The following is a 288,358-nucleotide window of genomic DNA, read 5'->3' on the forward strand; positions in this document are numbered from 1 at the left end:
GGAAAGCCCATGTTTGAGAGATCCCAGAATACATAGGAGGAAGGAGGCTGATGGAAAAAGATTAGAGATGTCCAGTTTTCCCCAGGATACACACACATACACACACACACACACACACACACACACACACACACACACACACACACACACACGCACACACACACTATAAATCAATAAATGTAATAAAACTTTAAATATGAATTCCAACAAATAACTCATATGTGTGTGTATATGCGTGCATGTCCACATATATAGGAGTGAACATGAGTGTGCATGGACATGTGGAGACTGAAGAAGAGCTTCAGGTCCTGTAGTTCACCAATTCCCCAAGTCCGCTTGCTGTTGACTGGCTTGGCCAGTGAAGCCCAGGGACTCTCCAGGATTTACTCCCTTAACTCTGGTATTACCAGCTCATGACACCATCACATCCAGTGTCTACAGACCAAGCCCAGGTCCTCTTTCTTGCAAAGCAGGCCCTTGACACACTGAGCCATTAGTCTAGCCCCTGGGATTTTGAGGGCTGTTAACAGAAATTACCCCAGCAAAATAACCGTCCATAACAAAAAAGGGTACCCTCCAAACCCTCTTCCTCACTTCCATATCCATCCAGAAAATGGGCTAGCCCCTTCAGATGGGGGGAGGCAGAATGCCGCTGGCAGTTTGGGGGGTAAGAAGGAAGCTCTTTAACAACCACTCAAAAGAAAACAAACAGAGCATGCTACATATTCTAGACATCACACCGTCAGATTAAAGGCACACGCCAAGATGACTTGCATTTTGTCGGGTTGTGGGCTTGCACTGAGTCATGACCTCAGCTGCAGATCCTCCCACCATGCACATCTGCTTCTCTTTGCCTTGGATGGCATTCCTGGTAGTTGGGAGAAGGCAGATTTTTCCCCTCCAGTCTGGAGATCCCCTGAGATTATCAGCAATTATGCAGTAAATCTTGAAGATCTATCTCCCCTCAAACGCGGCGTGCTATAGCACACTAGGTTACAAGATGCGTAATTAGAGCTCATTCCACTGACAGATAAATGGGGGTGTAGCAAAGGCCAGATAGCAATAAATTAGGCAACAACCCCGGGCATTGTACGGGCACTAAATTGTGCATCCTTTGCCGCGTTTTGGCGGCTCCTCACAGGGTTTGAAATGTCTCTGTTTTATGAAGTGTTTGTTTAAGGCACCTCGGCTCAGATGCTTCAATGCCAGCCTGCAGGACTCCACTGCCTGACTTCAAAACCACCTGCCTGACACACAGACTACATCCTCACAGCCCGTGGTGAGACAGCGACCTAAATGAATGGACAAGGTCAGTGATTTTTGTAGGCAAGCTGGAAATACCTTTTCTAACTAGATTCAAACTTAATAAGTGAGGGGCTGGAGAGATGACTCAGTGGTTAAGAGTCCTTGCTGTGCAATCATGCGGACCAGAGTTCAGATCCCAGCACCCAGGTAACAAGGCAGGCACCCTACAAACACCTGCAAGTCCTGCTTCAAGGGAGTTGGTGACCTCTTCCAGCCTCTGCACATGTACCCGCCCCCCGCCCCCAAGCACATCTGCACACTTGCATACTTGCACACACTTGTGTGTGTGTGTATACAAACATAAATTAGCTAATTAACAAGTGCATGAGTTTTGTAAAATCTTACTGCCAAATGCTTTCTCCATTTTTATGAAACAATGTCTCACTCTGTAACCCAGGCTGACCTGGAACTCACTACCCTCATGTAATCCAACATGGCCTCCAACCCACAGTAATCCTTCTGCCTCAGCCTCTCCAATGCTGGGATTACAGGCATACACCACTGTGCCCAACCTTAGCTGCTCTTGAGTGAAACTTGCTAGAACCCAGGTTAAATTCCAGGATGTTTCCATGGATAAAGCACATCTGAGTGATTAACGTAGTCTCATACTAAAGAGGAAAGCTCAGCAAGACATCAAACAAATCCACACAGGCTGTGGGGGCCAGACAGATGCAGATGATGTCACGGGCCTTGACAGACAGAGCCTCATCTTCTGTACACACCGTTCCCTGAGCTCACCCGTCGGAGAACACACTTCCTGCACCCCTTTCCATCTTCCTTTTACAAGCACTCTTCTCAAAAATTGTTCTCTTTCATTTGATGTCTAGGCTTCTTCTGATGTCTAGGCTTCTTTTAAAAAAATTTAAAATTAAATTTTATTTTAAATATATATATATATATCTAAAAGTGTGTATACATGTGTATCTGTGTGCGGGTATGTACATGTGAGTGCAGGTGTGCTGTGGATATCAATCTGTATAACTAAAACACTGATTGGCCAGTGGCCAGGCGGGAAGTACAGGCGGGACAAGGAGAGAGGAGAATTCTGGGAAGCAGAAGGCTGAAGAAGTCACTGCCAGTCGAGGCCATGACAAGCAACATGTGAAGATGCCGGTAAGCCACGAGCCACATGGAAAGGTATAGATTTATGGAAATGGATTAATTTAAGCTATAAGAACAGTTAGCAAGAAGCCTGCCACGGCCATACAGTTTGTAAGCAATATAAGTCGCTGTGTTTACTTGGTTGGGTCTGAGCAGCTGTGGGACTGGCGGGTGACAAAGATTTGTCCTGACTGTGGGCAAGGCAAGAAAACTCTAGCTACACAGGTGCCCATGGAGTCCAGAAGAGGGCATCAGATTCCAGGTTGCAAGAGTTACAGGCAGTTGTGGGCAGCCTGGCATGGTTCCTGGGACTTGAACTCCAGGTCTCTACAAGAGCAGTATGTGCTCTTAACCACTGAGCCAGCTCTCCAGAACTTTAACAGTGTATTCCTAACTCCAAATCTTCCTTAGGCATGAGCTTTCTCCTTGTCTTCGTCTCCAGCCCTTATCCAAATCGCTCAATGGTTTGTTTGTGGACACCCTAAAAGAATATTTTTAAAGTGCAACTTAAAGACGACATCTCAGCTTCCTCAAAATGGGTTTAGATGTTCTAAAGGCTATGCTGCCTGGCAGTCTGTGCAGTCCGTTTGTGAACAGATTACATTGTTCAGTCATGGAAAATGTCTACTGAGGAACCTAAATGACAAAGCAGTGTTACTGCTAATCCGTCGGCTAAGTCAGGCTCACTTTCCTCAGAGAAACTGCGGCTTCATCTTTCAGCTCAAACCCATGTAATGCTGTGTGTGCCCGGGGCAGCTTCTTTGTGTCTCAATTGTTCTCACAGGCGGAGGGATGAGTGGGTGGGTGAGTGGTTTGCATCCACGTCTAGGTACATGCATACATTGGGGATCTCTGTGTCAAGGAATAAATGGTGACTCTACTCCCTTCCAGAATCTTCTCTCCCTGGAGCTCATTATGTTCTCCTCAAACTCTCCCTTGGGAGAAACATCTCCCAAAAGATCCCACAGATGAGAGACTCAGGAGATATTCCAATCCCTTGGCAATGTTTTTAACAGCCCCAGAGTAAGGCCTCTGAGAAGGGCAGTTGTAAGGGAAGGTAGGAAAGGAACTCCAGATGCATGTCCTCAGGTGCTGAGTTCAGAGAAAGGTGTGCACAGAAGCCAAACAGCTGGCAGTGGAGACCTGTGATATCGCTGCCCTCGAGAATTTCCAAGAGGATGCACAGCTGGGGCTTGGGGAGGGGGTGGTTGTCTCATTTAGTAAAGAGCCATGACATGAGCATGAGGACCTGAATTCTGATCCCCAGCACCCACATAAAAGCCAAGCAATGGTGGCACACATTTGTAACCTCAGTACTGGAGATGCAGATAGTTCTTTGGCCACCCAGCCTAGCCAAGCAAGTTCCAGTTTCAAAGACAGGCTCTATCTCAAAAAGTAAAAATAAGGCACGGAGCAATTGGGAACGGCACCCGAAGTCAGCCTCTAGCCTACAAAACACACACACACACACACACACACACACGAAAGAGAGGGGGGGGAGAGGCATGAAGGGAGTGAGGGGATCAAGGGGCGCACACCTCATCCTGAAGTGTAGCACAAGATGGGGTTCATTCTGGGGCAAACCCAGAGAGGCGGGCACCCACTGTGGCACAGGACTTGGGTCCTTCCTTGGCGCTGTATCAAGGGGACCGTCTGGAGGGCTCATTGCCATCCGAACATGTGGAGGCTCCAGTAAGCCTTCCATCTGTTAACTTTGTATCACAGCAAAACCCAGGTTTGTGCAGAAAGCAACAAGTCATTGGTTAGAAAAACCTGCCTGCACTATTTCCAGACACGTCAGCCATCCGAGGTCCAGGACCCAAGTCCAATAACACAGAAGAGGTGGGAGACGGGCCTGTGGGAAGAGAACAGATCCTAAACTCATCATTAAATTGCTGGGAAGCGTGAGTGATGAAAAAGACCAGAAAATACGATCCTTTGGTGAATTGGGGTCTCATTAATGCTTAATTGGGTCTCCTGTGAGACGTTTAAATCTACGGGCAGCCATGGTGGGTGAGAACGCTCCTCCAGTGGCCCCCAAATGACTTCACCTTTACTTTCATTTCAACAGTGGAGGGAAGCCAGGACATTTGCTAAAATATTTGAATGGTGGGTGTGTGTTTTAAAACCTGTATGTGTGAGGCAAATCACCACCAGGGACAGAACGTTCAAGGATGGCTTTTAGCGCATTGGTTACCGAGCACAAGGGCAGCCACCCTGGAGGTCCAGCCACCTTGCTTGCTCTCCGTGTTTTTTTCTCACTTTCCCAGAGCAGAGGTCTGCTTCCTTTCTAGTTCCCTAAGGCTGAAATGCAGGGGCTTCCAAATATGGAGTGCCAAATGTTCTGTAGCCTCGGGGCCCTTCAAAAGAGAGTCACTGGTGTGATTTTGTTTCTTAAATTCTACCTCATGTCAAGCGCGCGGAGTCCAGGTGGGTAGCAAAGCTGTGGGGTCAGAGGTTAGGAGACTCGGGCTTCGGTCTCCGCTGTGGGGAGAGACTGAGCAGAGGCTGGCAGAACTGAGAATCTAAGCTGCAAGCTTCCTGGGCTTCAACAAGTGACCTAATCACCCCACCCCGTCCTCTGTTATCCAGTCTTGTAGAGTGAGGCACCTGCCTTGTGGTGAGTGCCCAGCCTCCTGCATGGCACACACTTGTAGCTCAGTTAGAGTCACTCTGGTTGTGCCAGGGAACAAGGAAACCCCTTGGTTTCTCTGCGAGGTTTTCCTTTTCTCCCCTTACCACGTTGAGGAGGGGAAGGAAAGCAACTTTTGCCTTTCCACGATTTTGCAGAAGGCGGTTCTATCAAAGGGCAAACGGATTCATTCCAGTTTCTCCCTCTATCAAATTGCAAGTGTCCTGAGGCCCAGGCTCAGACTCTTCATTCCAGCCCCTGACCCCATTCTTCCTGACCAACAGCGCTCCACCCACGGCGGGCATCAATAAATGTTTAGTGACCAAAAAAAAAAAAGTTTATTGACTTGAATTACCTCAAAGTTTAACTGTGTGATAAGGGAGCAAATGAGTGAGGTGGTTTTTGTGGGGGTGTCAAAGTAGGCCTGCAAGAGTCTGCTCCAGTGAGAGGAAGTGTGTTTATTAGCGGTCTAGTGAGAGACAGGGGGATGTCTACTCATGAGTATAAATAAATATTCCCGTAATTACTGAGACTGCTCTAACTGATTCTGACACATCACTGAAATATAAATCTCCATCTAGCAGACCGAGGTGGAGAGAGGGGAGAGCAAGAGAGAGAAAGAGAGAGGGGGAGATTTTAATTCTCAAAATGAATCAAATTTTAGAATTGATCTTTCACAGATAAGTTTTCATGAGGAGAAAATGAGTTGCATGTTTTCCCTGTTCACCCTTTCTGGCCTTGGTTTATCAAAAATATCAACCTACAACACAGCTGGGTTTTTTTTCACTTCAGAAAACAACAACAAAATCAACCCCTGCTTGTTCACAGGGCATCCCACTTCTCCAGTCTGAATAACACTGGAGTGTAGACAAAGCCCTTTGAGGGGAGCTTGGGTACCAATACTATACTTCAGAAACCTAAAATGGAAAAAAAAATCTAAAGAGTGGATGGTCTGATATTTATTTATTATTTATTTATTTGAATAATGAAAAGAAGCGGGGGAAAAAGCACCAAGTGTTTCACCTGGCGTGTGTTTGTGGTGACTCATGTCAAGAATATTCTGAGGGGAAATTCTATCTCTAGGAAATTCCCTCTTCATGGGAACCAACACCCCAGCTCCCACGTTCACAGGTCTGGGGACCTGGTGACTGGGGAAGTTGTGTCTGTCTCCCTACTTTAGAAGCTCCAAGCCCGAAGGCCAGCCAGGGCTTTCTCTCTAATCAGGGTGCATTTTCCAATCAGAGCGATTTTATGGAGGGGGCTCAAGTGACTTCCTCCACTCCTGTCTCGGCCTTCATTTCTTTGCTCACACAGAAACCCCTACAGGGGAGCCATAAAGAAAACAGAGTAGGCGAAGGAGGAAGAAACTGCTTTTCTTCTCCTTCCTCCCGAAAGCCCCTCGTAAACATCCCACACCGTGTCGCACAACGCACGGCCAGCGCTAAGCCTTGGCAGAGTTCTGACACGGCGCACAGGCCTTTTCTCCTCCTCTGGTCCTTTGAGCTTCGTCTCGCAGTCCAGGACTCTGTTCCCTTGCCAACTTGGTGGGAGTGTTTAGTGACTGGAAGGCTGTGGCCCGCTTTCCTCAGAGCTTCACACTTCATTTTTTCCATATCCCTGGGAACAGCAGCAAATATTTCACCAGCCTGGTTTTGCTGGCTACCGCCATAAATCAGACTTAGGCCTCAAAAAAAATATCCAGGCCTGTCAGGGCCTTAAGCTTTATTTTCTGACTCGATCCCGTGGTAAATGAGAGCTTGTATTCTCCTTTAAAACTGTAAAGGGATTTTTAAGGATTGTCTCTGGAAGCCTGCCAGCCACGGGAGATACAATACAGAGCACGGAGCTGGTTAGGAGAAATTGGGAAAAAGTCTGAAGTTTGAAAAATGTCTTTTCTTAAAGGCTTTTCAATGAAATGAGAAACAGGGCTTAAATTTCATAAAGGTTTGAAAGAAAGAAAAAAGAGGGGCAGGGAGGGAGACCTGAGCTTTTTATGATAGAAACCTTAGGAAATGAAGGGGGATGCTCCTGCAGACACATGAGTTACATTTGTTGTATCACCCCCTTTTTCTCTGTGTGTGTACACAGATCCTCGGGCCATTCATTAGTCAGTTCCTGCCATCATTACTGGCTATATGACAGCAAGAACAAACAGACTGGACAGTTTTATGTGCTGTATATTAATTGCTTCATAATTTAAGCAGCAAACCAGGACAGTGGGGCAAGTCGGTTTGGAAAACCCCCTGCTTAAAATGCTAAGCAAGTTTGCAAGGTGCAGATCAGCCCCCAGCCTTTGCCCTGCTCGAGTAATCAAATCTTCAACTGCAAAGGCTCCTAGAAGTTGGGAGACTGATGGTGTTGAAGGAGGTAGGTATTGCACCAAAACGCCAGGTTCCAGGAAATGTGGTACATGGTGCCAGGGATCCTGGTTAAGATCGGTTACAGCGCCTAGAAAAACAGATCGTTGGGTTGGGGGCTGTGTCCTGTTTTATTGAGGTGCATGTGTGATTCCAACAAGGTGTAAGTAACTGAAAGCAAACCCAACCTGCCTCTGCCTGCATCAAATCACTGCATTCGCTACGGTCCAGGATCTGGGGAGATGTGGGAAGTCAGGAGCCAAAGAAATAACCAAGAAAATGCTGAGTCTCTGTGGTTTCCAGGAGGATTTAAATCAGGATGGGATGGACAGTGATAGTAACCAGGTCATTTAGACAGTGTGATCTAACAGTCAGGAGCATTGAGCAGGAGGCACGAAGGACCCGTGAGAGCACACAGCACTTACACTTGTAGGGTGGAAAGGAAAAGAAAAGTGAAGCCAAGTTGTAGAAGATGCTTCCTGGCCTGGCTTTGCTGGGATAGCACAGATGTCTGTCCCACTAGTGACGTCATTTCTGTACATCTGTCCTCCCCCTGAAGCTAGTCAGCTGCACTCAACCTTGGGTGTTCCCCAGGTGGGTATAACACTCTTCCTAGGTCATCTTCTTGAGGGAGAGCAAAAGAACCTGCCACCAGCTGTCTGGCCTGTCATGGTTTGAGCAATGGTTCGATTCCAGTCCTGGCAAGTGCCCAGACTGGATCAGTTTCTAAAACTCATTGCTGCTGGCCTTCCTCTCTGACATCAAACTCTTCAGAGGGACAAGACGCCTAGTTAGCAGTGGGTGTGTGCTCTCCAGCCACCTCCCTCACCTCATACCTTCCACCTCCCACTTCAGTCATGGAGAAGAACCTCCCATTGGGCCGCCAAACCAGTGAGGTTTCTCCTACCTCGTATCTTTGCCCTCTGCCTAACATGCTATCTCTGTATGTCTGCAAACATGGTCCCCTAAGCAAATAACAGCCCTCCACCTGTTTGTGCATGGTTCAAGAATGCTAAGATTCATTTTCAAGAAGTTTTAAGGTTTTTTTTAAAGAGTATTTTATAATATGTAAAAGTTCATTGAAATTCAAATTTCAGTGTCAATGAAATCGTATTGAAACAGAGCCATGCTATCAGTGTATGTGTAAGGATGCTTTCGCATATAACAGCACAGGTGAGTGGGTGCCACAGAGATGGCATCACTTATGAATATTGATAATCTGCCTCTGTATGGAAAAGTGTGCCTACCCCTGTTGGAATTCCCCTGGCCAGCCACCCTCCCCACCCTGAGCTGAGTGTCACTCTTTCTCCATCAGATCACCCAGGGGCCTCCCAGGACACCTCTCTTACCTCGCACACACTGCACTTCCTCTTAGGAGGTGAATGTAGTTTTGCATACTGAATTCATTTTTCATGTTTTTCTCATTCCGACTACAAAGCGACAAAGCCATTAGATGGAAAACTTAGAAGGTCATCCATCTGCCGTAAATGTGCCCTAACTGAAAACTGGGTTAACCAACCCAACATGTTTGCAGTGCTTATCTGTAAGTACTGATAGAATGGACAACTTTAGTACACTATTATTGTATTTTGTAAATTTCTATAACGTATATTTGCAGATGTTCGCTATGATGTATATGGTCTGAATTTTCTACAGTACACAGTTTATAATGTATGAATGTTATTTTAATGGTGTTTTTACATTTTAAAAAATGTATTGAACACCTTTTTACATACAAAGCCTAAATTAAGCCACCTTAGAAAATAAATACGTTTTGCCTAGATTGGTTGATTTCTTAGGAAAGCGACTCGAAGTATGACGGACTAATGTGTGTAAGTCTATGTCAGGAGGAGGGGACGGCTCTGTGGGTAGAACACTTGCCACATGAGGATGAAGACCTGAGTTCTGATAAGCAGAACTCATCGAAAGCCAAGTGGCAAGGTAGGACATGTCTGTAATCTAATGCTCCTATGGAGTGATAGCATGCCAGCTAGCTAGCCTGGCCTGCACAGTGATGATCAATAAACGGCCTTGTCTCAAACAGGTGGAAGGTGAAGACCAACGTTTGAGACTGTCTGTACTGTCCTAGCACAGTTGCATGGCCCCTGAATTGCCAATGGCATGAGGAGGGTGTATACACACCCAGGTCAATACAGGCCTGTCACATCTGCATGGCCATTGAATTGCCAACGGCAGGGGAGGTGCATCCACACCAGGTCAATAACATCTGGTTCGCTCTGGAGTGATCTGACCCCAGAGGACTCAGGTGTTGTCTGATCTCTCTTACAATGGCAGAGCCACCTGGGCTGAACCATTCCACTGGGGTCACAGCTTCCTACTTCCCCCACCCAGTAGTTTGTTTCTTGTGCCATTTGCCCAGCGGCAAACGAACAGGACAACAGACACCCTTTCCCCACATCTCCGACACATTGAGAATGAACACTTGAGAAGCTGGGCCAGACTCTGGGTACTCCAAAACCATCCTCACCAGGCACGAATGCAGGACTGAGTGACTGGAACTCTCACCCCGGCCAGGCCCACCCCTTCCCTAGCAACATGCCTTCTAAGTACTGTGAGTCATCTGGTCCCTTCAATAACCAGACCAGTGGCTCTCAATCATCCGGGAGCTTTTCATACATACCAATACCTAGAACCCACCTACGGGAAACTGAGTCAGAATTCCCCCATCTGCTACACCAGGCTTGTCATACTGTGCTTGGAGACTAAGTAGGACATTTCTTGGGGGGCGGGGGGGGAGGGGTAGAGAGCTTGTCGCCTGACCACACCTCTCTGACCACATCTAAGTTAAAACCACAAACCAAGTAAACAGGTAGGGGAGGTGATTGAAAGGAAAGAGAGGGTAGAGGAAGAGGAGGGAACGTGACAAGTCCTGTTTCATGAACAGTCTTCCTCCAGCTCAAAAAATTTCCTCAAATTGCTCACTGCACATCGGACATGGTCTCTGCGCAGTAGGGACCAGTTGCTGATGCTTTTGTGGGAAGGACCATGCCCTCCCAAGATCCAGGCTGCAGAGGCTGGGCCTCACTAATGTCAAATATCACTTCTCTCTTCCCTTCTCCTCCTGGCCACCTGCATATTTCTCTCAGCTGCCCCCACAAGGCTCATACTCACATCACCACCTTGCCTGTGTTCCTTGGGGGTCCAGCACCTGTGGCGGCCACCCCATGTGAGGGACTTTTCCTCCTAAAATGCCACAACTTCAGTAGCCCATTTTAGGGGTGGGCAGCAGGGTGGGCCACATCAGGAGGATGTGTTTGGTGGGAGAGTGTGCACGCGAGGGTGTTTCTGAGAAAGGAGGAAATGGGTACTTGGAGGTCTCGTCTTACACATTGACCAAAGTTGCAAAGAAACTGAAAGAACCCAGCTTCTATCCCCATTTTCCTCTTTAAACACCTGCCCTTCCCCAGCCAGGGCCGCTTTGCTTTCTCTCTTGAGCAACAATTAGATTTTATTTCATGCTAACTACGAAGTGTAGGACAGAGACTACTTCCCACAGGATCTCTTCAATTATATTCTGTCTGTAGATGGAAAAACTAGGGTGCAGGGAGATTAGTCAGTTTGCCCCATACCTCCTGATTAGTATTGACAAAGAAGGGTTTGGATTGAGGCCCTTCTGATGAAAAAGCTAGAGTCCGTGACCTCTGCTAGGTGCTGTAGGCTTTGTGGGTGGTACACTTGGTCTGTCAGTAAAGTTGGAATTAGTTCCCAAAGGACCTGACCCTTGTCAATCAAACGCACAAATACTCAGAACTGCGTATGCGACTGTGATGGGGATCCATGCGATCTAGTGTTTACAAGTCCAACTGTGCTGGGGATCCACGTGATCTAGTGTTTACAAGTCCAACTGTGATGGGGATCCATGTGAGCTGGTGTTTACAAGTCCAGCAGTGATAGGGATTCATGTGATCTAGTGTTTAGAAGTCCAACTGTGATGGAGATCCATGTGAGCTAGTGTTTACAAGTCCAACTGTGATGGAGATCCATGTGATCTAGTGTTTACAAGTCCAACTGTGATAGGGATCCATGTGAGCTAGTGTTTACAAGTCCAACTGTAATAGGGATCCATGTGAGCTAGCGTTTACAAGTCCAACTGTGATGAGGACCCATGTGATCTAGTGTTTAGAAGTCCAACTGTGATGAGGACCCATGTGATCTAGTGTTTACAAGTCCAACTGTGATGGGGACCCATGTGATCTAGTGTTTACAAGTCCAACTGTGATGGGGACCCATGTGATCTAGTGTTTACAAGTCCAGCTGTGATGGGGATCCATGTGATCTAGTGTTTACAAGTCCAGCTGTGATGGGGATCCATGTGATCTAGTGTTTACAAGTCCAACTGTGATAGGGATCCATGTGAGCTAGTGTTTACAAGTCCAACTGTAATAGGGATCCATGTGATCTAGCGTTTACAAGTCCAACTGTGATGAGGACCCATGTGATCTAGTGTTTAGAAGTCCAACTGTGATGAGGACCCATGTGATCTAGTGTTTACAAGTCCAACTGTGATGGGGACCCATGTGATCTAGTGTTTACAAGTCCAACTGTGATGGGGACCCATGTGATCTAGTGTTTACAAGTCCAGCTGTGATGGGGATCCATGTGATCTAGTGTTTACAAGTCCAGCTGTGATGGGGATCCATGTGATCTAGTGTTTACGAGTCCAACTGTGAAGGGAATCCGTGTGATCTAGTGTTTACAAGTCCAACTGTGATGGGGATCCATGTGATCTAGTGTTTAGAAGTCCAACTGTGATGGGATCCATGTGATCTAGTATTTAGGAGTATCTAGACCCTTTGGATTTCCAGCCTCCAACTGTAAAGTGGAACATCAGTACTCCATAGAGTCATTGAAGAAATAGATTAGCAGACAGCCCAGGGAGAAAATAAAAGCAGCATGCTGTGTTCATTTTATTATTAATAGTACTGTTGGAAATATAACTTCTGAACCTTCATCCATCATTCTGTAAGAAGTGAGAGGCCCAGCACCTACCATTGAGAGATCTCAGTGAACCACTGAGTACTACCATCAGCTAATGGAATCACTTTCTTCTCGTTTGAAAAGTTCACTGAGGAAACCCAGTACCACTTCAAGGTGCCCTGGGTTATGGAATGACTGTTATGTGTTCTATTTGAGTACTTGAAGCAAGGCTCAGCACAGTCTATCCCATGGATGAGAGGGTTGAAGGAGAAGGGACCAGGCCTTCCCAAACATATCCATGTAGAATGTCTGTAACTCCTGCTGTGAGAAATGCTTTTAGAGAGCATCAAGGATGTTATTGGAGTGTGTGGTTCTGTCCTGAAAAACCCCAGTGCCGGAGTCACATTGCTTTGGTTCCTACCATACCTACACTAACTAGCTGTATTATGAGCAAGTGATTTCCTCTCTCAGCCTGAACGGTGGCCTATAAAGGTTGATACTGATAGTCAACTTCTAAGGATCTAGAACCATCTAGGAGTCAAATCTCTGGACATGTTTCTTGAAGGAGCTTCGAGATTGTGTTCACTGAGGTAGGATACCTCATCCTCTCTGTGGGAATTACCATTCCATGGGCTAAGTCCTAGAACAAATAAAAAGGAGACGACGTGTGCGGAGCATCACCCCTCCCCCTGCATGCCTGCAGAGGCCCTCTATCTGCTGTCTTTGTGCTCTCTGTACCGTGGTGGATTTACCCTCAAACCATGAGCCAAAGTTAACCCCCTCCTCCCTTGAAGTGCTTTGGTCAGCTCTCTAGGAACTAACCAACTAGCAAGGTCCTCAACTGCTAACTGACGAGGTCCTCAACTGTTAACTGATGAGGTCCTCAACTGCTAACTGACGAGGTCCTCAACTGAAAAGCAGTGATGAGAAATCCGCCTTACACAACTGAGGAGGTCTTGATAGAAAGATAGCTTTCAAAGGACTCAGCGAAGTTTGCCCGCCATGATCATCCCCTGCCGGGTGGAGTGGGTCAGTAAATCCAGCACTTGCTGACTTCCCTGTGTAACGAAGGGAGAGCAGCCCTCAAGTCCAGAGGCTTCACCATCACTGAGGATCCCGTCCCTGGAACTGCACTGTGGGCCGGGGGAAGTGGTGCATTCCCTGTGTTTACATTACTTCTTGGCTCTTCTTAGAAGTATAACAACAAACTGTCCGTAGGTGAGGCCCAACTTTGCACATGGGTAGCCTTACTTGAAAGGCATCAAATCTAACCACTTGCTCGCTTAGATGGCATGCATGGCACCTTGTTACAGCCTCTCATTTCCAATCACATCCCTGAGATGGATGAGCATCTCATCAAGCCAGAACACTAAAGCCACGTGAAGGGCTGTTTCTATCTTACATGGTAGAAACGTGGTGCTGGTCATGTTTCTCACTTACAGAACGGTGATTCTGAGTACACACTGTTAGACTCAGTGGGAATCTTTCCTGCCACTGTTGTTATGGGTCTTAGAAGTGAGTGAGCGATGATGTCCAGGAGATGAGGAGGAAATAAAGATGAGAGTATGGAATTTAAATGAAGTTCCCTTAATGCTTCACAGTCCTATTATCCTACAAATGAGGGAAAGTAAGGCTGTGGGGGCTTTCTCAACCTACCCAAGACCACAGGTATCACAGTTGGAACCCTACCATGATCCCCTCAGGGCTTCTGAACCCAAGGTGACCCAGGACCTCATTAAAAGTTCTTGCCCTGTCTTCTCTCTTCAACGGATAATTTAAAATAGAAATAATAAATATAACACCTCATTGTGTATAGGTAGCACCTTACTTCCAATAAATGGTGTTCTTTCAGCTTGGCCACACATGCTGCTCAGAACGGAAGTCTTTCCACTATGGACTCTGACGTGGGTTATCGACTAGAGCCCTGCTTCCAGCCCACACACACACCAGCATCAAAAACATACTCAAAGAATCACTCACGACTCATATCTGCAGAGTTCATATCTGCTCTAGGCCATTTCAGAGTGCTGGGCTTTTTTTCCTAAAAAGAAATCCCCTCCCCACATAATACACAGGCTATATGTGTATGTAAAATTAACTTTCTCAAGAACCACAATGAAGAATTGCCTTTTTCCAGTAAGAATAATTATGATCAAAAATTCAAAAAACAAAAACAAAGCAAAAAAACCACCACAACAATGAAAAGCAAATGCTGGTGAAGACTTGGATAAAAGAGAAGGTTGGTACATTGTGGATGGAAGTGTAAATGACTATAGTCATTATAGAGAAGAAGCTTGTGTTAAAATTGCAAATTGGATTACCATCAGATCCAGCAAACCCTTTACTAAGTATCTCTCCAAAGCAATAAAAATCAATGCATCAGAGACACCTTCTCTGCTATGTATATTCCATATTCCAGCACAATTTGCAATAGCCAAGAGACAGGAACATCCTCAGAGGCATCAGCTGATGGGTGGATAAGGAAAGTGGGACATAATGGAATACTGTTTAGTTACAGAAACAGTGAGGTCCTGCCATTGCGGGTGGAAATCACTGTTAAGTGAAATAAGCCAGGCATGGAAAGACAAGGACTGCATGACTGTATTCAGATGTGGAATCTAGAGAGTTGATCTCACAGACACTGAGAGCAATTCTACATGGGACTGCAGGCTTTTCTGTGCTGTGGGCGGCCACCTCTACTGATAACAGTAGTAGCAGAATAATAGCCTTGCTAGAGTAATTACCATCCAATGGTTTCTACAAGGGAACCATTTATGTCCTTCACAGTAATCTTAATGGTATAGGAGTTATTCCAGCTTTGTTGATGATAATAACTAAAACCTAAACACACAACTCACCCAATATTAAAATGCAAAACAAGAAATCTTGCCTTTTGAGCAACAGGATTTTAAAAGAAACCACCAGATTTGATAAGATAAAAAATGATTTTAAAAATATATTAATGGGCTAGAGAGATGGCTCAGTGATTTAACACTCGATGTTCTTGCAAGGGACCTTGGTTCAAATCCCAGCATTCACACAGTGGCTCACAAACAGTTCTCCAGTTCCAGGGGATATGATGCCCCCTTCTGGCCTCAGGAGGCATCAGGCACACACGTGGTGTACATACATACATGCAGGCAAAACATTCACGCATCTAAAATAAAAATAATTATTCATTATAACTTTAAGAGAGTGTTTAAAACATACTTATGTGAGTGTGATCAATCTAGCTAAAGAGAAAAAAAACCACATAATTCCTTGAGTCTCAAAATGACCAGAAATCCCAAACCCAGAGTTATCACACAGTGCTAGAGCTAGCATTTTCCACACAGAAGTATAAAACCTGAAGTCTGCCATAAGTAAAAAAAAGGAAAAAGAAAAAGAAAAAAGAAAAAACACGTGGAGATGGTTAAAGGGCATCACTCAAAAATGAGCGAGCGTGGAAAACACCTATCCTGTAGAACAAGAAGGAGGGAATGCATGCCTGGGTTGGCTCTACCTCTGTGTAGAGAAGAAAAAGATAAAAAAAAATCCCCCTTTTTTTTCTAATTACAGATCTGCACTTTTATGAGTTTGGGGCCTTAATATACACAAACCAGTGTGGCTGGAAGGAAACCCTGAAAATTTAAATCGGTTCCAAGTCTGTGAGACCCTCAGGCTCTGGCAGAGGCAAATTCCAATCTTCTCTGGAAGCAAGTACTTCTAAGTAGGGTCTCAGAGAATTCCTACAGATTAAGTTGCAAAGAAAATGAGTTCAATTGTGAACAATCAGTAAACACACAAGTAAATAAGCCACCCTGAGAGAGACAACAGAAGCAGACACTAGCATCAGACCTTCAGAAACACAGCGCTCCAGTTCGTCAACAGAACATGAGCTTGGGGCATTGCATATGTTCAAAGATATGAGAAAAGATTGAACGAACTTCAAAGAAAATCGGGGATTTTCTAGCTGGTCATGTTTGAAAAGGGACCAAGTAGAAATCCGAACTCTTTTTTTAAGAGTTGGTAAATGAAATTAAAAACTAAATTATTTGACTAGAGATAGACTGATAAACTGGAATACTGAAGAAATTATACAGATTCTGACAGTGGGAAGAGGCGGCAGTGGGAACTATGGACATGGTTAGGAAGCCTAGAAAACTGAGTGATAATTCTCTGTAGGAAAAAATAAGGGGTGTGGAGAGAAGCAGTACTAAAAAAGACAAAGACAAAGAAATCTCTGAAATTAACTCAAGACGCCAGCACACAGAATGAGAGAGCTCAGAAAACAGCAAGAAAACTGTGAAAGAAATTCTCTCTGAGATAGACCGCAGTAAAACTGCGGAGCCAGGAAGTAAAGAAGTAAAAAGAGCGTCTGAGAGAAGAGGCAAGCTGTCTGAACGAGGCTCACGAGCCAACAGGGGAATTCTCAAGGATAGCAGGCAGGGGAAAGTGAATCAGTAACAACCCAGAATGATTAAAAAAAAAAAAATGCCTTTCAAAAAAGGAGCAGGAACTAAAGACTGAATTTGTGCATTTTAGAAAGAAGGAAATATCAATGAAAATAGATCGGAAATGCAAGTAAAGCAATAAGCAAAGATAAAAGTAGCATATGGAGGAAACCAAACAAAAATAATGCCTAACTCTAACTTAGGGATAAATATATATATATATACACATCTAACTCTCTCTCTCTCCTCTCTCTCTCTCTCTCTCTCTCTCTCTCTCTCTCTCTCTCTCTCTCTCTCTCTCTCTCTGTGTGTGTGTGTGTGTGTGTGTGTGTGTGTGTGTGTGTGTGTGTTCTTCTGTGTGGGAGTATGTGCACATGAGTGCAGATCCCTGCAACACCAGAAGCAGGCATAGGATCCCCTAGAGCTGGGGTTACAAGCTGTTGGGATCTACCCAATGAGGCTGCAGGAAACTGAGCTCCAGGTTTCTGTAAGAGCATCAAGCACCAGATGATAAATTTCAAAAATCAAGAGAAAGTTCAAGTACTGGAAACACCACATAAGCAATCCCAATTAAGAAATCTGTGTTTCTTGTATTGGTCATGACCTTAAAACTTTAAATTCCATTATTTTAAACATAAGGATTAAAGTTTTATGTGACCCAGTAAAAGAAGCTAGAATTCATGAGGTGGAGGGAATTAAGATAGAAGGTGGAGTAAATGGAACCAAAAATGCAGAGGGAGAATAAGCAAAAGGAAACAGGAAAGGGATAATTATTATCAGAAAATAGAAAATACTAAAACATGAATCCAAGCTGTTCAGTTATTACAAATTATGGAAGTTAACTAACAGAGGCACTGAGGCTTTAGCTTACCTTGGAAAGAACAGTTGGTCCAAGCTGAGAAGCAGAAACAAGGCTCAGAGGGTAACCCAAGCATTACCAAGTCACAAGGGGCTTGAGAAGCTTCACTGAGGGGTGATGAGGTGGCTCAGGGGGTAAAGGCTCCTAACGCGCAGCGTGGCAGCCTGAGTTTGATCTCCAGACCCCATGCAGCCAAAGGAGAGAGCCGACTCCAGAAGGCTCTTCTCTGACCTCCACATATGTGCTGTAGCATGTGTATGACCACACACACACACACACACACACACACACTAAAACAATAAATTTTTTTTTCTAAAAACTGTCTAGCTAAAGCGGTTGGTTTTTGATTTAACTGTCTGTACTTTGAAGCATGGACTAACAAAGTTTCGTTTTTTACTCTAAGACTTGTGTTTGTATTATTATTTGAATGGTTTTTTTTCATATTCATGTGTTAAAATAACACAATGTTTTAAGTTGGCCAGCATGGTGGTTCATGCCTTTAGTCCCAGCACTCGGGAAGCAGAAGCAGGTGGATCTTTGTGAGGTCCAGGCTAGCCTGGTCTACAGAGCAAATTGCAGGCCAGCCAGGGCTACATAGTGAGTCCCTCTCAAAAAAAACTTTAGTTTTGAAGTTAACAACAACAACAAAAGACTGTTGATTTGAAAGTGTGTATGCATGTGTGTATGTGTTAAATTTATATCGGTTAATTAATTGTTAACTAACATTATTTCTCTATGCACATGTGTACTGTTTGAATTGGGGAACAGTAAGTTTGGTTTTACAACTGAAACTAGACAGTGAGATACTATAGTTTTTGAGAAAGGGAAGACCGAGAACAGAATGCCGTTTGAGAAATAGTTCCGTGTGGACTGAGAGTTCAGGAGACAAAGTCTGCTCCTGTGAAAGGTCCGTTCTGCACATCCTGGGGCATTCACACAGAGTAACAACACCTTCCCCACCTCTTTCCTCAAAGGCTTTTGCAGAACAGAGGCTGAATCCCACTTAAGCCTTTGAAAGGTTCCTACATATACAATAAGTCAATATGAATCAGTTTGATTAGAGCCCTTCCCCGGTCCCAACCCATCTCACAGGAGGATCTGTGGTAAACTGTGCTTTCATATACATCTTGGGGGAAAGGAAAGAGACACCTGAGGCATGCTCTGGGCTCTCACCGGGGCCGGCAAGGGTACCTTCTGTGTCTAGGAGTTAGAGGACATGAGATCTTAGGCGACAAGCGGCTGAAGAACCAGGAAGCATGCTTGTCATCATTTAGGGTCTCCATCATGGTGTCCAAACTGACCACTGCCTAGGCCATCTAGAGCTCCGTGTGACAGCACAAGTCACTTAGCCTTAGTTTTCTGGTATATTCTTAACCAGAATTCTCTTTTTTTCTCCCATTTGTGGTGTGTGTGTGTGTGTGTGTGTGTGTGTGTGTGTGTGTGTGTGTGTGTGTGTGTGTGTGTGGTATGTAGGGCACATACTTGTAGAGACATGTTTGCATGCACGTGGACACGCATGTGTATGAGTGAGTGTACTTGTGGAGGCCCAAGGTTGAAATCAGGACACATTTTCCATGCTCTACCTTATTCACTGAGACAGGGTCTCCCCATCAAATTCAGAGTTGGCTGAATGGCTACTTTCACCAGCCAGCTTGCCTCTGACTCCTCAGGGTGAAGTCACAGGTGGGTCACTCCTAACATTTACATGGATTCCAGGGATTCAAATCAAGGTCTTTCCACATGCATGGTCATTGCTTTAACCACCGGGTTATCCCCACAGCTCCTGGAATCCTCTCTGGTTAGCCCTTGTGCTTGGCTAATCTGCTCCCTGATTCCTTATAAAAGTTTTATAGGTGCAAGTCCTGTGAAATGACCATGCTCCTGGTGCACACAGGGAAGGCGACCTTCACTGGCTTTGCTGCTGGAGGTGGTGCTCGGACATGCCCAACCCTGAAACTCTAGTGTCTGCCCTGGCCTAGACTTAGATTCCACCAGGAAAGCTGTCGATGCCCATGGAGCCGACCCACCCTCCCCCACATGGCTGACCCACATCACTGGCCTCTCTGACAGCATTAAAGAACCGTGTTATAGAGTCAGGGATGGAGAGTTCCTTATATTCCTGAAGACAATTTGTCTTCTTGACAAACTACTTTTATTTTTATTAAAGCCAATCCTTATCTGTTTTCTCATGGTTACGTTTCTCCTCTGTCCCCTTCAGACTCAGGCTATAAATAGGAGTCTCTTTGTTCTGTATCCTCTGGGTAATGGTTGCAGACATAAACGGGGAGCGAGAGGCATCCACACATCTTCCTTGTCTCTCGGTCGGCTCTCCACAAGTAGGCAGTCGTGCAGACAAACAGACTGGTTTGTTTGCGTTGCCTCTGAAACCACAGTTTCTTCCACCAAATGTTTACACATTCCACCATCTCAAGAACCCCAGGACCCAGATTGATGGTATTTTTATATCTGTTGGAACATGTGCACATAATGTGCTTGGTTAATTGGAGTAATTAGTAGTCTTTTCATTCCAAGGCCGTTGCTGAAATTAAAACAGGGCTGTTGTTTTTGTTAATGGACTAACTGAAGAATTCTTGTTTGGAAAGTGATTCAGGCCTGATGGACATAAAGGGCTGGCCTGCTCGGCTAGGGTCCCAAGGATCCGGACACTTTTGAGGTAAGTGACCAGCTTCATGGAGTCCCTCCACATTTTACCCAGTGATCACTAAACACAGGCAGTATAAAGACTCTCTCAAATAAGAATCCTTCAAGAATGAAGCGAAAGCCCATTGGTGACTGCATCCAGATGATAACCCTAAACACAGTTTCTTCCCATGCAAAGCAGGAGTAAGGTTGCCCTAGCAACCAATGCCTCGATGATACATAGCTTCTTTTTTTTTTTGCTGCATATGCACAGGGGTGAGGGGGCGGTGTGGTGGGGGTTCACTACTCAATCTCTTGTGTGTTTCACTTCAACCATGCAGTGGGGGGAGCACCACACTGAGTAGATGAAGTACTAAAGCCGAAGAGTTCATAAACACTTGCCCGAGGGCAGTAGGCCGTACATGGGGCCATGCTTGACCCAGAGTTTCTTCAGAACCCTGTTCACTGTGCCAACCACACTGGCAGATATTCCTTCTGGCCAGCCACAGGATAGGTTGGTAGCATGTGAGCGCAGGTAGCAGACCTGGGAGGGGCGGAGGAGAGAGATGCTCTAGAGTGTGGGCAGGTGTCCTGACCTGGAAGGCTGCTTGGTAGCTACAGAAGCCCCAAAGGGTCATTGCCTCAATGCTACGGCTCAGTCCCTGCACCCAGGTACAGGAGTGCCACCAATGAGCTCCAGGGCTGGTGGTCAACGGACTTGTTTGTGACGGAATTTTCCAGGAGACATTTTACTAGCTCCTGAAAGGCTATACCCAAAGTGTATGGCCTGAAAGGCCGGCTACTGTGGTCTACAGTCTGTTGTGATGGCTGGTGTTGTGCCCCCATCTGTTACTTAAGCCACCACGGCACAGATGGGTCTCTCATTCCCGCCTGTTGCTTCCTCCGCCTCCCGCTTCTGTTTCCCTCCTCATCTTCCCTGCTGGGTGATGGCGACTGATCTCTGTAGTCTTCTTTGCTCATGTTCCTGACCCCTTTGTTCAGGTTAACCATTTCACAGCTGTGCTTTTCACACAGGAGGATCTGGGTTTTCACTGAGAGCAAGCATTTCCTTCCCGTGGGCTCTAGTGCCCACCTGGAACTATGGCAACCTTTTCTGGGATGAGGTTCCAAGGAAAGCCTTTGGAGTGTGGATTGAGATGCACTTTGGGTATCAGCTCCTATGGGCAGCAGAAGAGGAAAGCTTCCCCATTTCCAAGGTCTAAAGGCAGAGTAGGGGTTGGGGAAATGGATCCATGGGGAAATGGATCCATGGGGAAATGAAGCCGAGACCTGATGTCAGAGCCACAGCACAGACATGAGTACTGGGCTGTAGCAGCCACCCTGTATTCCAGTCACTCAGGAGGCAGGAGGCAGAGGAACCCCTGAGCAAGCAGGCCATCTAGACTAGCCACATCCTCAAGATCCAGGTTCAATGAGAGACCTTGCCTCCATATATCAGACAGAGAGCCATCAAAAAACCTGTTATCAAGCTCTGACCTTATGTGCATGCACTCCTACATGCATGAACACCTCCATGGACACCCGTACATCCACATATGCACATACATATGGACTTGCATAGATTCAAACACACTGCACATACATGCAAAAAAAAAAGAAAGAAAAGGAGTCAGAGGAATAGCAAAGCTGAATAGCTGCATTTCAGATCAGGAGTGTATGATGCTAAACCTTTCTCAAAGCCCCTTACCCTAGCCCACACTATGCCCAGGTGTAGTGTGCAACAACTTGCTCAGGAAGCTTCCTAACTCCTCTCCCAGGCACAGTGAGAGCCAGGGATTATTATCAACGTGTACCAATGGCACGTCGTATGGTAGTCAAACTGTGGGTGCCATGAACTGGCTGGCTCCAACTGGACTAGAAGCAAGTTGGAAGAAAGACACAACCATTCTCCACTGTAATTAACGAGGCAATGAAAACACAGGGCGATCTGGAGGCTAGTTTAGATCTAGCCTGCCCTTGTACTTGTCGTAGACAACCTTGGCACCTGCCTTGCCTTAAAAGGAGAAATACACAGCTAAACAAAATCTTGAAAACTGCCTCTGGTCACCAGCATCACAATTTGGTTGCTATGGAAGCTGACATCTCAAGACTGAGAGAGCTGGACACAATGGCTAGCTTAGTCGAGACAGAGTGGTGGTCAGATCCTGCGAATCAGTCAAGAAGGTCACCCAGCCTCCCACATTGAATCAGAAGTCTCCCTAACTTTGTAGAGCATCCCTTTCTCCTCCTCAGCCCACTGACTTTGGTCACAGCGGTTGGCACACACGGCCTGCCTGGTCTATTGGAGTTAGGAAGAAGGATGTGTCTATACCTCTTCTACTGCATGCCCCCCTTCTCTCACTGCTGCTGCATGGTGCTAACAGGTGTCCAGCCCATGCATCAGAGGAAGCTTCCAGACAAAGTTCACTGAACAACAGTAGGAAGATGGGTTGAACCCCCAGAATGCCATAACTCAATAGGGAAGGTGCATGCTGCACGTGTATCTGGCTCACCCTGAGGAGTTCCTGTGGCCAGTGATCTAAGCTTAGCCTCAGGCTTGTCCTAGTGCTGAGCATACTCCACCACCCAGGAATGCATTTAGAGGAGGGTGCTTCTGTTTCTAAAGCACGCACTTCCATTACTCACATATGACCCTCTCACTGGGGCCTCGGTCTCATAGCTTGTTACTGAGTGATTCAATATGTAGCACTCAGATTCTTCACATCTCAAATCCTTTCTCATTTCAGACCCAACCCTCCTGGCCTGTGTTTCAAGAGTTGTTGTCCCACCTATCTGTTTTTTGGCTTTCTTCACTTTTTCAGCTGCTTTTTATGTTCATGTTTGGCTTGTGAAATGTTGTATTCCATTCTGAGTCACCAGGCAGTTCCGACATCAATTCATTGCAGTCAAACTACATTGAACTGAGGGCCTAGGCCAGGATCAGCATCTACAGACTCTAAGATTGTAGAAAATTCCACCCAGCAAATCTCCAGCTGTACTTGGGCAATATGCAAGGTCCTTGACTAGTCCTTCATTTTGCAAACAAAACTCCTTGTTGGAACTCTCTTCTTCATCATTATCTTCATCCCCTAAGATATCAACCGTCTAGTACTACCACCCTCACTGTCTGTGGTTCTACTGTAGGCTCAAAAGTTCCATAAAGTCTCCAGGATCTCCCGCACCACGTCTGCAAACGAGGATGGTCTTCAGCACTTTGTAGAAGCAGAAAGCAGGGCTGCTCCAGAGCCAGCTGGCAGCAACCTGTAACAGCCTATAGGGATTGAACTTAGCCATGGTGCGGGTATTTGCATCACTCACTAAAGTGGATAAATACTACACATAACATATTCTCTCTTCTTCCTTTATTTTTAGAGATGGCTTTGGGGAAACATTTGTAGGTGTGATGGAAACAGCAGGCCATCCAGTTTACCTGACAGGCTCTTAACGAAACCGGCCTGTTTACCACTCATTCATCATTTTGTTCTCCCTGGGTCATTTAATCAGGGTAGACACCAGAGCCAAGTTTCTCTCTTTCTCCCTCCCTCCCTCCCTCTCCCCTTCCCTCTATCTCTCTCTCTAAAAGTCCCTACCCAGGACCCAACATGGACCAGACTCCCCCTATTTCGCTAGACCTCAAAAACAACTGCCAGAACTCTACTGGGAGGAATGTGCCCCTTGTGAGAACTAGTGCATCTCATGGAGACACGGAGGGGTCACATTCTATGCTAAAGAGGAGTGTGGCAAAGTCTGAAGCCTTTTAATGTTCTAGATCCCTGTTGCGAGGAAAGAGCCTGCAGTCATATAGGAAAAGTTGGAAGGAACTTCACAGAGTCAGGGAGTTAGTTTCAATGCAGAAGTTGGGGGCTGGGGATATGGTTTTGTGGATAAAGTGCACCCCAAAGTATAAGCATTGGCCTTTGAATCCCCAGAAACTGTATAAAAGCCAGCTAGGTATTAAAGCCACCTGTAATCTTAACACTTGGCAGGCAGATGCAGGGGATTCCCAGAGCAAGCAGGCTAGCTGGACTAGAAGAAATTGGCTCTGGGTTCAACCAGAGATCCTGTCCCAATAAATGAAGTGGAGAACAATGGAGAAAGATGGGGTATGGCCTTTGGGATCCTACAGGCATATGCACACACGTACCCATGCATATGCAAACACACATACACCCACGGACACATGGAAAATAAAAGTACAAACTGTCAGCTTCCCAGGCTCAGTGGTTGACATGCTTCCCTCCCTAAGTTCTAGGCCTCTCCTCCCTAACACAGACTCCCGATGTCCTCTCATTGCATTCCACATTTTAGGTGGAGGTGTAAAGGACAGAGCTATGCAAGAAAGGCCAGAAAGAAGGAAGAGAAAGGCAGAGAGATGGAGGATGGGTGAACCCAGCCAAGTCACTGAGTAGAGACACAGGACAGGGTCAAAATAAGGACAAGAGTAAGCCCGGGGCTGGGGAGGCCAGAACACACAGGCTGATGACTCTACCTTGTACTTTGTACCACAGGTTCTCTCAGCTCAGAGCCCTTCATGCCACCCTGAGAAACTGGATCCTGCAGCTCTCTGTGATCCCAGTCACTAGGTTTGCACCTAAGTCCCCTTAGTCACCCTCAGCACCCCTTCTCAAAACCATCTCCTATTTTCTCCTTAGATGTTTCTAAAGGGTCCTCTGTCTTCTCAGACATCCAAGTTTTTGTCCTCATAGAGCTGTGTCCAGTGGACTACACAAAATTGAAAGGTGGAGATGGCTGGAGAGGTGGCTCAGCAGTCAAGACCGCTGGCTGCTCTTCCAGAGGTCCTGGGTTCAATTCCCAACACTCACATGGTGGCCCACAGCCATCTGTAATGCCAGTTCCTAGGGCTCAGACACCCCCTTCTGGCCTCCACAGTGCCAGGTACTCACATGGTACACAGACATGCATGCACGCAAGACACATGTACTCATAAAATAAAATCAATGTATCCTGATTTAAAACTAAGCTGGAGAGCAATAGAGGAAGACAATGTCTTTGGCCTTCTTGTCTGTGCACACGCACCTTGATTGAACCCTAGAAACGTTGTTAAATGATATTCCAATTTGCTTCCCTGCTACAGTGATCAAACACTGACCGAAAGCAACTTCAGAGAAGGAGGTGGTTAATTTCAGCTTACACTTCCAGTTTACAGTCCATTATGGAAGAAAGTCAGAGCAGAAACTCAAGGCAGGAACACAGGATAGAAACCGTGCGGGAAGGCTGTGTGTTGGCTCACTTTCTGGATTGCTCAGCCAACTCTTAATAAGAATAGCCCAGACCCACCTGCCTGGGGATGGTGCCACCCACAGTGGGCTGTGTTTCCCACATCTATCATCAATCTAGACAGTCTCTTATAGTCATGGCCACAGGCCAATCTGGGAAATTCTCTAACTGAGGTTCCTTCTTCCCAGGTGACTCTATGTTGTGTCAACTTAACAATAAAAATTAATCTAAACAAATAACCATAAAGAATATTCTAGAACAATGTAGAAATTTAAGCTATGACATTAAATTTACATTTAACTTATACTGTTACTCCTTATTATATTTACTTAGTACTTATAATTTATGTATTACTATTTATCAAGTATTGTAATTCTAAAAAGCACTTAGAGTTATTAGAAATAGTAATTTAATATTACTTTGCACAGTAGTATATTATTTTAATGACTAAGTAATAGTGTGTAAGATTGAATATTTAGGTGTAGGAACTGGTGGAGAGTCCATGTACATCAATTGTCAAAATTCATCCCATTTTTCCAAATCTAAGAAAAGTTTAAAATGAAAAGTTGAATTAAAAATAATGTTACAAGCAGAACTCAGGTAGCTCAAGCTACCTCAGAGCAGAACACACAGCCCTCAGTCTGACAGACACAGTCCTCACAGTCTGACAGACACATTCCTCAGTCTGACAGACACAGCCCTCACAGTCTGACAGACACAGCCCTCACAGTCTGACAGACACAGTCCTCAGTCTGACAGACACAGCCCTCACAGTCTGACAGACACAGCCCTCAGTCTGACAGACACAGTCCTCACAGTCTGACAGACACAGTCCTCAGTCTGACAGACACAGCCCTCAGTCTGACAGACACAGCCCTCACAGTCTGACAGACACAGTCCTCACAGTCTGACAGACACAGCCCTCAGTCTGACAGACACAGCCCTCACAGTCTGACAGACACAGTCCTCACAGTCTGACAGACACAGCCCTCAGTCTGACAGACACAGTCCTCACAGTCTGACAGACACAGCCCTCAGTCTGACAGACACAGTCCTCAGTCTGACAGACACAGTCCTCAGTCTGACAGACATAGTCCTCAGTCTGACAGACACAGTCCTCACAGTCTGACAGACACAGTCCTCAGTCTGACAGACACAGTCCTCACAGTCTGACAGACACAGCCCTCACAGTCTGACAGACACAGTCCTCAGTCTGACAGACACAGTCCTCACAGTCTGACAGACACAGTCCTCACAGTCTGACAGACACAGCCCTCAGTCTGTCCCCTGCTTCCTCCCCAGTGTCCCCTCCTGCCGAGCCTGCTCTCTCACTACACTCTAGGCAGCACACACATCCCTGGTGCTTCTAGAGCCCAGCTTAGGCATTGTGGTGGGGAAACCGGTAATAATGGATATCCAATAAGGAATATAAGTTTGCTCTGTGTTAGAACCGTAAAAAGAAAAGCAAGGTCTACGCTTGCCCCGGCATCTCGGCATGTGTGAAGTCTGTGGTCTAAAACAGTTCTGCTTGAAGCTGCAGCTCATTCTCTCTCCCTCTTCGGTCTCCACTGAAGGATGTCCTCTTCAAGAAGCACTTTCTGGGCTGAGACTGTAACTCCGTGGGAGAGGACCTGCCTTGCCTTCACGAAGCCTGAGTGTGATGCCGGCACCAGAATTTCACAACCAACCCCATCCCCTTACACTCCTATTTCAAACAGTGTCTTCATCCACTCCCTCCACTCTCTGCCTTTTTCTGTTTGCACAACGCGCTTATCACACCTTGACGCTACGATGCCTATTTTGCTAGGCTCTTCCTTGCTGACTCCCAGTATCCTCCACCCCACATCTTGCGTGGAATGCATAAACGGGTGAATAAGTGGATTACTCTTTATGTATCCAGTTGGCTTTCATCAGACCCAAGTATGCATCATCATCAGTTGCCCGTCCATGTATCTATATCCTCAATCACACTTAGTTATGGTAAATTACTCTTGATTTACTAATTCAGCCTGAGGATAATTCCAGGCACCACAGATACACCGTTCCCTCTTTGGACAGCGCAGTGAGAGAGGCTGTGTTGTAATCCTGGCTCTTCCACTCGATGTTTATAGAACTGTGGCCAAGTGGCTCCGCCTCTTGGAACTTTTATTACCTTACTGGTTCCATCTTTGCCAACCTTACCTTGCAAGATGATCACATTAAATAAGATCAACCATATGAATTCTTTATAGTTCATAAACTGTCACATACTGTGGAAATGTGCCTTATTATGTTACCTCTGAGAAAGACCTGGAGAAAAACAAATATTTCAGGTGCCACTAAAAACACAAATTGAACTCACAATAGTGTGTTATAAAATATAGTTCCCTCTACACTCACTAAGCCACCACTGTGCAGTAGAATGTACCAGATGGAAAAGGATGGAAACTTTTCTTACCCGTGACTAAGGGACAGTTGAGATTAGCTCCTGTGATTCGTGGCCTGAATTTTAAATTTCATTGAGTTTTACTCCATTTTATTAAAAGTTGAATGGTTGCATGTGGCCAGAGGCTACAGTATTGAAGCCCAGAGAAGGTACTGTTTCTACAGAAAACTCCCTCCAGCCCTGACTGTGGGGAGACTCGATGTTGCACGTCTCGGGAAGTCCAATGGTAGAAGTCTTATGATTTTTTTAGAGCCAAAGAAATCTGTGAACTGTTGTGGACTGTCGGAAGAGAAAGGGAGCAGAGGGTGGCTGGCCAGGCTGATTTGGAATCTGCTGGTTTGACTTTGAGAGTAGATATTTAACCCCCTTGAGCCCAGGTCTCTAACTCTAGACTAGCAATGATACCTCACAGGCTTGTTCCGAGGACTCAAGGACAGGATGTGTCTCACAGGGTGCCTGACACACAGCAAGCTCTAAACCTCCAATTTCCCACCTGTCCACACCCTTCCATCATTCAAAGGTCAAAGCACAGCGGTTTGTGTTTCTGGCCAGAGACCATGCTGCCACCGGGGCTATCTGGTCATACTTGGGGCATCATTTTAGCTGCTAGTGGCCTAGCCTGCCTGCCTGGCTCACACCCAGCATCCCTCCCTCCATTTAGCCTCCTGGGTGCCCTGACCACACCCACCTGATACTGCTCCAAAGATCTCTGAAGACTTCAAAGCCTCCACTCTAGATTCAATACAAATAGCATTCCTTCTGGGTATGTACGCAGGTGGGGAAAGCTGGAGAGTGGGACCCAGCCTCTTCCTCGACACTGGCCACTCATCTCAGGTCTTAGGGAGATGTCCATGCACCACCCACATCTCTGCTGTGGCGAGAAAAAAATCCACAACATCCAGTTCAAGGCTCTTAAGAGCAGGGTCTCCTCCTGTCTGATGAGGAAGACCCACTCTAGTTAAAAAGCAGGTGATGGCAGTTCCAGGTCCCACGTGTGGAAAACAGAAAACCCAAGCGAACCCAGAGAACCAATCAATCAATCTCTAAATCCCATCTCCTAGACTGCCCCTCCCACGGAAGCACTGTGAGAACATTCGCTGGTCATGGTCGCTCTGCTCACAGTGAGTGACGTTCAATAGCATGGCAGACAATTCTCTGACGCTCCTCCTTTCAAAGGGAAGATGCCTCTTCGTGGTTGTGGGTAAGCAGGTGACTGCTTTGACTAGTCTAGTATGGAGAAAGCGAGCCCAGGTGGCTTCTGAGGTGCTGTCATTGGGTTGGGTGGGACACTTGTTCCAGGGCCTCATCATGGAAGCAGTCGAATGATCCAGGGAAGGCTTTCTGCCAGTATGTCATCTGTGACCGTTCTTCAGGCATCTCGGCACAGGTGCCTGGCAGTAAAGGAAGACTCCTTACAGGATTCTAGTCTCAGCCTTTCTACCTGCTGTTTCTCCTCTTCCTTCCTCTCTGTCTCTCTCTGTCTCTCTCTGTCTCTGTCTCTCTCTTGTGTGCATGCTTCGTGTGTGTGTGTGTGTGTGTGTGTGTATGTGTGTGTGTGTGTATGTGTGTGTGTGTACAGATGTGCAGGTGTGCTTAGGTATGTATGGAAGCTTGATGACAACCTCAGGAGTCATCCTCAGGAATGTCACCCACCTCCTCTGAGACAGCCTTTCTCTAGCCTGAAGCTAAGCATCATCTAGATCCGGCTGGGGATCATCACATCTCTGTCTCTCCAGTGCCAAGATAACAAGCACCAATATGCCTAGCTTTAAAAACAAATTGTGGGTGCTGCAGAGAGAGCTGAGGTCTTCATACCAAGGAGCACTTACATTCCTACTATGCTGGTTCAAATCTGTGACCCTCAGAACCCGTGAGCACGATGGATTGTTTTCTTGAGTGGTTTGTCTCATAGGAAGACAAAGGAAAGCCTTGGGACTCTATCTCATAGAATCCAGGCCCCGTGATCCTCTGCTCAACAGGAAAGCTGAATTCCACAGATCAAAATGCCCTTGTCTCTTGGCAGTCTATTTCTTCCAGGTGTTACCTGGAAGGGGAGGCAAAGTTGGCCATACGTAAAATTCCCCACAGTAGAATTGACCATGGAGGGAGAGCCAGCCAGGAAGGACAGACTTTCTACTTTTTTAACTTTATTGCTCAGAATGTTGCCCTTTAAAATAATGTTTTACCCAAAATACAAAGTGCATCACAGAGAGGAAACATCTCGTGCTGTTTGGGAGATTCTTGTGTTGGTATTTGTTACTATCTTAATTGGCCTTGCTGGCTTGCTTATTCTTTCAACATTTGTCTGTTTCTTTAGCTAACATGTCCCCTTCTGGTCACCCCACATTCCTTAGGGTCATAAGGAGTGTAGTATATCCAAGGTCACTTGACGTTGGACTATGATAGACATCCTTTAGGGCCTTACACATCTCTGAAGCAAGCAGAAGAGCCTGGAACAGAGAGAGAGCTGCCAAGATACCAGTTAAACTTGTGCAGTTAATCTCAGCATGGCTGATCGCAGCAGTGTGGTCACTTCATAAATTGGGTTTAATGGTCTCTAAGCTTTCCTTTTGTAACATTTCAGAAAGAAGGCAACATTGATAACGTGCTTATTCTACAGCCAGTGCCACATACCCCTTCGAGATCATTTCATGGATTTCTTAAGGGGAAGAAAAGAGTCTTGAGAACCACCATGCCTTTGCCCTTCTGAGGAAAGTGAGGCCCACGGAGATGAGGACCACAGCTGGGGGGCGGGGTAAGAGCTGTGCCGTCTGCACAGGCACCCCCAGGGGATGCTGACTCCTTTCTGCAGTGTTTCCCATACCTTGCCCTCCGAAGCTTCCAGAATCTCGTTCTTTGGTCTGCAGTCTGCCACGGTTATAAGGGAGGGTACAAACTACATTCCTTTGTGCTGCCATCAGCTGCTTAGAGTGGCAAGGAACAATAGCCTCTTTCTCTGGACAGTCTCCCTCCACTTTCCAGAAAAGGTGGCTCTTGGACCCTGCCGAGTCTCTGAGTGACAGCAGGCCAGCCGTGCCAACCCCGCTGCCTCTCGGTGCCCTGGGCATTTCTAGAGGAATCCTGCCACCCAGCTCTTCCCTGTGGAACTTGACACTGGTAAGGGGTGTGCACTGCTATGTCCCCCTTAATAAGATCCCTCAACTATGTGACACATACTTATTAGTTCATCATAGGACTCGGGGAAGGATAAAATGAGTCTTTTAACAAAACACCCGGGACCCATCTTTTTCCATAGCACACACCTTCTCCATCACCAAGGTACCTCTTGGCCTTGTTGCTTTGATAAAAGGAAACCTGCTTGTGCAGGGGTGCTTCCTAGGTCAGCTCTCTTTTCCCTGCACATCTGTTACTGATGCTGGAGGAGTAATCATCACATGTTTACTGTGTCCCATGAAGTGCTGATGCGGATCATTGAGAACTGACTTTCACAGGGATTCAACTACAAATGGCAGTTGTCTCTCCTCCGGGACTTCAGGCTGGCTCCTGTGACGGGCTTTGACCAACAGTAGCAGTGGCCCTCTTCTGAGAAGAGACCTTCAAGAGCTAGAGATTCCATCCCTGTGCTTCTTGGAAACTTGTACCATGAAGGAACTCTGACAGCCCTGAGGCTGCACACACTATGTAGAAGTCCAAGGCAGCCAGACAGGAGGAGGGGGGGCGGGAGGAAAGAGCAGGAGAAAAGAAGGGGGGAAGGAGAAGAGGGGGAGAGGGAGGAGAGAGGGAGGAAGAGGAGAGGGGGAGGAGTGAGGGGGAGGGAGGAGGGAGGAGGAGAGGGAGAGGAAAAAGAGGTAAAAGGATAAAGGAACTACTAAGAACTAGCCCCATCCCAGGATCGAAGGCTTCTTGGACTTTCCAGTCCAGCCTCTGTGGGATGCAGCCTAGTGAAGGACAACAGCTTGGTCCCCTAATGGTGCAGAACCATCCTACTGAACCCTGTCAAGCCCTGCCTACATTCCCGACCCACAGAACCGAACTGTGGAAAATAATGGCTACTGTGTGAGACCGCTAACCGTGCTGTACTTTCCTAGTTAACATTAAATAGCCAAAACAAGAAAACAAGTAAGAGGGATGGAGTGTTACAGTCACAGGACAACCTACATTCACCGTCTCAGAGCACGGTCAAGGTAGTTAGGATGTCTTCACAGAGGAGGGATCTGACACCTTGTGGAGGAGTTGGAAAAGTAGCTACCCAACAGATGGTTCCTGCCCAAAGCCCTCCCAAGGACCACAAAGGCTGGTACCATGTTACTATGAGTTCGAGACCCTGGCTCTTGCATTCCCCACACTTAGTTCCAGCTAAGGGTCTCTGCTGCTCTGTGTAATAAATGCTCTCTCCCAGTCCTCATTCCTACCTAGAAATAGAGCTGTGTTTTGTTTAAAGTCATGGAGCCCTAACAAGACACTGTGTGGAAACCAAAGTAAATGGACCAATTTGTACTGAAAACTGGATTCAGCAGCTGGGTGGCTGGGGAGATAGCCCAGTCAGCGGAAAGCTTCCTTCCAATCATGAAGCCCTGAGTCTGATTCCCAGAACAAACGCTCTTAAAGTTGGGTGTGGTGGAACCTGTTTGTAATCTCAGAGCTGGGGAAGAATAAATAAACGGATCCCTTAGGGGCCCAGTGGTCAGCCAATCTAACCTGCACAGCAAGTCCCAGGTCAGTGAAAGCTCCTATCTATAAACATAAAGACAACAGTGTCCGAGGAACAACACCCAATGTTTTCTCTGGCCTCCATAGGCATATACACAGACACAGACACACAAACGGACCTAGAGTGAAAATGGAGAGGAAGTGCTTCCTGTGTGCTTAGCTTCATTCTCAGGTGGTGTTTGGAGTTAGAAGGGCAATGGACAACACTGAGCATACAACGAAATGCCCACGAAGGGGAGGGGAGCCTGGAGAGACAGCTCAGTGGTTATAGCTCTTGTTGCTCTTGCAGAGGACCTGAGTTCCATTCCCAGCACCCACGTGGTGGCTCACAACTGTCTGTAACTCCAGTTCTAGGGGATCTAATGGCCTCCTCTAACCTCCTTGGGCACGCAGCAGACACAGACATACATGAAGGTAAAACATGCACATATATAAAGAAAATAAATAAATCTGAAAGCCATGCCCATGCATCATTCATTTTAAAGTAGTTTTGATTTATTTCATTCAAATGTTACTTCAACGAAAATAAAATAATCTCCTGGGAAAGAGTCCAGCCTTCTAGAGTCCTGTCCCAGCAGATTCGCGGGGTCAGAGCTATTTCATTTGCTGCTGGGATGTTCAAGAAAAGCCACAGTTCTTTCTTTCTAGGGCTGTTCCAATTCCTAGTAGGGCAAGGTATTCAGATGACTGAAAGAAAGAAAGAAAGAAAGAAAGAAAGAAAGAAAGAAAGAAAGAAAGAAAGAAAGAAAGAGAGAGAGAAAGAGGAGGGAGGGAGGGACAAAGGGATGGAGGGAGGGGAGGGAAGGAAGGAGGGAAAGGAGGGAGGGAGGAAAAGAAGGAAGGAAGGAAGGAGGAAGGAAGGAAGGAAGGAAGGAAGGAAGGAAGGAAGTCACCGAATCACCCAGTAGGCTGGAATTTGCAAGCACATAAACTTCTCTTGGAGCCTTCCCCTGTGAACTCCAACAGGCCACATGAAGCTCTTGAGACGAAGCTCATGAAAATGACCCTGAGCCTCAGAACAAATCAGGAGTGCTTCTATTTGAAACTAACACCTTCACGTCTTTCTCAGCCACTAGCTAGCCTCTGTTAGGCAATGCGGAACCTTCCTTAGTATGTGATTTCTGTCTCCGACGGCCCTTGCCAGGTCAAAATCAAGAGAAGAGAGATGTGGAGTGTGAGAACCCTGCAAATCTTAAGAGAACAGGAAAGGAACTCCTTTGCTTCGCCGAGTTGATTTGATACTTACAAAATGATCTGCTGGGCCAAGAATATTTTTACTTTGTGTCTATATAAATATTCTTCATTTTTTTTATAGAAAGCACATCGCTGGTCTCTAAAAGCAAATGTGGTTTTGATTGAAGCAGACTCGAATTTCCATCTGAAGCCCGCTTGCTAACAATAGAACCGGCTTTCCCATTTGCCAAGATCAATGTTGACCTGTTTTCACCTAAATTTTATAGATGTCAGAAAAAGAAACTGTTCACTGCTCTGTGGCGTACCTGGCCTTTTTCAGCCGCACTCTGCTTGATTTTTTTTTTCTGAAGCTCCTTTAAATTCCCCTTGTCACAAAAAACTAACAATAAGGTCAAGTATTTCAGTAAGAAATATTGAATTATTATCCGACATTGTCAACCAGCCAAGAACCTACGAAAGTCAACCACGAAATGTAGAAGAGAGAGGAGACTTAACCTCAGGCCTCTGCGTCCCGCCTCCATCGTGAGGGGAGGATTTTTGGCGCTGGGGGGCTGTGGAGGAAGGAGGGCTGGCAGATGGGTGAAAAGGGAACCGGACAGCTCGCAATCACGTCCAGGCTTCCGTCCCTCAGGAGTGTCTTGTTGCACTCGCATGCTGCTGCAAAGAGCCAACTTTGATTTTTCTTGGAGAGGGCTCCGGGCACCCTAACATCTAAGCCATGCCAGCAGCATGAGTCTACTGAGCTCTCCTGATCCCCTGGCCATATCCCTGTCCATCAAGGCTAATTTCTGTGACAACATAAACTTTGCTGCGTAGCCAATAAACTCAAACCCGATGGAACTTGATGTGGCCAGCAAGAATGACAAGCTGGCAAGAGGTCGGGGCTGGAAATAGAGTGAGTCTCACCAGCCAGTGGTTTGGGAGGGGTACGGGTGGGTGTATGGATATGTACATATGTTTTATTTGTTCTGATAACCCTAATAAAGATTTCATTAATCAGTAAACTGGCTCCCATAGGAGCAGAAATAAGCGCAAGTCTCCAAATGAGCCTCAGTAAAGCCAACATCTGTGCCCCCGCCCCCGCCACCACGTCTGCCCGTCTAACCCTAACCCATGGTGGCTGAGGACACAGATCCTCTCTTATTCCAAGCGATCTGGACAGGGTGCTTGGGCAAGAAGGAATGGGGGTTGGTTTTCTGTTGGACAGGGAGACTTAGCCTGCAAGGACACAGCAGTAGTTCCAGGATGGGAGATGAAAGGTACCAGAAAAGAATCCTAAGAAGCTTACTCAAGGGGCTTTGGAGGTGAGGCTGAAATGGCTCCCCAAAACTTCCCTTGAAATGCAAATACTCTCGCTCTTCAAGGGTGAGAGTCAGGACTCGTTTATTTTTGTGAAAGGAGAGAGCCACAGCACAGCCCTAGCTGGAATGGACTTGGAGGAGTCTATGTGAAGAAGTCCTGGTGGGCATGGTGGGCTCTGAAGGAGAAGTCAGAAGTATGGGTAGAGCAGGAGTCATAAGCATGCCATCTCTTAGGATGGGGTGGCTCTCGGTGTATGCCCAGTCACTCAGAGTACAGACTTATCCCAGCTCTTGATGCTTGTCATCCTTTCCTACCGAATGCTGGAGGTCTTTTGTGCCAAACCTATCCCTTATTGTCCCATCAAGGTTTCAAAGAATCACCTGGCCATAGGTGTTGGGTAAGTACCTGGATAAAACACATCCAATGTATGTAACTGAAATGTATGTTGATTTCGGCTGCTTATACCCACTTTTGTCAAGCATTAAAATCTCACATTTCTTTTTGTCATGTACCTTGGTTTTAAATTATTAAATTCTAATTCCTTACCTCCACACTGGTTTTTGGCCCTGCTCATCCTGGGGCTGCTACACCTCCCCAGGATGTTCTTCCCTGCCCAGCTGAAAGCCAGCTCTCATTGTGTACAATTCCCCAGAGCATGGCTTCTACTCCACGGAGACTCTGTGCCCAGCCTTCACTTCAACCCCTCTGAGAACCCGTCCTGCTCATCTTATCGGTGGAGTGAGGTACCCGTCACTCTCTGCCTCTTCTTCTTCTAAAGAGCCGTGGTGCTCCAGGGCAGCAAACCTCTACTCCTGAGTATTGTGTTAGACGGAGGGTGTAGGGTGGGCGCTACTTTAGCTTCAGATCCAAGATGACTTAGAACTGACTCATCCAGATGAGGCTCAGATGTGACATCTTTCCCAGGAACTGGTTGCTCCTGGTGTCCCTAGACCCTCAGATCACATCTCTGCTATACCACCTGCTGTGCAAGGAGGAGTGTCTCTATCTGTCCCCAGGGACAGATCAGGTGATCTTCATGAGGTTAGAGTGTGTCTCGGTCACTTTCATATCCATCCTGCCTAGTAAGTGTTCAATCCACATTTGAACTTAGGGAAATAAAAACGTAACCCTTCACTAAGATCAGATTAGGTTATGGAATTGAGAAGCAAAGCAAGAGTCGCTCTTTTCTCAAGCTGGAGTCCCCCTCTTGGTGTCCCACCTACTTCTTCTCTGTAAGGCAGAAGCACTTGAATTGGATAGCCTTTGGCACAACCACAGTGCGTTGGGGGTCCTATCGCTAATTACATTCTAACTTCTGTCTGACGGCGACACTGGACTCCTGTGAGCTCTCACTGCCCCGTTAGCGTGCTTTTCCTCTCCTGCTTCTTAAATTGAAGGAACATCAGCTACAGGCAAAGGTCATGCAAAGAGAAAGAAAAAAAAAAGAGGGACAAGTGAAGTGATCTTTATTAGCATGTTAAGTGACAGTGTGGTCCCGCCCTAGCAACCCGTATGTGAAATAATAGAATAGTCTTCCCTGAAGGGCCAGTAAACCTACCCTGAGCATAGAAGGCAAGGGGTCTGGACTGGAAAAGCTCTCTTGTCCACTGCAGGAGAACCAGCTCGCAAGGCATCACCGGTGCATAGGACAACTTTGTCCAGCAACGAATGCCTTCAACTCTCTCCTGCTGAATTTCAGACCTGGCAGGCTGACTTGGTCTTGCTTTCTAGAGAGCAATGTGCTGCCTTTAACACAGTTAGCTGAAGTGTGATATAGAGGCAGTGTGTTGGGAATTGCATAAAAAAAGTTTCAGGAGATCTGTCTGACTCAGTTTGTAACAAATGGGAAATAAGTGCATGAAAACCAGGGAACTAAACTAAGTGCCCAGTGAAAATCTAATGCAAAGGACGTTTCTGTTATAAAGGTGAGAGTGCAGGGGCTCATGGGAAGAGACGCCCTAACCCCTGGACTCCGGTCTTGCACCCACAGGGTGATCTTGCAGAAATGATTTCACCTCTTCGGGATTTCATTTCCTCTTTCTCTACAAAATGACCATTTTTCCAGTGCCATGAGAAACAATGGGCCCCATTCTCTCTCTGACATTAGACAGACTCTAGCTGCCTCTTAAATCTCCCCATAATTTCTCCATTTTAAAAGCCAATTCAAGTCTATAGGTAAACGTTGTACGGTCCCTCAACAGACCATCTGGCAGGCAATTTATTACTGTCCATGCTTAAGGAGAGGGTCAAGAGAGGTGAAGTGGCTTGTTCAAGGTCATGCATCAAGTTAGTAGGGGTTAAAGACCTGGATCCCACATCTTTCTGCGGCCTCCTGCTGTTCCCCTTCCACTGACTCCCTAAGGCGGAGTTGGCTGCAACGCTGCTGGGCGTAAGGAGAAAATGGCTGAAGCATCTTCTGTTTGGAGCGCAAGATTGCCCAAGTGGTGGAAATGAAAGTTCCCCGGGACTCAATATAAAGGTTAAGTACCTTACAAGTACTCAGTGTTGTAGATAATGAGAAAAAAGGAAATGAAATTGGCCATAAACAGAAATCAAAACTACCTAAATTCTCTCTACAAACAAGTGGCAAATGTTTTTACCTCCCTCCCCAATGTGTGTGTGTGAGTGTGAGTGTGTGTGTGTGTGTGTGTGTGTGTGTGTGTGTGTGTGTGTGTGTGTTTGCCTGTTTGTGTGCATATGGGTGCTTCTAGGTGCAATGTGTGTGGGTGTGCACTAGTACTTGTGTACACGTGCATACCAGGGGTTCATGCCTGGTGTCTTCTTCAGTTGCTCTCTACTTCTTTACCGAGGCTTCCTTTGAAGCCCAGAGTCTATCACTTTGGCTAATGTATCCAACCGGACAGCCCAGTTGACCACCGCGTCTGTCTTCTGAGCACTGGGATTACAGGCCACACCAGCCCAGCTTCTATGTGGGTTCTGGTAAATCGGAACTCTGGTCTTGATGTTCACATAGCAAGCACGGTATCCATTGAGCAGTCTCCCCAGCCCCTGTACCTGACTTCCTAAACATCATCATCTTCACTGGCTTAGAGTAATTCAAAGAGTGACGACGACAAGATGAGAGAGATGGGCTAAGGTGAGTCGGAGTGCTCCTCCGCAGCTTTCTCATGGTGGCAGCCATCTTACATACGATTCTACCTAGAGTTAGGAGCTGAATAAAGATTTGCTGAAACCAAGAGGGAGAGATTGGAAGGAAGAGGAGTCATTCTGATGATCTGGACTTCCCATGACCAGGCTCTCAGTTCCATATAAGACAGACAGTAGACAATCGCTGGGAACGTGTTTAAGATGCTCAGAGAGAAGACGGCGTGATTTAGGGCAGGAAGCATTCATGGTCTCAACTCTGGCTTCCCCCAGAACCCTAAACTCCGGTGCAAAAACCTAGTGCACCCCAGGGGTTCCATTGCTAGCTGCTGCAGCTTTCCTCATCCCTAGGTCCTCTAGATCAGCTTCTCTCCCCTCAACAGCATGGCTTTAGGGCTCAGAAAGGGGTGCCAGGTGCTCTCTCTCCCTTCATCAGATGTGGGGCGGGGCGGGGGGACCCCACAGCCACTCATAGGAAAAAGAGAATTGGAATTGACAGAGATTTCTGGCTGTGGTCTCTTTCCTGTTAAATGAATCCAACAACAGCCAAATGAAGTTTAATAATACTTTTTTCCCTCCAGTAGCGGTGTTTAGATGAAAGCACATGTAAAACCTTGGAAGAGACCATAGATGCCTGGGGTCAAGTCAGGGCCACCGTCTCTGTTCTGAATGTGTGGACGTGCTTTACACTTATGACTGATGTGATGTGAGAGCTCTGTGCTCCTCAGGGAAGGTGCCTATAGTAAGAAGCCTCTTGCCAATGCAGTTTTCATGTTTTATAGAAACAACAAAACAAAACCAAAAACCTCAGGGGATTTGAATCAGGGATTTAGCTCAGTTATGGAGCACTTGCCTAGCGAACACAGGCTTTGGGGTTCAGTCCCTAGCACCACACATACATTTTTTAGAAAGGGAAAAAGGGTTCAAATTCTATAGAAAACTGTCACTTTGGGATGTTTTAAATGCTAAAATTGTATTCAAAAATCATCCCACTTGTGGCTCTGGCTTTATTGTGATTCAAACTAATTGAAAGTTTTTCGTGTGCTTTTTAAAATAATCATCTTAATTATCATGAGTAATAATAGGTACCATCTATTTTGCACCTATTACGTGCCAGACACCTTGCAAGGCATTTTCCTATCTCGTTAACTCATTTACTTCTCATAGCCTCCATTATATAGATGAGAACGGAGATTGTGTGTAAATCCACGGCTTAGGAAGGCTGTCTTCGCCGTCAGGCAGATCTAGGCTTGAGACTTAATAGCCCTGTAACCTGGGACAAGTCTGAACCCCAGCTTCCTATCTGTGAAATGGGAACAGAAACACTGTTAACCTCTCTGCGGGCTGCTGGGAAAACTGAGATAAGGCAAGAGAAACATTGCAAACCGAACCAGGTGCGGAAGGCATCCTGTGACTGCTACCGACCTAACATACCCCAGAGAGCAATCAAAACAACGGCTTCCAATGCCATCCCAAACGAGGGGGGCACCTTGGGCCACCATTTCTTTCTTCCCCTGGTGCAATCTGGACCACCTGGACTCAAGGCCAGTGAGGGAGGAAGACACCAGAAAAGCGTGAGGAGGGCTTTCTGCCTTGAAAGGAAGGAATGGTGGTTGGAAAGAGGACCTTTGGGGTGTGGAGGATGTAGCAAAAACAAGGAACGGTAATGAACATCCTTGGAAGTGGCTGTTGGGATGAGCCTCCCACGGGTCCTGGGAAGTCTAGGAAGCTCTGCATAGACCCTACCCACAGGGCACCCCTGTCCTGGAAATAACATCAGGCAGCCTGCCTCCTCACAGAACTCGGACCTCCATACTATCTCTGATAGGTCATTGGGAAAGAAGAAAACCTGTTGCAAATGGGTCATATTCTAAACGAAAATAGTATCTGACAGATTGATGGGCTCTGACAGGGGGAAGAAGGACTCAGAAAGATGGAACAAAGATGCCATTTTTGGAGACTGGCTCTCGGTCAGGATTTCACTATTTTCTATGGCAAAGGAACCAGTGAAAAGTTCCTCCTACTGATGAATATTTTTCTACAGTCATTCAAAGTCAAAGAGCCCGGGGCTTCGGACTCTCCCTCTGGAAGGACCTGGAGCCTGTCCCCTGGATAATTCAGAACAGGGCCACATGGCTAAGGCGAGAGGCCCCAGGGTCCCAGTGAGCAGCCGGACGGGGAACGGGTGCAGGGGGGGGACACGCTGTGTTTTCAGCTCGGATTCTGTGATCTTTCTGCCAAACAGGGGTTTACAAAGCAAAAGCTTCCAGAGAATTCTCATACTTTCTGGCTTATTCTCTGGGTGTTCCTCTTAACAGGAATCAGCTGTTTGCCTTCTCACTCATCCAGCATGTCGCTGGGGAGCACTTAGCATCTGGTCTGGCTATTATTAAAAACAAGAACATCCCGCTCTGTCGGGAGAACAGTACCCCTGTAATAAAAAGACAGCAAGCATTTGCATTCAGAACCAGGGATGTGGCCCATGCAGTGTCTGCTCTTCCTCCCCGCCAACGCTTTCGTTCTAAAGTCTCCACCATGGGTCTCCCTCTCCTGAAACACAGAGAGACTGGGCTTATGTTTTCCTTTCCTGGGGAGGCAAGAATCTCTGGTCCTGAGCTCCAGTGTGATAAATCTAAAGTACTCTCTCTTTTTTTTTTTTTTTTACAACTGCGGAAATGAAAAAGTAAACAAGACTGGAGTTGCATTGGTATTTAAGCTCTAGCCTTTTGTTGTTGTTTTTGCCTTTTTCATTTTTTTTTTTTTTTTTTTTGAGCACTGGGCTAGGAGCCTGCAGGAACCATATAATATAAAAACCTTGAGAGGTTTTATTAGCCAATAAAAAGCCTTAGTTCCTATTAACCACTTAACTCCTTGCTCAGATTCAGCACTTGCTCCCTTCTTAACGCTTCTCTGCCTCCCACTGCCCAGAAGTGCAAGTTGGCCCACCAACCTCTCTCAGCACAACCTAGTTCACACTCTGTTCTAGAAGGTTCCGGTAAGAATCATCTTCGATAGTAATCTTGGCATTTGTCCTCTGCCAATGCACCAAGGACGAGATGTCCATACTCAGACACGGTCTCGCTCCTCCCCCGGATCCCCACTCCCCAGATTCCTCAGCACCTGCCAAAGGGGCAAAGCCGTTATGACTTTCACGATCTTAAATATTAAATATCAGGGGGAAATTCAGGCCAGAGGCGTGGCCGGTAGAAGCAGCCATGAACCTCTCATTTGGAGCCGGAAGAATGAAGAGGAATAATGACAGACAGAAAGTGAAACTGGTCAGTTGCTTGACCGCCTGGAAAAGATGGCGTTCCTAAAAGCCAACGACATGATGTTGGAAGGAGACGGTGTCGGAGGCGTTTAAAGCCTTCAACTGCTCCGTCAGCACTCCCGCCGCTCTCAGGCCTGTGCGGGGCGTTAGATTGTGTTGGCTTTAAAGAATAAATAAATCTGCACACTTACATCAATCTATCGTGTGATTGAGTCTACTTGGAGGGCCCTTGGTACCCTTGCCTAACCCCCATCTCCAACTGCGCTAACCCTGTGTCCTACTTTCCCTTTCTCCACATTCACGCTAACTCTAGTACTTCTGGCGCCCTGGAAGTTTCCTAAGACCTGCAGGGCACAAAGCCGCTGACGACTGCTTGTGTTTTTGTTCTGGTCCTCACTCAAGCTGCATCCTTTGTTACTCCCTCTTCCGGTAGACTTCTTTGCTGTGTGTTGTGTTGGCTTGCCTTTGTTTTATGAGAATGGCAGGTGGAAGGCTTCACTTCCTAGTGGCTCAGGAGTGGGACCAAATGAGCTGGGAAGGACACATAGCCATAAAGAAGTGTGCAGTTGGAGGTGGCTCGGTGGATAACGTCCCTGACTCAGAATCATGAAGACTGACTGGAGTTTGCAGGCCCAGAATCCACAGGAAAGCTGGGCAGGTGTGGTGGACTGCTGGTCATTCCGGTGCTTTTTTGAAGGTAGAGACAGGGAAGGCAAAGAAGGAGGTCCCTGAGACAAGCTGGCTAGCCAGGGCTGCCATCTCAGTGAGTTCTGGGTTTGAATGGGAGACCCTGCCTCGATTAATACAGTGCAGAGTGATGGAAGATGACTCCCTGTGTCAACCTTGGGCCCCGCATGCATGCACATCCTCCCCACATATGTGAAAGTACTCACACTCAAACACACATGCACACCATGCCCACACACACGGAGGTGAGGGGAAGAGGCGAACAACATTTGCAATGCTAAAAAAATACATAAAACAAGTTTTTCAAAAAAAAAAAAAAACCTGAGCTAAGTGGCCAGACATCACTGTGGCAAGATAAGAAGATGAAGAAGTCTTAGTAAAGGTTAAGCAAGTTTCCAGAATTGCATCTTCCTGCTTTCTGACTGGCTGGGCCTCTCTGAACAACAGGGCTGGGTTGAGTCACAAGAAGCTCTTGAAGAAAAGCTTTACAAAAATTAGTAATGACCTCTTCTTAAATGTCAAGCTCAACAGGCTTCATTAACCCCAGGAGCATCCTGTGTTTACTGTCCATGTGAAGAAGAATTAGGAGCTGCGTGGTGGAGGTGCTTCTCCCAAGCCCCCGAGAAATTACAGTAACAACAAACACCTCGAGCAAATAAATCATTGCCATCCCCAGGAGTGGTGCATTTCTATTTCTTTGCTGGCTTGCCATGCTCTCCCTTCCTCTCTTCAGGTGTACTTGCATGGACACACACCACCCACCACTCCCACCCCCATACTACCCCCACTACCCTCCCCCATACCACCACCACCCTCATGCCACCCCCACCCCATACTACCATCCCCCATACCACCCCCACCCGCCTATACCACTACCACCACCCCATACCACCCCCCATACCACCACCACCCATACCATCACCCCCATACTACCACCCCCCATACCACCACCATCCATACCACTACCACCACTCATACCACCACCCCCCCATACCACCACCACCTCACACCACCCCATACCACCATCACCTCACACCACCCCATACCTCCACCACTCCATACCACCACCACTCCATACCACCACCACCTCACACCACCACCTCCACCACTCCATACCACCACCACCACCACCTCATACCACCACTACCCCATACCACCACCTCTACCTCATACCACCACCACCTCATACCACCACCTCCACCAGTCCATACCACCACCACCACCATCACCACCACCCCATACCACCACCCTCCCCCATACCACCACCACCATGGTATATTATTCTCTCCATCTTCACCTAGTCTAAGTTCTGATGAACACCTTTTAAAACTCCCATTCCCAAGGTCTCCAGATTGAATAGCTACGGCTGAGAAGAACCTAGGAAGTCCCGATGAGGCTTATCAGGGTGCGTAAGGAGGATGGCAAGGAGAAAAGAGTCTGTTGCCTTTGCTCAGAGCCCCAAATTTAAATGGCAGTTCCTATCTGGCCTTTCTTAAACAACTCCAAGACCAAGGAGACAGCCCAGAAATGAAGAGGAGAGTCATGGGTGAGGGGAACACATTGCAGTGTGCGTAGGTAAGTATTCCTGGGTGCACGCAGGGTAGACTGGTCCTTCAGCGCTGACTCTGGGAGCAAACGTGTGAGCATTCATGGCCTTGCGTGGGTGAGCTGGTGATACCACTGAAATCACAGGAGTCAGAAAAATAGTCCCCCACCTTCCCTGAAAAAAATCTCAGGCTGCAATGCTGTTCTAAGATGCCCACTTTTGCAGAGGCCCCAGTACGCTGTTTTCTTGAATGGTCTCTCAACTGATTTTCTCAGAGCTGGGACGGAGGCCACAACGCCCTGCCTCTAACCTGATAACACAGATAGAGGTAGTGGCTTCCTCGGAGGAGTTGGTCCCTGTTTTCACGGTGGCTCTTGGTTGTGTCTTTACTGCTCATCATTCATTCTCAAAAGGAGTGGGTCGGGGGCCGTGTGCCTTTTGTTGCTGTGAAACCTGTGCTCGCTGTGACCAAGGGCTCCCCGACATTCTCCCTTGCTTTCCAGACTGTTTTCAAGTCTCATAAATACAAACATGTGGCTCTTCAACCACATCTGTAGATAATAACTTCAGGGGGCTTCCTGTTTACATGGCAATACCCATTTCCCAGCCAAATAAACTCTGTAACAGAGAGCTAAGGTGTTTATTGGGCCAGTCTCGGCTGGGATTGAGTTAACAGGAAACTCCCACTCTCACAGAAATGTCTCATGATTAAATATTTGGGACACGAGGGGTCAGAAGCATTGGAGAACTCTTTCTTCTTCTGCCTGCTGTTGCAATGAGAGAGCAGAGGAGCCAGAGGAAGTACTGGCCTCGCAGCAGACTTCTGAGCAGCTGAGAGGCGGCAGAGAGAAGAGAGAATGTGCAGCTGAGCCAGGAGCATTCTCCTACTCCATCCCATCCCTGACGTCTGTTAGGCGAAGGGATGGATAAAGGACCACATGTGTATGGGAAGCCCTTAATTCTTCTGCTGGTGGCCCTGGCTTAGTGGGCAGCATCCCCTCCCACCTGCTCAGTTATACCCCCATACCAGTTCCACAAAAGTCAAAGCTTCCAGCCTCCAACTCCTGGAGATGTTGCCCATTTGGTAATGCCTAGAGGTACTTTTGGTGGTCGGGATTGAGAGGTACTCTGGGTATCCAGTAGGTAGAGGTTGTAGCTACTGATAAATAACCCACAAGGCTCTGGATACACAGAGAACTGTCTGGCCTGAAATGTTGAAGTCAAGGTTTAGATGTGGGCAAGAAACTCAAGGTTCAGAGGAGTGAAGTGATGTGGCTGGAACAAAACAAGAGACTGACTGCCTCTGTGCCCACCTCCCCTGAGCCTTTAAAACCCACGGAAATGTTTAATTTATGTAAATAACTATGTGTCTTGAAAGAGCTACACACAAATTCTCTGGCCAAAGCTCAGCCATGTTCTTCTAGGATGGCTCCTCCCCTTAGGAATAATTTGCTTCCAAGATTTCTCCGGGCACAGCCCTTTTAGGGGAGGCCTCTACCCTGCTGGGATAAAGAGGCCGATGTGGCCAGTGATTCAGCGTCTCTACACCAGGGTCTCTGGACCCCGACATTAGAACTGTGGTAAGTCAAAACAGCCGGGCCAGGAAACAAGTAACTACTCAGCCTCATGGAAAGGGAAGAATTTACTAAAAATAAGCACTGCCCCACCCCCACCCAAGAAAATCCTCAAAATACAGTTAGGCTCCCTAGAAGAAAGCTTCTGAGGTGGAAGTCCTCCAGGCCAAGGTCCATTTTAATCACAACTAGACTTCAGTTTTTATTTCTAAAGACTCAAAAAGAGATATGGGAAGGAAAATGGACAACTTTCTCTATCTGGGCTGCCTGGGATCTGACTAGAGCTGGGAAGAGGGCTGGTCAATTGTTGGGTCCAATTCCTGTTCTCAGAGGTCTATCCACCTGGACTCCTCCAGAGCTGAATTCAGGGGCTTTGCAGCAGGATGGCATGGGCACCCCCTCCTCCAGACTCAGACGCTAAAAACACGTTGATGGCCAGAGTTTCTGCCTGCTCCTAAAGATACAGGACAAACAAGAGCACAGTGCTCACGATGACGATGTTCCCCCTCTCACGAGGAGTAAAGGACCTCTGCTTTTACCTAGCTCGGGTACATCCTGGGAGGTGCAGGCGGGAGCAGATGTCAGACATGAATGAGAAAAGACCCAGGATACACACATAACAAAACAAAACAAAACAAAAAAACAAAAAAAGCCTTTTTATTGAAAATTAAATTCAAACTTCAAATTAATATTACAATCATGAGGGAAAAATGCCAAATAATTCAATTTACAGTTGCAACATACAATACAAATAGTCCCTTTGAAGTTCCGAGTAAACTCATCCACAATCATGACCTGTGGCACAAAGCAGAATTTGTACAATACGTGTATGGAAAGCAAATCTTGGGCAATAGCAATCAGAGAAATAAAAAATAAAAACAAAAGCTGTATTTACACAAAATGCTACAATTTTTTTTTGTTGTTCCACAGAAATCTAAGAATGGTAGGTATATCAAAAGACATGGAATTTTATTCAGCATACCTAAGAAATTACTGTACGTTATGTTTTTGGCTGGTATATTTTTAAAGTACGGCATTAAAAAACAAACAATTATTTGTAAACATGAAGTAAACAGACAACTAAGAAAGTTCTCACATAGGAAAAAAATCTTTGTTTTAGGTGCATTATCTTTTTTAAGAACAACAAATTCAAAGTTTGGAAGAATCGTCTTTTATTGTCTATTATTTTCTCAAATACTGTGCATATAATTACTTCTGCTAATGCTTTCTATCTCTAGGTCAGTCAGTCCCTTTCCTTGGAGTGGAGGGAACCCCCAACATGGCTCCTCCCTTCTGAATCTACAATGGACAGTCTAATGGTGTGGAGATGTTTCTCTCTCTATTTCTCAAGGGTCCCTAGGTAAAGGAGGAAACAGTTTAGAGAGCCAACAGTAGTTAACCTGTGAAGTCTCTCACTCCCTAACCTACAATGAAAACCATGCTGCCTGTTCTGAACTCTGGCCTAGGTTAAAATTTCTGAGACAACTGGAGAGTGTTATTCTAAAATCTAGCTGTGTGGGTCATACCATGAATCCCAGTGATGTCTGTGCTCCTTCGAGAACTGGGGTGGGGTCAGGGGGATGGGGCTAGCACATATAGATGGTTCCAGAAGTAATAAGACATTGCTTTGGTCTTAAAACCACAAATCATACATGTGACCCAGTGCAAATGGAGCAGTTGAGAGACAAGGGAACAGGAAGGGGATTTTAAACCCTAGTCCAAAAAACAGAAGAAAAGAATGTGTTCTAAGTAACGGGAGACACCCAGTGAGGTGGCCGAAAGGTGGAGAGAAATACTTGAATTTTTCTCAAAGGGAGGATGAAGGGAAACAGTTTGTTTTCAAAAGTGTTTCAGGGTTGCTGCCTGCAGCCACTGTGATAACATTTGGGCACTAACACATCCTCTCTAGTCCCCTACTATGTGTACTGTAAACTTTAAGAAGCCCTTTAACGTTAAAAAACGATGTACAAATATAGTACCCTTTTTAAACAATTAAATAGGGTGCAGCTGGCACCAATGGTAACATTTTCCTGTCAACTAATGGAAACTGAAGAGTGTGACCAGACACTGGCCTTTGTAAGTGCTCTGAAATAGGTGTCAGACAAACCCATGGACAGTGGTGTGCTTCAAGCTACCACACACAATAAATAGCCTCCGTTACGACTTCCATCTGAAGACACACAAAGTGGCTTATCTAGCTGAACATACTTGGTATACAACCTTTAGAAGGCAAAGTGTTTTGGTTTGGTGGGAGGTTCCCCCCCATTTGTACCAGAAGGAGTCAGGGTGAATGCTAAGGAAAACCCAGACTGGAGGCACACACAGATCCACCTGCCCCCAGACTGTCCCACATTGGGACAAAGGTCAACCTGAGAAGGAACAGAGAGCTGCGGGGTCTAGAGGCCCGAGACAAATGTCTGCAGAGCTCTCCTTGGGATGACTCGGGATTGAAATGAAGGTGGCCCCCACCCCACCCCACCTGTGCAGAATTTGTCTGGTGTCCTTGAAAGATCCCTGGGTTGGATTAAGGATTCACACTCAGGGATTGGCTGCAAGGCCCCTGGAACAATGAAAGTGCATCCTCTGGGCGGGCTGGATCTCAAATTCACACTATGGCAAATGCCAATTGGTAGGTACATGGCCTTCCCTGCTCTTGACCCTCCCTAGTGGGAACCCATAATATGGAAGGATTCGTGGAGGTCCCCACAGACTGTGTCTACTGACATCAGCTACAGGTCGCTATTCAGCTGACCAGCTCCCCTAGGACAGTGACTTTGTTCTGCTCCTTGGAAAGCTGCTGGGGGCCCTCCTTGGGTAAGGCACTTGGGGTTCCCCTGAATGACTGTGTGGTAAGGCTGGTAGGTGCAGGGTCCTGGTGTGTCTGCGCTTCCCTACACTATACATGTTGTGACTGAGCCCTTACCACACATGTGGCTTTCAGCTGACTAGGTCCTCAACTAGGAAGCCTGCAATTTACAGTTTTGCTTAACTCTGAGACCACAGAACACGTTTCTGCAGTTATTCACTTGTGCTTAGCTTTTTAATATGACAAGAGCCATAATGACCATGCCACCACCATCCCCACCCCAAAAAGAAGGAAATTAGGAAACCACATGTCTCCAGCATTTCATGCTGGTAAAGGGGCCACATGAAGTGTTAAAGGGCTTCAGGGCCATGGTTGTTTTGTTTTTGTTTTTTTTAAATCCCTAATTATTGCTTTAAAAGGCAAAAAGCTGTGTCAGAGGCAATCAAAGACCTGAAAGAATGAAATATAGCATTCCCTTCATACATCACAAAAACAAACTACAACTAAAATATTTGGAGGTGGAAATTATCTTCAAAAATCACATTGTGCCTGAAGGAATTGAAATTGCTTAGCAATATTTCAGATATGGCTCTAGCCCACTGAATAAATTTGTTATTTAAGAAAAGGCACTTTTAGAGACCGAAGTCAACATATCATTACACTAAGAAATGTTCCAAAGGTCCAAATGTCATTAAATAATTATAAATATATCTTTAAAGTTATATGACCATTCACGTTAGCAAGTTACCTCAGATTTTACACATATTCATAATTTAAAAAAAAAAGAAAAACAAATAACACACAGCCAACTCAAACACTATATCATTATGGCTATAATAAGGTATTGCCATCTTCAGTTTTGCATAGAGGGAGGAGAGGAGAGGGTAGTTGGGAGGATTTCTTTTTGGTTAAATGGGGGACATGAGGGAACTATAAAAAAGTAAAATAAAATAATCTATCCTGATCAGTATTTCTGAAGTCACTTTCTTAGAGTAGGAAAAAAATAAGTGAACTCAAAAGTTCAAATGAGTACCTGCAGCAAGTCTGCAGGCAAACTTTGGAGCAGGCATCAGAAGGGACAGCACTGGATGCGGCGGCGGAGGCGGCGGCATCCATGCTACCTCTCATCCCTTCCTGAGTGCACCACACTGGCTTTGAAAGCTGGTCTGCAGAGTGCACCGGCCCCCACACAGCCGCAGCGTGAGGTTTCAGAGTACAGGGAGGAAGTGGCTTGGCTCTTCTTCCTCCTGAACCCGGAGTCCACCTCTCTGAATTGGCATAGGAACAAGTTACTGATGAAAACAGACCAGACAACAACACCTTTGACCATCTGTTCCCTGGTAAAAGGGACATCTTAAATAGTAAACAAAACGAGACCCAGTTATGACTGTCTCTACCCTCTTAGGGTTGCAAGATCATGACTAGGGAGTGAATGAGAAATCTTCTAGATAGCTAATCAATATACATATATATGCACTCTCTTTATATATGTATATATTAACACATGTGGGGTGTGGCCCCTGGATGCCGCTGGGCCACAGCTGAGGAATTTCAATATGGTCGCCAAACAGATTCATCCATTCTGCCACTAGAATTCAAAACAGTTGGGGAACTGCTGTGGCTTCCATCAGCGTCAACACCATCATTCTGGTTAGGCAAATTTGGATTTAATAGCGTGCTGCCATTCGAGGTGGTGGTGCATGGCGGAAGCATTCTGGAAGGAGACCGGTCCCCTCCCGGTACCATGGGGAACTGATAGGACGCTGACGAAGTGCCATAGTAGAGATATGGAGTGCTGCTGGTCTGGAAGGGTCCACTCTGGCTTTGGGAAGAGCCGGGGTAGGGTGGTGGCAGGTAGGTGTGGTAGTGGGTGGTGGCGGACATGCCGAGGGACATGCCTGACGTGACTGGCGGGGTGTAAGTAAAGGTGGCTGGGTAGTGCATTCGTGGGTTGGAGAAGCGGTTCTCAGTGAGGGATGAAATGCTTGGGAACTGCCTGGGGTCTGAAAAAGGGCCCAGTTCTGAAGCACCTAAAAATTATAACAGAAGATGGGGAAGGGGAAACATCTGTAAATATCAATTAAAATGATAGAATTTTTACAAGATTAAAAAAGAAGAAGAAGAAAACTTTAGCTTTCTCCCGAGGAACAGCAAGTCACCAACAGATTTTCAAACGCACTGCTCACCTCGGGCTTCAGCTTTCCCCACATCACCGTCTGTCTCAATGACATTTATCCTTAAGTTCTCCACCTCCAGAAATCCCCAAGGGCTTTTAAAAGCCAAATATGTGCTAGACCCTGTGTGGAAGCCAAGCCAGCATCCAGCCACAGGCTCACTCACCAGACTGTAAGGCTGGGTCTTCATTGACACCCCTCCCCTCCCCTCCCTTTTGGTTTCTTACTGCATTTCGGGTATCTGAAGTGAAACTTTTACTCAATCAGATCCATTGATTTTTTTTTTCCTAACTCGATGTAAACAAACTCCAAAGATTTATTATTGTACCCCTTTGCGGGGGCAGGGGCTTCTTTGTTAAGAAAAGCACGTCTAACAGATTTCCTCAACATATTCCTACTATTTTTTAACCTTTGAAAGAATTTAAGATCTTGTTACAATTCTCATCCTAGTCACTGTGAAATCACAGCAGATTTCGATGTAATCTAACACTATCTTGCTTTTCTGGGGGTGTCGGGGAGAGTGGAGTCCTCAGAAATTCTCCCTTGAGTCATAAACTAAGTAAGAAGGTATTGAGAGGGAGGGTGGGGTGGGGTGCGTGGGAGGGTGGAGTGGAGGGGGGTGTGAGGACCTTGACTGTCACTGAATTTCAGAGTGTTGATGAGCGGCACAGGACCTGATTTAGGCCAGGTGCCCACAGCAGCTTTGGTACAGGCGTCAAGCCTCGGAGAGATTAAATGGAGGGTTCCCTGACGACTGCCTGTGCCGTGCACTACAGCGAGCTTTGGGCGCTTTAAAGCCTAGAAGCAGATATGCCTTCCCCTAGAACTTTCACATCTGGAGCTGCCAGTGTGCCTCCTCAGCAGACCCCTCTGCCGTCTAACTCCTGAGAGCACAGCTGGAGACTTTCTCTGCATGTGGAAACTAGTTGTCTGCACTGGGTAAAGCTCATAGCTGTGATGTTGGGGTTCCTTGTAGTTTTCTAGAACTGACAGGATTAAGGCAAGGCCTTTTGTAACACCAACGTCTCTTGCTAAGATTGTGATGCCTAAGTTTCCCCTCGCTTCCTGACTTGCATTTCCTGTATCTGCTTTTGCTACAGGTTTTGGCTGTAAGGGAAAGTGCTGAGCAATGCTTGAAGACCTTAACTGTCCCTGCGCCCAATTTGTCCTCAGCCTTTCTCCTGGGATAGTCTGAAGGGATCATTCAAGAGAGTGTCTTGAAAGGGCCTATCAGAGGGTGGTTGGTGTTTGTAAAACTGCACATTGGTTGTAAATCTTCACCAGGAGCTGGGATTCAGGGCGTGAAATGCATGTGTCATACAAAGTAACTGCTTGAAAGCAACATGGGGTTAACAAACCCTTTTTTTCTCACAAACCAGAAGACAGTAGCCCTCAGACAGCCCAGCCCAGCCCCCCAGGATTGTGAAGTCTCACCTGCCTGGCTCTTCTTGCTGAGAGAGGAAGGCCAGAGGCAGAAGTCAGAGGTGGCAGTATCATCATCTGGAAAAGGAGGGGACGAGCTCTAAGTTCCCTTCCAGCTCTAGCATTGACATCTGGTCTACGGCATTGATTCCAAGGCAGGAGGAGAAACAATGGCCTTGGGGTGGGGGTGGGGGTTCCCATCCCTTGGTAGTGACATCCCAGAACCCGCTGACCCCCGTCTGCAGAAGGTGCCCAGCAAATGAGCTGCCTCCAATACCAGAAGCAAACACTTTCAAGATGCCAAACTAACATGCATGCAGCCAGGCGCTTAGGGTCTGCTTTTTATAAACCCCTCTTCCCGGGACTGGTCTCTCCCTCACCCCTCCCCCTAAATGACATTCTGACAAGCCTGAGTTTTAGAAGGTGGAGGTAATGAGGCTGTGAGAATCAGAAATGGGAGCAGATGAGCATACCCACCTCCCTACGCCCCCCCCCCCCGCCGCCCCCACCCCCAGCTACCCTTCCTCCCCATTTATGGACTGCCACAAACAATACAGACCCCAAGCAGAGGCCACAGGTGGTCCTCAGCAGTCTTCTTGCCCCACAGCATTTAGGTGAAGTTGAGGGGCCAGCCTAATAGATACAGGCAGGCCACTTCCATGTGCATTAAGTTCAGTACCCAGAGCACATGAAAAAAGCCAGAAGAACTGTAGTAGTTTAAAACGGAAAGAAGCCGCACTTAAAACATCAACATTTGCCCCTCAAAGAAGCACAGACTTCACACACAGATAGGCATGCTAATGTTTTTTTAAAAGGCTTCTAACATGTATTTTTTTTCCTTAAAACTATGTTTTAGGAATAATTAAAATTCCATATGGCTTCGCTTATTTTGATGCAGAAATCTCATTAAAACTCTTTATGGGGGACCCTGCTAGTAAACACTGATATGGCTTTGTATTTACTCGTACCACACACCTCTATTTTAGCTGCTACATTTTGCTGATGTTTTTATTGCTCAGCAACATATGCCAAGAGCGCTGTAGCTTTGGGTTTTAGAGACGTTAACTAACACAAACTGACAGTCATCTCTCAATGAATGAGCTCGGGTTGGGGTTCATTGGTCTTCATGGAAAACCACGGGACGCTGGCCAGTCACTTCTTTGCGACTGTGATATCTTGAGGATCAACTCTTTCTTGACTGTGTGAACTAAAGTAGACATAAAAGAACTAGAAGAGATTCTTTGTAATCTGTGAACAACAGCCTTTTCCGGAATCTGCTCAGGCATTTTATGTTAGCAGGCGTTATTTCTGAAGCTGACTGCAATGTATTGGGGAGGAAGAAACAGGGACTTTTCATGTATGGTGGGTGGGGGGGGGCGGTCCTAACAGAAACCTCAATTTATTTATAATCATTGTTTCAGAGGGAAGAGATGTAACTACATATCTCTCCCTGAATAGGTCTGCACCCAAATTTGTACTCTCTCTTGTATGAGTGGTGTGGCTTTCTTCCTCACCTCCTTTTTTGGGTGATTTTGACAATGACACTGCTCCTTTGTGTCATCAGCCACATTACAGTCACAAACTTTAAAAAAAAAAAAAAAAAGAAACAAAAAAACTTTAAAAACACATACTGAATTGACTATGGAAAATGTCAATTTGGCTTGTTAAAAATGCCCACAAGATGAAAGCTTGGACTGGTATGCCCATCTAATTTTGTACGTGCAAACCCACCCTACCCCACCCCATAGTGACAGGCCTGTAACCTCAGGACAACCCAAACATCTTAAAGCGCCAGCTATAGTCTATCGAGTAAATAAAGCTAAGGTCATTCTTTTTGCTGGTGTCCATGTATATATAATCTTGTCCGTGGACAAGATACACTAAACTGTGCTGAAAAATGGAAACTGCCAGGGAATTGAGGGTTCTACTATCCACATGAGACCTGGTTCTAAGAGTTTCAAAATTAACCTGGGGTGTGGAGAGGGGCACAGTTTAAGCCTGTAATCCCAGCACTAAGGAGGCTAAAGTAAGACTTACGGCATGCTTGAGGCCAATCTGGACTATATAGTGAGTTTCAGGCTAGTTCCAGCTACAGGGCTGAGATCCCTATCTCACAACAAAATCAAAGTTTCAAAATGGTGTTTCAAGTGCCTGGTGGGCTGACAGGAGTTAGTGAAACTCCAAGATGATGACGCATCTTCCTGATAGGCTGGTTTGACTCAACCTGGGGATGGAGCGGCAACACCACAAAGTAAACCTGAAAACTGTGTCAGGGAGGAGACTGAACTTTTGGAGAAATAAAAATGATTTCCCCAAAGCTTTGGACCTATCAGCTGGGCAGTAGTGGCGTACATCTTTGATCCCAGCACTCAGGAGGCAGAGGCAGGCAGATCTCTGTGAGTTTGATAGCAGCCTGGTTTACAGAGTGAGTTCCAGGACAGCTAAGGCTGTCTTAAAAACAACAACAAAAAAAATGTACCTATGACATTGTTATGTCCCCTGATCTCCCAAGTTAGCCACAGACCTCCTTCTGCTGGTCAAAGTACTCTGATGGGAAAGTCTAAACTCGAGATGGATTGTCATCTAATCTACACTTGACAGTTAGGGAAGCTGAAGCCAGTCACTCAAGCAGCATTCCCACACCGTGGGGCACAGGGAAGGAGGCAGAGCCAGCAGACAGACACCTTTGACTCCTAAGAGCGGACAAGCAGTCTGTTTTACCCTGGAAGAATCTGGCTGAGCCAACCACAGCCCCCCTCCCCATTTCTCTCACTGTATTTGTCCAACTGGAAACTACTTAAGTAGACTCTTTTTGGATCTCAGTGTCCCCCCAGTGATAATTACCATTTGGGGGAACCCTCTTAGTGCTCCACTCTGGCCACATTGTTGATCTAATCTGATAAACAGTTAGCAACCAGTTTCAGTTCTCAGGGTACAAGAAGAATGGGAATCAAGGTCACAGGCTCCATCCCCCGGGATCTCCTCACTTCCTACAGATGCACTCCATTCCAAAGCTGCTGTCTCCACTCCCAGCCACAGCTGGAGCTGGACAGCTTGCAAACAATCTTAGCTGCCTCAAGGAGGAAGAACAACGTTAAGAGCCTTGCTGGTGGAAGCAGCAGAGGCAGGAGCGGCCGCCCCTCACAGGCTGATACAAACTGGGAAGAATACACTAATATAATGCCCGTGAGGTCCAAAGAAAAACAAAACCAATGTTAAAAGTAAAACCACCCCGCCTCGCCCTGCGAGATCTGGGAGAGGAAAGGCAGCAGGCTCTCTACCTCGTCAGGTTTCTGGAGTCTTCAGAGAAGGGGAAAGTGTGTGAAACCCAGACAAGAGGAATACAAGAGAACCTTTGAACGTGCCTTTCCAGGCCCCTAATCATCTGCTCTAGGTCTTTCATGTGCTGCTTTCCAATGCTACTTACCCTGGATCACGTCTGACTCACAAGTAAAGACAGCTGTTGAAGGCACGGATCTCTCCCCATCAGTGCTTACTAATGGGAATACTCAGTCTTTCTTTTTTAAAAATTACTTACTCATTTTGTGTGTGTGTGTGTGTGTGTGTGTGTGTGTGTGTGTGTGTGTGTGTGTGTGTGTGCTACACATGTGTGGGTACCCATGATGGCTGAAAGAGGCCATTGGTACTGAACTATCTCTCTGGCCCTCTTCCCTTTTTTAAAGTACCGGGGATCAAACCTACAGCCTCAGGCATGCTAGACAAGTGCTCTACCACTGAGCTACAGAGCTACAGCCCAGGAGCTAATAATCTCCATTTCTAAGCTCTATCTTTAGGACACATGTATCATTTAGTAGACCTTCACTAAACAATTGTTGACTGGAAACAGGCAAGGAGGTCTTCACAATCAAAAGAAACTGGACTTGGAGGACAGTAGAGGAAGCATTTGTCACTAAGGGGTGTCAGCAGAGAAACGGGGCATGTCAGCTTCTCCACTAAACGTTAAGCAGAACCGACACACCCCAGCTGAAGGAGGAGAAGAAACCCTGAGCGCCTGGGATCTAACTGGACGCTCAGTTAGATCCAGAGCCCATGCTTGCGGGGAAGGACACCATTGTGGGACATGAAAAGCCCGCGACCTGGCAGCCAGCTGTTAATTTCAGAGATACTTTGGGGCCGGCTACACGGCAGGAGTTACTGCTTCAGCAAATCTCCAATGAAGCTCATGAACTTTTTATTAACCTGAGACATCCTTCCCAGGAACACAGACCACACGAGACCTACACAGGGCTGCTGTCCTCTGCTCTGCATGGGCTCCTTCCGCTTCAGCGCTTCAGCGCTTGGGCTGCCCATCCCACTGCCTGCTTACATAACAACTTCCTATTTCGCTTCTCTTCCAACAGCAGCACTCTTTTGAGCCCTTGTTCGCGACTCCAGTGAGTTATTAGCTGTCTCTTAGGCTGTTCTCTCCAACTTGAGTCAGCTTTGGATGGCAGCTGATTTATTTTCCTCTCACATTCCCTCCCGGAACCTAGTAGATTGTAAGAGCTTCAAATAAAAAAAAAAAAAAATGAGTGGTTGGATGTAAAAACAAGTAAGTGAATGAGCTTAGGCATCAGCATCTCTGTGACACGGCCAGAACAATCGCAACACAGTAAGAATCGGGCATCGAAAACACTAGGGAGGGCTGGAGAGGTGGCTCATATACAAGAGAGCCCACCCGTAATGCCAGTTCAAGGGGGTCTGACACCCTCTGGCCTCAAGGGCACCTGCACACACACACAGTACACACAAACTCATGCAGCCACACAATTTGCACGTACATAAAAGTGATGATTAAACCTGTTTTTAACAAGTTTTGGGGTGGCTCATGTCTGTAATCTCAGGATTCACGAGGCTGAGGTATATGGAAGATCACCATGAGTTTGAGTCCAGAGGAGACAACATAGTGAGTCGGAGGCCAGTTTAGCTTAGGCTGGTTACATAGGGAGATACTGTCTTAACAAAAAAAAATAAAACTATTAAAAAAAAAAACCAGAAAAACAAAACAAACGAAAAAAACCTAATCAATGCTGACATCAAGTCTAAAATGTAATTTAAGTGCATTTCATACCTAAAATCTTGTTAAATGCTCCTTAAAATGGACACCAAGATATTCTTAGCCACCGTCACATCACCTGACCTCATACTTCAGACGGAGCCCCTGCCCAGCGACATTTGCCACTAAGAAACAGATGTTCCTGTTTTACTAGCATGCTGTTGCTTCCTTCCTGACACCCGCCCTACCTCAGGACCAGTATGCATCGAGCTCCATACTGGGCAGACCCTGGGGAAGAGATGAAACAGGGGGATGGGGCAGAATCGGACCAGAAACGCGCACTTACCACCCTTGTCCCTGCTCTGAGCTTGGGCCCATTGCTGCCATTAAAGTCATGGTGTTTATATGGAATCAGTAAGGTAATGAAGACAAAATTTGAAACTTTCTGAATGTCTGCACTTGTGTAGACAGCCAGTATTTCAGAGTCATTAATCATCCTTGATGGGAGCTCAATCAAGTGCCATTGATGGGTGGAGCTCAACCAAACAAGCACCATTAATGGGTGGAGCTCAATCAAGCACCATGGATGGGTGGAACTCAATCAAGCATCATGGATGGGTGGAGCTCAATCAAGTGCCATTGATGGGTGGAGCTCAATCAAGCACCATTGATGGGGGGGATCCCAAGTGTCATTGATGAGTGTAGCTCCATGGTAAAAGCACTCACCTCACTTGCAAAGACCCTAGATTCCATAGCTAGAATTGGAGGGATAAGGAAAGAACAAAACAAGAGAATGAATCATAGATGGTTTTGACAGATAAGACATGGGAGTCTGTGGGTCCATGAGGGGCAGGGGCAGCAGGGACTCCAAAGTGGCCTCCTTCTCCAGACCCAACACACTCCTTCCTCTCTGCCACCTGATAAGACAGAAAGTGATGGTGGGGAACAGCTCAGGGTCTGTGTTCTGTAGAACCACCAGGGAGAAGGGACTCTTCCACTTCCATGTCTCCCTTTTCAAGCCAAGGTAGCAACCCCAGAAGACCACCCTTCGCCACGTGCAGATGGGTCCACTACCTCTGGTGAGACATTGCCCAGTTACCGTGCAAAGAATGTGTGAAAATGAGAGCGAGCCTGCGTGTGCATGGAGAGTAGTGTTCTACACTCAGACATCTTGTCTCCCTGCTCCTCGGGATGCACATGCTTCCTGCTGAGGGGCACAAACTTGGGGCTCTCCGGTGAGCTTTTCTGTGGCTACCCCTTCAGGGTTCCCAGACCAAGCAAACACCAACTGCAGAACTCATGGCCACAGAACACCCCCTCCCATGGTGTACAAATTTGTACTACTTTCTTATCAAGCATCCCACGAATATTTGTGTCTAGAAAGTATACCATGCCATTTAGATTAAAACATGGCCATTGACATTAACATTGTTTTTAGATAGGTATTTTTCCTTTACCATCTGACCCAGCTACTTCTCTGCTGGGTGTACACCAGAGAGCTCCATCCATACCCTACCATATCCATGTTTACTGCCGCTTTATTCACTATAGAAAAGAACTGGAATCAACCTAGTTATCTATAAACAGACGAATGGATAATGGAACATATATATATATATATATATATATATATATATATATATATATATATATATATATATAGAGAGAGAGAGAGAGAGAGAGAGAGAGAGAGATAGATATAGATATAGATATAGATAAAGATCGTGGAATACTACTTAACTCTAAAAAATGAAATTTAAAAATTTGAAAGAAAATGAATGGACTTAGAATGTATATTATTAAGTAAGGTCACATGCTCTCAAAAAGAAATTGTATTTCCATTCTCATGTGGACTGTAGACAATAATGTATGTATGTATGGAAACAAGTGTACACATGGGTACAGTATAACATGAAGAAATAAAACAAGCTACATATGAGGGGACGAGGAGAACCGAATGCAGGCCATGGACACAAGTTACAAAAGGATAGAAAGCTAATTGTTTTTCTAGGTCTAATTCCATCATGGATTTTTTTTGGTTTTGATAGTGGATAAGTGCATAAAATTTATTCAATATTAAAAGTGTAACATTTAATGTGAAGTTTCACAACTTCCATTCTGAATGCCAATTCTAACTGTATAGAAGTTCATTAAGTTGTACAGACTTTGGGCCTGGTTAATTTTGATGTGCAATGGCTTTTACTTATGTGCAAAGTTTTTTAGAAACTTTGTAGTTAACTTAGAGAAATAAAGCATATTAAGGAACTGAACTTTATCTTGGTGTGTGTGTGTGTGTGTGTGTGTGTGTGTGTGTGTGTGTGTGTGTGTGTGCAGGTGAATATGCCTACGTGCAAGTCGAAGCCAGAGATTGACTTTGACTATCTTTCTCAGTCACTTTCCACTCTATGTTTTTGAAACAGAGTCTCCCTCTGAATGTGGAGCTCATCGATTTGGCTGGGCTGGCCAGCCAATGAGTTCAAGGGACCCACATGTTCCTACCTCCCCCAGAGTAGACTTTCACGCGTGTGCTCAGGATCTGAATCCAGATCCTGAACCCTATGCTTCCAGGACAGGCACTTCACCAACACATCCTTCCTTTAGACTCTATCTAATACCTCATGGGAAAGACGAGTGCTTCAGAAATACAGCTCAACAAGCGACACTAATCTGGTCTCCAGAAGACACGATCCAAAAATCAGATTTAGACTAGGCATAAAATATTACTTTGCATTTTCACACTTAGATTCTAAAGGGATTTATATCAGTTGTCCCCGAATTGATGCCCTCATTCTAAACATGACTAAGCAACACAACATTTGACTTAGCTTCATTACCTAGTAAGTAGGAAAGCACACATTTTAGGGAAATTCTAAGGACCGCGCTAAAGAGAACAGTAGAACGAGAGATGGAACCAACCCTTAAGACAATAAAAGGACTAGCAAGCTCCATAGTTTTATCCACAAAAAAGGGCCTCAATCTCCAGTGTAAATATTTGTTCTCAGTGTTGTAATAATCTGTGCTTTCCACAGCATACTCACAAATTCAGACAGACCCGCTGATCCGAAGGGAGGAGGGGCGCGAGAGCCGGGCACCCTGGCAATCTTGAGAAACACAACTATTCTTTAAACCCACCCCAATTTTAAGGATATTGCAAGAATAATCCTCTTCCGCTTTGTGAAAGGGAAAGGGGGCAGACGGTAGAAGACGTGTGTGTGCGCGCATGTGTGTGTGTGTGTGTGTGTGTGTGTGTGTGTGTGTGTGTGTGTGTGTGTGTGTATCCAGGGACCCAGGGCAGAGAAGGAAGGAGCTAAAGGCTGTGAGGGTGGAGAATTGGGAAGGGAAGAGGGGAAAGATCTCGCTAGGCCTTGATTAGGAACATTTTAAAGGAACGGTGGATAGTCTTTGAAACCAGATCCACTGCAGGAAGGAAGCCAGCACCCAGGACACCCTGTCTTTCAGAAGGGGCCACCCACGGTGCCGCGAGTCATATGACTGCTCTGTCACATCCTGAAGCCATTTCCAGCCCATGCACACGTCTGAGCTCCCATTTAGAGAGGATGGGATATATTGGGAACACACATATGGAAACACTTTCAGAGAATCAGTTTCCATGAAATTCATAATGAGCCAAGTGGCTTCAGATGTGGTTGCGTTCCCCCGATTAGCCAGGAAAAAAAGAGGGGTGGGAGGAGGAAAAAGGGGGCAAATCCACCCTTTCAGACCCTATTTCAGTTTCAGAAAAATTAAAAACCACTAATGAGTTATGGCTACGAAAACATGGAGCCACGATTAAAACGGGAGGAACTGGGAAAAGGAGGCAGAGAGATTGGAAAGCAATAGTCTTTAACCCCTAAAAATAACAGCTTCTATATCGGTAATCTTATCTTGAATCTGGCGCGGCTTTCCTGTGATGCTATCTACCCCGAGTGGCGTAATTAATTTTCTGACATCCTGGCAGAAAGCAGAGCAGTGCGCATGCCCACACGAAGGGGCGCAAGGAGGAGGGGAGCAGGGGCGGGAGGCAGAGGCTGCAAGACCAGCTCTTATTTGATAGATAGCACGTGGTCAATTAAGAATATTTTTAAAAATTGCAACTAAATGATAAATTGTTCCTAAGAATTTTTTTTTTTTATGAGCTAGAATTCAGAGAGGGCAGTCTGGTACTTTACCGTGGTTTGAGCTAGAGGTAACTTGGACTGTATTAAAAGTAGAAATTTATGAAACTGGTTGGCATGTTATCTATTAGCCACCGAAGCTTAGCTGAACAGGAGAAGGAGACACGTGGGGAGGCTTCTAACAGGGCACCTACGTGATATTAGTGAGTTAAATTATATTAAAAACAAACCAACAAAAGCTTCACATAAATTTTTAGATAAAATGTGAGATTTGAAAATACTCTACTTAGGGGGAATTGTGGATGCCAGTCGGCTGGGGAAAGCATGGTGAAGGAGTCCTGGGTTTTCATTTGCCCTTCGGGGTACTGCCCTGGAAAAGTTTAAGCAGCATTTCTTTCAAGCCTGGTCACAAGCCCAAAGCCGTGGTGAAGGAATGCTCTGACCTGTCATTGCCTGGTGATGGTGGGAATCAGATCTGGTGATGGCTCAGCCAACACAGTCTGGTGATTTGCTTTTCCCCAGCCGCATGAGTCCCTTTAAGGGATCTGATATTCACAGCAACCCATGGGGCGAGCGGAGGCTGGCTTAGATGGATGGGTCTAAGACGCCACTGGCACAGCTCTGGTCAGCATCTGGGATGACTTCTGTGAAACCCCTGCCACTGACATCACGTGAGTAAATCTTCCATGGGAGGAGACAGTGTCACCAACCCCATTTTCTGAATGACAAACTTAAAGGTACAGACAAGTACCTAGTGGCCCAGCACCTGACCCTAGACCTGTGTGGCCCGGCTCCCTTGTAGTAACCAGATCAAGTCAATTCTGATAGACTGGCTAAGGCTGAGGATGAAGAGGTCTTGATAGACTCTGGGGGCAATTGAGAGAAGGGAGCCAGGATAGATGTGGCTTGGGGAGCTGATATCCGCCATCTTCTTGCCATCCTTAACCCTGCCCCGGAATCTGGATATTGTCCATATCACTGATGTCCTGTGTGAGCTGAAGTAAATCATGTCTTATAGTGCTTAGGCTGGCTGGCTCTTGTCATTGGAAAACAGTGAAAGCACACGAAGAGCAAGCTTCTCTCTTTCTTACCTGTTACTAATTGTCGGGTGCAAGCTAGGAAACCCAGGAATGGAGACTCTGAACGCTGAATTTCCTTATTAACCCCACACACTCAGCCCCAGGAGCCAACCAAAATAGTTTATAAAGACTCTGCCTGGGAAGAGAGACATGTGGCAAGGGAAGGAGGCTCTTTCCACTGCACCATTTCCACAGACTGTATTTGGGGGATAGATTTTGACATCTTTGTCTTATAAAGTGGCCCCTCTACATCAAAGCCCAACCCAGCCTCAGACTAGCACTCTGGAATAGTTTGAATGAGATGTCCCCCATAATTCTCAGGCATCTGAATACTTGGTCCCCAGTTACTGGTGCTGTTTTGGGAGGCTTGGGAGGTGTGGCCTTGTGAGAGGAAGTGTGTCACTTTGAGGTTTCAAAAGCCACATGCCACGTTCCAAGTTAGCTCTGTTTCCTGTTTGTGGTCTGAGATGTGAGCGCGCAGCTTCCAGTTCCAGCTGCCATGTCTGTTGCCTGCTCTCCTTGCCAGGATGAACCGTCACCCTCTGGAACCATAAGCCCAATAAACTCTTTCTTCTATAAGTTGCCTTGGTCATGGTGTTTTTATCATAGCCATAGAAAAGTAACTAAGACACCTTCCAACTACCCTCACACTGATCCACAAGACAGGCCAGGAGATGGAGTTGGCTCCAGATGGCAGGTGGAATCACACAAAAGCCAACCTACAGTTTTCCGAGATAGTCTAGGAGGGCTTAGCATGGTGATGAGCCACCCAGACCTTAGTGCATGCAGGACAGCCCAAATTGCCCAAAGCGCCAGATCCAGACCCTGAACCAGATGACCACCCTTCTTCCTCATTCTCATTTGTGGATTGTATGCTCCAGGTACTACAGTCAAACTGGACCCTTTCCATTTTCCCTAGCACCGACATTTTCCCACTTCCTTGGCCTTGGCCTCCCTCCTCCCCTCCCTCCCTTCCTCAGCACTGGGGATTGAACCTGGGGCCTTCCACATGCTAGGCAAGCACTCTACCACTGAGCTATCTATCCCTAGTCCTCTTTTACTCTATATTTTGAGACAGGGCCTTCATCATTCACCCTGCAGTCCTTCAACTCACTCAGTAGGCTCCTGGGGGAATTGAACTTCATTGTCCTGAGGGACTCTTCCTGGCCTTGGTAAGTTAGGATTACAGGCCTGCTCATCAGGTCCTACTTGCCTTGGTTGATCATTTCTTCTGCCCTTGTACACTCCTCTCCTCTTGAAATTGCAAAGTCCTTCAAATCTGCCTCACCATCCCTTCGTACTGGGAGCTCCCTCCTACATTTCATGGGCCCTAGCGTCCTCACCTTCCTCCATGATTCTTGGAGTCTCCACTTGTACCCTGTATAGACATGCAGAGGGACAAAAACCACCTCGCCATCTCTACTGGTCTACGCTCTTTTGGAATCAGAACCCTGTCCCACTTCCTTTGGACACCTTGAAGACTTTCTTCGAGAAACATGAACAATATCACATCCACAAGGGTAAAAAGGGTGGCATGGCAAACCCTTGTCCTGTGGCGATTTCTGTGTACCGTCTGTCTTCTTCCTGTGTTGCTAGCTGCCATTACAGCTGCTTGGGTATGCACACCTAAGTTACACTGCACCCACAGATATCCTGCACCCCCCCCCAGTTCCACACGGTATCTCTTGCCTTGCTCACTTATCCTACAGACAACTCATCCTTTGACGTCAGCCTCAGGAAACAATCAGGTCTCACACCAACACTGACTCTCAAAAGTTATAATTACATATAAATATGAGATCTCACATTCACCTGTTTCAAGAACTTTCACTGTTTTTACATGTATCTGGCTTAATCCTCACAAAAAGCCTATGAGGCAGGTATGGCAGGAAACAGTGACAGTAAGCCTTTGTCAAGAAAGGAAGGACCCATCCACGACCCAACTAGTTACTGGTGGGACAGCATTGTTAGTGCCCCTTTCCACACTGGGCTTACTCTGTTGGCATCTATAGTACTTCTGTGCAAATAGAATTCCTGATAGGAGGTCACGCAGAATTTCTTTCCAAACAGGCATCCTCATCTGCTTTCTATTGACGTGATAAACACCACAGCCAGAAGCCACTTGGAGAGGAAAGGGTTGGTTTCACCTTACAGGTGGCACTCCATCATCAAGGGGAGTTAGGGAAGGGATGCGAAGCTGAAGACGGAAGCAGAGACGGAAGCCGTGACCATGCAGGAACACTGCTCACTCCCCATAATGTGCTAGCCTTTCTTTTTATACAATTCGGGACCCCCGGCTCAGAGGTAGCACCACCCACAATGGCCTGGGACCTTCTATATCAACCTTTAATCAAGACAATACTCCCACAGACTTGCCTACAGGCCAATCTGAAGGAGGCATATTGCATACTCTCAACTGAGGTTTCTATTCCCAGATAACTCTAGCTGGCGTCAAGTTGATGAAAAGTAACCAGGACAACAGAGAACCATTTAACCAGCCATAGCAACGCACACCTATAACTCCAGCACTCAGGCAGATGAGGCAGGAGGATGACAAATTGGAAGCCAGCCTGGACTATCTAACTTGTCCTTGTCCCCAAAAATGAAACAAAACAAAACCAGGAACAAACAAACAAACAAAAAAATTCCCCATGAGACCTGGTATGGCTTCTCATGTGGCTATTTAGATCCATTGACATCAGAAACCAAAATATCACCTTCTATTTAACTGAAAATTTGACTTAATCTGAAAGGATTCTTTTCCCAGTGTCACTAAAATTTAGCCTAAAACCAGGGAGAAGAGGCCCGGGACAGGAGGCCGGGACTCCAGCAAGCAAAGCCATAACTTCGGAAGCTAAGTGTGGCGTTACTGCAGCTCACTCCAACAGTCTCAAAGTTTTCCACTCAAGCCCTGCACACAGAATTAACTCAAAACTTCTGCAAGAAAAACGTCCCTTTTAGAGTTTGATTTGGCATCCATTTCAAAGAACTGTTTGTATATTTTAGAATAAGGAGACTTCTCCTTTGATTGAAACCTCTCTTTTAACAATGGACAAGAGAAGATTTCCCTTCTGAATGACTTAAACAAAAACAAACACATCTTAGTTACATGGACCCTTGTTCTCAGAGTGATCTTTTTCTTTTTAAATGAGAAATTGAGTCCTACAGATTGTTAAGCATTTGGCAAAAGCCTTCAAACAGCAAAAGTCAAGTAATGAAATTCTCCTTTTTGTAGGAGATAAATAAATACTAGCCTCCAAATGGGACTTTCACTTTCTCTTCACTTGATAACATTCCACAGTCAGCACACACACACACACACACACACACACACACACACACACACACACACACACACACACCTCCAAAGGGCTTTATTCAGTGTTTATTCTTGGTGCTGTACCAGTAAACTCGCCACCAATGGACCATCAACATCTGTTGGTGGCTGCTCATGATCTCTTGTGTGTCTTTGAGACATGAAGCCCTCTGTCTCCCAAGGATAAACAGACATACCTGACGGTGGATTGAGGTGTTGCTTGTTTTAATGAGGGGGAAGGGGCTGGTCTATTCTTGTGGGATTGTGGGACAAGAGACAAGTGCAGAGCAGTCAGTAGTGGCTCTTCAAACAGTGAGCAATCTCTGTCTACTAAGATCAAAACCCAGCTCCTATTCTCTCACAGTCAGAATAATGTCCACTGGGCCCACACTAGATATGGCCCCACACAGCTCCAGAGAGACTGTGCTGCTAAGCCACAGGGCAAACATCTGTTCCTGTGGCTATCAAGAATGCTCAGGTTGTAAAAGTGCTTGCTTGATATGTGTGAGGAGCTGAGTTCAGATCCAGAACCTATTAGACAGTCAGCTATAGCCACGTCCATGCCTTAACCCCAGAGCTGTGGGGCAGCAGAGACAAGAGAATTCCTGGGGCTTGTTGGCTGGCTGCCACCTTAGCTCCAGGTTCAGCGAGAGGCTCTCCCTCTCAAAGGAATGAGGTGGAAAGAGAGCAGGCCACCGGCGTTCTCTTTTGGCCTCTGCAAGTGCCACATTCACACACATGTATGCATAAACCACATGCACATCTTATGTCTTCACAGATCTTCCTGTCAGGGTGGAAAAAGGTAAGAATGGGCTAATTCCAGGTGAGTTCTCTCTTTTCATTGGGTCGCCATGGCTGTGTTCAGCCATGGAAAGAATGCCCACAGCCTGTAAGGGTGGCGCACCACAGGACATGGTCCCTGATCCTGTCCAAGCAAAGGTCAGAATGGAGGAGCCCAGCCCCTTTGGGGCCCCCAAGATTCCTCATTAAGAGAGGTGGGAATTTCACTCTACTACACAATGGACAACCATGAGACTCCTCAACGTACCGTTAACAATTCTACCAGACACACTACACTTGTCAAGAATGGTCCACATTTACTAAAAACAGTATTAACATTTCAGATGAGGCAATCAATTAACAACAGATCCACCGTGCAAAAAAACACCCAGGTTTTCATGCTACAAAATAAAAACATCTAATTGTTAACCAAGCGTGTAACATGGGCCAAAAGGAAATGGGAAGATGACTTGGCGAGATGCCGCCACCAAGCCCAATGACCCGGGTTCCAGCCCCAGGCCCCACATGGTGGAAAGGGAGAACAGAGTCCCAGAAGTTGTCCAGTCCACGACTCCTTTTCTAAGGAAACCTTTCCGAGTCAAAGGTAGCATGCAGACCAAATGGTGTGAGCCATTTCTTCTCACTGTTCTATGTTCTTCAAGCAAAGTGCTTTGATTGGAACTATTTTAAATAAATGATTTTATGTCGATGGTCTCAACTCCCACAGGGACATATATATATATATATATATATATATATATAGTGTTATGCATAATTTAAGAGACTTTGAGTTTCTTCACCCCACATATAAAAACATAGACTTTACAGTTTCAGATTTCATTCCTATGTATATTTTAAATCTTTGCAACTAAATACCATGTTTGGAAAACCGAGTGGTAGATTATTCCCACCACCGTGTCTGGTTAGAGATAGAGTGGGTGTGACCCATCTAAGGGTCCTGGAACCCATTTCTGGCAGGACCGCAGGCTACTTTCCTGCTGGTATAATCCAGGTGTGGCCTGGAAAGAAGAGGGGGACGCTAAGTCCTCCTAAGATGCCGCCCCCGGGGCTGGAGCTTCGTCAACAGTGTGGCCCTGTGGCTGGGGAGATGCCTCAGTCACTGAAGCGTTCGCCTCACGAGCACCCAAGTAAAAGGTGGGTGCAGTAATGTGTGCTTGTAACCCTAGCAATGGGAAGATGGGAGAGGGAACCATGGGGATCCCTGGAGCTCACCAGCCAGCTATCAGAGAGCCTGGGGAGCAAAGCTCCAGGGCAATGAGAGATGCTGTGTCAACCCAAATGGCAGAAAGGGACACCTGCAGAACGGCAGAATGATGTCTGAGCATGCATGGGCATGGATACAACACACACACACACACACACACACACACACACACACACACTTAGATCTGAAATGGAAACTCCTATGGGGGGAAAAAGAATAGTAAAAAACACGTTTAAAACCTAAGACTTGTCACCGCATCTCGATTCTCCTTCCCTGTCACTGTGTGGCCCTCGACAAGTCTCTTGAGGTCTTGGAGCCCCGACTCCCTAGCAGCACAATACAGACTATGAGAATATCAATCCCCCAGGAAGCTGCTGTGCCAATTAAATGGAGTCATGTCTAAGAAAGTGGGGCACCATGTGAACAGAAACACACTTGGTCCTCCCCACCCTTGGGTCTGCATCCATGCAACAACAACAAAAAAGGCTATTTTTACATTTTATTTTTAGTTGTGTGTCAGGATGTACACCACGTGTATGTGGGTGCTTTAAGAGGCCATAGGACGGTATCAGAACCCCCTGGAGCTGAAGCTCCAGGCATTTCGTGAGCTGTCTGGCATTGGTGCTAGGAACCAAACCAGGGTCCTCTGCAAGAAGCAAATACTCTTTACTGCTGAGCCATTTCCCCAGTCCCATAATTTTTCTATTGCTTACTCAGACACCATTGTCCCCAAATACAGCCAAAACAATTATTTACATAGCATTTACATTCTACAACATAGTGCAAGTAATCTGGAAATTGCTTACGCAGGAACACGTGAGCAGGTCACAGGCAAGCAGGACACCATTTTATATAAAGGAATGGGCATCTGTGGTATTCACAGAGGGTTCCAGAACCTCTTGGACACCAGGGCTCAAATGTACTAAGCTTTTCTGTGGACTGAGTGTTATTTAGTGGCTATGATGATTCTTCCTATTTTTCTCTACAATCCACTTCTCTTAGGTGCTTTGTGTTTATCTCTAAGGTTTACATGATTAGGAATGCTATCATTTCTGATGGCCTGAGTGTCTTGGGTCTTTTCAATTTTCTAACTCTATAAAGTTCCTGAATTAGGGCTGAAAATGCCTTCTTCTTCCCGGTAGATCCTCAGGATCTTTCTCCAGGTTCTGCTGTACCCCCAATCTCTGCCCTCCCTGACTGGACCAACTCTGGGGAGCATTCTCAGAAGACAGCAGCTTGACAGGCTGCCTGAAAGTGCTTGCCCGTGAACCCTAGGGCCCTTGGCCTCATCAAGAGCAGTGTGATGTGTCTGGGCATACAAGCAGGATCTCTGTCTACCAATCTCCCTATCCTCCTGTTTTCCCTCCATGCTCATCTGTGTATGGCTTGCGAGGATCGGAGCCTACATTTGCCTGCCTCGTTCCTAGGTAACTGTTCTCAACATGAATGGCTCCGAGATGTGTTCTTCTGCTACACCTTTATCTGTTGGTATAAGTCCTTTAGAAAGATTCTTTTCAAACCTTTAGCCCTAAGTTCTGTGCCTTGCAGTTTGAACTTTAACCTTTTTTAAAATGTTAGATTCTTTTAGGACACGTTCACTTGGAAGAAACAGAAATGATGAAAAAGGAACAGAACGATGCAATGGACCCTCCCTCCTGGGGGGACCTGTGGTTGGGGGACCTGCAGGCGTAAGTCACAGCTCTGCAAGGCTAAAGCCTACACTTCAAACAGCAGCTTGTAGACCTACAAGACGGCTGGGGAGATGGATCGTCAGTAAAGGGCTTGCCAAACAAGCAGAAAGCCATGAGTTTGGATCCCCAGAACACATGCACAAAGCCAGGCAGTATGCCCATAACCACGGTGTGAAAGGCAGAGGGAGAAACACATGGGCAGATCTCTGAAGCTCATCGGCCAGCCAGCCTAGCCAGTTTGTGAGCGATCCCATCTCAAAAAACTAAAGGTGAGAAAAGGGATGGTAGTGGGAGAGGGGGGTTAAGAGAAGGGACTGGGGTGAAAATGAATAAATTTTATCATATTGCTATATGAAACGCAAGCAATAAAAAATTTAAATAAAAGTGAAGAGTGATTGTGAAAATGCCTGATGTCAACCTTGGGCCTCTATGCACACCCCCATGCACAAAACACACACATTCATGCTAGTAACTATAAAACCACAAACACACACACACATACATATATACATACATACATACACACATACATACATACATCTTAAAAGTAAGAATACAAAATAAAGTCTACAAAGAGTGAAACAACACATCTTCGGTTTCCTACTTTAAGGCTCCTTAGAGCAGATCTTTACTTGTTCCTTTTGCAGTGACATAGAGAAGGGTCAGTACCAAAGCCTGATATTTGGGGTGGGACTCAACGGGCAAGTCCAGTTCCCCATCTTAGGAGGAGGGAAGTTAATACTCACGCCTGTACCGACAACATGTACACATCCTGGCTCACTGAGAGAAACAACCCTTTCCGATAGGTCACCCAGGCTTTGCATTTTGCTCTGTCTTCTTGGGTGACTCTATCTTCTACTTGCCATGCTGGTTTTGCCTTTTTCTTTATTTTTTTCTCTCTTTTAAGCTGAAACTCTCTTTCACTGTCTTGGATGGCTGGTTCTGATTGTCAACTTGACAAGCTGTGCCTTGACAGGTTCACAAGGTGCGAACCTCAGGGCATGTTTGTGGGAGAATTTCTGGGTTGGTTGAGATGGAGAAAGCCGCCCTAACTGTGTGTCAGGGGTACTACTCCATGTGCTGGGGTCTAGAGGAGAAAGTGAGCTGAGCACCTGAACTCATCTGACCCCTGAGTACAGATGCTTTGTGACCAGCTGCCTCTGGCCCCACCCACCACAGCTTCCCACCATGACGGCAGGAACCCTTCTGAACCAGGAGCTAAAGTCAGGTATTTGTCACAACAGGGAGAAAGCAACTAATAGACCCCAACTGGAGGTTCTAGGAGAAAGAATATTGTCTCATTTTGCGTTACATTCCTTTACTTTAGTGTGTGTGTGTGTGTGTGTGTGTGTGTGTGTGTGTGTGTGTGTGTGTGTACAATGGCTCAGAGATAGAAACCAGGGGACAGCTTGTGGGAGTCAGTTCTCTCCTTTAACCACAGGGGACCTGGGAACCGAACACAGGTTCTCAGCTGGGTCGCAAGTACCTTGGTCATGAAACTTTTGTCATCTTGAGGAAAATCTCTTCGGGGCACAAAGAACCTGAGGGGGACTGGAGCTTGCTACTGGAGCCCTGCCAATCTAAACCTTCTCCTTTCGTTTTTAGCTTGTAGCGATGAGGTCCTGCTTAGAACAATGTCAGGTCCTAACTCTTCTGAGTTCAAGGCCCTTCTACTGAGGATACACCCCCACCTTTTGAGTCCTATCCCTGACACTCACATGGCGACACTCACCCCGCTGCGACTTTCTCAAATGGAGGAGGCCAACTCGAAGTCACTATTAGCTCCTTACCCAGGGTTCCCCTCGCTTCCTGAGCATTGCCACATGCTCCCAGCATGGTCGACTAGTGAGCACTAGCAGAGGCAGCTTAGCCACACCTACGTGCTGGTCTTAAAGGCAGCCAAAGGAACTGGTATGTAAACCTATGAGAGATCTGAAAACACATGACCTGCACTTAAGAGGAAGTGCATACAATACCATTTCCGTCCCAGAATGCACCTTGTCAATTGCCTTTCGTTGCGCTGAAATCTGGCTTTACCACTGCTCTGGCCTAAATGAGCTAAGTGTCCTCACTGTCGATGGGATGCAGAAGTAAGTTCCCGGGGCTGAGTGTTTAGTCACTATGCCATCTGACAATACAAAAGTCATCTGCCCTGTTCATCAGTTTCCCTCCTATGAGTAGAATAGGTTCAAGGGATGAGTGAATTAACACTGGCAATAAGTTACGTTAAGAAATATTTTTATGGGACTTGAGTTGACTCAGCAGTTAAAGGGGAATGCATGGTGGTGCACACCTTTAATCCCAGCACTCAGAAGGAAGAGGCAGGTGGATCTCTATGAGTTAAAGGCTAGCCTGGTCTACAGAGTGAGTTCTGGGACAGCCAGGGCTACAGAGAGAAACCCTGTCTTAAAAAACCAAAAATGGAAGAAAGAATCATTTTACCATGTGACTCTAAAGCACTATGACACAATGGCTCAGTGAGAGGAACCATGTTAGGATTCGAATCATACTTTCCTTAACTCTAGCTAATTTCTCCAGCATAGGCGTGCCCTCTGGTCTCACTTTTTCTTTCCTAAGAGTTAGTTGCTTTCCTCTGTTTGCCTTGCTATTGTCACTGTCGTTTTTGAGGCAGGGGTCTTGCTATGTTACTCAAGCTAGCCTCAAGTCTGTGGACTTAAATGATCCTCCTGCCTCGATTCCTGGGTGGTAGGAAGGCCCTGCAGCTCATAGGAGAATCAGCTGTTCTTCCATTTCCGTCACATCCATTCTTAAAGTAAAAATGATGAGCACAGGTCAACTACATAAAGTCATGTAAAATTCAATTCCTTAATATAAAAAAATTAAATCTTCAGTGTTCAGTCTGTCTATGGATTCTGACACACTGTTAGACTCTGCATACCAGGCCCTAAAGCTGGGATCAGGAAACAAGGTCTGCATGTTCATTGTTTTGGGTATTAATTAACCATCATAATCAATTGATGAACCAAAACACAGTTTTCTTTGATGTCTATTAGCACTTGTTAATGTTAATTGTGTTTTTGAATGAATCACTACCCCTAGCCTTCATGGTGATTATTAACAGTATATTTGGTTTGCCATTGTGATAACTACATCTTTCCCAAAAGGAAAATCCTACCTTTTCTTGATTTAATTTACACTCACCAACATCCAAAGCTCTATGATCTACCTTGGAAGAAACCTAAGCCCAACAAATTCTATTCACATGTGAGGAAAACTAAGACCCATAGAAATTCAGCCATTGGCCCAAGAACCCAGAGGCATACCCAAAAGAGAGTTCATCAAATCCCAGACAAGTCCTGTGCTCAGTACACTCTCAATGATGCTACGGTTGGTCAATGGCTGTGTCATGTGCCTGGACCATGGAAGAAATGTTTTCCTGACAGATCACATCAACACGATCTGATTGAGGCGCTGGTGTCGGGTTCAAAGTCCCTTTGGGAGGTACTGTCTGTTTCAGAGGCTTCAACCACTTGTTAAATTAAAGGGAGCTTGGGAAGTCTTATTAACCCTTCAAGGGATTCTTTTGACATCTGCAGGTTTTTAAGGTCAGGAAACTTTAACTTTCTTTGCTAACTGCCTGGAGGACAAAACTCTTTCCTTTTAGACTCATGTAGCAGATTCTCCATGTGCCTTTAAACCATGATGATTAAACAGCGTTTTCCCAAGGTACAGGCTGGGAGCTTACGGGTTGTTTTCTTAATTGATGATGACTACAACACCATTATTAATTTTTTTAAGTCTGTTTTTATTTCTTCACAGTTTTTTTATTCAGAAAGCGTTCCTCTTAATAATGCATGGCTTTACTATGTCCGCATGGATGAATTGGTTATTGACTCCATGCTCTCCTTGGCACAGGGTAGGGTGTGTTTATAACCATTGTTTTAGTTGTCATTATGATTCTATTAACTACAGCATTATTTCTAATTGCACAGGCAGCTGGAACCATGACCACTTTGGTTGGAGAGAGCTCTGAAGTAATTAATGCAAGACGAGCAATCTCTACCACAATCTCTACCAGCAGTGAGCAAGCCCTGTTTCCACAGAAGTCAATGTTCAGTGAAGCAGAGGGTGATGCCATGAGCATGTCATTCCAGTGTCTCTGTTGTTTCCAGAATGCATGGTCCTGTATGCCTCTTGTTCTAGGTAGCTCTTGTTAACTGGACACAGGCTAGAGTGCTGTGTGGGGACTCTGTGGGGAGAGGAAACCTCAACTGAGGGACTGCCTCCATCAGATTGACCCATGTGCGAGTCTGTAGCGCACTTTCTTGACTAAAGTTTGACGTGGGAGGACCAGTCCACTGGGGACAGTGTCACCCCTGGGCTGGTGGTCCTGGGATGTATAAGAAAGCAGGCTGAGCAAGCTATGAGAAGCAAGCCAGTAAGCAGCACCCCTCCATGGCCTCTGCATCAGCTCCTGCCCTGGGTTCTCTCAGCGGTAAACCGTTGCCTGGAAGTGTATAATGAAATAAACCCTTTCCTCCCCAAGCTGCTTTTGGTCATGGTGCCTATCACAGCAACATAGAGCAGATTCAGACACATGTCAAGAATATTGGCAAGTCCATCTATTCTAATTGGAGTGACTTACAAGTGTATGGGCTCATGCGTGTTAAAGCATAGTGTGAACGGTATTGTTTCACTTTATCAAAGACACTGGCTGATTCCGCATTGTATTTCATGCCAGAACATACATGCATTTACAGAATATGAAATTCAGGTAAATGGCAACAGTTGTTCATCTCCCATAGGACCCCACTTCTGGACACATTAGCATCCAGCTAACCCTCAGCATGATGAACCCCTATGCTTACAGCACTGACTATTGGGTAGACTTTCCTGCTGAAGGTAAGGGCTTCCCATGGGCATATGTAAGCAGAATGTGGACACTGGAATTACAGAGAGACAGAAAAGGATTAGGGAGCCAGGCTTGAGGCCTAGGGGAGCTATCCATCTAGCCAGAGTTACAGGGAGATAGCAAAGGATTAGAAACATAGGCCTTGGGCTTAGGGGAGCTTTCAGTCTAGCTAAAGAAAGATCCCATATATTCTTGTAAGATATTAAAAATCATTATGAAAAAAATCATTATGAAGCTAAACATAATATAGGCAATTTTTAAAGTTAAAAATATAACTGTTGAAACAATTCAGAATAAAAGGTTAACCTTTGATTATAAAAAAAATTGAGGTGTTTTTGTTTTAATTCCCAAAAGACATTGGCTCTAAGTTGGTTACAAGTATAAGTTAATAGAGCCGAAGAAGTCTTTCCTCACTAAGATTCTGAGCATCCCTGGCTTGTGCTGGCCTATTCTGGGATGCATCCCAACATGACTGTGATGTATCTCCTAGCTGTCCATGTCATGTCTCCTAGATGAGACGAGTGAATGCCTCCCCCACAGACTCTGTTTCCTATGTCTTTCACTCCTCGCCTGCCGTGGCACATTTCAAGTACACGAGGACCACTTATTGAGTTGACTTGAAGAAACTGAAGGAAGATATCCCTCCCAGGAAGACATGTAAAAGGCTAACAGCGCATAGGGTGTTAGTCAAATCTAAGGCATTCTTAGCAGGCAGAAACCACCTGAATTAAACAAATGGCCATTGTAGCCTGCAAGCCCAGAGGCTGAGAATAAAGATGGAGTTTGACTCTGAGTACCAGGCACAAAGAAGGACACAGACAAACTGTAGCATACCCAGAGGTCACTAACCAGGACAGTAGGGTGACATGAAGCCTTATCACACAAGAAAGTGTGAGAAGCCAAGGAGACGTATGAGGAAAATTCAGCCCAGGAGGATGAGGTTTCATGAGAAATGACAGTAGTCAAGAATGGATCATTTGCTTTGTTCTGGAAGAACAGCTTCTCGTGCAGTTTACAATTGAGTTCATGTAACTTCCATCATTTTCTCAGAAGAGCCTCTGACACTTTATTGCATGATGGCTATAATTAATGTCAGACTCAAAATTAGAAATCAAAAATTCTATTTGATCCTTTGGTTTCAAGTTGGACCTAGAGTATGTTTTGGCATGATTACTAACTGTTAGCAGAAAGTTCTGGAAACAGATGTAGTCTTGATATGTGCTCCAAATATGAAACACATTGCAGAAAGAGTTGGAGATAAAAATATATACTGCTTGTGCACACTCTGGCCATGCCATTTCCTGTCTTTATCAGCAATAAAAGTCTCTCTCGTTTACGCTTCTTTTGTTGTCCCAGGTGAGCAAAATCCTTTTTCCTTCTTTTTCCCTTTTTTTTAATTTTTAAGTACGTGTGTGTGTGTGTGTGTGTGTGTGTGTGTGTGTGTGTCTGCATGAATCCACACACACACACACACACACACACACACACACACACACACACACACACACGATGGCACACATGCGGAGGTCAGAGGACAGTTTGCAGGAGTCATTCGGTTCTCCCCTCCCACGGTGTAAGTCCCAAGGGTTGTCAGGTTCGGTGGAACGAGCCTTTACTCTCTAAGCTGTCTCACCAGCCCTTCCTTTCCGTCTCTGTGACGCTCTTGTTCGTTTTTTCTATCTTCTTTCTCATTGGTAGACATTTCCTTGCGCTATACTAAGCACTAACTCCATGCCAGAAACTGTGGTAGGCTGCGATGGTCCAAGAATATGTAAGACATAGCTGCTGTCCTTGAAAAGTTTGCCTTTGTGGGTAAAGAAAGCCATATGTAATGCAATCCCAGAGCTGACTTCAAACAACCATCCAGCTGTCCTGTTCCTTTTCTATAACTAGCAGTGATGGGCCACTGTTTCCTCAGAAGCTGGTAAGCATGCAGTGTCCATCTTCCCAGAAAGATGTGGGCACGGGAGAGGAATAGCCAAGAGTACGGAGATGATACGGGTGCAGTGTAGATAAGAGAACAGTTTGCTAAAAGCAGAGTTAGAGATCAGATGCCCGAGAGGAAGCCGCAGGGCCCTGCACAGCAGCTCTGAGAGCCTTGGCACAGAGTGGGAGGCAGCTCTGGGTTCTCCTCTCTCTGAGAGAGAAAGGAAACACCTTGACCTAGGAACAACTAATACAGCAAAGCAAGAAGATAAATGGACTGTGTGATTTTTTAACTAAGTCAGTTCTGTATGAATGATCCCCTAAAGGAGTTTGTCTACGGGACAAATTAAGGAAAAGGCCTGTATGGGGGGTGTATATGTGTGGTGTGGGGTGTGTGTGTGTGTGTGTGTGTGTGTGTGCGTGTGTGTTGCATGTGTGTGCCTGTGTTCTTGTGTAAGAGCATACATATGTGTGAGAGGAGTATGCATGAAGATATGTTCGTGCCTGTGGAGGTCAGAGGACAGTCTCAGGTATCAATCCTCAAGAGCCATCCTCCGTGTTTTTGAGACAGGGTCTCCTACCCATGAGGCTAGGCTGGCCTGCCAGAGAGCCTCAGGAATCCACCCACTGTTTGCCCAGTGGAAACCAAAAGATCGTGTTGGAGGCCCTGGAACTGGAGTTACAGTGATGAGCGAGCTACCAGGCGGGTGCTGGGAACCAAACCTGGGTCTTCTGCAAGAGCAGTAAGCGATCTTAACCACTGAGCCATCCCTCCAGCCCTAGTGGAAAGGTCTTAAAAACTGAAGCAAAAACAAGCCAGACTGAGTATATGAAAATCCATTTGGCCACCATCACCACGGCTAGGACAGATACTCTTCCGTAGGAAGGTACATAGAAAGTTTTTCTAACAACAACAACAAAAAAAAAAAAAATGTCACAGACAGAGTCCATGACAAAAGAAAATCAGGAGATGCAGACAGGGAGAGTATTTAAGTTTTTAAAAATGCAATAGCATTCTTCCACCGTATACGTTTAAATCTCAATTATTTCAAAAATTTAAAAACTGCAGAAACGGTAAAAATATCTGTGTTTTCTAGGGGATTGGAAGGAAAAAAAAAAAAAGAATGGCTTCTAGGTGGTACAGGGGGCAGTCTCAGGGCAGGGAGCCTAGTCTGTATTTGTGTGCAATGGTGGATATTATAGGATTGGCAAGACCCACAGAACTGTGCAACACTAAAGGTGAAGGAACCCTCAAGTAGACTCTGGGCTCAATTTCCTAACAGTGGATCTTAACAGTTGTAACAACACAAGATGTAAGGGACAGGCGTCAGTGGGTGGTGGCCGGAGGATATGCAAGCTCCCTGTTCCTAGTCTTCTGGTAGTTAAAGGTAAAACTGCTGTGAAACAGATAGCAATTTAAATGATAGATAACAGCATCTTTTCTTCTTTCAAAAGTAATAAGGCAACTTAGTTTTCTCACGGACATTCATTTGGTAAGTCCTAATGTTATCTTACTCCTTGTAAAATTCTGAGACACGTGGACAAGCAATTCTGAGTTTCTTCACTCCACGGCACCACTAAGGCACAGGAAGCCAGGTGACGGCCCCGAGAACAGTAGAGAGACTCTTTGGTGACATGGGAACTAAAATCAGAATTTCCTCACCTAAATTGCTGTTCTTGGATCACAGCAGCCGCTGTGTCCCGAGAAAATCAGTACATCTGGTGAAAGGATCGCCCACTCCCAAATGGATGTCTGTCAGAGAAGGCTGTGTCAGATCTTACCGGAAAATGTGTGACCATGTGCTTGCCATCTCTGTATAAGCATGACCCCTCTCTTTAACTACCCTACATGTTGGAGGTTGCACAAATGTCAGAGGTAAACCCCACCCACACCTGCATCTCCACCCTGCCCCAGCAACAACTGACAAGATCCTTGTATTTAAAAAAAAAAAAAAATCAGAGTCAAACCACCTACATAGGTTACACTCTGAGCTGGGGTACCTCAGGCTAACTACAAATAACTGCAATTAGTCATGCAAACAGGCTTACTCAGCCTTACGGTCTGGGCCAACATTCTCCAACAGACAGAGTAGAACTGAAAAGCAATCTTTATTCCCGGTACCAGAGTAAACCGAGGTTCAAGTGGGATTAAAACACATCTGCTCTTGTCAGAAGACAGACTATTTTTAGGGAAAGCAAGATGAACTCTGACCTACAAATTTGAAAACGCCCGGATCAATCACCAGCGGTATGGTGAGAGGAATATGGAGCATGCCATTGTTAACACGTGGGACGTGTCTTTGTTTAGGGGCCATTAAATTTAATAACTTCCCCCTTTATGACTTTAAACAGGGCCCCTCTTCGAAATAAAAGTGGCTCCATCGAACTTAATTACTTGCCCGTGGCTGCAGTGGCAGGGGTGTGCTCACCAGACAGGTGGTGCTTAATACAGGAGTGGGGCTGCAGGGAGAGCGGAGGATCGCTGGTGTTTTATTAAAGTTGTCTTAACTTTCCGCTTTATTAGTATTAATTGCTGGGGTTTCTTTTTAAACTTCCTGAAGGCGCTGCTCCCTCCCGGGCGTAGTGAGCTATTCTATAGAAATAGATGCTCACATGGATGTGACCCACTGCTGGAACTACTGATTTCAAAAACTGAACTCAGGAGATTTGACAGGGACTGGGTCATAAGGGATATTTTTTTTTAAAACGAGCTGTATCAAACACCAATGGATTTTAAACTATATGAGCTGATCCTCCTGACAGATCTCCAGTGATCAAATGGGTCGTCCCTCTACCCCCAGCAATTTCTATATTTTGTGGTAGCAACAAAATAATTTTCAGTGACCTTATTTGTTAGGCTAATGCCACTCTGCTGACTTTGGGAAGAAATATCATAGCTCTGAGAGCCATTAAAATGGGAACCTCTTCAACAGCTTTGTGAAGGTGAGTGGAATTACTTTTGATACTAAGATAAATAACAAAGAGATTCAAGACTATTTGATTAAAGAGAAGAAAAGAAACTTTCAGGGAAAAAAAAACTTTATGGGAAAGTCATAAATGCCATGAAAATATTCTTGACGTAACTCCTAGTGGCCTCTCCAAAGTAACAGAGCAGTCAACATGTATGAGTCTTCCCTGTGTGTAGTAACCAGGCCTCCAGAGGGCAGGTGAAAAGACAACGGGAAGTGTGTGCACCAGCCCCATCCACCTCCACACCACAGAGGAGGTCAGGCAGGAGGGAGGGAGGGAGCTACAGAAGTGGAGCGAACCAGCAGGTTCCAGGCTAGGAAGAGAGAATAAAGCCCCCCATCAGAGTCAATAAGGAGTCTTCCTTCTTTCTGAGGCAGAATTATTACATGAAATACAGTTTGAAGGTCAATAATTATCTACAGAGTATTCTGTAATGACCTCCAGAAAAGTAATTAGAATCTCGTGAAGCCATGTGAGTGCCTGCATACACCCAGCCTCATGGGTGATGGGTGTTGTTAAAGCCCTGCTACAATTTGGGCTGCACACAGCCTTCTGGTCTCTGCTTTGTCCTAACCTGCTTCTTCATGGGAACCACTGAGAAACCACTCTGGCTGCTTCTGGGTGGTGCATGTTCTTCTAGACTGACACAAGATGATGTGAGATCACACACGTATACAGCCACCAGGGGATGATGGGATGTTACTTAACCTTATTATACAAGGTCTTACTTCCTGTAGTACATATGGTGCAGGAAGAAGCCCAGAAACTCTAGGGCTGCTTCTGACCTTTAATGCCATGAGGCTGGTGTCGGATTGATGAACTTGACTTTTACAATTTAACTGAGTGTGGTCCAAAGTCATTACAATCAAGGAGGACCCACTTGTCAACTAGATCACAATTGTGTAGTGTTTGGTTACAATCCTATCAACTACTCTTGTTCATACAACACCATTGAAGGCTGCCTCGGATTAAGGGAAAACATCCTGCATCTTATAGCATGCCTATGTATTTCAAGACATCTAGTGGTACAACTTTCTCTGGAGCGGGCAGGGACCAGGTGACATGCCCTCACCATCTTACTGGACTTTGTTTTGTTTGCGCCTGGCTTCCAGAAAGGAGCTGAAGAAGACGACAGGAACTGCCAGCGTGACACCACTGACACTGCCATGATTCCTTCAGTTCTAGAACCCAATCTACACCTGGAAAGCCAGAGGGAAGGGCACAAACACAGCAAGTGATGATATGGGTCCTCTAAACTCCCCAGGAACTATCATTCAGACTATCTCTTTTGAATAGCATTGTAGGGTGAACTGGAGTTTCCTTAGAAGCACATCTTTCTAATTATTTTTATTCCTATGAGCCCTGGAACAGACCCCACACATATACACCCTAGTAAACAGAAGTACAACCTAAAATTTTTTATTTATTGTATAATTTAACTTTTTCTTAATACTTTACTTTTTGTGAATACCCTAGCTGATTTTAGCTTTATAAGTATTCATTTAAAATTTTTTAATAATAATAATGTAAATATTTTAGAAATTCTATGTGCTATAAATCGTATGAAGTGAACTTCATATATTGTATGATTTTTGAACTGCATAGGAGGGTTAATTCATTTAAAAAATTGAAATATTCCGAAGCATGTTTTGTTTTTAAATATGTTCTGTGGGTTTTCCTTTTTGTTAAGGAAATAATCTTCTTTCAAAATTTTAGGTTCCTATTTATTTTATTAATTTAAGCCAAGCTTTGCCTGCAAATGATATACAGATATACAATTTTTAAAACAATTTTAGCTTCAACATATGAGCTATAATCTGTCACATGCTGTGTGTCAGGTCTATCCTAAATAGTTTACACTCTCCCAGTAATCCTAAGGGATCATTATTTTTTCCCTATTAATAAAGTTTTATAAACCTAAGGTTTAGACAGTTAAGGAACTTTTGCTTGGTGTTTGCATGAGGTGCACACTTAGGTCTGAACCTATTTCTCACCCAACATCATCTGCAAGTATCTTGTGTATCTTGTGTAGCCCTTTGGACAGGGACCAGAAAGCATCTCAAAAGTGACCTTCTGGGGATAGTGATAGAGGTTAGCATTTGAGCTGTCCATGTTACAGACAAACAGTAGGTGGACAAGAGGCCTGGCCATGGCAAGCAGACTAGAGGCCTGGCCATGGTAGACAGACTAGAGGCCTGGCCATGGCAGACAGACTAGAGGCCTGGCCATAGGAGACAGACTAGAGGCCTGGCCATGGGAGACAGACTAGAGGCCTGTCTACAGCCACAGTACACATAGATTCCATCCAAAGGAGTTTATTTTCTAGAGAAAAAAATAAAACCTTCAAGTCTCACTTGTAGGAAGGTTGGTCTTGTGTATCTTGAGAAGGATTTTATACATCAAAGAGAATAATTGATAAAGTAGAAATTGTGCAATTTGGCCCCTATAACCCTACAAAACAATTGTCTCCCCAACATGATCTCCAGGATGGGCCCTGGGGAGTAGAAGAGGCACTTGCTCCTAGCCCATTAGGTAGTGCTGGGTGCATGGCCCCACAGCCAAGAGCCAGGTCAGGAGTTGCTGAGTTCCTCCAGCTCCTGACAGTCCCCAGCTGCCTGTTCCTTCCTGTTTCTCCACACGCTGACAGGAGGGATTTTCTGTTCTCTTTAATGTTTATACAGAACCTCCCACCTTGGCTCCATGTTACTCCTTTACCAGTTACAACTCACAGAGATGCTCAGAGAGGAGGAAAGAACTGGACTGGACTGAATTTTAATCCGGTATAAAGCAGGGTCTCGTTCCTGCCTTTGGCTTAAGATCAATACACAGCTACACAGCCAGGCAGCTTCTGCTCCTACCTCTTTCTCTGCAGAATGGAAAGAACTAGAATGTCATTTGATGGAAATGCTTGAAGTGACAAGATCAGCATAAACTTCTTCCACATCACATGTGTGAATGGCAAACACTGAGGACCAGCCCATGGGGCAGTCATCTGCTCAAGGCTGTTTACAGCAGTTTCCATGGTGAATCTATGTATGAACACACCCTGATAAGAAAATGCTGTAGGTTTGTGTCTCTGTGGCTACAATTGTCCTCTGGGGCCCTTTCTTTCTTTTAAAAGCTTTGTTTACTCTTATTTTCGCTCTCTCTCTCCTCTCTCTCTCCTCTCTCTCTCTCTCTCTCTCTCTCTCTCTCTCTCTCTCTCTCTCTCTCTCTCTCTCTCTCTCTGTGTGTGTGTGTGTGTGTGTGTGTGTGTGTGTGTGTGTGTGTGTGTGATTGAGTGTATGCATGTGCACCCTGTGTGCCCGGCACCCGTGGAGATCAGAACAGGGTATCAGATCCCCTGTAACTAGAGTCATAGATGGCTTTGATCTGCCCAATGTAGATGTTGGGAAACAAACCTGGGCCCTTTGCAAGAGCAGCAAGTGTTCTTAAAGACTGAGCCATCACTCCATTACCACTGGAGCTTTTTGAAGGAACAAAAATCTGCTTCAACTACAAAGGTTGGTCAGATGGAAGCCCAAAGGGACCCGAAATGCAAGCGAGTCTGCACAAGTCTGTTGTAAGAGTCACTTTGGCTCTATGCAAATTCGAGTCTTCCTATGCATACAGATGAAATGATCTAAACTAAGTCAACTCCATCCAATACCGGGGCCTCAGCCCTGTGCTAACTTTTTACCCCCCTGCACGCCTTCCTTTTCCTCTCCTGTGTCCCTGATTGATGTGTTGCCTAAAGGAGAGGATGATTTCACTCAAGAGAGACGAAAACTGTACATCTATACTTGGCCCAGCTCCCAACAGATGTCATGTGATTCATAAGCAAAAGCAGCAGTGGTCAATAAAAATGTGGTAACATGGTTATCCAAAGAACCTTCCAGCTCTCCCTCCACCCCTCTCCCATCCCTACTCACCCCGGGGAGTCCATCTGCAGCAGAAAATGTGAAGGCACTAGGACCAGAGAGCCCTTTCCTGCTACTCGCTTGAGAAACAAAGCCTTCCCTCCTCCCAAGTTGAAAGAAATAAAGGAGAGTGGACTAATGGGAGCTGGTGGAGCTTCAGCTTGTCAGTGACGCGACTCAGCGGAGAGAGCAACGGCTCCGAGCTTTGCAGAAAAGTGATAGAGGGAGAGAGACGGAAACAGAAAGAAAGAGACAAAGAAAGGCATTAACCTGGCCAGGAGTCAAACAGGTGCTGGGGGCCCAAACGCTGACACAGGTGGGCATGAGACACAGTGACTGTGTGCCCCTGTGGAGGCATAGCTGATGATGAATGTGAACGGGGTGTACGTCGGAGTAAGTGGAGGAATTTCCCCCCCTTATTTATAGGACTCGTATGGACAGGTGAGGGTCTTCAGCTTCTCTCTACATGTCTATCTGGAGTCTTTACTGAAACTTTCTGGCTCCCTCTGCTGAATTCTGCTGGATGGAGAAGAAGGTGGCCAGGCCATTTCAGACACACACCTCCACTGTGATTTACAACCTTTGGGTGTCTTTGGAGTGATGGATTTGTGAGTACTGGGGCTGCCACACAGAGTGACAGTGTGCCTTCGCCTGGAGCTGCTGCATGCTGCCTTCCAAGGCTCGCTCTGGGCCTCTCGCTGTGCTGTGAATGACTAGGTCTCATAAGTGTCCTCATCTTGGAACTGGTTACTGAGGAGCCCGGGCAAAAGAAACTGAGGGGGATTGTCGTCAGTCTGTACTTTGGCTTATAAGCAGAGGAAGGCCTAGGGTACGACCTTTGGGAGAAGGCTCTAGCTGAAAGGCAGCGCCCCTCAACTGGGCTACAATTCATCAGGACACTAACTGAGTAGCATTAAAAGGATGCCATCTCTGAGGGATTTTCATCTCTTGAATTAAAAATGTTCAAGTGTTTGATAGCCCCTAAACTCAGAAGACCGGGTGCCTCATGTCACGTGCCTCCAATAGACAGTGACTGCGAGCATGGATAAGCCAGGCCTGCTCCATCACCACCCCCCATCCCCTGCCCCTGTGCAGGAGTGGTCTTCTAGTTAAAGCTTGGTCTTTACCTGAAATGCGCCTGGGCACGTCGGTGATGGCGGGTAGCCCAGTGCCCCGTGTGGAAGACAACGGCGTGGTGGAGTGGATGGATGGGGACGTCATCTGGCTCAGGTATGAGGGGTAGGACTGGTCGTAGGACCACGGTGGGGAAGACTGTGCCTGCCTGGGATCTAGAGGGGGAAAAAAAGATGAAAAACAAAAGCAGTTCAATATTCCAGCTACTACAGCCTTAGAAACATGCAGCCCAGAGCTTAGACAAAGGACAGAAGAGAAATGAGACTACAAAATAAATAACAGTAATAAATATCTCCCACGGCCTCTCCGGCTTAGGCCTCAAATAGCCCAGGGCTCTCTAGACTTGATGTCTCAATGAACACGACAAAATGGGTGTGCATAAGGCCCATTTGTCTCTCTTATGCATAAATATTTCTATTTGGAAAGTCCAGTGGCCTTTTAGAAAATAATCCATTTTGCTTATTTTACAAAGCGGAATTTATTTTATTTATTCTTGGTGTTTTCTAAAATTCCTTTCCCAAACACTCTTTTTAAATTATATTTTTCTGTCAATTAGTTCGTTTAACTTTCCAGAAAGATGCAGACTTCTCCTTTAACTGTTGTTTGTCTGGCTTGCCATGCTCCAGCGGTGCTCTTTTGGTCTTAAAGGGGATGATTCTGTGCTTCTCTTACAGTGGGCTTTCTTTCTGGGAGGGTCAATGGAATGGCATTTTCTAACAGGGATGGAGGTGGGGGGTGAGGAGGAAGAGGACAAGGATGGGGATGAGAATGGAAGAGGTAGTGTGCACACGGACTAGAAAGGAAGGAAGCGGGACACATTATCTCATAATAAAGCTTAAGCAGAAAATAACCTTTGAGAAAAGACAGAAGTCAATTTTAAAACCAACTGTGATTGAATACCGAAAAGCTTCACTGCCTGCCATCCACGCTCAAGGTCAAACACGTGTGTTCCTGGTGGCAGGAAGATGACCCCAACCAGGAGAAGAGGCAAATGTTTTAATCCCACTGAGATCTGTTTTAGAAGGGTCATGTGTATAAAATTCTCCCATTGATTATTATTATTTAAAAATTAACAGCTTAATTTTTAAAAAATGTATCTTAACAGTCAATTCAGGTTTATTCCTCAAAATAAAATGAATACATAATAAGACTCGGATTTTTCCTAGGCTATTTCCTCTTTTAAAGCCTCTAGGTTTTTTTCTATGTAGTCGAAGCTGTTGAGTTTCAGCTATTTCTTGTTTATTTGTTCAGTTTGGAAACAATTTATTTAAAGACTATCTAAATAGAACATACTTCCTTGAGTGGAAATAATTAAATACATCTGGATATTTATCTGATGTTTACTGACATTAATAGATTGGGGGGGGGCACCCAATTCAAGTTTAAGGACCATTTACCAGAGTTTGTGATTCAAGAAAAGGGTAGGTATTAGCATACATTCTCCTTCAGAAATCTAAAAGACACTTAATGACTAAAAATAATGAATTTCTATGCTTTAAAACTCTCAAGGTTGAGACTGTACAGATCGGCAGCATTTCAACTCTGAGTGACTGGTCCTTGTTATCCTCAGATACTGATATATTCCCAGCCTTCCGCCACAAATGTAAGTTGCTATTTAGAGAAATGGGAAATCATCTTCAGATGGAGAGGGGTTTGTTCCTTACAGAACAGGAAAACTGTCTCATAAAAGCAAGGGGCTGGACTCCAGCACATTCTCAACAGATGAAAGAGACCAATGCCACACAGCTACAGAAGGGGGTCCTGCAGGAATAAAAGCTGCGTTTGCACGGTCTGGATTGAGCTGCACCAGACAACTTCCTAAACAAGCAGTTTGATCTGTGCATCCAGCCTCAAACACAGCAGGGTGTCAGTGGGGTAGTCCACCTTGCCTAAACTGGGGGACATCACAACGAAACGCAAGGAATGACTATAAAGATTAAAGGTATCACAGAGGGAGTCAGAGTGCTTAAGCTGGTTGTAACACACAGCCTTAGTCCTTCTCTTTGTGCAGAGAGACAGCCTAGTACAGCGGGAAGTGAACAGGCCTTCTAAGGAGAGACTGTGGGCTGGAGGGTCACCTGACTATTTATAAGCTATATGACATCAACTGGGTGAGTGCACGCTCTGAGCCTCCAATTTCCTCATCTGGAAAAGGAGGCTGCATAGCATGCCGAAGCTACTGCAGCCAAGGGGCTATACCCACTGGCCATGAAGACAGATGGAGGCCAGGCTTACAGCTCCCCACTGTGTTGAGTAGCTCATTTAAACTCCCTGGCCCAGTGGTTTACCTGTACAATGGGAATAGTGATCCTGATTGGGTTTTTATGAGCATGACATGAACTTTGCCAGATCTGATCATCTAGCTGCCTCTCACAGTGACTATTAAGTAGATAAGAAAAGAGGTTCCATCTGTAAAATGAATACAATAATAACTACTGTTGTGTTTGGGAAACTAGATGAAAATAAAGCGTTTGATAACTTCTACGGTCTTTGTTAAAATCATTATTGGGCTTTTCAGCTCACGTGGGCAGGTTCTACCTTGTGACCTGGAATGGAACGTCTTTCAAACGTCGAGGGACAATTACCTTTCATTGAAAGGGAGTGGTCTGAAAACCCCAGGCCTTACCTAACACTTGGTGAATGAGCAAACAGACCATGGATCTCACAGACACCACTTCTGGGACACTGACTGGACAAAGGGCATCCTGTCTAAGCTTCCATTTCATCAGTAACATAGGCAGTAACAAAACCTCTTCCTCCTAAGCTCCTGAAGATCGAGAGTGTGACAGAGCTCAGCATGGGGCCAGGCTGCCTCTGTGTCCATCACACAGACGTCAGGAATTGCCCATCTTTAACTTGGACCCTGTTCCTTCTTGGACTCCATTTCATCTCAAAAAGAGAAATTCCCATCTTTTCAAATAGCCTATCCTCTAACTTTCCAATCTTGTGGTAGGAGGAAAATGACCAAGATATCCTAGTTTGCTAAGAATGTATAATCCTATTTTAAATATATGGTTACTGTGTGTGTGTGTGTGTGTGTGTGTGTGTGTGTGTGTGTGTGTGTGTGTGTGTGTGTGTATGTGTACAGTTACTAATGCCCACAGTGGAGAGAAGTCAAGGACCTGGTGAATGGTTTCTGAACTGCACTTCCTGAAGAAACCTGAGCCTTCTGAGATCCACTCTGAATGCAGTGAGTCAGAGCAGGTATTGCTAAAGTCACCACTGAGGGCCTAGCTCTGCAACTGACCTTTAGGTTAACCATGAGTCAACTCGAAGCTCTCGTCAGCTCAGCCTTGGGTCCCTTTGCTTACCCACTGGAGTTACAGGGGGCATGGCTTGTCTTTCTGCATCTTCGGGAACACAAGGCAAGCATCAGGAGTCATGATCTCCAACTAAGAATAGCCTTGATTTTGAAGCCCCCCAAAGCACGAAAGGATCAAGTGTGAGCTAAAGATTATATCCTGGGGGACCAGCAACCACCCCCTCTACAAGCATCTACAATCTCTCAGAAGATATCAAAAGAAATCAAACCTGCTGCTGAACTTCAAAAAAAAATATTTTTAAGGCTTTGTTTATTTATCTTCATGTTTTGTGTATGGATGTTTTGCCTGTGTGCGTGTATGTGCAGGCCAGTGTGCGGTTCCCAGAGAGGCATTGCATGCCCTGGAACTGGAGTTAGAGAAGCATGTGCTGGGAACTGAACCCGGGTCCTGTGGAAGAGCAGCAGTGCTCTTGACCTCTGAGCCATCCCTCCAGTCCCTGTTCTAAACTTTTTCTATTGTCATGATGCTTTAAAACTACAATTCATTCTTTGTATGTGGCAACCTTCAAAAACAGTATCCAGAGCATCTTACTGCATTACAGACGTGTAGATGTTTTTATGCAAATATGAAAGCTTAAAAACAAAACATTTATGTGCAGACACTCTTTAGTGCTTGAAAAATCTGCAGTACTAAATTATCACAAACATATTTCAATGTCACGGTGCCTCTATTTCTGCACAAACTCCTGCCACCTAAAACAGAGGGGTTTAACAGGAACTGAAAGTCATATTTGACCTGTAACATAAAGTTGAGAGAGAAAAATCAGGTCTTTCCAATAACGGGCCTGTTGTCGTCACAGGCAGGATGTGATAAATCATAATGATTAAATGCGAGAGAGGAGAGGGCAGCAGAGACATGGGCAGCTCCTAGAGACGCTGTAGATGAACAGAGAGAAGAGCCTCCACATGCGTGAAAGCAAGCTCTGAGTCGCCACCAGGCATGCACAGCAGCTGTCTAATGATCTCTCAGAACTACCATGACCATGTGTCCAGTGGAAACCATGGCTTCCTTTATGAAAACAGCTACTAAGAGCTCAGATTAAATTATCAATGAAACTAGAAAACAAACAAACAAACAAAAACCCAAGCATTTGACAGAATGAGGCAGTCTATCCCAAGCATGTTATTTGTGTTTTCAAGAACACTCTAAGGTTAGAAAAAAGCCATGGAATGCCAATGCTTAGCAGTTTTTCTAAGTTCTCCGCCCCCCATAGTGTCCCTTCATCTCTGGCTTCCTAAGTGTGGATGCTGCCTTCCTCTCTATAAACCCCAACACAGTAGCGCAGAAGGCACTGTACCCAGGATGCTAAAAGAGCGACTGGAAAGGGGTAACTTGGGTATCTCAAGCTAGCTTCCATCAGCAAAACTGCAAACAGTCATCCACGCAAGGGTAGGGACACCAGGAAAGCAAGCTGTGCACACGGAGGGAGACAGGAAGGTGCCTCACACTCCCTCAAGTGGTATGTGAGGAACTCTCTGCCTTCACACTCACAAATAACCAAAGTTTCATGTCTGCGTGATTGAGCATTAGACACTAAGAATAAGAAACTCAAGGGAGCTCCCCTGTGAGCTGGCTAGAGGAGACACGTGGAACTTCTTTCTGAATGTCATTAAGGTTAGGGATGGGACAGATGGAGAGCTTTGGCAAAGCCCAGTAGAAGGGGGATGAGGGAACCGGGGGTTGCAAGACTCAGTGGATAAATACTTCAGTGACTGTGGGAAGGGTTGACTTTCCTAAGAATCACTTCCGGGGACACACTGTGGATGTGATGCCAGGCTTCATAGAGATGGGAGAAAACAGGGCGCCATGGGCAAAGCCTGGGCCAGCACAGAAAAGCACTACCAACAGTGGAGATTTCCCTTCGGTGTGTCTGCAGTGGCCACAGGCAAGAGATGGGGAGTGCAATCAGGGCTCCTCCATGCTGCCACCCCTTGTCTTTTATCCGTTTTCCCCACTCGGTCCTCAGGTCAGGCTGCGTGAAGCTCAGGCATTCTTTGAGGAAAACGGACTATATAAGTTGAAGTGTAAAGAGAGTCTACTGATTCAGAGCCATGCCTCTTGACCACCAACTACCAGGGTCCAATATGGCAATTGGGTTAGCAGTGAAAATGAATGAGCCCATCATTGTCTTGTCCTCTTCCTGACACACCTCTGTCATGAAAAAAAAAAAATTTTCACACCCATCCATACTTACATACACAGAAATTCCTAGTTCAAAACAATGAACATGGAATATTCAAGGTTACATGCTATGTGCTCTCCAAAACCCCTTCCAACTAGCCTGGGTTTTTGGAATGAGCTTGCCTCACTCTGTTGAGATGCTCATGTCGAATGGGTAGAAGTCCCTAACAGGAATAGCCTCCGTCACTTGACTCTGCTGCCACAGATCAACATTGCATCATCAGAGTCTTGTTCTCACAAAGCAAGGGTGGATATGTCATGTCAGGAAATCTTTTCCCACCCATAAGATGCTGTGGAAAGTGAGCCCCCAACACACAGTCCTTCCTGCAAATAGCAGTTGCAGCAGAAATGACCGAAACCATGCAGAGCTGACTTGGGGTGACTATGAGAGACAGCTGAGGGGAAATGACATGGATGGGTGCCTTCCATCGCAGGACAATGTGGCTCATACCAGAAAAGCCCAAAAATAGGATTCTGGTCTCTCATCCGGTCCCCAAACCAAGCAAGGTAGCAAACAGAATTACTCAACCCAAATGATTCACAGAGCCGTGAACGGAAATTTGAGAAAAGAGCAGCAAGCTGTTTGGATGAAATTGAGTGCTGTGTAGGCATGACAATGGGTTATTAAACAAGAGGAAAGTGGGGCTTAATAAATAAATCCCAGGAGACAACAGCAGGGAAGAGAATAAGAAATGGTGGGTGCAGCCGGAGGTGTCATACCCTACAACACGATGTGGAAACGGAAACCAGAAACAATCTGTGCTTCTAAGCAGGGGTGCCAGGGGTGTCGCAGTGACACCAACACCAGACCACGTGGGACTCACAACTGTCTTAGGGAAATGAGAAGCTGTCCGTATCAAAAGAAAACCCCAAGAGAAGACTCGGGAGGTTCTGCCACGTGTCAAAGCTGGCCTTAGCACGACCTGGACCTCAGTGGTAGAGTCAGAAGGAAAGAAGTGGGTACAAAGGAGTGTGGTCAGGATTTGCACTGTGATTGGGGTGTGGGGCTGGCCAAGAGGCATGACACTAAGTTCAACTCAATGTGGTTGTAGTACATACAGGTTCAAACTGGGCTGCTGTCAATCAAATCGATCAGAAAGAGTATCTAGAGTGTCACACCCCAGGCACTGTAACACTTATTATCAGGCAGATGATTCTAAAAATTGTCCCCCAGGCATTCGTTCATTCATTGAAAACCATTTATTGTCTACTCTGGTGCTGGGTTGGGAACTAGGAATATTAGTGACGAATAAAACTAGAACTCCCAAGCCCGACTTTCTGGAGTTTGCCATTGGATAGGAGAGACTGACATTAATTAAACCATCATCTAACTGACAAGTTGTAAGAAGGAGATATCCATGACACCATGGGAATGAATATATGACAGGAGAAACCTGGACATCAGGCATAGCTTCCCTGAGGTCATGATGATTAAGCCAAGAGTTAGTCAGGAGGCAGAAGCCCAGATGATGTTTATGTGGGGTTAAGAAGGGGTTCAGCAAAGGGATGGCAGGTATCTGGTTCCTGGGAAAGAGACAGTATCGTCTTTTTGAGGACTTGACAGATGGTGTATTTATGGGGACAGACAAAAGCATGACAGTGGCCTGAGAGGAGAATGCAGAAGCGGCAGGGAAGAGGAGCCAGGTGAGGCGGAAGCTGCTGGCCTGCGCTGGAATCACTCGTCTTCACACTAAGTGCAACGGAAGGTCATTCTGGGTTGTTTTTTTGTTCTGCCTTGTTTGTTTAACAGGGTGGCATAGTCAGTGTGCATTTAAAAATCTCCCTCTGACAGCATCATAACAGAAAAAGGGCAGAAATCCAGCTGAGGGACAGACACAGCGAAGGGCGTGCAGGGAAAACAGCAGCTGAAATCAGCACCAAAGTAGCGTCTAGGGGCTGCACTTGGGAACCCAGAAGCCAGCAGAAGACAGTAAGTGGCCATAACTCATCCTGTGACTATAGGGTGAGGCTCTTCGACACCCTCCAGGCTGGGTCAGGATTGGCTCTGGATGGGCAAAGTTATCCTGGGGTGTTCAACCATGGGTGTTTTTGTTGGCCTCACCTCCTACAATCTGATTCAAGGTTGAAGAACACTTTTAACAGTCTCCCTTAGGTGATACTAAAATGCACCCAAGTTTGAGAACAATGGGCATTTTTTTTTCTACTCATGACAGTTAGAAGGGAAAATCATACTGCCTCATTTTGACTTAATCTTCCCTATCAAGAAGAATGTTTTTCAAACAAAAGAGCAGCGCCAACACGCTGAAGAGGAGGAAATAAAGCCCAGAGAGGTGGTGTGGTAAGGAAGAGGCGCTTGCTGCACTGGGTGAACTCAAGACTCTGCTCCAAAATAAATTATGTCTTGGGATATTGCAAGAATTTATGGCACCCATAGGCACAGGGTATCTACTTGACAGAGCAGCATCCAGAAAATCCCTCTTTACATAGGTCAATACGTCTCCCCATGACTCTATTTGCTGGAGACCTTCACTTTATTCTCAGGGGTTACTATTCCATTTGACATTGCAAGGCGCCTTTGCCTTCAAAGCTTACTACTCAAAGTATAATGGGATTTATAGCCCTTCACTCCATCTTCCTTCTTCTGAAAATGCCACTCCTGCTGGTAAAACCCTCAGATCTGATTAATATTTGGGAACCATTGTTAATGTTAGCAGGCTTGCAGTCCACCAAAAGCACTGAAATCCTGTTCAAAAGCCTATGTGCAAAGCACTTTCCACTCTTGATCTCCACGTGACTCAGAAGGCAGAGGGGGTTCACTTAAAACTTGCCTCCAGGACTCCTAGGGCAACCAATTAGTAGAAAGCCTACCTGCCTTGTGTACCTGAATCTCAGCAAGGCAGATGCTTCCTCTCTAATACCATGTATAAGCAGCGAAGTGGTCTACCAGGAAGTACTCACTAATACAGACCATGGCCAGCTTTGCAGAAGGCATCTAATAGCATTCCAGTCCATTAACTTTACCAGAATCTAAAAGGGTTAAAAGCAATCTTTCCAGGCTCCACAGTGAGGTGCCACTGTGAGGAATAACCACTGGGTGAAGAACGTGAACGGTAAGACAATCGTACAAACGTAGAAGATGGACCTTCTGAGGAGGTACCACAAGCACACCTCTTGCTCTGTTCAACAGTAAGACAGGATGGGGTGGGGGAGGGCTAAGCCCAACAGCAGAGTTTCTCAAAGACTGCAAGCCACTGAGAGATATGATCCCCAAAAGTCACCACAGTCAGTAATTAAAAGTCTAACCTTATTTTAAATAATAAAAGACTTTTTCCTTTCCATTCTCTCTGGTGACACTCCTCCCAAACCTCTCAGCCCCTCCCCATTTAAAACCACCCTGCAAAATTTCTCTTCCAGAAATGTAGATTTCCAATTTCAGCTCTATGGATTTCAGAAATCTTCTCAGGCCCAATTTTTTAGTCACTAAATAAGGCTGGCAACACTGACAACTTCTGCCAAAGCTGATGTTTTTAAATACCATTAAAACAAACTGCTTCTAAACTATTAGAAAAATAAATCCTGATTGAACAAAGCCCTAAAAAAATCAACTGCATGTTCATAAATGAGAGTTGACTCATGCAATTTTATCCTTGGAGTATGCTTTCATATATTAAATGATAATATATTGCATACATATTAGTATTGAATATTATATATAATGTGTTCATATATTTTATATGTTCTGTATAATAAATTTAAAATGGCTTAGAATATGTTTGAAATTATACAAATAAATTATAATTGTCATTCCTCCCACAGTGTATAACAGGTCTCTGAGAAAAGCCCCAGAAACTTAACCATGATGAAAATAAACTCCAGAGCACCCAGGGCAGACCTGCCGGACAGCCCCTCTCCTGGATCAGCCTTCTAGGTGTGTACTTCCTTCTAATGTCGTCTCCTGAGCCTTTGGCCTACAGGCCTGATATCACCAAAAAAAAAAAGATAGTGAGAAAGGTCCCTGGGCAATTAATACAGAGGGATGGCATGCATGTGTTTACAAATGCACATTCCATACATGTACATAAAACCGACATGAAACTGTAAGAAAAAAAAAAAAACATCCTGGAAAAGAATGGCATAATGAAACCAATGCTTTCTCTGCAAAGAAATCTAAAGACAGATTCAACCAGGATGAGGCAAGATGTAGCACACAGACTCCTCCTGTCACAACTAGATGCCAGCTATGGAGTTTCTGGGCCAGAGAGAAGAAAATACAAAGACGAGTCTTTGGAACAAGAAACTGATTGTCCTCCAATAACCAGACCTCCCTGATTCTAGAAGCATCCTCGGAGAATAAGGAACGCCACCAGACACAATCCGAGCACTTCCGAGAAGTTACTTTGTGGACTTCCCTGGCAGGCTTAGCAACAGCGTAAGTCTGTGGCCACCATCCCCTCATGAGAGCCTTTCTCTTTAAAGATGGGCACACAGGCTTCACCTCAGTTGTGCTTTTCACCTCAGAGGCTGCCCCCTCCCCAAACCTAATAGACGTGAGACAGTGTTCACACTCAGGATTTGTGCTCTTTTTTTAAAAAACGAGGATTGTGATCAGCAACCTCCTCCAGTGGGCTTTCTGGAACACATATGGACAAGGCGGCAGCCTGTTCACCTGGATACCTTGCCCAAAGACTCTCAGAGGAAGAAGCCAGGGCAGGACTTGTCAGGGACTTCAGAAACTCAAACACATTACCACCAATGGAAAACAGAACTACTTCCAACGGCGTGTCTTTGAGTTGGACCCACAGTGGGTAATAGGGACACAGTGGCTGTGAAGCCACTTACTTCCTTACAGACACTCAGCCTCTCTAGGGTCCCTTCCCTGTCACACTAACAGCCACCATGACCGCCCACACCCATGTCACCCCCCCAGCTTGTTTACCATTACAGAACCATGCGGTCACTCGGCACTTGAAGAGAATGGTAACTTGAAACACACACACTGGTCAGCTGTGCTTCCCTTTATTCTGAGGGGTTTACGCTGGTAAAGGCTTCAGGACAAGCACAGTGGACTGATGCCTGGGCAGCCAGCCATGCTCAGGCTCATCCATGGGCATAGTTGGCTGGAGAGCATCTTGGTTTTTTAGAGGAGCTTTGTTCCCCCAAGGGAACACAGAATCAGACTGGAGTGGGGAGAGATGACTTTACCTCCATCGAGGTAACTGCTCATGAAATGTATATTGACCCACGTGGTCTGGCAAGCCATTTTTTTCCCAGACAGTCTTTTTAAAAAGTATTACCATGAATACATGCTTTATATAATCACATTTTAATCATTAAAACGGATTTTGTTGCATATTAAAGAACAAGTCAGATATGCCTAATGTATCTCTTTTAATCTTCCCTGGGGATCCTAAATAATACCCAGTGGAAAGAAGAAAAAGGGAGTGTTCATACATGACACATGTCACTTAGATGGTTAATGACATGTCCAATTTGGTGGAGGTACAGGTGACTGACTGCCCACCAAAAATCTGAAACTCAGAAACAGCTAATGTAACACTGGAATTGGACTCCGGTCATCTATAAAGGATATTATTTTCAGAATAATCTTAAGGCATCAATAAGCATTTTAAAGTACAAATCAGACACTGCTGAGGCATCCCTTTAAGAAATACATCTTCTCTGGCCACCCAGGATAATATCCAACTAGGCTGAAGAATGTCATGGGCACATGGCAGTTAAGAGCACAAGGCCCTGGAACTATGTGGATCTTTCTTTAAATCCTGTATTTAATATTGACTAGTTATAAGTGGGATCCTGGGTGAGTTACTTTATTTCTTTGGCTCTCAGAGTCTACAATAATACCACCTACCTAAAAGACCCATTGTGTAGAGGGTATGTGACTTAACCTCTTGGAGCAACACCTGGCTGGTGATATGTAACAAGAAAAGACAGCTAATAGGAACCCAATCAAATAGAAACTGCAAAAATACTAAGTCTAGGATAATACTGAATCACACTTCCTGAAGAAATCAATGACCTACTTAATTCATTTATTGCCAAACCCAAAGTCACCAAGCCGAGGGCATTCCTGAAGACAATAGAGACACAAACATGAACAAAACATGGCCTTAGACTTTGAAAAGTGGAAAGTCTGATGCAAGAGACACTGTGTATCCGTGCAATTGTCCCCACATGGAAGGTGATGTAATTGGAGAGTTGCACAAGGTGGAAAGGGAGCCTGACTCAGTGAGCGGGTCGGAGGAGGCCTGGCAGAGGCCAGGAGCGGCAGCCATTGATCCAAATTTGGAACAAAGAGTGTCTTTGGGGAGACAATCAACAGAAGACTGTGCCGGAGAAGGAAAAGTAGGAATACAATGACGTATTACTAAAGAAACCACGAGTGCAGGGTCAGATGAGGGGCGTGTACATTCCACGGGGAGAGGCGGAAAACGGAAGTCAGAGCCAAAGCAAAATACAACAGACAAACAAACCACAACTCTGTATACTTCAGCATCCACATGTGTGGAAAACTAATGTTCATTAGACATTTAACAAACAGCTCACACACTCCCCAGTCTTCCCCCACGTCAGAAGATGGCACCGCTATCCTCCAGCTAGTTGGCTATGTCGGAAAGCCTCAAGTTCTGTGTTCCCCTCAGTATCAACACGATCAGCTAGCTCCTGGAGCAGCATCTTGAGGGTAAGTCTTCTTCCTTTGGACCATGGAACGCACCCTATACAGAGCGCCTACACAGGTGCCATTTAAACATATCTTGGTTAGAAAACGCCCTTCCCTTGGTTCCCACCCTTCAGCAGCAGCCTGCTGCACACAGAGTCCCCTTATGATGGCCTTCAACGCCTTCTGTAACCCCCTCTGCCTGCTTTTCTGAGACATCCCCTTCCCATGCGTTCTCCCACCACGCGACACGCTGTTGCTCGCAGGCCCAACAGTCTTCAAAGACTCCTTTCCCAGCTTTGCAAAGGTAGTCCCTTCCCTTCCTAGGCTGCCCTGCACTGGGCGCCTCCTTTTATTTTCCTGGGCACTTGTTATTTGAAATGATCTCTTGTGTACTCTTGCTGCTCCTTTATTGCCTGTAAATGTCAGTGAAATGTAAGCTAATGAGAGAAAACCAGGCCCGGTTACAAAAACATCTCTGTACGGAAGATTGCATGGGCTAGAATGCAGATATGAAATACTGCAAAGAACTCATAAAGTCCATATAAAAACTGCATCAATTTGATTCACTTCCCATAATGCCTGACAGGCATTAAGCATCGATCAACTTCTTGCATGGATGATTAAGAGAATAGCAGTGTATACTAGACTTCCTGTGGTGAGATGAACGAACATTCCATCCCACTAAAAGCGCAAGTGCTTGAAGCACCAGAAGTTACTTTTATGGATAGCTGTGTCACACAGAAAATTTAAAGTGGCAACTGTCTTGAGGGACGCCTCCCAGAATGACATCCTCACCTCCGACATCCTAACCTCCACAGCCATCGCCACATGCTGAATCAAAAGGATTTGACGTTTGCAACAGACTAGGTGTTTCCTGATGCCAAGAGACAGGCAGCAGATGTCAGAATGATTTAAAAAAAAAAAAAAAAAGAGGCGGGGAGGAAGCAACTTCCTCAGGAAACTGTGGGGAGGCCCTGGTCCCTCAGGCAGAAAGAACATGAGCCATCAAAGGCTTCATCAGTGACCCCACCAGCCTGGCGCTGCAAAGAAGCCAGCCCACCACATGGCTAGAACTTTCGGCCCTAGGAACTGCAAGAGACATTAGAAAAAGCTAATAATGAAACCCTAAATGCTAACGATTTCCCTGAATTCCGTTTTGCTGTTCCGGGACTTAGAAGCCTCTGATGTCGGACAAGACCAAGGACTGTAGGTGATCATACTGTGTGCCCTCTGTGTGCTGTTTGGAGATGACAATCCAAGAGTGCCAAGCCAATGAGAGAGAGCCAGGTCCTGTTACAAACATCTTTGAACAGAGAATTCCGTGAACCAGAACACAGATATGAACTACAGCAAAGACGTTACCATTCTAGGCAAGTCTCAAGAACGTGAGTTGTGCGGCTCCTTGTGGTGTGAAGCCCAATGGTTTAACTACAGTGTTCATATAGAAATGTGATTTCTGCCGTTTTTTGCCTTCAGGAAACAAGAAAAGCCTAGATAAGAAATTAGACAGTGCAGCCCATGATAACAGGAAAAGCTATATGACTGGCCCTTTCTCTCACCAATTTCTTCTAAACTCGATTCTCATGAAGTCAACATCTAGGGAGACTCTACTTTGGAGATGTGATAATAGCCAGTAGAAAAGACCAGCACCCTGGAGTTTGGAAATAAGGCCATCCCTACGAACACTCAGATCATGGAGAGGAGCCTTTGGGCAAAGGCTCTTCCCCAGGAAGCTAATGACGATACCAAAGGAGGAGTTCGAGCTCATCGGTAGACAGACTACTATGAAAAGTGCGGTGTGTGAGAGCAGAGATGCAAATCAGCTTCTTCAATTAGACCAGATGAAGGACAGCATTTTCCTCCACCTCCGCACTGCCAAAGGTGAGGAGCTCTGCGTGTGGTGGGCTCACAGGCACACTTACTAAGTAAACAAGAAGATGAATCCTGAGATTAAATCCGCCCATTCATGTGATTTAGCAACTGTCCTGAGTATTCCTGGACTTCCTACTCATCTGCGTCCAGAGATTCAGTGTATCCTTGACTACAACGATGTGAGGGCATTTAAAGAAATGTAAAGTTTACATAACCGAGAGCAGAGTGTGTCACAGATATATGTGTACACCTTCCCATTTGGGGGGCTGGAGAAGAGCTATTGTGATCAGAAGACCAGAATGAGGAAGACCCTGACAACAGCTGATCTATAATTGATTCCACCAGGACCATATCCCCTAAACGAAGAACTAAATATTTTATAATATGAACTTCTATGATACTATCAATACCTATGGACTTCCACATTTTCATTTTAAGAAATATACCTAGGGGATAGTCATTGTCCTGCCACTAATGTGCTGAGTAACTGTAAGCAAGGAATTCAACTTTCCTGACCCTCCCAAGAGGGTGGTGGAGAAAATGCTGACTGGGGGTAAGCCAGCTCTGTGGAGGGAGTCACACTCCTGACCTGCTCTGATGCTCTTTCCCCTACACACCCCTGCATTCCCAGAGGCTCACACTTACATCTACGCATAGGGATGCTGCTAACAGTAGCTCCTCTCCATCATCTTTCCAATCTCTGGTTTAATGACATCTAAAGCACCTTCCAGTTCTAGACTTCTGGAGCTTCCCTGTGACTTCACTTTTAGATTTAAGCCTCTTAAGTGAATCTAACATTAGCCAGGTTCAAAGGACCATTGTTAAGACCAATAGTAGGAGACTGGAGAGATTGCTCAGCAGTTAAGAGCACATGTTGCTCTTATAGAGGGTCCAGATTTGGTTCCCAGCTCCCATATGGTGGCTCACAACCATCTGCAGCTCCAGTTCCTGGGGATCTGATGCCTTTTTCTGAACTCTGAGAATGCTACATTCATCTGGTACACATACCTACATGCAGGCAAACACTCACACATAAAATTAAAGAAAATAAATACTAAAACCATTCGTCATTAATATATGAACAAATAGTTAAAGATTAGAACATAGAAATAAAAAATTAAGAAAGTGGCCTAGTGGTTATTAAATTATACTATGTATGTATATAAAATTATTCACAATTACAAATAATATGTAAACACATACCTCTCACAGAGAGAGAGAGAGAGAGAGTCTAAGAGTTATTATAAGATGGCTATTTTGAATTTTAATTCATTAACGAAAGTCCAGGTCTCTAAAAACAACATTCACAAGCTAGTGTGAATTTCACTCTAGTACTTTTATCACCAGCCTGTCTGATACACGTTTCAGCCTTTTGCTGCATACATACTGTTTAAAGTTTCAGCTAGGTTAAAATGGTTCAGTCTTCACAGATCACTAACATTCTTCTGTGATGCAGACACCCTGTGCTCACCAATGTGTTGACATATACCATTGTTTACAATTCTGTATTACTTTTTAAGCAGGTGCTCATGCAGATGCATTCATTTACTGAACACACCCACAGAAAAGAAAAAGCTACCCCAAGGCAATGTCCAAGAATCCATTTGCATAACATGGGCAGGAGAGTAGAAAGAGGTAGGTCATGAACATGTATGCTTTGAGACCGCTATGGATATTCAAGTCTACCCACTACAGAGGACAACCTAGCCATCAAAAATACATGTGATTTAGGATTTATTACATGTTTTGTTTTGACTTGTTTTCTCACTAGTCTAGTACACCTCTAGCAAAGGCAGCAAGTGATGATGTAATATTCTTTGACCTTTCAATATTTTTGATATGCAAATTAAAGATCGGCCATGATCCACACATTCTTGTCACTGGGACCTGAAAGCCATCAAACTGGTCCTAAAGTAAGATCTGTTCTGCACCAGTGGGGCAGAACACCCAAAAGAACTGGGATCTTAATGCATCACACATGAGCAATGTCACAATGCTGACGTTAAGAAGGAACACACAGTGAACAGATCACTGGAACCTACGAAAGAAACACGGTGTGGAGAACCGGAACTAAATGTTAATCCGAAGTGAGTTGTCTGTCTGAAGAGGTGCTCACTGGCCCTGCCTTACAACTACCAATCAAGGCTTCCTGTTAGCCTTGGGCAATTTTGAATCAAACTAAATGAGGCAGTTATCCATGTAAGAAATTTAAGCTCAAACCAGGGTCAGTAACACTAACCTTCTCATAGCGAGGGTGTGATGTCCCCTGCACCACCTGGATACAATACAGAATTTATGGCATTCGTGCTCCCGGATCACAGCTCTTCCCAGCCCACCAAAATATACATGGCATCTCTGCAAAGCACAGCATTAGCAGAAACCACATCTCCCAATTTTCATCCCAGAGTGACTGAATGTCAAAATGGACTTAATAAAGGAAGAAATCGGTATCTTCGCATCTCAATTCCTTCACAACAAGCCAATCCGTAGCTCCAGAAGTCATGAAAGGAACACATCTTATTTGTTAACCCCTCACCCCCAGCCTGCCAGACTCCAAGTGAGACCTATGTGTCTGTCTTACCTGTAATCTGACTCTGTCCTTGTGGATTAAAAGGACTTGGTGCAGAGTTCAGGGAGGGCCGTGGGTTCTGAGGCGGGACACCTACTCTCATACTGGGATGAGGGATGCGCCCTAAATCACTGAGGCGGTCAGAGAACAAACTAGGTTTAGAGTCATCAAGCTTCTGTCTGTGCCCTGGAAACAGCAAATCATAAAATAAAAGCATATTAATTAGCTGAACAATTGACCATGCTAAATAGATATGTGAACATACATGCTGGGTGGTTTAAGCCAAGGAATTATCAATTCTGACATTTACTGTGATGTGTCTAGGCAAACTGCTCTTTGAGCACTGTAGGGTGGCAAGCCTTCCTAATTCTACCTACACAGAGAGAACAGAGGGTCCCAAGGGAGACATGGAGTCAAGAGCTCAAGAGGAACTCTCTGGGTGCCTCCTCTAGCCCTGTCAATGAAAGGATGAGAAACGTGGGTGTCCTCTAGGGCACCTTTCTTGTTTCATGATTGGGGGTTCCCCATTTGAAAGCTCAAGGAGTCTGCTACGCTGTCACCAAACCGGGGCAAACACATTTTTTTGAAGATCAACTTCCACAGTGACTTTAGTGACCTTTTCTTTTTTATGTTACAACTACCTACCTATCTCTTGCAGCAAAATTAAAACTCAAAATGGAAAATAGAAAGGAAACAAAGGAAGAGAGAGGGAGAGAAGAGAGAAGAGGGCAGGAAGGGAGGGGAGGGGGAGAGGAAGGGCAGAGAAGAAGCATAAGCAAAGAAAATCAAATTGTTGAAGGGGATCTGCATATTTCGAGATACACTGAAGCCCCAAAGCACATAATGAACCCTGTTAAGTCACAGAGAACATGCTTTACTTTAAATCTACTACTGTAGCTTTGTACAAGAAAGTGGAAAATACTGGTAAGCTAAATAGGTGGATGTGACTACCCATTATCTGAGTGAGTGAGTAAGAGTGAGAGAGACATGAAGGGAGAGGGAGAGGGAGGGGAAAGAGAGAAAGACCTTTTCTTTCTTCCAGTTTATTAAAGTTGTAAAACAAAGAAAAATGGGTATTAAAGAACTGTGCAAATTAGATCAAAGTGCTGAAGCATCTTCAAAAATCACAAGCGTGTCCCTGAGAAGGGCTGTGGTCATGTCTAGGGGCAGGGACAGAGTGTGCATCTGCACCTAACTTGAGGGCAAAGCCACTCTGGCAGCCCCTGTCTGCTGCTCAGCACCTCAGCACGCATGCTCAAGCAGCTGGGTGAGGGGCATCATGGGAACAATGACTAGATGAAAAATGCATTCAGAAGCAAAACTAAGGGAATTTGTGTTATTACTCATCAAAGAGAAAACACTGACTACGGATTATTAACAACCTCGGGAATGGACGTCCGTCACTCCTCTTAGTGGTGGGACATCTTACCTTCCCCTCACACAGGACAAGGGGAATAAGTGTGCCAGGAGAGGGTTAAGTTGAACATTAGAATTCCCCAACTATAAGCTGTCTTCATAAGACAAATTCCTTATTTTATTTGCCCCAAAATGTATTTTCCTGTCTCCCTTTTCATTGCCTACCCAGCCCAAAGAAAACAGACAGGAAGCCAAGGCTTGGTAATATGAGCGTAGCTGTCTCCACAGCCAAACATGTTCCAACTGAGCCCATTAACTGAAATGCACCCACCACCCTATTTCCTGCCAGTGTGTGTTTTGGGCATTGGCTGTAACAGAAGGACTAGACCTAGCTGAAAACATGATCAGGAAAAAATCAAGGAAATCCGTTGTTAATTGTTGTTTGTCCCGTGTTATACAGATTGCAAATAGATTTTAGAAACTTTAAGGTTTTTAGAGGTGACCCGAAAGAGCTCCTAGACCCCAACTAATAAATTGTTCATAGATGAAGTGACCTTGGCCTGCTCAGGCAGGGTAACCAGGCCGTGGCCCTCTGCTATTGGCTAGGATGAGGCTACAGCCCTAACATGTATGAAGTGAGCTTCCTATTCATCATGAGGTACCATCAAAGTTGCCTCTCTGCCTTCCTCTCTGAGCTGCCACTGGTGACTCTAAGTGCCTACAACACTTAAGAAGTCAGCCCACGAGGTATTGAGGCTAGTTTTCAATGTAAGTAGAAAGAGTAGCTGAAGTTCAATTACAAAAATAATAACTCATCCATTACCGTAAATAAACAGCTATAGTTTAACGAACTGAACTTGTATCTGTACAGCTTGCCGGGTCTAGCTAATTTCACAATCAGGGAATTATTATACAAATACTGGTCACAGTCAGATGCATAGAATCACTCTCCCCCTCTCTCCTCTATCCCCCCTCTATAATTTTAACACAGCTATAAATACTTATGGAATTGTCCTGTAATTTATTTTCTAAATGAGCCACTTTGGGAATGGCAGATTTTCTGAAGGCTAGAGAGAAGGCTGTGTGATCTTTCATGGACACTTGCACACTGGGATGTGAGTTCAGTGTGTGCAGATGAGTGGACACATTTTTATTTACTCTTAGCCTAACGTTGTTCTTATTAGGAGAACGCAGGCAAGAGGGAAGGACTTGGACTAGCCCTTCGATGTGAAAAATTTAAAGAGCAGGCAAATGTTTAAAGGCTCAATGACTTTTTAGAGTTATCCTCAAAGACAGCTACCACACATCTACAGACAACCTAGAATAATCTACAGAGCGTCCATTGGAAGATGCAATCTATAAAAGCGTATGCGTTTTCCCCTGGGTTTCTCTACCCTCTCATAGCAGCCCCCACAACCCAAACAAGATTCTTACAGCACAGCGCCAAACAAAAGCCAAACAGGTTCGTGGTCTTTCAACCATGACAAATGGCGGCTGCCGCTAAACCACATCAGGGTGTACTCAAATGACGGGCTGAAAGATGTGCTGGAAACATCAGCACCCGGGCAATCCTTTCAGACACTAAGAACACAGGAGACAAAGGGGTCACAGACTCAGACAAGGACAGAGTAATTGGTCGCGTTGTCTGGAGGATTGAACCTTGCTCATCCCCAAAGAGGAGCTGTTCCGAGCAGGAGGCGGATGCAAAGAGTGGGCAACTTTTAGGTCAGTGCTCCAGGGAAAAGACTCCAGGAAGTGGGGAGGTGGCTCAGCAGATAAAGCACCTGCCTGCCATGCAAGCATTAGGACCAGAGATCAGATTCCCCGAACCTAGTAAGTGGGTGAGCATGGGGGCCCACATAATTCCAGCACTCAGAAGACACAGACGGGATCTCTGGAGCAAACTGGCTAGCAAGACTACCCCACACCAGTGAGCTCTGGGTTCAAGTGAGAGACCCTGCTTCAGTGAATAAGGTGAATAGCAACTGAAGAAAAACTCTGACGTCAACCTCAGACCTACACACACACACACACACACAAGAACACCTACCTGTACACACACATGAAAACAGATCTGCACAGCTCATTCAAACCACACACATATATGGGGGTGGGGGAGCACTATATGAAAGTGTAGTCCTGGAACCTGTCATCTATCTACCTTAACCTTCTCCCGAAGGCAGTCATCTTTCCGGACTGGCTGAATAGGAAAAGCCTCCCTCAAGCTCTGAAAGACACGGGCATCCAGGTCCCAGAGTGGATGGGTTAAATTAAATTCTTAGGAGGAAAGTTCTCTTTCTTTAAAGTTCCATGTGATCTAAAATGTAGGCAGGGCTGAAAAAAACCACTGCCCAAGATAGTCTGAGATCCAGCACAAATGCCAGCCATTGACTGACACCCCAATGACTCCTCCATTTCTAGATGGGGCCCTGCCTTCTGTCCTGAGTTCTGGGTTTCTATTTCCGATAGGCTCCTTGATGAATCCCCTGGGATGTACCACGGGTATCTTCAATGCAGTGCACTCAAAGCAGAATTCTGGAGTCTCTTTCCAAAACATCCTATGGCTCTAATGTAGTCCCCAATGCCAATGGACATCACTGGCCACTCAGTTGCTCACAGTCAAGAACTCAGATATGTTCTTAAGTCCTCACTCCCCACATTCAGTCCACCATCAAGTCCTGGTGTTTCTGTCTTGATACTCCATCTCCTTCCTATCCACTCGGTTCTCTGCATTTCTCCCGGCACAACCCTAGCCGCACAACCTACCTAACTCTCTGAGTGTCCAGCACTGTCTGCTTTGAAGTTTCCCCTGCCAGGACTCTCCTATATTCCTGAGATAAAAATCTTCTTGGTTTTTCTGTATGGCTCGCTCCTTCTTATTGCTTAGCTCTAGAGTGAACGCCACCTCCTTTAAGAGGCCTGGCCTGCTTCCCATAACCAAAATATGTTCCCACCCTCTTGAGCACAGCCTTTCTTTATTTCCTTTGTGGCAGTTGTCACAATCTGTAATTATCTTGTATATTTGTTTGTCTCTCCTCAAGGACTCCAAATCCCATGAGAATGAGTGCCCTGCCTCTTGTGTGCAGCTGGATCCTCACAATCTACTCAGGGCCCGCCATACAGTAGGCGCTCAATGAATATTTATGAAAGGAATGAGTTTGTGAATATAAGAAATGCCTTGATTAGAAGAAAATTTACTGGTACCGAGTATCATATCACAACACTATCCCTTAAAGATGCCTTGTGGTTTCTGCAGCACAGTGAAGCCAGTAGGTAAAGCCTTTCTTTAGAAACAGCCCTGATTGGTGCTTCCTGGAGAACTGGACTAATGGACATTCATTTAGGCTAAAGCTCACTTGCTCTTTGAAAAATTCCCATTTCTCCCACCATAATCCTTCATCATTGTTAAAACCATTTAAAAACAGAGAGATAAAAACGGGTAACAGATGTAAGCTGGACTCTGGGTTTCAAAGCAGTGTACTTCTTTTATGGATGAGGAACCTGAGTCCCCATGAGAGGACGGGGCTAGTGGTTAGTGATAGGACTAATGCTTAGATTCCCTGGTCACTGGTCTAATGGTCTTTTCTCTTCCATTGCCGGCCAGCTTATTTTAGGATATAACAGTGAGACAGAATTTGTTCAGGGGAAATCGTGACCAAAAAAAAAAATGAATTTTAAATGGAAAAGAAAAAAGGAGTAGTTTTCAGAAAAGATCTCTTTCAAAAAGTCCCAGTGTGCGTGGGTGAATATGACTTTTGTTGCAATAAATTCAGGGGCACAAGAAGAAATCATGAGCAAAAGGTCACAGCATTCACACATGCTGACAGCAAGGACACATGAGGAACTGCTAAGCCCCTGGGCCACAGTGGAGCCAATAGCTCCACGGATCCCTACACACATGAAATTAGCAATCGGCCACTGCAACTTCTGCTTTCAAAGATCAGGCATCGGACATAGGCATGGTGAGTGTGGTCGTCCAACAGTGAAAATGAGCTCAACTCTACAGCATGACCCACTTCGCTCTTGTTTTATAACTAAGACACTGAGCGATGCCTCACAGCTTCCGAGAGCAATGTCCCCAGCCAGAACCCCCCACTGTGTGGAACTGCCCAGCCACATGAGTTGCACTGGCCAGTTAGAAGGCTCCCCCTCCAGGAGGCCAGACACACTAGAAAGAGACAGGACAGGAGATTTTCCATGATGAATGTCCAGTAAAATGCAGTAGAATGTCTGGTCCACCCTAACGTGGAACAAGGAAACAGTCACATTACCAATCACTATGTCCACATTAGGTTCATCTAGTCTAGGCAGTGTGCACTGCATATCTACCACATGTGATGTGTAAGTATCATCATGTAAGTAGTATCTTTGCCTTCAAGGAGCTCGGGGAACAGTGAGAAAGGCAAGGCCCCTTGTGTGACAGAGCAGCTGAGGACAGGGTAATAGTTAGGTGCTGGGCTTAGAGATCGACTGAGAACATTAGAATGGGGGCCACTGAAAACATTAAAGAAGTCATTCTTTGTGTGATCCTTGTCTGTGTTCTCAGGAGAGCTGACATACACTTAAGGGTCAAATGTCATGATATCTAGTACTCACTTTAAAATATTTCAGCTAAATAACAGATGAAGCAGACACGGCAAAATAAACATACAAAATGGTAAGTAGATGCGATTACATTAGATACAATATTTCCATGCATGTTTGTAAGCTCTTTCATTATAAAAGAAAAGAGATGACAGAGGTCAATGTGGGAAGCACAGGGGAGTGATTGGTTTTGACTAAAAGGAAATAGTCACTGATGAGACCATCATGCCTGTTGTTCTAAGGCCAAGAAAGATTCTGATAAGCACAGAGGCAAGGAGATCTCTAGCTGGAAGGTGCGTGACAGAAACATGGTAACAAATAGAAGGAAGGGGACAGCTAGCTGGAAGGCACGGGACAGAAACATGATAACACATATCTTGTGAGACCAGATGATGTCAAACATTTGTGTGATGTTAATCTAATCCCAGGCGCAAGCTCCTTCATACCACTTAATAGCTGGGCTAGGCCTTGGTTCTTAAGCTACGCAATACAGTGTAGAGAGCTGCCCTTTAAAGGCAGGGCTCCTGACCTACAAAATGATGTTTGGCAGCCCCAAACCTCCTCTGCCATGCCTGTGGGCTTCCCTGGAGCAGAGAAGTGACTGGGGCGATGTCAGCTAATTATGTTGTCACCAAGTGTGTTACAGAATGAGCTCTGCTCTCAGGCGAAGAGGTCTGAAGCCACAGGATGGAACAGCTCCCGGATCCTGTGACAGGGATCCTCTGAGTGGAAAGAGAAGGCTTGCATCTTTTACCCAGAGTAAATTTGCTATGTGTCAGCAGAGTTATGATTCCACAGCAGTTCTGGAGCAAGTGAACGAGACCCTTTAATTCTAACCTCTCCATCCTGACAGTGGCCCAACAGGTGTGTGTCTGGGGGGGGGGGAGGATTTGGAGGGAGGGGTAGGTACGTTTTAGAGCTTCATGTATTTAGTGCTATCCTGTCTCGCTGGCATATTTCTTATTACCTTTCGGCCATTCACCCTACAGAGAACTCCAGTTCCAAATGACTTATCTGGAAATCTGCTACTGAGAAGAGGTCAGCTCCACGTCTTAGCATTTTGGCCGATGGTTTCCAGCAAACACAGGTTCACAGGCTCTTTGGGAAGCTATGTTAGGGGCTGAACGACCCATATACTTCCTGGCCCCTGAGCCTGTAGGTTAAAAGCTCTGACCTTCGGCACTCCTACAAGGGTGTGAAAATGGAAATGCCCTTGAGAGAAGTGAGGCTGTCCTCGGCATTAGATGTCTCTGTTTCACTGGAGCAGGGAGGGTAGAAATCAGGCCCTTGCGCTGCTCAGTTAACCTGCTTTCCTCTCTCCCATCCCAAACCATCCAAATTGGCTTCATCTCTGATTTCTTTCTTTCTGAAACATCATCATCTTCTAGTCTTCCACATCCCCAAATCCAGCTTACATAGATCTCTACTACCTCCTTTCCTAGACAGAGTCCAGGTTGTGCAGTCAAGGCCATCCTAAGGAATGGCTTCCTTGTTTCCCATCCCCCACTGAAGCCACTCACTGAAAGTTGTGGCCTGAGGCTCCTACCTCAGAGCAGCAGCAGTAGCCTAGCACATTCAAGAGACACCGTCTGGTCATGTTCCCCCAGGAAGGGACGGGACTTAAGTTTCTTCATCTACTACAAATGAAAGTGTGAGTTTCCCTAACCCCTAACACAATTTCTGCTCCCCAAGCCCAAATCTCAAGTTACTTACCTGGTAAGATCCATTCAACTATCCAAATAGATACGGCTCCACCTTACCCCCTCAAACCCAGCAAAGAAGACCCTGGAAATATGGTCCTTGTGTCTTTTTTGCAGGGGACTCACACTGGTCTACCCACTGCTCTTGGAAGAAGTCTGATGTCTTTGTCCACGCTGTCCCCTCAACTCAACACACATTGTCTCATCAACTGCACTTGGCAAAATCTCCCCCCAGACTGGACTTGGTCATCACAGCACCCTAGTGCTTTCTGTCCATGTGACCCCTCTGGTTTCTATCTTGGTAGCTGAGCACAGTCCCAGTCGGTGTTACATCCATAGCACATGGTTACACTTAGGCACTAGAGGCAACCAGTGAGCATTAGCCTGCTGCGAATTGATATCAAATATTTAAATAGAATTTCAAATCCTGTTATTCTAGATGTTCCCCAAGTTAACTAGTCACCCCTTGGGGATGATTGTCATGTGTTACATCTACAAACTTAATGTATACAGGCACCAATTGAATTAACAAAGAACCGAGATAAATTTGTAATTATCTCTCTTTTTGTCCAGTGGAAGGCAGAGGAGGGGGGAGGAAAGCTGGGAGGCATTTCCCACGGTCAAATTGATGAGTCGATCATCTCTGTTGGGAAAGGCTGCTGAATCATCCTTTTCCCTAACCATATACTATCTGGTGTGGGCCAAAACTATTTCTAGACTAGAATAATGAAAGGCACTTAGAAGTCATTTTCATATTTAAGGCCTCTAGCCACTCTGAACCACTGATAAGAAGAGCTATGCAGTATGACTCGGGACCGCTCAGGAATGGAGACAGCCCTAGAGCAAGGGGTAACGTGCAGCTGGGAACAAAGAACCACAGATCGCGAACAGACCTCCTATAGGGGATTCTCCTATGACGGCATTTCAAAAACGAGCTCAGGGCTCCTCTTCACATATAAACCAATCTCTTAAGGAAAATCTCCACCACATATCTCTGAGTACCCCCTTCTCACCTCCACAGAGTCAGGCACACAGGACTCAGAGTTTATCCAGAGAAAAGACAGGAAGAATCACTTCACCCAAGAAAGGACTGAAGCTCTTCCAGGCTCTTGGGTAAAATATAATTATAGAAAAGAAAAATATAATCTACTCTAGAGACATAATTATAGAATTAAGACATAGACTCCATAGAAATATTCTAGGAACTTCAGTTCATTTTTGAAAAAATGTCAAAGGTTGAATTTGCTTCCTTTTACTAAGAGGCACCAGTCTAGATTAGCAACAGAAAGTTCTGTCTCTTAATTACATATGCAAGCATTTTTTTTTTTTTACATACAATTAGCTAATGTGAGAGAGAAGTGAGAGCCTGCCAGCTTAGCAGCCCATTTAAATGTAGGCTTCTGAAAGTTGAGGAGTTCAAGATCTTTCGAGAAATATGCAAATGAAAGAGCTGAGGCAATACTAATTTGCATGAACATAAATTTGAGCTCTTTTATAACTTTTACCTTCTGGGGATGTGGCGAACACAGCAACCAAAAGCATAAAAGTCGGGGCTCGGGGGAGACAGGGAAGAGCTTTGGAGCTAGTTCACTGCCAGTCACACCTCAGGAAGAAAGTCCACTGAGGGAGCTTAAAGCATGCTCTCTTGTCCTGGAACAATGGACTCAAAGAATTTCATGTATTTAAGTAGAAAGAAACTCCTGAGAGGTTAAACAGAGAAATGGGGTTTTATTTAACTTTTGTTCTCTCTCACTCCCCCTCTCTTTCTCTCCCCCTCTCTCTCTCCTTCCCTCCCTCCATCCACTCCTCCTTTCCTCCCTTCCTCTTCCTCTCCCTGCCTTCCTCACTCCCTGCCCCAGTCTCTCTCTGGTGTTGGAGATCAAGGCCAGGCCCTTGCTCATGTTAAGCAAGCACTGGACCACTGAGCTATATCTCTAGACCTGAGAAGAAGGATTTTTAAGAACACACAGAAAAGAAAAGACCATCTAAAAACATAATGGAACTGTATATGAGGAGATGAGAGGGACAGGAAAAAAAGCAAGCAGTCTTAACCACAGCCCACAATATACACGTGGGGGTCAGAGGACAACTTGCAGAAGTCCATTTTCTCATTCTGTCCTGTGGGTCCTGGGGATTGAACTCAGAGCTACAGGCTTGGCAGCAAGCACCTTAACCTGCTGAGCCATCTCACTGGTCCAATAACAAATTCTTTACTTTTTATTTCACTTTACACTATTAATTAATTCCCAGAAAAATATTGTTGACTTATTTTTCACCCCCCTGGCCTGATACAGCTGTCGTTTTTTATACACCAGGTGCCACCAAAAGAAAGACCAAAAGAGAAAAGGAGCATGGGCTGGAAGAATGAGAATTTGCTGATATTACGCTCAGTCTTTCTAACTCCATTGACCATGACACATCTCATCCCACTAATGACACCTCAACATCATCCCTGGCCATCTGAATCTTCATCTCTTTCCTTAACTTTCTGGGAAATGAGTAAAAGGTTCCCATCTTCTCCCTATCTGTGTTTATGTGATACTGTGTGATACTGGAAACAGGTCCTTGGAGTTCTTTCAGTGGGGTAGAGTCACACACACCATAGTTCTTTGTGTTCCTGGCACATACCGAAACCCTGGTGAGAAATGTAAAGTTACTTTTAATGGTAAGGTAGTTCCCGTGGTTGACCAAAAAGCATCGCTGCCTGTTTGCCAGTGACCCAGCTGAACATGGATGGCATTGATGGCATTGTTCTTCAACGTGTCTGGTGACAATCAACCCGCAGGCTGGCGGGGGTGGGGTGGGGGGGGTGTGGGGGGGATGGTGTTTGGCGATTAAGAAGTGTGAAGCACTCATCTCAGAATTGCTACCCACAGTCATAGACCATCATCCTCAATTTTCCTGTTTCTGAGAGGGGACGAGAATGTTAAAAAGTAATAACCAAGGAAAAAGTCAGCCAGCCCCGGCAGCCGAATGGCAGCAAAGATCACAGAAGGAGAAGGAAAAGAATGGGAGGGAGTGGATTTCTTACTTAAGCTGGACCTGTTCCAGCTGGCAAGATGAGGTGATTTTCTTAACGCTTGCAAAACCTGGTGACTTTTTTAAAGGAATGAAGAAGAGGGAGATGTAAACACGGCCATTAAGGCAGATTTAAAGTGCTTAGTTCTAATCTGGTCTAAGGCTCCCCCAATTGTGCACTGTTCTGCACTTCTCTGCTTGTGAGACATCAAAATGACACATGGGGTCTGTGTCCGTGTCCTCTGACTGGCAAGTTAGGTTGGCTGAGCTCCGTAGTCAGGTCAGATGTGGACAAAACAGCCCCTTAAGCAATAATAAATGTATGTTGGTCAGAAGCATGCAGGACATCTGACAGAGACTGTGTTACTACCTTAGGGGGCCACTGTGTTTATATCTATGCAACAGGTCTTAAACAGATTGTTTAAACAAGAGATGTCTTTGAAACAAACTCCTAACAAAACTGAGATGGGTAAGGAGCTGAACAACAGTCAACAATATACCGTGTAAATCACATCTCTCTAAGCTGCAAGGGTAATACGATATAAACTCCCAAATAAAAGATTTTTCTAGAAGTGAAACTCCAAGGATTACTGCATATATCAGCACCTCCTTGCAGTGGACTAGCATTTATCCACCTATCCATCCACTCTTCCTCGACGCTGCTGCACACTTGACTGGCCGTGATAGACAGATAATTGCTCTAACCAGCCGTGCGTAATGAAGAGAGTCTGCTGTGCTAATCCCAACATTCTTATCTTCTGTGAACCCTGATTAAGGAACTCAAAAGTCTACTCCTCCAGCCCCAAACTCCTGGAGTTTTCCGCTCCTACTCTCGGATCTGCTAAAGTGTTCTTACATTCCACTCTGTCATGAAAGGTGCCAAGTGTTTTGAGTAGGATCAAGTTAGAGTCTTCTAAAAGGAACGTTAGCACAGTCTTCGAGGGCGTTGGAGGACAGCAGGCTTTGCCGCCCCACCCCCACTCCCATCTCAAGACACAGGCCATCAGAAAAGGGCATTGTTTGCAAGCTAAAGAAAAGTAGGTTGGAATCAGTTAATATTTGTTTAAAACTAAACCTCTTTCATTTCAAAGGCAAGTTAATTCTGTGGATTGCTGTCTGCAGGTTTCATGTTGAATCATCATTTGTGACAGTTTGTCCATAGGAAACATAGAACGTATGCATTTTCCAGACATACGCATGCATGAGTAAAAATTCCTATTACTCTTCCATACCCATATATGGATACGGACGGATGGGGGATGAATTAAAGGTAACGGGACAGAAATACTACCAGCCAAGTTCCAGGTCATTCGAGGCACCACTGCAGATAGAGAGACTGTCTTCTCAAGGCTCAACACACTTTACCATGTCCTTAAACACACATCAAGAACCCTCTGCTGCCCGAACATACCTTTCCTTCTATGTGAAGTTCCAAGGCTTCAGCCTGATTAGATGCCTTTTGTTTATTTCAAAAACTGGTACCTCTCACTGGGAAGGCAAAAGAGTGCTGACCAACTAAAGAATTACTCAGGCTTTGACTGTTTCTTTCCTGGGTCCTAGCTGTTCCCTGGACCTCACACCAAAAATATTCTCAGAAATGAACACTCCTCCTGTTTGGTGCATACACCCTTCTGTGTATTCACTGACCTAAGGGCTTAACAGATCTCACTAAGCATCCTTAAGATCACACACATGATTTCCAGTTAGTCCCTGGTGTGTAACTGTGCCTTAGGATGGACAATTGCTCACAATATGGGAAGAGAAAAGGAAACCAAAGGGGCCATGCATCACTCACCAATGGCCAGTCAAGAACTTCTCCAGTCCAGAACTTCTATCAAAATAACAAACTCATTTCCAGTCTAAAGAATCAGTGAGGCTGGGAATTAATTTCCTGAAATGATGAGCGCGTGCGCGCACACACACACACACACACATACACACACACACACACATACACACACTGAACATGACAGTGTCATTTAAAGAGTGAGGAGGTATGGGACAGAGTGGGGAATGAGGAAGTCCTGCTTCTAAAGCTGGGCTTGACTGTACAAGGAGCATGAAAATCTAGAATTCTATTCCTATTTGCTGCGACCTTTGGTGTCAGGCTGCAGACAATAAGTACCCTCTCATCTCTACGGCTCAACACTCTAATCTGTCAAACGAGGATCTTGGAACATGGACCATGAGATACCATTAGGATGAAATGTATGACAAGAGAAAAACCACATAGACAAAACCAGGCAAGTTTAACACGAACTCATCAATGACCATTTCCAGATAATGTACCCTGACCACACTGTCCTGAGGGACATACCAGAGAAGCAAAAGAGGGGGGCATTGTGAGCAAACAAAAGACGTATAAACAGCTCACTAGAGGAGAGCCAGAAAACAAATGCCGAATGTCCAAGAGTGATCGAGAAGGCCTCCCAGAGGAGACAGAGGAGATCCCTTTGTGTAGATTTAAAGGGTAAGTAGAATTCCATCAAGCAAACGCAGAAGACACCTGTCTCAGAAAAAAAAAAAAAGCAGAAGACATTGTAACCAGAAGGAACGGCAGGTGCAAACGCCCGGAGATAGGGAAGGTACAGAGTGAGGCAATTAGGCACTATTGGCACTGGGCCACAGCGCTGTGGGTGGAAGGCAGTTGGGTAGATCGGATGCTGAAGGGCCTTGTCACCATGCCACGGTGTCTGAACTTCATCCCACAAACAACAAGAGCCGCTGAAGTATTTAAAGCAAGGGTGTGCCACAAGCTAGTTACAGCTCAGGGAGACCATGTTATTCACAGGAGAAGACAAGACACACAGGGAGTCTAGCTAAAGGCATGAAATGAGCTAGGAAATCATTTTTTTCTATGACAGGTGAAGAGGGCAAATGCTTAGTATGAATGATGCTAATGCAGTACTCACAGAGACAAGGGAGTGGCCCTGAGACAGAAGTATAGACATGAGCACATTGGAATAATTAGAAGATGTACAGTTGAGAGGATAGGGCATGGGCTCGCTGGTTGGCTGAGCTCAAAACTGCAAAATCTGACGGAAGTTCATGTTCAGGCAGAGAAGACTGGCCTCAGTGGAGGTTGGGAATTCCAAAGGCCATGTGCTTAAGACATGTGTTTGGAGTAATCACAGAACTCGTACAGGTGAAGACACCAGGAAGTGAGGGGAAATGTGTGTCTGAGGTGCATTTCCGGGAGTCATGTGCATGTGGAGCCAAAGGTACGAGTGAGAACACTGAGAAAAATGGGTCGAGAATGGGTGGATGTTTCCTACAGGGATCCCTATGGCGTACAGACACATAGGTAGGCACCAAAATAGTTCTGAGTCTCCTCTCCTCCTGCTGCAAAGGCCCAAAGGAGCTTGCTGAGAGATCCTTTTACCTCAGGTGTAAGGATATGAAAAGCAGGCTCCCTCCTTCACACCCCGTTCACTCCACACCCAGTTCCCAAGCCACCTGGTTGACACCAACGACTTCAAGTTTGTGAAATTGCCAAAAATGTAAGGCTAGTCTCTCCCGACCTTTAAACTCACACTCTAGTGGTTTCTTGGGCATCTTCCTATAAATCCCTCTAAGGGTGATGATAAGTATGCACAGAGTTCACCCTGGTCACGTGGTTTTTAAGGAACTGGAAGAAGTACCCAGCCTAAAAGTCAGTCTCTTTTGGGCCACGTCACCAGTCAGACTACGACTCTGTACCTCTTGTTTGCATAGACTACAGAGCGAGAAAAATTGTTCTGGCCCAAATACTACACTGGAAACTGTTGAGCTCAGTGTCTGCATTAAAAATCCGGGAGCATACAAGAATCATGAGGTGACAGCAAATGTCCCTGAAGACATACTATCTCCCCCCCCAAAGACTCCCGCAATTTGACGGCATAGTCTATGTGACCACTTTTTAAATGGTTTTAATCTTTGAGATTGTAACTTAATTACAACACTGCTCCCTTTCCTTTACTCCCTCCACACTTCCTATACACCTCTGGATGCTCTCCTTTCAAATTCATGCCTTTAAAAAATGTTATAAAAAGGCCGGGTGGTGGTGGCGCACGCCTTTAATCCCAGCACTCAGGAGGCAGAGCCAGGTGGATCTCTCTGAGTTCAAGGCCAGCCTGGGCTACCAAGTGAGTTCCAGGAAAAGGCACAAAGCTACACAGAGAAATCCTGTCAAGGAAAAAAAAAAGTATATACTTATGCATGTATATGTACTCTATGTATATATATATTCTATGCATATATACATACACATATTCCTAAATATAGCCTCAGTCCATACAATGTCACCTGTATACCTGTCTTCAGGACTGGGCTACTTGGCACTGAACACCCTGGGGAGGGCCACCTCCTCCCGTTCCCAGCTCTCTCAGTTGCCTGTAGTCTTTATACAGAGTTGAGGCCTCCTGGCCTTTTCCCTATCCAGCTTGGCATGTCCATCAATGTCATCCTGGTTCAGCTCACCTCTTACCTGACCACTTCTTACACTTCTGTTCGCCACTCTGATAAGCTTACGAGAAATGGGAACAAAACTGGCTCAGGCTGCCGCCTCCTCCCTCCTGCTGCCTGCGTGTTCACTCCTGTTGTCCGCCAGAAAGTAACCAGGGGGCAGAGGAAAAGTGTCTGTCTGCAGTGGGTGAAGACAGGGCAGGGATTCACGGCAGAGGACATGAGTGATGCCATTCACAAAGCTGCCAGCTGAAGAGAAAGGGCCACATATAAACAGACTTGGGAATGAAAGTCTGAGCCACCGAGTTGGCCCGGAGATTCTTGGATCTCCTCCTTTTTCCTATATGAAAACAAGACTTCAGAGGTTGCTGATTCTAGAACAGTTTCAAAAACTAATGATCTCTTCCTTTTTCTTATACATAAACCAAACTCCAGAGGTTGCTACGTTTTAGATCTATTTCAAAAACTATTTGTATATAATTATTTTCTGCCCATTCAAAATAAGGCCCTAGCCTGGTCTGTAATTTTGTGTACCACTTCACGGCATGTTTATAATCCTTAACACTCGTCTGAAAATAAAATCCAGTGTATACAGAAGGGTTAAACGCCACACTCTGATCTGTTGTGTTCAGATTACGCATGTTGGATGTCTACAGTGCACAAGTATTATCACATCGGCACTGGTGCAGCCCAGCAATTGCGTCTGAGATTGTAGCGGGATGATTGCAGTCCTCGAGAAGGTAGCGTTTGCAGTTAGCATTGGACGTTAAGCCGGTCCTGTACTAATTGAGGGGGAATAACAAGTGCCAGCTGAGCTGGAAGGAACCACCTGAGCCAATCGAAAGCATGTGACATTCCATTTCCACATCATAACGTCTATCCACAGACCTGAAAAGGGAGCTGAGGACAAGATGGCGGGGTGGAGGGTCATGAAAATAAGGGATACACAGTCTTGGTCTTCTGAAAGACACAAACTATCTACCCACAATGCTATACCCCAAATTTCTGCCAATAAGTCTAATTACCGATATTTGGGGTTCCCCTCAAATGCCTTAATATCTTAATTATCAAGGTGAGCTCCCAAGCAAACGGGAAGCTGCTCCTGAGCATCCCCTGCCCACTTCAGCCTCTAGGTTCTTAGTCTTTCTTGTTTTCTATCGCTTTCTGTCATGGGATCACAAGATCATTAAATCTACAGCTTATCTCTCTGAGAGTCGATTTCATGAGTTTCTTTTTAATTCAGCTTCTTTCTGAGCCTAGTGACGGGTCAGAGATGACTAGGTTATCTCTCAGTTCCTACAGCCCTTCAGAAACTACGCGTGGTAGGTTATCTCTCAGTTCCTACAGCCCTTCAGAAACTACGCGTGGTAGGTACCCTCTGAGTGCTCGTTGACTAAATAATTGACTTTGGAATGTGGGTCCGTGACTGAAGGAGTCTAATTGCCAGCAGCCATCTAATAAAAAAAGAATCACCACAAAACATCCAGGAAAAAGAAACCTTATCAGCCACTCACAGAGTTAGGATTGTTTGCTTCCTACTTAGATGTGAAATAAAAGGGCTGGTTTTATATGAAATAAAAGTGGTGGCTCCCACTTGGAATCCTATCATTTGGAAGGCTGAGACAGGAGGCTGGAAATTTTGAGACCAGTTTGGGCTATATGTGAGTATGTGAGTCCATGCCAGCCTGGACTATATAGAGCAAAGGAAGGAAGGAAGGAATGAAGAGAGGGCGGGCAGGCGAGAGGGTGGGCGGGCAGGCGGGTGGGCGGGTGGGAGGGAGGGTTACATCGGACTTTATATCGACCAGGCAGCCTGTGAGAGCCGACACCACTCTTGAAGACACATCTCAGTTCTCCAGCTTCACCAACAGCCTGAAGGAAACTCGATGAATTCCGCTAAGACTCCAGGTTTATGATCAGACAGAAATAAGTATCAGCAGCTTGTTTATATTCCTCCTACCAGCAAAGACCAAACAGAAGGAGCATCCCCCAAAAGAGATAAAGTCGTAAGAACTCATCACAATGCTCGCACTGTGCCATGTATTTAAATACACGTCCCAAACTGCAGAATGGTGTCGTATTATTATTTAATCGAGTTACCTACCTCATTCATTCCCTAATATCCCCTAGCGTGACACAGCTGCACGCCTTCTCACCGGAAGTTCCACTCTGTCAGGGCTGTCTGTGGGGCACACCAGCGCTGGGGGCGGGGGACACTCAGAGGAAAATTTTACAGCTGTGGATGCCGGGCAAAGGCAAAAATCCGCAAAAGCAATTGGATCTTCACCAAGGCTTTAGACCAGCGGTTCTCAACCTGTGGGTCGTGGCCAGGTTGGCAAATGTCTGTCTCCAAAAATATTTACATTACAATTCATAATAGTATCAAAATTATAGTCATGAAGTAGCAACAAAAATCATTTTAAGGTTGGGGGTTACCTCAACATGAGGAACTGTATTGAAAGGTCACAGCATTAGGAAGGGTTAGAACCACTGGTTTAAACAAAAAAGAAAAAAGAAAAAAAAACCCTTCAAGTTGGGTTTCTAGTGTTGACAAATCATGCTTCACTGGATTAAGGGTAACTTTTCCTTTCTTTTAAGAACAAAATCCCTTGGCCCAGATAGTAATTCAAACATTCATGGCCAGAGGCACCATGCTACTCCTGCTTAGCCAGCTTCTCTTCAGAGGGACCTCATTCCACCCCAGTGATCATGATGGCATTTGTGGAAAACCCAAGGAAATGTCTGACTTTCGAAGCTTTAAGTGTCTGTAGGGCACTGAATGAAAAGTTGGCACGCATTCCCACACATAGACGACTCCTTTCAGGAACCCTTGACTCAGAATGTCCAGGGGAAGTGGCCTGGTACGGACATCGCTTCATCTCTTCTGAGAATAGTGCCATATGGTTTTAACAGAGGTTTGTTTCCTGAACCTAAAGAGGGCTGCAGAATCTCAATCCAAATAAAATAATTATGCAGACAATTCCACTCTAAGACTTGCAGTGAAACCCATTCTGTGTGGTCCACACATGCCTGCTGACACCTTCAGAGAAACATTAAGCCATTTTTATGTACCATACCCTTAATGGGTGGAATGCAAGGTGAATTTCCTGGGTGATTAGCACCTGTCTGACATTTACGGTACCATTGCCCCCTCCCTTTACTTGGCTATCATGAGTTAATTCAACGGAAAGGAAGGAGGTGGACAGGATTTCCAAGTTAGGTAACAATTATCAATCAGACACGGAGGCGACTGATAATCACAGAAACACAGCCATAAATGCAGAGAGAGAGGGGGGAAGGGAGAGAGAGAGGGGGAGAGAACCGGAAATCCTCCCTCTCCCCATGTCAACATGATGCTGGGAAATCCTTCAGACACAATTGGCCGGTGGCAGAGGAGAACAGGGAACCACTCCCTTGTATAGATTCTAGAACATTCAACTACTAATCTTAAAATAATTGAGAGAATAAGAAAATAAAATCCCTTCTGCACAAAAGCTGGACAATACAGACGCTGTAAAAATAAAGATGCAAACCGAAGAACCCGACTAATAAATGGTACTTTCAAAAAGATCACCCTTTGGGCCCGAACACTCTCTTATGAACAGAATGTGCTAACATGCCAGATTGCCCCTGAATCTGAATTTAAATACAGCAATTGGCTACAAAACGACCTAGCTCTCCCTTACAGGCTATTAAATATCAAGTCTGAAAATGAGCTGGTGAAAACCTTTTCATTTTGCCAGCATTTTTGGCGCATTACAAAAAGATCTTTTCCCCCATCATGAGACCTCTGCTTTCCAATACCCACCCACCTCTCTTTGAATCAATATAAAAACACTCCTCCTCAAAAAGAAAGAAAGGGTGACGTTTCTCTAAATGGTCACGGGAATTTCACTAACGTGAACCAAAAACACAAACCCCCTTCTAAAATGGAAGACTGAGACAAAGCCCGTAAGGAAAGCTGGGTCCAGGCCGCCAAGGTCAGAGCACGAGGCAGATACTAGCCAGGCCAGTGCTAACTACAAGGCAGGCCCCAAGCTCCTCCGGGGCTGTTTTCTTTAGACTGCCTAAAAGTCTTGCCAAGAAACAGGAGGATACCGCTGAAAGAATATCTTCCACAGCTGAGCATCTGGGTACTGTGACAGACAGCCCTGCTCCTGTGTGTGTGGCCTATAGAACACATGGGGTGACCGTGCCTGGCAAGATGGGAAAAAACCTAAGGACGCTTTTTCAGGTGAGAACAGAACAAAATCCCCACATCATACACATCTAATTGAAACTCCCCTCCCACCCACCCCCCATACTCCTATCTCCCTGAAGTTCACTTACTGATAGCCAAGAAACCCTTCCGCCGGCTCTCATTTTCAGTAAAACTCTTTTTTGTTCTACTTATGTATGTATGTATGTATGTATTTTATTAATTAGATTTTTCCCATTTATTTTATGTACAACCACAGCCCCCTTTCTCTCCTCTCCTCCCATTCCCCCCCTCATCCCCTCCTCTGTCTGAAAGGGGCAGGCCTCCCATGGGTGTCAACAAAGCCTGGCACATCAATTAGAGGCAGAGCCAGGCTAATTTCCAGCAAAACTCTTACACTTCCACTTTGTTCCAGCCAATACCAGAGATATTTCTGTGTTTATTTTTAGCAATCTAGGGGATGGTTAAATAAAAAATAAACTGTTAGTCTTGAAACCAAAAAGAACAAAAAAAAGGTGCAAATGCCCTTGCATGCACAAGAACTATGTTACCAAGCAAGTTTTGGTTGGATTTTCTTAAGTGATTGAAAAATATATGTATTCAACTTTCATTTATCAGATTTTTTTTCGAACATTCCATTGCAAAGCTAAAGAACGATAGTGTACTGGCTAAAAGCATGGACTATCAGAGCCCTAGGAACAGGGGGAGGAGAGGATAGAACTGGAGCTGGAGAGATGGCTCCGTGGTTAAGAGTATCCTCCTGCAGACAACCCTTTCGGTTCCTCACAACTGCCTATAACTCCAATGCCTCTGACCTCTGAGGTTGCCTGCACTCACCTACACACACACACACACACACACACACACACACACACACACACAAACACTGTAAACCAAAGAAACCCTTTTCCTCCCAACTTTTTGGTCATGGTGTTTTCTTGCAGCAATAGAAACCCTGACTAAGACAAGTTGGTACCAGGAGTTGGGTATTTCTGTGACAGGCCTGACCATGTTTTGGGGTGGATTGTGGAAGGCCTTTGGAACTTTGGGCTAGGAAAGCCATTTAGTGTTGAGAGCTCAGTGAACTGTTCTGTAAGAGCTTAAAAGCTAAGAATGTCCAGCGTAGTGCAGAAGATAGAGGCCTGGCTTATAAGGTTTCAGAGAGAACTTTAAAGACCTATCAGGGCCATTTGCTATTCTGAATTGAGATTCTTTTGTTCTGGTCAGCTCGGGCTGAAGAGTCCACTATGATTAACAAGAGACCAGCACCACTGAGGTGAAACCTTTGTGTTACTGGGACAAGTGATGCCGGTAAGGAAGAGCTAAGAAATTAGCACCGATAAAAGACCAGCATCACTGAGGTGAAATCTTCTGAGAAGTGTTTGCTCAGGATCAGCTTCCAGAAGCAAGCAAGGTTGTACCTCGTGCTGGCAGCCATACTTGGTAATGTGTAAGAGTTACCCAGGTGGTACTGGTTTTGAAGACATGACAGTATCATGGAAAGCAGCTAAGGCTTGGCACTTCGAGAGGGCAGGAGAGGCCATTGGTGAAGGTGCAGCCTCAGTGGCAGTTGAAGGCCCGGGACTGAAGGGATCATGCAGAGAAGTTCAGGTTTGGCACCTTGAAGAGAGCCTATGAGAGGCTATTGGTGGAAGCGAGGTCCAGCTGCAGCAGAAGACTCCAGTGTTTGGGTGACCAAGAACAGCGGCAGCAGTGGAGTGGAGCCAGCCTGAGCCTAGAAGACAAGCTGCGTGTGCTGCAGAGGGCAGAGCTGGAGAAGTGACCCAGGCCCCTTGGAGGAGTCCAGAAGATTGTGAGTGAATTCCATGTAATTAGACATTGAGGTATTTATACTGATGGAGTTGGGTTTTGCTAGGTTCAGATTGTGACTGTGCCCTGGTTCTTCCCTCTTGAAAAAGGTATTTAATTTAATTTTTTTTTTTTTGCAGAATCCACAGCTGAAAGACTTTGAACTTTTAAAAGATTTTAGATTTTTAGAGAGATTGGATATTTTAAAGAGACTGAAGTATTAATGTGTTTGAATTTGTAAAGACTGTGGGACTTTTAAAGTTATTCAGATTTTTAATGTGAAATCTTAGGAATGAATAAGCAAGGAAAAGTGTAGCTTAATAGTGATGTGCTTGTGTGTCAAGTTGACAAGGGGGTCAGTTGTGCTGGGTAGACACACAAACCAGTTATCTGAAAGGAGGGAATCTTAAGTGGGAAAATGCCTCCATAAGATCTAGCTGTAAGGCAGTTTCTGAAATTAGTGATTGATGTGGGAGGGCCCAGCCCATTGTGGGTGGTGCCATCCCTAGGCTGCTTATATGAAGGCAGGTTGAGCAAGCCACAGAAAGCAAGCCAATAAGCAGCACCCCACCATGGCCTCTGCATCAGCTCCTGCCTCGGGAATCCTGCCCTGTTTGAGTTCCTGTCCTGACTTCCCTCAATGATGATCATCAATGTGGAAGTGTAAGCTGAATAAACCCTTCCCTCTCCAACTTGCTTTTTGGTCATGGTGTTTTGTCATAGCAATAGAAACCCTAATGAAGACACACACTAAAAATAAATCATCAAAAAGAAAAGAAAACTAGCCCAAATGGAAAGTCCCTCAAAGTGAAGAGACAGAGCTCACTAGAGAAAAGGAAGAAAGATGAACCTGGAAAATTAGTCATTTGTAACAAAATCGTGCTTTCCAAACTTAGCATCACATCAGTGAGATAGATCCATAGGTAAAGGCATTTGCCATATAAGTCTGCCAATCTGAGTTCCATCCATGGAATCCCAGGAAAGATGTGAGAAGAGACCCAACTCCACAAAGCTGTCCTCTGACCTCTGTGCACACACACCGAAACAATAATCATAAATAAGTAAACATTCTTGACCATTTTAACTAAAGGCTGAGATTACAGCTTGGCATTGTACTTCTTACATGTAGAAAAGCCTGGGTCCAATCCCTGTCACCAACAAATTGCTTTAAAGATGGCAAGGATGAGCGGTGTAGGTGCTGCCATAGCTCTGCAGAGCAAGGAGGAGAGGAGGAAGAGGAAGAATGAGGAGAGAGAGGGGTCAGAGGGGAGGGGGAGGAGTCAGAGGGGAGGGGGAGGAGTCAGAGGGGAGGGGGAGGAGTCAGAGGGGAGGGGGAGGAGTCAGAGGGGAGGGGGAGGGGTCAGAGGGGAGGAGGAGGAGTCAGAGGGGAGGGGGAGGAGTCAGAGGAGAGGAGGAGGAGTCAGAGGGGAGGGGGAGGAGTCAGAGGAGGGGAGGAGGAGTCAGAGGGGAGGGGGAGGAGTCAGAGGAGAGGAGGAGGAGTCAGAGGGGAGGGGGAGGAGTCAGAGGGGAGGGGGAGGAGTCAGAGGGGAGGGGGAGGAGTCAGAGGGGAGGGGGAGGAGTCAGAGGGGAGGGGGAGGAGTCAGAGGGGAGGGGGAGGAGTCAGAGGGGAGGGGGAGGAGTCAGAGGGGAGGGGGAGGAGTCAGAGGGGAGGGGGAGGCGTCAGAGGGGAGGGGGAGGAGTCAGAGGGGAGGGGGAGGAGTCAGAGGGGAGGGGGAGGAGTCAGAGGGGAGGGGGAGGAGTCAGAGGGGAGGAGGAGGAGTCAGAGGGGAGGGGGAGGAGTCAGAGGGGAGGGGGAGGAGTCAGAGGGGAGGGGGAGGAGTCAGAGGGGAGGGGGAGGAGTCAGAGGGGAGGGGGAGGAGTCAGAGGGGAGGGGGAGGAGTCAGAGGAGAGGAGGAGGAGTCAGAGGGGAGGAGGAGGAGTCAGAGGGGAGGAGGAGTGAGGGGAGGGAGGAGGGGGAGGGAGGAGGAGTGAGGGGAGGGAGGAGGAGTGAGGGGGAGGAGGAGGAGTGAGGTGGAGGAGGAGGAGTGAGGTGGAGGAGGAGGAGGGAGGCAGCAGCATAACACAAAACATTCTCCATGAACTTAAAAACAGAGCAGTTCTGATCTAGACCCATAATTGTCACTAGGCACTATCAGTTCAGAATAAAGCCACATGTCCTCCTTACAGCTAGGACCTCCTCTGCTCTGGGCTTGTGCTTTGATGTAACAAATCTGGTGACAATCATGAGTGTGAATCACTCCACAAATTTTAAAAGTTGGAGAACATTTGCTAAAAAGAGTTGGGGAAACCTTGGTAATAATCTCCTAGTCCCATTCCCAAGCCAAGGGTCCCTGGCTTGTGCAGGTGATGCTGGGGTTGGTATGCCTTCATCCTTTGCACTAACTAGAAAAAGAAAGCTCCATTTCCATGACTGCTAGAATATCATCAAGGCTTTGTTTTGTTTTGGTTTTGAAGCTGAGAATGACTTTGAACTACTAATTGTATCCAGTGCTGGGGACCAAGCCGGGGCTTCCTCTCACTAGGCAAGCACTCTCCTGGCTGAGCTACATCCCAAGGCCCCAGAACATCATTGTTATATAAAGTTTTGCTAAATTTCAAAGGTGGGAAATTGAATTTCCAGTAGAAAGGGTAGGTGGTGTTTAAAATGAACTTTTGTAACTTCTGTGGAAGTTGGCTGTTTTCCCAAAAGTCATAGGCCCTCTCCGGGGTCTTCAGCTAACAAATACAAGAATACAGTTAATCTTCAGAGAAGTGTTAAAATTGAAACCCCAAACCTGGAAAAACTGAAAGGACTCCAAAATTTGAAATTTTCTGAATGCCTACATGATACTCAAAAAGTTTCAGATTTTGGAATATTAAGAATTTCAGATTTCTGGATCATGAATGCTCAACTGTTAATGTCTACAAAAGTATTCAAAAATCCACTTACTCCAAAATCTGAAGCCCCTCCGGCCCTGAGCATTGAATAAGAGACACTGACTAGTATTGCAAAGGGAAACTGGCCTGGACATGAAGCATTATGTCCAGCCTTGGTACTGCAGGGGCACAGTTCCTGGGCCCAAAGGAAAAATCTCATAGAAATTCTGACAAATGTTCCAGATACCAGAGAAAGGATGATCTGATTGTAAGATAGTCTTGGAAGGAACCCAGCATCACTGTGGACCCCCGTCTGTGGTATCCTTACTGGTATCACTTTCCTACATTAACACACACTCCTTTGCACTCTCTGGCAGGTATTTCTGAATTTCTTGGCTCTATGTAAAGTCTCTGAAGACAGAGCACGTCTTTGTACTCAACATTGTCTCTTGTGCTATAAGAAAAGTTGGTTTTAATTGAGCAAATCATCCAAAGGCTGGATTTTTTTTTCCTATCAAGCTGAGGTCTGAGCAAAGCTCAAATGTATCTAAGGCAAGAGATGGAAAGAAAGTAATGAAAATTAATCGTGTCATTTGGCCATATCATTTTCTTGGCTCACTTTAGGAGGCCTTGATATTCAAAGAGGAATACTTCCTACTTCAGGGGGAAAAAAAAAACTATAAACAAAGAGCTGTTAAGTTTCTTATCATAAACACTAACAATATGTCCATTGACTAACACCTACCATTTAACACTTTATTACCTGAAGACAGCCAGGGAAACTGCACACTGCCCAAATGCTGCCGCTAGATTGACAGGAGGAAAAAAAAAAACTAGTATCTACTTTTCCAGTGGCAGCAGCAGCAGCAGTGGCAGTGTGCAGTAGCTTAAATGTGTTTTTCATTGTCGAAGGGGTCTGATTTCTTTCAGACGGATATTGTTAGGGAGCTGAGGATGGGTGATGGGGTTCAGATGACAGAAAGTGAAGCCGTGGCAGGAAGGACCCACGGAGGCTTCAGACTCCCCTAGTTAGAGATGAAAGGTGGGTGGGGTGAGCACCAGGCTTTCCTAAGCACGTCACTGGAGAGGGACGCTCAACGATTTTGAAAGCCTTCAGTTCTGGGGACTCTTCCTTACTCTTTAGACTGGATGTGTGAGACGGAGATCTTGAGGGAATTACCCGCAGTGGTTTTGAGGTTTCTGAATAAAGGCAAGAGGATGGGAAAACTGCACAGGCATCCTGATTGACTTCAAAGTTGATTTTATCTGTACATTTCAGAACTGAGTGAAGGAGAGGCACTTAATCCACAGTTTCCCTACAATGCTGGAACACTGGTTTCATTTTGCTCCAAACCCTTGCTACGGAAAGAGAATGAATGATCTTATCTTTAATAACAGTTCCAACGATTATGTATTTGTAAATATGTATACAGAGCAAGCTGTAGAGCCCTGCTCTGTATACATATTTACAAATACAGTGCACTTTTTCTCTATTAATTTGTACTACTAGAAGTTTATGTCATGAAGATAAACAAGTTTTAAATACTAAAATCAGAGCCCCTTGCTGTAAGACATTAGAATATAGACCCCCAAAATATGTGCTCTGTCTCCTCCAGAAAAAAAAACTCATAGGTAATGTAATAGCTGTACATCAGCAACTGCCATGAGGCCATATGTATTAAGAACTATAAAGGGTCACAGACACAGTACTGCAAATTTTGAGACAGACAGACATCCCTCCTGAAGGAAAACTTAATGCCCTGTGTACCATTTAGACCAGGAGATGGGTAAGGTTTCAAAAGGATAAGGTTTCCAAAGGTGGACGAGAGAAGCCTTTTCAAAGCAGCAGGCACAGCATGAAAATAGATGTACAGTAAGAGAGGTGTGATGTGGTCGGGAGGGGAGAGAGCACTCCGGCTGGAGCCGCACAAAGCCCTTTCCTAGGCAGCACAGGTTGTTCAAATCCTGGGAGAGTTCTGGAGCTCTGGGGAGGCAAGCTTTTGTTGTCCCACAGTGGGTACCCTGCTATAATCTGGTGAGTAAAGGCTGAGGGCGGCCATTGTCCTGCACTGCATGGACCAGTCCCACAGAACGGGAAGGCTTTCCCACAGCTCTCCCCACCCCTGCAAAGACCCCAACAGATGTTCAAGTAGGATGAGTTATCACACTCTGAGCCTAGATCCTAACACTTCTCAAATATAAAGAGTTGTTTGGTCATATAGTTTCAATTCACTGGGTTTTCTAGGATTAAAACTGTCTAGAGAAACCAAGGTATAAAGTTGCACATCTCAGAAAGTCTTCACCAACAGAAGTGTCACCTTTGGCATTTGAACCACTAATACATACCTGTATCCGTCTCAGTTGGTAGCCGCCACATTCCAGGTGGTTCTGCACATGCCCACAAACCAAGTCTGTCCAATTGTAGTTTCCAAGGCATTGACTATTCTTTTCCAGGTATTTAGACATCAAAATGAGTGAATGAAATTTTATTTACAAGGATGTTCCTTTCTTTTCTTTTCATACTACAGTCACAGAATTCTAGTGACCTTCTGAAAATTGTTTAGACAGATATGAAATATAAGGATTTCATCTCAGGATAACAAAAGGGTAGTAGTATATATAATATTTTATATATATGATACATGTACCAAACACATATATACATTTATTTATTTATATTTGTTTATTTATTTATTTGTATGCTGCCTCTAATACACTGAAGAACCCCCAGACTATGCTAGTGGACTGATGAAGATAAGATCGTAAGACTGTACTAAGTGACTCTGAACCTAGGGAAAGAGGCAGAGAAGCCTGTCATTGATCGAGTAATGTGGATACAGGGCACCCAGAGGATTTCACAACATGACACCCCTGCACCATGGTGACATAATCAGAGCTGAAACTTCAGAAAACTGAGCTGCAGTCCATGTACAGAGACTGTTAAGAGGAGAGACAGACACTGGTGGCCTAGGCAGCACCAGGAATCCTGGCTTATTACAGCTCCCTGTGTCAAGACACGGAAGGGGGAGCTTTTACAGGGAGATTACTTAGAGATCAAACAGATTTTGTGGCACTCGTTTTAAGGATAAGACAGAGCTGGAAATTGAAGATGGTAAGGATGAAAGAAAGACCGGGATTTGAGAGTTGTTTACAAAATCAAAGTGGCTGTTCATGGGCCGTGTTTTAAATGAACAAGCAAGGCAACAAGGGGGGCAGAAAGCCAAGTTCAGAACTTGGTAATGTCCACATAGGTGGGAGTTGAGAAGACAAAGAACAGGAGAAAGAGGGCGGGGGAGGTCAGACAGGCCGCAGGATCGGAGCAGGAATAGCAGAAGACAAGCCCATAAACAGAAGAGGTAGTCCAGGGCTCGAGGCTGCAGAAGGGACAGGATGAGAACGCCCACCAGAGAAGCGTGGGCCACTGCTAGCAACCCTCAGGGAAGCAGTCTGGCTGGGGGAGTGAAGCCAGACTGTAGGAGACAAGGAGGGAATGGGCGATGAGGAAGTGGAGGCGACTAGTCTGAGTCTTTCTAGAAGTTCAGTGGGGGGGGGGGGGCCAGGGGCAGAGAGAGAGAGAGAGAGACACAGAGACGGAGACACACACAGAGAGACAGACAGACAGAGAGACAGAGACAGACAGAAATTAAAAGAAAGGGATACTTGTGGGCAGTAAATCTGACCTGCTGAACAAGAAAACATTACAAGGACTGCCTGCGTCTTTCCTTTGCTGTCCAATTAAAAAAAAAGAATTGAACCCAAGTAGCCTTGTTGTCACTCTGAAACTATATGGTGAACTGTTCAGGTGGACAAATTATATTGATTAAGACAGAAAGCATTTCTAACAAGACTTTAGTTTGTTAAGTGGGTTTCATCTCTCCATGAGACAAACAGGAGAAAAGATAAACTTTGACTCTTTCTGGGAAGTGCTAAAAACTACAAAGCCTTGGAACGGTTGAAGGGTCACCAGGGTAACCTGTGATGAGAAGCCAAGTCACCTACCCTTCCTGGGGATCTGAAAGATGGCTAGACAACCACCCAGGGCTGTATTCCAGCCTGGCCAGCACCCAGGCTTGGACCACAATGCTGGATTACAGTCTGGCTCTGACACTCACTGGACCTGAGGACTTTGGTGTATTATTGAATTTCTCCAGGCTTTTGCCTTCCTGTGTAAATTAAGGTTACATCCTTGCCTACATTATAGGGTTATCATAAATGCTATAAAGTGTTAAAAAACTGTTAGTATTCTTTTTTTAATTGTGTGTGTGTGTGTATGTGTGTGTGTGTGTGTATGGGTGTTTATGAACTAGGGTGTGTGTGTGTGTGTGTGTGTGTGTGTGTAGTTCAGAGGACAACCTCAGGCGTCAGTCCTCACATCCTGCCTTATTTGAGACAGAATCTCTTTGTTGTTTTTCCACTGTTACCCCAGTATGGCTGGCCTGTTTCTAGTATTCTTATAGGAATGCTGGGATTGTAGTCACGTGGGCTACACATTTGACTTTTACATGGGTTCCAGGGATCTGAGCTCATGTTATCACTCTAGTAAGTGAAGTGATTTTACCCACTGATTAATAGCTCAAGATTGAAACTTACGAAGCAATTTTCCTCGGTTCCTATAGACACAAAAGGCAAATCTCTAAGCAGAAAACACAATAAAACTGACTAAAGCGATCTACATTGTTTCTGTTTTGTTTTCATAGCCTGAAGAGGTTCTATTAGCTCAGCTTAAGCACTGATATTATACAAGGAAGTATGGCACTAAAATTAGAGTCCTTTGAGAATAGCGCTGTCCTGACCAATAATATTTACCTGTTGGCAAATGCCCTCAAATATAATATAATAAGCTGTGAAAGGTTCTTTTTACAAGAGAATAAAGTACAAGTCATCATGTTTCCATTCTATGTCCTTAGATGAGTCAGCTGAGCTTCTAAAGGACCCTCAAGGACCATACGGGAGCTTAGACTTCTGAGTAGCTACAAAATGTCTATGAGAAACTTCTTGGGCAAGACATACACATAAACATCACAACACAGATAACCTTTACCGCAGAAGCATGTCACTCTCTCCAGAGTCACTGGGTGAAATATAAGGAACTCTGGTAGAGACAGAGTCACATTTCAATTCTAAAGACTGTCCTCCACCTTTAAGGCACAGAGAGCAGTGAGTCTGATTTACTCAAGGATTAATGTCACAACATTCACAGTCTCCTTCCTTTAGAAGCAGCTGTAGTACAGACCAGTGCCCCAGGTAAACAGGCTGCCACCATGGGATGGTGCAATGAGAGACAGTAGGACTCGTGACTCGTGCTCAGCTGAGATTTTGTCCAGACCACTTAAAAAAAGACCGTGAATCTGGGCTGAGGCCCAGGTGGGTACCTAAGCCATCACAATGACACTTTCTGGTGTGACTGGTGATGTGGGGATACTGATCAGGGCAAAGTGACAAACAAGACGTGGACCTGCTCAATCATGTACAAATGCTAAGGAGGAAACTCCTTCGTTTCCGGTAAGAAAGTAAGTACTGGATAATGCCGAGACACTGGCCAAAGCTGGTTTTTCCAGCTCCATAGAGAGCAGAGCAAAGGACTCAATAATCTGGTTTGAGGCAGCTCTTACCAGCCAGAGGCACTTTGGATACAGCTTTGGAGCACTGACCTTCATCAAACTGAAAGAGGAGTGGTCTGGGTTTCCTTCTCCACTAATGTCACCGTCCTGGTCCACTAAAGGGTGTGTGTGTGTGTGTGTGTGTGTGTGTGTGTGTGTGTGTGTGTGTGTCAGACAGGGAGAGAGTATCTGCGTGGATTTATGTTCACCACATCCATATAGGAGCCTGAGGAGGTAAGAGGAGGGTGTCAGACCCTAGAACTAGACTTACAGCCACCGTGAGCCACCATGTGGGTGCTGGGAATCGAACACAGGCTCTGTGCTGAAGCAACAAGTACTCTTAACTGCAGAGCCACCTCTGAAGCTCCCCAAACCATGTTTCTATTTAGGGCAAGCCTTGGACTTGGCAATCATTGGGCAGATCACTTTTGCATCCGAAAATGTTGTTCTTGCCAACCAAGGCGCAGATGCTAAGCCGTGACCTGGGCATCAAGGTGAAAAGACAATTCTTCATACAGAGAACCTAGAAATGATAGTTGAGGAGTGAAATATCTCTGTCTTGGTGACCCTTCTCTAGTTCTGAGGACAATGCACAGCAGCTAAAACTTGTTGCCTAGTTTCTCCTGTCCCGGGAATTAAAAAGCATGAACATATTCCCACCGACTTTCAGGCTACAGACCCAGATGCAAATACTTCACTCCACCATTTCCAAACATGACCCAGATTTAAATTCACAAACTGAGATAAAGTAAACAGAAAAGAGTTGGGGAAAGAAGAATAACTTTTAAAAATGTTTAAATAAATTTCTTCTTCATCACTGCATAGGTAGATCTGGTTTTGTACTGTAATACTTAGGCAGACCAAATAAATAGACATTAATATTGGACATATTTTCTCCCCAGCAGAAAAGAAGTACTCCTCTTTTCTTGGAGTAATAAGGGCACTTCAAACACCCTAATAGAGCCAGGGGTAGTGGCTCAAGCCTTTAATCCCAGCACTTGGAAGGCAGAGGCAGACAGATCTCTCTAAGTTCAAGGATTTCCAGGCTAGCCAGGGCTACACAGTCTTTAAAAAAAGAAAACACAGCTCCTTGATTGTGACGTTGCTTCCATCTTAGCACGTATTTTGTTTCCTATATTTACCAGAGCATAAAAAGCAAACTAGGAACTCTGTCTGGCAAGGGACCCTTCTCTTGAGAAGTTGCTGATCAGTATTAAATGAGGGTCTGGCCGTGGGATGTTCCTGGTCTCAGGTCACACACCCAGGTGGCGTCCGCTCTATGCAGCTGCCCGGCCTGTGTGTGTCCCCCACCCAGGTCCTGACGCCTGGGACTGAAGCCTGCTGCTTCAATGAACGGCTGCGAATCTGGGCTTTTTCAAGCCTTCTCTTATGTGAGCTCGCAGAGAGAGAATATTACAATACGGATTCCACGAAGTGTGGTAATTGGTGAAGCTTTCCAGACAGCTGTGTCGAAACGAAGTTACAGCTAATGCCCACTTGCTTAAATTTCATTCATTCGCGTTCAAATCATTTGCTCTGGAAGGGAAATGTTTACTCTGATACACATTTGGGTTTTAACCTCCAAAACCGTTTCTGGAGATTAATCTCAGCCACTGAACATCTGCTTCACAACCCAGACTCAAGTCCATCATTTCAATAACATTACAAACACACTTCACCATTTTCAAAACTCCACTGTGAGCTGTGACATCCTGTTACCACAAAGATCATTAAAACCAGAGCTGGAGCCCTGATGAATTACTCAAAATGATAGCTCACAATGCAGCGAGCACCCGTTATTTCTTCTTCAGGCTAGTTTGTAGTGAGTAGAAAGATGCATTGATTCACATGCCTGTTCATTTCGTGTAAATCTACATACACCATTTCATGTGATCTTCTCCTACATCCTTTCCAAAGAAGCCCATAAAACCTATAAGACCAAAGGTGCCAAGGAAAAACAGAACTACCACACCCATTGGCTTAGTGCAGAACAGGTGTTAATACAACAGTACTATCTACCCACGTTGGTGCTCTCTCATAAAGATCTAGCACTTCCCACACGATTAGAAATATAAACCTGAGTTACTTCACATGACAATATAAATAATTGCAGTGTACCAGTGGACTCTAAATGCTTGCCTGTAAATCAATATCCTTAAATCAATATCCTAGACACAGGCTGTAAGGAACCACCACCACCACCATCCCCGCTTGGTTTTTAATTAAAGTTTTCTTATGGGTTTTTTTTTTTTTTTTACTTAACATCTACATCTGAATATTGACTTGTATGAGTATCGCCAAAGTGTCTGGAATGGCTTAGGTTTGACAGTTTGCTTTACCAGTTGGACAAGCCAGATCTAGTCACACATTCCAGACACAGCTGCCCCAGGAACATTTTAAGGCTTAATTAAGTTACAGGGCCTATCACATTTAAAAAAAAAAAACTAATATCGCTAATTCATTTACTAAATACAACTAATTCCTACCACAGCAAACCTTGCGGCAGGCACACAGAAAAATGTGCAAAAGTTGCTCGTGAACCAAAAAAAGACCATCAGCCTAGTCCTGAAATGGTTCGGCTCTCCCCCACACACTTCCTGCTGTACTCTTGGTATAGTCTGAGCTAGAATGGAGCTTCAAAGAGCGCCCACAGACATCAAAGAACAGTGATGGCACACAGTCAGTATGCAATAAGCATTGACCTAGAACTTACTCCATGGGTGCTTTGCCTTAGGATCGACACCCCTCCCCAGTCCCTACCTTCCTTCTCCCTGAGGTTGACACTGGCTTCAATGGCACATACACCTCCCAGTCCTCCTCATTGATACACCCAGGAGCTAGAAGTTCCTTCGAGCTGGCTTCCTTCCCTTTGTGTGTTCCTGACTTTCTGTGTCTTCCACCCAATCTGTGTCTCCTACCAAACTAACATGGCCTCTTTGATTCACAACAGTGAGGCTCGTCTGTAGACAGAACCCCTGCAAGTCAGCATAATGGGCATAATGCAGGAATCCTAAATCTCCCCTTTCGGTGGTCCTGTTGAAGAACTGAGTAACTCACCATCCAATGCTCCACCTACTCAGGGCTCAAAGGGTGGCTATCTTCCCTGCCAGTCATCCTCAGCGCCAGGCCAGCCTCTCTGCCTACCTGCTCTTCACATTCCCTGGCCCTTCTCTCCCCTGTGCCTTTAACAAACGCCTCCCTCCATCTACCTGAATGCCCATCTTCTGCAGGGATGGCTTGCTCCAGGTGCTTTTAGCATTTCTATTACACACTAATAAATGAAGCCATCGTGTTTACGTTACACTCCATAGGAATTTTATTCTGCTCCTGTGTTTGCTCACTTCGATCATGCTAGGGATAGAATCTGGGGTGCCCTGTCTACCACAGAGCTGCATTCCCACCCCTTAGGGAATGGCAAACTTTTACTATACTCTCTCCTATAATCACCTTCATAAATAGACTATCATTATAAATAGGCTTTATTATTCACATCTTTCTGATGAAGATACTAAGTCCCTAGAATGTAAAGTGGTTTGTCAAGAGCCGCTCACGCCATGTGTTTCAAGAGAGGGCTTCAGTTTTGTTACCCAAAGTCCAAACGGACTTCCTTCCATGCTGTTTCTCTCTCTTCCGGTTACCTCCCCATTTCTCTTCCCTCACAGCCAACGCCCTTGAAACCACTGTCCGAATCCATTGGCCCCACTTCTCTCATTGGTGCCGGTTTTCTCCAGTCTTGCGAGTCTGTGTCCCCACTGTGATTCCTTTGGCCAAGGTTACGAATGCCTTCCATGTTGCCTAGCCCAATGATAGTCCCTAGAAACCAAAATTAAACATAGCAGGGGGCACGCTTCTGCAACACTGAGTCCCTTGCTTTCTGGACACTACACTGCTTGGAGCTCTCCCCACCTCGCTGGCTGCACCTGCTCAGTGGCCCTCACCAGCTCTCTGTCCTAATCGAACTTCAGATCTTGGGTATTTTCCCAGAGCTCTGTCCTTGGCTTTTCCGTCCATCTAACATGATTTCTTCCGGTCTACGGCTTCAAGTACCACTCCAGACTTGATACATCTGACCTTCTATCATTGCGACAGGACACTGTCATCTACAAACTCCACACTCAAGGATGCACAATCACATCACTAAAAAACGGAGAAGAAAGAAAGAAACTATGGCTGGAAAGATAACCCAGCAGTTAAAATCACTTCCTGAGCACCTGAGAGGACGCAAGCTTGGTTCCCAGTATCCACACTAGGTGGGTCACAACTGCCCATAATTCTGGTGCCAAGGGTTACAATGGCACTCTCCACATGTGGCATACATTCACACACACACACACACACACACACACACACACACACACACACACACACTAAATAAATAAATAAACTTTTTATAAAATCACAAACTATCTCTTTGTATTTTAAGTACATTTATAATTTTGTGCTGGACAAAATTCGTTGCTCGCCTGAAGCACATGAAGCCTACGGGCCACAGGTTTGACACCCCGGAACCCCACACGATCCAGGCTTTCTGGTCCTATTTCTACGTCCACCTACCTCTGAGGCTTCATTGCTGACCATTTACCTGTTCCCTCACTCTGCTGAAACCATTCTACTCTCTGCCAGGCTTCAATAAACCAAGGGTTGAGTGGCAGTGCCCGCTTTTGACACACTAGCTGTCTAGCTCCTTCCCCTAGATACTTACAAATGACTCACTTGTTAGAGAGATTCGGGTCTCTGCTTAAATGTTGCCCCATCTACCACACTTAGATGAAAATGCATCTATCTACCTGTCTCCATTATCTCTGTCTCCTTCCTCTGTTTTTCTTTAAAGCCCTTAGCATCATATGCAAATCTTTATTTATTTGCTTGTTGTCTCCTATTTCCAACATAGTGAAGGAAAGCAGATGTGTTAAAGGGTGTATCCCTGACATCGATTACAACATCGGCCCACAACTGGTCAACGTGCAGAAAATAAGACTGTGGAGTGCTCAGCCTTAAATGGGGCGTTTATATCACATCCCTACCCCCACTCCAAGGCTAAGGTATCATTGTAGAAGGCAGGGTGGGAAAACCGTATGACTGCAACAAAACACGTGGTCCAGACACACCAGCGCAGTGGCACACTTAAATTCAGTGGTTGCGGCAGCATACACAAGACCCATGCAAATTCAAGCCAGACAAATCTCTCAGCATGAGGGGTGAGAGTGGTCATGGAGCCCCACACCTAGTTAAGGAGCTCTTCCAAACTGATAGCTGCTGAGAGAGGAGAGCCAGTTTTCTTTAAGGGTGTCGCCCCTGGTAAGTCAACCAGGCTCCAGCCCAGGGCCCCACACCCAAGCACAAACTGGCCTTCACTGTTTGTGTTTGTTACTAAAGGGTACACAAAGTTGGGTGGGTAGGGAGGTGAGGGTGGACTGGAAGAAGTTGGGGAGGGGTGAATATTACCAAAATACATTATGTGAAATTTTCAAACAATTAATAAAATATTTAAAAACAATTTCTGACCAATTCCATAGGACTCAATAAATACTTGTTGAAAAACTAAACACGCAATAGCATCATATAACTGAATATTAATTATTAATTTCCTTGCTATCTTCTGAACCATATTTTAATGCCTTCTGAGAATTACATGCCTTAAATCCCAATCTGTATACAGTTGGGATAGCTGTATGCAGAGTACTTCATAAAACCTGTTGCTGCCTGGCTTATTTAGACAATGGAGAGAGCTAGGATGATCATTTGCATAGAGTCAACATATAGCGGTATTTTAGGGACTTTTTCTTTTTTGGTTTTTGTTTTTAAGGTAATTCTACATGTAAAGACTAATGAAGAAAACTAATTGATATACCTTTTCCTGTGAGAATAGTTTATGACACTGGAAACAAAATCAATGTATATAAACAGAAACAAAATACAAACAAGACCATAATGTTAAATAATAAATAACATGGCAAGCCCTTGGAGTCAAGGAACCAAGCTGAAGTAAGTTCAGCAGAAAGAGAGAATAAAAATTCAGAAGGAAGAGAGAACGTGAGATTTCAACTCGGGGAGTCTCCACAGAGACAGTGACTGGACAAGGTAACAAAGAAGGAAAAGAGGGGAAACATCAAGAGGTAGAAGAAGAAGCAAGAGCGTCCAAGCTACAGGGTATGCTCGGGTCTGAGGAACAGAGAACGCAGTGAGGCACCTCTGTCGGCAAGGTTTTCCTCAGAGGGTAGAACCAAGACCTTGAGATCATCTGGGGTTTGTGGGGTTTTTTGTTTCCTTTGCAAGTTGCATTTGCTGCCTCTAGTCCAAAACATTAACCACCTAGCAGATCTAGAATCTCACGGTTCTAGAACATTCTTAAAGTCAACTGTTTGGGTCCCACCACATCTGAGTGTTACTAAAAGTCAATATTTAGACCTTGACTGGATCACTGAACTGAATGGAAGCTTTCTGTAAGCAGTTTATTTTTTATGCATTTTCAATGAAAATTTTTATAATAAAGAAAAGGATCAGTATTTTGTTTGTGTTTAAAGTCAAAATAATGCCTGCTCTTTTTCTGTCATTACTAAGATAAACCAGAAAGTAATGACGAAAAATGTCTTAGATAACCAAAAAAGGAAAAGAAAGACAGAATCAACAGTCGTTTGTTGACATAATCTGCAGAGCAAAGAGGATTAGAAACCGAAGGAAGTGACATTGGACTCACCAGTTGACACACATGGGCACTAAATGAATGCACACTTCAAGCTGGCAGTGTTGAGTCTCAGCTGCCCACTACTGCTTTCTGATGCTCCAAATTACCACAGTGAAATCCAGACTCGACTAGGCTTCGTCGAGAGATGAAGAGGCTGGGCTCAGGAGGTCGCTCAGTAGAGCACTTGTACAAGCAAGGGGACCTGAGCTCCATCCCCAGAGCCCAGGTCAAAACAAACAAACAGTAAATAAACAAATAACAAGGAAATAGCCTGGTGTACTTTTAATTCCTGCACTGGGGAGGTGGAGACAGGCAGATCCCTGGGGCTTGGTAGTCAGCCAGCCTAATGCCATGGAGGAACTAGGCCAATGAGAGACTCTGTTCCAAAAACAAACACACAAGAAAAGGTAGGCAATACCTGTGGACCACTCCAAGGTTGACTCTGGCTTGCACACACACACACACATACATACACACACACACACACACACACACACACACACACACACACACACACACACACAGAATTTCAGATGTTAAATTTTCTGCATTACCATTCTTGTTGTTAGAACTCACTCTCTCTGTTTGGAGTCTGTCAGAACACCCTCATGCACTGGTTTTAGGAACGGTGAAGACATGCTTCAGAACCCCAAATGCACACTAAGATGGAGCGTTTAATCTCAGTGGTTCCCTGGGCCTCCAAGTTCACCTTCCTTAGTCTCAGACCTTCCCAATCTAAGTCACCAATGCCCTGCACTGTCCTGTGTGACAGACAGGCCCCAGTTTCCGGCCTCTACTCCTTTTTCTCATCTTCAATTAGCCTCCCTGACATTAAAATCAAAAGCCTTGTTTGTGGTGGTGCACACTGGTCAGGTAAGCTAAAAAGACAGAGGCAGGAGAATCCTGAGTCTGAAGTTGGCCTGGGCTGTGCTTTGCCCTCCCTTGGGCTTGCTTTGTAAAATAAAGTCAAACACTAAAGGCTGGTTTTCTTTTCAAAGCTCTGACTGGAAAGTAATGACAATCAGTTTGACTTACAGATAGATTTCCTAACATCTCTTTTAAGTATTTGCTAAGACAGATACTTCTTACCCGTAACCTTCCCAGGTGTCCTTGCGAACAACCACATCTCAGTCTTGAATTTTCACCATGCTATTGCTCACCTTTCCTTAACTCCAGGAATAAGAAAAAACATTGACCTTGCATCCTCCCTCCCCTCCCCTATTTCTAGACACTCTATCTTCTGTGGAGATGAGCAGAGAGGAAAAGAACTCCTGGACCCCCGGGGTTGGTTACCCCAGATCCAATCTGCTGCCTTTGCTCTTGTGGGGGCTTAACCAAACCCTTTGCTTCCTGCCCCAATAATGAGGGAGTCACTGTGACCAGGCAATCTTTCCTGCAGACTGTACCATCTTGTTTTATCCTCTATCAGAACAAAAGAGAATGATAATAGTAAAACTACCAATACTTAACTCCCCACACTGACTTTGATACTCTCACATCTATGTAATTCCTACTTAGACACACACACACACACACACACACACACACACACACACACACACACGCTAAAGCAATCTTAAAGTATTTTGATTAGACGAATTTAGAATACTTCCTACACTTTTCTTTATCTTCTCTGTTTCAAATCCCAACGCTTTAGTCTTAGGTGCATCGAACCCTTTTTGAAGCACTCACTGGAGATGTGTGATGCTGGCAAGGCCCTGGACTCCGCAAACTCTTTCTCCCTAGCAAGACGGCTGCTCGACCTACTCCACAAGGTTCTCATAATGTCATTAGTATTAGGGTGAATTCTGTAAATGACACCGTGAGGCCAACAGTACAGGCCTGAGCATCCTGGCTGGGGCACCTAAGAACCCCTTTGAAGGATGACACAGGCAGACAGGACTCTGAAAAAGTTTGAAGAGGAGAGCCAAGAGGCCCTCTGAGCATGATGATGGCGCCCAGTATAACCGGTTTGGGTTTTGTTAAGGATACTGAGCATGTGGAGAGCACCCCCCACCCCCGAAAACAGAAGAGAGTGAGCGGGTGAGAGGGACAAGAGAAAAAGGAGGCAACGCAACGACGTCAAGTTATGCTCTGAGGCAGGCAGGCATAACAGGAAATGACTAATGCAGAGGGCTAGAACAGTTCGAGGAGAACGAGAGAAGGAGGTTTCCTCATACCAGTTTTTGAAAAGTAATTTTCAGAACATTCATCTATACGAAACAGAAAATTTCCCATTTTGAGAGGGATGCTCAGCGGACAGCCTGCTACTGTCACAAAAAAAAAAACAAGTCAGCTTAGAAGGTGAAAAAAAAAACCATATAAAATACAAAGTATGCCCGGATATATTCATATATATCAATACACATGTAGGAGTAGATACTAACGGAATTATATCTAAACATGAAAGGGGTCCTCTAGGATGCTGTACTTGAAATGGCGTGTTTATGCTTTCGGAATTTTCTGCAGTTTTTACAAACATTTTTCTTATATAGTCATTAATTAAGTGCTATTTAAAATGTAAACAAAGAAATTAGAAACACTACACATAATACATGGGCCTTGGTTACTAGCCCCACAACTGTATAATTTATGAAAATAAAGTGTTTTCCACAGGATCTGTCAAGATCAGAAGGTGTTGCCCTTCCTCAACAGCAGCAGAACACTCATCTATGTGTTCTTATAAGAAAAAAAATCCCCTATAGTAGGTGAGCTTATTCACTTCTTGTGACTAATAATCACTCCGATTTCCCTAAGTAGAGAGTTTGGATCAGTGGCATTTGGAGGGGCCCATGGGTGTACACTGATGGCCACGATGCTTTCTTTACCGGAACCCTACACCTTGTACCCTAGACCTCCATACTTCATGCTAAGGACAGATAAAGTGGTATTTGGGTCTCTGAATTAGTTTAGACTTGTCCTAATCTCTGATATATAGTTTTTCCCATGAACTACCCCCAGGAAATTCAAGCTGTAGAACAGATATTAGCCTGAAGCAAGAGAAACAGACTCAACTTTCCTTCACGAAGGACAATGCTACCAAGTGGCCGCTCAGTGCCCTCCTTTCTAAAGAGACATTATTGGATACAAAGGCTCCAGTGAAGGTCCTCATTGACTAGCAAACATCACCCTGCATCCTCTCTCCCCCACAGAAAAGCCCTTCGCATGAGAGGAACATTCGGTTTTGCTCTGTTCAACTATGGAACCTGTGATGGCTAATTTTGACTGCTAACCTAATTGGATTAAAAAAAAACACCTATCTAGAACATTAATGAGGCTTATCTTTGGGTGTATCTGTAAAGGAGGTGCCCAGGGAGGATTAACTAAGGGGACAAAGACCCGACTTGAATGTGGGTGACACCACACCATCACCTGGGGTCCCAGACTATAAAAATGGAAAAAGAAGACGCCCCACTGAGCACCAGAACTTCCCTCTCTCTGCTCTTTGATTGGACACAATGTGAGCAAGCGGCCTCCACGGCCGCTGACAGGAGCCGCTCCAGTCCGTACACCTCCTCGCCGCGCCGGACCGACTGAGCCCGGAGCCAGTGTAAACTCTCCCTCACTTGCGCTGCTTCTCGGCAGGTATTTGGGCACGACAACGAAAAAAATAACCAATCCAGGAACAAAATTCAAATCCAAACGTGTTGAGGGCCCCTTGATGCCAAGCAGAGCAACGCTCCCCGGCCCTGGCCAGAAAAGCGGGTATGACGTCTCAAGGACAGGAGAAAGCAGAGAAGGCTCAGGACCCGAGAGGGGGAAACAGGGAAGCCGGGTCCACGGGGATAGAGCGGGCCTTCTAAAGACAGGACGAGAAATTATACTCAGCGTGGCCGTGCCTGGAGTGGATGTTTGGAGTACTGCAGGACTATGAGGGGTGTGCTTTTAGAAGTTGTTAGAAAGGAAATCTGGGAGGCCACCCTCTAGGGCCAGACATAGTCAGACTAAGAGTGGCCCTCCTCCTCTCTCTCAGCTTCACTCCAGTTCTGCTGGTGTCCCCTCCAGGAGGCTCCCAAAGCTATTTCATCAATACTTGGCATTCCAAGGCCTTAAACCAGAGCCAGCAAAGGAGGAATGCTTGCCTAATTAATATGCATATAAAGAATAAGGATGTGTTATTAAAGCAGTTTTTTTCCTTTCTTAAAGTTGACTTATTTTCATTGCCAAAGTCACTAAGAGTAAAAACCTAATGTACATATCAACAGTCACCGGAATACAGCTCATATCAGCAACAACAACAAAAAAAAAAAAAAAAAAGAAAATGAAACATTAAAAGAGGGGTTTTGATGAATAGCTTTGGGTACTCCTTGCCAAGTTTAGAGAAGGCTTAGGAATACAATCTTAATACACAAAAATAATATTTTGAAACAGTTACACTAAGTAACCGGCAAACCTTAAGCTTTTCAGCAGCCTAGCCTAAACATGCTGTGACATTTTCCCAATATCAAAAACCATCTAAAATCAATCCCCAGAATATCCAGGGGTGGAATGAGGCTAGAACTAGGCTACCATCCACCTGTGGGAGCTCTGTACAGTAGCACCAATACAACAAAAGATATGTTTTTCAAACTGGGCACGGTGGCACGCTTCTGTACCCCCAGCACTAGGGAGGCTGGGGCAGGCAGAGTGCTAGATTCAAGGCAGCCTGCAACACATAATGAACACCAGGCCAACCTGGGCTAAAAGCAAGACTGTATTATATACGAACAATGAATCTTCTGGTAATTTTTTGGAAGAATTGGTTCCAGTTTAAAAGGAACAAAAGGAGGCATGTATAAATTAGCCAGAAGTTCTTGCTACATCTCCCAAGACAAGGAGTTCTCCCTTCCCTGTAAAGTTTTTATTTACAGCCATAAATGACTCACTCCGTTCTTACCACGCAGCACAAGTGGTCAGAAGCAGACCCATCTATCTAGACCATCACATTTCCTTCCTCTGGTCAGTTTGTGCCACAAATCTCACGGGACAAAAAGCTACATTTCATCTTTCAGTGTCAGATTTTTTTTTTATCCAGTTCAGTTGCTATTTTTTAACGAAGTGGAATGAGATGGTAGGTTCACATCCCGCCATGGTTTCTCCAGTTCTGTGACTGACAATGAGCAAGCCGGCCCTCAGCAAAAATAATACTCCTGGGACTGTTCGTCTTGCGAAGTCCCTTTCTGTCCGTTCACTTCCACTCAGGGTTCCCCCTGGGCGACAAGGCGACAAACTAAGTATAATTAAACAGTTTCTGTACCTCCTACCTACCCTTAGCCCCTTTCTAGACAGCCAAAGAAAAAGCATCCCTCCTTCCCGTGTCATTTGGGTGACACCAAGGAACTCCTGCACCGGCTGTCACAAGGTCTAGAAGCAAGGAGTCCTGCACAGGAAAGAGGCAGAATGAGGTCATAAAGCATGACATGGGGGAGGCTGTGGGAAGATGGCTCAGTCCTTCAAGCACTTGTTACACAGGCATGAGCAACTGAGTTCCATCCCCAGCATCCATGTAAACAGCTGGGCATGGTAGCACAGTGGTACACTCTGGTAATCCCAGTACAGGCAGAACCGTGGGGCTTATTGACCAATTAATCAGTGTGCTCCAGGTTTAGTGAGAGACCCTGTCTCAAAAGAATGAAGTAGATGGATGGTTCGTAAGGAATGAGTCCTGATGGCTGACCTCTAGCCTCCACGTACACCGGCACACACATGAACCTGCACGCTCATTGACCTGCACACACATTGACCTGCACACACATGAACTTGCACACACATTGACCTGCACACACATGAACTTGCACACACATTGACCTACACACATATTCATCTGCGCACACATGAACCTGCACACACATTGACCTGCACATACATTGACCTGAACACACATGAACCTGCATACATGAATCTGTACATGAGCAAGTGTGCACACATGCACACGCACACACACACACACACACACACACACACACACACACACACACACACACATACACACACACACACACAAAGCAGGAATTTATCCTGCACCTTGGACTATCTATGTCTTCCTTATTATTTAGAGACCCAAAGAAAGTGTCCTGTATGTAAATCTAGTCTATGCCACCAGTGTGAGGTTGTGTAAATGGCTGAAGAGAGTTCAAGGAAGTCCTCAAGAAGTGACACTCAGGATCTTCACTGGCTCTGTCTAAATTGTCCATTTTTGATCCTTTTCAGTCTCCAGACCTTCACTAAAGCCTTTGTCCTTCTAGGCTAAGATGTGGACATGATCGTGGCCATGTGTCCAACCTTCTGTAGGGCCCTGCTGGAAAGCTCCTATTCAGGCCTCTGTCACAGCTCCACATAAAGCAAAAGGTCTGGTTCACAGTCTTTCTCTCAAAAAGAAGTCCTCAGGCAGGAAGAGTTCAGCAGACAGGCAAATGGCTGCTGCAGGTGCAATGTCGAGTCCTCCGAGACTCGAGAGTAATCAGGATACAGTCAAGCGCATTGCTTATTCCTCAGAAAAGCCGTCAACTTCAGTTCATGACGTTTCAAAGGTGTTGCAGAAAATAGGGAACCCTGGGCCCCCCACTGCCCCCCCCGTGTGTAAAACAGTAAAGGAGGAAAAGGCAAGAGTTATTTTTAATAAAGAGTGACAGTAGTTGTAACCCCTAAACCCCTAGTGACCCGAGCCCCTCTCTTCACCCAGCTTTCTTTCCGACAGTCCTATTGGGACCTCAAGGGCAAGTGAAGGTCATTAATCCCTCTCCGGTTGCCCCCAGCAGCTGCAAACTTAGAAATCTTTGAATGGGTTCCTGAAAATAAGTCACTCGGAGGGACAGGGTACACCCAAATGTAGAAACCACAAAAAGAACTAAAGACCTAGGGTCCCAAGGCACTAGCAAAATTCACAGAGAAGAAAGAAGATCAGGCATGGAAAGGAAGTGGGTTGTGACTTCTGACCCCTATCACCTGTGGGTGGCTCTGTCATGGGGACCAAGCATTGGCTCTGGGGTCTAAATGCCCTCAATGATCCCAGAAGCCCAAGGCATTTCAGAAAGAAAGAAAAAATGTGTTTTCGGGGTATTTTTCCTTCCCTTCACCTAACACCACACCCACCCAGCCTTCTTCCACCCTGTCGCCTGCTTCAAAGCCCGTGCTTTAGTTTTGTTACTGTTTTTCCCCTTTAGAGAAAATTGGACCCACTTAGTTCAAAACAAAGACCTCCTCTGCCGACTACATGTGTGTGCACTTTGCTGTTCAGTGTTTCATCAGCAAGCTAGCCTGGCTGCTTAAGGGGAACCATCTGCAGATATGCTAATGTCTCCCTCCAAAAGTGGTTTAGGCAGGTAGACCCAGTGCAGAAGAGTGGAGTAAGGAATGAAGTGCCAGCCTGGGGAGATGGCTCGGTGGAGAAAGCACCTACCAGGGAAGAGTGAAGACCTGAGTTCAAATCCCAAGAACCCATATAAAAGCAGGGCACGGGAGTGTATGCCTGAAATCCCGGTGCTTTACAGCACAATGGGACATAACATAGGAGAATCCTCAGAAGCCCATGAGCCAGCACAAACAAGAAAAACCCTATCTGAAACAAGTTAGAAGGTGGGGCCCGACGCCTGAGGTTGTCCCCTAACTTCCAGACATGCCTATGGCTCACTTGCATTCACACACACACACACACACACACACACACACACACACACACACACACACAGAGTGGACAGGGAGGGAGAGGGGCAGACAGACAGACAGAAGAAAGTACAGACCAAGACACATGACACATGCACTTGGGTTCTCCTCTGAGAAAACAATTCAGCAAGCAGTGCTGCCTACCGCCTGGAAGCGCCAGCCTTGAGGTCAGAGGAATGCTGTGGTCAGTCAGCCTTTCTCAGCTCAGCTCTGTGCAGTGGCTCCACACCTCTACCAGTCTCTAGACCCGTGAAGGTTTCTGGTTTGGGGAAGCAAATCCTACCTACTTCTCACTCCTATCCTCCCATGTGACCATGAATTCCTTGAGGGTAATTTTTGGGATCACATCTCTCCAGATACATGTTAAATGAACTTTGCTGTCACCGGGAAATGCTTTTCATTCCTCCCAGTAGGAGAAAAATGAACCAACTTCACAACACGCCACCTTTGGTGCCTGGAACACACAGATCAAATAAACCCCAGTTTTTCTGCCAAGAGATCATTCTCACCCAGAGTCCTAGATTCCTCATAAGGGATCTTCTCTGGTTATTAATAGTGATTTTTTTGGATCACATGGCAGATCTGTTCCTCTTTTGGGCCATATTTTTCTCAATTTAAGATTCTAATGGCCACTGAAGCAAGACAAATTACCCTCATCATTTATGTCCACAATCCCTCTGATTCTGAGCCTCAGAACCGTAATGGGAAACAGAAATCAGGCCTTTGATTTTAGAAGCAGAAAGGTGGCATTTTGCTGCCTATCCTTAGCACACAAAGGGTTGCTAAGATGGACGGAATCCGCAGCATCCCCCTTTCCAACCCTGTCTCCAGAAACCCATTCCACCCTACAATTCCCCCAGCCGATGCATTCTCCTTTCAATCTCACCCAAATCCCTCGTGCGCCAGTTAAACGACCTGCTCTTCTTTCCCGACTTCCCCAGAAACAAAACAGCTGGCCACCATACAGGGCTTAATAAGTCTCATAATTTCGAAGTCTGTTATTAAGTCATTTTTCAGTCTCCTCTTCTTGGAGCTAACTAATCCCAAGTCTTTCAACTTCTCCTTATAGGTCCAACTTTATGGCCCTTTCATCATCATCATCAATGCTCTTCGCTGAACATTCTGAAGTCTTTCACGTTGCACTTATGTTCTGAAATCCAGCTCACCTTTGGAATGATTTGGAATTCATTGTCCGGAAAAGCCCAGGATCTTCATGTGCTACACACAATCCAAGGAGCATTTGCTCCAGCAGGTAACTGACTGCTCTGTCTGGTTTAGCTTTGGGAGAAGCCCATTCCACATCTGCCTGGTACCCGGTATTCTGACCAAGTGCCAGATGCAGGTGAGCTATCCCTGCCCCACCAGCACCCACTCCATTTCCTCAGTAGAGTACTTCAAGGTCTATCTCAGCACACTTTTCCTGCCAAGTTCAGCCTTATGATCCTCCACAGCAAACTCAGAATCTAGCTAATCTGATTCGGTCCACTTCGTGTCGTCAGCCAAAAATGGTGTCGTGCATTATCCTTTGCATATGGCATCGACACACATACTGTCCTCAGAGTCTTCATCCCAGAGTGAAGCTCCAAGACCTGCTAAGAACACTAGGTGGGAAGTTCGAAGCCCGTGGAGAAAAGGCTCAGAGTGTCCCTGTGTTTTCCTCAAATCACACGCCACCAGCCACGGGGAGATCACTGAACACACAGCTTTGGTTCGCACGATTCCTACCTACTCTTCTCATCAAATTTCCTCCTTCTCAACCGTTAGGCTCTCTCTCCTATCAAAATCGGGTGATCGATTCTGATATTGATCATGGGAAGCCACCGCACACACATGCACTTGCCCTGAAGTCTCTTCCCTAGCTTGTCAAGCTGGGCTCGCCTCATCCTCCAGGTTCTGTACCCAATGTCCCCTCCTCAAAGAGCCCCTCCTTGGGCCATTCCAAAATGAGTCCTTCCCTGTCCCCACTGCTCACTGTTTTTTCCCAATTACTTATGGAAGTTCTCTTTGCCACCCTTATCACAGTTTGCAAACAAATGTGGTGATTGGGAAATCGGCTTTTTTCTTACTTCTTGCCTGTCTTTGCTACAAAAATTAGGCTCCTCAGAGATAAGGATCTGTTGCTACTACCTCTGAGTGCTGGGGTCCTAGGCATGCTCTACCACAACCATGAGTTCCTGAGTTCATGAGTGCCAGGGAATTGAACCCAGGGTTTTGTGCATGCCAGGCAAGGCCTCTACCAACTGAGCTACATCCCCAGACCCCTTAGTCATTCTTTTCTTCTTTTGACTGTATTCCTGGTAGCTGGTTAGCATGTTAGTGATAGCTCAAAAATAATGTGTCAGTGAAGAAATCTTCCCATTTCAATTAATATTTAGATTTTAAAAATGGACCTCTAACAATCACACACACACACACACAAAGGCTGTGGGCTATCATATAGTAAGGGCATGTTGTTAGTGGTGGACAAATTATGGGAAAAAAGGAGCCTCCTCAGACCATCTAGTCTCACACCATTCAGGGAAAAGCAGCCTTTGCCATCACAGAGGTACCTATGATCTGGAAACCACATTGGGCCTATCAGCTTAGAGCAAAGGACATTCACTTCCAGTGTTCATCTTCTCTCAGCTTCAAAGCGACTGTTCTGCTCTGCAGAGTCCCATGTCTCCTGGTGTCACCATGTCCCTGAAGTTCTCACACTAGCTCAGGAAGATACCTGGGGCGATGCATACCACAGCATTAGAAGTACCACTCAAAACAGACGCTGTTGTAGATAACCACTGTTTTCCTTTAGGAGCGGCCAGACCTCGGGTAGCCCAGGCTGGCCTCAAACTCACTATGTGACTGAGACTAATGTTGAATTCCAATCACGCTCGCACCTCTGCCTGAGTCCTGGGATTACACTAACGCACCACCACACCTGGTTTCCACGGTGCTAGGGGTTGAGCCCAGGGCTTTGTGCATACTGGGCAACTGAGCCCTATGCCAACTGACATACATCTGCAGCCCCAATAATCATTAACTTCTCCTTTTTGACTGTTCAAAAAATTATTTTATTGCTTTATTCCACGGGTGACTGCATACCACTTTTGTGCCTAGTGCCTGTGGAAGTCAGAAGAGGGTGTTGGCTCCCCTGGAATTGAACTTACAGATGGTAATAAGCTGCCATGTGGGTGCTGAGAATTGAACCCAGGTCTTCTGGAAGAGCAGTCAGTGCTCTTAACCACTGAGCCATCTCTCTGGCCTCTTCTCCTGATGTTTATTCTCTAATGATTTTTGCCACACGTGTGCTTGTCTACATTTTCTATTTGTGTAATTATTTAAAGGTTAGATGTTTCCAAGTTCTAGCTTTCTTTCAATTATTGTTGGTTAACTTCTACAACTCATTAGCTTCATCTCACGAAATGCAAGGCTTTTAGATACTACATAAACGCTCCTCAGAGTGAATACAGGGCACGCTAAACACACAGGGAAGCTTACACATATAATCTCACGCTTCTCTGTGCTCCCTTATCCTTTAGACTTCTACTCTATCTGGCAAGGCTACAACCTAATCAAGCTTGCTTCTCATAGCACCTACTTCTTGACAGTAACCAAGAACGCACTGGGCTCAGCACCAGAAGCTTCCACATTTTCAATGACAAAGGCATCAGAGTGTTCTCGTGGTAAATAACTGAACAGGAAGAGACCTGGGATCCTCGCCCAGCCCTATAAATCATCTGCTGATGTGAAGAGTGACACAGGGAAAATTAGCTTCCAGGTGCCCGTGCCTCAGTTTCCCTTCCTGTAAAATGCCCGATGCTTCCATGCCAGGGCTGTGAAGACAATCAATGAGGTAATGTCTCAGCGTTTGGAAGTCCTTGGCAGAAAGGCGCTACATAATTACTATTTGGTATTCACGCTGCTCTTTATGTGTGCCAAGTACTTTATGATCATTCCTCGGGAGTTACTCCCAGCTACTGTGAAGTTGCCTTCATGTCTATTTCCATTTAAAGAATGAAGAAGTAGAACCAGAGAAACGTTTAGAGATGTGCTTAGGGTCACAAAGAAGGCTCCAAAGTTTTAGAAGAAGGGTCTTCCACATCTCCCATGTCCCTTCACCACAGGCAAAGCTGTACCTTGCATCTGAACCAGCCCAACAGGACACTTCCCTGTTGAGTGACTCGGAAGCTGTCTTTGGGGTACAATACATCGCCACTTGCCTTTTCAGGTTGGACCAAACTGTAAGAAGGTGAAACTGAAACTGACCTTCTAGAATTAGAAGCCTGGGCTCACTCTTCTTGGCCTCTACATCTGTCTTTCTCCTCACTTTCTGCTCAACTGTCTACATTGAGTACCTTGATCATTGCCTTGCAGGAGCCATGTTTTACTACTATTCATTTCCAAGTCCTAAGGAAGCATAGAGAACAGTGTGCACAATCTTGAGCTTCAATCCACCCGATCAAAATATATGCTAGCATATTCATATCCAAAGTGTAGTTCATGAATATTAACCTCAAGAAAGCAAGAGTGGAAAAGATGGACATACACATAGCAGAGGGAGCATATGCAGCTCAAGGGTTAACAGGAAGGTAGAAAATACCAGAATGCCATCAAGTCAGCTGACCTCTTCCCCACCAGCCACTTCCTGCTTCCAGTGAGAAATACACCAATCTACGGTGCAATTACTCCATCCACCTGGCCCAAAGACAGCTCACCTTAGACCATGGTCTCTTGTCTCTCATAAACTATGTCCCTCTGGTCCACACGTTTGCTTTCTGCCTGCCTCTGTTTCATCTGATCCACTTTCACATTTAAAAAAAAATCTTTTGGTTCTGAGGCTATACTGTCATTAAAATGACCAAAAGCATATGGCATAAGCTTGTGATGGTGATCACTCTGGTGGGTCGGTGAGTAGATAACATCTGAGACTCAGGTATGATGATGAGGCTCTTGAACAGAAATTTGAATAGAAACTTCCATAGCAACTGATGGTCTAAGCAGGCCAAATTAAAGGAGTAGAGGATTTATTTCCTCTCCCTTTCTTTGTCTCCTCTTAGGGAATACTCTTTCCCGCCTCCTCCTCACACACTGGTGAGCTCTGCAGAGCTCATGGTTGTAGGCTCTTAAAGCCACTTCCCTTTGTCTTTTCCATGAGTGTTTATCTTCCTCACAGTCTTAAACTCTCTTAAACTCTCCTCCAGCTAGGAAGGACCTGAGGGTCTGAACTCCAAGGACTACCCAGGAGTGCTGATCTCAGGCACTCACAGCAGACTCCCCCTGGTGCCTTCACAGCCAGTGAAGAAGCCTGTGCACCCAATGGCTGACATTTCAGGAACGAAAACTGAGCACTCTCTACCAATAGTTGTCACCAAGGGAAAAACTGAAAGACCTAGATCAAGAGAAAAGAAACCAACGCCAGAATGGTGGGTAACTACATCAATAAATGTCATGGGTAATGTAAGATAGGTAGAAATGAGCTAAAAATGCTGGTGACTAATCCTGAAAGTCTGAAATAAGGGTAAACTTAACTATCACACATTTGGAGAGAGAAGGTAACTGCAGTTTAGAGTATGCAGGCTTTTTCACAAAGACAGACAGGCGATCAATATGAATATGAGCATTAAGCGGGTAAAGATAACCAATAAAAAAAGGAAATTATAGGATGTTTCTCCTCCATGGAGGGGAAGGAAAGCTATGTGTATCTAGAATAAAACTAGACAAGGAAAATTCTACGACAGGAAACTTTGGCAAAATGGGTAATTTCGAAACATAGAAGCCCCCGAAAAGACTCTTACCTTAAAACTGCAACAACAAAAATGTACTCATGTTTGGTGTACCAACCATGACCAGGACATGCAGCCACTGTGAGAGCTGACCGACAACCAACTGCAATCTCGATGTGGGTGTCCACAGTCTCCGAGGTGGGCAAAGGCTCACGGCCCCCTACACTGTGGCTCACTGCTTACTTTCTCCTTCTTGCTTTCCAAGACCTTTGCTGGAAGGAATCAATGATTCTCCCTTTCTCACCTAAAAGCTGCTCCCACAGAAGGATCCTATTACACTTATTTTTGCCTATGAATGTGAGTCCAAGTTACCTCTTCTGGAGACATTGTAAGTTAAAGCCTCCATCTTCGATTTTAATGGAAAGGCTTTGGTCTACTAGCAAATAGATTTTAAGTGCCAGTGAACAGCAGAATAGTAGAGAATTTTCCAAAAGCACAGAATGTCCTTCCATCTGCTACATGGGCACCACATTCCAAATAGCCTCTTATTCTAACCATGGTTTATAAGATTGTATTAATATTTAAGAACTAAATGGTTTCATGTTCTCTTCATTTCCCCAAATCACTTGAAAGTCAAGAACAATTTTTGTTCCATAAGTCGCCCAAATTGAAAGTTAAACTTGAATTTTATATGGAAGAGAAACTGCGATGCTGTTGACATCATAAATGTCATCCTATAAAAATCCTAGTTAGGGACAATTCTGACCACAAAAAGTAAAATAATGATTCTTCCCCCCTTTTTTATTTGTAAGTATAAATTATTCTACCCAAATCCAGTTGTTCTTGGATGAAATACTGCAGGACACAAAACAGAAGCAAGGGATCTTTCTGTGATCTATCCCAAATTGTCTCTCAGCAGAAAAAAAACAAAGTCATTTTCTCAAACAAATAAGAACCCTCTCCCCATAAAAAGAAATCAATCTTTTTTTTTTGAGTCCCTAGCACTATTAAAATGAATCATTTTTGACCTGCATTGAGGCACAAAGTACATTTGGATGGAGCCTGTGTGTGGATTTAGAACACACGTATCATTTGAAAGCCTGCCATGCTATATTTAGTTAGAAATAAATACATCAACTGGGATGTACACATGTGGGACATGGGCCATGATGGCAAAGGCTGCCGCTCCTGTTAACAGGAGCCCCAGGAAGTGAGGAGGCACCCTGAGAACAGGGAAAGCCAGGGGGTGCGCAGGAGGGACATGAGCATGTTTTAACGGCGGCGATAATTTGCCGTGAAAGGATGTTAAGGCCGCGGCTCCTTGCTGCAGCATGCCATGCGCTCCTGAATTAAATTACTGCCATGCAGTCTGCTAGCAGAGGAATGTGTAAACAGGCCATATAGCCTTGCATCAGTTCCACAGGCTGTTGCACAACGCGAAATGCCTCTCGATGTGTCATTTCCTTCTTGGCTACCTTCCCAGCTCCTGACAGTCAGTCAACAACAGAAAAAAATACTGAAAGAGATTTAAAACTGCTCTTCTAGAGAGAGCACATTCCTCCAAATTCTACCAAATACCAGAGCCAACCTCCACCAGCACCTCTCCCCTTAAAGAAGCAGGGGCGGGGAGGCCGGGGGAGGGTTCTTCCTGCTGCTACTAACATTTTTAAGTAATGTTTATATACTAGGGACTGAAAGTTTGGCATCTATGACAATGAGGCTGCTGCTTATACGTGCAAGTTCGTAAATATCAAAATATGGCATTTACCTGTAATCTCTGTCCCTTGGGCACTTCGGAAAACAGTGACCAACCTGGGTGAAAGTCTCAAAGTTTAGGGCTGAGGAGAGGGTTTGGTGAGTAAAATGCTCGCTACACAGACATGAGGAAGGACCTGAGTTCAGATCCCCAGCACCCACCTTAAAGGCTGAGCACAGCAGCGCATGCCTATGACCCCACGGCTGAGCAGGAAGAGACAGGAAGATTCTGGAGGTTGGTCAGCTAGTCATTCTAGGTGAGTCAGTGAGAGGCCTTGCCTCAAAAAAATGAGAGAGAGAGCCATTCAAAAAGTCACCTGATGTCAACCTCATCTTCATACACAGGTTCACATGTGTTCATGTGCACATACGTGCACGCGCGCGCGCACACACACACACACACACACACACACACACACACACACACACACAAGTGCACCTCACAGAAGCTAACGATTTTTTTTCCTGATGTTTCTCAGGAAGAACTGAACTTCAGGGCCTGGCATCAGGAGTGGACCTAGGCCTATGAAGCTTTTCTGTAAGTGTCTTCATAGACAGCAGGAATGTGGATATAGGAAGAGGATCCAGAAATAACAAATAACCTTGAAGTTTTTCTACTCTCCATCCATGCAACACAGCTTACCCTCCACCTTTGTTCATGTGTGACCAGGATCTAAACATCCGTCTACCATTACTAAACAAGCCAAAGTCATGGGCAGCCATCCTAAAAAGCTCAAGTATACAAAGTGATAGCAGGGGAAAAGTGAACCACCTCAGGCATTATCTGGAACAAGGAAGAGAAAAGGCTGAGCTCTCCATTCTCGCCACCCTTCACAGGGCTGGGAAACAGCCCCAGAACTCACCGGAAGAGTGTAACAGAACAATGAGATGTTATTTCAGTGTAGTAAGGTCGAGCTCTGCCACCAGACATGTCTCAAGAATACAGAGGAAGGGCTAGAGAGATGGCTCACCAGTTAAGAACACCTATTGCTCTTGCAGAGGACCACGTTTGGGTTTTCAAGCACTCACATTGGCAGGCTCACAGACCCCTGTGACTCCAGCTCCAGAAGATCCAACGTCCTTTTCCAGTCTCTTCAAATGCCCACATCCATGTGCTCATGCCCATTCACAGACATACACATACATATAAATAAAAATAAATCTTAAAAAAAGAATGCAGCCGGGCGGTGGTGGCGCACGCCTTTAATCCCAGCACTCGGGAGGCAGAGGCAGGTGGATCTCTGTGAGTTCGAGGCTAGCCTGGTCTACCAAGTGAGTTCCAGGAAAGGCGCAAAGCTACACAGAGAAACCCTGTCTTGAAAAAAAAAGAAAAAAAAAAAGAATGCAGAAAAATAACGCCTCTTTGGAGAATTTTGAATTTGTTCATGAACTGAAGACCAGGAGAGGGAAACATTTAGTATGTGGGACTCAGGTCATAAGCCATGCCAACCAGGGTACTAAGTACCCTGTGCTTCCTTACAGCCTCCCGGACACTGAAGAGCCAAGCAGAGAAGCTGCCTCCATGTGCCCTGCACCTGTGGGAGAGGGGTTGGAACACTGTGGAGAAGGCAGGACTTCTCCATTTTCTCAACAGATCTGGGGCAGATGGCTAGCCACAGTGAAGTCCTGCATAGACATGGCCATTTTTAATCTCTCTTTGAGAGCAAATAGTTTACTTCCTGGAAGTTCAACACACAGAAGTGCTTAAAAGTTCGCTCACACATATCACATGTTATATGTCAGAATGTTCCAGACTGGATGACATAAGCTATGAGATCTTCAGGCATGGCTATCTATGGATTCATAAGATATTTCTGCTGCAGGGTACTGTTACTAAGCAAGGCTTGTAACATCTTTTTATTCTTCTCTCCTATGGATACTGATGTGACTCACTTTGATAGCAATCTGCTGACTAACATCAGCACCATGAGCTATGATTGCAATGTGGAGTCTCTCAATAGAATTTTAAATAACCCCAATTTTAAAAGTCAAGGGGTCTTTCAGACTATGACACCTTGAAAACAACTCTACCCCCGCCCCCGCACCTTGCAGCAGGATGATCCACAGCTAACCACATGTGCAAGCCTGTCACATTGGTGGTCGGTGACCCACTCACCTGCCACTCATGCCTTTGCCTTAGTGTGATCACTTCCTCTTCAAGCTGAGCTTTACCTGTGTCTTGATTTAACCAAGTGAGTGTGGACAAAATAACACCATGCAAGCTTTGAGCCTAAGCTTTAAGGCCTGGCAACCCCTATTCTGCACCTTAGGGAACCCTAAAATGTCATGCAGAGAGTCAGTCATAGCTAGTGAGAACTGGAGAGGCCCTAGAGCCCCAAAGGAGAGGGGAGACCCTTTTTTCAGGGACCCTGCCAAAGCACTAGACACACGAATGAAACCGTTGTGGACTATCCAGTATTGGTCACCATCTGACTACAGTCACATGTCAGACCACAAACAAGACCATAAGAAAAATTTCCCAGGTAAATTCTGGCCAGTCCATGGAAAAATGAAATATGCCTATTTTAAAAAAAAAAATAGCTATTGTCCTTGCCTGGGGATCATTTCTGGAGATGCAGCACAAAGGTTCACACAATTCTAACTGTAATGACTTACCTTTCCACACTCTTCAGTCAACAATATCTATTTCCATCAGTCTTATTCCCTAACTCAGAATCACTCCTAGAGACCATGGCACTGCTAACTGAGTTTCCACCTCCCTGAAGAAATTCTTTAAATCAGACTGGAGTTGGAGCCAAGTGCATAAGTGAACCAGAGGACCCTAATAGGAAATGATGTGTAAAAGAGTTAGAAATCCAAACTCATTACTGTGGCTGCCGACGATGTACTGGCTTCTCCTGCTGGCAAACATACGGCACTTGCTCCTTCAAAGCTAACTTGCCAACGGAAGGTCAAAACGCCATGCCTCTGCGCAAGACTTACAAATTTGGGGTCTTAGGTGTGATGTCATGTCTTGAAATGATAAGCTGGGCCAAGGACAGAAATGTCATTTTGCAAAGCACGTGCACCGTTCTCGTGTTTACACTGCTTAAGATGAAGGTTGGAGTAAGGCATGGCCTATGTTGCTTTAAAGGGAAGTTTTATAACTGAGATGAATCACAACTGCAGAAGATCAAAGTTGGAAAACATCAATGATGCCATGGGGTCCTTTTTAATCTTGTAATGAGTGATGATCATGTGCTCTTATGAAGCAAGTCCAAACTGCCAACGCCAGATGTGTATATTAAGAAAGGGAGTTGTTTGTGATGCGACAGCCCTGGCTTGGCTGCCAGAGACAAAAAAAAAAAAAAAAAACCACACAGAAGGATGAGCCCTTTCCATTTGGACTGAAAAGCAAGTCTTGGCAGATGTGTTGATAGGTAGGGCCTCGGAGTGGGATTGGGGAGTCACACAGCACCCTGCCTGGGAGTTTGTAGCACACAGAACTGTTACTCATCAGTTCTGCACAGTTCTCCCCAGGCAGTGTGATATAAATACCTGCTCAGAGCACCATTTATTAACACAGATCAGTGCCATTTATTACTGTGCAAAAATTAGTAAAGCTTTATTCAAAGGAAAAAAAAACAGCACAGTAGAGAGCAGATTACATGGCACCTGTTTCCGGGACACAGACATGGAAGTCTGCACACAAGCCTCTGACGGTGCAGGAATAGCTAACGTTTAATGAGCACTTACTACACCACGGCTACCACACTACCTAGTTTACATACCACGTACTGCTTCACGTTCTTACAGCACCTGACGTGACAGATAGTATTTTCATTAGTCTTTAGAAGATGAGAAAAACAAGGCAAAGACTAGCTGGGGAACATGTCTGTTGTCTGTGGGCACCAAAGAAATGCTGGCTTTGGGATTTCAGTCCAAGCAGTGTGACAGACCCAACCAGTGAACTTGGAATGAGTACTAATCCAGTCATCTGGGCCACTGGAAATGACAACTTCAGTATACACACAGGACTTTAGGGGAAAGACTTTCCACTAAAAAAAAAAACAGGAACAATAAGTCCTCAACTCTTTCAAGCCACTCAAGTAACACACAGAAATACGCAACTTTGATGGCAAATCGCAGCTACTTCAGGAATTATAATTGGAGGGAAGACTGACTAAATCAATTGTATTGATTATCTTTTTCTCTGTGTGTAGGAAAGCCTTTTACTGAAACCTTTCTCTGTTGAAGGTTGATCAAATAAGCTACTTTGAAGTCTAGAGCAAGGATGGAAAACTATAGTTTGTGGGCCACATGTGACCCACCACTTGTTTTTATAAAGCTGGGGTTTCTAAAAAAAAAAAGATACCTTATTATTATTTATGTGTATGTGTGTGCCTACATGATTTTATGTGCACCATGTGCATGCAAGGGGTTACAGAAACCAGAAGGGCTCAGGTCCCCTGAAACTGGAGTTACAGGAAGTTGTGAGTCACCCACTGTGAGTGTTGAGAATCAAACCAAATCTTTACAAGAGCAGTTAGCTCTCTTAATTGATTCGCCATCTCTCTGGCCCTGTAAATAAAGTTTTATTTAAATACAGCTGTGACTACTTGTTTGTGTATTGGCTTAGACTGCTTCTGCATTAAAATGGCAAAGTTGAATCCTTGTGACATAGTTGAGTCCTTATGACAGAAGACCAAGGCCAACGTAGAAGGATTGAAGCCAGTAGTGTCCAAGTGGTAGGTTTGTTTAACTAGTTACTGATACCAGATACATTCCTACATTCAGGCAAGTAACCATACAGTGGTGGGAAATGCTGTCACACTTTCAGACAGTAGTTATTTTATAAGAAATGCTAGCTGGCTATGGTGGCGCACACCTTTAATCCCAACACTTGGGAGACAGAGGCAGGCGGATGTCTGTGAGTTCAAGGACAGCCTGGTCTACAAAGTGAATTCTAGGACAGCCAGGACTGCTACTCAGAAAAACTGAGGGGCATGGGGAAAAAGAAAAGAAAGAAAAAGAAAAAGAAATGCCACAAAGCCTTGCACTCCTCGGTCTGTGTCTGCTTCCTGCTTCCCTGAGGACTACCCGAAACACACACTCAGATCGCACATACAGTGTGCATCCTCTATTCCAAACTCTACAGCCTTCAGGGCACGTCTCTGTCTTCACAGGCCAGTAGATCTATCAGCTAACTGATGTTGCTCCCTCCAACACCCCCAAAAGCAATCTCTTTGAAATGAGATACTACCATCCACACTAGAACCAGAAGTAGCTTTCCCAAAGTCACTAGCCTGCTCAGCTTTTACCATCTCTTTTAGAACGGAGCAGATTCAACCCTTCCCTGATTCTCTAACCATCAACTCAGAAGCACCCATCTCCACTATAAATACACATACACTCAGACAGACACATGCACAATAATCGCTTGTCTATGTACTGAAGAAAGCAGCTGGGATGAGCAGGAGCCATGTTTCGAAGGCAAATATTAGTGGTGTTGAATAAATATTAAAAGGCTACTGTGCCGCCTTATGCGCCCGGGAAATGGGGCTGCCTCTTCAGCAGCTCAAGGGCATGTCCGGTAAATGCTTGAAAGATGTCCTGCCTTGGAGGGAAATCAACCCTGATGTATGGCAATCCAGAAAAGACTAGCAAAGCCCTAACCAGCCAAGACATCCTTGCTCTGCTCTCTTCACCTGTGCTGAACGACCTCTGACCCTTGAGACCTAAGCTTTGAGGGCTCTCACTCACACCACATGTGAACCAAACCACTTAATAAGATATTCCCAAACTGGACAGGGCCAGCACTGACCCAACGTTAGGAATTTGAAAGAAGACCATACACATGACAGGAGGGGAAAACTAGCCGCAAAGACCTCTTTGGGGGGCAGGAAACCTTTCTCGCTCAGGCAAGCAGTCAGCCTTTGTGGAGAAGACAGCCGCATAAGGGATGGGGGCTACTGTGTGAGCCCATTGCTGAAAGATGCGAAGCAGGGAGAGAAGCTTTGCCTCTCCAGACCTTCTCTCTTACTCCAGGGGAAGGAAAGAGCCCAGCCTCACTGTCTGGGTGGGGGTATCATATTAGAACTCCTATCAGCTGCCCACCCCATCATAAGCCAAATCTAACTTTCTAAAAGCAATGCTCCGGACTCCAAAATATTCAACCAGCAAAGACAGAGCTTTCTATGATATTTATATCATATTATATAGCGCAGAACTCTTCACACTTCAACTTCAAATAACCTTTACTCTGTAAATGTATTTTAATGCTGTCATGCCAAGCTTTCTCAAACCACAGTGGGTAGCAGGAGCAGGGGCTGGAAGCCAGTCAGATCTGCTTCAGATTCAGGAGGAGAATAAATATTGGCCCAGACAGTATAAGTACACTACCTTCAACTGACTACTGGATAAACCTTCCCAATAGACAGACAAAGAAACCAACGTGAACTTAAACCTAGTTTGTGCCTTTCTGTTAAAAGGAACTATCTAGAACACTTACTAGAAAATGGTCCTACAACAGTGTTGTAACAATGAAGCAAGTTATCATTTGCAAATAAATTCTTTGTAATTAAGCCTTGTGCTCTTTGTAAAGGGAACTGAGTGGGCGAGCTAAAACACATTCTTGGGCCATGGGAAACACACACAAATGCTTTTTGACTAAGTTTAAGATTTTTAAGTTTATAATTTGCTTCCTCAGCCTCGTGGGTCCCTTTGGCCCTGCCCATTGCACAGAATGGATGAGCAGAGTTTCTTAGCTGAAAGTTACCATGATGAGTAGATATTTGCTTGTTCCCCAAAGTTATAAAGCCTTAAGCAACTCTGTAAGAAAGGTCAAGCTATGATTTTATTTTCTACTAACTGTAAAGTTCTATTAACAGTCCTTCCCTAAAAATTTATAGTCACAGTGGTACTGACTCCTTCAGAATAAATCCCTCACAGGGTCTCCATAAACTCTTAGCATTTTCAACAGAAAGGTAAGTACTTACTTCGTGGCTCCCGGGGACCGTCCACTGTCACTTTAATAGCTCTGTGGTAAGTGGCCACTTGGGGAGGGTTTGTGAAGACCGTTATGGTCAAGGTGAAACTCTTGCCTGTAGACGGAAGAAGGGAAAAAAACACAGTGACTATAAATGGGTGCCAATGACGACCCCACAATAATGTATATAGACACCCAAATTTCACCGAAGCATCTCTGAGGGAGCGACCAATCAGGAATTCTTCCTCTGAACCTGAAACCCACTTAGGAACTCTTCTAAACTCATTAAGATTCGAATCTTCCCTGAGGTTCTATGCAAGAATCCTCCAGCTCCCCTCCCCCCTAATAATCTTCTCAATAATGAGAAAAAAACCCTGGGACCCCTTGAAGAGGGGTCTCTGCCTTCCTACTTTATCCAACATTAGGAACACAACCCTGTATGAGGGCTGAGAATTTTAAAAGTCTTTATTTAGGATCAGGTCATGACCCCTTGAGAGAACACCAGTAAATTATTATTGGTGATGTTATTTACTTCACATGGCCTTAGCGTTGCTTCTGCTTAAGTGAACTGTAATAAGATGAAAGAGGGAAGCTATCATGGGAATCATTTCAACGGGGGAGCCCATGTCTCCTGTCCCAGCCTTAACGCGCCTGTGGTATATGATTTCATCATGGAACAGTTTGCTCCTCCCAGCTCACTCCTCCCCTGACATACATCTCACAGCGAAATCTTGAAGGAACTCCCTATAGAAATTTATTTGTTGCTAAACATGCAAGACCCCTCTCCAGGCAAGCATGAAGTTTGCTTTTTGAAGAGATTTTCTGCAGTGATAGATTCCCTCTGCTGCGTCACATTAATGAACTAAAAGTGATGAATAACGGTGTGGGGGGCAGGGGAGAGTGTGGTAACAGATCTGAATGTCTGCTTTCTCCAGAAGATACTGGCCTCTGTTCTACAGACTCACTGACAGTTGCAATCAGTTAGATTTGCAATGGTTAGTCATGTCAGATAGTCAAAACTGCAAACTGTTACAAGACAGGAAAAGGTGGGCGGGGAACGGTGACTCAATAAGGCATCAGCAGGCCTCGCCAGAGGACCCGGGCGGGCGGGCGTCTGCCCCTGGAGCAGATAAAAAGCTCCTTTTGTTTTGCTTTGTTTTTTTGGTCAGATTTTTCCCCCTTCTACTGAAAGCTGGGAGTACTAAATCAAAACACAAATCTTAGACAATATGTAGCAACGTGAAGTTTAATGCAATCTTTTCATAGCTTAATATGGAACAGGTTATGCAGCAGGCTTAATGGAGAACAGGTCTTTGGCTGTCAAGTCTACTGAATGGCTTTTCTTTTCAAACCAGACCATGTAAGTTCCTAAAATCTGGTTAAGAAACACATCATTTGTTACTGTGTGTGGATAGTCTTAAGACTCTTGACTGCTTTTCCATAGCTAAGGGGGTTAAGAGGGAAGGACAGGGCAGGAATGTGGGAAGGGGTAGACTTAAGATGGATGAATATTGATTAGAAACGCATTAAGCTGCAGCCACATCAACCACATCATCTCACTTAACCTTCCCCAATTCGAGTCATCACCCCAATTCACAAATGAGGAAGGCTTGGCCCAGAGAAGCCCAGTCACTTACCCGAGGTCCTGCAACTATCAAGTGGGGAAAAAAGAAACTAATCCCAAACCTTTCTGACCTTAAAATCAATATTCTAGGGTAGAGCTGTAGCTGGGAGATAGAGATAGGTAGCATGTATAAGGCCCTGGGTTCAATTCCCCCACACAGAAAAGAAGAAAGGAAAGAAGGGGGCAGAGGAGGAGGAGGGAGAGAGAAAGGAAGGAGGAAGGGAGGAAGGACAGAGGGAAAGGAGGGGAAAGATGAAAGGGAGGAAGGAAGGGGAAATTAAAAGAGGTTTCTCCTATTTTACCATAGACTATGAAAAAGGAATAAGTAACTTACTTCTAGGTGTGTCCCAATTAGCTCTCCGTGCCCAGGAAATAATAAATATAAATGGATTAATGTAGTGGATGAAATTATCTGTTTTTAGGTATTACTGATGCATCACATTGTATTTACTACATTGTAGATATTACACGGAATTAAGTAATTTAATTCAGTACAGAACAGAGGATTTATTGTAAACATTAACATTGGCCAGAAGACTAAGACAGCCAGGACTCTAAACTGGTCCCAGAAAACTCAAAGTCAACAGAAATGGAGATCAAAAGGGTGAGTAGGAGGTCCAGATTAAGAACTTAAAACAATGGCTGAGTCTCTGGATTCAAAGTTAATTTGCATTAAGACGTTTTAAAACACCATTCTGGGTGAGATCAGTGGTCCACAGACATGGGGTTACATTTTTAACAGTGGCTCCAAAGACTGTATTGGAAGACAGCATCCCTGGTGCTAATATTAATACATCAAGAATGCCTGTGGTTTGCTCTACCTTGGTGTCTCCACAGGACCTGCTAGTGAAAATGTCCACGAACATTTCATGACTGGTTTGAAAGTTGTTTCTATTTTGAACCTTTACAACCTGCTTGGATAATAAGTTATCTTTGCTCCCCTCAAAGTCAGAGAAACACACTTCATATAGAAACAGTGCCAGATACAAAACCCACCCTTCAAGCCCCGAGCATCAAAATACTCAGTAATTAACCAGTTTTCCCCTTTAAAAACGCCTTTAGGGCTTGAGAGTTGGCCTTGTTCTTGCAAAGGACCTGAGTTGGATTCCCAGGACCCACATGGAGGCTCCCAACTTCCTCAGGCACCAAGCATGCATGTGGTACATAGATATACATACAGTCAAAGCACTCATACACACAAAATAAAACAAATCTAAAAAGTATTAGTAAATAAATAAATAAAATCTTGAAAAAAAAAACATTTAAAAAGAGGTAGGGTTGGTGTCGTCTTCCAGGGTCAATTCCTCGGGCTCAAACTGTGTTTTAACAATGAAGGCAAAGTCAGAAAGTGTTCTTTGCACTCCAATTAGCCCCTGTATACAGTGTGGAAGAAACTTCCAGAAACTCTGACCTGACTCACTAATTAGCTCATCTTATAATAATGCGTTTCCTGACTCAAATGTTTATATGGGCATTTGTGATTTCCTTAACTTAAAACAAAAAGTTTTCCATATTCCACTTTCCAAAGAGACCAGCGGTGCATGGATCCAGAATTACAATTTTCACATAATTTTATGTACATGGGTGTTTTGCCTGCAGGTATGTCTGTCCAACACGTGCATGTCTGATGCCATTGGAGGTCAGAAGAGAGCATCAGATCTCCCAGAACTAGAGTGACTGACAGACAGTTGTGAACAGCCACGTGAATGCTAGGAACCAACCCAGACTGGTCATCTTGAAGAGCAACAAGTGCTCTTAGACACAGAGCCATCTCTCCAGTGCCCAGGATTACAATTTTTTTTTGTTTTGTTTTTTGAGACAGGGTTTCTCTGTGTAGTTTTGGTCCCTGTCCTGAATCTCTCTCTCTGTAGACCAGGCTGGCCTCAAACTCACAGAGATCTGTCTGGCTCTGCCTCCCGAATGCTGGGATTAAAGGCGTGCGCCACCGCCTCCTGGCCAGGATAACATTTCAACAGTGGCTCCAAGAGCTGTGGTGGAAAGGTACCATCTATGGATGATCCACTAATCAAGGCTAATGATGATATTTAAAACAAATCTTACTTGGGCTGGGAAGATGGCTCAGTGAGTAAGAAAGGCCTGAGGTCAGATTCTCAGCACCCATGTTTAAAGAAAAAAAAATGGGCATGACAATGTGTGCCTGTAACCCTAGCACTGGAGGGCAAAGTACAAGAGGATAATGGGACACAGAGTCACCCAGTATGGTTGACACAGTGAACTGCATGAGAGACCATGTCTAGAAAAAAGAGTAGAAAAGAGACTGAACAAGCCATCTCAACATCAGCCTCTGACCTCCACATGTGCTCACAGGTACCAGCACACACATGTGCAAACACATTTGTAACCCCCTGACACACAGAATCCAAATCCTACATAGGCAAAGCCAATTACATCATCTACAGTTTCATCTAGGAACTAGTCCTGCGATACTAGCCAAGGCCCTACCATTTCTTAGATCCATAGGGGAACCATCACTGAAAGACAGTTACAATCTAGCCTCAGAGGCTGCCAGGAAGAGCCAGACTGTACACAGGATTGTGTCCTAAAATGACAAAACACCACGCTCTGTGCACTGTAAATGCTTTAAAAGGCTTGTAAATCAAAAGCAGCATACTTGATATCAAAAGAGGGTAGCACACCCAAGAGGAAGAAGAAATGAGGAGGAAGAGGAGGAGAAGGAGGAAGAGGAGGGGAAGAAATGGTCAAGGTCATTTTAAGCCCTTCTGTGTAAAATATTAAGGAGGAAAAGGAAGAGACAATTAAAAAAAACAACTTCATGCAAGCTTCACGGACGCTGTACTTTATCTCAGGCATTTTTGAATGCTGGGTCCTGCAATGATCTAGGAAGCAAAAGCGAATGGAAGGAAACATGGATGCTTTGTAAACCTAAAGCCCAATTTTCAATTTCAGAGTCTATGTGTCCACAAGTGAAAAGGTTAAAGGAAGCATAATATCTACAAAACTTGATTTTTGTTTTGTTTTGTTTTTCTTTTCTTTTAAACACCATCGAAGACACATTTTTGTAAAGTTGGGAGAGGAAATCCATCCATCCATCCATCAGACAAAACACATGGAGAGAAAAATCCATCCGTCCATCAACGAAGCACGCGGCGAAGACTTAGCAGCAGAGATGAAGATGTGTGAGAGCCGGAGAGGAAGCTGGGGACAGTCTTGTAAAAAGCAGGTCAGGCTTGATGGTTTCCTGCCACTGAAAACCTGACTCATTTTCATCCAGAGCCGCCTCTTATTGGTGCACTCTGTCTTTTCTCTCTCTCCATTTTAGCTTAATCTTATTGCTTCCTCTCATTCAAAGTAACATAGTAATATAAAATCTGTTATTAGTGATAAATCAATTTCTCTCTCTCCTTCTCTCTCCACCCACTCCCTGTCCCCGCCCCCCCGCCCCCCCCCCCCCCCCCCCCCAGTCTCGAAGACAAGTCTGGACCAATTTCTCCATCCTGCCTCTGGCAGCAGACTGGAGCACTTCAGATCCTCCACCACGTCCCAGCTGCTTCAAAGGAAAAATCCTACTTTCTTCAGTTAAGATCATAAGAAATATAGGGGGAGGGGGTCAGCTCTGTTTGGACATAATTACACTTCATCAAAAGAGGCTTCCTTCATCTTCCATGCGTGAAAAGTCTGCAAGCAGTTAAGTCTGTCTTTTTTTTTTAATATAAAAATTGCTATTTGGGAAACCAGCCAAAACTCAGAAAGCCAATATAGTAAAACAGCGCACACCCTTTGTTTCCTTTTGAAGTTTCTTAAATAAATATGTTGAGGGTTTACAAAGTACACTATCACTCCACCATAGTTTCTAGTCAAATTGATCAGAAAAAAGGGGGGGTGATTTAGTGTCTATATAACACAAAAGTGCAATAAATGAAAACCCAAGTTTGGATCTGTAAAATAAAGAGTAGCAGCCCATCCTTTAAATATTAAAATTCACAGTAACATAAGACGAAAGATGCGATTTAGAATATACAGGTACATCATCACATTTACATTGAGAGCACACAGCTACCTCATTATGTTCACTTTTTTTTTTTTTCAGGAGGAAAGGGAGAAACTTAACTGTGCTGTGACTCTGCAACAGTAAGAAACAAACAGAACTGCAGAAAGAGGAGATGAAGTAATGAATGAATGACCACACACAAGAGGAGATGGAGTAATGAATGAATGACTGCACACACACCCTCCAACCCAGTCTATCACTAGAGAGAAGCCGCGTCTTCACAGTCTTCCAACGAAGGAGCAGGGAGCCTGTTACAGAGACAGCCCCTTTAGCTTGGTTCTCTCAGAGTCTCTGCACCTCATTTCGGTTCAAACAACCTTTCAGTGACAGCATTTCATTAACATGCTTTTTTTTTTTTCTCAAGTTAAAAAGTACAGCTTCTTGGCCCCATTCCTAGAAAGTAACTAAAACTACTCATCGGAAACAGTCTTGCTTAAATTCCCCTTATCAAGTTTTTACAATGGTAATAATTTGACATATGACCCAAACTGGAGAGTAATTATTGGACACGGTTGAGAATGGGTGTTTCTCATTTCCTGACTCAAACCTGGGCCGCAGTGAACACACACAGGCACCGGGTTCACGTCACCTCGGCGCTAAAGCGCTCCTGCTCCTTTCCTCTCTTGGTGCAACACTTGAATGGAAATATTAGATCCAGTAAACTGAACGAACATAATACTTCCGACAGGTGAATAACCAGTAACAGTCACTCTGGAGAATAAGTAAAATAAAAAACAAAGTGCTGGTCTCCTTAGAGACTTCCTCAAAAAAGAATTCCATTTCTGAAACAGTGGTGAAATCCTTAAAAGAATTACTTCCTGGCCGGGCGGTGGTGGCGCACGCCTTTAATCCCAGCACTCGGGAGGCAGAGCCAGGCGGATCTCTGTGTGTTCGAGGCCAGCCTGGTCTCCAAAGCGAGTTCCAGGAAAGGCGCAAAGCTACACAGAGAAACCCTGTCTCGAAAAACCAAAAAAAAAAAAAAAAAAAGAATTACTTCCTGTTTCGTGACCCCTCTAAATGTGGATTCTGATGACTGAAGACCCGAAACACTGTGGAGCCATTGAGATCCTGATCAGTTGTCTAGGAAATTTTACAGTCGTTCTCATATAAGTAATTCAAACAAAAAAGCCTTCAGCCAAGCTTGGTGGCCGTTAACCCTGCACTCTAGAAGCTGAAGCAGGCAGATCTCTGCGAGTTTGAAGTCAGCCTGATCTACATAGCAAGTTCCAGGCCAGCCAGGGTTACATAGTAAGACCATGTCTTAAAAAATTTTTTAAAAAATAAATAAATAAAAATAAAGCCTAAACAATGATTTTTAAAAGGTTCTTACTACAAGACTAATTGAAAGCATTCAGAGGTGATATCGCTAAGGGAAGACAGTGATCTAGCTGTCCCTATTTCAACTCAGAGTAAAGCTGATACTGTAGGAAATGTTTCCAAAGCAATCCCATTCCGTTCCCCATTGCCTTTCGGTCTGCTCAAGTCACATGACTCCTCATAATTCAGAACTTGATGCTCTGAGCATTCTTTCCTCTACTGTACACACTAACCCCCCCCCCCCGCCCCATGAAATTAGGAGCTAGTTCTTCTGAAAACACCGTTTGACTCTTCAATATCATAAAACAAATGAAAACACTCAAGGGCATCTGGATGCATTTAAACAAACCTTCGGTGGCTCTGTTTCAGTAAAAAGATGCTGAGTTGCATATGGACAAGTCCGCATTGCGTCGGAGAGCCTAATGTATTTACTCCACGCCCAGTATAAAAGTCAAAGACCTACCTCGTCCACTCCGGCCCACAAATCTCAGATCGTTGAACCTTGCTACTTGGTTTTTCATGACAGCAGAGGCATTTCGGAGCTCAGCAGAATAGTTCTCATCATTCCCCCGCCATGACAGTAACCACAGTCCCATCTGGTACCTCTCCGAGGGCTACCACCTACATAAAACAGGAAATACAGAAGGAACGGTGGCACATCAGAAACACTTAAGGCCTGAGAACACATGCTCACTGTAAACGATGTCTTATCAGGACCCAGTGCTGTGGTCCAGCCACGGCAGACCAGAAGGGAAGCATCTGGGTTATGACACTACTTCAAACTCGCTGATGGTTCAGGGTCCACCCCTTTTGAAAGCAAGCTAAATTTCCCTTTATTTACTGTCCAGTTCTTCACAGAATATATGCACATTTTTATTAAATCCCCGTGTTAGACTGTCTGCGGGAATTATACCTCAGAAAGAAGGCTGAGGCCTCATCTGCAGATTGCACTGTACGTATTAAGGTGTCAACTGTCTACAGCCCCAAGAGCCCTGAGGTGTGGTCTCAAGTCAGATCGTCAGCTAAAAACAGAAGAGTATTTAGGGGTCCTAGACAGCTCTGTGGGTGAAGCACCTGCTTCGGAAACATGAGGCCTCGAGTTCAGATCCTCAGCAACCGTGCAGAAACTTGGGGGGAGGCAGCTTGCATGTGCAATCCCTGCTAGAAGGTGGAAAACAGGCCATCTCAGGGAGCTTGCCAGCCAGCTTAGCCTAGTCTGCAAACTCCAGGTTCCCATAAGAGGCTCTGTCCCCAAACCTAAGGTGGAGGGGAACGGAGATGGCTCCCTGGATTAAACACTTTCCACCAAGCTTGACTTGAGTTCCATTCCTGGGACCTACAAGACAGGAGAGAAGCAGAGCTGTCCCGTTGTCCTCTGACCTCCACACGTACATGCATGTGTGAGAGTGCATGCAGACATACATACATGTGATTTAAAACAAGGTGGAGAGCAAGTGAGGACGATATGCCAGTGTCAACCTCTGTCCTCCACATGCACTCTGACAGCAGATGTGCGCACACACACACACACACACACACACACACACAGAAAGACAGAGACAGAGAGACAGAGACAGAGATAGACAGACCCTGATTAGCTCTATGGAAAAGGACTTTTCGGGTGAAACTCCCAGTTACTGGCTGAGACACTGCATACAGACCGGGTAGGGGCAGTGTCATACAGTTCATCTCCCTACATGGGGCTAAACGGTCACCTTTTAACGACACTGTGAAGGTGTGCCGCATGCCTTCTCTGCTGTGGGGCCCAGAGAGACAGTCGAAGCTATCAAACGAATGAAGTCTAGATACAGAGTAAAGGCCTACACAAGGCAGAAAGTGATCACGACACAATCAGGAAATATACCCCGGGCTGGAGAGAAGCTTTGTTGGGAAAGTGCCTGCCTTCAAGCGTGTGGCCCAGAGTTTGATCACTACAGGAAGTGTAAAAAGCCAGGTGTTATGGCATGTGCTTGTAATCCCAGCTCTGGGGAAGCAGAAAAAGGAAGAGTGCGGTAGATCAGCGTTCTACCCTAAACAGCAAGTCCTAGAACCCACAGAAGAGCCAAAAAAAATAATAATAAAATTAGCTCCAAAAAAAAATGACACCTAATGTTGACCTCTGACCTCCAAACACATATACATGCATGTGCACCTGCACATAAGTAAGCACACACCCATACCCACAATCCCATTCTACTTCATTTACCCTGTTGGAATGCCACATTTGCCCCTGTGGTCTTCAAGAGTTAATCTGAAGCTTATCCGTTCAGCAGGATACAGGACAACCTGTCTCTGAGGCTAACACACACTCAGAATCACTTCATCCTAGGTCTGCTGTGTACCTTGAGCTAACATGGAATAAACTTTATTTAAGAGAAAGCTGGCCCTGGGGAACCTTCCCTGTCACATAGAAAGCATTCTGTTCTCAGTCCACCTCCAAGACCCTGCTCCTCAGGGGCAGGCCCATCCTCTCCCGGAACTCCCAGGATTCCCTGCACCGCCTGTTGCCATTTCTTCATTTAGTGCCCAGGTATCCTGTGGTAACTTGGCCCCAGCTAAAGCGGCCATTCTGACGCGGCACCCCGCGCCGCTTTCCGTCTGTCTAGCGAACACCCCGCTCCACCTTTTCCCACCTCTGCTTCTGTGTTATCATTTGTCAGAGTTCCCGCACAACACATTCAGATCTTCCCCAACACACTTGGTATGTATCCTCCTTAAAGTGTGTCTCCTCTCCAGGGGTACGCAGGCACTATATTTTAGGGCTGAACAGTCCCAGTCTGTGCCCCCTCCCACCAAGTAGTGTCCCCATTATATCCTCTCTCCCAGCCAGGAAAACAATCAAACGAAATGAAACCTTGTCCAGACATCTTGTCACTCTTACTCGACTCTTAGGCTGTTTCCCAGTTTCTTCAACTTTGTACCTTGCTCAGCTCAATTCCCTTCAAGTGTTGGACTCACATTCCCAGTGTCCCACCGTGTCTAGTCACTCTCAGTTTTACAGCCTATAGATTGGCGATTAATAACTCTTTTTACTAAATTAGCCCAAAATGTGAAGAACGGCCTTCATTTCATCTAGTTTGTTTACATACCTCAACTCCCAAAACTGTGCCTGGCATCTTAGGAGGTGTTTGATGAGTATTTTTTTTAAATGAGCCAGAAAGATGGCTCAGTGGTCAGAGTGTTTGCTATGGAAGTGTGGGGGCGGATTTCAAATCCTCAGAGTCCACGTAAAGGCCAGACACAAAGAGATGTAGATCTGACATTTGTAATACCAGCACCCTTACTGGGAGATGGGGTGAGCAGACAAGTCTGAGTCATTTAGCCTGGTACACGGCAGCAAACAGCTAAGAGACGGCCTCAAGGTAGAAGACAAGGGCCAATATCTGAAGGTGTTCTGTGATCACCACAAGCATGCCATGGCACTCCACAGCCTCACATAGGAAGTGTGTGTGTGTGTGTGTGTGTGTGTGTGTGTGTGTGTGTGTGTGTGTGTGCATGTGTGTGTGTGTGTGTGCATGTGTGTGTGTGTGCATGTGTGTGTGTGTGTGCATGTGTGTGTGTGTGTGTGTGTGCGTGTGTCTGTGTGTCTGTGTATGTCTGTGAAACAAGTAAATGAAAGAGTTCCATGAAAAAGCACTGTTCTCAGCAGCCAGCCGCTTGTGGGCTAGCAGCTAAAATGCTGAGAGAACCAGTTAGAGGATGAGTCAGCACCCCTCGCCAACAGCCAAGGGTCCTTAGTGGAGACCGGCAGTGCCTGGAGTACACAGCCATTCTCAACTCGAGAAGTCTCCTGAGTCAAAAGCAAATCCCTTGAGAACAAGACTTCCTCTCTGTCACCTTGGTCTAGCAGCTCGGGTGGGGCGAGAGGCGCCGCCGCCGCCGCCGACGTTACTGAAACGACGCTCCTGACCATGAGGCGTTTCTCTGAAGCCAAAACTGCACATTTGAAAACGCAGAAGCAATTGACTGTGTCGGCCAGTGTTCACCTGAGTATTAAGACATTTTGTACATTCGGCAGATTGTATTTTAACACCTGCTACCTGCCTTTCGATCTCAAAATAAATAATAATAAAGGTGAAAGAAAGTACTACAGGCGCTAAAGAGACTCCACTCCCCCATAGTCTTTCTCCATACCTACTGGGACCTCACTCCAATCATTTCGTCTCTGAGAACCATGGTTTCCTAATATAAACTGAAAATAATTTTTTATGCTATGAAATGTAGAAGATGCCACATGAGCACAGAGTGTCATTATAGTGGTCTTGCTTTGGGTAAGATAAAGAGAGTGACAGTCCCACATCTGTTGCCTGCTAAACACAGGCTTTTAGTGGCGGACCTTCTTTAGGAGTACCACTGAACGTGCCACTCTTCGCTTCCTGGCCTCAAACGCTCTGCAATACTGTTGAAAAAGGCTGAGCCTTTGCGGGCTCCACTCCAATCCGGCTGTGTTTCAGAAAATATAATAATTATAATAAAGAAATCTGCCTCAGTTTAAAGGTTTTCAAGAGCTTGGAACACTATTATTTTACTACGTATTTTTAACATAATGGACTTTTTTTTAAGTTAGAAGAGAACAAAAATTGACTCAATAAGGGAAAATGTGAAAGAAAAGATTCTTAAGAGTGAAATATATAAATCCACTTTACTAAAGCAGCATAATAATGAAGGTATTAAATACAGGTATTTACAGATCATATTTAGCAAAACATATGGATAATTATAAGTTATGTGTACCTTCTATGAGCTTAGAACTGGGGTCTAGAGAACATGCCAATGTCACACACAGTGACAATCTTTCTGTTAAAGCTGAGCTTCAGTCCAGTCTAGTGGCTAAAATATAGTGTATTTTCTGTTATTCATTCTACCAGACCAGACTGACCAATGTTTTTTCTGAGGAGGGGGTGGCCCAAGTCTTGGGAGGGGGAGTACTGTACTTGACTTTATATCATTCGGAAGTATAATTACATGTTTAATACTTTTTAAAGTAGATGTCTTAGGCTTAAAAGTTTCTCAATCGTGTTTATCTAAAAGAAAACCAAAGCATGAAGAAGTTTTTACACGTTTTATCTGTACTAAACCCAAGCAATGGAAAAAACGTTTTAAGGGGTAAAAAGAACAATTGAAAAGCACCACTCTTTAACTGGTTAGAAGGAAGCATGAACTGAATTTTTTCTTATGCTACCCAACACGAAGTACTGTTCTGCAAAGAATAATTCATGATGAAATCATAATAATTACACTTCTAGGTGTTCTTAAAATATAACAAAGTCAAGAAAAGCATGAGAAGGAGAGGAGTCAGTTTCTGTTCTGACATTCCAGAATTGAGAAACATTTTCCTTTATTTAGCACACCCCACTGTAACCAGCACTTAAACCACACAATATGCAGCTTGTACAAAACGAAGTTAGGGGTATTTAACGCTAGTGATGTTGAAATTTTGTCTGAGACCCATTATGACTAAATCTGTGCCTCACTCTGAACAAGGAGCGATGGTGAATTTGACTTGGACCCCTGTTCCTGTGGTCTTGCCGTACTGGAAGCTTACAATTGCCCATGACATCTGCATGGGCAGCAGTTTAGTCTAAGCTAATCAATTACTCTGACAGATTAACATTATTTTGGCATATTGCACATGCAGTAAAATGAAATATAATTACTTCCAAGATAGAATCTGACCATATCTTTCTTCGTAATGAAGAGAGAGGCCACTCAATAATCGCAAGAAGCAAAAACAAAAGAAAAGTCTATCTTTTTAAAAGTAAACTATAGGAATATTTCAATAAATGCTACAGTGTGGCTTTCGAACTTAATCCAGGAAAGCTTCCTCAACTCAGAAAAAAAATTGAATTCTTAAAGAAAAATTAATACAATATGTCATCTCAAAAATTTAAATATATGTCCAACAAAAAATTGGTGAATTTTTTTTCAGTTTAAACTAGCAATTCATGTGCCATGAATCTCAATGACTTAGATCATCTAGCAGTGAATATTCTAGAACTCTGGAAACACAAAGGCAATGTTGCCAAAGGAGGAAACACAGAGAAGGATGCCTACCGTACTTTTCCTCAAATGTAAGTTTTCCAGCATTTAAGAAAGTATGTATTTTCTATCTAAAATTTATTCTAACTTACTAATAAGTTATATATATTCAGCCCCACAATATTTGCCTTTAAATGAGTTTTACAAGCAGCATACTCTGTCTTCATATAACCTAATGTACTGTAATTGACATAACTTTGCAAAAACACTTTGCATTGGGCTTAATGAGGATTTGACAAGCTCAATGATATCTTCCCTTATTAAGCCACAGTTAGATTTATTTAAAGATATAAACAAAAAAAAGATATAAACAAAATCTAATCATTAAACACTTAAGAAAGACTTAACTCACTAACACCAAGTACGCACAAGTTGCAAAATTGTATTTAAAGTGAGAAAAATGGCCAATGATGTCAACAAAGCCGTCTCAAACAGAAATTGCACCATCATTTGGAAACTCTTTTCATCAACACTGAAAAATGTTATTAAAAATACAAAATTAATTATGAGTACTTGGTCCTAAATCTAAAGATGTTTTCTTCTATAACATTGCTAGAAAAAAAGTGATGTTCGTGAATATAGATGGTCTCATGTTCTCTAACTTAAAACAGTGACATGGGCCTTTACCACTTTGAGCTTTAAGTTATACATCTGGATGTCAACAAAGTGTTTCAGCTTGAAGTTATTTAAGGCAGCTTAGTTATGAACCCTGAACAGCAGGCTGCACAGTGGAGAGGCTGACAGGCCCCTAACTCAAAGGGTGCTACTGGATGCAGGGCTGACATACTCTAGCCACTCTGTCTACCAGACCAACCACCAACTACTGAGCTGAATTTGCAAACTGCTTCATCCGCTCACTAAAATCATCTGTGACAGAAAGGGCCGAGCATCCTCGAAGAGGAGGCCTAAACTATTTTAGGGTTTTAGTGAGATACACCTGAAAGAAGTGTTAAAAATATGTATTTCTATTTCCTTGACACCTGGAAGGACTGGCTATTTCAAAACTGCAGAACTTTGGTAAAAGTACAATGGTGACATGGACTTTGCATGAAGACCACTAGCAGTTCTGTTTTTTACATGTTGAATATACATTAAATAAGGACTCTTTTTTAAAAATCTCCAAATTATATTATATGGACAATACCAGTAGATTCTGTACTTTTTAAAATAATCCATTGTCAATATCATGTTGCGGCGCTATTTAAGTTATCAGACGGAAAACAGTCTACTGAATTCATTTCTAGCTGACTGGAGTCAAATTGTGTCACAAACCTGAAGTATGGGCTCAGGAAATATTGTATTGATTTGAACACTAGATTTCTCAACAATTGTGTTCTCTAAGTCAGGAGTGGGGGCTGTTTTAAGGGTATTTACCTCTGTGCTTTTTACCTAACAATACTATAGCTTATTTCCTATATAGCTCTGGATATGATAGCCAAATTGCTGTCACCACTTCTGAAACGGGGACTTCTTCATATTATGTCTTCACTGCAGATGTATTCCATTAGGTTGAGAATATGAGAAGTCTACTATGTTCATGCATTTATTCCCAATGCAAGTTATTTTTAAAAGGCTGTTGTTACATCATTGAAATGAAAATCATAAAAGTCGCTGTCAAAATTTGAACCTCCAAATATCCATATATATATATATATATATATATATATATATATATATATATATATATATATATATATTTTAAGCAGAGAGACAAAATTGTTAGGAGTGAGCCTCAGCTATCACCCACTTCTTGAATGCCATTGTACAGGTGGGAAGAACGCTGAGCGTCCAGCCCTTGGCTAACTCAACGTATTACAAATGTAAATATTACAGTATGCCTTATTGTTATCAATGGTCTGTTTACTGGTTAAAATAAAAAAAATGCACTCTGTGACTAGAATGCTTAACAGCAAAGAAATTCATTTTCAAAGAGTTTTAGAAACTAGTTAGAATATCCAGGTTTGAAATCCAAGAAAAGTTCAAACTGAATCACATTCCATCTTTATCAGCATTTAAGACGAACAGTTCAAGACAGTTATATCCTAAGCACAGTCACACCAGAAGGTGCATAGAATGCTAGACAGCGAATTAATAAAGTTTAAACTTTAATGCATGGCCTTGCTTAGACAAAATATCTACTGATTTGTGAATACCCCTACTTTAATTTAGGTTTGGAAAAAGATTTTTGCTTGGTTTTTGTTTTAGAAAAAAATGTCTACCCTCACAGAGACTGCTTAGAAAATTCCGGGCCCTTGGCTGATAGACATTGCAAAAGATACCTCTCATATGGAAATACCATTTTCTACAATTTCACCTATATCTGACCTTTTCACATTACAAAGAAAACATTAGTCTACAAAATGGATGCTCTCAAAAAGGAGAAATGTGGCATGTGTGTTTTTTTAAGGAGCTCTGCTCGATCCAACTACAAAATGAAACTTGCGATACAGTGCCACACACACCCCTTCCATAAGAGCCCATTCAGATTTCTGTTCAGATAGAAGCCCTGAAGAGGTAACTGCTCCGATTGACCTGGGCCCCCTCCCCGCCACCCCACCCACACACGGAATCTGAATTGGTGCGGGGGGGGGGGGTACTGGCGACCAACGACGGGGAAAATGCAAGGGGCCCGTGGGAGTTTGGCACCAGACTCCTGGATGAAGGAACTGGCACAGTCTCCCCTGTTTTCTTCCCCCTTCTTCCCTCTCTCCCTTTCTTTCTTTCAAGATCATGCTTAACCTGCTCTCCACAGATGCTGGGTCCCAGGCCCACCCACTAGAGCTGGAGGTGCCTTTGGGATTCATCTCCCTGGCTGGCTCACCCCCTCTATCCCTAGCGCCTAGACCAGCGAGAGTGGACAGCCATCAACCCAGCACCGTCTCTTCTGGTGGGGGGGTGCTCCGCGCTACCACCACCTTCCCAGATGGCTCTGGGAACCCCAAACTGCACCATAGCTATGGCCAGAGGCTGGGGACCCGAACACCTTCAACCTGCTGGCGGCCGCCCGACTCCCACCGCTACCGGTGCTGGCAAGCTAACGGACTCCGGTGGAGGAGGCCGCGGGGGCGCACCTTGGCGCCCAAGCCTCCGGCGGGAGCCACCCACCGCCCTTCCCGAGCAGACCTGCCTTCTGGGGATTTCTGGCTCTTCAAGGCAATAAAGCAAGTCTATGAATTTTCACCTCCGTTTTCATTCTGACCCGCCAAAGTTGCTCCATAGTTTCCCTCTTCCTCCCGGGCTGAGCGGGGCGGGAGAAGGCAACCTAAGCCGGGATCCCCTTCCCCGACGCTCATCCCTGCACTCGGGGATCCAGCGCCTTGGACCCCGCAGCTGCCGGGCCTCGATAAAAGCGGGGACCCCGGCGACCCCGCCTTCCTCCGAGTAACGGGAACCCGGAGCCCGCCAAGGAGGGCTCGAATGTCCCTGTCCGTCTCCGCTGCCCCGCATCCCCAAGTTTGCTGAGCACCGTCAACCCTCTCGCCACGCACGGCTGGCACCTCGTCACGCCCCAGGCACAAGCATCCTCAGGCACTGGCACCCCGTAGGCACCCGGCCCGAGCCCGAGCCCAGGAGCTGCCGGGACTGCCATGCAGCACCCAATCCGGAAAGGGGCCGCCAACCCCTAGGAGCGGCCTGAGGCTTTGGGGGAGGCGGGAAGGAGAGCACAGAATCCTGGAGAGAAGGCCGGGATGCCTGGGAGGAGTGCGGGGACCCGCGCCACGGGGGAAGGGGGCGGGGTGGAGCTAGGGGCTCGAGGCTCACAGTGGGCACCTCGGGCGTCTGGGGCCAAGGGGCTCCAGCAGGGGAATCGGCAAGAGCCGTGACTGGGAGACACGAAGGATGAACTAGCCAGGAGACCCAGGCTGGGATGGGAGTGATAAGTGGGCACAGGTGAGAAGGGGCTCTGCTCACGGTGACCGCTGCGGGGGTAGGTAGAGCGTGGCCACCTCGGTCCCCTGAGTCGGGGCCACCAAGACTGGAGTCTTGGAGGACCCCGCAGGGCACCGAGACCGCCGCGGGCAGGTTCCACCGAGCCCGGCCTGGGGGCTGAGGGTGGCCAGTCTCTTACCTTGAAGGCCACGGGCAGGGTCTTGTTGCACCGCCAGTGCGAGGGCAGCACGGAGCACAGGAAGTTGGGGCTGTCGGTGCGGACCAGTTCGGCCGGGTGGTCGGCGATGATCTCCACCATGGTGCGGTTGTCGTGCGGCGGCCTCAACCGGGGCACTGCCGCTGCCGCCGCTGCTGCCGCCGCCGCCGCCGCCGCCGCTGCGGCCGCCTCCTGCTGCTGCTGCTGTTGCTGCTGCTGCTGCTGTTGCTGTTGCTGCTGCTGCTGTTGCTGCTGCTGTTGCTGCTGCGCAGCTACCACCGGGCTCACGTCGCTCATCTTGCCGGGCTGCAGGCTGCTGGAGGGGGGGCTGAAGCGCCGGCTGGTGCTCGGATCTACGGGAATACGCATCACAACAGCCACAAGTTAGCGAAGTGGCCGGGGGAGGGGGAGGAGGGTGGAAATGGGGGGCGAGGAGGAGGAAATTGAGGGGGTGGAGGCGAGACCGGGGGAAAGAGGATGGAGGTGACGGGACTGAAGAGGTGAGAAATCAAGTTCGAGGAAGCCAACTGCCGGGCGGAGTCTGATGGGGGCCCGGCGGCCCGCGCGCGACCAGGCACGGTCGGGTTGGCGGGTGGGGACACCCGGGAGGCGCAGATCTCCGCCCGGAGCCTTGGGAGCCCCGGCGGTGGCAGCTGCGAGAGGGGCGCGGGGGCGTGTTTGGCCCAGCAGAGGCAAGGGACTTGGAGTTAGCAGCTTGCAGTGGGGGGCCCCTTGGGGCACAGCGTCCTGGGTGCACTGGCGCCCCCCTCCCTGGTCCAGTCCGGTAGTGGAGCCCCGGCAGGTTCAGCAATCCATCTCGGCGGTCCGTGTGGCCCCGCGCTGCCCGCCACCGCCAAGCCGAGCGCGGCTGCCCAGCTTCTGGCGCCGCCGCCTGCCCGCGCCTCCGCCTCCTCCTCCTCCTCCTCCGAGGCCGCTGCGCGCTCCCCACGCCGGCTGCGCGCTCCGTGTCCTCCCGCCGGCCGCTCCTTCCTCTCCCCGCTTCTCCTCTTGGTCTCTCACTCGCCGCCGCCTCGCAGCCACGTCCCTCCTGCGCTTTGCCAAGTGCTCCTGGCCCCCTCGCGCTTCGAGGTGCCGGGAGGTAAGTGGGGGGCAGCGGATCTCGGGGCGACGGATCTGGAGCCTGTGGATCGCAGCCGCTGCCGCCGCCCGCCGGCCGCGAGAAGCGCCGGCACGCTTGCCGAAGCTGGAGGGAGGCGGTCCCCGCCTAGGGCACAGATCGGTGCCTGTTCCTTCGGCTCCCCCCCCGCACCCCCAGGACCAGGAACCCCTTCTTAGTCTGACCACGCTGAAATTGAGAAGCCGGAGAGCCGCGGGCTGCTCCCGCTGTCGTTATTTTTCGTTGTAACTTCAAAAGAGGAGGGAGGAAAAACTCTCAAGTCCCTTCGTTGACGTCTGGACACTCTTCACCCTCCCCCACCTCCCCACCCCACCCTACCTCGGCTGGAGGGGGTGGGGGGCAGGTTTTTACAGGATTCGGGGTTGGGTTTTTTTTTTCCCTTTAGGTGACACCAAAAATATGGGTGACAGGAGGCCCTGTCAAATAGTTTTAGAAACTCAAGTGGATGCCTGGACACTTTTTTCTTATATATTCATTCTTGTCATTCCTAGAGAATAAAGATGGGTTGCTTTTTTTTAAGAACTGGAAAAAAATGACAGCTTGGTAATTAAAATAAGTTGTAAGTTGCAAAAACGCTTTTTGAGAGGGGAAAAAATAAATAAACAGCGGTTATACGTGAATTTTCAACTTTTTATTAAGTCAAGTCTTCGGCTCAGACTATCTAGTGGCTTAACGTTCTTCCTCACCACCACCCCGGGGGGGGGGGCTAAAAATAAAAAGTAAAAAATGCTTCAGAAATTATTTATTTATGTATTTGTTTCCGGCATGTTTTTAAAGGCGATTTTGGAATCCCCAAAAGGTTGTGGTTGAGAGATGAAGGAGTGCGGAAAAAAAGCGGCCGTTTTTACCTAAAATGTGGTTTTTGGAGGCTGGGATTTCTAATGATTAGGTTTTTGTGGTTTATATAGACACGACTCAAGCTAAAGCGATCATTAAGCTGATGGGAGACAGAAGCACGTGGGTGTCTCCGACCAGCCTCAAATTCTGAGCCTTCAAAACAAATCAAACAATGTGCGGCGCCCACAGAAGCCGGGAAATCCGCTGGAGGCTGCTACACCCCACGAACTAGGCAGGAGCAACGTCGGACCCGTTCACCTCTCGCGTGATGTTCTGTTTTATGTCTTATTTAACCGATTATTTTTAAACTTCCAAAGCTTCCAAATAGAATCATTTGCCAAAGTCCCGATGATTCCTAACAAGGTAGTTGACAAGGTCGCATCTTCGTGCAATCAATGAAAAACTGGAGTCCTCCCTTGAAGGACCCAGGTAGACGAATAGCTGGGTACCCTGCCTCCTCTCCTGTCTTATTTAAAGCTCTTCGCACAGCCATTAATTAGAGCTTTTATTGCTGGGTGCAAATGCCTCCCAAGTTCTGCAAGAGACATGTCACCACCCTCCCTATCGTTTTTTTAAAGCGCAGCTGCCACCCTCTAACCCCGCGCGCCCATAGTGCTGGAAAAAAGTACCCGGGAAAAAGAGGTTGTTTGCGCCTCTGCGGGACTCAGGACTCAGGAGCCTGGTGAGCACAAGATAAGCATGGATTTCTGTGCTCAGGCGACTTGGGGTCCTCTGTTCCCGTGCCTGAGAGGTGTGCTGGGGTCTGAGGAGAGGACAGGGATGAGAGTGACTGTGCCCTCTCACAGGCGTGGGGATGGAACTGAAGGACGCCACTATGCCCTTCCTCTTTTGTATCATTTCTGCCTTCTCTTTCTGCCTGCTCCACTTACAACTATGCCCGCCTCGTCCATCTTTCCTTTTCTCTTGCATGCTCGATCCGGATTCTTCCCTCTAGTCTCCCCTCAGACTCGAGCCACCTCCCCGCGCCTCTCAGTCTCCATCTTCTGCCACCGCCTGCTCCCCAACGCCACAGAAAAGCGATTCTGCGCCACCAACAGTAACAACTACCCCGCACCCTACTCTTGGCAGCTGGTGGCCTCCATGCCCTTAGCGCTCCGCTCCAGGACCACTGAAGCCACTGATCCCATCGCAGGACAGGCGCAGCGAGTTGCCGAGCTGTCTCCTAAGGGTGCTACTTTTAATAATCTTTTTGATCACAGGGGAGAGCTCTAACCCTGAATACAGCTACACCACACCGCGTGCGCGCGCGCTGGTCTCCCCATCCATAAATGCCAGCTTGGTCAAGGAAGCCAGGCTCCCTTCCCCAGCTGAGAGACTGCACCCACCACCCACCTTCCTTACACACTCACTTGTATTCTCACACACTCACACACTGACATCGTGACACAATTACACGCATGCCCCTCCTGCCTTTGGTGGAGCTGTTCTTTGGGGGCACATCTAACGGAGATGGTTTGATTTCCTTACTCCTCTCTCTAAGTGTCTGGGGACTACCGAGGAGGGGAGGAGCCACAGGGAAAGAAGTGATTCTGTAGTCACAGAGAGATGGAAAGTCATTGGGAGGTGATACTGTGTCCTGCCCCCAGGAAACCCTCAGAACAGGGAACTTCCAGACACTGACCGACACTGAGAAGCAGTCCATACATCAAATAGGGGCTCTCAGAGGGGGTGTTTTTCAACAAGAATTCTAGAGTCGTTTGAATCTAAGAAATCCTGTCTTGGGGACCCTTGCTTTCCCACCATTGCTGGTTAGCTGCCGCCACTTTTTTTTTTTTTAAACTTGATGGATAATGAGACAAGCAGGCCTCGATGGTTGGGGATTTTAAGGACAATTTCATCAATGGTGAGATTATTTATTTTAATTAATCATATCCGGTAATTCAGCTTTACAGCCTTCCTGGGCATCCTCCCTCCATCAAACATTTCAGTAGAACTAATGTAAGCAGCTCTTGGAAGTTGCCAGTCTTGGATCCCTTAAAATATCCTACAGTTATTTATAATGTGGAAATGAAATTTTCCACCGAATGCCCTAACAACGGCTCAGGTATCTGGCACAGCGGATGGATTTCAGTCCCCTTTCAAAAACACACTCTCAGCTGGAACTGATGGACCCTGGAACCAGCGAGGTCTTGGCTCCGAGCATTCAACTTCAAGTAGGAAATGTTTCCACAGCCCCTTCACCCAAACTTCCCCTAACAGTAAGCACATAGGGAAATCCTGAGCTTTTTGGTTAGGTGTCCTTGCTGCTGTGGAATGCTTGATCTTACTCCTCGGCTTAGATTTTTCTTCTAAAGGAAAATGTTCCAAGCAGGGATGGAGAGCACAGCTCATTCAGGAAATGCTTACTGCAGGAGCATGAGGTCCTGAACCCCACGCCTAACCCCTCTCCCAAGAAGCAGAGACAGATGGTGTGTTTGAAATCTGGTGCTCGCTCGGAAGGCCAGACCGACTAATCCCTGGGCTGTGCTGCCTAGACAGCCTAACCTACTCAAGGGGCTCCCAGGCCAGTGAAAGCCTGTCCCAGAAGACAAGGTGGACTTCATGTGAGTATGACCTCTGGCTTCCATAGGCGTACATGTACCCACACATACATCCTACATGCACACGAGTGTGTGTGTGTGTGTGTGTGTGTGTGTGTGTGTGTGTGTGTGTGTGTGTGTGTCGGGACTTTATAAGCAGAAAGATCTGTGGAGACTTTCCTTTGGGGTTTGACTGGATGAGGTTAGCCTGGAGAGCGTTAGCCTGGAGAGCGATCACTACCACCAAGCCACCAGTTACCATATCATAAATCTGGCCTAATGAGTCCTTTTGTGTGGCCTCCAGGCTGTGGCGCTCATGTGACTGTGTATGCACGTTTGCATATTCGTGGGCACACCATGTAGGGGCATGTGAGTGGATTTGCATATAGAGGCCCTAGGTTGATACTGGGGAACCATCCTGGATTGCTCTCAAACTCACCAGCCAACTTGATCTGGAGACCCCCAGTCTTTGTTTCTGAACCTGGCATTGGAGGCCGCCACGACAGCCAAATCTGAACTGAGAACCTCTCTCTGCATGGCAAGAACTTTTTTAAAAAATCATTTGTTCATTTTATGTGTGTAGGTGTTTTGTCTGCATATATGTCTGTGCAACACTTGAGTGTCTGGTACCCTCAAAGGATAGAAGAGGATGCTGGATCTGCCTGGCAACTAGAGTTATAAATGGTCATGAGCCACCACGTGCTTGCTTGGAATCAAACTCAAGTCCTCTCGAAGAGCAGTCAGTATTTTTAACTGCTGAGCTTCCAGACCATGGGAGCATTTTAACCACTGAGCCACCTCCCCGACAGGTAATATTTTGATAGGTTTATGACCTCTGTTTCATTCACGTCTCCACAAGGAACCCAAATGAACACACCAAGAACTTTCTGGTATACTGCCTGTTCACAAGGTCTTTATACACTTTCAAGACAGTTAGCTTTAGAACTTACGTGATCCCGAGGCCTTCTGACATATTTTTCCATTTTAATTCTTAGACAGTTCAATGCTGTCTGATTTGTCTTCAGCTCAGTAAATTCCCCCCATTGTCAGTGGACCTATAACAATTTGCACGGCTGTAAAAAGAGATGAAATGTTTGCAGCGGAGGGCTTAGCATCATAAACTTTTCCTTGTTGTGCTAGTTAACATCCCCATGGGTCATTTTCAGGCACTCGTAAGAGTACAGCGCTGTTGTAAAAAGGGTGATGCTTGCCATATGATCCTTGGGAGTTGCGTTTACAGAGAGCCTACGTAATCGGTGTGCCTCTAAAAGGGACTTAGGTTTTGTTTGACTAAAATACCAACTTCCTAAATAATATCCTAGTTACCTGAGAACTAATATTCTAAAAATTAGTAATTTCCCAGAATTTAGAGAAATGAAATTAACTTTTTTAATTAGCCCTCTGGTATTTAGGTGTTGGCTCTTGGGCTACGGCAGTGGCAGTGACCAACAGTGGAATGTTCTATATAAAAGTTTATGAGGTTTTGTGATGAAACATCTGAGAACCCCTAAAATTAAAAGTTTCCTGTAGTAATCCAATCATCCTATCAAAACGCTCTCCTCTTCCCCAAGAACCCCAGAGAAGGCGCTATTCAATTCTAATTCCTCTCCCCATGGTGTCAAGGCCTCACTTTAGACCTTAGAGTAAACCACGAGTCATGCCCCTTCAGTGGGCGAGAATAAACATTGACATCCTTGGTCCACCTAAAAAAGTACAAAAATCACCATGTTCACCATGTCAGAAATTTCAGTTACAATCGAGAGGTGTGAAATAGGTTAGAAAAACAAACTGAACATCCAGAGTCCAACTTTATGTATCCACTGATTCCAACTGTACACAGCAGTAGATTACCATTCTTGGTGTTTTGTGTCTCTGAGATTCACCCTCAGAAACTGCCTACTGTGTTTCCCCTAAGCTTCCACGAACTAGACTTTCCTCAGAAAAACAAAACAAAAACAAAAAACACGTACTTATTCCTACCTAGCTACGATCAAGTCCCATAAGCAATGACTCCTTCATCGCCAACTTTTAGTGATTGTCCTGACAGATCTTTTTTTTTTTTTTTTTTTTTTTTTAGGTTTTTCGAGACAGGGTTTCTCTGTGTAACTTTGCGCCTTTCCTGGAACTCACTCTGTAGCCCAGGCTGGCCTCGAACTCGCAGAGATCCGCCTGCCTCTGCCTCCCGAGTGCTGGGATTAAAGGCGTGCGCCACCACCGCCCGGCTTGACAGATCTTTTTAATGCCCAGATTGGGACCGGGCAAGTGTTTGGATGGCTCCCACAAGCCAGCTGTGATGTTTTCATTTTTGAGTTCATTAAAATACAGTAATTTACTTTTTAACAAATGGGCAGACCTTTCCCCCAACCCCATTCCAGGTCAGTGACTGGTCTTGTTCCAGGGCCATTGTTCTCCCTTGTAGATCTCACTTATCAGCTTACTGAGTCTCAGCTCCAAATTCACCCTTCCGATTGTGTGGAGATGGAGCTGGGCTCATTAACTATTTCTCTTTACCAGCTGACACGGACATGCATCAGAAGTGGGTAAGGAAGAGACCTTGCAGGGAGAAAGAATTTTTGTCCTGGTTCCCTTGCATCAACAGCATTTTCCCACAGAGTAACTAACACACATAGCTGCTCTAGCTCCCGCCTCTTGCAGCGCGCGAGTGTGTGTGTGCGCGCGCGCACACACACACACACACACACACACACACACACACACACACACACGAGAGGGGGAGGGAATTACTCCTGACCTAGGTGCTACAGCAAAGCTAGCGTCTCCAGTAGTCCAGTGCTGGGTGCAAACTGTGCACGTCAATCAGCAGCCAGCAGCCCCACCCCCAGCCCACGAGCGTCCTCCGGGATGTTCATAACAATATTCCTCTAAGGAAAAGCTTTGTCCAGAAGCCTGCAGAACACTTTTCTGTCTTCCAGGATCCTAAACTAGGGAAGGGCTCTTCCTGTTTCAGCCTGAGAATGGAAGGTGTGTTCAATTACCCCTCTGTCTTGCTTGCTTTCAGCCTTGAGGATTGAACTTAGTCTCAGTCCTTTTTCCAATTTTTATTTGTTTGTTTATTTTTTAGACCGAGTCCTGCTAAACTACCCAGGCTGACCTTGAATTCACTCTATAACCCAATCACGCCCAGAATTTGAGGTCTTCCTGCCTCGGCCTCCTGAGAGGCTAGAACTGTGGGACTTTGCAATCAGGCTCAGTTTGTTTTCTGGGGTAGGATGGGGCTTTGGTTGTTTGTTTGAGAGATGTTATGTGTCTGAATGTGGGGGGGGGGTGGATTTGGCCTGTATGTATTTAAGTGCACTAGGTGCCTGCAGTGCCCACAGAGGCCAGTAGGGGGCATCAGATACCATGGAACTAGAGTTAGAGCTGGTGGGCTGCCATGTGGGTGCTTGAAACCAAACCCTGGTTCTCTGCAAGTGCTCTTAACAGCAAAGTCACCCCTCCAGCCCCTACTTTCTATGTTCTTTAGGCTTTATTTTACCCTTTTAAAGTCAATTCCTTATTATTCCAGTCCCCTATTATAATCAATAATTCTTCAGATTAAACTTTTCTTGCTCAAATGATCGTGTGGTCTCTCTTCGTTGGACTCGGATATACTAAGGCTTCTATGTTCTACCCCCTAGCATGTCCTTATTCACACTGGTTTCCACTTGGAACACTCCCTTTGGGTCACAACAATGAGCACTTCCAACACGGCATCACATCTATTAAATGATTTATCTCTACCTGATAGAGAAGTGTGTAGTTAGAAGATACACATATTCATGAGATGAAGATGCCAACCAAAAAAAAGGACAGCTATTTTAAAGAACAGGATGAAACTACTCGATATTTCTTCTGGAGTTGTCCTTATATCTCTCATAAAATCCTGGAGCCCATATGTTAATGAAAATGTAAATAAATATGAGCAATGCTGAGTGGAGTCAGTAGCTGGAAATAGATGTGTATATACATATATGAATATATGTGACAATAATAACTAAAGATCTAGAGATCATGAGCCTGGAAGTGGGTGGAAGCGGAGGAGCTGGGGGAGGGTGGGAAGGGTGGGGAGTGGTACCTTTGCTGTACTCATGTCTGGAGTTCTCAAAAACAAAATAAAAACTGTTTAAAGATACACGAATGAAATCACAGGCAAAAACTCCAAAGGTGACCTTTGCCTGGATCTGACGGAGAGCCGGGGGCAGAGAAGGATATCTCAAGGAATCAGAGAAGCACAATGGTTAGGCACCAGCGGAGAGGCTGCCCTCAGCAGGCGCTGCCTGCCTGGTTGTAGCTGAACTGAGACCGGGCAAGGCTCTAGAAAAAAAATAAAGCTTCGACAAGGGATTAAACAAAACAAATAGATAGAATAGTGGCAATTCTCTCCAAGCTTTTAATATGTGACTTACGTCTTCAATCTCCATGAGAGAAACCTACAAACAAGGTTTACGAGCTTATTTAATTATTGCTTCCAAAGAAATGTAAAGGTCGTTGAAGTTTATTGGGTTGTTTGTTATTTGTTTGTTTGTTCCTTTTAATAGTAACTAAACCAAATCAAAGTGGGGGAAATGGCTTAGAACATTAAAGAAATGTTCCTGTCTGTAAAGGAATACTGTGGTGTATTTGGCTGGGTTGTTTACATCAGTCGTGGCTGTCCTGGTACTGAATCTCACCTCTGTGCATAGTCACAAGAGGAAGAAGATGAAGGGTGCCTTGAGAAGCCATGCTCTAGTCCTTGCCCCTTAGCCCATCCCAACAGCCCCCTTGGCACACCCGGGAGGGTTTCTCTGGGTAGAGCTGGTTACAGGGTGAAGGGAAAGTGTGAAATGAAGGGTTGGATCCGTATTTCATTTCCAGTTTTCACACTTTGTTCTTCACAGGATTTTATGGTATTAAAACTGATTTTTGAGAATACTGGGTTAGGGGTTACAGAAAGCCTCAGTGGGGAGGACTGCCTGCTGACAGTGTGGAGCACAGGAGCCAGCACCCACACTGAGACACCCACAACTCAAGCCGCCAAACATCAAATTCTATGTGGTGACCTTATGATTATTTTAAGTAAGAATTCCTACAGTAAGTCAGATTGCAGAATCCACCTGATTTATTTGGCTTAAAATGTATTATTCTCAGGGCCACTGAAAGTAGAGGTAGGATCTAGTAGTCTCATTGAGTATAGTTTTGTTTTTTTTTTTGTTTTTTTGTTGTTGTTTGTTTTGTTTTTTGTTTGTTGTTGTTTTGTTTTTTGTTTTGTTTTGTTTTTGTTTTTTGAGACAGGGTTTCTCTGTGTAGCTTTGGAGCTTGTCCTAGAACTCACTCTGTAGTCCAGGCTGGCCTCGAACTCACAGAGATTCACCTGCCTCTGCCTTCCGAGTGCTGGGATTAAAGGCGTGCGCCACCACCGCCCGGCTCTTCTCCTGTTTTTAACTTGCCTCACTGGTGTTTATCCTTACTCAAATGATAATGGTGTGCTCATAACTGTAACACGGAACCTGGGGCATACATTGTCATTCACAGTTTAATCACGGCCTCCCTGCTGCTGTTGGTATTGATTCCTCCAAAACTAAGCGTTCTTTTCAAAGGCAGCTCCAATCAAACCGGACTGTGAAAAGTAAACTAATAAGAGAATTACCAGAACCAGGACACATGAGAAACATAACATACCCTAAAGTCAGCCTTGAAAACGAGAGGGCTTTCCCATTTCAACTTTGCTTTACCAGCATTTACAAATGCAAGCATAAAAATTCCCTCCAGGCAGAGATCTGGCAAAAAAAAAAAAAAACAACATTCCAGTTGAAAGCCAAACTTTCTATAGAAGTGTCAGCTTTTAACTGTCATTCTGAAATGCTGAAACTGGAAGAGAACACCTGGACAGTTGTTTTGCGCTCATCACCGAAGGGAAGACGGGGAGGGCGTCCGTCTAAACAGGTTAAAGCTAAGCATCCTATCAGTCATTCTAATAGGATGTGTGTGCATGCAGAGAAGAGTAAATTCATTTTCACTGATTCACCGCACCCTGGAAATGATTCTATTACATGAAAAACGTATGTGGCCTTGGTAACGTTAATATGAGTTACTCAATTTGCCGAGCTTCTCCTCTGTAGAGGATAGAATTTGAAGACACAGGGGGCAAAAAGTTAGCTTTCAGAAGATTTCTGTTGGAGTGGATCCTTGGTCTCTATCTTTGGAACTCACTGGTAGCAAGACCACGGAGAAAAAAAATGTTCCTTCCCAGAACATCCTAGGAGAATGGATGCGGCTGCGACCTGGGGAATCTCTGGGTAACTCAGTGTAGAACCCTGAACAGGTCCCTAGACTAACACATGCTACAGCCTCAGAGACGTTTCCATGTGAAGATTCTGTAAGTCCCTCAATGCCAATGTGCCCGCTATGCCCAAATCACCGTTGGGGGGGGGGGGGGGCGTGGAGACAAGGGTAACATTTATGTTCTTGAGGCTCAGGACAGTTCTTACTTTTACCATCACTTCATAGGACTGTGGTTTCTACGGTGAGTGACAGATAATTTAGACCGTTGAAGTCCAGGGGGAGATGTCCCTGCTCTCGTCCACGTACAGGCAGTGTGCTGGTGTCTACAGGAGTCATGTAATGGGCCCTGATAGGAAGCGGAAGGTCTAGCAGATACTATGTGATCAATATGTATTAGTCAATTGAATGAATTACCTATGTAAGCAGAAACTTGGGTCTTGAGGTACACTAATCACTGTTTTCTACTTGGGTCTGTTGCTTAGTTCTGTGAATGCTTTAGTAATATTCGTGTCTATTTTCTCCATTACCTTCAGTCAGGTCTTTATCATCTTGAGTCCCCACTGTCATAGACGCCCAACTTGTCGCCCCTAGAGTCATTTGTTCCCATCCACTCTCGGCATGACCATCAGCATTCTCTTTTAAAAAGTCTGAATCCGCGGGTGGGTGGCGCCACACCTTTAATCCCAGCACTCGGGAGGCAAGAGCCAGGCGGATCTCTGTGAGTTCAAGGCTAGCCTGGACTACCAAGTGAGTTCCAGGAAAGGCGCAAAGCTACACAGAGAAACCCTGTCTCGAAAAAACCAAAAAAAAAAAAAAAAAAAAAAAAAGTCTGAATCCTTTCACATCGCATTGCTTTGAACTCTTAAGTGGTTTCGTAGCGTCCAGCCATGATCTAAGAAGGCCTGGGCAGGGACGACGGCTCAGCAGGTAAAGTGTTTGCTGTGCAGACATTAGGACCTGAGTTAGATCTCCAGCGCCCCGCATCAAGGCCAGGCGCCACGGTGGGGATCTCAGGGAGCAGAGACAGAGAGGGCCCTGGGGCTGTGGTGGGCAGCCTGGACAAATGTCAAGCTTCAGGTTCTGTGAAGAGACCTCGTGTAAGAAAGCATGATGCAGAGTGATCAAGGAGAACACCTGATAATCAGCACCAATCCTCCACAGACACTACCCCAGACACATACACACACACACACACGTGCACACGCACGCGCGCACCGCACACGCACACACACACAAAAGTCTGGCTTTCAAATTCTCATCACAGAACCAAGCATACTGTTTTCAAAGTTGAAACCTAAATTTAAAAAAACATCAGCTTTACTCATCTTCTAATACCCTTTGCTCCTAACTTGACAAATTTCCCCCTGTCACTCAATGCGATGGCAGTTGGCATTGGCCTCCATGATCACAGTCTCTGCGCTGAATTTGCTGGTCACATATGCTTCCCATGTAGAGTTGATATTGATCATTTTTCATACTTAGCAATTAGCACAGTGGCTACAATACAGTAAGCTCTGATAAATTAGTCAGGGAAGGGCTAGAGAGACGGCTCAGCCTTTAGAAGCATGTAACGCTTTTGCAGCAGACCTGAGTTCTGAGTCTCGGTAACTACGTCAGGTGATTCGAAACTGCCTATAACATCAGCTTCAGGGAATCACACCCTCATCTGGACTCTGCAGGCACCAGCAGTCATGTGCTCACACCCACACACAGACATACATGCATACATAATTAAAAAATAAAATAATTGCCACTCTGGTCTACAGAGTGAGTTCCAGCACAGGCAGGACAGTCCCACAGAGAAACCCTGTCTCAAAAAAACTATTAAAAAAAATTAAATAATGAGGCAGTGAGTTAATACACCTACTTAAAATTATCTTTAAACCTGGGTTTTTTGATCTCTTGAAATATAAAGTTTTCATGTTATTAAATCCTACAGTTTTAACTCAAATGACCAAATGCTGATAAGGCTTTCAAGCATCCTGTTATTGGGAATGTGAATTGGAGAACACGGACTTGGGATAATAGTTTAGCATTATCTATCAAAATTGAAAGTATGAGGGCCGGAGAGGGGGGAGGGTACTTTTGCTTACTATTGTGAATTGCACCTGGGCATAAAGAAAATCTCCTGGCTAAATAAACAGCCATGAGAGCCCAGGTCCAACTGATGCATCCCAAACACATCTGAATACCTAAGTTCCGGTGACGTTGACGGAGAGGCTGAAAGACAGTAAAAGCCAGAGAACCAGGATACCTCCTGCCAGGGAGTAACTTGTAGACATGACAGGGAAGCTGGTGCCCACGAAATCTCAACAAAAAGATTTGCATAAGGACGCCAGTTAGCATCGCCAACACGGGTGAAGGAAATTTCACAAGGCCCCCCATCTAGATGAGTAGTTAGTGGGTGGCAGAGATGAGGAACAATCAGTTTTCTCCAGAGACGAACTCCCTGACAGATGATCCAATCCCTAAACACTTACACATATGAACAACACTGAACGGACTCAGTAAGAGGTAGGGGTGGGCGTGTGTATGTGTGTGTGTGTGTGTGTGTGTGTGTGTGTGTGTGAGTGTGTGTGTGTACATGTGAATGTACGTGTGTGTGTCTGTGTGTGTGTAGTATGTGTAACAACTGAAGAAGAGACCATAAATCCAGAGGGCACTGGGGGTCATAGGAGGGGGTTGGAGAGGGAGGAGGAGGATATCATATAAACACAGCGCTCACATATAAAATTCCAAAAAAGATTAAATTAGAAGCTATCTCCTGGCTGCCACATAAAGCCTGTATTAATCAAGGGACCAAATGCACCACTTCATTCAATGTCTTAAAATGCCCCCCCAAAGGCTAAATAGTCACAATAAATATTTATCAAAAAAATATAATGCAGTTACATTTTCATTAATTATATACTGTTGAGTAACAAATATATATAGTAACTCAAAACATGATTTTTTTAATTGTGTGTGGTGTCATGTGTGTATATGTGTTCATATGTGTGTACAGATGCATTTGGAGGCCAGAGGGCAGCGACAAGTGTCTCCCTCTGTTCCCCTGCACCTTGTTTTCCTGAGACAAAGTTTCTAACTGAACCTGGAGCTCACTGGTTCAGCAAGCCTACATGTCCAGAGAGTCCCAGGGACTCTGCTGGAATCACAGGTGCACACTACCACATCCAGCTTTTTGTGTGTGGGGGGCATGAATTCAGGGCTTCATGTCTGCAGAGCAGGCACTTTCCTGACTAGACCATCTCCCTGATCCCCAAAGCTTGTTTTGTTTAGCTTGAGACAAGGTCTCATTCACTACATGTCCCTGGCTGGCCTACAATTTGCTATATAGACCAAGCTAGCCTTGAATTCAGAGAGATCCACCTGCCTCTGCTTCTCAAGGGCTGGGGATTAATTTTAGTCAAGACTTATATAAATAACATAAGACACTTAACATTGTATGATCTCAATTTATGTACCTATTTTTCCTTCTGAGAATGTCAAGTATGATTAATTAAATATGTAAGGGATAAGATATAGAATATTAAAATTTATTGTGGCAGAAATTAAGTAGAAGTGGTATAAAAATAAGTAAGGCAAACTGCTGTGGGATGTTCTGTATGGCAAATGTGTTGCTGATTGGTCAATAAATAAATCACTGATTGGCCAGTGGCTAGGCAGGAAGTATAGGTGGGACAAGGAGGAGAATAGAAGCTGGGAAGTGGAAGGCTGAGTCAGCAGAGACACTGCCAGCCGCCACAATGACAAACAGCAGAGTGAAGATGCCGGGTAAGCCATGAGCCACGTGGCAAGGTATAGATTAATGGAAATGGATTAATTTAAGCTGTAAGAACAGTTAGCAAGAAGCCTGCCACGGCCATACAGTTTGTAACCAATATAAGTCTCTGTGTTTACTTGGTCGGGTCGAGCGGCTGTGGGGACTGGCAGGTAAGAGAGATTTGTCCTGACTGTGGGCCAGGCAGGAAAACTCTAGCTACAGCAAATTTTTCTGAGTGACAAGGATCTTGTTCATGTTTTGGGGGGATGAAGGTGACATCAAGGTCTCAGATCACTGGCATTTAGCTTATACCAACTGCTCTTCCAGAGGTCCTGAGTTCAATTCTCAGCACCCACATGGTAGCTCACAACCATCTGTAATGAGATCTGGCACCCTCTTCTGTATACATAATAAATAAATAAGTCTTTAAAAAAAAGAAATGGACAGTGTCTTGGGGTTTTTAGATGTCATATCCAGAATATAAATGACTAAATAAAAATAAATCAGATTTCAAGCTCTAAGATATTTGTGTTTCAAAGGCCACTATGAAGAAAATGTAAAGACAACTTATGAAAATGAGAATAAGTATAGTATTTGCAAATCATCTGTCTTGTAAGAATGTAGTATCAAGAATATATGAAGATCTCTTCCAACTCAACAACAAAAAGACAATCCAATTGAAAATTGGGCAAAGAATCTGAATAGGCATTTCTCCAAAGAGAAACTCTATAGCCAATCAGTGTATGAAAACATTCTCACCATATTAGTCATCAGACAAGTACAGATCAAACCTAATCTGAGATACTACTTCACAATTATTATGATGGCCACAGAGACTGAGCATTTCCAATAAAAAAAATTCAAAACTCTGAAATGCTCTTAAATCTGAAACTGCGACTCTGATACTCTGAGTAGAAAATTCCACACCTGCCCTCATAGGATAAAACATGTCAAAATACAGGCACACTAGAAGTAACATAGCTATGTATTTACATTTAGGTTATGCACATGATATCTATATAAGGCATGAGGGAATGCCATGTTGACAGTTGAGACACAGCTCTAGGTTATCTCATTATATTTACAAATATTCCAAAATCCCAAGCAGTTCTGATCCCAGGTACTTCGGATAAAGAGTGTTACAGCTATAAAAAGTAAAGATGGATGTTAAAAAAAATGCTGGAGAAGATATGGAGAAACTGGAACCTTCAATCATTTCTGCTATAAACATGAAATAGTTCAGCCACTGTGGCAGTTCGGTAGCTTCTTAAAAAATTAAACATAAATTTAACATGCAACACACCAATTAATGCCTATACCCTTACCGGAAAGAAAAGAAAGTTTACATTCACAAATGAGCAATGCTAAATGGACTCAGTAGCTTTATGTATGCAAAAATGCATATGTATACAAATGCATATATGCATATACATATATGTAACAACAATAATAATTGAAGAGGAAGAGATCATGAATTGGGAGTGCATGGGATGAGTTAGAAGTAGGGAGGGGAGTTGGAGTTACGTAGATACAACGCTCATGCATGACAGTCTCAAAAAATTTTTTTAAAACCTTGTACCTCTTATGTAAATACTCATAGCAGCATAGCTCATAATAAGCAAAATGTGAGAAACACTCAACTGGGAAATGGATCAAAGCTGTGGAGTGTTCATCCCAAGAATATTAATACGCCATAAGAAGGCATGAACTAGCTGGGTGGTGGTGGCACACACCTTTGATTCCATCACTTGGGAGGCAGAGGCAGGTGGATCTTTGAGTTCAAGGCCATCCTGGTCTACAGAGTATTTCAGGACAGCCAGAGCTGCACAGGGAAACCCTGTCTTGAAAAAAAGGGAGGGGGGATGAACTACTGATCAATGCTATGACACAGTTGAGTTTTAAAAACATTATGGTGGGATGAGAAAGATGGCTCCATGGTGAAGAGCACTTGCTGCTCTTGTGGAGGACACAAGTGTTGTTCTCAGAACCCACATTGGGTCTTATAATTACCTTTAACTCCAATTTAAGGGATCCAATGCCTTTGGCCTCCAGGGGCACCTGCACTCATGTGCACATACTCCCACACAGATACACACACACACACACACACACACACACACACACACACACACACAATGGTGGTTTGACTAGGAATGGGCCCCCATAGGCTCATATTTGAATACTTGGTCATTAGGGAGTGACACTACTTGAGAGAGAGTAGGAGGTGTGGCCTTGTTGAAGTGGGTGTGGCCTTGTTGGGGGGAAATGCATCACTGTGGGTAGGCTTTGATATTTCAGAAGCCCAAGCCAGGCCCTGTGGCTCTTGCTATTCCTGCTACCTGTGAATCCAGGTGTGGAACTCCTGACTCCCTCTCCAGCACCATGTCTGCCTGTGTGCTGCCATGCTTCCCACCATGATGACAATGGACTAAACCTCTGAACTGTAAGCCAGACCCAATTAAATGCTTTCCTTTCTAAGAGTTGCCATGGTCATGGTGTCTCTTCACAGCAACAGAACATAATTTAAAAATGAAATAAATCTTTAAAAACATTATATTAAGTAAAAGAAGCAGACACAAAAGACTACATATTGTTTGTATCCATCTGTAATAAATGTCCATACCCTTCTGTTGCTGTGATGAAACACCATGACCAAGTGCATCTTCAGAAGGAAAAGGTTTAGTTTGCTTACATTTCCACAACACCTATCAGCCTATCATTGAAGGAAATCAGGGCAGGACCTCAAGGCAGGAACCTGCAGGCAGGAGCTGAAGCAGAAAGCATGGAGGAACGCTGCTTGGTGGCTCACTCAGCCTGCTTTCTTACTTATACCATCCAGGACCACCTGCGCAGGGATGGTACTGCCCAGAGTGAGTGGAGCCCTTCCTCATCAATCACAATCAAGAAAATACCCCACAGGCCAATCTAATGGAGGCATCTTCTCAATTAAGATTACCTCTTCCTAAGTAGATCTAGATTAATGTCAAATAGGAAGAAAGAAAGGAAAGAAGGAAGGAAGGAAGGAAGGAAGGAAGGAAGGAAGGAAGGAAGGAAGGAAAAGGAAAGGGAAGGGAGGAAGGAAAAGGAAAGAGAAGGAAGGAAGGAAAAGGAAAGGAAAGGGGAGGAAGGAAGGAAGGAAGGAAGGAAGGAAGGAAGGAAGGAAGGAAGGAAGGAAAAGGAAAGGAAAGGGAAGGAAGGAAGGAAAGAAGGAAAGAAGGAAGGAAGGAAGGAAGGAAAGAAGGAAGGAAGCAAACACAGCCCATAATGGATGTCCATGGAGATAGATAGTAAATTACCATTTGCCAGGGCTGGTAAACCAAAGAGATGAATGCTGGTGAGCATGAGGTGATGGAAAAGGTTCTGGCATTATTGGACAGTGGCGACTCTCACCAATCATCTGAGTATGCTTAAAGCTACTGCATCATATACTTCAAATTTGTCTAAATGTGCTTATTTTATTTTGTGTATATGAATGCCTGCGTATGTGTTACATGCACTACATGCATGCCGTGCCCGTAGATGCCAGAAGAGGGTATCAGAACCATTAGAACTGAAGTTACCTTGTGGGTGCTGGGAACTGAGCCTGGGTCCTCTACAAGAACAGCAAGTACATTTAATCACAAAACCATCTCTACAGCCCTTGAATCCTGGAGCACTAAGATGGCTTAGTTAGTAAAGGCACTTGTCCCCAAGCCTGGAGATTCTGCCTTCAAGCTTCAGAACCCACATTGTGGAAGAAGAGAACTAACCCCCTAAAGGTTTCTCTGACCTCCTCAGGTATGCCAAGGCAGGCACACACAAATAAATACTTAAAACAAACACTATGTTATAGAAATTATATCTTCATTTTTAAAACTGGATTTTTAGAAAACAATTGAGTGGGCACACCAATTAGGAAGTTGTTCCTTAGAGAAACTCTGAGTTCTTTAAGAGAATGCAGAAAAGTAGTCAAAAGCCAGGGACATCTCACAGGCGCAGAGAATTTCCAGTAGATGGGCTTTCGCACTTGTAGGTCCTACTTTGGTCAGGATACCCACCTGGCTCCCTCCCTACCCTTTTGAAAAGTCATGGTCTCAGTGAGTTTCTACAGATTACGTCAGCAAATAGCCATCCCCATGGCCCAAATCAGTTCCCTGATCCACTCCCCTGGATTTTTTTCCATTTTTCTAATAATTCACCATTTGTTGTATGCTGTGGAATAATCCTTTTGTACATTGTGAGGATGTGTTGCTCTCATTGTTGATAAAGAGCTACTGGCCAATAGGTAGGCAGGACGAGGTTAGGTAGGAGAGCCAAACTGAGAGAATGTTGGGAAGAAAGGGGGTGAAGTCTCCAGCCAGATGCAGAGAAAGCAGGAGATGAACATGCCATGCTGAAAAAAAGGTGCCACCATGTGGTAGAGCGTTGATAAGAAATATGGGTTAATTTAAGGTGTAAGAGCTAGTTGGTCACAAGCCTAAGCTATCAGCCAATCATTTATAATTAATAATGTCTCTGTGTGGTTGGGAGCTGGTTGGCAGGATGGAATAATACTCCTACAGTTGTATATTTACCTGATTTTATTTATTTGTTTATAAACTATCTTTCCCTTCCTCTTTCCTCTCACACTTATACTGTCAGCTCAGAGAGATCTATCTTGAGTGTTTTGTTTACTGCCAAACACCTTATGCTCAGAACAGTGGGCATCCACTAAGTATCAGCTCAAACTCGAGTATGTGAAGAAGATAATCAAACGTAGCCAAGACAATCTAGCTCCTGGCATGAACCCTCACTGCTGGTCAGCTGGGTTAAACAGACTTCTAGTAGTTAAAAATCAAAAAGATAAAGAAACCATGGCTAATCAAAACTGATTAACTACTGAAGATAAGTAGAAATTCTTCAATTTCATTTTTGTGTTAACAGGAGACTTAATGAAGTGACCAAAGGTGCTCACTATAATCAGTTACTGTAATCAGATCCTTGTGAGTTATTAATTTATTAACTTTTAGAGTTCTGGGGATTGAACCCAGGACCTTATGTATGCTAGCATACATTGTATTCCCAGTATGCACATGAATTTTATACCCTTAGGAGGAAAAATGTTCTGTGAATGTGGATTACTCTATTACATTGTGCTGCTCAGCCTAAGTGTTTTAATCTATGTATTGTAGAGGCATTCTTTAAAGTGTTCCTTTCTCTAGCTTTCATAAAAGAAGTGTGTGGGGGGGACTACTAAGTAGCTATTTAAGAAATGGTTGACATATCCAAGTTTTTAAAAGCCGTTTATAACTGAGGTTTTGGCATTTTATAATATGTCCCATGAAACTTCTAAAATAGCACTTGAGAAATGTATGCAATATTAACAAGTACCAACTTAGGTAAAACATCTCAAGGATCTTTAAAACCTTTAAAATCTTGACATTGACATATCTTGCATAATTCAGTTTATGATGCCTGGTTTTGGCAAATGAGGAAGTGTACAAAATTTGCCAGTAGCCAATGCAATGGTTTATTTAAAATGTCCATTTATTCCAGCATCAAATAAGGAACTTAACAAATCAACAAGGATAGGAGATGTTTAAATTATTTTCAGAAAGTGAAGTGGTTAAAAAAAAAGACTTGAATGGACAAAGTGAATTTGAAGAGAGACAGATGAGCCTTCACAGTGAACTACTACTGAAGACTCTAAGATCATCATTAACCAACACACCTTTGCTCTTCTCCAATTTGTTTCTTATACTGTAACAGGATGCTGAATGAGACATTGCTCGATACTTGCCAAATGACTGCTAGAACCCAAGGCACTAGTGCCCAACATTGAAGACAGTTTAAGACTGGGTATTTTTAGGGTCACAGGGTGGGGTGACAGGGAGACAGGAGCGCTTTGTGTGCCAAATGGACTCTGGAGAAGCTGGGATACTAGAATCATCTAAATTGTATCTTGGTTAACAGGGTTGCACACCAGGATTGCACATGGGCATGGGGAGAGGGAAATTGTGTGTCTGAGTTTCCACATCAGGCACCTTAGAGTGTCTGTTGCTCATTAGTCAGAGTCAGGGCCCCCCAACAGTCAGTTCCAATCCAGTCACATTTACAGGTTCTGCACTCTTTTCATTATCCAATTATTCAATTACTGGTTATAGTTTTTAAGGCTCACATTATCCAATTTAATTCTTACAGAAATCTAGTGAGGTGGGCATGATTTAAAAATCATACCTCTTTTTCATATTCGGTAACTTGGAAACGGTCTCTGAGAGGTCACAAGGTCACACAGTCAGCGAGACAGTCACAACTTAAACCAAGTTCTTTGAGCTTTGAATGCCACGTGTATTCCACTGTGCAACATAGCCTCCCTTCTATTGAATGCATCTTATACACAACACTGTTTAGCGCATTAAAGAAGGCGAGAATGTGGAACCAGGCGTGGTGGCGCACACCCCAATTCCAGCACTTGAGAGACAGAGGCAGGAAGATCGGGAATTCAAATCCATTCTCGGCTACATAGTAAGGTGAAGGCCAACCTAGACTGTGACAGACTGCATCAAAACTAACACGTGAAAACAAAGACTGCATCAATGTGTATGAGTCTTGCCCTTACAACCTAAGGAGGTTTTAACTAGTTGGAAAGACCTCAAGCACCTTGAGTGAGAACCCAGAAATGGTGTGGTTAGCCGAAAATACAGCATGAACTGCTTTCCATCAGAAATGAAAGGAAATTTCAGCAGAGATTCCAGAATAGAAGTGAGTGTGGGAAGGAGGACAGGATGACTTGGCAGAGAGGCTGAAGGGGTTTATTTTTGTTCCTGTTTGTTTCCTAATATATTATTAGAAAAAATTGCAAACAAATTACAAAATTGAAAGTTGTTTATTATTATTATTATTATTATTATTATTATTATTATTATTATTATTATTATTTGTGTGTGTGTATGTGTGTGTGTGTGTGTGTGTGTGTGTGTGTGTGTGTGTGTGTGTGAACATGCATGCAGTGCCTGTGGGAGGCCAGAAGAGGGCACCTGAACGCCTGGAGCTGGAATTACAGCCATGCATAATAATGCAGGAACCAAACTAGGGTCCTCTGCCAGATCAACAGGTGCACTTAACCACAGAGCCATCTCTCCAGCCCTGACAGTTATTTTGACTGCATATACACATTCATATACTCACCACCTAAATTCTACATGAATGCAGGTTTGCATTAGTGTTCCATTTTGAGCTGTTTGTGGGGTTGCACTGAAATTCTTCATTCCTCTTTACCTTCAATAAAGCTTACTATACACAAACCCTTGAGCAAATGGTATTTTTAAATTATAGGAAGTAAGGGGAGTGGGATGGGCCCTATGCATAAAAAATGCAGAGGTTGAAATAAAACAATACATAGTTGTCCCACCCACCCACCCATAAATGTCCGCATGTTGGTTGCAGGACCCTTCTTGGCTACCAAAGTTTGTGGATGTTCAAGTCTCTCCTGAAAAATGGCAGTGTTTGCCTACAGCTGATGCATATCCTCATTGTAAATGTTCTGTGGCTGTTACTGTGTGTTAACAAATAATAAAATGTCCATACATGCTCTGCACACATTTCTTAACACATTCCAGCTCGCAGGTACCGAGTGCTTGCTTCCTAATTATAAGGGATGGTATAATGGAACTCCAAGTTTAGTGGAGTTAACCAATCAACAAGTGGAGGCAACCAAAAGATCATCAACTCTTGGGGATTGGAAGACATCTTGGAAAGGGCAGAGGATTGTGCACATGGCAGGAATAGAGATTTGAATTCATTTTATTTACCTGTATCTTTTCAGGAATAGCCAAATGTCAGCTGACAACCAGATTGCCATCTTTTGGGGAGAAGGTACCATTTAGTGAAGCTCGAGGTTTTCTATCACTATGGACAGCACTGGAGTGGGATGGAGGAGGGGTGGAGGGCACAGAGGCGAGGAAGAGCCAGAGGCCGTCCCCGCTTTCCTCTACCTCCTCTGACACCCCAGTTCTTCCCCTCCTTCCTTCTCTTCCTGCTTCCCTCCTCTCTTCCCCTTTCCCTCCCTACTTCCCACTTCCTCGCCTCTTCTTTCTTTGCATGGGGAAAAGAAGAGCAAAGTGGAGCTAGAACAATGAAAGAGAGATGCAAGAGGAAAAGTGAAAGGAGGGAATGGAGCTACTTTAGAACGGGCAGCCCGCCTGCTTCCAAAGGGGGTCTGACTCTGTTTCTGTTGAGACTGTTCGTTACCAGAGAGAAAGACGAAAGGGGAACCAAGTGGAGGCCAGAGCCGGAGAGCTACAGGAGAGAAGAGAAAACCTCGTGTGAGGTTCGGTACTAAATTACCATGTTTTAAAACGTCCTTCGCAGCCACAAAACTCTCAAATACCCTCTCACGGACTCCACGCCGCAGTCCAGGCTGGCCAGTGATTCTTTACTTTGCCTTTGTAGACACACACTTCAGACAGTTCTCCCAAAAGAGACCCCCGGTGGGAGTCACCAGACACTAGACTCAGCATGGGCTTTTCGTTGACTGTGATGTAACTTGGCATAGCCAACTGAGTCTCCATTTTCTTGTAACTAAACTGAGATTTTTTTTGGTTTTTCGAGACAGGGTTTCTCTGTGTAGCTTTGGAGCCTGTCCTGGAACTCACTCTATAGACCAGGCTGGCCTCGAACTCACAGAGATTCTCCTGCCTCTGCCTCCCCAGTGCTGGGATAAAAGGTGTGTGCCACCACCACCCAGTGCTTTTAAAAATATTTTATTATTTTATGTGTGTAGGTGTTTTGCCTTCATGCACGTTTATGTACCCCATTTGTGCTGGGCAGGGAAGGCATTAGATCCTCTGGAACTGAAGTACAGATATTTGTGAACTGCTTTGTGGGTGCTGGGAATTTAACTCAGGTCCTTTGAAAGAGCAGCCAGGGCTCTTAGCCATTAAGCCATCTCTGCAGCCACATGGAGCCCAGCTTCTTAAACTGTAGGTTGGGACCCTATTAAGGGCAGAGAACTCAATGTGGCAACTGTGAAAATTTGGAACCAGTAAGAGATTTCTGAATGCACAATGACCAAACTTTAATGCAAAAATCAAGTATATAATCCTAGGATTTTCTGGCAGAGCTCACCCATGTTGCAGCATGCAACTCCACTGCAGCCTTGGTTCTAGACATGCAAAATGTGCACTTTGCACTGTGCATGCTGTCACAGCACATAATGCCACTGAACCTCGGCTCAGGTTCAAGGCTATCATATGTTATGATTTACAGTGTTTTATTGTACATACAAACTTTTCTCCTCTTAAAGAAACAATGATTTAACTACAATTACTTTTAATATTTTCCTACCATTATCTTTCATTAGGTAAAGTATCAAATTAGTGTATTTTTGGAATGAAATACATTAGAATGTTTGATTTTAAAATTTTCTGTTTGAGTTACTGATTTGTATTTCATTTAAGAAATGTTCAGTGAGCTAGGAATCACCACACACCATAATCCCAGAACTTGGAAGGTAGAAGGAGCATGGATATCTGTGAGTTGGAGGCCAGTCTGATCTACATGTTGAATTCCAGGGCAGCCAGAGATACATAGTGAGATCCTGCCTCAAAAAAAAAAGAGCCGGGCAGTGGTGGCACACGACTTTAATCCCAGCACTAGGGAGGCAGAGGCAGGCGGATCTCTGTGAGTTCGAGGCCAGCCTGGTCTCCAAAGGGAGTGCCAGGAAAGGCACAAAGCTACACAGAGAAACCCTGTCTCGGAAAATCCTTGGGATTAGGGTAGAATTATCAATAACTTCTGAAATGGCCCTAAACATTTACTACTTTATTTGGTTCTACATATTTATAAAAAGTGGTGTGCTTAGCATTAGCTATATATTTTTCCTTTTGTTGTTGTTTATTTGTTAGACAGGATCTGGAACTTGTTATGCAGATCAAGCCGGTTTAAAACACACAGTGACACCCCTGTCTCTGCCTCCCAAGTGCTAGAATTATAGGCATTCACCATCAGGCCTGGCAGCACTAATGATTATTAAATAAAAAAATTAGCCAACTCTGAAAATTGCTGAAGATGCTCCATGTTCTATATTCTTGTCAAATATTCAGCCAAGATTTAATTCTGTATATAAACATAAATAAGTGTATCCATCTTAATAGTATGTAAATTTGATTTAATCTTTAATGAATGACGAAATCTTATGTATGCCAAAATTAGTTTAAATTTCTTTATGATTTATTATCAGTAAATGTTTGATTTTTTTGTACCTACTTTTAAAATTTTTCCCATACCTATTTTAAATACCTATTGTAATGGTTAATCCTGTCAATTTGATGGGATTTAAAATCATCATGAAAACAATCTCTGGGCATGTCTGAGGTGGCTTATTGTGGGGGCCCAGTCAGATCTGAGCTTGCTTTACATAGCGGGGCTGCATTAGAGGATGGCTTGACCACGTGCATGGTCACCAGGTGTCTGGGATGGTCTGCACTTGGCTGTGCTTGGGGGGAGGTCTTTTGCTCCACCCCTTGGCATTCCTTTAAAAACCCTTTAGTAGAGACAGAAGGGGCTGGTGGGTGTTGACCCAGGCCCTCCCAAGGCTGTCCTGTGTTTCTATCTGTTTCTCTTCTCTCTATTTCTGTCTACATACTTCTCACTTCTCCCTCCTCAAGAGTACCCTGGGGGGAAAAGTGGGAGCTGGTCTCCCTTAGCTTATCTAGATTAGGTTAATTTGGTGAATCAGGTTAGAGTAGACTCAGATTCCAGACTGAAGAAGAGGAGGAAGCAAGCAGAGCACCAGCCTTCGTCTTTGTCTGCAATGGGACCGCCTGCCTCAAGCTCCTGTCACGTGACGTCCCCACCACGGTGGACCACGCCCTCAAACTGGCAGCCAGAATTAACTCTGACTTCTTTGTTTATTGTCAAGTATTTTGTTGCAGCAAAGAAAGAAGCAAATATATGCCCAGATTTCTTGGATGGAGGGACTGGGAGAGGGGACTGTTTAAGGAGACTTCCGTTAGATCATATGCCACAAAGCATGCAATGAAAGAGAGTAATCAATGAGATAGGGGACAAAGTCCGAGGCTGGGACTACAGATGACAAATTAGTGGAAAGGTTAGAAGCGCTCCCCTGGGGAACTGACTGACTTACAAGAGTAATTTAGGGTGATTCGTAAAAATTGTTCTTTATGTGCTTGGGGATAGATGCAGCTGGAATATATCAAGTTATGCTGGGTGACATTTGAAAATAGATAATGAAGATGCCACCCTGTGTATACAATTTCATTAAAATCTTGTTATTTGCATACTTTTGCATATTCATAATGTTGAAATAGGGATTGGTTTCTAAAGAGTGTGCATCAAGAATGTGTGTGTGTGTGTGTGTGTGTGTGTGTGTGTGTGTGTGTGTGTGTGTGTGTATGCATGCATGTACATATGTGCATGGATGTGGTGTTCTGGTCCACATATGTGTGGAGACCAGGGGTGGTTGTCAGAATGTCTCCCTTAATCCTTTTCCACCTTCCCTTTTGAGAAAATGTCTCTCAATAAACTTGGAAACTTGGAGTTCTCTAGTTTGACTAGACTGGCTGTGGACCCCTGGGACCCACTGTCTCTGACCCCCGGGGTTGGGGGGGGGTCACAGACACACATTGTCACATCCAGCTTTTTACCAGGACCCTGGAGATCCAAATTCATGTCCTACCACTGTATAGCAAGGACTTTACACACCGGGCCATCTCTCTAGCTCTGCCTGTAAAGTACTTAAAGAAGAGATAGAGTAGCTAAGCATCCTCTGTAAATCAAAACTGTAGCTGAGGTCTGGCGGCACAGACCCATAGCTGCTGTGACAACTACTCATGGTTAGTAGGCGCCCACCACAACCGGGCACTGCTTGGAGCTTTGTGTGCCTCCTCTTGCTTGTTTCTCCCAACAATTGTCTGCAAGTGTAGTTAGCAGGGGGGGGAAACTGGGGTCTAATAAAAGTGGGGAGCCTCTTTCTCATCTGCACAATTGTAGAAAACAATGAAGTCCAGCACTCAGCTACAGCAGACACCCAAAATGACTACGTAAAGTGCCACGTGGAGGCGAATCAGTGGAGCCCCTGGTCAAGGTCACAAGAGTCTGGATTTCCAAATATGAGTACAAAATAAACATCAACTGGACAGTGAATATGTTCTAGGCACAAGGCTAGGTTCAATGTTAGATGCAGGGATACTAAAACCAGACAGAGTCTCTGCCTTTGAAGACCCCAGCAGGTCAATATTGTTGTCTGATTGTGTTGCTTTCCTGTACCTATATTAAATTAATAAATGCAAGTTTTGATAAAACAATCAAATATCAGAGAGCAGTGAAGCATGACTGTAGTCTAAGCTATGTGGGAGGCTGAGGCAAAAGGACTGAGCACCGATGTTTGGTGGACGTCTTTGTCAACATAGCAAGACCTATCTCAAAAACAGAAATAGAAAACACACAAGCACCAATCTGATATGAACAGCTTAGTGATCATTTTTCAATTTTAGCTCTACAAAATAGTGAAAAGGATTTGAACAGACATTTCACTAAAGGAACACCAATGACATTCTTGAAATATTAGGAGTATCCTAAGCCTGGCATCCTTAGTCATATGCAAATGCCATCACTAAGAGATATCATTTCCCTTCCACTAAGATCCCTGCAATCAGATAGACAATAACAAACGCTGACGAGGAGCAGAGAAACAGGAAACCTCAGACACTGCTGGTGGGAATGTCAAATGGTGCAGGGACTTCAGGAGACATTTGGATTGTTTCTTTAGAAGTGAAACAAATTTACCATACGAATCAGACGCTCTACTCTTAGGTTTGCAAAGTGAGGTAAAAACATGTATCTACACAACTTGTACAAAGCACATATGACCATTATTCATGCAGCCAAAAAGTGGAAACAGCTCAAATGTCTATCAATTAGTGAACGGGTAAACAAAATGTGCGACATCAAGTCAATGAGTATTGCTATGCAGCTGTAGAAGGTGAATGAAATACTGATATATTTCAAAATGGAGGAACATTGAGGCCAGTATGCTAAGTGAAAGATGCCATATTCAGATGGCCACATATTCTATGTTTCCCTCTGATGGATAATCTTGATTGTCAACATGAGCGGGTTGAGAAACACTGAAGAGATAAGCAGAGCTCTCCTCACTCCTCTAGATCTGAGGTTGTTTGCAGAGAAACTGCCCATCCTGGGTGTGCATGATACCAACCAACAGTCCCAAGGCCCAAAGGAGAAAAATGGAGGAAGCCCACTACCACCTGCATTCTCTCTACAGACACCTTCCAGGCCGGTGTGAGGTGAGCGGTTCTGTTCCACCATGCTTTCTCTACCATGATGGACTGAAAAACTCTAAAGTCATGAACCCAGACAAATTCTATCTCCCTTGTCCCATTTCCCCAGATATTTTATCCAAGAAACTAAAAACTAACCCACTTCATTTATGAGATGTCTGGAGTTGTCAAATGCACAGAGAGAGGGAGTAGACTAGTGGCTATCTCGGGCTGGCAATGGGAGTGGAGGGCAATCATATATATGGGCATAAATGATCTTCCTGAGGGCATGAAGATGTTTTAAAACTCAGTTCTGGTGATGGTCATCCAACTCCAGTTAAACCAGTGAATTGTACAACCAAAGTGATGAACTTATGGAATAACTATAGTTTAATAGTTTATCCATAACTATAAAAAATTAGATTTTTAGTGATTTCATGTGGAATCGGTTTCTCTTTTTAGAAACTCTTTTGGTTCAAAAAATGTGTTCTATAATATCTGTTAGACGAGGTTTTTATTCTAAAGCTTCTGCATCTGTCAAGAGGTCATACCTACTTGGGTTTCTTGTCTTGACATTGACTAAGAAATCTTTTCACAGCTAGTCATAGTGGTGCATGCTTATAATCCCAGGACTGGGGGCGGGTGAGGCAGGTGGATTGTGAGTTCGAGGCTATCCTGGATTGCATATAGTAAGACTCTGTCTATGGAAAAACAAAACAAATCTTTACACAGCACTCCAAAACAGGGAGGAGGGGGAATAGGTGGTATTTGGGGGGACACAGAAGGAGGGGTGGGAGGGGGAACTCTGGTTGATATGTAAAATGAATAAAAATTTTAAAAAAGCACTCCAAACCAAAAACAGCATCCCCCAAAGAAAGAAACTTTCTATAAAACAAAGAATCTTTTTGTAGTAATATAATTAATATTTCTCTAACACTAAAATTATTTGAGTTCCATTGTGTATGATCTATTTAAAATGCTTACTTTTACAGGCTGTAGTGTAAGGTATAGAACGATAGAAATAGTCATCTTCCCTGAATTTTGTGACACTCTTTCTATACCAAATGCTTTTCACATAATCTCATTCCCTCCCGTAAACCCGTGTTTTAAGGTGAATGGTACAACTCATGCTTTTCAGATCAGGATTAAAGGTATAGATCAGTAGTAGTCTGCCTGCCTTGTCTGAACAAGGTTTGGGATTCAGTTCCCAATAGTTCCAAAGCAAAATTAAAGAAGTGCCTAAACTTTGTATTTCAGAATAATTCTGACCTTTTCTCCAAAAGATATGTGTTCCTTGCCTCACACACCCACCATCCTTAGGAACCTGGATTCCCAGGAACCCTCCTTCTCCAGTGCACCTTTTAGACCAGCGGTCCTCAACCTTCCTAACACTACAACCCTCTAATACAGTCCCTCATGTTGCGGTGACTCCCAACCATAAAATTGTTTTCATTACTACTTCATAACTGTGATTTTGCTACTGTTATGAATTGTAATGTAAGTGTCTGATGTGAAGGATATCTGATATGCGACCCCTGTGAACGTGTTTTCCATCAGGGGTTTTCAATCCTCTCGAGGGGTCACGCCCCAGAGTTTGAGAACCCCTGTTTTGTATCCCTGTTTCCACTGACTCCCTCTCCCCACCTTCCTACCCACCCCCTCCTCTTTTCACGGGGGGAAATCCTTGCAGCTAGCTCTCTTTCCATTTACCGACTTCTCCTTCCACCTTCTAACTTGCTAAACTTTTGAAATGAGTGATCTACATCGCCTGTTCCTCCTTCCACCCTGGGAAGCCAGCCACGCTAGCTATGTCGACGATACATTTCCGACTGAACTCAGAAGCCTGTCTCAGTTTCTCAGCGTCTTTAAGTTCTCTGAATTTGAAAACACTTTCAGAAGGCCAGGGCTCTTTGACGAAGTGAGTAAACACCTGTTTCCTGTAGTGGTCCATCCACGTATTGAAGGCCTGGGGTATCTAGGTTGATGTTACCAGTGCTATAGATCTTTAGAGGGCTGAGTGCATGAGGCATTTTTAGGTCACTGGGTGCACATCCTTGAAGGAAACTGTGGGCAACTGGCCTCTTTTTCTTCTTTTCTTTTGCTACCTAGTGAAGAGATGAGAAGTGTATTCCACCATGAACTCCCTCCCAGGCTGTGATCATCTGGCATGCCCACCAGAGACTTAAATCAGTGGACCTGCCTAATCTTGGAATGGAATCTCCAAACTATGACCCCTAGTACTTTCTCTTTACAAAGTAACTGTTCCAGCCCGGCAGCAGTGGCGCACACCTTTAATCCCAGCACTCGGGAGGCAGAGGCAGGTGGATCTCTGCGAGTTCAAGGCCAGCCTGGTCTACAGAGCGAGATCCAGGACAGGACCAAAACTACACAGAGAAACCGTCTCAAAAAAAAGAAAGAAAGAAAGAAAGAAAGAAAACCAAATTAAATGTTCCAGTATTTTTTTTTTTAATAGTTATGGGATGCTGACTGACGCAGCAGGTATCTGTGGCTTACTGCTACAAAGGGGTACCTAAATCCCTCAGAGAGAGATTTGTTCCTTCACTCTTACCAGGCAACATATCCTTCCTCTAAAACAAACTCACCTCAACTTATAGGAGATCCAGATAAAACCCAAACTGCTGAGTCATTTATTTGCAGTGGGAAAATGCAATTGCTAGATGAAATGAAACTTTCTAACATGTCTCATTGTCATATTTGAAAGTAAAATATTATTCATAGAAACCATCCTATCATTTTTGGAATTGAAAAAGAAAGACGGACAAATTGCTTGGTCACAGTAAAATCAGGTTAAGGGGAATTAGCTACCTAATTTGAATTTCAGAGTATTGGGACCCTGAAAGCCTGACTCAATCATCTTTTCCCACTTACCTCAACTGTGTTGGAATGTGCTAAGCTAACGTGCTTAAATCTGCTTTTACAATGTTTCATGGCAATCCTTCTCCTTATTTACGAAGTATTTTAATCAGGTTATGATTCAGACTGGCTAGCTATCCTTCCTGTGAGCCATTATTTGCTCGCTATACAAATTCACTCTGAGAGCTTGGTCTTATCTGTAAAAGTAATTGGGGGAATGTCTCATTGCTTTCTGCGTGCTCACATCTGGTTTTTAAATATGGATTTCTAGACACCATATTTCTTTACACAAGGCACACCTGGATACGTCAGCTTGCTCACCCACATATATAGTTGGCTGTAAATAAATTCTAAAAATCCTTCTTGGCTGTGAATCTGTTGGCTTTTCCATTGTTTGGGGGTATTCAAAGGAACATTCCCTAGATACTGAAAGTGGTTCTAAACTAGATTCTAAATATTTGGATGGTGACTACATTGTTGGAACAGTGGGAGTAGAAAACGACTTTATTACTGGGCTGTAATATAAAAGGTTCAGTTGTGAACATGCATGTAATTACAGACACACTATTGAGCCATGCTTGGCTGGCCACCTCCAAGTTCATTAATAACCATTGACTATTTGGTCACTTATTTTGTCCTATGTCATTACTCGCTGCCAGATAGACGATAGCCAGGATCAAGACCTGGAGATAAATTTATGGGAAACTTAAAATTGAGAAAATTTCATTCATAAATATTCCCCCATGAGGGCTGGTCACCATCACGAGAAGATGGTGGTACCCAAGCAAAATCTGAGAACTGCTATTACAGTGTTGGGTCACAGAACATTTTTGATGAAGTGAATGACAATTTCATTATTTCTCTATTATAAGTTTAAAACTTGAGTAGAGAGGCACTTTTTGAAAACAGTATTTGCTTTGTAAAATTTAGATGAAAGGAATCTCTTTGTTCAGATTTCGAAAACCTTGCATGGCATTCATTTCCACATAGAAATTCACAGAATCTCTAACATGCCAAGTAAATGTGTTTTACTGTAATATGGAAAATATTACTAAAAACTGCCTAGGATGTGGTTGGGTATCAGTGTTTGTACCTCGTCATTGCTTGTTGGTTGGGGAAGCCACAGATTCCGACGAAACTCTAGGCAAGCATTTCCCCACGGGGGTGTACTTGAAAATCGCCTGGAGGCTTGCTAGGGCAGCCCACCGAGCCTGCCCTTGGGGGTTTCTGATTCTGTAGGTGTGGGGTGGGGACCACTTAGTCCTTTCTAAGAAGAAGCAAGTGTTGCGATCCCTTGTCAGTCACTGCTTCTTAACTGGCTAGCTTCGGCTCCATCAGCCTCTGGTGCTCCCCACTCCTCACAGTGCTCAGCAGCCCTGCGTCACTCAAATAGACTTTACCTTGTCCTCCCCCCTTCTCAGGAAAACAGCTTCTTTCCTACATTAGGAAGAACTGGGGTCAACCTGTATGGAGAGCTTCATGTCTGTCTGTTTCTTCTAGTCTGTCTACCCTCTCTTTCCATGTCAGGTCCCAGCCACTTCTCGGATTCTATTTGAGCCATCTGCTGGCTCTTCCAGGATCCAATACTATACAAACGTGCCAAGACATTCGTCATCAGCTTCTTCTATCCCAACTGTTCAACATTTTTCTATTGGCCAGTTTCTTCTCCAAACCCTGCAAACAGGCTCAAGTGCCTTTAACTTAAAAACAAACAAACAAACAAAAAAAACTCTGTCCCTACATATGTTTCTAGCTACCCTGTTTCTTCTTGGCAAGCCGTTCTCGGAAAGAATAGGGTTTTCTTTCTTTAAGTCAGAAGAACCAGGTTTCTCTGACTAGCTCCATAATTGATTTTGCCAGAGCCACCTTGAACTGGCTAAGTCCAGTTACCGTTAACATGTTAGTATCATTGATATGCCTCTTTGAAACTGTTCTCCTGGTATCAGGGAACTACTACTTTTTCAGTGACCTTTTTCATTTTTTGGTTTTAGTTTTTGTTTTTTGAGACAGGGTTTCTCTGTATAGCCTTGGATGTCCTAGAATTCACTCTGTAGACCAGGCTAGCCTTAACTCACAGAGATCTGCTTGCCTCTGCCTCCTGAGTGCCAGGATTAAAGGCATGCGCCTTTAATGATCTCAGTGATCTTTATAGACTATCCGCCTCACCCATGGCGTACGCTGAGGACCCAACACTTGACTCACTTCTCCTTGTTCTAGAAACTCTCTTGACGGTTTCATTGTTTTCTTTGGCTTCCGTTACGTTTAGAACATTTTTTAGGCTGAATATAGGAATGGGACAAAATGTCATACCTGAGTGATGTGTGTAAAATAATAAACATGTAAGCATCTGGTTCCATTGTGGCAGTTTAAGAATGTCCCCATTAGATTGGATTTTGAATACTTGGTTCCTAGTTAGTGGTACTATTTGGGTAGGTGTAGGAGGTATGGCCTTGCTGGAGGAAATAGGTCACTGGAAATAGATTTTGAGAATTTAAAGACTCGAACCATTTCTAGTTCATTCTCTCGGCTTCATGCTTGTGGTCCAAGATGTGAGGCCCCAGCTTCCTGCTTCTGCTCCCATGACGTCACTATGCCATCATGGACTCTAACCCTCTGGAACCATAAGCCCAAATCAACTCTCTCATCTTTGTTATCCTGGTCATGGTTTTCTCTCGCAGCATGTGAAAAGTAATGCATCCACTTCATCTTGTAGTTTTAGACTTCAGTTTACACTTTGCTCTAAGTCTTACCTCTTCCATTTTATTTGGTTATTCCAGTTGGTTATTGGTTATAGCCATTTGGGATTTTGTGCAGCCATCTTAAAACATGGCACATCTAAAACTGTCACTCCTGGTCTTCTTTGTCTTGACAAATGGTATACTATCCATTTGGTAATCGAAGAAACCTTGGAATGGTCTGTGAGTTCCCTGGTTGAATTTGGATTGTGTGTGTGTATGTGTGTGTGTGTGTGTGTGTGTGTGTGTGTGTGTGTGTGTGTGTATGTGTGTGTGTGGTGTGTCTGTGATGCGTAGGATGTTCCTATGTATGTGGAGGTCAGAAGATAGTGTGTACTTGCCTACTATCTTGTTTGAGATACAGTCTCAATTATTTTCTTTTCTTTTGTAGTTGCATATGGCAGGCTAGGTGGCCCATGAGCTTCAAGGGAGTATCCATTTCCCATTTTACCATGACAGGATGGGGATTGCAGACACACACTACCATGCCTGACTTTTTACATGATTTCTGGGGATTCGAACTCAGATCCTTAAAATTGTGTGGCAAGTGCTTTTCCCTGTGAGCCATCTTTCCAGTCCTGACCTTTGCATATTACCTCCCAGTCAGTAACCAAATCCTAGAAAGTTCCACCTCCTTCCTCTTTCTCCTGCTATCCTGTTTCCTACCTCACTGACTCAGTGCTGCCCTAGTTTATGTCTTTACTGAACTTTTAGCTTCTTCCAATTTTTCTTCTAACTTGGCTTGCACATGACTTCCATCTTTCTAACATGCACATGTAATCATGACATCACCTTAAAAACCATTTCAACACTCCCAATCTCTAATTACATAAAGCCTACATTCCCAACCATGATGCATCAGACTTCCTTTGATCTGACCCTGATGAATTTCTCCAGACTCTGTGGTCCATCATGCTGAGCTTGCAATTCTCCTTAATACATCACAACTTTCCTAATGCTGTCCCCTCTGCTGAAATCATCTTTTCCTACTTTGTTCACCCAGGATTTACTTTCGAGACTGAGTTTTGAGTCCTCTTCTCAGCGGTAATAATGACAAAAATGAAAGCCACCATTTATTAAGTGCCAACAATGTGTGAGACTCTCTATATTTATTCCCATATGACAAAAGTTTATATTGTTAGCCTCAGAGGAGGGAGGAAACTATCGAGATGCAGAGTGACTGCCTGCCTTGACAACTTTTTCTGTTCCAGTCCACATTCGCTGCCCTCAATGACTACTCCCTGATTTCCTATCTTCTACAATTTATACACAGAAAGGGAAATACTTAATACTAGAGTTGACAGTTGCAAAGGAAATGAACCACAAATTATTTAGGAAAACACAAGCAGCTGGGTGGCCAGTTAGTCTCAAAGACTAGAGCTGCTGGAGTCTCAGGTTAGAAGAGATAACCAAAACACTCAGAATTAAAAATGCATAGGATGTTGTGGGTAGAGGTTCGGGTAACAGGAGGAAAGGGGCACAGGACCAAAACATAGCAGTGCAATACGAAGGCTTTTAAGGACAGAATTCACTGGGACTTGTGTCTCTGTAAGGAAAAACCCCTCCTGGATCATGAGTTCCAGGCTAGCTTGGAGGCCAAGCCAGGAGGATCACAAATTTGAAGCTAGCATGAACTACTAGTACAGTGCCAGCTAAAGGAAAAAAAAAATCCAAAACAAAAAGAAACTGTCTTGTTAATATACATTTATTGTATTATCAGAATAAACCCTGGTACTTGAGATAAGATTTCTCTTTATATTCCCATGTCTAATGCACTAGAAGATAAAAAATATAAAATTTTGCTGATAGCTCATTTAAAAGCCGGAATACAACAATCACTGCACATTAAGGAACATTTTCAATTGGTCAGGTTATTAAATCCTGGCAACTGCACTACTATGAAGATGTTCTTCTTCCTGTTATATAGAGGAAGAGACTTAGTTACAGAGAGGCTGAGCACCACTAGGTTAATGTGGCCAATACGTGGCACCAGAGTCCATCTGTTTTGCACTATACCTGACTGAGTTAATGAGGTTGTTAAAAAAAAAAAAGATTCTAGAAAAAGAAAAAAAAGAACATATATATTTATCCGTAGAACGCTAGAAATTAAGCCTGTTTGTACGTCCTTTGATCATTATTTAACAATTGATCTGAGTGTTACTTAGTCAAAATAGGTTTATTGCATCCAGCTTTGGGGTGTGAAATAGGAAGGGTAGGTCACATAAGCCACACACATGGCACCAATTAATTTTTGGCTCCATTTCCATACGTAATAGAAAAGGAAAGCAGTTATTAATAATTCACCAAAATACATCCAATTTTATATCTAAATATTTCAGCTAAAAATGTTTTAGAACTGAATGTTCTATATATCAGTCTCAACTTGAGTTCTTTATCTTATTTTCAAGTACTAATGCCCTCCAATATTTTACTTTATTTTTGTTCTTTTCTTATTTTAAAGAAAGAGAGACTTCAATTTCCTCAAAAACAAAGTGAAATACACCTGTGCTGTGCTTTGAATCTGCACATGTCTTCTGAAGACTCATATGTTGAAGATTTAACTGTCAGGAATGGACTAGATTGTGCAGGGTCTCAATTATTGGCAGTTAAATCCACTGATAATTAATAATTTTTTTTTGTTTTTTTGAGACAGGGTTTCTCTGTGTCGTTTTGGTGCCTATCCTGGATCTTGCTCTGTAGACCATGTTGGCCTCGAACTCACAGAGATCCATAATTTGATAGCATGATTGGGAGGTGTTGGAAATTGGACAATGGGGACTAGAGAAAGGAGGTCAATGGGGGTATGTCCTGGAAAGGTGGCTCTTTCCTTTGTCACGTGAAGGCTGTACCTTTTCCTTTTCTCTCTGTCTCTCTCTGCCTCCAGTTTGCCTTGAGGTAGGCAGTTTTCCTCAGCTATCCCCTTGCACAGCGATATTTCTGTTTTTCTACAGTCTTGGTAAGTCTTCCATAGCCAGCTGACTGCAAATTGTGGGACACAGTGACCACAATCCCTGCAGAAACTCCTTAAGGGAAGACAGCTTAGTTCAGCTTTCAGTTAAAGAGGGAATTCAGTCGTCACAGTGGAAGGGGCAGAGAGGGGTGTGTGTGTGTGTGTCCTCTCTAGGAAGCAGTGGATCTGAGGCTGTACCTATTCACAGGCTGAGGACACAGGTGGGAACCAGGGCAGGTACAAATTGCAGTGGTCTACCTTTAGTGATCCACTTCTCCACAGGCCTCACCTCTAAAAGCCTCCATAGACTTAGAGCTTTTAAAATAAAAGCCTGTGGGGGATATTTTAGATTCAGACCTTAACACTGAGTACAGACCGAGCCCTCTAAAACTGTGAACCAAAACAAACCTTTCCTTCTTGACATTTTCTCAGGTATTTTCTTATGGTGACATAAAGTGACAAGCAACCTCAGCATGTCAGGTCTAGCTCATACACAAATTACATACAGCATACACAAATTACAATTATTCAATAAAACAACTGTAAATATTACAAATCTAAAGTTTCCTCCATTACCATAAAAAGGTATCTATGTTAAAAACAAAACCAAAGATGGCATAAAGCTATAGTTAATCATATTTATCTCCTAAATGAATTTTTGATTTGCTTATATCCACCCAACATACTCCAGTCTATTCCATATCAGCTAAGGGAGGCAAAGTCACTCACTTTTCCAGTTGTTCAGAACAAATGTTTGATCATCACTGATTCTTATTTCTTCCTAGGATCCCTAAACTATCCTCTCAGTCAATTTTCTCATGCTGGCTCTCAAGAATATTATCCAGATCCATCTTCAGGCCTTTGCTATAACAAACCAGTCTATGTACATGCAGATACCTTGTTTCCTCTTTGGTTAGGCTAGTGCTATATGACACATCACTCTATAGACCACTTTCAACAGCACCAGAGTAACGGGTTTAAAGCCTCAACTATTTGATGCCAAATTTCTGCCAATCATGTCCTAGCCCTAGGCAACTGGCTTCCTCATGTGTCTCTGACCTCACATCGTATTATTTTCTTTCTGGGTAACTCTTTCCACAGCTCATGAGGCTTTTGGCAGTTCTTCTCCCTTAAGAGACATACACCCACCTCAGTGACTTGACTGTAGAGATCCACAGAGGTTTCCTAGTGAGAACATACTCAGGGTTCAAGAATCTGATCTTGCTTTACCCAGCAGAGCTGCAAAAGGGGATGATTTAACCACAGACGTGGTTATCAGGTGTTTGGAAAGGTCTACACTTGGCTGTGCAGTGTGCTTTGATCTAGCAAGGGGGAGGTCTTTTGCCCTGCCCCTTGGCATTGTTATAAAAAGCCCTTTAGAAGAGACAGAAGGGGCCGTTGGGTTTTGATCCAGGTCCTCCCGAAGCTATCCTGTGTTTCTGTCTTTCTCCTCTTCGCTATCTACCTAAAAGTTTCTTATCCATCTCTCCTCCTCATAGGAACCCTTTTAAAAGGTAAAAGCTGGCCTCCAACACTTGACTCAGGCTGGTCCTTCAGATGTCTGTAGCAATCCCCTTTGCCTTCTGAATGTGCTTATTCCAGCGGCACTTTCTCAGTCTGGCTGGCTCCAATTGCCATTTTTCAATGAAAACAACTCCCTGATTCCATATCCTTCTGTTTTACATTTTTTTCCCTTCCTGGTAACACCCATGACCTTCAAATATACTACAGAATGTAGCTATTTATTTGGTTATTTATGGAATCTCTCCTACAGGAATGTAAGTTTGATGATGGCCTGGGTATCTGCCTCTTTTATGTAGTTATTTCAGCAGCTTTTAGGGGTATGTCTGGCACATGGTAAATATTTGTCAAGACATGAAAGTTGTTTGCTTCCAGAACAAGAGTTTCAGATGCTGGATTCCATGGGAATAAGTTCCCATTTGCCTGAGAGTTACAGAGCTCTTTCAAAGCTTGATGTTCTAAAATTCCCTTCCTAGTTTGTCTCTCAAAAAATTGTGATTGTTTTCTCAATGGCTGTCTTAGAGTTTCTATTGCTGTGAAGAGACACCATGATCACAGCAACTCTTATAAAGAAACCATTTAATTGGGTGTCTTATAGTTCAGAGGTTCAGTCCAGTATCATCATGGTGGGACATGGTGGCATGCAGGCAGACATGGTGCTGGAGAGGCAACTGAGAGGGCTACATCTTGCAGGCAACAGGAAGTGGTCTGCATGTCACACTGAGAGAAGCTTGAGCAAAAGAGACCTCAAAGCCCGCCCCCACAGTGACACACTTCCTACAAGGCCACATCTACTCCAACAAGGCCACACCTCCTAATAGTGCCACTCCCTTGAGGGGCCATTTTCTTTCAAACCACCAAAGTGGCCAAGCACTAGTTTCAAAAGATCCTGGGTTGTTAAACTTGGGTAGAATGAAAAATCCCTAGGAGGATAATTGACTAGTTTTTAATTTTTTAGATTACCTTAATGATTTTGTGAGTGTTTTGGATGCATGGAAAAATGTGCACCACATACATTCCTGGAGCCCTTGGAAGTCAGTTCCAGAGTTATGGATTTATGGTTGTAAGCCAGCATATGAGAGATGGGAACTGAACCTGGGTCCTTCCCATGAATGAAAAGAGCTCTTTGCTGCTGAGCCAGCACTCCAGCCCCATGATTACAGTTTTAAAAGCTATCAAGTATTGCAATTCTTAACATTTCTCATCAATATGTTGCTCTTCCTGATTTGAAATATATGAATGCAATTGAAAGGTAGGAGCCAGCTTGATAATGCATAAATAATACTATCATCCCTTTTTCTAGGGTATCGACAAATTATTTTTTATATTGATTTTTCTTTTGAAACATATAACATGAGTTGGATATCTTAGTGTATCTAAAGTAAGAACTCTGTATATTCACCTAAGTTTTTGAAAGCAAACATATTAAACTTATTCTGTACAACTTTATCTTTTAGGGATTCCTATTTGAAAGGAGCATAGACTTTTAGGCAGCAAGATTTTAGCTTAATTGATTAAAATATCTCATTCTATAGATATAAAAAATGACGCTCCATGATGTTAAGAGACTTGCCCAGAAGCACATAGTCTAAAAAGTAAAATAAGGCTGGGCGGTGGTAGCACATGCCTTTAATCTTAGCACTCTGGAGGCAGAGCCAGGTGAATCTCTGTAAGTTCGAGGCCAGCCTGGTCTACAGAGCAAGATCAGGATAGGCACCAAAACTACACAGAGAAACCCTGTCTCGAAAAACCAAAAATAAATAAATATATTTATTATATATATATAATAAGGTGCCACCGAGACTGTAATACAAAACTAGTTCTCCATGTTGGAAAAGTAATTGAGTATAGCAACCAAGGAGTATGTAATTCTAAGTGGTATGCAGTCCTGCCCAGAGAAGTTCTGTATTTCTATAGTGAGGCTTTCATAATCATCCTAACAAATAAAAACCAAGAATTACAAGAGCAAGATTTTGCAGGTCACTTGAAGTGAACCACCCCACGTGGAGAAGTGGCTTCCTCACAGAGATGGCTCCTCTCAGCCATGGCTTCTGCTGTCCATTTTAGAATGAAGACCTCTTTGGTCATTTAACGTAAACATCATAAAGAAGCAAATGGGCCTTAGACACGCATACTTAGTCTTTGCACGAGTGAATCTGTTTGAAGACTATCATGCCAGAGCAATGTGAAAGTTGACTCTAGCAAGCTTCATTTTCCTTTAATGACACCAAGAGACAGCCATGGCTTTTAATCTCAGTGCTAGGGAGGAAGAGACAGGAGGATCTCCGTGAGTTCGAGGCCAGCCTGGTCTACAGAGAGCGTTCCAGATTCCTAGACAGTCAGGGGGCTGTTACACAGAGAAACCCTGTCTCAAAAAACCAAATGGGGGAAAAAAGAGGGGAGGTGTTTTGCTTTTTTTTTTCAGGGGTGGTGTGACTTCACTTGGCCTCCTGCTGTATTTCCCCACCTACTTTGGAAATCATTTCTTTTTCTCAGAGCTGGTGGCCTCCAAAGCTTTCACTTCAGCAAGAGCTTCGTCGTCATCGTCGTCGTCGTCGTCGTCGTCGTCGTTTTAGCTTTGTTATTATCTAAACTGAGGGCAGAGCCTCTACAAAGTATGTTTGAAGGGAAGGTTTTTGTTGTAGATATGAGGTAGAGTAAAGCAAGAGACATCTGGAAGAGTCCAGAGCAGGGAGAAAGCAGCAGACTGAACATGGCCAGCAGACTCACCTGGTCATGAGAGGAGAGATGTGAAGAGCAAGAGAGGAACACAAAGAGTGTGCTTGCAGAGGAGGCCAAGAGAGAGAGAGGCAAGAGAGAGGGGACCAGGAGAGCACACAGCTGAAATTGGGTTATAAAGGAGTGAAAGCTGGGGAGGGAAGTCCATGAGCTGGAGAAGTTTAGGGTAAGGGGCTGGATGAGAAGAGCTGAGGAGAGCCACAGGTACCTATGAGACTGAGGGAGCCCGGGGGCCAACATGACCTCTGGTAACCTGATAGGCACCACAGATCTATCCCAAATTTCTTTTGACAGAATTTACTTACAAGTCAAATCTGGTCTTTATCTTTGGAGGGGAAATGCCTGGGCAATGACATGAATGGAGAAAATTTTTAATGAAAATGACCCACCTACAGTTTTATTTCTTTGGATAATCTGTCTCCTGTTCTCACAGCAGCTTTTTGTTTTCTTTTGTTTTTAAAAGATAATTCTGAGCCGGGCGGAGGCGGTGGTGGCGCACGCCTTTAATCCCAGCACTGGGGAGGCAGAGCCAGGTGGATCTCTGTGAGTTCGAGGCCAGTCTGGTCTACAGAGCGAGATCCAGGACAGGCACCCAAACTACACAGAGAAACCCTGTCTCGAAAACAAACAAGCAAAAAGATAGTTCTGATGTAGCTCAGGTTGGTCTTAAAAATCACTATGTAATCAAGGCTGACCTTGACTTCTCCAATTCTATGCCTGGCCCTATCTCTTATTTTCTTGGTCATGTACTAAAAGTCTTTTCACCTATTGTATACAGCCTAATCTTATTTTTTAAAAGAAGTAATGACAATATTGGCTACTTTCCCATATACTGTACACTCTGCCTAGGACGAGTAAGCCTGGATTTATACTCCATGCTGAGTTTCCATATACTAAATATACTACTCTTGGAAGTGTATTTGATGAATATCGAAGTGTCTGGCAATTAGACAGGACTAAACACAAGACGACACCAATCCAGAGAGGAGCTAATCAAACGAAAGGCTGTTTTGAAGACGCTAAGCAAATAGGATTATTTCAGAACACATACATCCATAAGCAAGACATTAACGGAAGCAGTAGTGCTTGAAAAGACCTGCAAAAGTGAAGACTTGGACACTTATTGATAATGTTTTCTTCCTTAAACAGCTGAAAAAATGTTAAAAATATAAACATGTCACATGCACTGTGACATCTGACATCACTGTATTAAAGAACTACGTCTGCAACCATTGTACACCGAGAGGAGGTCATACATACAATTCAATACAGGTGATGCAGGACTGCAAAATGAGCAACAGGCCAAAATCCTTAGGAAAAATCACCACGGCTTGTTTATAAAGCCTCCCCAATAGTGGAAGTTATCAACAACAAAAGCATGCTCTTTAAGTAATTGAACTTAGTAGAAACGAACGGGGTGGGCTTTGTAGATGAGTTTGTCAGAGGCTTTTGATTGTGAGCAAGGGCCGGTAGTGGGTAGCTGGGGTGGAATGGAACCGGTGTTTCAAGGTCCCAGAACCCGCCGAGTCCATCGAAACAATCAGGGTAAGATTCTGATCACCCCGACCCCTGAAGAGAAGCAAGGACAAACTTCCAGAGCAGGTCACCGACTCCTTAAAAAAAAAAAAAATCATAGATGCTGGGTGGTGGTGGCTCACGCCTTTAATCCCAGCACTCGGGAGGCAGAGGCAGGAGGATCTCTGGGAGTTCAAGGCCAGCCTGGTCTACAGAGCGAGATCCGGGACAGGCTCCAAAGCTACACAGAGAAACCCTGTCTCGAAAATGCAAACAAACAAAAAAACATAGCTCCACAGGCTCACTCCTGCGGGCTGCAGCGTCTGCCTAGGGCACACCCGGTTCCTCACCCCGAGCCCTCACAAGCCACACAGCAGGTCCAGCTCTGAGGCCCGGACGCGAACCTGCGAGCCGCTCCACCCGCCTGGGCCGGAGCGCGACGCCCCGCCCCCGGAGTGTGGCGGAAGTAGCCGGAGCGGCACGGCGGCCGCGTGCGCATGCGCCCGCGCTCCCCGCCCGCCCGGTTCCCTCAGTCCCCGCCACCCCCGCCCCTCACAGTGGCGCTCTCGCCATCTTGCGCCCCCACCCCCACCCCTTCAGCCTAGCCCAGTCACCTTTCTTTCCCTGTCTACACTCTCTGTCCCCCCCCTTCCCCATTCCCCGCCCCCCTGCCCATCGTGTCCCGGGGCCGCCGCCGCCGCCGCAGACAGCGCGCGCCATCTCTGTCCCCTCTCATTCTCCACGCGGGACGCGCAGACGTGCCTCCACGTGTCCTTAAGCAGAGGTTGTGGGGCGCGTGGGGGCGGCGGGGCGTGGGGCGAGGTCCTGGGGACGCCAGGGACGTGGCAGCCCAAGGTCAGGCCCGGGGCCGCGGGCCCAGCCGGGTGCAGGCCGCCGAGTGTGGGGTGCGCCCTGGCTCCTCCCCGTCGTCGGTGGGCGTGGGGCGAGGGGAGCCTCGGGCTGGGCGGAGAGGCACCTTTTGCGTGTCACCCAGGTTGCGTTGGGGAGGAAGCCGGGGGGGGGGGGGGGGGTCCTTCAAAAAGGAAAGCTCGACTTCATGGAAGTTAGTTAGCATGAGTGGAAGCGCAGCGCGCAGCGAGAGGGACCGGGGACCCAGCGATGCTGCTGTCACCGCCCGCCTCTGGGACCCCTGGGAAATCATTTAGCTGGTGTTGTGGGGTGTAGATGGGGATCATCACAGCCTGGGTCAAAACTCAGGGTTGCGGGAGAATACTTGGCTGCTTAAAGCTTACATCAACGCCAGCAGAGATTAATTACCTATGAGCTCCATGTTAAAGAAAATTGTCATCCTGCCTTCTCTTTGGAAAGTCAGGACAGTTGGTGTGACAAATGATAGTGGAGTTATAGGGATAGTGGAATATATCTGACATGCAGACAGGACCCCGGAAGCAGTATTGTTGTTGTACACCCGGATAAATTAGCATCATGTCCCTGTAGTTAGTAGAAACTCACCAAGAAACGAGTACATGTTTATCTGGTTTTAGAAGTAACCTTTGAGCAAGTATTTGTGAAGAGCAGATCACGGCTAAAAGATTTACGTGAAGAAACAACTGGTTGAATTTCTGCGTGTTCCAGAGAGGCGGAATTTGACTACTAAGGGACAGTTTCTTGATAATACTTGGCAAAACCGGAACGTAATTAATCATGCTATTACGAGTCGTGCCTCCCAATCCCCCCCACCCCCCAGGGTGTTTAAGTACATTGTGTCTATCTTGAAAGCTGTGCTACCCAATAGAACTTTCTGCCAAGCTGGAAATACCACTGTAGGCTACCAGTATGGTAGGGAGCCATCAGGTTTATGTGGCTCTTGAGCACTGGAAATGTGGCAGGTGCCACTGATGAGCTTAATTTTTAATCGGTTAGCAAATTAATTACAATTTAAGTAGCCATCTACATGCATGGTGATTGTTGCATAGGATCCAACAGGTCTGAAAAACTGAGCGCTGTTACAGTTTTTGATTTGGTTGACTTTTGAATCAGAGAGGCCAGCTCTTGGAATATTTACGTTGTAAGGAATCATAATTATATCCAAAATAATGCCTTTCATTCAAAGCGTGAGTCTGTTAGTATTTATTTACAACTTGGCAAATTAAACCAAAACACTCTTTTGACTCCTTGGTTCTAAAGCTAATGCCAGATTTCATTGGGAAGAGAACAACACTAACTAGAGTTTTCTTTAACCAGCTCTGGCTTTCCACTGTCTTGTATCACTTGGTTTGTTCTTAGTGAACACTTTCAACTCTTTATTGCTGTGGGTTTTTTCTTCCCCATTTGAAAGGTGGTGCTTCCCTTTTAACCTTTAATATAATAAAGTAGTTTAATAAATTATAGTAGTAACCTTTGAGCAATTTTAGAAGTCATTTTAGTATCCATATATATATTCAAACTTCTGAAGAGAAAAGTGAAATTTGGTGATGAATATGTCATGCGATTACTTTCTTTGAAATATGCCCAACTGTTTTTTGACTGAGTGTTTGTAAATCTTGAAAATAAAATTCCCCCTCTCTCCCTCCCTTCTCCCCCTCCCTCTCTTCTTGCTTTCTTTTTGTGCTGGGATTGAACTCTGGACCTCCCACTTACTAAGTGGATGCTCTGCCGCTAGGCTGTGCACCCAGTCCTTGAAAATAAACCCTAAGAACGAAACCAAAACAGAACTTTCACGGTAGATACTGCCCTGAACTCCGGCCTGATATTTGTAAAATGTTGCCCTTGGCCTCAAGGCTGAAGATAATCGTTGGTTCTGGAATGACAGCTTAAAGCTTGCGAGTTACATCATAGGCAGAGACTAGTTCGTGACATGCAAATCAGACTGAGCTGGTCTTAAGTAGACAGACATCTTAACTTTTCTGGGACAGTCATGTCCCAGCACACTTTCTACCAGAGCCCCTTTGATACTGTCAGAAATGTTCCAGTTTGGACTGTGCTAGCATGGTCACACTTTTTAAACCTGTCAGAATTCTTAACATAATCTTGGAATGATTAGCTATTTTGCAGTCTCCAGAATACACTTGCTGAAAACAGTGACAAAGTCCATGCTGTTTCACTGGAATAAGGCCAGAGAGTGACTTGGTCACTTTAGCCACTGGCAATCTGAATGTTTTACTTTGTATAGAAATCTTGGGTAATGGGATTATTGGTTCTCTTTGGGGAAGAAGAAAAAAGTCTTTTGGTGTAAGGGGCTACAAATATGCCGGTCCAGTAAAATAGGAAGATTGAGCATTCCTGCTGAAAATGTTAGTTTTTGGTGAGGTCAGAGAGTAAATCAATCAGAAATCTGCTTTTCATGTATCAGAATGCCAATGATTTTGCTTATAGTTCACTTACATTATGAGAAAGATTGTAGCCATTGCATTATTGTGTTAACTGAATTCATGTTAACCGAAGGGGGTGAACTGTTCTGTTTGTCATTTTAAATGTCGAAGGCAATGCCACTGAGCCCAGTGTGTCTTATATGGTCCCACTAGCTTAGCCTTGAAAAGACTGTCACAGTCATAAGCTTCCCTCTTTGAGTTTGCTTGATGTTCAAAGCCCTGAAATGTTTTTAAAGAGCTGTGCCCTTGCTTATGTTCATTATCGTGTATCCCGTGAGCTAAGGAGTACTTTGTAAGCATCAGGCCTTGCTCAGTCACTGCCGCCTGAACCCTAGGAGAGAAGTATTTTAAGTTTCCATGGTAGAGGAACTGAGAAAGAGAGGTGGCATGAGTTGCCCAAGGTCACGTGATAAGACTCAGAGCCTGTGTCTGAACTCCAGAGCCTGGCTTGTCTGCTACACTGGGTGGGCATAGGCAGATAGTTGACACCAAAGTTGACTGTGTTGGACACCTGTGGAGGTCTGGTGAGTTAATTAGGATCCACTTTTATTTGAGTTTCCTCGTTGTATAGTAGAAAGGATTCTGGACCAGGAGTCAGGGGACCTCAGTGTTAGTCCCAGCTTGTGTCACTAAATAGTGAGTGGTGTGTCCTTGGGCAGTTCAAGAAACCCCTCTGGGCTGTAGTTTCCTCACCTGAAAAATGAGGGATTTGGGTGAAATTAGTGATTTTCCAACTGTGGTTTGAAGCCTGCTCACATCTTCAGTCTCCTCCCACTGATTCCCGTTGCTTAGGCCTCTGTCTGCGGTTTTTTCTTAAACAAAGACTGTCTGAACATGACATTAAATGTATTAGTTTCTGAGATAGCATAGTGGTAATGGCAGCCCCTGACTGCAAAATGAACTTTAATAATTTCATATTATTTTAGAGCATCTGGAGATAGGCATCTGTGGTAATATTGTGTTCCCCAATATGTCGTGCACCTTAATAAACTTATGTGGGGTCAGAGGACAGAACAGCCGCTAGACAGACATAGAGGCCAGAAAATGGTGGCACTCACACCTTTAATCCTAGCATTCAGGAGGCAGAGATCCATCTGGATCTCCGTGAGTTCAAAGCCACACTGGAAATAGCCAGGCGTGGTGACACACGCCTTTAATCCCAGGAAGTGATGGCTGGAAGCAGAAAGGTATTTAAGGTGTGAGGACCAGGAACTAGAGCCTGGCTAAGCTTTTTGATCTTTTAGCAGCAGTTCAGCTGAGATCCATTCGCGTGAGGACTCAGAGGCTTCCAGTCTGAGGAAACAAGATCAGCTGAGAAATTGGCAAGGTGAGGTTGGATGTGGCTTGTTCTGCTTCTCTGCTCTTTCAGCATTCACCCCAATACCTGTCTCTGGTTATTTCATTTATAAGACCATTTAGCAAGTCGTGTTATAGGCATCCTTTACAAATGAAAAATCTAGGCACTAAAATTGATGATTTTTTGTTAAGATATATGCATACATAGATCAGGTTGTCAGCTACTTGGGATCAAAGCGCCCCCCCTTTTCTTTTTAAAAAAGATTTGTTTTAATTATGTATATGCACACACATCTGTGTGGGAACCAGCAGAGGTCAGAGGTTTTGGGTTCTCCCAGGACTAGAGTTACAGGAACTTGTGAACCTTTGATGTGGGCTCTGGGAACCAAACTTGGATCCTCTGGAAGACTAGTAGTGTGTTCTTTTAACTACTGAGCCATCTCTCTAGCCTAAAGCCTTGCATTAAAAAAAATATAAATAAAATTAGACCTGAGACATTTAGTCAGTATTTTTAGTTTCCTCATCAGTAGTGGAAAAATACTGGCCTGGTAAGGTGATCATGGAAAAAACAAAAACCAAAACAACCAAAAAATCCGATAAAAGACCTTTTGTAAGGCCCAAGTCCATTAATTCTTTATATATATGTACTAAATTATTAGCCACACAGCCTGTGCTTTAACTACATCATTAAATTACGATTGTTGAATCATGAATCATGTATGTTTAATACTAGATGACAATAGATTTCTCATAAGATTGACTATTTTTTTGAGACAGGGTTTCTCCGTGTATTTTTGGTGCCTTTCCTGGAACTCTGTAGCCCAGGCTGGCCTCAAACTCACAGAGATCCACCTGGCCCTGCCTCCCAAGTGCTGGGATTAGAGGCGTGTGCCACCACCACCTAGCTAAGGTTGACTATTTATAACACATGATTCTAGGCTAGAAGAGAATTGTAATGTTTAAAAATATCCACTCATTTAAAAAATATCCTTGTTTTGTGCTATACCACTTAATATTAGGATTGTTAAGTGATGGCCTGATTTTCCACATACTTGAAAAAAAAAACCCATAAAGTCACTGAATTTTATGTAAAAACAATAATGTTTTAGTGTTGCAAAAGTGAGTTTGCTATGGAATTTACCAGTATGGATGCTGTGTGTTTTAGGCTGAGTGTTGTTAGGTACATTCTTCAGTGCATTTTAGGTATACTTTTATTAAAGAATAATTTTTAAGAACAAATTTTTAAAAGGACAGTAATGGGTATTAAAGCACATGGAATAGGAATTTAGGCTAATATGAAACTAAGGGGAAAAACAGCAGAGAGCTCTGATGTCTGTAAAGTTAGCTAACAAGGATAAGAAAATGTCTTGATAGTGTGCGTGCGCGTATGTATTGCTGGGAATTGAGCCTAGTGACTCATGCATTTAAGGCAAGTGCTGTGTCACTGAGTGATAGACCTGTCCCATTTTATAAACATTTTTTATTTTCAATTCAGATATATCTTTGAGTCCACATTGCATTTTGGATTTTATTTTGGTTTGGTTTTGGTTTTTGGAGACAGGTTTTTGCTGTGTAACAGCCCTAGCTGTCCTGAAACTCACTTTGTAGACCAGGCTGGCCTTGAACTCACAGAGATCCGCCTACCTCTGCCTCGTGAATGCTGGGATTAAAGGTGTGCACCACTACGCCCGGCTGCATTGTGTTCTTTATAATACCTTTATGAGACAGATAGAAATTATTCCTGAAAGATGGGGGAAGTGAACCTGAGACATCAGTAGATTCTTATATTATAGGTTCTGGTATTTGGTTAGTTAGTTGTTTAAGTAAAAGGCCCATGTCCAACCAGGTGTGATGACACATTCCTTTAATCTCTGTACTCAAGAGGCTGAGGTAGGAGTTTGAGGCTAGGCTGAGCTATGTAGGAATTTCAAGGCCACCTTGTGGTGTGAAACAGGACATCGTACTAAATCAAGGCAAGCCAAACCAAATCAAACCAGCCACACTCTCCTTGCATGACATTCCCCTTGTAAGACATCAGTTTGTCAGCCTTGTAACGTTTCCTTCCTTTAACAGCCTTTCACAAAGCTTTGTAGGATCCCCTCCACTCGAGTGTCTAATAGTTGTCCCAATACGGTCTTACTGAACTCCAGTGGTTTTTGTTTGTTTGTTTGTTTTCTCGTTTCCAGACTTCCTCTTTTTAGCAAATGGTAGCATAATTTAGTTAGTTTCTAAGGTTTCAAGCCTCAGTCATCTTGTTCTTACATACCCAGTGTCTACTCCACGTTAACTCTGCATTCAAAATATGTTCTTGTCTCCACTTGTTACAGAAGTCAAAGCCACTGATACCTTGTCCATTCAACTTCAGTAGTTCTGCTTTCCTGGGTCGTACCCTTGTTATAAAATATCCTCACTGCAGCTATCCTTAAAAAAATCCTATGTTCAAAGTTCTCCAATAGCTTAATATTATCGTCCAGTAAAAATTAACCTCCTATGGCCTTCAAGGCCTTTTCATGTACTTCCTCCTCATGACTCTTGGATCTCACTCTTAGTGCTGATCTCCACTCACTCCACTACACCCACAGTGGTCTTAGGATCTTGTTCCTGCATACAGGTTCTTGAGCACCGCCTCCTGCATTTTGTTCAGACACATGTTGTCACCTTGTAGTTGAAATCTATTTGTTTACTTTGTTTGTATAGCACTACTTCAAATGGTTTTTGTCTGAGTGTGACTCCTTACCCTATAATGATTTTTGTTTGTTCGTTTGTTTAGTCACTATTATATCCTGAGGCCATAAAAGAACATTTGGCTTTTAGTCAGTGTCCAATAATTATGAATGAATAATCCAAGTGCAGATAGTTTGGGCTTTAAAAAAGACATTGTCAGTATCTTTATAGTAAGGAGAGGGAATCGAAGGCATGTTACTTTTTATAGGGGAGAGTGAAAGGAAATAAATCAATGGTGAGTTTACATTTCTATGTCATTTAAGAGATGCTGTTATTTGCCAGTGGTTGGAGGAGGGATTCAGTATTGGACAGAAGTTTAGAGTGAAAATAATGCACATTTACTAAGATAGTATTAACCAATTGTGATGGTTAATCTTCTCTGTCAATGGGACTGGATTTAGAATTATCTAGAAGACATATTTATGGGTATGCTTCTGAGGATGTTTCCTAAGAACTTTAACTGAGGAGGGAAGACCACCTGAATGTGGGTAACACATCCTATAGGATAGGGCCCCAAACTTTTATTGTTTTTTTTTTTGTTTTTTGTTTTTTGAGACAGGGTTTCTCTGTGTAGTTTTGGTGCCTGTCCTGGATCTCACTCTGTAGACCAGGCTGGCCTCGAACTCACAGAGATTCACCTGCCTCTGCCTCCCAAGTGCTGAGATTAAAGGCGTACGCCACCACTGCTCGAAGGGTCTCAAACTTAATACAAAGCAAAAAGGAAGAAAACATGGACATCAGCATCCATCTGTATCTGCTTCCTGATAGATCAGTGTGACCAGCTACTGCTATGACCTCACCATCATGACTGACTGTGTCCCCTCTAACTGTGACCTCTCTAACTGTGACCTCATCATTGTGACTGACTGTGTCCCCTCTAACTGTGACCTCACCATTGTGACTGACTGTGTCCCCTCTAACTGTGACCTCACCATTGTGACTGACTGTGTCCCCTCTAATTGTGACTGACTATGTCCCCTCTAACTGTGACCTCACCATTGTGACTGACTGTGTCCCCTCTAATTGTGACTGACTATGTCCCCTCTAACTGTGACCTCACCATTGTGACTGACTGTGTCCCCTCTAACTGTGAACCACAATAGTTCTTTCCTTAAGTTTCTTTTGTCCGGCATTTTGCCATAGCATTGAGAAAGAAAGAAAATTGGTACTTGAAAAGTGAGGCTTTCTGCTGTGACTACCTGACCATGTGGCTTGCAGGCCTTTGGAACTGTTTGTGAAAGGAATTTGGAAGAGTTTGCCTATAGAAACCCTAGAGTGCTATAAGCCATAGATACCCAACTTTTTGATGTCGTGATATAATGCCATCATCAAAACCCAGCTGGGCTGCATTCATAGCTTTGCTGGGGTACATGCAGTTTGCAGGCAGAAGGTTGGATGTGGGGGCTGTAAGCAGAACTTAACGGGTGAGGTATGGAAGGCCAGAATGCTGAAATGAAAGAAACTAATTCTGGCTCCTGAAATTTCCAGTGGGAAAGAGGACTCCATCAGGACTTGGCTTAGAGGCCGGCCTGTGCTATATTCTGGCAAAGAAGCTGCCAGAAATTGGGAATTCTACATGCTATAGACATTTTATAGATACTTTACACCTTTTGAGTTTTTGTATTTGTAGTGATTGATCATTTGGTATTTTTCATATCAGTAGAAATTTAGATTCTGTTGTAACTTGATTTTTTTTAACAAACAAAAATGGAGGGTGTAATGATGTTGACTTACGTATGATTTTTTTTTCTACTTTTGGGGTTTTACAAAGCTGTTTTAATTGTAAAGACTTATTTATATTGTGGGAGATGTCTAGGTTATGAAATATTAGGATGTTAGAGTAAGTCCATGGGTCTGACAATGTTCCTCGCCAGTGATGGAGTAGAAGAACTGGTCATTTCCATTAGGTCTCGTAATTGCTGCTTGGCTGATAGACTTATAGCCCAGATTTTGGTATTACTTCTAGGTTACAGTCTCAATTCCTTGAGGTGTGTGATGAAAGATGTTTTTCATGGGATGCCTTCTTTGGTCATGTTATCAACAAAAGTGTTTTTTAATGGATACCCAGTAACACATCCACTGCATTTTTGATTTACTTTTTTGATTCTGTCTTTACACATTACTATAATTAGAACTTTTTGTGTTTGGCAGTAATACTTTCAAATGAAAGCAATTTTGCTTGCATACATACATACATACATACATATGTATGTCTAGGTGAAATAAACAAATTTTTATTTTCTAGAATGGAAATTTGGTTTAGTGATCAGGTTAACACAGTATTAATCAGAAATGAACTTATCCCTGGGGTTCACATGTAAGCTGGCATGCTGAAATGATCTGAGTCTCAGTCTGCACATCTGAATTCATTTTGTAAAATATGGCGAGCAGCTGCATCCCCGTGGAAAGCTCAAACAACTGCAGGACATTAACCCATTGAGAAGATTACAGTAGGTTTCAGACCCATGTTAACCGTATTTATTAGTGAAAATTGACTTGAGTGCTTCTGCTTTTAACAGACTTTTTTATGTCTAGAAGAAAGGAAATAAAGCATTGGAATGATAGGACTTTGATGTGCAAAGAAGTTAATGTCCAAAGAAATGATTATCTAAATCATCAAACCAAATGGGGTTACAGGAAAGAATTATTCTGGAGTCTAATGAGCTATCAGCCCATCATGTCAAGAAAAATGTTATTCACCTGTTTGATTTAGAAATTAAGTAACTTGTCTGTGAAAGGCTGATTGTGGTTATAATAAATTTGGATTGGAACCCTTTGCCTCTTACCAATAAATACCCTTGATAGGAACCATTTCTAGTGGGGAGACAACTGGAAGAGAGAGAGAGCTGGGCATCAAAGCTAGGGCCTGGCCCTTACTATACATTTGCTCTATGAAATATGTTCTCTTTAGAGAGTTAAAGCAGGGTGGCTGGGTTTGAAACGGAAGGAAGGGACAGATTGTTTCAGTGGTGTCACCCCACACCCCACACAGTGGTGTGCGTCTATCAGATCTGAAATGAGTCAACTTACATCCTGATTTTGGGGTTAATACAGAGTCCTTGAGGTTACTGTTTCTCCAGGCCTTGTGTTGGAACTACTGGAGTACACTGGGGGTGGGGGTCCTTGAAAAAGGGAGGCTGTATTCTCTTTTTGCTGGTCTGTTTGTAGAAATCTGTAGTTCTTGTTTCCCTAGTCATAGACTGGTGGCGTGATTATTTTTTTTAACCCAAGTTTCAAGCTGGAGTTTGACAGCATGTGCCTGGAATCCCAGCACATGGGAGGTGGAGGCAGGGAGGCTACATAACAAGTTCATTGCCAGCTTAGAATCCATGAGGCTGTCTCAAAACCAAATAGAGCAAGGGAGTGTGGGTAGTTTCTTTCCTTACTTTGTAGAAAAATAGTAATCATTTCAAAAGTTTTTGTGAAAAACAGAACAAATTTAGGCTTAAAGGAAAGTGATAGCTTTTCTTAGCATTAGAATTTTTTTTTTCTTTTAAAACATGTTTGGGCGTTAGGTTCAGTTTGAGTGAAACTTTGTCCTTCAGAGTGCTCATGTTCTGTGCCCTAGTTAGTTCTAGCCTGCTCAGCATAGGCCAAAGGCATATTGGGGTGTTTTAGACATACTCACATACAAGTATGTCTGCATACTTATTATGATACAGTTAAGATGCTGTTTGCCCTAGATCTTTGTGTCACGTTTCAAAAACTGTCCATCTTGGGCAGTTGAGTACAGTAGCTTTTTCTCTAGCTTATTTTCATACCCTGTCCTTGAGGAGTGCCCCTGGTCTAGATTCCCTTGGTGACGTTTATCATTTTCCACACATTTGGTCAGATTAAAAAGACATATGGAAATGAATTTGACAGGCACATAGAGAGTGAGCTGAGTGTGAAAGAGGTAAGAGTTTATAGATTGTGTAGTGCAGAGCAAGCAGGGAAGAAGAGGATCCTGTCTTCTTACACATCGTGGAATATAGGGAGAGTGAAAGGTAAGATGGAGTGTTTTGAAGTAAAAGTATTCTAAATTGATATAAAAGCTTGTGTCAGATCAAGATGGGGCATTTTAAATATCTTTATTTTAATAGCTAACATTTATTGTATACTTACTGTATCAAGATTGTTCCAAATTATTTTCTTTATGAGTTCATCTAATTGTCACAGTCTTTAAAAAGTAGGGCTATTATTCACATTTTATAGATGAGATAATGGAAGCAGAGAGAAGTAAAGTAACTTCTCTAAAGTCCTAACAAAGCAACCGAGCTGGGAGCTGAACCCAGTCAGTCAAACACTGAAATCAGAAGCCGCCAAACACTGAAATCAGATCTTTATGCAGGGTTTTAGCGTCATCTCATGCCTGCCACAGAATCAGGTGAAACAGGCTTTCTTCCATTACCGTGAGTCTGGTCATCAGCAAGAGGACCCCAGGAGATAGAGGACCTCAGGAGACAGCACCCTGTATAGACGGTGTGTGGTTCGCCAGAAACTGTCTGGGGGAAAACTAGTCAGTGACTATAGCTCAAGGAGATAATACACTCTACTTTGAGATGTGCAGAACGGGAAAGCATCTTCCATAGGCCACTGAGAGCCAATGCACAGGAGGTAATACACTCTACTTTGAGATGTGCAGAACGGGAAAGCATCTTCCATAGGCCACTGAGAGCCAATGCACAGGATTGGGCCGCATGTTTCCACTTGCGGGAAACATCCCCCAGGCTGAAATCTCCTGTCTCCTATTAATATATAGACTATGCTCAACTCAGCCTTCCCGGCAAGGTGCCCCTGTAGGCTGCCATCTTCAAGGTGGATGTTTCATCACAGTGGAGTCCTTTCCCTGCCTGGGCTTTGCCTTGTGCAGTGCTGTCAATGGGAAAGTGCTCTGTGCAGCACCAACTCTAGAGACTGCCTTACCACCTGAATCAGCCCTGGACCCCTCTCAGCTGCTTTATCCTGTGTTCTCAAGTTTGTGTTCTCTCATAGACTCTGCAACTTAGGGAAAGTTTATATAAACTGGGAGTAATATTTATCGTGTGTTTATTTTATGGTAGTTGGTACTTTACTTACTTCGATGACTTTTGTGTTCTTTTGACTAGTTCTTGTTTACTAATTATTATTTAATTTAGTGCCATGTACAATAAATAAAAAGGCATGCTTTAGGGATTGGCTAGTTTTTCATTATATATCAGCCTGATTTAATAGTGAAAATGTCACATTTTAAATTGAGTCAATTATTTGCTCATAAGATTATAAAATGTAATGCCCACTTCTGATCTGTTGATTGATTTTCAACTATAATTTAGGCTTTGGTTCAAATGAGAACTAGACTGTGCTGTTTTTTTTTTTTTTTCTCATTTTGTATATTGTAGTTAAAAGAACTTTTTTAAATGAACTCTTACCTTGTACTCCTAAAGTGTGTGTGTGTGTTCCTGTGCATGCACACGCATGTGTGTTCTATTCGTGTGTGCGGCATATGTGGAGGCCAGAGGTTGATATCAGGTTGTCTTTCTCAGTCACTTCTTCACATTATTGTATTTATTTATTATCAAAACAGTATTTCTATTTGAAAAATAGTCAAAACAAATGCTACATTCTGTCCCAGATGCTTAGGTGTTCAGTAATGATGAGGTGTGTTGTGTCATGCTTACTGTAGCAACAGATCTTTATCATTTTATAGTAATTCTGAATAGGTCAGTCCTTAAAACCATTCCTCAAAACCCAGAGCACCCTTTTCAGCTAAACCGGCTGGCCAAAGAACACCCAGGATCCCCTTGTTCTCTCTCCCCCAGGGCTGGGGTTATAAGGGTGTGTGTGCTGCTGTGCCAGCTTTCACTTGGGCTGGGGTCCAGGAGAGTGCTGCAGTGCCAGCTTTCCTGTGTGTGCTGGGATCTCAACTCAGGTCCGCATGCTTGTAAAGCAATCATGGTTCCACAGCCAACTCTCCTGCTCCCAAAGTGACTTGTTTTTATTGGTCTGTGTGAAACTGGGGGAACTTAGCTGTGTTAAGGGGCTATTGGACACTCCCTGAAGAATTGCTAATGAGACTTAGGGTGGTGTGCGACACTCTGGAGAACTACCAACCTATGCCAAAGCAGTTTAATCAGTATTTCTGTTCTGTTGCTTACTCTAGTGTAGGTGCTGAATGTGTACTAGACACATAGGCAATTATTTGATACCTGAACTGACTGAACAGCTTTCTCTCACTATACTGTTTTTCATTTGAATAAAGACATCAAGTAGAAGAAAGTTGGATTTATACAGAACTGAAATTATCTGCAATTTGAAGGTTTCTATACTTTTTGAAGTAATTTAGAATTGCCTCTATTTTGTAAGTATTATTCCTTTTCCTTTTTTTCTAGATGAATAATACTGCAGCTAGCCCGATGTCTACGGCCACTTCGAGTAGTGGAAGAAACACAGGGAAGGCTATAAGCTTTGCTGCAGAATTGCAGAGCATGATGTGAGTATGCCTTTACATGCTATTATTGTTGCTATTTTAAATTGATAATGTTGAAGAACATTGAAATAAAATGTATAAACCTTAGCTTAATGTACTTTGTATTTAAACAAATTAAAATAATCTCAAAACATTTAAAAAGCTACATGTAAGACAGTCAGAGTTGGATAAAAGTGCTGCAGTGGTGCACTGTATTTGAAAACTGAGTACCAGCTCACCTTTTTGTGGATAGTCAAAATGTTTTCAGAGAAGTTTGCAGTTTTTCTCAATTCTCCTAATTCAGTGAGCCTAATTCAAAGTAGTTTTTAACTTTGATAATATTCAAACCATTGCATTTCAGATTATTGTGAAAAACACAAAGTGTTAAAAAAAATCACATGAATCTTTGAGAAATTGCACATTTGTTGAAGAAGTCTTTCCAAAGGCTATTCTCACCTTGCAGTGAATGAGACAGTTTATCTTAATTGGGCGGAGTAGCAGATTAGGGAACCATGTAAGCACTCAGTTCTTTCCTAGTGGTTTAGGAGACAGGTATCTATAGGAAGAGGCAATGTAGGTTCTTTCCCAGTGATCCTTAGGCATTTTAAAAGACTATTTCTGTGCAAAGTTTAAATGCCTTCCTCATGTGTATATTGATAGCCTTTAGAGTGGGTTGACTCTACTGTGTGATAATAGTTCAAAGCACATTTTTGGTGAGTTTGATTGCATGTGATAGTCTCTCAGTAGACATACTTCAAAGAAAGTATTAACATTGAAAGCATTGATGTCATAGTATCTCAGACTTTCTGCTCTCAGCATCTCTTTATAGTCTTAATTATTGAGAATCTTTGAGAACTTTGGTTGTATGGGCCATCTATAAATATTGAGTTCTTGGAATTTAAAACTGAGAAATAAAAATGTATGCTTTTATTTGAAAAATAATAAATTTATGTGTGAATCTATTTCTTATAAAAATTTGTTCTAAAGTCAAAAATTGATAACACTTGTGATTGCTAAGATGGGGATAAACACTACTTTAGAAGCTGACTTTCTTGAGCCTGCCTGTATCTTAAATTGTGGGGCACTTTAAGAGTTTATAGATTTGTATACTCGGTGGTTTTTCATTATAGTTTAACAGGCTTTTTGTTAACAAACTTTGATGTTATGTTACAGTAATTGTATTTAAAATTTTAAGTATGCACTTTATGATAAGACGATAAATTTCATTTTTTCCCCCTGTGGCACTAAATTGATTTACTCGTATTTTTTAACTGTGAATTTGGACATCTTCAGATTCTTTACATTATAATATAATGAACCCCATGTATCCTTTATTTGAATTTAGTAGTAATTCACAGTCTTATTTGACTTTCTTCCTAACATTATTAAAAAAGATGAAGTATTTTAAAGCTAATCTTATAGGATTTATTAAAATGATACATAAGGTAGTAGATAAAACACCAGGTGATGTATAGCATGAGTCAGCAGCCTACAGCCATGTAACCTGTTTGAGTAAATGAAGTTCACTGGACGTCGGTGATGCTCACTCATTTATCTGTCGCTCACTGCTGTCTTCACGCTACGTGGCAGAGCTGGGTATTTGTAGCAAACCCATATGGACTGTGAGGCTGAAAACATTTACTATCTAGGTTTTTGCAGAAGTCGACCTCTGAGCTATAAAACCAGCTCTCTATAAAAAAAACCCCCAGAAACTTAGGATTCTGCCTAATATTTATATCTGATAGACCTAAGACCATTAAAGAAAGTTGAGAAAAAGAAAAGCTAAATTCAGCACTTTGTATTGAATACTTTCACACACGTCTTCCCCAGCGATCTCCCTAAGCTGGGTTCTGAATGTAAAGGTTATTGTTGGCTGCGACTCTGGAATAAGTGTACACTTTCCCTTCATTTCCAACCTGGGTAGAGCCCACTCCTAATAGTACATTCAGCCTGGAGAGGCTCAAGTTTTCCCCTTATGAATTGTTCCTCAGAAAGGGAGCTAGAGTTAAAGTGAGGGGACTCCTTTACAATTTGTCAGTACATCCTATTGCTTTAAGAATTTCAGGCTTTAGATCATGTACAAGTGAAGTCAGTGTACATGCAGTCCTTGGTCCTGTGCATTTTCAGATGAGGAAGTGCAGACTTAATCCCCTGCGTACTGGTAGGAACTGCACTCCGAATTCTTACCGCTGCTGTTTCACTGTTAAGCCTTTTTGTGTTGCTGTTCCCAGTCCTCTGCTGCTGTCTTCTCTGTCTATTAACTAGTAGTAAGTTGTTTATCTTTCAGCTACAGGCTAACTGTGAACATTACTTAGTCTTTTGTCAAGGATTGGTATCACTGAGAACTAGTTGTCAATTACAATAGAAGTTGTCCAGTTTAGTTAATAAACACAAAGTGGCAGCCTTACCAAACAGAAGGAAAAGAAACTGAGAGCAGCTCCCGAGTTACGCAAGCTGGAGGAGGAGAGAAAAGGGACCGTCTGCCGCTATCCCTTATCGAGGGCAAGTGGTATACCAGGGGTGTGTGTGTATGTGTGTAGCCGATTCCTCTTTGTTCTATTTTGTGTGTGTGAGTGGTGTTTTGTCTGTGTGCATGTCTGGGCACCACTTGCTTGCCTGGGGCTGGAGGGACCCCAAGAGGGTACTGGATCATCTGTAACTGGAGTTACAGTCGGTTGTGAGCCACCAGGTAGGTGCTGAGAATTGAACCTGGGTCCTCTGAAAGAACAGCTAGTGGTCTTAGCTGCTGAGCCATCTCTCCAGCTCCTGTTTTTCCTTTTTCCATTAAATGGTTCTTAGTAATCTGTAGTTACTGCTGTACTTCTGTAATGTCTGTCTTTTGTCCCCATTCAGTATATTGTATGTTCTTAAGCTTTATTAATCAAGTTTTCCAGTGTTACTAAAACTATGAAATAAAATATTGGCACCTATTACCAAGTTTTTACTCTAATACCCTTTCTGGAACTTTTTAATTTTCCTTTAAGGAAGCTGAACTGATTTACATTTCTGTCTCATTCTGAGGGCACCTCCCCTCCCCCAGCCTACCTCTCAGGACAATGGCCGGCCAGACCTGGTGTTGTGTTGTGGTGTTGTGTATTGTGTTGTGTTGTCTAACAGCGTGGCCACTGGGCTTCAACAAGTTTGTCACTTACATTTCATGCGTGTGTTCATATGCTCTCATTCTTAGACAGTTTCATTTTTTACCAACTTGTTGATTTCCTGTAGCTTATTAAGAACTTTCAGTGTTTTCCAAAGCTTCCCCTGTATGGCTCCCCATAGGCATTCTCTTCTCCCAGCATTTGGTCTCCTTCAGGTTGATTAGTGACTTTTAAAGTGTGGGGATTTCCTTCTTTTCTCCTTCTTTTAAATGTAGCTTAGTCAGTTTTCTTTCCTTTTTCTTTTTCATGTGTAGCTTAGTCGTTTTACACTGTCTTGTTGCTTCTGCCTTTGGCCTGAAGTCCTCTCAATCTTTATACACCATTCCATACCCTCTCCTATGGTTCAGGGTTTGACTTCCACAATTTAACATTAATCCGTTTGTTGTTCTATGTTGTCAGGGGGGCTCTAAGTGAAAGCAACTTCGCTTCAGATCCACTTGCTAGTTAGTGGTCCTACCACACAGATTCCATAAGCCTCCCTCCATCCCTTCCTTCCCTGCTGGAACTCTACTGTGATCTGATAAGAAGTGATTCCCTTCGCCTCTGGCTTTGTTCCTGGGCTTTTCTCTTCCTGTGCCAGCGCTGCATTAGTGTAGTTATTAGAGCTTCTTAATGTGTTTTAATATTTGGTGTTAGAGTTCAAGTCCGTCCACATGAGTTTTCTTTTTAAATATTTTTGGCCCCTTCTTATTTTTATGCTTCCAGATGAATTTTTAGGAATCATTTCAACAAGCTCCAAAACAAATTCTAAGTGCAAATTTTAAGAACTTTCATTTTTTGTTTCTTTTTATGCCTTTTACTGTATTCTCAGATTTCAGACATGGGTCTTTGCAATGCATTTTACTTTTAAAGTTGACTAATGAAGTAATTTTACATTTAGAAAGTTTATTTGAAACAACCCCTGATAGAAACAGTAAAAACAACCAGACTAATGAGTGGGTTGCTTGCCTAGTGTATGATTAGAGACCAAAAAAACTTCTCAGTTTTCTTTAATATTTGTTTTTCTTGCTTGAGTGTAGAATTGTGCTATGACTGCAGTATGCAAATAGCCAGCCAATTTATCACCTTAATTTTTAATCATGGTAGTGATTTTCTTATTTTTGAATGGCAGAAATGATCAGTTTTAAATGGTCAGTTCAATTTTTAAGAATGGATTTATAATACTGCATTCTGACTAATAGAGTAATATACATCAGTGTCCATTCAGTAGTCCAGAGAGACTGGTATATTCAGTGTATTCATTTGTGAAAATAAGGGACGATGATAGAGTGGTCTTCCTCTGGCCATTTTAATGAAAGTATTTCTACAGTAGATCAGGAGTGTGTGTGAGTGCTGAGCATACGCAGTTAGAATGGCAGGCAGTGTTCACTAGAGTTCAGTGGGCTTTCTGTGGCCAGACTCTAGGTTATTACAGAGGGGTCACATGTGGTCTGTTCCCGTGATAAATTGCACTTGTTTTTTGTTTTAATTTACTGCTTGCATAGTTTTAATTTTTTTCACTCTTTGGTGTTTGCTGATTTGTTGTTGTCCAGACATGAATAGCGTTTCTCTGTTGTCATACCACTGAGAAGGCATAGCAAGGCCTCTGCAGTGACAGGGCGGGCAGCTTGAGAACAGTTATGAAGGGCTGTCATGTTAGTCAGGGAGGTAGGCAGAGAAATCTGACTGGAAGTGTGTTCACCATTGCATAAACTGTCTGGGACTCAGCTGAAGCAGGTGACACCCTTTCCTATAGCAGTGCTCTGCTGCTGCTCGTAGGCCTGGGAGTCAAGGCAGTTGGGTTGATTTAGGGATCTGAAGGGCAGATGTGATTGAAAGTTATTAATTTGACATGTTGGAGGTTCTATCCTACAGGTAAGGTATAAAATACAATGGAGTTGATCAGCTTGGACACAGTATGAGAAGGGATTGGTGCGCTCAGTGCACTGTACTGAAACATAATACATATAGAACATAAGCAGTATGCATGGGAGCTTCGAGGGTCAGCCATCTGACTTGTTCTCCTGGAGGTCTACTCTGACTTCTGTGCTGTCCCGTCACCTTTCTGTGCATTTGACACCTTGACTCTTTCTAGAAATGACCTCACTAGTGTTTTACATGCTGTATTTGTCTGTGTTTAGTGTCTGATCTCAAAGCTTTAAGAGCTTTTCCTGATGTGCTCTATCTGGCGTCTTATAGGTGCTGGGAAGTGGGAAGTTGTGATCATACTGACATAGTGTTCAGGAGGGCAGCCTCCAGGGCAGGGGCAGTAGTTGACATCTTCAGAGTCTTCCAAATAGAAGGGGTAGAAAATAGGAGCCTGGAGGATCCTCATACATGTATCCATGTTTTGTCCCCCCCGCCCCTTAGTACATTGATTCTGGTTTTTGTCTTACATGAATGAAAGTATTCTTTTTTTTTTTTTTGGTTTTTCGAGACAGAGTTTCTCTGTGTAGCTTTGCGCCTTTCCTAGGACTCACTTGGTAGCCCAGGCTGGCCTTGAACTCACAGAGATCCGCCTGCCTCTGCCTCCCAGTGCTGGGATTAAAGGCGTGCGCCACCACTGCCTGGCTGAATGAAAGTATTCTTAAGTGTGCTTTCTGTGTTTAGAGTTGGTTTATGTTGTTACCTCTTCACGGCTTCCTTGACAATTCTATATTTATAAACTACATGTGGATGGTGGAAGGAGGAGGGGGAGAAAAGTTTGGCCAATAGGACGGAATCCTAACTGTTTTAAGTATTTTTGAAATGTTATGAGATGCAGTAACAATATTTATCTCTAAGGTAGGTAAGTCAGATGATGCCTGCAAATCATTTACATAGATTGTAGTTGTTCAGTAGAGCTCTATGTAAATGACTATGCCTTTTAAATTAGACTTTGTTAGATTATAGGAATAGAGCTGAATTTTATCACTTTTTGTTTATTTGTTTTTGTTCTGTGGACTGCTAATTTGGTATTCAGAAACAATGTCAGTCATTTTGACCAAATAGAAATGTGAATGTCTTAGAAATGGATTAGGCCAGTCTTTTATTGAGTCATGAAGTAGCAAAGGACTAATTTGTCCTAGGGTGACTAGTTGGTTGGTTGATTTGTCCCAGGGTGGCCAGTTGGTTAGTTATGGGTTCGGGACTTAATACCTGATCTTTTGACTATCAATACCCTATTCCTTTCTAGTGTCTTTCTGATACAAATTAGTGACCAGTTCTTGTTTTTCCTTACTGTTCAAACTGTCAGAATTTCTTAGTTTTTCATTCTATGTTTGTATTTGAGATGGCACTACAATATTGGACTCATTTTAAAACGATGAGTGGTGTATATCACTTGAAGCATTTTTCATTAATTCAAGGCATAATCTTTTATGTGCTCTAAGTCCTGTGATCGGTTATTGTAGAGTGTCCTGAAAATCTCATTCATTTAAACATTACTGGGATGGCCTAAATTTTAGGCAGTTAGAAGCTGACAAAACATGCTTGCCCTTCAAGCGTTGTTGCTTTCATGTTCCATGAGCTTTCTTTTAAAGACACAGTGATTTTATATATGTACACACACACACACACACACACACACACACACACACACACACACTCTCTTATGGTCACTTTTCAGCAGCCAGACATATTTTTATAAGTAAGTTTTTGAAGTTAGTTCCCCTCCTCTGTTTCTCCAGTCTCATTCAAAGTCTTAACAGTTAGTCTAAAGTAGTGTGACTCTGGGTAGCCAGCCTTTGTTATTTGTACACTGTTGGTCTGTGAACTCAGCAGTTTAAGCCAGAAGTCAGTTCCCACTTCCTTCTTTGAGCTAGCTTTCCTGTGATGGAAGTGGGATTCAGTGTGCATTGGAATCATCTAATGTAGGTGGTTTACTATTCTGGTAATATCTTTATATTGTAACAAATAGTTCTAAGGCCATATTTGTTCTAGAATAGTCTTGTATTGCCCTGCTTTTTGTTTATTCATTCAAAAATAAACTTGAGCCGGGTGGTGGTGGGCACGCCTTTAATCCCAGCACTCGGGAGGCAGAGGCAGGCGGATCTCTGTGAGTTCGAGGCCAGCCTGTTCTACAGAGCGAGATCCAGGAAAGGCGCAAAGCTACACAGAGAAACCCTGTCTCGAAAAACCAAAAAAAAAAAAAAAAAAAAAAAAACTTGATTGTCTATCATGGGCTAGGCACTCTTCTGGACTCTGCAGATTTAGCAGTGAATACAACATACAGAGTCCCTAATCTTATGGACCTACCTCACATTCCAATTTTGTTAGAAATACTTCATTTTTCATTTTTTTTTAGAAAATACTACTACTTCTGCGGCAAACCGTGTTCTTGGAAGTTTACAGTATTGTACATTAAAGTCTTTGACTTAATTATATATACTTCTGTGTTATGGTGGTGGCATTACTTTTGATTGCAGTTTTGGCTCAAGACTTGTTTTTCCTATGACATATGAAACCTTTGAAAATGCAGTGTATTTGAGTCACCTTCTAGTTTTACTTGAAATTAGTTTAAAGCAAGGATCTTTGTTTAAAAGGCAAATCAGAAGAAATTAATTTCCAATAAGAGAGAATAGTAGCAACATGAACCAATTGTATATTGAATGGATTAGAATATTAAGCAATCATTTTTTTGTTTCCTTTTTATATAAAACCTTTTGTCTAATTTTAGAATATTTTACAGATTACAAAGAAATATTACAATTTTAATGTTGAAATAAAGATTGGCATGTTAAATTAATGAAAACCAATAAATAGAACAGCCCAGAACTTAAAAAATTTTCTAATGTAACTTTTCCAAAATTTGCATATGCTAATGTGGTGGTTTGAAAAAGAATGACCCTCATAGGCTCTATGTGAATGCTTATGAATTCTTCAATAGAATTAGGAGGATTAGGAGGTGTGACCTTGTTAGGGTAGGTTTGTCACTGAGGGTGAAGCCAATGCCTCTTTGTCTCTCTGATCAGGATGTAGCTCTCAACTACTGCTCTAGTGCCATGATAATAATTGACTAAGTTTACCAAACTGTAGGCAAGCCCTCACTCATTTAAATACTTTCTTTTATAAGAGTTGCCTTGGTTGTGGTGTCTCTTTACAGCAGTAGAATAATGATTAAGACCCCCCAAGTATATAAAATTAATGTAAACATACAGTCTTAATAAGTCGACATCTGCCTTTGGAATGCTTTTTTAAAAAAAAATTGATTTTAAGCAGTGCTGTTTTGTGTTGTTTTTTGCTTTCATGAGGTAGTGAAATTTCACATTTTTCATGAAGTTAATGAAGAAGATTCTAGTGTAGTCCCATTATGAGTTAAGCTTGGTGAGTCCTTCTTAACCTTGCTTTGATTCAGGTTTTGTTCAGAAGAATCCCTGGCCTTCTACTTGCAGGGCAGTCACATATGATCATGTTTTCTTATTTGAATTTTTTCTTCCATATTCATTCCCTAAGGATGTTTGAATTTTAATATGTATGGAAAGTATAGCTTGTTGCATTAATTTTTATTAACCTACTTAAAAATATTAAAGGTTTTACTTTAAGGTCAAGGTGCTCTGAAAGCTGCAGAATGTAGTATAATCTGAGTAGCATTTTATTATTTCCAAGTAATTGTAGTTATTGAAATGCACTGTTTTTACATATGCAAACACAAGCTTTTAAAACCTGGAAAAAATTAAATGGAAAGCTTTTTTTTTTCAAACCAGATACTATCTGGCCTAAAATGACATATGCCTATTCTAGCTCCTTTATTTATTTATTTATTTATTTGTTGTTTGTTTGTTTGGCTTTACAGGACAGGGTTTCCCTGTGTAACAGTCCTGTCTGTTCTGGAACTCATTCTGTAGACCAGGCTGGCCTCGAACTCATAGAGATCCACCTGCCTCTGCCTCCCAAGTGCTGGGATTAAAGGTGTGCACCACCACCCGGCCTTGACATACACCTATTTCTTTTGGTCCATTTTCTGTCTCTGTGTTGTACATTTAGGTATTTCTTTTGTGCACATCTGTTATTCAAAGTCTGTAAATAGAGTTGTAAAAATTTACATTTATAAGGCCGGGCGGTGGTGGCGCACGCCTTTAATCCCAGCACTCGGGGAGGCAGAGCCAGGCGGATCTCTGTGAGTTCGAGGCCAGCCTGGGCTACCAAGTGAGTTCCAGGAAAGGCGCAAAGCTACACAGAGAAACCCTGTCTCGAAAAACCAAAAAAAAAAAAAAAAAAATTTACATTTATAATGTGAGAAAACATGGAGATATATCTTTAAAGGAAAATTGAGACAATATTCCATAATAGATATAAATCAGTCAATGAAATAGAATTCATTAAAAAACACAGTTGCTCACTCTAGGTTAATTTACCTACATTAGTCCTAAACTGCCTAGTATTATCATCCCATTATCTGCTTAATGTAGTGATTAATTCTTTAATGTTATCCTCTTTTTGTTTGGTCATAAACTGAGATTTTGTGAGATTTTTATTGAAAACGTGTTCAGTTTTTTTTCAAACTATATAATGTGCCTACCACTTTTCTTTGTTTCTAATCATATTTGTCATTTTAAAAGTATTTTTCCCTTTTCTTTATTATTTCTTTAGCATGTTTTGTTTTTCTCTAACTTACCAAACTTGTTTTTAAGTCTTTTTTACTTTTTATTTAAGTAATTGTTGTTCATCTAGCCACCCACATTCAATATATATTGTTGAGTTCCTGTGATTTGTCAAGCATGAGGCTAGATAATATGTAAGAGGAGAAGAAATGGGGATTCTTGTGTGCTTATGTTCCTAAAACAATGTAGTATATGTTTTATGTGTCTTATGATCCTTTGGTCATTGAAATTTTTGTTCTTTCTACTATAAATTTGTGCTTAGGTATAGAGACGTTGAGATTTACACAGAAAACACAGGTTTTAAGTTGCCAAGGTAGAATTGACCTCAGCATATCTAATTTTGTACAACACTGCCTTTGTATATGGGAGACAGACAGGTGTATCAAATAAGTATATTTCTTGTTTAAGAGTGTAGTTTAATGTATTTTAAGTTCTGCTTTGTGCAGGTGTTTGCGGGGCTGCTCAGGAGGGTGAAGTTCTTACTACATTATTAACTTTTCTCCCAACCCACGAGCCTCCTTTCAAAAATTTATCTTATTTACTAGCTTTTTCATAGCAGATCATGAGACAAACAGATTCTTCTGGAGTCACTAGTAAGTAACTATTCTTACATACGTGTGTAAGTAGAGTGAGGAGCCCACCCTCAGATAGAGGGTGAGACAGAGTGATAGACAGTTGAGAACGTATGTGTGTAGAGAAAGGTTGCTCGTGTTCTCCTATGGTAATATAGAAGTGGGTAAGAGGGTTTTCAACTCAGTAGATGAATTTTAGGAAAATAAGGCCATTTTATCTCTTCCTTTAAGAATAGTTACTATTTAAACCTTTGGAAATTTGGGGGACAGGACAGGAAAGGACTATCACAAGTAAAGGAGAACACGTGATCAAGACCCGAAAGTAGGAATGAGGTGTGGAAAGTTTAATGTATCTGGAAGGAAATGTTTGTAGAAAATACTGGTAAAACTGGCGATAAACATCAGAATGTGGTAAATGAACGGATGGCTAGGGAACTTGATATTTTACCTAGGCATAGGAAACCTTTCAAAGGTGTTCGCCAAGCTGCAGGTATGATGTGCATTGGCCCTGAGTGAGGAAGATGGGTGATGAGCACCATGGGAAATGGATCGGCTGGAGGAATGACTGTTGTCCACGTAGAGACAGCGGTTCCAGGAATGAAGCAGAGGAGACCGCATAGGTTAACTTGTTAGGTCTTGGGGACTGATAGTAATGTGAACTAGTTCAAAGAATTGGTTCAAGGTCCCCGTTTCCATCCTAGGAAGTTGAGCAGTCAGTGTTATCATTTGTATCTTGATTCCAAAACAGGGTTTGAGGCATGTTAGGATTGTTTACAGCAGGGTTATAATACAACAGGAAGGGGCAGGGAAGGAAAATGAAAGCAGCACCCCAAAGCAGTAGAGACACACCCTTACTGGAGGTATAAATGTACAGAAATGCATACAGTGAAATCCTCCACTGATGCTAGATGGGACAAAAGTGTTATTATTCCTGCCAGCAGCTGTAGGAAAAGCACATCCCTGTAGGTTAGGCCTGAAAGCATTCTGTCCATGGAAGCCTATGGGGACACTTTATCGTGTAGTGAGCCACCCGTGTCATTAACTCTATGTCCTCAGTAAATGTGAGATTCAAATATTTGGTTGAATTTGTAAGATTGAGCCGGGGAAAAAGCACTGTTAAGTTGAAACACATTGATTTATTTTTAAAGATGCTGGTGGCAAGTCTGATCTTAAAATTGGTAGTTTCAAATTGTCCTCACTAGAACTGTAGGAGTTTCATCATGGGCTTCCTCTCTGCAGCAAGAGCTGCCCACCCGGTGTCTGTTTGAGATGGTATGTACATCTTTAAATTTGGTGTTTGAACAGAATCATAGTCAGAAATGTTTGAAACCACTGGTACATAGTCCTAATTCCCAAAGTAAGTTCAGAAAAAAAATCAGTTTTTATAATTGGTTATTTCCAGTTTTATGAGTAATATCTAAGATGAATGATGCTACATCAGTATCAAATAATTATATATATGATACTTTGGACATACAATGTTTACTTACTACACTTTTTTGTGATAAGGATACATGATAAAAATATATCCCATTGAGCTTGAGGAATAGCTAGAGTAACATTCAGATGATTTTTAAATGAACATAATTTCATAAAGTTGAACCTTTGAAACTGTTGGTGCCTGACTGGTCTCACAGTTTGGTAAATATTTGACCACCCTACAATCTTCTCTGCCTTGGAAAGACACCGGGCATATTCTTTGACAGTCTTATGAATGGACATCTGGGTTTTCTCCTAATACTAGATTAGAATTTACATTTAATACACAGTGAGAATACATGAAATTTTTGACAGTTTGTGTCATATTTATTCCTCAAAATGTCCACGTGGGGCAGCATAGGTAGATGGATAGTTTTTCTCTGTTATCTGAGAAACGTTTTAATACATAGTGCCTTTGTTGGATGTATCAGTTTGTTGGGTTCTGACTCAGGCTGCATGGTGAGGTGTCCAAGCCTATGAGAGTAATGCTCGATGGTAGAGAATAGTAGGGGTGGGAACTAAGCGGTCCTGTTGTAGTCTCAGGCTTAGGAGGTTTTTTTTGTTTTTTGTTTTTTCTTCTTCTTTTTAACCTGCCTTCTCTTTGACTCGCTGTCTCTCCTGTTGACTCTCAGGCTGGTCCTATGCCACTGCTTGGTTCTGAAGTGGCCTTCCTCTCTCTTTCCAGTTATTCTTCCTGTCTTAGGCAGACTCACCTTTCATATTTAGTATTTTTTCTCTTTGGGCCTTCTTAGTCAAGAGCAAAGTACTGGTTTACCCCAAAATGTTACCTTAAAAATGTTAACATGCCCTTTGATACTCTTAATTTTCAGTGATTTTTATTTTAAGTGTATGTAAGCATATCCTTCTTTGTGGGCTCTTTCAAGGCCGGACTGTCATAAAACTACTAAATGCCTGATTGGTTACACTGTTGTGCCAGACTGCATTCAAAGGGAAGGTTCCAGATTTGACCTCTCGTTGGACATTTAGGAGCTAGGGCAGTACTCACAGTACATAAATGAAGAAACAGTTCATGTAGGCATGAATGAACAGCACGACATATTTGCAGTTGAGGACAGGTCTGTGTTAAAGATGGAAGCATAGGCAGGGTAAGTACAGGGCAGCTAAAGGAGGGACTTTGTGGGATTCTGTGAAGCAGCCGAAGTTAGTGGCCACCCTCCCTGCCCATAGTAGCAGTTCTGCCCTGCACTGCCAGTAAAGGCCACTTGAATCCCTCTTTGCCTCCGCGGTTGTCCTGGTTACACAAACATTTTTTCTTCCATCAATAGCCGTGGAAGAGGAGAGGGAAGAATGGGCACTCAGGCCAACACTGTTACCAGCAAGAAAGTGCTATAACATACCAGAAGAGGACTAGATGCAAAAGGCTGCCCATCGGCTTGAGATCCCTGTGGCCAGAGTTTGGAATGAGGACTAGAGAACAATGTGGGAGCATCTCACACATTCCTAGGAGCAAATGATTTCAGCAGCAGCTGTGTCTCACAAACTGTCTGTGCACAACTGCTAGGTATTTGAAGGAATGTTGCACAGATTTGGTGCTTTGAACTTAGAAGCAATGTGGGGAGAGGTGAGGCATGGGGAAAGATTGTGTATGTGCTAATCTGCACAGAATGGGAGGGCGTCCATGTATGAGGACATCATGATTGTAAAATAACTGAAAAATGGAAAAACAAACCTCCAGTGCATCCGGAAGACTTCTAAGATATGATGGGATGTTGTTGATAACATGGAGGCTAGGCTAATAGCTGACATCATTATGCTGTGCCATAATTTGCAGGCTCCTTCAAGTGACTGGAAGACAGCATTTTTGAGAGAACCACTGTGCAAGTGGTTGTGCAAGTCATTGTGAGTAAACTACAGGGGTGAGAGGGCATGAGTTTCTCCTCACATGTTGAAAGTTGTGTTTGGAAGTGGAATTAAGTTAAACATTTTCCTTCTAGGCTCCTGAAGCCCTCAGAATGAGGGATTAGTTAGATGCTTTCCTCAGCTTGAGAAGTAAGCAGCTGGTCTGGAGAAGGCCTCACAAACCTGACAAACCCCAGCTCCTCCTCAGGGGCAGGCCTCCTGTAGGAGGTGGGGGTTCAGGTGCAGACCTCCTATAGGAGGTGGGGGTTCAGGGGCAGGCCTCCTGTAGGAGGTGGGGGTTCAGGGGCAGGCCTCCTGTAGGAGGTGGGGGTTCAGGGGCAGGCCTCCTGTAGGAGGTGGGGGCTCAGGCAGGCCTCCTGTAGGAGGTGGGAGCTCAGAGGCAGGCCTCCTGTAGGAGGTGGGGGTTCAGGGGCAGGCCTCTTGTAGGAGGTGGGGTAGGACCTCAGAGTGTACACTTTAACACGCTTCCAGGCCCACTGGTGCTGATGCTGCTAGGCTGTGAACCCCCACTGTCAGCAATCAAGTGTATTGCAGAGAATGGAAGGACTAGAAAGCGGATTATGCTTAATAACTCATGAGTTTTGTCAGATAGGATGTAGGCACTCTACTTATTTAATTTTCATGGGAAACTTTGGAGATAGGTGCTGCTTAAGGATAAGGGAGTTCAGACAGCATGTTCTTGCTTAAGCTTATGTGAGAGTATAATGGAGATTCAGACACTAAATCCTTGCTGATCTGTCATGTTTCCATCAGAATCTTTCTTTTTTCTTGGAATATGATTTATTGTTGGGGAATTTTGCTCTATTTCTTAACTTTATTGTGGGAGAAATGAAGGTTTTATGTGGATTCAGGAAAATAAACTTGTCAAATATTAGAGCCCACTGTTAACTGAATTGTAGAATTGTAGTATACGTTCTTATCTTTTAGGGCTAAGCATAGCTGTTGTTACTGTTTGGATTCCTCGGGTATACATACATACTGTATAATTTAAAGCAATGAGGTTGTGGCATATGTAATTTAGCATCCTGTTTTCCCCTCTAAGCATACCTTTAGCAGTGTCAGAACTCTTTACAACCCTTGCCATTTCCTCACAGTCATTAGCACATTCAATAATTCTGTCTGCGGTACAATCCCATTTCCCCCTCTCCCAGTAATTCTGCTGCCGGATTATTCTTCTAGTTTCTTTTCGATATTTTCAATTTAAACTTTTGTTTTTTGGATACTGGGGATCCAGGGCCTTATCCATCCTAGGCAAACATTCTATTACTGAGCTACGTAACATCCCTGATGCCTAGTCTTATATATAATATATAATATTAGTGAGTGCTGAGTCACTTTTCATTTTAGAATATTCTCTGTTTCTTTGACTGTTTTGGCTACACACAGATTTTTGTCTCTGTCATTCTAGTGGCTTCTGATAATGTAAGTGGGAATACTTGTGGGGTTTAAACTAAAGGCAGGGAATTGCCTTATCAAGCCAATCACCTTTTCTTTCCCACGGTATCTTCTTCTCACTTCTTGTATCCATTGACAGGCAGAATCAGAACCTGGAACCATAGTGCAACTACAGAAGAACTTTATTCTTCCAAAATTACTTTTGTGTTTACACTGTTGTTTGCCCGTCTCATTGAATGTTTCACTAGAAAGTGCCTTGAGTTGTACATCTTAGGGAAGATGTCATGCAAAACAACTTCTAACTTTTTTTTAAACTGGATTTTTCTAATTAAAACTGATATGCAAATTTATGTTTTCTTTTCTAAACTGTTATACCTGTGATTTTGCATTTGTATATGTACTTATTTTAACAGGTGAGTCTTCTTTATTTAGACTTTTTAAGTTCTTGTCTTGGTCATTAAAATATTCCATGGCAGATGAAATGTGGGTGCATGAAGACTGTTGATGTTTTGTGATCCCCAGACAGATTTCTCATCTGGGTTCTTTGTGTCTCTAGAAATGTGAACTGTTTAGCTACCCCATGGCAATCTTGGAAGGGCATTTCCCCACGCCCCAGTGGCACTGGGTAGACTAAAACAATAAATGTATCTCCAGCTCTATTCCAACTCTCTAGAGAAAAAAACAGTAGCTAGAACAGTTTTTTTTTTTTTGGTTTGTTTGTTTGTTTTTTTGTTTTAACCTTCTGGAGACTTTTAAAACATTAAATCATGGATGAAATTGGGCAACTAGGACATGCCAGGAGTCTTGGAATATTTGCATAGTATCTGTTGGAAGACAAAGTGTATGACCATTATTATTTTAGTTCGTAAATTCTTGGTGTTATAAAAGTTGAATTTGTAATTCCTAAATGATATTAATCATGTGAAGGGTGGTATGCACAGTGCACAAGACTACTGATTATGATGACTAAGAGTTACCAAGTTTCTGATGAAACCTCAACAACCTTTTCCTTTGATAGCCTTTTACCTTTTCTTACTTGCTTTGATTCCCTGATCATTCTTATGAAAAATGGTGGACTAGAATAACCTGAAAACAGATGACCTGTTTTGTAGTTTGTCAGAGTTAATTACTCGCTTTAGAGGACCGTGCTTGAGAACCAGTGTCTTTATAGAGAAATGAAGGACCAGGAAGTGACTTCCTTACGGCCAGTGTAACATGCTCAAGCAGCTGTCAAGAATAGAAAGGCCTGGACTAGCATGTCAGCTGTTCCACTGTGTGACCTTGGACAGGCTTCATGACTTCATCTTTTTCCTTATCTGAGCAGTTATGCTACCCAGCATAGAAGGGAGTTGTGAGAATGAAAAGAAAGAGTTTACAAAGGGTTAGCGTGGCAACCTGGCCAGTAAGTGCTCAATTCCAGAAAGCTAATGGATAAACAGATTCAGCTGAGGAAAGGTAACAGATAAACACTACAGTTTCAGCATCAGGACCACAGGCAGCATTAGGCACTCAGGGTCTTCAAAGTATGTTAATTTAAAATACAAGTTCTTGGGTATAGATTGATTATGTTCTTAAAAACATTGGAGAAATAAACATTAACTTTTTGGCCTATTCATCTTACTAAGTTTTTTCTTAATTAGTTTTGTATTTTTTTGTTTTTATTTTCTCTTTAATATTACTTATGGTCACAACTATACACCAAAATCTGTCAAGAAAATAGAAGGAGCGAAATAGACTGTAATGTTTTGTTATAAACAAACCTCACAAGAAAAATTAGTTTTGGGTGGAGAGACAGTTTTCAAGTGAATATTTTTGCATGTTCTTCCTGGCGTTAGCTTATTTGTGGACATAAATTTGGTAGTCAGTGGCTCCCACATTTTAATTTACGGAGAGGGGAGGGGCGGTGCATTGTCTTGGTTTGAAAAAGCACCCACGTCTGGCTGTGTCTCACTGCGCATCCCTCAAGGTCGTCTCCTCAGGCAGGTCTGCTGATAAACCAGAAATGCTGCCATGGACCACAGTAGCCAAGTATCACCCTGGGAACATTTAATGGAGAACACTCTAGATTTTTTAAAAAAGTATTATGATCTTGTAGTAAGGGCACTTTGTTTACATTGCATACTACTTACAGTAAATATCTTTAAAGCAACCTGTGAGCTACTTGTACCTTCTCAGAATAACAGTTGATCAGAGTGTAAAGTGATTATATTGATTTCCTTATTGTGTTTTTCTCAAGATAATCCTTTTTATAAAGCAATTATAAAGCATGCCCTAAGCATATATATACTCTTACTTTAACATTTCATTCTTGTATTAGTGTATTTCTGTGTTTTCAGTTACCCAGCTTAGCATGTTGTTTCATGCAGTTATTTATAACGCTGTGCCTCTTGGGCAGCACCAGGCCCTGGGTGAGGCAAACACCACAAGGGAGCATCCAGGGAAGCCCTGTTTTGAGGGTTGTAAAATTTTTAACCTTGTCGCCTCCCATGTCTCACCGTAGTCCCAGCCCAACTTCAGAGAAGTAGGCTGCATAGAAATGATTTTGATTTTCATTTGGCATAGTCTCATGCATGCTTAGATGTTTTATAAAAAAAATGATGACAAGATGAAAATAATGTAGTTGAATTCAAGTTATATTACCCAGGATTAAAAGTAAGTTAACAGTTTGAAAAAGCAAACAGCACTATGCCTTTATTCTTGCATGCTCAGTAGCTGCCAGAGCTTCAGAAAGCCCTGTTCAGCAGAGTCTTGCCAACCCCCGAAATATGCTGCTGTTTTACCTGGTGGCAGCTACCTGCAGCCTGTGCTGGTAGTGGCGGTTCACAGCTTCATGGAGATATGCTCCTGTCAGCTCGCTCTTTAAACACCACATAGTCATTGAGGTAGTAAGCAGTGAGTCTAGTTTTATTATGCTGTTATTTAGAATTCTTTGAGAATTTGCCTGTGATGTGTGTGTGTATTTATATGAATTGTGTGTGTGTCTGTGTGTGTGTGTGCGAGCGCGCGTGCGAATCAAAGTGTGTGCTTGCCCCTGCTACATCTGGAAATGCTCAAAATTTGTTTGCATTTTTAAGAGAACAGTCTGCAGTGAAAGCAGAACTTTTTGAGAGGTGAGGTTCAAGTTAACTAATGATGGAGCATAATGTGAGGAAGCATAATATTGTGAATTATTCTTTGGCAAATGTACCTAATGCAGGATTTGCTGCTGCAGCCGTTTATGAAGTACCGTGTGCGGGAAGCTAGAGATAGGCTCCACAGAACTTTCTCTAAATCCCCAGAACGCTACTAGAGTACGTTCAGTTTATTCAGTGAGGACTACATTCTCTAAGTGTTAGTTTGATATGTTTGTCGTTTTCCTGATGAATGTGTATTAGAGTGTGAAAAGAACTGTTAGAATTTGTTAAAATTTGTCGATCATTGTCAAGTTAGGAGTTGTATTTCTTAAAGTTAGAATTTACTTAAATGCACCTTCTTTACTCTGAAGCAAATTTTTATTTCTACATAAATTCGTGCCAAAATAAGTTTTCCCAAGTAGAATTATTCTGTATTTAGGTCCACTGATAATGTTTAAAATAAAAATAAACTCCTAACAACCAAGGGTGGAGGGCTGTCTAGATTTGTCTTTAGCTTTCTTTTTCATGGCTTTTCAGAAGTGTATCATATTATAAATACATTCAAAATGTTTTGCTCTGAGGATATGTAGCATTCCTGTAAAGGTTAAATCAATAAAAATGATTTGGACACATTCCTCGGCCTGGCTGGAACAGGTAGCCCGTTGTTTTGGGTGCCCTTGAGCTTCTGGAGCAGCTGATTATGGTGTAGTCAGGAACCGGCTGAACTTGCCTTCTGTGTGTAGAAGCATCAGCTTTAAAAACCAAGAGTTTCTTGCCTTCTAGAAACGGGTGCTTTTAAAGCAGGCCTGTATGGTTGACTCGGTTACTTTAAATGTAGCTAGAATTTTGGAGGCTTTCTGTCTCCTCCAGTGCTGAAGATACACCGTAATGGATAAGGAAGAGGTATGGTGGAAATATGCAATTGGCCAAGCCTTTCCACAGGATTTAGCAAGACTAGTAGTTCTGTGATTAAAGAAATTATCACACATTATAGTGATGACTTTAGACACGTCTTTCAGTCAGCCAGTTTAGGAGAAATTTCTGTACTCTTTGGGTGATTCTGTTCCAGTTAAAGCTTGCTTTTTAAATTGCTCAAGTAAACTTTTGTTTTAAAAGGATATGTATATTTCTTATGTTCAAAATGGTTTCTCATTCTTATTCTTAAGTACTTATATCCTTGAGTTTGTATGTTTTTGTTTATTTCAGCTGCTTTGAGAATGAGCTTTCAGATCACATTATTTTAGTAGCTACTTTTCAAAAACTGTCAATTTGTGATAATGAATAAAAGCATTTTTTCTTCATTGTTTTCTGTAAGGAAGCAGTGTTGATGCTATTAAGTATTTTCGTGTTAAAAATTAGTGATCATGTATCTGCATAAAAGTAAATAAAAACTTAAATTGCATGTTTAGTGAAGTTTCATTATAGAAAATCTGTTTTTTTTGTACATGTAATATACTTACTTTGTAAATAAACAGTTGGGACGAAATTTTCTGTTATGTTGTGTGTGGAAGTACACAAATTTCATAGCCAAGAAAATGGGTTCGGTTCATCTCAAGAATTTATCACTTATATAAGAGATTTAATCACTTAATAAGTAATTTAGCAATTTAAGACAAATATTTTGCTCCATTTAAGATTTATTTAAGTTTTGATAGATATTTTGATAGATAAAAATGCATATAAAAGTAAAAATGAGACATAGTCAGTGGTTGCTTTAAAGCTGTCTAGGTGCTTGTGATTGACAATTAAAATATACTGCCATGTACCTCTTGTTCTGAACACTAGAGCACTCAGCTCTTCTGTAATATGCTTTTGTACGCCATGAGAAACGTGACTACTGAATCAAGAGTAAAGTTCATTCGAGAGTACTTCTCATTCATATCTACTTTAGATAATAAGATTTCTAAAATGAGGTGGATATGCCTAGTGAAAGATCTTAAAAATAAAATTTCTTCCTAAATTATAGAACAAGATAGGATATGTGTGCACATGTATGTGTTTAGTTTCACCACGTGTGAGAATGTAGAGAATTTTGTTTGAATCCTAGAGATCATGAGAGTATGAGGAAGTAGTTTCTGATATGGATTAATCACCAAAGGTTGGATCACACTGAATTTCCTATTTATATTGCTTTACTAATGCACTGCAATACAGTGTTTTTTAAAGTAGTATTTGCCTAATTGTCTCTTTAATTTTTTTTGTGTGTGTACTTTAGTTTCTGTAAGAGCACTAGCAAAATTTCAATGCTTTTCTTTTAAAAGCTGAATCCCATAAAGGTTTATAAATTTCATGACATTAAAACCTTAATTTTACTAGCTTATCATTTGTAGCCAGTTGACTACTGTTGGGGCACAGCTGTTTAAGAGGAGTTTTCTCTTAGGCTTCTCATAATGCCTGTGGATGTTTTAGGGCCTTACCAGGAAATGCTCACATATATTTTATTTTCTCTTTTTTTTAAAGAGAAATGTACTGGGGAAGGAACCCAGGACCTTGAACATGTGGCAAAGGCTCCAGCCCTAGCCTGACATACATTTATAGTTTGGTACACGGTTCATGGAAAACTGGTTTATATAATGTGGGTTACTACCCTAAAGAAGTTTTCTTCCTGTGTACTGTGCTGTTGTGTGTAACTCTAGTATGGTAGAAGTCCAGGAAGCAAAGTAAAAAGTGTTTTCTCAAACAAACACCCCCCCCCCCCCAAACAAACAAACAAAATTCCCAAACTTTAAAAGTAAGAGATTCTTTACCTGTCCCCTTTTGATACCCAGGCATCTGTATTCTAGGGTCTAGTTACAGTGATAGATTGGAGGGTTGGAACGTTAACTATGTAATTTGCATTATTATATAATAATAATAGGGTGGATCTGATGACCTGTTTTCTGTTTTAAAGTCCGTGTTTACTGCTTAGATTCATTGAAATAATTCTAAATTATTTGGTAGAAATAATGAGCATTACTAAGTATTCATTAAAGAATATCGCTTTTCACTTAAAGAATATCTTGGGAATTTAGCCTTAAGTTGAAAAGTTCAGTACAGAAATTTAGAAAGAAAATTGTAGTTATTATTGAAAACTAGCGGAAATAAAAGGCTAGTGTTTTAATTACTTGCACAGGTTATGTGGGCAATGAGTAAATATGTATTGCTAACATTCACATTGGCTTGTGTAAACTGAAATGAATTGTTTTATTGATGTCAGTGACTATTTGGATTTATAATTGGAAATTAATGTCTTTGGATTTTGTAAGCCTAATACTGTTTATTTTAATAGTATGTTTCTTTGTAGATGCCTAATTTTTATTTTTAAAATTGACATTCTTTTTTTGCAGTGTACAAAGTATTGTCAGTATAGAAAATAATTGTTTTCCAGAAGATACAAACAGTCCCTTAGTTATATAACTTATAGTTGTTTTTCTTGGTTTATAATCATTATTGTAAGTTTCATAGTCATAAGTGTATTTGCATATGTGTACATTATTTATAAAAATTTAAAATTAGACTGATAGCCAAAAGGAATTAAAGTTGGATGTATGTGGCAGGTATTTTATTTCAGTGAAAAATCTGTCTGTGTCCATATAAAGGTTGTGGAATACCACAACGTCATTATTACAATTTTTACAAAGAAAGACTGTGTATACGTATGTTTTTAAAACTTTATTGGTAATTGTTATTTGGTTTTGGCTGGCATTTTTCATTTATTTATTTTTTGCTTTTATTGAACCACAAAATAAATTTAGTTCTGAGATAACTGACCATAAGAAATACATAAATAATGGTTTGGCGCGATCAAGTCTCAAGTAATTTTAAGGGGACCTATAAATGTGTATTTAAGTTTTTGGAGTTTTAGCTTAATCTTTTATGTAAATATATGTTTATAGTTGGTGGTATAATGATTCAACCAACATCCTTCTTGTACGAAAGTTAAGGTTACTGAGAAGCAAGTATGATAGAATTAATTTATTTGACTGTGCAGTCAAAATTAATTGCACTGCATAGAATGTTTAGATCTATCTTGTTAAGAATGCCACTACTTTAATATTATTCTGATGTATAATTTTTGAAGAGAAATGGCATTAGGATTAGCAGTCACAAAATTTCTAGAGTAGTTTTCAAAAATTATATTACATACATTTTGACAAGAACATTAACTTGGTAGATTTTCTAAAATCAATGTAATATTTTTTAATACCTTTCAGCATTACAAAAAATTGTGTTATGTCTGTATGTCAATAATTTCTTTTTCTTCTAAACAATAGACTTAAAAAATTTAAACATGGTAAATTAACTCTTATCATTGTTTATTTGGAGCAGAAATCCTCACACTTTGTATGCTTTTTGTTCCTTGCATGTATATTGGATTTAAAAATTATTATCATTTTAAATTTGTGTTGCTGAGGATTGAACTGTGGTCATTGTGCACGTGGGGCAAATATTCCATTACTGAACTCTACCCCAGACCCTGTATGTTAGATTTTTGAGTATTAATAACATTTTAGAATATTTACAGGAAGAGAATAAGTAACACATTTAACACATTTTTCGTTCTGTAGAAATATTAAGTACTTTCATAGCAACTAGCCTTTAAACTGAATTCTACAGTTCATCTCATTTGGGAACATTACAATAAGTGCTACAGTTTCTGTTTCTTAGGGGAAGAAAATATGCTTATGGAAAAATAGGCTTTAGAATTAACTCCTGTTTAATAATAGCATGAGCTTGAAATGTTTTATAGGGTGTTTCTTACATCCATTCAACAGTGTTGCAAACCTTGAATCCCATGACTTTAATAGTACTATATGGGGAGGAAATTCCTAAGAATTCTGTGTAAGCTGAAGATATTGTAAACAGCATAATAAAGGAACATTTCATCTAGGTTGCTATAGAAGTCTTAAAAAGTTATATGGTCTGTTTTATTTGTGTTTTCTGTTGAATGGACAAAAGTTTGTGGGTAACTGTGGTTAAAATTGTAAGGAAACTCCCTTTGAGTAAGGTATAGAGTTTCCCCATTTTACTTGAATTGTAACCGATTAATCAGAATTCATATCCAGTAAATATCATTGTCCTTTTGAAATGATAAGAGGTTAAGGTGTAATATATTGTGTATAAAACTTTATAAAGATCCATTTTAAAGCATTAAACATTTTTATGCACTTGAGATAATCAGAATATTTTACTGTTTAGAAAATATCAAGTATTGGTGCTTACTGTTATCCTTAATATAGGAGCTTAGTGCCAGTTTTGTTTTTGACTATTTTAAATCTTGAGTTGGAGTTATACAACTTTGGTTCATTGGTATAGGAGAGGAACAAATAGTCTGTTAAGGTAACCTGTTAGCAAGCCTCTGCCTGAACTAGCATTGGGTTGGCAGTGGCCGTTTAATGACAGGTCTGGCCGACTATGAGAAATAGTCACGCATTGTCACAATCATGGTTTTAGCTTCTGCCATAGGATTTTATTCACCTTGGATTGATAGCATTCCCTTGGCCACATGTGTAATAGTTTTGGAAAGACACTGCAGAGGTTTACCGTTTCAGGGAACCGTTTCTATAAACATGTCTCTAAAGACTTGGTTGATAGCATTTGCAGTCTTAATGCTTATGCTAAACTCGCACAGCTTTCCTGTTGCCCTAGACTGGTCTTCTACGAGTGTCCTGGCAGAAGTCTGAAACAGCGTGGAAGTGGGTGTGCGTTTGGTGTGCAGAGGACTTTGCAATGTCCCTTTGTTCTACTGTCAGTTTCCAAGTGTGCGTGGGAGCTTCATTAATCATCGGAAATGCAGAAATAGAGAATCCAGTCCCATTGGAGTTTTGATATGAATACTTACCTTTTCTCTTTTAATATATATACAGTTGAGGTATTTGGGTAACCCCTAACCTTTTGCTTTAACAAGGAAGCACAGTATAAAAATATTACCACAGTTTTCATGCAAGCAGTTCCTGAGAGGTGGGGAGAAAGCCCTCTAGATGAATATTTTTGAAAAAAAAGTTGTGATACAGACTGTCTTAACTTAGCCCAGTATAGTACTTCAGGACCACCAGTGTGTGAAATTGAAAGCACATGAGTTCTGAAGCACTAGAGGAGGTTTGTAATTGATTAGCGCTGCTTGAGAGTATTGAAGTACAGGGAGATTTGATTTGTGAATGGTTCTATTCAATAAAGATTAATTCTGTGTTCTTGATAACATCTTAGTCCCCTCCACGAGTCAGCCCCCACCCCAGTTTGTTTAACCGTCCTATATTTCAATATTCAGTCTTCTCTTAATGAGCTGGAACATTTCTGCCTTACGGAGTTCAACTTAGACGACTGACTGAAACAAGTCTGACCATCAGCAATTATTAGCTTGAAGGGTGTAATTGAAGAAATTATTTTTGTTTTATTAAAATAATTAAAATATATTATAATGTAATTGTGTATATTTCATGGCTTTCTCCTGATTTAGAAACTACTAGGAAGCTCATTCAGACTTAACGGATCTTTTTCTATAATTCCATTTACATTTCAAAACATCTTTATGATTTAAAAGTGAAATCTGTATTAATCTTGTAAAGTGGAATCATCTTTTAGAATGCATGGTAGTCTCTTTGGGTATTACTTGGCAGTTTTAGATTTTAGTAAATATTAGAGTAGCCATCCATATTCATTCTTTTTAATTCTTCTCTTTGGATTATCGAATTTATCTCTGTTATTTGGGAAACAACTTGAAAAACTTGGTCACTAGGGAATCTTGAAAGTACAAAATGATTATTGTTGATATAGACCACAACTATTGTTTTGGAAATGACTGTTTACACATTATGCTTAATCAGTGACTTTGGTCTGTTATAAGGATTCTGTGTAGAAATGTAATCAGTCAGCTTATGTGATTTCACAAACAGTCCCTAATGGTGAGATACTTGTTGAGTCAATCTGCTGTTTCAACAGGATTTATTCCTATTAAGTAATGGTTTTGAGTAGCACAGATTGAAAACCTTGATGAAAGTATGCAGAGATCAAGGACACTGGGACTCTCCCATCTGTCTGCTGTTCCCTTGTACGCCTCCCTCACTGCTAATGGCTGAGGTGAGAGAATCAGTAAGGGCATGCCTTGTCCCTTACCTAAAGCATTTCACACAATTGGCACATGTCCTCAGGACATGCGTTAGGTGGTTATGCTGAGCACTGTAAGAGGGTTTTAGCCTTCACATACATTATGGACAGGGAGACGTGACGCGATGATAACCTGGAACGGTTGTCCACTCCTCACCTGTAAGTAGTCTGGTGTGATAGGCTCCTGCTACGTTCTTTAGCCTTTCCTAAGGCACTGTTTGGAAGAGGGGAGGTAGGGAAGGTGAGACTCACCTTCCAGAAGACAAAGACTGGCTACAGTGTGAAAAAGTACTGCATGCTGGAGAAGATGACCTCCATTTGTCTTTTAAACTTGGTCAGGTCTTGGAAATTTTCATATAGAGTAGTCACTAAGAGTGTCACACAGCATAAGGCCCACTGCCACCCCTGTAGGATGGGAGAAGGCCACTTCAACATCTTCTTTGTGACAGTTCTGCCTCCAGTGCCAGATGTCCCTTAACTGCTTGCTGTGCCTGCCCGAGCAATCCCTTTAATATAGGTTTTTTCCTTTTTGTCTCCTAGTCATTAATAGCAGATCTTCTCCTGTGAGAACTGTATTTATAATCTGGGGTATGCTGGGGTATAATGCAATCTAGTTGTGGTTACTTTCTGCTTCCTAAGGCAGAGATTTTTTAAAGTGATGCTATGCCCACTTTTAAAATTAGAAAACGATTCATGATTATTACACTGATTATATTTTGTAACTGAGTGGCCTACTTTTGGCTACTGTGGGAGTCATTACAGCAGTGTTACATACTTTAAAAATGAAAACATGAAGTACATATTTCTTTAGGGAACCCCCTCCCTTTTTCAGGTTTAATTTTCTCTTTGACTTAAGAGGGATTCTCTCCTAGGAGCCAGTTAAGATGTGTGAAGGAGGAGGAGTAATGGGGCTTCAATCAATAGTTTGAAAATTCTACAGCTAAGTTAATGTAGGTACACACAAGCAAAGGATTCGGTCTTTAAAATCTGCCGTGTCGTTGGGACATGTTGGATATCATAAAGAGAATCATGTAAGTGGACATTTTACTACAATCCCATGATAGTTGATCAGGATTGAAGTCATTTACATATCTGTATCAGCACTCACTGAACATTTAGTATGAAGAGACTGTATTCTGTTTGTTTTAAGAGTCCAGCATGATTTCGTCGGCATGGCTCTTTTAAATCCTTCAGGGTATCCTTTCGAAGTTTATTTTTCATGAGACTAGAAACGGTTTTCATTTTGCTGGTCTAAGAATGTGCTCAGAATAATCTTAGAGGTTCAGTGTTTGCTGAGTGTTTGTAAGAGTTCTGCATGGGGGTAATAGCGTGTAGAGATAAAATTAAAATGATTTAGAAAATTACAGTTTCGTGTAGAGTAAAAGATTTAAACATTCAGTGTCCTGAACTACTGCAGATCTTTTCACAACAGCTCTGATGTCCTGAGAATGCTTCTGTTCTAGCTGAATGTCTGCTTCAGTCACAGAAAACTGTTTAGAAACAAGCTTCTGGAGATATCTGAGGACAGTTTCAGACGGTAAAGAGAATTCCTTCAGTGGAGCTGCTAAAAACGTGAACTTCCCTCCAGGTTTCTCTCTGTGTCATGCACACTAGCCAGCCCATGATGTTTCGGTAATTCCGAGGTCTGCTGTTTTGTAAAACTGCTTCCTTTCTGAAATTTGTCCCAACATTGGGAGCTGCCGAGTCAATAACTTAACAATACTTGGATTAATTCAGCATTCAGTTTATTCTAGTGAGGTTCATGAGAATGTTAAGCTTTTACTGATTTTAACATCCTTGTTTCTGTTACACTGGAAAACATTTTGATTAACATGAGCTCATTTAATTTTGTCGATTTCAAGCCATTACCCCGAGAGTTAGTTACACAGGCCAAGTATAAATATTTACAGCAATTTCATTTTTCAATGTCTAGTGCAGCAAAATAGCATCATCCTGACCTTTAACATGTTGTGACCCCGGAAAGCCAGCAGCCCCTCTAAGATGCCCTCTATGCCCAGCAGGTTGCTAGCAAACAGCATGAAAACACGGTGACACTTACCCCAGAAGAAGTTCTGCTGGCATGCTGTCACTGTGCTGAAGAGGCTGTTTGATGCCATGGTCCTTCCTTTTCCTTCCAGATAGAGCTGGTGCCCTCTGTTGTAAATACTGCTTGCAGCCTTAGACTGAAAACACAAACCATACCCAGTCCTTGTTTAAGTTGTACAGTATGCCCGGAGTACATAGACTTTATATTTATTTTTTTCTGTCAAGAAATTATGTAGCTGGTAACATGTGAAAAGCAAGGAAACAAAACAGAGAAGAATGAGCAAATATTTGAAGGACCTACTATTACTGCATAGACTGTGGTTAGGGCACTCACTGACTCGCTTGCTCTCGCTGGCTGGTAGTGACCTGCGGAGATTAACCATTTAAAAACCAGAGACTTGTTGCTGTCCTCCTGGAGAAAGCTTGCACCGCACTTGTGGTTCTGTGGTTGTTTGTGAGGCGAATGAAGCATTCACACAACCCAAAAAAGCAAAAGCTTGAAAACTCCTAGTTTTTGCAAGCACTACTACTGGAGAGACAGAATCATGTGGTTTGTGACCTCACAGTACTCCAAGTGAAGTGGGCCTGCCTACCACTGTGGCTTTCCCCCTTGCTCTCTCCCCTCCCTCTTTCTCAGTCTTCCTTCTCCCTCCCTCCTTCCTCTTCTCTCTTCCTCTCCCTTTCTTTCTGTCTTTCTGCTTATGGGTCCTCTCTCTCTCCTCCCCACCCCACCTCTCTCTCTCTCTCTCTCTCTCTCTCTCTCTCTCTCTCTCTCTCTCTGACAAAAGGCTTGTGGTAAGGCCTTCCTGGCATCCAGAAGGATATAGCTTTTTAATTTTTGTGACTCATGAGGATTTGGATAGAACACAAATGCTGAAGGAGCCCACACTCCTGTAAGGTTAAGCATTTGGAGAGCAGAACTCCGCGGCTAAGGGTTTCCTTTCTCCCAACTCCCCACTCCTGCCTTCCCTCTGCTTTTTTCTTCTCTGTTTTCTACCCCTCCTCCTTTCCCTTCATTATTATGTCTATGGAAAAGTGAACAAAACTGGCTCAAGGCAGCATGTGACGATCCGAACAGCCATGCTGATTTACAGTAATCTACATCTTGGGATTGTGTCCCATGCAGAGCTGCCTCTTGAGGTTTACCAAGGTGGCTGATCCTTCTGTTTGCCTTTTGCTTGTCTTCCCAGACTTGTGAATCTGTAACTCATTGTAAAAAAAAGTTTACCTTTCCAAAGCTCTGCTTGCAAGCTCCTTGCTGGAATTGACTGTAATTGACTGTCACAAAAGTGTTAGTCTGGGGATTCCTTTACAAATATTAAATCATGGCTGTCTAGTTGATTTTATATTAGGTGGAGGCTCTTACCATAAAGATTAAATGTAATTACTGTCATATTATTTTTACCATCATCTCATGGCTACTTTGAAGATCTTATAAAACAAATGTTAAGAATTGCAGGATGGTTTGTTGGAATAATGTTAGTTTTCTGTGTGATTGGATTTTTATCTTTCACAGAAATGTGTTTTGTATAATTCTTTAGTCAGCTTGCACAGTGACTTTAACGGTTTTGGATTGCAGATCTTCTGCATATATAGTGAAATACTCAGTAACTTCCATAGCTTAGTATTACACTTCACAAGCTCAGAATAGAGTGGGTTAAACAGAAACTGTAGTTTTTTTGTTGTTTATAATGGAAGCTTTGAAATAAATTACAAAATGCTGTGTGTAGTAAGGAATAATGCACAGACAGAGTATGTTAGTCGTCTCGATTTGCTAATTCTGATTCAGAAGAAAATTGAAACCATCTTTGGGAAACTATCTCTTTTTTTGCCCTCTTGGACATATATGTATAGAGCTCATTTTCTTATTAGGATGATTATATATCATAGGCAGTGAATTTCACATTTATGAATAGAGCTTCCTGTTTTCATCAGTTGGGAGCTAGGGAGGATTTTTCAACAAATGTTATAAAGGCGAGCAGACCAATTTCCTAGGCATTTTTTGCCATTTATCCACGCCACTCTGAATTTGCATGTTAGATTTCTTCCTAGTGTGATGGTAACCAGCAGTGGCATGAAATAGATGACTGAGATGGAGGTGGGGACAGGGAAGCAGCAAACCTTGGTTGGGGTACAGTGAGGGCACGGGGAAGGCTGAGGGGTGACAGAAGTAAAAGGCCCTGTGTCTGTTCATCCCAACCCAGTGCAGCTCGTTATCTGTCTTTGGTTCCTGTTGTCTAGGAAACCCCGTTCCTGAAAGTTTTTCTACATGTACTGGAAAGAGTTGGGAATGATTTTAACCCCTTGTTTTTCAAGTGTCTAGAACTTTTTTCCAGAATGAACTTTTAATGACAAAACCACAGAAATACATTCTGTTGTTTGATTTTGAGGCTAGAGTCATACTTTACTGTAAAACAGATCTTACATTGAAGTTTTCATTTAGGGTCATTATTCATGCAGAGGAGAAAAAAGTTACTCTATTAGCCTCTTTCATAAATAAAGTGTGCCAGTGTGATCTTTATCTCTACTATCCAAAGTAAGTAAAGGAGGGTTTTGTCCATATAATTTGTGGGGTTTCTGAACTTAGTTCCATATGCACATGTAATAGCAGCACTTGCAGTTGAAGATAGTTTCTCTATCCTAGAGCAACTATATATATATGTATGTGTATGTACATATATATACATACACATACATATATAGCAACGGTATATATATACATATATATATACATATATATATACAGCTACACACACATAGCAACTATATATAAAAAGCAAATGCTTTTCTTTTAGAATGTTCAGATCTTTTAAGCCTTAATTTTTTACAAAATGTTTCTTCCTTAAAACATTTTTTTTTTTTTTTTTGTTTTTGTTTTTGTTTTTTGAGACAGGGTTTCTCTGTGTAGCTTTGCGCCTTTCCTGGAACTCGCTTTGGAGACCAGGCTGGCCTTGAACTCACAGAGATCCGCCTGGCTCTGCCTCCCGAGTGCTGGGATTAAAGGCGTGCGCCACCACCGCCCGGCAAAACATTTTTAAGGTGTATACACTTTTGTCATTCAAAATGACCTGAATGAATTTGAATAATTTTACCATCAGCTTATCTGTCTTCCAGTTATGTGATCTCTCTTGCAGGTGACCTTTCTGCTTGTCTCTGTGTCCAGCTCTCATCATACAAGGCTAGTAGACACTGCTGAACATGGCCTTTCTGTACTGTGTGAGGCCCATCACATTCTGGCAGGATAAAAACAAGGAAGTTACACTTGTGGTTTAAATTTATGTGCTCATCGTCCACGTATCCCCCTCCCAATTCCAATTAGCCTCTCTCAAGAGCAAACAGTACATTGTTGTAGAAATCCCAAAACAGCACTGTTGAGTGGCAACACCTTTGATTCTGACTGCATGTCGTTAGAAATGGTCCTAGTGATGGAGAGCCAGCCAGCTTCAGTAAAGCCATGGTGAGAGCTCCTGTGCAGAGATGTCTGCCATGCTTGTATTCAGAGACGGAGGTCGCAGACTGTCTCTAGATGCAGTCTCTTTAGGGGATGTGCTAGCAGTCGCTGTGGAGGAAGCCTAGTTCTACCCTATAGATTCTGTATCTTAATACTACAGCAATGAAGTTCAGCTTTAAATTTTAAACCAGTCTTTAAAAAATCATGAAATTAGTGCCTTGCTTTATTACTTTACAATTTAGTATTTTTTTCAAAATTGTCAGTTTTTAAAATATCCAGACATTTGAACATAACAGTATAGTAATGCTTTAAATATCATACATTTCTTTAATGTTATCATTTAAATTAATTACTTGCTCAACTGCTGCTTGAATTTTAATACAATAGTTTTATCAATACTGTGTCAATATCTTTGTTTTTTAAAGAAGGGTTATTTTAGACTTACATTTGCTGCTTTTCTATTCTTTTAATTAAAAACAGTAAGAAAATGAGTAACAAACTCTAGATATCCACTCTGTCTTAAAATATTTTATGAGACTAGGAGGCTAGGAACTTTGTTAATTTATTTTAACTTGATATTTGGTAATTTATGTTTTCGGGGCAATTTTTCCTTTTTCAGATTTGATATGTAGCTGTTTATGCTTATCTAACATTTATGAGACCTTTATTAAAGATTTAAAATTGTTCCGTGCTTGTAAAACATAATTTTATTTTAAATTATGATTATGAGATATTAATCCTTACATCTTTATATTAAAAAACCCCAGTGCCACAATTTTCTTGTTTACTGATTTCACATGTGTACTCCTAGCAGCTATCTTTCTGAGTGTGGTATCATAGGCAGATTGGATGCCCAAGAGAACCTCTGATACCATTGTCCACTTATACCTTCCCTTTCCTCCTTCCGTCCGTCTGTCCTTCCCTCCCTCCCCCTCCTTTTCTCCTCTTCCTTCATTTCTGTCCCTCATTTTCTTTATCTCTACTCCAGTTCCAAGCTTTTGTTTGTTTGTTTGTTTTCTTTTGCCATGCTTTGACATTTCTATATATTCAGAACTTTCGTAAATTTTTATTAAGGCTATTGACATGTTAGTACTCACTAAAGTGTACCTGATAGGTCTGAAACCCAGCCCTCTTTGTACACTGTTGTGTCTTGATCTGTTGTAGCTCAGCTGTTAGAGAGTATTGGCATTTGTTTCTGGGAATATTTATTTCTTCTGATCTGTTCCTTGAATCTTTCCTTTATGCTGGTTTACTCAAGCATATTGTTTTGCATGACATTGGCACTTTTATTGTGAGGATCACTTTTTTTTTCTGGGATTATTCTTTAAAGTATGATGATCTACACTCTAGTAATGTACCTGTATAAAGTATTTTTATCTTTCTTGTAATTATTAAAGCAATTCATCTTTGAATGCTGTCATTTTTTTATAAGAATTTTTTTAAAAAAGGCGACAACTTGCACAGAATGTGGGAAATATGCTCATATGACAGCTGAGGATGTGGCCAGACTAAAGCAGGAAACGACTACCCACAATGCAATGTTACATACACTACCACTTAATAAAATTTATATCAAACATGCTTCTGACCAAACCAAAGAAAAATAATATCCCAGCTCTGCTGGTTAATGTATCTAGGGAAAAGCGAAACTAACTTTTGTGCTTGCACAGTCAGTCAAAGTGTGGGACAGCCTAGTACAGTGGAGCCTCGCTCTCACTCTGTCCTTGTGGGTCAGTACTTGAGTGCAGGTGACATCCTTCCACAGGGAGAACTTTATTGGTGTCACTTGTCTTGGAAAAGGCCCTGTGGGCCACCACCCTCTTGTTCACTTGAATTGTTTCAGTATTGAATAGTTAGAGGGTCTTGTCAACTGTAAGGAAAAAAAAATGCAATTTTAGATACTGTTTGGCTTACCTGAATTTCTTACAGAGCCAGGTGCGGGTTTTTTTGTAGTCTGTTGTCGCCGGTGAGTGAGGCTTGGATCGAGCCCACCGAGCTGTGCTCCCTTCCCCTCACTGTCCGTGTTTGTCTGTCCACACCTTCCCCTTCAGTCCATGGACTTGAAGTCAGAGTGAAGCAGAACTGGCTCTTCTATGATGTGGTTCAGAAGGTATTACTGCATCTTATAAAGATCAGCCTTTAATAGATTGAGTGTTCCCATTTATAAATCTCCAGCTCTCGCGCTCTCAGCTGTCAGATCTCAGTAATTTCGATCAATGGAATACCTTCATAATTTAGATGAATTTCAAGGGTTTACAAAGGAGGTTGGGGCACATAGAGTTTTAAATTGGCAGACAAAGCAGAGAGATTCTCCTAGACAGCTACAAGAGGCTGTCACTGCCACTCACTGGTCCCGTCTGCGTATTTCAGTATCTACAAATGGTCACTGTTTTGCTTTGGAACTGGTGCAATACTGTCATCTCAGCATTTAGATGTGGCTGTTATTGGCTGTATCTCTATTAAGGATGATTTGCTTAATTGTTTGGAGTTTTTTTCACTTTAGAAGATGCTTATCAATACCAGCTGCCGCAGCGTGGCTTTCCTCCACGGACTCATGGTGGTCTCTGGAAGAATGTTCCTCAAGTTTGACAGGTGAGACAGACGCTCTCCAGTGCCACTGCTTTTGGATGAATCTGACTGTGGTTGGAGAAAGTGCATCTTGCCAAAGTATATGGGTGAGACCACACACAGCCTTTAGAATAGTTATTGTAGGGTTATTTTAGGAGTCCATGTCTTGACAGTTCTTTTATTTGCATGCTGGTTTCATTGCTGTGTATAGATTTTTCATTGGGTTCAGAAAAGGCTATTGTGGATTGAGGTCTCTGTTAAGCTTTCTGTATAATTTATGGTGAGTTCAGGCATAATTAACAATATAGAAAGAATATTGAAAATGAAGCACTGGAATACAGATCTTTTTGTTTTTACAAATTTGACAGTATTCCCACTGGAAATCTCAATTTCTCAGATGTTTTAGTAGTTAAAAATTACTCTATTTGAACTTGAAGATTTCAAGAATTAGAAGAAATATTAAAATATTTGTATCCCTGATTATATTAATATTAGGAAAAATTACTATTTCTCAAAGTATATTTTAAAACTCTTGCTTATAAACAGTGTTGTTTCTAAATTTTACATTTTAGTAAAAGCTTGAAAGCATTGAAATAAATTGCTAAAGAAGTCAGTTTCTAAATATGTAGGCAAATTTGTAGCTACCAGTCTTTTATGAGATGATTAAAGCTTTGTTCAAAATTCAAAACTATAGTTAAAATTATATTTTATTTTTTTAAAAAGAAATATTTGTAGTTTCAAAAACTGACAGTTTTAATGAATAGTAGCAAACTCTAGACTTTCACAAAAATGTTTCTTTTAATAAATTGATGTCTTTGAACATATGTTCATAATTATTATTTGTAATAACTTTATTGAAACAATTCACAAGACTTTTTACTTGATTAGTGAGTGTATTTAAGAATATGTTTGTGATAATCTACCTTTCTCTGGTAAGCTGGTTTCGTTCCTGTTTTCCTAACATAGTCTGTAGAGGCAGTTGCCTCCTCTCCCACTGAGACTCATGTACGTACTGGCAGGAGGACTGTCTGTGGCTTTTTCAGTGAACAAATATATAGCGAGATGAGAGCATACTATATGCAGATAGGTTGTTTAAAAAAGAGTTGGCATTGATCTCTCAGAAGTTAACTATATCTGTGAACCTCGATTGAGTGCTATGTCAAAAAAAGAACTGCACAAGCTATTTTGAGACGACTTGCGGAAACTTGGATATAGACTCTGGGTATCGGTGAGTGATGCTGAGGAAAATCAAGTTTAGTTGTGACAACGATACTATTGATTTACATAGAAAAAGTCCTTATTCTTAAAAGAGGTACATGGTGAAATTACTACTATGGAGTCATTGGCATACTTGAACAAATACATAAAATGTGTCAATGTTGGCTGTTGAATCTATGCAAAGGGATAGACTGGCATTTTTCTACCTTAACAGTGAATTCTGAAACAAAGCATTTTGTGTTTAAGTGACTTATGAAATTGTTTTAAAATTGAAATCAAATAGTTGGAAAACTCATTTGTGTGGTATATAAAGAGTAAATTAACTGGATGCTGGTGGTGCACACCTTTAGTCCCAACACTCGGGAGGGAGGCAGAGGCAGGCGGATCTCTTAGTTCAAGGCCAGCCTGGGCTACAGAGCCAGTTCTAGGGCAGCCAGGGCTACACAGAGAAACCCTGTCTCAAAACAACAACAAAATGAAAAATGGATGTGTGGAAATAGATTTGGCTATACTTAATAATTTATGGTTTTAACCTTTATCCTTAAATCTTATGATGGCCAAAATTTATCCTTAAATTTTATTCATGGAAAAAACTTACATATAAGTAAAAAACTGGAGGTTTGTAGTGCAGCAACTCAAGGCTGGACACCTGTAGTGAAGCCCAACAGGCTTTCTGTGACATTTTTGTTTAAGTTGGATACTTCCAGAATATATAAGAATACCCTAAAGTTCATCCATGCTTAGGCATGATGGTACAAATCTGAACGCCAGGCATGCTGAGGCAGGGGCATCAGAGATTTTAAAGTCAGCATGCACTGTGTAGGCAGGCCCTGTTTTAACCAACAGTGGGGCTCCAACAGATGGCTCAGCTCTTAAGGGCACTTTCTGAGTGCAGTTGCTAGGGTTTGGTTCTCGTGCCCACAGTGAGGCGCACAACCACCAACACTCTATGTTCCAGGGATCCAACACGCTCTTCTGGCCTCTGTGGGTACAAAAGGTGTGCATGTGGATAAGCCTGCAGATAAACATACATACATGTAAAATAAAAATAAAGTTAAAACAAAACCAAACAGTTTGTTCACATCAACTAATTACTTTTAACTTATGTTAGTACTGTTAAATCTCACATTTCCAGGAGTTATTCTAGGGAGCAGAAGCCTACATCTATTTCACAGGTATTGAATCTTGAATTTGTGTCGTACTAGTTGATGGTCTCCCAAGGGCTGACATACCTTTTCTATACAGAGGCAGATAATAAATGGTTTTGGGTTGGGAGTGTAGACTTTTCATCAGCAGCTCAGGTCTGGTTGTAGTCTCAAAGCTGGCAGTCAATAAATGAATACATATGTCTGCATTCCACTGACACTTTAGTCAGAAACCAGGCTCTGGCTCCTGCACCTGTACTCTTATTCCTAGAGAGCTGTGTAGTTCAGTGGATGCCAACCACAGAAGCAAGGGTGAGTTGTAGTGGTGATCAGGTTTCTTTGTCTTACACTGTTTATAAAATCTTTTATTAAAAGTTTATTGCCATGTAAAGCGTTGTATCTGTGGTGCTTAATAACCATCTGTTGTATTGACCCAGCTCAAATTACCTTGTAGTACAGTTTTTAACATATAAATTATTATTTTGTGTACATTTATGAAGTATCTTAGAAAACCTTTAGGTATGAGGTTCGTATATAAATAATCTCGACTAGAGACCTTTATACATTATATATTCTAGAAGCATCCCTAAATTTTAAGTATTGATATTTAATTTAGTTGTTTATTTTATTTAGTTGTTTATTATTATTAATAAAAAAGATGTTAAGATGGAAGATCCTATGCTCTTTAGCCATAGAAGTATTTCTTTTTGAAAATTCATTGGGTTTAATGCCCAAGAAGAAAATATTTAATTGAAATATTATTAATAATTATGATCAGTTATTTTTCCAGTATTATTTGGGTGGGTATAGTGTATGTGTATGCACATGTGTGTGTGTGCATGCTTGCCCACGTGTACATGTATGGAGGCCAGAGACTGAAGTTGGGCATCTTCCTCAATGGTTGTACCTTATTTTTGAGACAGGGTCTCTGAACCCAAAGCTCACTTTTTTCAGCTTGGCTGGCTGGTTGGTAATCCCCTAGGACTGGCCTGTCCTAATCAGTGAAGTTAGCTAGGCTCCATTATATATTGGGTGATGGTTATTACTAAGCAGAAAAAGAAACTGTCTTGGGCTAGCAGAAGGGCTCCGTGGGTAACGACGCTTGCTGGATTCACACTGCTGGAAGCAGAGAACTGACTCTTACAGCTGTCCTCTGATTGTCACATGATACCTTGGTGCACATGTGCAAAGAAATAAATGTGACCAAAATACCTTAACGTAATAGTATTTATGTAGTTTCATGACTAAAGAGCTAATGAACTGTTTTGATGGAATGTCAGAACTTTGGTGTATTAAATTAGATATAGCTCATATATGTATCTGTGTCACACATGTATATAAATAAAATTACTTTCAATAACAAGCACTCAATATTTCATATTTTATACATTCTAGCTTATGATTATTTTAATCAATTCTGATCATAAGATACAATAGCTAAAGATGAGATAATTGAAAAATTACTGTTTTTTGTTAATGTAATTTTGACATATAGATGAAACCTGCCTTCTTATCTTTCCTGTTATAAACAGGTTGTTGCCCATTTGCTTTCATATATCACAAAATTCAACACAATTATTTTGTTGAATAATTGAGTAACGTAATAACATCTATCCCCTACCTTCATTATTTAAGTATTTTAAGATTTATTTTTATTAAATGTGTGTGTGTGTGTGTGTGTGTGTGTGTGTGTGTGAGAGAGAGAGAGAGAGAGAGAGAGAGAGAGAGAGAGAGAGAGAGAGAGAGAGAGAGAGAGAGAGAAAATCAGAGTATACATGTATGCATGCAGATGCCCACTGAGTTCAGGAACTGGGTGGAGCTGGGCTTATATTGGTTGTGAGCTGCCCAACTTGGGTACTGAGAACTAGACTCAGGTCCTCTGCAATAGCAGTCTGAACTCTTAATGGCTAAGCCATTTCTCAGATCGTCATTCGATGACACTCACATAAGTCATTTTGAGTAGTGATTAAGATAGCTTGTCTGGTAGGAAACCACAGAGAAGAGCTCAGAAACTCCAACAGCATTACCCAGGGTCTCTCCATGTAAAGTCACATTGCTCAGTTATAATGCATTTTAAAAAGTAATCACTGTTCTTTCTCTAAAAAACAAAAATAAATAAATAAAAAACCCACCCCAAGTCAAAACAGACAAACAAAAATCCAAAAAGACAAAAAACAAAACAAAACAAAAACCCCGAACCCAAAACAAACAAAACGTGAAGTTGGGTGGGTAGGATATTGGAGGTATTAGGAAAGGGGACAGAATATTATCAAAATATATTATGTGAAAAAAATTTAAAAAGGCAATACACAAAAAGTATCATTATGGTGCAGCAATCCAATAAACTCGATGGCAGGAAGAACCTTGTGCCAATCCCAGTGATAGAAAATGCATAATATTTACATAGGGAAGATACCCCAAATCAAAAATGAGAAATAATTTTGGCATTTAAAGTTCCAACATTCACTTAGAAAGAAAAAGGCTTGCTGAATGGTGTGTCACCCGTATGAATCACTGAGTACAGATTTATGTACTTTACCCTCTCTGGGTTCTGGGTTAAGTCCTTAGGACTCTTGTCCTTTTAGTTATAAATTCATTATTTTAAAAAGTCAGGAACTCGCCGGGCGGTGGTGGCGCACGCCTTTAATCCCAGCACTCGGGAGGCAGAGCCAGGCGGATCTCTGTGAGTTCGAGGCCAGCCTGGGCTACCAAGTGAGTTCCAGGAAAGGCGCAAAGCTACACAGAGAAACCCTGTCTCGAAAAACAAAACAAAACAAAACAAAAAACAAAACAAAAAAAAACTGAAAAAGTCAGGAACTCCTAAAGATTGTGCATTTCTGACAGTTTGTTCATTTTTGAATATAACTCTTATTGCTGCATTCAGCTGTTAAAAAAAAGACAAAACAGGTATGTTCAAATGAGAGAAATCATCTATATGACATTTTGAAAAAGCCAAAACAACAGAGAAAGTTCAAAAGCAGGTAAACTAAATAGTTGGTGTATCCTTATGAAAAATAAATCAGTAAAAGCAAAAGAGGGGCAAGTTGTTGGAGCTGGAGGGTTTAATTGGGGGCTACAGGCCCCACAGTAAGACTGCTCTGCACAATACAGCAGTGTTGGACACATGACATTATTTATTGGCAGAGTGTGCAGAACTGCATAACACAAAGGCTTTTTTCTAAAAGAGTTCTGATGACCATACTGTATCCATATCGGTTCATCAGTTGTAACACCTTCAGGCACCAGTGCAAGCTGTTAGTGGATGGTGTCCAGCAGAGCTTACAGGATCTCTTCTCCCCGGTCTAGTCTTCCTCTAAACTGAAAACTGTACTAATAAACGCCATTACTTTGCTGAACACAGTTCTTAAGATCTACCTGCCTCAGCCTTCCCAGCAGCAGGAGTTACTGCTGTGCCGCCAGGTCAGGCTTTCTGTTAGTGTCTTAAAGGCAAAGCATCCGGTTTCTCCTAGTCATATGGACCGACACTTCCCTTCCTCCCCTTATTTTCCCTTATCCTTCTCCTCCCTTCCTTTTCCTCCATCCTTTCCCTCCCTTAGTTTGTTGAAAAAGTTTTAGCCTGAATGGTGTTGGATCATATCAAATTCTTTTCCTGTATGTCTTAATGGGATAATGGGAAAATATGACTTTCTTGAGCCTATTTTATTGGATGGGTTGGATCAGGAGATTTTGAATGTTGAAAGCAGCCTTGTATATCTGGAAGAAGTTGCACTTGGTTGGGGTTTGTAATTTTTTTAGACATTATTGAAGTTGATTTGCTAATACTATATTGGTGATATTTACATCTGTGTTCTTGGAAGATACTGTTCTGTAGTCTTCATTATTTGAATTTCTTTCTTTGGTTTTGGTATTTGGGTAGTGATGTTGGCTTCATAAGCATGAGTTAGGAAGTGTTTTCTCTGCCTGTATTATCTGGAACCGATTGCAGTGAATTGACATCATTTCTTCCTGAATATTGGCTAGTATTTATTAGTGAAAACGTGTGGACATAGTGTTTATGATGTCTGCATAGTGTACAGTAATGCCCCAACTTTCACATTCACTCAGCATCCACCAACTCTCCCAGTTCCCTTAGCTGATTCATTTTAAGTATCTGCACATGGGTATCTGCAGTGGATTTCATTGTCAGCTTAACACAATGAAGCATTACCTGTGAAGAGAAGGAGTCAAGGTGCAGGGATTTCCCAGATCAAATTGGCCTGTGGGGGAAATGTATTGATTGGTGATTGATGTGGGAGGGACCAGCACACTTTGGACAAGCACCATCCCTAGGCAGGTTAGCCTGGGCTGCGTAAGAAAGCTAGTTGAGGAAGCAGAAGCAAGCAAGCTAGTTTCCTGTCTTGATCTCATGTCCTGACTTCCTTCAATGGCAGACTGTAACCTGTAAGCCTAAATAAACACTTCCCTCCCTCAAGTCGCTTCCAGTCAGCATTTTATCACAGTGACAGAGAGGAAACTAGGCAGTATTATTGTTGAACACTTCTACAGAAAAATTACATACATTTTTAAAGATACTTTCCCCTTTTAGATGTTTACAGATGGGAATGTTTAATGTTGTGCTAAAGTCCCCTACTGTGTTTCATGGAATATCATGTTATATATGTTTGTAGCCTAAGATGAAAGCAGGTTGACCCATATAACCTTGGTATATTGTAGGATATGCCCTTGGGACTGGATAACTGTGCTCTAAGATGTTCATACAGTAATGAAATTCTAAAAAAAAAAAAAACAAAAAACACATTTAAGGGCTTATTTTCATCTTTAAGCCGTGCACATATGTAGTATGAGATGTAAATATGTATGTATGTATATGTGTGTATGTGTGGGCGTATGTGTACTTGTGGAGGCCAGAGGTCAATGTCAAATGTCTTTCTCAGTCACTGCATCTGTTAGTGAGAGAAGGTCTCACTAAACTGGGAACTTGATGATTTGGCTAGACTAGCTGACCTGGGAATCCGTGTGGTCTGTCTGCCTGTCTCTTTCATTCCACACTCGGTTGACAGATGGCTGCTGCCAACTTGTCTGTGGATGCTGTGGATCCACATTGGAGGTCTTATCTGACTGTAGCAGTGTTCAGTCCCAAGCCATCTCCCGAGGCCCGGTCTGAAGTACCCTTAAAACCCTAGATTTCTTTTGTGCCTCAGGCTATTGCTATAGTTGGATTACTATCATATTGTCACTCTCTATTCATTACCCTTAGTAGTTTTCTTTTTTCTCCCATTTCCTTCTTTTCATTCCTTGGTTTTCATTGGGAGTTTTAAATAACTCCATTTCTCCTCCTAGCATATCACATATACTTTAGTTTCTTTTTACTTTTCTTAGTTGTTGCCCTAGAGTTTGAGATATATGCATAAGGTTAACCCAAGTCTACTTTGGAATAACAGTATATAGCTTCACCGGTACTGTGGATACCTTCTAAAAGAACATCCTTGGGCTTCAGATAGGGCTCTGTGATTAAGAGCATGTTCTTCTGGGGGATGTGAGTTTGGATTCCATCACTCATATCAGGTGGCTCATGGCTTCTTGTAACTTCAGCTCCAGGTTGCACCCTTTTGGCCTTGACAGGCACTTGGTGGGCTTGTGCACATATTTAATAAGAGTGTTTTCAAGTTTTCTCCTACTTCAAAACTTTGTTGTTCTTTATGTTACTTAGTATAAACTATAATTGTTGAATATAGTTGCTTTTTCAATAAATCACCAACTAGATAAATTAAGAATAAGAAAAGGTTTCATTTTTGGCCTTCACTTATTCTTCATATAATGCTGCTTATTTATGCAGAGCCCTATTTCTGTCATGTATTTTTCATCTTTGAATACATCCTATGAACAGTTTTTAAAAAGCAGATCTACTGATAACAATTGTACTTAATTATTTTTGGTGTATATGAATCTCTGTTTCTGAAACATAATTCCAAATTGGTTTGATGTTTCTGTTCCAACATGAAATATTTCACTTACCTTATGGTTTTTTAAGAGAAACCAGTTTGAACTATTGATCCTTTGTAGATGAGATAGATTTTAACTCTGGCTTCTTTGAAGATTTCTCTCATTGTTCTTAGATTTTTCTATATTTTGAATAAAATAGTTCCTCCTCTTCCTCCTCCTCCTCCTCTTTTTAATGCTGCTAGATGTGAGCGTTATCATTCTGCTAAGTATCATTTGGCCTTCCTGGAATGGTGGTTCCGTTTCTCTTATTAATTGTGAAAAGTCTGGCCACCATTACTTGAAATATTCTTTTCCTCTTCCCTTTCCCTTTCCCCCTTGCATCAATTTTACGGATGGTATATTTTTAGGGGTCATTTTTTCCAGAGCTTTGAAAGTTTCCTCTGACATTTTTTCAGTTCAGTGGTTCTTTCCTCTTCCATTTCTAGTCTCCTGTTGAGCCTGCCAAGGCATTCTTCCTTGCTTTTAAGTGGCTTGAGTCTTTGGAAACTCCCTCCCTCCTTCCTTAGTGTTCCTTTCCTTTTGGTTCTTCGGCTCTTCCCTGTCTGTCTTATAAGAGAGAATCATATTCTTTTCTTTCCTTTTCTTCTTTTGTCTTTTGTCTTTTTTTATTTTTATTTATTTATTTTTTCTATTATCAGCTTGATACAGTACAAATTCTTATCCTAATAGTGAAATGTTTCACTGAGGTTTGCCCAGTGATTGAGTAAAACCAAAACTTATTAAAAGCCACAGTCGTCCATGGGTCCCCCCTGCTATGTAGCCTCCCTGGTTCTGTGGATTACAGTTTGATTGTTCTTTGCTTTATATCTAGTATCCACTTATGAGTGAGTACATACCATGTTTGTCCTTCTGGGTTTGGGTTACCTCACTCAGGATGATATTTTCTAGTTCCATCCATTTGCCTGCAAATTTCATACTGTCATTGTTTTTATCTGCTGAGTAGTACTCCATTGTGTATATGTACCACATTTTCTTAATCCATTCTTCAGTTGACGGGCATCTAGGTTGTTTCCAGGTTCTGGCTATTACAAATAGTGCTGCTATGAACATAGTTCAGCATGTATCTTTGTGGTATGATTGAACATTCCTTGGGTATATGCCCAAGAGTGGTATGGCTGGGTCTTGAGGTAGATCCATTCCCAGTTTTCTGAGAAACTGCCATACTGATTTCCACAGTGATTGTACAAGTTTGCATTCCCACCAACAGTGGGGGTGTGTTCCCTTTGCTCTGCATCCTCTCCAACATAGACTGTCATTGGTGTTTTTGATCATAGTCATTCTGACAGGTGTAAGGTGGTATCTCAGAGTCGTTTTTTAAACCTTTGTAGGATTATTAGTATTTAGAACTTTGGTAGAACTCAGGAGTGAGGCCATCAAGTCCTGGGCTTTTCTTTAGTGGGAGCCATTTATAACTGATTCAGTTTCCATGTTATTGGTCTGTCTTGATTTTATAAGCCTTCATGACAGAAACTGAGTAAGCTGTGCCTAGGAATATAATTGTTTTTAGTCTTCTCATGCCATTTTGTATTTCTCTGTGCCAGTGTTAATATCTCTTTATCTGAGCTTTTTCTTTTTTCTTAGTTTGTCTAAGGGTTTGTTCATCTTTTGAAAGACAGAAACTCTTAGTGTTATTGATTTTTAAGTTTTGCTTACTAGTCTATATTTCTGCTGCAGTAGTTAGGATTTCCTTTTTTTTTTTTAAAGAGACTTCATTTTTGTTTTTTAAATTTATATGTGTGGGTGTTTTGCTTGCATGTGTGTCTGTGTATGGTGCAGGCCTGGTTCCCAAGGGAGCCAGAAGAGGGTGTTAAATTCCCTGGGACCGTGTTACAGTTGTGAGACATCATGTGCCTGCTTTCCAGATAATAACAGTGTAAAGCTAAGCAGATATGTCAAATCCCAGATATGAGCAGGGCTTTTCCCTCCAGACATGTGAGAGAGCAGTTTGTCTGTTTGTTACATAAGCTGGAGTTTGGCAAGGAAGAGAAATGATGGCCAAGAGTGTTTATGAAAGTGAAGTAAACAACACTATGTTCTTGTTTCAACCAAACAACCAACCAACCAACCAACCAACCAACCAACCAACCAACCAACCAACCAAAACCATTCCTAAAATACAAAGGGACCTAAAACTAGCATAGAAGCCTAAACACGGTCAAAAATAGGAGGGCAGTGAAGAGCATACTGTGTTTTTGTAGCTGGAATCTGTGCAGTGGTGGGATGGGAAAGAACTTGACTTACAGGTAAAAAGGTGGATTTTACATTTCCAGTGTCACCCTGTGATCCTAGACAAACCATGCAGTTTTCTTGGGTTTCATTTTCTTCCTTACTAGTGGATACTGTTGCCCAGCCCACCCAGATCTTCCTTCCTTGGACAGGTCTCCCTATCCCTCACCTGAAGAGTTAATGACTCACATCTCTCAGTTAATTACCACATCCACAGAGCTATTACGGTCTCACTTGCCTGAGGGTGGAGGGCACTGACTGGTATATGGGATATAAAGGGTTGGACTTATTTCAAACTATGATGACTCTCTGGTTCCAGTTAGAATCCAGAGCTCACCCTGGGGTTATCTTGAGGCCAGACTCAGTTGACCCCAGAGCTTTGTTACCCATTTCCTTGGGTTGTTTGTCTTCGGAATACTCCCTCAGTCATGTGCAGATTTGTCCTCCTAGATGTTGTGTCCCAGGAGCTTAACTCCCCTACTTTAAAACTATTATCAAGTACATGTAAGTTGACAGTAGTATAACATTTACCCTTGAAAGTGTATAATTCAGTGAGGTCAAGTATATTCACAACATTGTTCAAAGACTCACCATCTAGTTTCAGAACCTTTTCTTTTGGGGCATGTTCCACTGAGCTTCTCGTGGATAAATTACCCCCGCCCCCCAGAGAAAACCCTCCAAGATTTTACCAGTCATCTTTTCTAAACCAGCTGTTAACAGTGGAACTGGTCCCTGGTGGCTAGGGGCATCAGAGTTTTCTTCCATTTTTTTAAAATAAAAATTATATACTTTTTCAAACTTCATTAAAAGTAGGGGGTGACTTTCTTTTCTCATGTTCTCCTCCTCAACATCCACTTGTCCAACTATAGCAGCCTGGATTTTACTAACCCAGCACTAGCAGAATGTTGAGGTGAATGGTTATGAGGACTTGTTTTCAGAATGTGATGGGGTAACTTTGTGCTGTATACCATTGTGCTAGATAACCTTTGTGCTTAATTAGATCAAGACAACTTAGCACAAAGTTGGATGTAAACTGTTGGAATCAGAGCTTTTCCATCAGTCCATATCCCGATCCTAAACCCACTAAGCAGCCATTCCAGTCTACCCTGCTAACCTCCCAAACAAACACACAGCACACCCGTCACTGGGGCCAGCCACTGATAATACCAGCATCACCGAGTTGGTTGTTGAGGGACTGCCAGCTGTCTTCCGAAGAGGCTGTTGATGTGCCCACCACAGTGAACGAGGGTCACCATTTAGCTGGCCGAGGGGCTTTTCACTGTATGGCTAGGCAAGAAGCCTTCAAATGCTGGCGTCTTGGAGGTTTCCTTCCCCTGGGGTTGGACAGCAGCAGGCAGAGGCAGTCAGCAGGCGGCAGCAGCAGCAATGGTGTCTCCAAGCTAATGGCCTGTGCAGCAGCACTCAGGTCGGAAGTTCTTCGACAGCAGCCAGTGTCGTAGCACCCAGGGAAAGGTGGAAGACTCAGCCCCAATGTCTCACCAGCTCTGTGGGACTCGTATGGTGTCCAGGGCCTTCAGGTTCTCTTCTCTGGCCCCTCATAGCCTTTTAACAGTTCTCTGCTCTCCCCTCCTCTCTGTTCCAACTTCCCTTCTTGTTCTGGCTGCTTTTGAACTCTTCACTGTTCTTCTGTTATTAGTGGCTGCTGTCAGGATGACTTGGGCTGCCTGCCTGTAACAGCATTCAGGAGCTGGGGCATCTGGAAGACTCTGCAGGTGTGGCCTTAGGATGGCTGGGATCATTTAGGTGCAGGCACACACACACCCCTATCCCAGCCCTCCACCAGAAGGATCCCAGTGACTAGATGGGCATCTCAGAGCAGATGCCTGGCTATGGTTGGTGCCTGTGGGTGGTTTACCACCTCTTCATCTGTTAAGAGGCCGTGCCAAGACCTCCCCACCCTGTTGTTACTTCAACTGTCAAGCAGTTGTTGACTGGTATTTGGGAAGCTGGGCCCTGGGACTTGGCACAAGTAGGGATGTTAGTGAGCTCAATGCTAGGTGTCAGATGCTGGGTACAAGCTTCTGGGGTACCTCTAGAACTTTTCATCTGTCAAACTCAGAAGTCCAGCATCAGGATCAGAATTACCAGGTACAGGGCAGCACTAGGCAGTGTTGGATTTGCATGGCTCCAGATGCTCTCATATTCTTCCAGCATCCATGGAATCTACAGCTCTCAGACGTGCCCCGCGTGCACAGTGCCCATGTGATGTGTCGGTTCCTAGGTACTGCTTGCTTAGGTTGGTGCTTGCTCAGCTCTCAAGCTGCCCCTGTTATCAGTGCTGCTGCTTTGTGATTCCAGTTCAGCCTCTTCTTCTGAAAGAGCCAGAACAAGACCACAGAAGACATACTTTATTAGAGCTGATGCTACAGTACTAAGGGGGATAGTGCCTAGCCAACTCTGCAAGTGAGCTCCTGGAACCTGCTTATGTAGCCCCAAAAGAGATGTTTGGATCAATAATCACAGATACGTCTTTGGCCAGTCACAACCATTTTCTTTGGACCTATCACAGCCTTGCCAATAATCATAGTCACTCCACCAGGGGAAGTGGTCTTCCTCTGGTTAAACTGCAAATGATTTATGATTATCAAAAGAATGATACAATCTGCTTTAAACAGCCACAGCTAGGCCTGGGTCTTTGGGAGCCAGTGCAGCCAGCTGCACACTTGTGCAAAGTTGTACCAAGGCATCATGGAGTGCTCAAAATGGCTGGTGCAGGCAGGAGGGTGGCCTGGCTGTTTGACCACCTTTTGCTCATGACTACAGGGGCAAGAAAGGCCAATGGCTGGTCATTGGAGAGTCAAGCTGTCCATCCCCCACCATCTTTGTTTATTTACAGGACAATTATTTTAACAGTGCTTTCAATAGTATTTTACCCCACCTAATTCCTAGGGGAAGATGGAACCCTCTTCTGTCTCATTTGAATCCCTCTTCTCCACATGCTTGCCAACACTTTACATTTGCCATTTTCATATTTATAGTAACTCATGAGGATGTTCATACACTTCCTGTTTGAAATTGAATTCATCCCAAGATTATTTTGGGAGTCAAAGAACTTGGCGGACAAAGTATTTGGGGTATTATAAAGTGCCGTGGAGATGCTTTTGCACGATTAAACTGAAGTCAGACTGAAGTGGCGGGTTTGTTCTACCTTAGTTGTCCCTAGGTTGTGCCTTGAAATGAGGTTCTCTGATCAGCCGTGATGCAGACTGGGGAGATGGCTCAGTTGGTAAAGGGCTTGACATGCAGGTGACCTGAGTATGATCCCCAGGACCCACCTAGTAGAAAGAGAGAACCAACTTTTACATGTTTCCCTTTGACCAACTCCACATATGTGTCATGGCACCAGTCTGTGTACATATACATGTACATGCACACAATAATAATTGTAGTAATAATAAAAAGTCTATAGAGCCATTCATGATGGCTCATAGCAGTCCCAGCACTCAGGGGGCTGAGACCAGGAGGATTTTTGTAAGTTTGAGCCTAATCTGGGTTATACAGTGAGCTCCTGGCTTTATGTAGCCTTAGCTACATAATGAAACCCCCTGTCTCAGGAAACCCAACCAAACTTAAAAAGTCCATAGTTTGAATCGTTACTTTAATCTCTGGTATGTTATTGAAATTATTAAATTTAACCCAAACATGAATCATCATGAAATTAAAGACAATGGGGCTGAGGAGACGGCTTGGTGGGTAAAGGCACATGCTGCCAAGCCTGGCAACCATAGTTAGAATGGCTTGGGCCAGGGCAGTACACTAAGAAGTGGCCACGTGATTAGAATCTGGGAGTATTTAAAAGGTGGAAGCAAGGCCTACCCTAAGTAACTCAGTGTGGGCTTCGCTAGGAGAGGAGGAGTTGGAAAGGATTCCAGGCGTACCGCCCTACAACTGAAGGGGCGGGGCTGCTGTCCGTTCTGATGCAGGCCTCAGAGAGCAGCTCTGTCAATAATTGGGTTTCTGTTGAGTAAACTTTGAGGTACCCATTACATGTTCAAATTGAAATGTCATTTAGACAGCTAAATGTGAGTATGGACTGGAGATCACAGTTCAAAACTGTGAAAGCTTTTGTACATGTACATGTATGACACGCACACAACATAAATGCAACTTATTTCTCTTTTTTCATTAAATATGAATATTTTGTGTGGACCATGAATTCTCTCTAATGCCTTGTTTAATGGCTGTGTAGTATTCCTTTCCATGGATGTACTATAATTTGGTTTAGTCAAATTAATTTTGGTCAATATTTCAACGCAATTTAAAAGTATTTAAAATAATATATCGTAACAAGTGCAAAGAAAACCATGAATTTTAATTGTGAATTAAGCACAAGTTTAATTTGACACTTCTTTCCCACTATACTTGGGATCTGAGAGTTTTGAATTTCATTCATTATTTTTAGAATTTCCAGAAATAATATTCAGCTGTTCCCTTGAACTAAGGTAGCTATCAAGAGTTGTGCATCGCCTGTCATGGTCACATGGCTCGAGGATCAGAATAGACACTAGTTTACTGTCTTACTCACTGGTGACCTACAGTGCCCCTAAGTGTGGCTGCCTATTGTCCAGGAATTTCAGTCGGCCTCCTGCCTTCCTTTATAATCATCCTTACTGAGCAGGGCATGAACTTCTCATTGTCTTCTCCTCAATACAATTTCTTGTTCATACATTGTAGCGCTTTGAAGAACTCATTAGTCCTTTCAAATGACATTGAGAATGGAATCAACATTTAGTTGTTTGCAACAGTAGCAGCTGTGACTTTATAGGCTACTGTTAGTGGCTTTGGAAACTAGTTGGTTAGCAAGCTGTCATAATGAGGTTATTTTCCAAAAGAAGATGAAGTCATTTGCCATCTTGTTTTAGTCATAGAGGGCTTTTTCTTTGCCCAAATATTTGAAATTACACATCCCCACCCACTTATTTTTATATTTTTTGTGTATTACAAAATAGAAGATGATACAGCGTTTGAATGGCCAAAGTTAGCACTCAGCATGCTTAGTGTGACTTGTATTTGTATGAAGGCTGCTATATAGATTTGAATAGATAAGGACCACTACCTGTTTGAATGTTACTAATTTATATTTCCTGTGGAGAACAAAATAGTATCTGGAATCTAAGCCTAAGTCTCTTTATACAGGATATGGAATTCTGGCAGGAATTTTGAGCTTTGATGGAAGAATAGAGATGAGCTTAGTGAGAAGTAGAGCAGAGAAATAATTTTGTATGGATTGATATTCAATAAAATTGAAGGAAAGAGAGCGCCTGTCAATTCTGGAACTGCCTTCTACTCTCGGGGTAGGAGGTACTTTCTGACACAGTAAAGAATTGACTCACTGAGAGAAAGTAGCTTGGGAGCATCCTTCCATGGTTCACAATGTCTGCCTTTGGAGACTGGATTAACTTCTGTGGGAAATACTTGGATATATTTACAGGAAGAGAATTTACTCGTCACATTCTTGATTTTGAATCTTTGTGCTAGACATCTGCTGTTTGGTCTGACATTTCTTACCCCTCCTCATTTTTTATTTTTTTAATTTTTGCTGTATTTGAAGTTTTGTTAATGATGGTGACTTTCTTTCTCTAGGATATCAAAAGTCTAACAGGGCTTGGAGGATATTCCCAGTATGGTTTTCCAGCATAGTGCACCAGAATTTGAGACCAAGTACTTTATTCATTCAGGCTACATGGAAATCCTTGGTTAGCCTTCTCTTAGTGATGGGCATGGCTGTATAAGCTATCTGGAGACTGCCTTGGATTTGTCAGACTTCATCCCTTTGTGCACTGTATGTGGCTCAGATTGTCACTGATTAGCCCATGACAATCGGATCTGTGTTCCTCTCCCTAGGGAAAATAGGGGTGACAGTGGAGGGAAGTGGTTGGTTCCGTACAGTCAAATGGTAAACTATAGAGAAGAATTGCAGAGGAGGCTTTCTGGAGAATTCTAGCTTATATCGACCAAGTCCTTGTAAGTTAAATATATGTGTTCACAGCGAATTTAATTGTTCATCTGTACCTTATCAGAACCTCACGAGGCCAGCACATTAGGTGGCACTAAATACACGTGATATAGATCTAAGAGTGAATCTGATTTAAAAGTGTGCACTTGGCTATTATGTTTCTGATCTTAAGACGTCTCCCATCCTCACCCCAGTCTTGTGACTCTTGGATTCAAGGGGGGAAGTGCTAGAAAGAGGAGCCCTTTGCTTTTCAGTGAGGTTTGTTCCTGATTTTCGTTTTTTCCGAAACCACCTGCTTATTAAAGGGTGGGAAGCAGCGGAGGCAGAAAGATAAAACTGCGTGAGCCGCCTCGCCCCGTGTCTGCCTGTGAGCTCACTGTCTAGTTCAGAGACAGACATCCACACAGAGCCACTTATAACACAGTGTGAGTAATGGCTGCATCGAGACACACTAGTGTCTATTTGCTCCGGATAGTTTTATCATAATTTAGATTGTGTTGATGTTTCTATCCATACACACTTCTCAGGCTTCATTTTCCACTGCTCTAAATGTGTATTCTCTTACCCATCTGCCAAAATTGTTTTTAACAGTTAACTTCTTTACTCCCAAACTTTTATTAGTCATTATTTTTTCCCCAGTGCCTTTCTTCCCAGTCCCAGAGTTCTAGTGTTCTGTTGTGCCAGTTGTAACACTGTCCTTCTGTTATCTCATGATATCTCAGAGCTATTGTGATAGAAGATGTTTCATGCTTAAGAAGGTATTCTATTTGAAACTGAGCTTTTGATGCTCAGCTTGGGGCTTAACAAGTAAGGATGCTCAGTAAAGGTTCATTGGATAAAGCAGACGATCTAATTGTTGTCACAGTGTTCTGAGCTCACATCTCAGTTGTTGTATTTTGGGTCCTGTAGCTATTCATGTAAAAATTTACCCACAGTATATACTAGAGCAAAGGTACCATTTGTATTCTTCTGTTCTATCTAAGATGCATCGTAAAAGGTTATCCAGACAGCTGGAGATGATGGGCTGTACTGGAGCAGCCTACCCCTTTAAGTATTTGAATCTTTGAGAATAATGGAGAGTAAAAATGTCTGAGAACCACTGTGTGCTTCCAGTAGAGTGGAAATATATTTTGATTTGAGATTTAGACGTTTCCAGGGCCCCAGTGCAGTCTTAATGATGTATTAACAAGTTGAGCTTAGTGAACCAAGAATTGGTTGTGAAAGATGAGTGTGCTATAGAGGGACTCGCCCGTGAGAGGGTTAGTGCTGTGATGTGAGGCAGCTGCAGTCTCGCGCTCCCTTCCTTCCTTTCTTCATCCTCATTGTAAGTTCAGTTCATTGAGGAACTCAGGGAGTGAAAAGCCAAGTTGGCTGGTGGACTTCATCTCCCCTTTTCACCACAAGTTAAAAAATGTAAACACTTCGTGAACGAGTCTGATTTAAGACCTTTCCAGAAGTACAGCTTTTACCTTTAAACTGATAATTCATTTGTGATTAATCAACTCTACTTCTAGTAAGTCAACATTAGTAGATTTCTATTTCTCGTCTACTTCCACTATGTTCCTGGTCATGAAATAAGATCAGTAAGTTTTTTCAGTAAGCTGAATTTGTTTGCTTGATACGGGTTTGATTTTACTTTATGTTGGATGGAAAATATTTAAATAGAGTACATAAAACATTTAAGTCAAACTTACCGATACTCCATTGTATGTAATTTTAAAGTATCTTTATCTTTCTTAATGGGATAGGTATATGAAATCCTTTCTTTTTAGTTGAAACACTCTGGAATCACCATGGTGCCTTTGTGTAGAGGTTATGATTACATGGGATGGAAAAGTGTGCCTGTTGGGAGAGAAGGGGCTGAGTCTTTTACTCAACTGGAGGCTGTTGGGATCCAAGAATGGTGTTAGTTTGCGCCATCTTCATGCAGAACGTCAGTGGTCTCTCATGTACATTTCTGTGGCCCCCTGATTCAGTCTTTCTACCCTTCAAAACCCAATTCCTTTCTTTCTTTTTTTTTTTTTGGTTTTTCGAGACAGGGTTTCTCTGTGTAGCTTTGCGCCTCTCCTGGAACTCACTTGGTAGCCCAGGCTGGCCTCGAACTCACAGAGATCCGCCTGGCTCTGCCTCCCGAGTGCTGGGATTAAAGGCATGCGCCACCACCGCCCAGCTTCCTATTCCTTTCTTTTTTTTTTTTTTTTTTTTTTTTTTTTTTTTTTTTTGGTTTTTCGAGACAGGGTTTCTCTGTGTAGCTTTGCGCCTTTCCTGGAACTCGCTTTGGAGACCAGGCTGGCCTCGAACTCACAGAGATCCGCCTGGCTCTGCCTCCCGAGTGCTGGGATTAAAGGCGTGCGCCACCACCGCCCGGCCCTATTCCTTTCTTAATCCAAGGCAGATTTTAGTTTGTAAAGCAAAAAGCTCCAGCAAAGTGATATAGTAAAGAAGCAATCAGTTCTAGGGTTTCAGCCATCAAATACATAGATGCCAAGTGGCCTAAGCCAGACTGGTCCTGTCGGGTTATCGTCACAGTACTTCTTTACATGCTTCAGTATGGAGGATGGAGGAGGTGAGGACAGAGGGATGGAGGAAAGACAATCCGATGAAGAGAACGAAGAAAGCAACAGGAAGTCGGACAGGAGGAAGAGCCCAAGGCAGTGCGGAGGCACTTGTTACTGGTAGTTGTGAGTAAGAGAAGAGGACACATCTCTGTCCTGGGCACTGACTGGGCAGACTGGTGGTCCTTCCCCCTAGATTTCAGTACTCCTCTGCTCCTGGGGAACACTGATAATGCTGTAAATCTAGGTCTAAAAGGTCTGACTCTGCTAAACCTGAAGTTTGCAAAAAAAGCAGAAACACCTTCAAATCCCACTTATAATTACAGGTCATCTAGTGTCCTGTTTATTTGCCTGAATCTCTTTTTGTTTTCCCCTTGAAACCTAGGCAAATATATTGCCATATGCACCCAAACAACTTTTTCACCTCTGGAATCTGTGCTGTTTATTCTCGTCCTTGACCGTTTCTTCCAGTGTTAAGGTTGTGGGAACAAGATGCAAGAACTACAATTATTGACTAGATCAAGAGTGATTGTTTCTGTGTTTTTGGTATAGTTAACAATATCTTAAAAAGTCTTGATGGCAAGCTAAATGATATTTTAAATATGTGAAATTGATGGTAATTGTTTAGAGCTTTGTAGATATGTATTGTATCCTTTATTGGTGAAATTATTAAGGCCACTCCACGTAGTTAAAAGGAAGATTTATTTAGTGGGTAACTTACAAATGAAGGGATAGGTAGGTCGCGGGGCCTGGGGAAGGTGTATCGCAGTCCAGCGGTGTTCTCTGGAGCTCTGCTCGGTCAACCTCCACCGTCTAGGGTTCAGGAACAGAGAGAGTGCTGGCCCATCCAGATCTCGGGTCTCTCAGCACCTCCCTTGGCCCCGCCTTGTAGGCGTGACAGTTGCTGAAGCCTCAATGGGGGTTGGAACTTCTAAATCAAAGCTGGAATGGCTACCCACTACAATCCTTAGCTACCTTATTGCTGTGTGAAGGTGTTTGAAATTATATTACTTCTATAGATCTGCTTACTGACCTATAAAATGGGGAGGGTGGGTTTCATATGTGGATTATAAGGGAATAATATTAGTAGCATCTATAAAATAAATAACATACTGCCTTGCACATGTGAGTGTAAGTTTTCTGTTTTCAAGTTGGTTTTAACCGTTTCTTATTCTTACCTCTTGTCCCTTCAAGCTCTCTTAAATGACAAGTGGATTTTAATAAGAGAATTGATGTGCAAATAATTTGTACTTTGTGATAAGATCATACTCAATCCTTCATGAAAAAGCTTACTATTTAAGTGCCTCTTTGCTTGTGTCTTTTAAAGACACTTCATTTCTCAGTTTTGATTGTATGTTGTTGTAAACATTAGCAGCTCATTGAGTGTTTTAGGTGATGGACTGTGCTTCATTTTATCTGCTTAGATGCGAAGTTTAATACAAAGAGTAGAACTGAGGCCCTTGACTGAGCTGCCTCCCAAGTCTCTGAGTGCTTCCTTCTGGCAGCTTCGTAATTCAGGTACCATGCTCAGATATTTCTCTACTTTGAGAATAGATGTTAGTGTGAGGTTTCATTTGGTTGGCTTGCTGAGAATTCTTTGTTTAGAGATGATGTTGAATATAGGTAGCTCATATATTGTTTTATTATTTGAATGAAAATATAGAGACAAAAGATAATTAGCTTCAGTATGAGACCCAAATATTAATAATTGACCTAATTAATTTTAGCATAATTTAGATATGACTTATCTTTTAGTTAACAGCTGGCAAAAATTGTTACTTTCACTTAGATTTTCAGAGGAGTACTAGCTTTAAAGGTGCTCTGATTTCAGATAGTACGCTGAGTTTGCAGTGACCTTGGCAGTACTGGCATGATTATTTAGGTAAACCACAACTAATTCATAGAGTGCTGTGGACCCTTTAATAACTACCGAGAGTGGGCAGGCTGTCAATGTGGAAGTTTCCATCCGAAGCATATTCTTTCACTTGGCCCCTGAAAACCTCTCGGCAGTACCCTGCACGGAACTTAGTTTATTTACTGAGAAGAAGGAATGGTTGGGTCAACTCGCAGGAGATAAATCTGTGGTAGGTGTTGCAGGGCTGATTTGTAAACCACACAACATTTTGCTCTTTTTGTTTATTTTACTTGCTAATATGTAAATGTTATTGATGAAGCCAGCAGTGCTCATTCAGAGGTATTTTAGACGTTTTTTTCAATGAAGAAAAACAGTGGTTTTGTTAGGAATAGTAAATTAGTTTTGCCAGAGTTAACCGAGTTCAAAGCTTTTGAAAGGGAATGAAATACTTTTTTAAATCTTTGTTAAGATGTGAAGAAGATAATTATCCAATGTTAATTCATAGTTCAAGGGTTAGTATACAGTGTTGAATTGAAATACCCAGTTCTCTTCCCTCACATGAACTGGAATGAGCCTGTTGTTTCCAGCATCAGTTTTGAACGTCATTGTTACAGTGTCTTTCATGGAGGGGATCTGTGTAAAAATGTCTAGGTTCTAACCCAGGCCCAGAGCAGGCACCAGGGGTACTGCTTTTCATGTAGTTTGGATTTTGAAAGAGGAGATTCTTGTGCAGTAGAACTCTCTGTCTTAGGATGGGCACACTTCCCAGCAAAAACATGATACTTTGTACTAATCAGAGTGGAGTCTTAGCCTGCGATGGGACTTGCATTTTGGGCTTTTCACCACATCATTGCTGTTTTCTACGTGGTCAAAAATAGATATAGAGTAAACCAACCCCAAAGTCAATTACAGGGTTTATAGTGATGTACTGTGAAAAATTTGGTCGTGTTTTTCATTATGCAGAATGTTCTTTCCAAAGACATAAACAGAAAAAGCACATATGTTTGATTTTAAAAATAGCTCTGCTTAGCTCTTTAAAATGCTGGAGTCATTTTGGATACTTGTAAATGATCATCATTATAATTACATGATAAGGGCCTCTACCTAAAGCAGGCCTGGTTTGTAATTATTTATTCAATTGCCTGTTCCCAGTTTTAAAAACATTTTCTTTTCTTAAATGAGGAAGCAACATGGATACTTTAGAAGTATTTCTGGTGCAAAATTAAATGATCTGCTAAACTCATCTCATGTCCACATCCTGACTGATGAAGGAAACACTAAAATATGCAGTATCATTTTGTGGCACATAAATGCTGATTTACACATAATGTAAAAGTATGGAAAATCAAGACCATTTGTCCATTATAATTTAATTTTGTGCTCAAAACATGATTTACAAAAATCTAAATGCTAATATAAATACCAGTGATATAAAATATTAGTCTGTATTCCATTAAGTTTTATCTATTTTTAATATTTTTTTCTTTATTTTAAAATAGGTATCTCTCTGTGTGTCTGTGAGTATGTGCATGCCAGAGGCATCAGACCCCCCATAGAGCTGCACTTATAGGCAGTTGTGAGCTGCAGGATGTGGGTGCTAAGCCCCGAGCTCAGATCCTTTGTAAGAGCAGTATAGTTTCTTAACTGCTGAGTCATCTCTCCAGCCCTTAAACATTATATTCTTAAATAAAACTTACTGAGCCTCATAAAACTTTAAGGAATGGAAAGTTCTGAGAAGGCTGTGTTATAACAAGTTGCTTTGATTTACTTTCATTTGAAATCTTGTTTTTTGTTAGTGATCGTCATTTGCACTCATTTCTGTATGTTTGGGAGGTGTGTACTATATGCAGATGACTGCTTCTTATTTGACACTTTCTCTGACAGTTGAGCTCTACGGTGAGATTTCATTCTCAGTTGGGTTTTGTGCTCTGTTGAAATGGTGGCTTCCTTAGTTGTTGCACTGATTATTTTTTGTCAACTTGATACAAACTAGTGTTACCTGGGAAGAGGGGACCTCAACTGAAGAATTGCATCTATCAAATTGGTATGCCTGTGTGGCATTATTTTGATTAATATTTGATGGGGGAGGGTCCAGAGCACATCATGTGGATGGTGCCACCCCTGGCCTGTTGGTGCTGGGTGGTATAAGAAAGCAGGCTGAACAAACCCGTAAGTAGCATTCCTCCATGCTCTCTGCTTCAGTTCCTGTCTCCAGTTTCCTGCCTTGAGTTCCTGCCATGGCTTCGCTACTGATGGACTGTAAAGGGTAAGATGAGATAAACACTTCCCTCTACAAGTTGGGTTTAGTTAGTGTTTTATCACAGCAACAGAAAGCAAACTAGAATAGGTGAAGTCTCTTATTCACTGACATGATTTTTGCACACTCATTCAAATCATATCAGCACATCAGAAGCTGAGGGTAGCTCTTTTCTAACTCTGGTCACTTACGTCATTTCTGAGATGGCATGAACAATGAAAAGTAAAATTTCTTTTTTCATTCATCTACAGCTGTCAGATGATTTGATGGATCAGGAGCTGTTTT

The 288,358-nt window shown here is 43.6% G+C and overlaps 2 protein-coding genes across 4 annotated transcripts in view; one reads left to right on the forward strand and one right to left on the reverse strand.

Annotated features, from left to right (window-relative positions):
- Nucleotides 1-45,919: 45,919 nt before the first annotated feature.
- Nucleotides 45,920-176,038, reverse strand: Runx2 (RUNX family transcription factor 2). Its single transcript, XM_052745404.1, is given in 8 exon segments — nt 45,920-50,114; nt 51,693-51,758; nt 83,678-83,839; nt 100,282-100,455; nt 158,576-158,680; nt 166,000-166,105; nt 166,107-166,157; nt 175,645-176,038. Coding segments are annotated over 8 exon segments (1,530 nt in total). The 5' UTR covers nt 176,032-176,038; the 3' UTR covers nt 45,920-49,635.
- A 42,370-nt stretch (nt 176,039-218,408) lies between these two features.
- Nucleotides 218,409-288,358, forward strand: part of Supt3h (SPT3 homolog, SAGA and STAGA complex component) — a 355,460-nt gene continuing 285,510 nt past the window's right edge. Inside the window, exons 1-3 of one of the 3 annotated variants that reach the window (XM_052745407.1) lie at nt 218,409-218,575; nt 222,371-222,450; nt 231,494-231,594. In XM_052745407.1, coding sequence (XP_052601367.1) covers nt 231,494-231,594 — 101 coding nt within the window. In that variant the 5' untranslated portion in view covers nt 218,409-218,575; nt 222,371-222,450. Of the gene's footprint in view, nt 218,576-222,370; nt 222,451-231,493; nt 231,595-234,240; nt 234,260-288,358 lie in introns of those variants that run through there. The other 2 variants (XM_052745406.1, XM_052745410.1) reach the window with 2 other exon arrangements.

The sequence above is a fragment of the Peromyscus californicus genome, unplaced genomic scaffold (assembly GCF_007827085.1).
Source record: "Peromyscus californicus insignis strain IS unplaced genomic scaffold, ASM782708v3 Scaffold_19__1_contigs__length_69161282, whole genome shotgun sequence".
Lineage (NCBI taxonomy): Eukaryota > Metazoa > Chordata > Mammalia > Rodentia > Cricetidae > Peromyscus > Peromyscus californicus.